Below are 231,849 nucleotides of genomic sequence, written 5' to 3'. Positions count from 1 at the left end.
AAGTATAAGCTCATAATTTGTCTCTGTCACAGCTATAACACCCTGACAGCCACCAGTAACACGCATCAATCCCAGGAGGCACCTGTGATGTCTGCACCACTGACAAAGATATGGTTTTCCAAGAGTTGCAGTGCTGAATGGAAATTCAGCAATATGACACAATCATGTGTTCAGTCTATCTCTACTCTGGATATACAAGGGATGTCAAACCGATGGAAATATGAAAAATGTAAATGAACTGCAGTTGAATTTTAAATTCAGTGTATTTATGCAAGTCGCACAGATTCCGTATTTTATAAAGATATACAATCCTAAAAAGACACCTCTTGTGTTCACGCTCTCGGATTTTCATTTGTCATTTTTTTCTTTTTTTTAGCTCATTGTTTGTTTTTGCACTAACCCCATAGTTTGTGTTTTGATTTGTTTTGTTTTCTGGTGGGGGAGTCAAAAGGAAGGGAGGAGAGGGGAGCAGAGGGAGGGCTCCATAAAATGTCTGTTGCTCCTTTAAGAAGAACAAGTGCGGCACCAAAGTGGGTCAGAATAAAAATATCTCCCACAATAATTTATCCTCCATTTCAGATCTGCTCCAAACTGCAGTTACACCCTGGGTAAGAGGAGCGCGTACGTGATGAAACGGCGTGTAACAGACAAGGCTGTTCCCCACGTCAGCCCTCACCCATCCTTCACCCATCCTTCACCCACGGTCCTGCAGTGAGGCTCAGCCCCACAACCCCTGCCTTTGTGTATGTGCCCCATTCAGCTGGCCACCCCTATACGGCCTTCATCCATGGCTGTGCTTTAGTCATTAAGGAACTGGTCATCCATGGAAAGTAATAATAAGAATAAGACTATGAATAATAATGATAATAATAATAATAATAATTATTATTATTATTATTATTATTATTATTATTGTTGTTGTTGTTGTTGTTGCATTAAGCACTAAAAACAATATTATTATTATTATTATTATTATTATTATTGTTATTATTATTATACTAACAGCAACAATAATAATAATTATTATTTTATTTTTGCTGTTAATTTCAATTACCAGACACAGAGCTGAAGATGTTAGGTTACATGTTTGGTTAAATTGTTGTTGCATTGTTATTTTATACTAGAGTGTTCTGATTGAAACTGTGACTTATGTAAAATTGCAGTAATTTCCAGTGAGGTCAAAATGAGATGGGTAATATGTTTTTTTTTTTCTGTATCTTTGGAGTTTGATACAAATTAAAAGATAAGTACAATACCGTAAAGTGTAGCAATCTGTCAAAAATGTCATATTTTTGTTTGTTGGCACTGTGTATGCTCCACACAGCATCATGATGTCTCTGTACTGTGTGCTTTAGCTCTGATTTTTGTTTGGAGGGATCGCAGATGCCATAGTGACATGGTGGAGTTCTAATTGCACTGCAGATGTGCCTGCTGTGTGCAGGAGGAATGCTGTGTGAATGACATCGTTTTCTATCGCACAAATTTACATAGTTCTAAAAATGATTCCACACTTCTGAAAATCTCATCCACAGACAAAGTACACGATTAAAAAGAAAATGAATGAACTGCTTCAGCAACATATGGGTGTGTTTCTGGCACATTCCCTGTAGGTTTAAACTGTAAATCTTAAAATTAATCAGAGCAGCCTGAGAAAGATCAAAGACTCTACCTCTGTCTTTATGAAGAGCAGAGCTTTGATGTCTCTCCTAGAATGTATGTGTGTGTGTGTGAGTAAGAGAGACAGAAAGAGAGAGTGCGAGAGAGAGAGAGATAGAGAGAGAGAGGAAGAGAGCGATAGCACCATATTTTAATAATTGGACTCTCCTTTTAATAATTGGAATTGATACGTTTTAATTTAGAATCAGTCATATTCAAATGATGGCTAGTGCGACTGAAAGCATCACATCCACGTTTATTTTGAATTTTTCTCATCTTTATTCAGTTCATCATCTTGCGTATACTGGTTTAATTCAGTGAATTATCAAAAAGAAAAGCAATACCAACAGCAACAGACGTCCATCACGGCGAGAGATGGCGAGCAAATGCGGGCGCAGTAGGTGGTGTGGACGGGCGTCCTGGCAGCGCGGGGCTCTGCAGTGTGCGCACGCGCAGCCCCTGTGCACAAAGCAATCTCCCCTCGCGGTCCCCCGGCGCACACGCCTGTCCCTGCGACCGCGGCGTTGGCTTCTCCGGCTGCAGCGGCGCCTTTTCGTTTAAAATTAGAGCACTGAAATCACCGCCTCACCGTGACAGCGCGGCGGCAAACTTTGCGGCGCGTGGCGTGAGCGGGGTCCTGCGAACGGCCGCGGCGGCGGCGCTGGCTTACCAAAGCCCCGCGTGCATAATGTGCTCCTGTCTCCCCTGCGGAGGGGGAGGAGCGTTAGATCCTATCGGAGGGGAGGAAAAGGCTGAGGTGAGCATCACTCCCCTGTGAATACCCAGATCAGTGGGAAAAGTCCGGCGTGGACACTGAGCACACAGACACACAGGCAGCTGCACTCGGCACCGCTGGGAGCACACCCCACAGCCTTCAGGCCTTCTCTTCATACGCACGCCACGGCAGTTTGTTTTACTTATTTTCAATTTGTGCCTGTCCTTAAGGTGTGTGTGTGTGTGTGCATGTGTGTGTGTATTGCAATTATTACATTGTGGCACAATTCTCAGAGAGATATTTTATTTATTTATTTATTTATTTATTTATTTATTTATTTATTTATTTATTTATTTATTACATGCCTTTGTTTTGTTTTACATTTTTAAAGGGAATTGCTGTATCGGCCTGTTTTGTCCATGATTTGGTACAGTTTAGGATTTGGTTTTCTCGGCCTTCCCCTTTAAGACAAATTCAGCGGGGCTAGAGATAACGGGGGAGATGCACAGACTGGGTGTTTTAGATTGGTGTCACCCTCAAAGAGCAGGGTGCTATGGGGCTCAAACAAGCGGGAAAAGGGGTCATAGGTCACAGTAGTGGAGAGGGGCCGTTATCACACAATTATTTCAGTAAGCTAGGAGAGATTACGGCGCACTGTACAGAGAGCAGCGGTCCTTTCAGATGTCTGTTCGAATGGATGAGAATCTGACGGCGCGGGGGCGAGGAGGCAGATGCTGCAGTGCAGGCTGGGATTGGCGCTGAGCAGGAATGGAATAAACCCACAGATGGTACACAAGACAAAGAGAACACCTCTTTTTGCTAAGCCATTCTGCTGGCTTAGAGAAAAAAATTATGTTCATGTTCTAATTTATCTGGAAAGATATACTGATCACGCTCCCTGTTTTTATGTGTGCCTTGGATCCAGTAAAAATGCTGCCATTTACAAAGCCAAAGCCGTAATAGTCACAAAGCAAACCAACACTTTTTTATAGCTTCTAATGTGTCTTCTGTTGCAAAACAGAATGACGATTCATTGTATGCAGTCCTGGTGTAAATGTTTGGTAAGTCCTTTTCATAAAATGACAAACCCATTGATAATTGTTAATTTATCTTGATAAAATAGATAGAAATAATTCTGCTGCACACAAGGCCACCAATCACACCTGAGCAAAGACAATGGCAGGAGACTGGCCTGTGGACTGACATTACCTGCAGAGTCATTTTGCATGTCGCCAGTATTGGCTGATAGGTGATACATATAATAATTTAGAGTGTCTATGGTTTTGAGATGCATAGAGTAATTTAAGGTCACTTGATGAGGTTTGATGAGGTTCCTGTATAAAGCTTGTGTTTCTTTAAGTTTGTTGAGGGAGAATGGGGTGTGAAATACTACTTTGTTGTTTGCCTAACCATGTTTTTTATACCACTCTTTTTACTCATTTTTCTTTCACTTGTTTCCCACTCTATCCAGGCCCTGCACAACAGATGGAGATTATTTCAGAGGAGTGATTTAGACTTTCTCAGACCTTTTTTCTTTAATCATAGCTTCTCTTGCTTTGACCCATCACCCGTTCTACTGTGAGACAGAAGCCCCCACACACCACAAGAAGTCATCTTTACCCTCCTGGTACACCCCCCACACCACAGCATGGCATCTTTACCCTCCTGCTACACCCCCCACACCACAGCATGCCACCTTTACCCTCCTGCTACACCCCCCACACCACAGCATGCCACCTTTACCCTCCTGCTACACCCCCCACACCACAGTATGCCACCTTTACCCTCCTGCTACACCCCCCACACCACAGCATGCCACTTTTACCCTCCTGCTACACCCCACACACCACAGCATGCCACCTTTACCCTCCTGCTACACACCACACACCACAGCAAGTCATCTTTACCCCCCTGCTACACCCCCCACACAACAGCAAGTCATCTTTACCTTCCTGCTACACCCCCCACACCACAGCATGGCATCTTTACCCTCCTGCTACACCCCCCACACCACAGCATGTCATCTTTACCCTCCTGCTACACCCCCCACACCACAGCATGCCATCTTTACCCTCCTGCTACATCCCCCACACCACAGCATGGCATCTTTACCCTCCTGCTACACCCCCCACACCACAGCATGCCATCTTTACCCTCCTGCTACACGCCACACACCACAGAATGTCGTCTTTACCCTCCTGCTACACCCCACACACCACAGCAAGTCATATTTACCTTCCTGCTACACCCCACACCACAGCATGTCATCTTTACCCTCCTGCTACACGCCACACACCACAGAATGCCGTCTTTACCCTCCTGCTACACCCCACACCACAGCATGCCATCTTTACCCTCCTGCTACACCCCACACACCACAGCAAGTCATCTTTACCCTCCTGCTACACCCCACACACCACAGCATGGCGTTTTTACCTTCTTGCTACAGACCACAGCATGGCATCTTTACCCTCCTGCTACACCCCCCACACCACAGCATGCCATCTTTACCCTCCTGCTACACCCCACACACACACACGCATGCACACACACACACACACACACACAAACACACATGCATGCACACACACACACGCACATACACACATCATGCAAACACTTGCACACATTTACACACACACACAGCCCACACCATCCCTGCCAGCGTAGCTTGCTGTGACTGTGTTCATACACAGGCTGTGCTGTGCAGGTCTGGTGTACACAGTTTGTTCTGCTGTGGCCACAAGGCACACAGACTGGCTGCCCCTGCATCTTCTCACAAAGCCATTTTCAAGCACTGCTTGTCTGCAGCACATGATGGTCACTTTCCATGCCATCTGCAATATAATGACTCAGTAAATCAGAAAATGATATGCTTTCATCATTCCTGCATGAGTCAGATAAATGCACTTTACATACAGTGTAAATGTTCCCATTTGGTTGTGGGGAAATGACATGAAGTAGTGCATAAGATGATGTACTGGCACATCCAAAACATACACAGGATGCAGGGTTAATGGTGGTCTTTATACTATTTTCCTCATTGAGGAAAAAGGCAGGATCTTACCTGTTTTAAAGTGTCTGATTAGCCAGTGTGATCAGGGTCTGTGGTATTTCCATTACACATATGAACAGTGCTCCGGTGCAGCCCCACATGTGGAGTCCTACTCAGTTCAGCTTCATTCATATCAGTGAATATGCAAAAGTCCCTGTTGTAAGGCTTCAGGCTTCAGACCCCTTGCGGTTTCTGGTCTGTCAGGATAGTAGATGCCATGCTCCCCCCCCCCCCCCCTCTCTCTCTCTCTCTGTCTCTGCAGAGATATGAACAATGAAGCAGAGACACCTTGTGACAACAGGGGAGGCTCAGTGACGACAGGGTGACCATCAAAAAGTCATGGCGACAGAGATTTAAGGTTATGGGGTCCACAGAGATGGTGACATGTGTTTTTACAACTTCAAAAATTTAAATATAATTTCAATGTAGGACTCACTATCATTTTCCCTTACTCCATGCTAAAGAAAAACTAGAAAACTTCTCTAGCTAAAGCCTAAAGAAGCGTGTGTATTCACTATGCACAAAAACTCATATACATGTAATTTATTTTTTCTTTATAATCCCTTTTTAATTGTATATTTTAACTGCATATTTTCCCTTACTGGGTGTATTTAGTCATGTTGGTATTATTATTATTATTATTATTATTATCATTATTATTATTAATGATGTTGCTATTTTTATGTTTAGCAGTACAGTCATAAGTTAGCCTATTATGACTTGTTAGCCCATGTATACTGTAGAGCATGATATTTGCATGCTCTCTGGCATTTATGGTGTGGCAATAATCCCTTGGTACTTTGGATGTTCTGCCAATAATGCACAATTGAACTGAAATGAATTCAATAGAATGGAGAGTCAAAGAGAGATATGTTCTAAATCTGACATTCCAGTTATTGCTCTCTAAATGCAGAGTATTAGTGCAGAATATTTATCATTATAGTTAGAAGTGTGTATTTATAATTATGAGCACAAATTTTCCATCAAGTGTAATTGTTGACTTGGCACATACACTTATCCATGGTCTGTGGTTTCACAGCAGCGCAGTGAGATGATTATGTGCCTCCCCCCAGTGGACAAAAATGTCCATTACAATTCCATGCACCAAGTGCCAAGTAGCTTGTCACCTTTGGATAATGCCTGGCCCGTGGTTTCCATGGCAACTGAGAGCTGCAGATTAGCTCTTTGAGAAGAAGCCGACATATTGCACAGCGTGCCATTACATTAACAGATAGCTATTTGTTCTGCAGCCCACACTGTGTGTCCCTTTAAACCACAGCTGTTTTTTCATCAATTTCCCTCACCAATGCGGGTAACCTCAGTGCGTCTATTTAACAGTGACATGTGTTATAAATCATTGAGAGGAATGAATGCATTTAATTGACTGAGGTCAGCTAAGAAACAATGCTGAACAGCCCTCCACACTTGGTTTGATGCATCGTTGTCATTCAACCTATTTCTGGGTTGAAATGAACTTCCTGCACAGCGTGTATTAACAGTAGCTTGTCTAATAAAAGATGCACAGCCATCATTTGTTTTCATTGTGTTTACCAGGTTCCAAGGCCTTGCAAGAGGGTTTCAGAAAAGATGGTTGCCGCACCAGTACAGTCATCAATACAGGGACAGCGACAGTGACAAGGACTGCTCTGCGGTGCAGCGTCACACAGTGGCACCTTTACGCTCACCCATGCACACAAACACACTGTATACTGCAGCTGCAGTGCAGTCCTCTCTGTGGCTCTGGACATAGAAATTTCAAAGGTCAGATCTGTCAGCCTGCTGTCTGTCTGTTGTGTGTCTTTAGCTCAGTGATTTGTCGGGGAAACATGCTGGTAGGCATAACTACCAGTACCCTAACAGCAGCCTTAAACTGCTGTAGGCAGGCTTTGGGAGGATTATGAAAATTTTAAATGTGGATAAATATTTACTAATGCACAGTGACAAATAACTCAGTAGGTTGGATGACTCTGGTATTTAAATATGTCGGTGTGTTGGCTGGCGTTGCCCTTGCAAATGTTCCAATGTGAAATTTAGTTGTTTAAAAAATAAATAAATAAATAAATAAATAAATAAACTCTGCCAAGAACTCTGCTTAAACTCTTCCCCTAGATTCTCAAGCATTCTTTCACATGCTTTCTATTGCCACTTCTGAAACTAACAAAAGTGCTTTCAAAAAGTTCTCTTTTCAAAAATCCCATTTGAAAAAATACTCCTCATAAGTCCTCTGTTCTGCAGATGCACGTGTTTTCCAGATGCCATCACAGCAGTTAGAGATTAATATGCAAAATAGTCTACTTTCTTATTTGACCAGCACCACAAACACCACTTGCAGTTCAAGACAAAGTAATATAAAAATCCTTTATAAATTATAAACCACTGAACTCCTTCGTCCTTTGCTAGTTTGCAGTACTTTGTGCCATTCACCTGTAGTTACTTCAAGGCAGGACAATGATGATAGTGTTTATGATCCATATCACCATCCTGCCGGGTACCAAAATGCAGGTCCCGTACTGTGATTTCTAAGCTAGTAAGTTTATTTAATCCCAGTGCCGCATTTTAAATGTTGAGGTGCACTTTGGATTCTTTGAGAGATTCCTTTTCCTTTATTGCATATGAATTAAATTTCTTCCTACCTTTCAGCTAGTGCAGTACCGCGAAACCCTGCTCCCTTTCATTCTGCAGTCTGACTGCAGAACAGTTTAAGCGCCTGATTTATAAACATGAAATGAGGGTGCTGGGATAAGCTGTCAAGAAATGTATTTGCAGAGTGAATGTGAAATACTTTGCAGACTCTGGCTTTCTTTCACACTGCTCACCACTTTTTCGCTGTCTTTATTTTCAGTTTAATGTAATACAAAGCCATGGACAAAAGAAAAATTTGCCATAATAATGTGAATGATGATTGTGCCAAGACCAATTGTACTAATAACAATGGTACCAAGAATTATTTGAAACATAATAGTAAGGATCAGAAAAAAAAGTTAAGATTTTAAAAATGAAATTAAAATGGAAAAATATCTTGACCTGTATATTGAAAAATCATAGGACTAGGTTCAATTAACGCTTAATCCTTTGACAAATGTTATTCAATACATTTAGATACTGTATTGATTCAAAACAAATTTTGAATCAACAGATCATTGGTTTGTCTGACATGGCACAAATAGGTGATAAAGTACTTGTATTTTTGATAAATAGACCCAAAGAAACAGTATATAAATATTTATACCTAAAACATGAAATCTATTTGGGGGGGTTTGGGGGGAACAGACATTAACCAAAAATTTGATATATGAAAAAAGTGAAAGAAAATAACAGAGTGAAATGCAAAATTCTGTCAGTTCATAACTCTGGGACTTTAATTTCATGGTGAGTTAGGAGAGAGGGCAGCAGAGCCTACTCTAGGCAAGATGACTGAGCAAAAGTAATACAACATGTTTTTGCTACTAGAAAGTATCTATCGAGTCTATCTTCTCCATGAGTTGGGAATTTTTAAATAATACACTTGTCTGCGTATACAATATACAAAGAGATTGAATTTCAAATTGAGATGAATAGCATTTGAACATTGAACTTTCTGAGTGTGTGTGTGTGTGGGGGGGGGGGGGGGGGGGGGGTGGGTGTTATAGGAAGTAGAACCTGCAAGGAAGGAGACAGGTAAACGAGGAGATACAGGACAGTTGTCATTGCATATTCAAAGCAGAGAGGCATTGAAAGTGTTTTCCTATGCTCTTACATGTGAGTGCATGTATGTCCTGACCTTGATTAAGATCTCATGCATGCTTGAATTAATCCAGGAAAAAATAGCATGGATCTTGCATCTCTTTGGATACCAGCATCTTTTTTTATCTCTTGTGAAATGAAAGGGGGAAACAAAGGAAGTAGAGGGCAGTTTGTCCTTTTCACATGAAGGCACCTTCCAGTGTAGAAACCAATTAAATTTGTTCTATCAAAACTTTTACTTATAAATTATGATTTTTACCCAGTTAGCTTAAAGCTAATTCATCTAAATCCAAGGCTCCTTGGCAGGTGGAATGGATTTCTGCATTAGTACTGGCTTCAGTGCAGGTGTCTAGAAAGTGTGCTCCTCTTCTTTGTGCTACTTAACTCAAATGTTCATAAATCTGAAGTTTTTTTCATGAGTTTAAGTTTTCTTTTTTCTTCATAGATTCTTCAAATTTTCTGAATTAATTTCCATAACTTTCATTCTTTGTGTTAAACAATGTATTTATACTGAATTTCAGCACAATACTATGCTTGCTGTGCTTGCCTTGCTGCTATGACAACCCCTGTGTGAACTGAAAAGAAACTATTATGCTGATCCAGTTCTTTTTCTTTTCTTTTTTGTCTCTTGGAACTTGAATATAAGATATTAAGATGGAAATATTAACAGCAGGTACTGAGTATAAAGTTAGAAGTGATTACCGCCCTCCATTTTATATCCTCACTGCCTATTAGCAGTCTATTCAAGACAGTAGAAATCTTTTAAATGTTAGTGTTTAATCTGGTCCAGCTCTGTTCTGATATATTTTTTAATAATAAGGTTGTGTGCTTACGCATTGTAGACTGATTAATGATAGAATTGACTTTTGAATCGGAGCTAAATAATACTGAAAATTATTTTGTAATTAATAACTGTGTGATTAGATTTATTTGTACAGTCAATTTCATGGCTTTTCTGATGAGACTGCCCATGGATTTGTCCGAAAGGTAATTTCATGCTAAATCTGATCGCTTTTTGCATAATGGTCTCTAGTTTTCTTGGAAGCTAGCTGGCTCATAGTTACCTTTAGTGCCAACCACAAAGGCACATCTGTATCATAAATTATTTTTGGACAGAAAATATCTATTTCCATTCTGCCTACCTAGGTTTCATTTAATGCTTTGTAAGTTTTTTAACCCAGACATAATAGACACAATATTGATGTGGTATTAAAGCCATCTGCATGCCCCATTAAATTTAAAGGCTTTTGAGCTGTTGAAAATGTTTTATTTCTTTAAAATACGAACATTGATATTTAATATATCTAAGATATTTCAAATACATGAAATACAGGCTTTTGTCCCATCTAAATTATCAGCATATACAACAGAATTCACATTTGCCATTTTAGATGCCACCCATTGTGTAATGGGGAGTGGGTGCCATTTGGGGTAGCAGATAAAATAGAATTACTGATGCATTGCAAAAATGTTAGTTTGATGATCTAGAAAATATATTGTCCAGGGACAGTGTATTTTTCAAGTAGAATAGAGGGACTTTACAGATCCTATTGAAGGTGGATGTCTAAGACTGTATGATAATCAGAAAATGTATTTTCAAGAAGGTCTATGATCAAACCAGAGTGGAATAACCTGTGAATTTCTTTTAGATGTCATCTGCCCTGAGTCCTGAGTGTTCTGCAGTGCTGAGACTCCTGAAGAGTCTGCCCCGCCCCAAACTTTATTGATAACATTAAACCAAAATTCATGCTGGCAGTAAAATGACAGTAACTGGCCCAAAAATTCTAGACCCTGTAACTACACGTGAAGTATAAACCACACATTGAAAACTCAATTTTTAACTGGCAGTAGAACTGGTAATACCGCAAATTGATTTCTCAGATCTACATACTTATGACTTGAATCAACTAAAACGATAAGTCCAGCATGTCGTGTGCATTCGTTGTTGCCACTGTCTCCTCCCAGTGTATGGCTGTAATGGCCCACAACATTGCGTCTAACAGTGCACATCACAAAAGCAAATCTGACACGTGCATGGTCAAGCATAATAGCCTATACATCTCCATATTCTCACGTATGAAAAAAAAAACATATGTTGAGCAGAGACTGTAAAAAATGATGTTGAGCCTGCAGTGCAGCGGCATTGTGTAGGCTAGGCTTATGCATAAGAACGTTTACACTACAGTTTCAAGGTTTTATAAAGCTCAATGTGTGCATAGATTTCCACGTAAGATCAGGTCTATTGAATTTAGGATCATATCCGTGCGTACAAACATTTTATAACTGAGGCCACGGATGTTGTTCGTGCGTTCAATTAATTATTTTTATGTTCTGAATTGTTACTGTGTCTTGTCCTTCAGGACCACCGTAGTTATGTCAAAGATAGTTCAGTAAACCTAAACAAGATAGTCGACTCCGTTGGTTTTGTGTACGCGAGAACTGCACAGTTATGCTACAGTACAAGAAGCAATTTAGTATTCTTGCATTTTAATGGGAATCAGTGGGATTCTCAACCGTGTCACAAATCTACTAATTTGTATAAATAAACATCACCCTGTCCGAGGTCATAAAATGACGATATCGGTACAGTTTACTCTCGCAGGCTTTAAATGGGGGTGTCCGTCTATGGTAGGCTAGCCGTGCGGCTAGGCTAACCGGCGGAGGTCTTCTAGTTTTCCCACTAGGAAGAAAATAAGGTTAGCTGACCTTACAATTCATATGTATGTGTTTGTGACAAGTACTGCTTTGTGTCAAGCTGTTTATTTATTAAATGAACGGACATGGAATGCAGGCACACATTATTATACGAAAATATTTATTTATTTATTTAATGTTTGTTTGATAGGGACAGATACATTTAAACATAGCTTATTGACAAACAATATCCAATGCAATGTATCACAGCATTTATAGCATATGCTAATTTCCGATGCGATAGCGAAAAAGCGTCCGTCTATGAGTAACTTGGCGATACTAAAGCTAACCGTGGTATTATGCCTTTCTCGTTTTTAGCTGCCTTTTATTTTAGATGCTATGGCTACGTTTTAGGTAGTCTAACATTCTAGCTTAGTTCTAACATTTCGTGTGCACCATTCCTCTCGAGTGTTAACTACAACTGCAAGTAACTAGCTATCTAACATTTGTTCGTTATGACGCTGAAAGTAATGGAAACTGGTCTTTCTGGCCCAAACCGGCGACCAGTTAGCAACCAAATATAGCCAACTGGAAACTTCCGATGGATTGTAGCCCGGTACTTAACCGCTGATGTCTAGTCCTGTACAGTCACTCGTGCTAACGACTGTGATGCTGGTGTTGCAAACAGGATTATAAAATAAACTGCACAACCAGTAAATTTTAAAAGCCAGTAATGAACCGATGTCCTTACGATTACTATATGTTATCCAACCAACTGACAAATATATGCGTAGGAAGCAAGCTTGTTATAATCACCTATTTCACAAACTATATATCTGGAGTTTTATGATAAAAATGATACTGCCAAATACCATCCATTCAATACAGGAATAAAGCCGCTGCTGCGTCAGTGGAGTCACTTGATCAGTTCTGACCAATGGTGAGCCACTGAGCTTCAACGGGTATATATTTTTTACAGTCTCTGATATAGACCTATTTTTTACAGTCTCTGATGTAGACGGGATTGGAGCACTGAACTGTATGTAGTTCATTGGATTGGAGACAGGGGGAGACATAGCTCCATAGACTTTCTATTATAAAAAAGTTATTCAAATAAGATTTAGGAATATTTTCCAAAAACGTCTGGACAAAAACAATTAATTGATACACACAATTAAATGTATGATCACAAAAAATCGACGGATTAGGTTTTTTTTCGTTGTCAAATCAGCGTGGGTTTTGTACATTGAATTCAATGGGCTGCAAGCTCTTTTGCCCTCAACATTTCTGTACATGTGCAGTAGAGGCCATTTCCTGCTATGTCCTAGGCTTCACTGACTGGCCCCTCCTACCCTCTCCAGTTCCTATGTAGACTCTATGGCACTGAGTGTGCTCAGATGGGTCATGCCTGTGGGGTGCACTGAGCGTGCTCAGGTGGGTCATACCTGTGGGGCGCACTGAGCATGCTCAGGTGGGTCATACCTGTGGGGCGCACTGAACATGCTCAGATGGGTCATGCCTGTGGAGCACACTGAGCATGCTCAGGTGGGTCATGCCTGTGGAGCGCACTGAACATGCTCAGATGGGTCATGCCTGTGGAGCGCACTGAGCATGCTCAGGTGGGTCATGCCTGTGGAGTGCACTGAGCATGCTCAGGTGGGTCATGCCTGTAGGTTGTGAATACCTTGGCAACAGTGCTTTATTTGCTGCTGCTGGCATGCTACATATTGCTGAATGCTTCCCTTGTGACAGCAGGTACACAGTGCCTGTGAAAAGGACCCAGCCTGCTTCGGTGCTTGTCCTCAGAGCAAAGAGAAAAACATGCACAGATGTGTAGAGATTTCCCATCATGCCGGGAATACTAACCAATAAAATGGCCTGTAGGGGATTACAATGGATTAATCGAATGTCCACCTTTGCCTTTCCCCTGCAATGTTTTCTGTGTGAGCTCATGAGATCAGGATGTGGCTGCAGTGCCCCCCTTTTTATTTTTTGTTTTATTTTAAAATGGGCACTTCCGTATGCACTCTTGCCACTTCTCTGGGGGGGAAGCACCAAGGGTTATAAATGAAGATGTGATCATGGTCCAGAGAGCACCATAGCAGGGAATTCTAGCCCCCTGCTGCACAGGAGGATTCATATTTAGGTTGAGTGTTGGTCACTCTACAGAATGTACCATATGGTCCCCCCATTTTGTTTTTGTTTTTAGGGTTCAAGAAAATGTCTTAAAAATCTAAGGCAAAACTAAAAATGAACCAGCTGACCTAAACCATATTAACCTTTATACAAGTACACATTACCCAGCAACAGATGATGCAAAAAGAAGTGTTTTTATATATAAACCTAACCACTAACTTTCATTTCTTCCCCAGTTCAAAGGAACTGCTTCAGCCAAAGAAAGAACATAACAGGCCATTCAGACCACGTAGATCATATGAATGTGTATTGCTGAGAATAGGCCATTCAATCAATTTAGGTCATAAAAGCATAATAACACTTAATGAGGAGGACAGCCATTCAGCACATCAAGAACATAGGAGTACATAATGCCTAGAGTATCTAGCACTCACACATTTACCTTCACACTAGAGATTACCTGGTCTTGCTATTTACCTACAAATTAGAGTGTCTAGCACTGCTCCAGGCCTGAACTTCCTTCCTTCCTCTTGGATCTCTTCCTTTACTACATGATCTGGCAAGCTATTCCAGACACTGACAACTCTCTGTTGCCAATATATAGAATAAATTATTATAAAATGTATCTTTTTTTATCTGTCACAAGGGGGAAATGCATCATTTAGTTTAGTGCAATAGATATTTAGTCCAAAAAACATTTACCTGATTTTTTTATTAAGATCATTTGTGCCAAACTTAATTTAAAACTCAATGCAGACACTTAGCTCGAACATACTTTGGTTTACGAATGTTGACTCAGGCGAAATTATAACCTAAATTATAATTTATTTAATAGCCATAAAGCAGTGTGATTGCTATAAACTGATATTTAGCCTGTGATGCATTGTTTATATTCCTTCTAAATGATCCTTTTTGGTAAGAAAAAAGCATTTCAAACTGAGGGTGTTAATTTAAATGATTACATTACATTTAATTAAATTGAAGCTATAAAAAAATGGTGCTAATTCATTTTTTTTTTGTACTTCATTCACTGTTTGGTCTTAAAAATGCTCAGAATGGCAGACGTGATAAGTGAACCTTTACAAGATTTTGATTGGAGCTCAGCCATGCGCTAACATGGCCTGTCAGTATGACTTGTTCCCGTCATGGTTGGGTACACAGGCAACACAGCATGTGTAATGTGATTATTTTGATACTGAGGGACCACTCTGGGAGAGCCTTCTTTGACTGAGATTCCTCATTCACCCTCATGTCTTTTGTTTATTCCACACCAGTCCAAGGCAGTTTATGGGTTTATCTGGCCAAGCCTGAAGTGAGAAAAATGAACCAGTCATCCTATTGGCTGGCTGTGCAGCCCTGGGAGGAGGGGCAAAAGGAAATACAGGTTTAATCTGTCTATGAAGAGTGGTGCATCTCTGACGTGGCAGTCATCTGGATGAAATAGCAATTTTTTTTTCCTCCTGTCTCTCTCCTCAGTAATGAAGCGACACAGCACTGCTGACATCTCCGACCTTGTCATGTGACGTGATAAATACCCAGGGATTTTTACAGTGGGCGTGCTTGTTTCTGCACCCTGCTCCTCCTCCCTGCCGGCCCCCCCCCCACCCCCCCCCCCCCCCCCCCTTCGCTCCCTCTTCCTTGCATCCGCCTCTCCAGGAAAACGTGCTTGTTGTTGTATGATCTCTCTGTGGTACTGATGCTGTTGCCGGCCAGGCTATCGTGACAATAGACAGTTCCGAGCGCTGTAAACGGCAGTGCGTGCTCTTCTCTCGTCTCCTTCTCTACTCCGTTTCCATCACTGTCCCTGTTTCGTCTCCCTGGAAACCCAGATCTTCCCGCTCCGCCGCTGAGGAAGCTGCAGCTGGAGGAGCAGTGAGCAGGTGGCTGGTAAGTGACGGGTCTCTGGGCTGGGGGTGGGGAGGTGAGGGGAATCGCAGAGGCTAATGTGCTAATGACTGTGTACCACACTGCGTCTGAGGGCTAGGCGCTTGTGCATGGAGGCAACATGCTGTTAAATACGCATCAGCATTGCTCTTCTTCTAATTCCTTGCTCATCAGTGACGATTTTGTGTGTGTGTGTGTGCGTGTGTGTCTGTGTGTATGTGCGTCTTAGTTTGTATTTTTGAGCTGGGTATAGCAATCATGTGCGTATTTTTCCTTTAATGTTCCTGCTGAGAGAGGGATAGATTGCTAGCTGATTAGTGACTGACTCTTTCCCTGCCCTATTGCTACTGGCTCAATATCACCCCTGTCTATGACTCAATATTCCAACTGCCTTTGATTCAATATCCTCACTGTCTGTCTCAATATCCCCTATCTATGACTCAACATCCTTACTGTATGACTTAATATTTTCACTGTCTGTGACTTAATATCCTCAGTGTCCATGAATTAATACCCCCGCTGTATGACTTAATATCCTCACTGACTATGACTCAATATCCTCACTGTCTATGCCTCATTTCCCATCCCCTCCTTAGCTCTGACTGTGACTCAGACTACTCACATGAGGTTGTGCTGATGCACTCGACTCTGAGGAGATATTGACAGCCAGATGAACCTCCCTGACTGCAGTAATCATTGACTGCAGCTTCTATTTTGGCAGTGTGTACGCAGGGGTACATTCGTAATCAGCTAGAACATATGATTGAAAATATATAAATCATACTGGCATTCCCTCAGATGGAGGGACAGACATAAATGTGTGAGTGGTTGTGTGTGTTTGTTGGTGCATATGTGTGTATATGTATGTATGTGTGCATATTTGTGTGTTTTTGTGCAAGCTTGTGCATGCATGGATATGTGTTTGTGCATGTGTTCGTCCGTGTATACGATTATGTATGTATGTGTGTGTGTGCTTGTATGTGTGTGTGTTCATGTGTACAGTGTGTGCTTTTGCTCGATACATAGGAGACACACAGTCCCATGCAGCTTAGGATTTGTGGTGCTGATTTTAATCACAGAGCAGGGTGTGGGGAGTCGCTGAATAGGTGTGTGTATACTGTGTATATGTAAATCCTGAAAAGTCTGTCCTGCTAGATATGCAGATGCTGTACCTCCACACACATCACCCGAAGCTAATGCCCTTTTCTGCTCATGTTCAACCTCCTGCTTTTTGACTGGTCTGAAAGGAGATGTTAAGCCACAGCCTCTGCTCTGATTGGACGGCATGATCACCAAGCCTTTTTTATATTTGTTGAGGATGAAGAGGAGGATTTGTCCTGAGGTGCAGTTGGACGCATGCTGGTGCATGCTGGGAAGGGAGGGGGAGATGATGTTGCAATGTGCCAGGGTTGTTGTGCAGATTTATAAATGTGAGGGGGAGAGAAATATGGATGTGAAGTGAGAGTGGTTCGGAGTGCCCTCTTTTTATTTCTGCCTCTTGCGCATTGGACATCTCATCGTGCGCATAGAGAGATCTCAGGAGGAGCGTAGCGGTGAGAGATCAGGCGAAGTCTGCTAAAGCCGTACGCCGCAGAAGCACAGCCAAATGCTGCGTTGCTGAGATGCCCACCGTGGGGCGGGGCGTGGCCAAAAACGCTCCGCATAAACATCCCTTATTAAAACACGCACACAAAACATCGCTTTTCCTCCTTATGCTCCGAGATCAAGAGAACAGGCAGAAGCAACACGACCGGATTTTTCACCATGTGAATACTTCAGCACCTGAAAAAAGGGAGCAATATTCCCACTGCTCTGGGCTTAATCACAGCCATTATTATCCTCACTGTTGATTGGAGGAATGAAAGGTGATCATTCCAGTGTACATGTCTGTCTGTCTCCATGGGGAGCTGCTTAAACATTTTCAGCTCTGCAGAATGATCCAATGAGTGACTAGGACAGGTCTGGACCAATGGTTGTCCCCTGGACAAGAAGGGAAGTGCCCTGATTAACAGGTTGCTATAACAACCATTGAGAACGTTGATGTTGGTCTCTGTGGAGATGTGGTCTGGCTTGCATGTGTGCATGATGCACCACACTACCATACTACTGAATGGTGATAACCTCCTTAGGTCAGTGGTATGAGAGGGGCAGTTGAATAGGCTCAAAATAATTGATTTTGCTGGAAGTACAGTTGATTCTCATTTGTACTGTTACAAAAACAGTGCTAGTCATCCTTTTCTGTTGCCCTTGTAAACCTATTGAATGTGCTTATGTAAGACACTCTGGATAAGAGCATCTTCTAAATGTAAAAAGAGGGAGAGAGAGAGAGTGCACACATGCACACACATACATGCACACACAGCATACACACGTACAAGCTTACACGCAGTCACGCAATGCACTCAAACACGCATGCACACGCAACATCACTTATTGCCGTTTTCATTAATAGGTTTGTTTTTTTAACTAATCCATAATCTAGCAGTTTAATCAGTTTAATCTATAATCTATATCTATTTTAACAGCGTCTGCCAAATAAATGTAATGTAATGCATAATTTATATTGTACATAGTACATAGAGAAAACGAGTGAGCGAGAGGCAGTGGGTGGGTTGCTTTCTAAAAGCCACTGGTATGACCCACCTTGGGTCAGGAATTCGAACCACTGTTAAATCGCAGTGTTGTGAATGAAAATGCGAAGTTCCAATCATCAGATCAAGTGGTGTTTACTTTCTAAGTTAAATGCACTTGTCACTTTGGCTAAAAGCATCTACCCAAATATTAAATTCTAAACTGGATTGGGAAAGGCCTGGGTACCAAAGGGTTAAATTCCTCATTGGCCCTCACCTGCTTGTCAAGAGGCCCTCCAGTACGAAACTGCAGAGTCTCCATGACAACCTATCAGTGACCAGCTCCCTGACAACCCAGAATAACAGAGAGAGAGAGAAAGCAGAAGAGAAAAAATGATAAGAAATGCAGAACAGGAAAGGAGCAGGTGTTTGTTCTTTTTTAATACAGTTAATTATTGCTTGTTGTTGGTAATTATTCATCTTTAGCAAAATGTGCAGCCCCAGTAGAGTATATTATGCCAATTTAATAAATTTGAAAATGATCTGAACCAGACGGAGTGTTGTTTGTTTCTGAAGGAGGTGTATGCTGTGTTGCCTTCTGAAGGAGGTGAGGATTATGTTTCTGCAAGATGTGTAAACTGTGCTGTTTTCTGAGGGAGGTGCAGACTGTGCTGTTTTCTGAAGCAGACGAGGATTGTGTTTCTGTAAGAGGTGTAGACTGTGTTGTTTGAGCAAAAAACGAGGGTGTTCTTGGACAGGACTCAGAACCCAGTTCCCAAATAAACAAAAACAATGTCAGTGTGTGGGCAGCTTGGCAGGGAAGGGCCAGACGGAGATGACTCTGGATCAGGAAGTGAAGCAGGTGGTGACTGAGGAGGCATGAGGAGTCGAGGTCTGGTCTGCAGGGTGAGAGATTAACTCCTTAAGTTCCGTCCTGTGTGCCCCCGCCAGCCAGCTCCATCTCCTCTCTCGTTTCTCACCATCTATATCTGTTTCTCTAATCTTTGTGTCCCCCAAAGCTGGTGTCTGATTGGCTTGTGTCTGCTTCTTAACCAAATGCCTGATTGTCTGGTTTGTGTCTGTTTCCCAACTGGATGTCTGATTGTCCAGGTTATGTCTGCATCTAAACTGAATGTCTGATTGAATGGTTTGTTTCTTCCCCTTAACTGGCTTTAACTGGCCGGAACTACACCCCAGCTGTGAAAAACCTGCCAAACTGTTGACTGTATCAATGTCAGCGATAGCTGATGTTTTTATAATTATATTCCAGTCTCTCTGGTTGCTTTGACAACATCTCTATGTGCCTGCGCCACACATTCAGCTTCCTTCTTTCAGTGCTGAGCTTTCATCCTCCTCTTCATTCCTTGCTCTCCCTGGTGGCTAGGGAACCTCCTGGGATATTTAGTAGCATTGAATGAAACAAAACACAGGCGAAAAAAGCAACAACAAAAAAATAACATGGCAGAGGATGCAATCCCGTTGTGTGCTTTTACACCTAAACAGTGCTTAATTTGTGCTGGGTCCTGCCAGAACACGATCTGGAACCTCTGAGTTTTGGAGTGCCTGTTCCTGGGCCTATTTATGTATTGTGTATTAATGCGTGGGCTTACCAGGGCACAAGCCCCAAGACCCAAGCTGTAAGGGGGTCCAAGGGAGGAAGAAAAATCACAATTATCAGAGTTGACGTAGAAGTATTCCTGGCCATGCCAATGCCTGCACTCTGTTCCACTGGTGAGAGCAGAGAGGGCTGACGCTACCCAATTTATCTGGGGTCCAACTTGCCAATGGCCAGTTTCAGTGCAAAGTTGCCAACATATAAAATAGCACTTGGACCAATGTCAGCCAACTCTGTTAGTTAAAGCTAGCTCTCTAGTTCCTGTCAGTGCTATAGTATTCAGATCAGGAGGTGATGCAATGCATCTGCTGATTGTATGATGCTGACCTTTTCTGTACACAAAACAAGAAAACAAATGGGTTTTTTTAGCCAGTGGGTTGTTGTGGGAGACAGCCATGGAGACAGTTCATCGACCCTGCTAGCCAGGAACTGCGAGTGGGATTAGCATGCTGAGTGGCTAATGTTGCAATCATGGGCTGAATAAAGAATATAAAGCTAAGCAAATGTTTGCATGCTTGATCAAAATAACCACACTTTGTGCTTGTCAAAAGTTGAAACTAGCTTCCTAGTTTTAGACAGGCATGGAGACAGTACATCAACCCTGCTAACCATACTCTAAGCCTGCACATACTGTACATGGCTAGTGGAATTAGCCCCACTAGCTAGTAACAAGAAATAGGTTCTTAGTCTAGGCTGATCAGGCATACTCTTTTTTGGGACCTAAAATGTCTAAATATTTCTAAATTTCTAGTGCACGTGTGTGCATGTGCATGCATGTTTGTATGTGTATGCATATATTTGTGTGTGTGTGTGTGTTGAGAGACAGAGAAAGAGGGAGTGAAAGAGCTCTTTTCCCAGCATCACTCCTGTTTAATAGAATCCGTAAATCAGCATGCTGACGTGCAGAGAAGTTGTAAGGTTGAAGGTCTCTGTTCTGCTGGCTTTTCAACTGTCCATAAACTCGCAACCCCAGCTCTGTGAAGCCCACACAACAGCATTCAGTAGCCCAAATAAAACACAAGATAACATGCCAATACTTATACTAATAACACACTAATGTCAAATAAAAAAATATGTGTATGGTCCACATCACACCAGTCCTTATGAGGAATTCATTTTTCTTCTTCTTTTTTTTCTTCTTCTTCTTCTGACAATGGCAAAAACTATACTACTACTACTACTTACAGTATAATAATAATAATAATAATAATAATAATAATAATAATAATAATGTGAGACATGAGTGATTAATTTTATGTTCCGTTTGAAGAAACAAGGTTCACCATAACTGGCTTCTCAAACAGCTGTCAGGCTTTCGCAGATACTGTAGTACTTGTAGGAAGGTATTACAGTAAACTTGTGCACCCAGCAGCAGAATTAAATCCAGAGGAGATTAATTTAAGCTTTCTGCTTAAAAAAAGGCCCGCTCTGTCTCATTGGTGGCTCAGAAATCATCCGAAGGCAAGCTCTAAACAGGGCTAGGAGAACACTGTGACCTGTGACATTTGACCTGTGACATCACTGCTGATTTGCTGAGAGTTGTTAAATCCTTTTTTTCTGTGGTCGCCTGTCTGGTAGGACATTGCTGGAAAACATGTAATATTGTCTCCAGGGGGATTAGGATTACGTGCTGCTTTCATCAATATCACAGATGTAGGATGTTCCACTGTGTTATCAGCATTACTGCCAAAATAATCCTGTTTTAACCATTCGTTTTCCTTTCCTATATCTGAACCACCTCTGACCCATTTAACCCATGATTTTTAACATGCTGTACATCACATTATGAACAGTTGCTATTAAAAATGGTCATCAATGAAATCCTCAAATATCTTATTCTATAGTCTGGGTGTTTTAAAAGAAAAAGAAAGAGTCTCTGGTTGTTTGGGACAACTAGATAGTTAATTAATCTGACAAACACACAAAATTTATTTTCCTACAAATTGTTTTCATCTCAGATCTGTGAACTGAGATCAGATATTGATTTTTTCCTCAGCCATGTGGACAGATTCCCTCTCAGCGCAGTTCTCTGCTGCGAGAGTCTGCTGTCAAAATGACAAAATAATATGATCCCTTAAGCATGCACATACTTTAGCATGGAGTCTGTGAATCAATGCAGTCTGTCTGTCTCCTTGCCTGTCTGTCCATCTGTCTGTCTGCCTGTTTCTGACAGGATTTTGGGGAATAAAACCAAGCTCGAGCTAATGCATGAACTGAGCACCATGCGTTGAGGGATATTTGTACGCATAAATCCCCACTTCCATAACCACCTTTAATATAGATTAATCCTAAGCCCTTATCATCTGTACTGGGGTACAGGCCAAGCAATTGAGCTGAGAAGGGAAGATTAATGCAACAGCAAGGACACACTCCAAAAAAATAAATACAAATGAAAAGGCTGCTCATGCGTGCTGATGGGGAGCGGTTGTTCCGGTAATCCACACCCGTGGTGATCGCTGCAGGATCAGGCAGGGCCAGCAGGGCCGGCATGGAGCACAGTCTGTAGTTTTCCACTCTCAAGGCACAGCGAAGGGGCGCGGTCCTTTCAGGCGAACATGGGGTGTGGGTAATGCAATTCGACAGGCGTCGCAGGTGAGAGATCGTATTTGTGGGTCCACGACCAAAGCGCACTGGTTTGCCCAGCATGCCTACTCTGTCTAGTGTTGGTGTGACTGCTCCCGAAATGAGGGTGTGAGGTTGCAGATAGGTTCCACAGCGGGGGACATGTCAGAATGTGAATAACATTAAATCACTGACAGAATGTGTGACCAATGATACTCCTCCACCAATTAGGCTCACAGTCAAAGTCATGCCCCGCGAGGCTATATCTGTATTATTGATTGGTCCCTAATCTTCAACAAAGAGCCCACTTATCAAACAGATCCTGAGGAGAAACTCTGGGTATGACAGGTTTCCCACCACTCAGGTTCTCACTTTAGGTCAATCTACTGATGCCATTGAATCAGACCACTGTGCATGAAAATAAATGCAGAATAGTGATAACCTTATTTTGTTTTGGTGGGGTCTGTCTAGGGCTAATTGATGTGAAAAGATGACTGGATCTTGTGAGCTTCAAAATATTGATGTAGCTTCTTTGAACCTGGTTTCTAAGATGTGTTTCTAACAGTGCTTCATCTTCACAAGTTGTGATGTAATCATGAGGAAGAAGACTATCCAGGATCAATGCTCATTTCAGGAGCTTATCCGTCCTAAGCGATCTCCTGCCCGGATTGTTGCCATGTCTCAGTTCTGGTACTTGGTAACAGGTACAGTATATGCAGAGATTTAACCTTGAACAACTGAAATGTTAAGTTAAAAAAAGAGGCCATGTTAGGGAGGCTATACAGAGATTCATCCCACCTCACATGGGGACCCTAGCAGGTCAAAACATGCTCAAAGGAGATTGCACCCGACGGGCGCCAGTGGTGACCCATTAGCAGCTGTGTAGCTAAGAGGAGGTGACTGGCAGGTAACACTTCTGGCTACATCCTTCAGATGTCTGGCTGTAATTTATAACCCAATCTCATAATCATTACCTGTAAGTGTTAGTAAGCCTGCCCTCGGAGCACAGACTTCCCGTTATCTGCGTGTATCCCTGATGACTGCTCTGTGACTCAGACCATTCCTGTCCATACACAGACCTGTTATGGCTTCTCCTTCCCCGAGCGTCTGGCAGGCACACACTGCCAGTCCGACAACAATGTGTGATGTGTTTACATCACAGAGATTTTTATCTGCGTTTGGAAGACAGAAGAGCCCAAACATCATGGGGTTTGGTTCTCCAGTAGACTGATCGACATCCCAGATGCAGGACTTATTGCTGTGACAGACTCTCGAAATTCAGGTTTTTGGGCTTTCGTAATTGGCTCGCTGAATTGCCATGTTTAATTCTGCTGTGCACAGAAAAGAAGCATTATATTTTGATTGGTTTGTTATTCCTGCAGGAATACCATACTGGTATCTAGTGTGATGAGTCTATTCCTCTGTCTCTCAGGCCACAGGATATTTGGGCGCCTAGCAACAGAGGGCACATCCACTCACTGACTGACAGGTATCATATCCTGAGATATTTACAGACGGACTTCATTTGCAATGAATGAGAGACAAAAGGATCTCACATCCTGCCAATGAAAGAAGGACTGACCTCATATACCGTCAAAGAAAATCAGTGTAACCTCATTCCCTTATAACAGGAGACAAACTGATCACATATTCAGCCAAAGAGAGACAATCTGACCTCATATCCTGTCTAAAAGAAACAGAATGACCTTATATCCTCCTACAGAAAAACTGACATGACATGTTCTAATTGTGTAAACTCACATGGAATCAAATCATATATGTTATTGATACTGTTGCCTTTATGATATAAAAATTACTTTTTTTATTTTTTATTAAAAATGATAAAATAACCAGTATTTTACAACACAGTATTTTACAACCAATAAAGTGAATGAAAAAAAAACTGAAGAAAAACAGTATAGCCTTTTATTAAGCAGATGGCTTCTTCATCACTGCTAAGGAGGGGCAGTTCACTTAGAGGTGATGAAGCATGTCACATACTGCATGAGGCGGCCTCTTCACCGAATGTAAAATAGTCTAAGCGAGGCTTCAGAAAGAGTTCTGGGTGGAGATACTCTTTATTGAAGCTGTCTGTTTGTCTGAGAGTGCACGTCAGTGTTATGGAACCCATAATTTGTACCTTTGTGGCGTTTCTGCAGCGAAGAGAGGTCCCTAAAATTTGGTGCTTGGGTGGATTACAGTTCTATTTGCAGGCTTGATGAGAGTTCCTCTGTGGAGTGGGTGCCAGTCTCTTGCTCATAATATCATACATAAAAACATACATAGCTATTTCATATTTGATTTGTTTGATTAGATTACATGATTTCCGTGATTTAAAACTTGAAAAACTGGTGCATTGTCTTTTATTGGTAGCCAGTTGTTGTATTCCAGTATTTTTTCTCTGTCTGAGCACATGATCTCCACTGTAAGAAGATGGTCAGCACCTGTTTTCCTTGCACTTAGCCTACATTCCATTTCCTCCAGTTCTTTATCCTTATTGGTTTGGAGTTTCTGGTGGAATGTGGAATATTATAGTTTGTGAGCCTTGCCCAGGGATAGAATATCCCCTGCCACAGAAATTGTTCTAGGACTCCCCCCACCCCCCACCCTCATAAATAATCATATTGCAATGTTCCAGCTTCCGCGGTTGAGAGACAGAACTTTCAATGTTAAGAATAAAAGGCTTAAATTAAAAGGACTAACTGCAGGCTATTTAGTAGAAAGAGACTTGTCTTTAGGCAACCAGCCAATTAACACAGCAGATTTTCTGTGTTACATTATTGGCATTCAGCAGAAACTCCTGTCCAGAGTGACTTACCCAGATTGTATGCAATGCATTTATACAGCTGGATATTTTACTGAAGCAATTCAGGTTGAGTACCTTGCTTAAGGGTACAAAGACATTGCCACACCATGAATTCAAACCTGCAACCTTGGAATTTTAAACTCATGTTCTTAACCATTATACCACACTGCTGCCTGTTATGCTTTATTGCCGCCATTTTGTTATGGCGGCAGAATTATGGGTAGAAGTAACTATAATTGACAGTGAGTGGGAAAACTTTACAGGCCATGCACAGTTTGAGTATATATGCCATCCTGAGGGGTTGGGCAATTTGTCAGAACATATTTCTGAGCTGCACAAAAGCCATCTGTGTGTCTTCAAAGGACATAGTCACTGTGCTGTAAGACAACCCAATAGCTATCACATATATTTGCACATGTTTAACGATATGACTATGTCAAAGTGATAGTTTACTTTATTGGACTGTAAATGCAGCACTCTGACCATTGGTAAATTCCCAATAATGTGAATAGCAATTGGCTTTGGGGTTGGGTGGGTCAATAGAGGAGGTCATCCAATTGCCTTTTAAATGTTTAGTAGGCAGTACACATATCCAAGCAACGTGCACTTTTCGAAAACAAACACTTTGCCTAACTCTGTGTTCGTTTTATGTCACTCCACGTCGCTGAGGAGCGCACAAACTTGTCGCACAACTTGTTTGCACAACTCAGGAAAACTGACACCAGAGATACTTCGCTGAATCTGTCTCTGTTGAACTCCAACTTCATGTAAATTTTGTGCCAGGAATTTGAGCATATTTCTTTGTCTTTAAAATTTCTGTGTGATCGATCATAAAGATGATTTCAGCAACTCTTCGTTCAAAAGTATTAATCTCAAAAGTATTCCAGTCGCGACGGCAATAACACCATGGTCATGTCTAGACAAGATACAGGATTCAGAAACTAGTGTCCTATCGAAGATTCACCAAAATATAAGAATTGAATCGAGGAAATTTTGACCTCATTTGTCAAACTAACATTGTTGTGGTTTTCTGTGTCTTTTATCTTGTTTTATCTTGCATGTTTTGCCAGTTTTCATGGGTTTGCATCTGATGGTTTCTTTCACTTGTGATAGTTTTTAGTGAAATAATTTGCTCCTTTTTTTGTAAACTCCTATGTGATGTTATGCATTTAGCCTGTTTTGGTATTCTTATTTAATGGATTTTAAGAGAATGATGTTTAATTGGAAGGACTATTGGCAATCAGTAAAATATACATTTGTCAAGCTAAGGATAAATCATTTGGACAGAAAGATGAGCCAAATAAAAGATGAGGAATTTATCTATGAAAGATGGGGAAACTAGTAACAAGGTAGCGAACTACCTATCTAGTATTACTGGTTTCCTAATATTTTATTTGGCTACCTTTCTGTCCAAACGATGTATCCTTAGTTTTGATAACAAATTATGTCAATCTTTCCTCCTGGAAGGAGGAATAATACATGATTTAATTATTCTATAGTGGCACTGGCTGCAACTGCCTTAAACCTTTCCCTCGCTAAGAGATCATTAACTATTCATGTAACATATAAATGAGAGTATATATTTATACTCTTTCTAAATATGTCTCTGTCTCTTTCTATAGATAGACAGACAGACAGACAGACAGACAGATCGATGGATGAGTAGATTTATTGGTAATGAGATTTGGCTTTTCAGTCTTTTCAGGCATTCTAGATGCTTCACAACAAAGATTTTGAAAATAATTTAAAAATACATCTTGGCTGGTGCAGATAGTATTTCCATCCAAGTCTTTTTGTGATCCATTGATGTTATTTGTAGCTCCCCTAGGGATGGAACTCTTGTGTCATTAAGTGTGTTATTCTGTGGGAAAATCCAGCATTCTCTGGGCTGAACAGCCTAATGAAAGACATTGTAGTGCCTATCCTAGCTCAATCTACAGTATGACTTTACAATCTCTCCTCTCAAAAACCATTCAGTCCAAAATTACATTACACGTTTTACAAACCCCCCTGCAGAACCCCTTCAGTCCAACTGCAGTAGACGCTTTCATAACCCCTGCAGAATTGTAGTACAAAATTACAGGATACTCTTTACAAACTACTTCCAGAACCCTAGTCCAAAATTACAATATGCAGTTTACAAACCCGCTGCAGAACCCCAGGCCAAATTTATAATGTGCACTTTACAAGCCCCCTGAAAAGGCCTAGTCCAAAATTACAGTACAGCATGCACTTTCCAAGCCCCCTGCAGAAGCCCAGCCCAAAATTACAGCATGCACTTAAAAAAAACCCCTGCAGAACGCTAGTCCAAAATTACAGCATGCTTGTTACAAGCCCTCTGTGGAACCCCAGCCCAAAATTACTGAATGCACTTTTACAAACCCCTTCGCACAACCCAAGCCCATAATTGCAGGATGGTCTTTACAAATCCCCTACATAACCCTAGTCTGAAATTTACAGCATGCTCTTTACAAACCAAATGTGGAACCCCAGCCCAAAATTACAGTACTCACTTTACAAACCCCCTTCAGAACCCAAGTCCAAAATTACAGCTTACTCTTTTCAAACCCCTGTGGAACCCCAGCCCACATTACCCACAATTACAGAGCACACTTTATAAAACACCTGCAGGCATAAAGGAATCTGTAGATTTGCTGTAATTTACTTACATGTTGAAGCACTGTATACTTAAAAGAACACATTGTTTAATTAGGCTGTTTATACTCACTATTTATATTTTCTGAGGTTGAATTTTCTTCTAGAAGATATATCATACTCTTAATACATTCTCATTGCTTTTCAGTAGTACCTATGAAAATATCAACACAGAAATCTCTGAATCGCATACTGTGGATTGACTAAAAGCGAGGTGACGTGACAGGAGTGTTTAGTATGCAGCTTTGGGTGCTGTTTGTCAGTGAGGGGAAGGCTGTTGCTGTGGGCTACCTCTGCTGAATGCTTACGAGGTAAGAAAACAGCTGTGGGAAAAACTGCCTTAGAGAGTCTCTTCGGAAAATGCTGAACTTTGTGGCTCAGGGGAGAAATCTCATGATGCCATGCTGGGATTATGGTCTATTTTGAGAATCTGGAGGGAGAGGACAGGGTGGTAGGTGATGGGTTTGCTGCATTGTTTCTTATTAGAAAACAGTCACATTATGGTTGTTCGCTAATGCTGATGCATTTGTTATATCTCCCATCGTATTCTCTCACTGTTCTCAGTCAGAGCTGCCGAATGGAATGAAAGACCAGGATGCTGGCATGAAAAAACACAGCAGGTGAAAATAAACATTTATACCCCATCCTGTTTATATTACAGTTGCTATTTTTACATTACATTACAGGCATTTTAGCAGACGCTCTTATCCAGAGCAACTTACACAACTTTTTACATAGCACTTTACATTGTATCCATTTATACAGCTGGATATATACTGAAGCAATGCAGGTTAAGTACCTTGCTCAAGGGTACAACGGCAGTGTCCTTACCTGGGAATCGAACCTGCGACCTTTCGGTTACGAGCGCAGTTCCTTACCCACTGCGCCACACTCCGTCCCACATATTTTTGCCCCTACTGTTGGTTCTGGACAGAGAAAGCTTGCTTTTCAAATATCATTTTTCTCAGAGCTGGACACCATATTGTTCATGTTGCCGATGGCCTGATCTGATTGTCCAGTGAGGGAACTTTACCAGCTGCTGGTCACACCCAGTCTGTGGCCCAGATTCAGTGAAACCACATAGGCACTTAAAGGGATCGTTCTCTTTCAGTGGTTCTTTGATATTATTTCAGTTTTATTGTATATTTCTGTTTGGTCCAGACAGTTTATGTGAGCATTGAACTTTATTTGAGATATTTTCAGAAGTTTCTGATGATATGCTGGCTTTACAGTGGTATGGGGGCGTTCAGGGATGTGGTCTAAAGCAAAAATAAAAATAATGAAGTTACTGCAAAGCAGTTTGTACTGAGATGTTATGTCTCCAGAGATTCTACATGTGTTTATTATTTGATTATTTTTCAAAAATAATGTTTAGTTTTGTTTTTGGTTGGAACATCTCCTATAGCACATTGTACAGTATGACTACATTTTAAAGACTGTCCAACAGACATTTAGTTTTACATGAATGGCAGTGGCTGAACTGATTGCAAAGGTTTATAAGGACAGGCAATGCACAAGTTAACATTATATCTGAATTGAAAAAAAGTTAAGGATACCTCAGAATATAAACCTGTCATAAGCTGTTATTTTTTCTTATTCCACCTGTAGCAATGCATAGTGATTAAATGGGCAGGAGCTTGTTACCGCTGGAAGTTAACCTGCCATGCCATGCCATGCATTCACCCGTGCTACACACCTCCCCAGTTCAGTTTCAGGTTACTTATAAGAGATGATGAATTGAGTGGCCTTCTTATTCTATTTGTTCTTCTTCTTCTTTTTCCTATTGCCTTATTGTAAAGGCTCTCTCCGACATGGTCAGTATTTATTATCGAGAGGGTGTAATAGTAATACGTTTGCTTTCAGGTGAAAAACACCTAGGTTTGGCAGCAGTTACGTACTGTTGGAACAATGTGTTTTTGCTAAATCCGTCATTGCTAGTCTGTCTGGGGCAGTGATTTGCGATCTGAAATGGTTTCCATGGGCCAGTTTCACTTCAAACAGATACACCCCTCAAGAGCTTCCCCTTGTGTCTAATCTGCACCTGCAGGCTTGTGAATAGGGAGCCTGATCGCGCCCCTCGTTCAGATTCAAGAAACGGACCAACGCAACTGGCTCACTGTGTGATACCCAATAAATCAGCAGGGTAAATGCCCAGACAAAGGCACACGTACCTGGAGGTGTTTTCCTGTGCTGTTGTTCTTGTGAGAGGTAGTCAGGCTGAAGTAACTCGGCAGGCCCTTGTCCTGTTCTCAACAGGTATCTTTGCATGTCCTTGTTTTTTAACCAGATAGCATAGACCGGTAGGATTTCTGTGTCACACGCCAACATTTTTTGTCACACCAAAGGTCAACAACACCTCTTCATGCCCATAACCACAGAAAACAGTTCTGAAAAACTGAGAAATTCATAGATTCTCTGTTCCTACTCATGTGATCCAGTGAATGCATTAGGCCCATGTTACTACAGCAAGCATTTAAAGACAAGACATCCCTGCCAAAAGGTTTGCTCTTCCTTCTCTTGCATTGTAGCAGTGCCTTGAATATTGTAACATGGAGTATTCTACGGAATACAGAGATGTAGAACATTCTGGAACCCATGTTCGTGAAGGAAAGGGTTTTGAGTTCAGGGACCTGTAATGTTTGAATATATGAAACAGGCTGCTGGATGGCTCATCCTGTTAAAGCATTGTTCTTGCACGTGGATGGGCCCTGTGGTTTGGTATCAAATCCATGCCATGACAGTGCCGCCTATGGCTAGCAGCCCTGTAGAGCTAGGTATGATTGGTGTTAATGTTGTCTTGGGAAGAGAGGATTTATGTCAGCTGTGATGACAGCATCTCATCGTACGCGAGAAACCGCTGCTGGTCTGTCTGTGCAAGCCCAACTTGTGAACTGCAGTGTGATAAGAAGTGGTGGATGACCTTGTTGACTTCAGAGAACAGTGTGTGCTTGTCTGCTCTCTCCAGAATAGATAGCAGAGGTTGCAGCCATGAGCTCTGACAAATAAAATCGGGCATTCGAAATCAGGGAGAAAAAAAAGAAGAAAAAATATGAGAACGTCAAAATATATAACTCACAGTGGGGTCATAAACAGGAGCATTCCATTGTGTTCTCATTGGTCTTCACTTTATGGAGAAATTTAATTACCAAAAGGATACAGCCTATACACCCCCCTGCCCTGCTCCTCTGCATTCTCAAGTGCTCCACGTTATCTGATTGGTGCAGGAAACTGTGTGACCCATTCTGAGAGATTCCATTGCCTGTCCATCATGCCAGTGGGCTCTGCTTATATATAATGGCATCACAGTACACATCAGCAAGGAAGTAGGGCAATAGACCTCCTCCAGCCTCAGAGAAGAATCTCTGAACTGGGGCTCAAACTACAGATCGTCATTTAGCAAAATGGCACCCAGGCAGATGTGGAACGACCTGTCTTCATGTGAAACATGGATGGCCAGTTCCATTCCTGCAGGCCAATGTGAATGCAGGTTTTTGTTATCACCAGTTACACTGGCCCAATTAGCCAAATAGCTATATATGCTAATGCTGATTTAATAATTTATGTTGGGACACAGCCTTCAGCTGTCATTCATGAACTTATCAAGAAATGGTCAAATATAAATTACTTAACAATCGGGCCGATTAAATAATTAAGAGCAGAACTTGCCATGAAATCCAGAAACAGATATGCCCCCCTTTGGACATCCCTGATTTAAAGCACAGTTTTTACGAGCAGTGATGTTCCTTATGGTCTGAGAGCTGGTCCTGACCATGTCTGATGGTCTGCAGCTAACAGTTAGCCATAGCTTAGCCCAGGGAGGAAGAATTTGATTGGCAGGTTATCTTCTGACTCATCACACAGGTGAAACCTCTTGGTCAACTGGGTGCCTACAGTCAGCAGGCACCAGCAAGTAATGAAAGTCCTATGGAGAAATGACTCCATAGCTCAGCATATGGATTGCATGAGTGAGCCAAAGTGGAGGCTGGCTAAATGTTTTTGATTACTGTGTGCTAGTCTGCGCTGTCCTTCATACAGTGCTGGACATTCCAAATTGAAAGGGATGAAAAAAGATGTAAGCACTGTGAATGTTGGAGAAAAGCAGTTACAAGTATGATGTCTTCCATGTTTGCATTGTCTCCAGGCTTCCTCCTGAACACGTCTTGACATGCTGGACATGTTTCAGGGCCACATCAGGTGAGAGCCGATGTAAGCAAGCACAAAGAGAGAGAGAGAGAGACTTACATAGACAGATTCGGTGTTCAGAAGTTAGGGAATTCTGGTCAGTTTCTGTCATAAAGATTACATATATGAACACAACACATAAAATATCATGCATGTTCTGCCCAGTTGTCATGCATGTTCTGTTGATTAGTCTGCCCAGCAGCAGTGGCTACACTATCGTGTCAGCTGCTAACCTGGCTGAGGAGGGGTAAATAAACAGGTTCTGCTTCGTACTTTGATTTTGACAATCAGGGTCTTGATTCCCTCTACTTATTTCATCTTCTTCAGAACCTCCTCTGGGCTAAGTGGCATATCTGGACTTTTGACTTTGATGCTCCTTTATTAGAACATCAAAGCCAATTCATTACACTAGATAAAAATAAAAATAAATTTAAAAAAGCATCAATACAAATTATGAGCAGAATTGCTTTTACTAACCTCACCTCCACCCATCAGACAGAGAGAGAGAGAGAGGCCTGCAATAACAGCTCCCCTTTACCACAGGAACGCTGTTAATGAAACACGGGGATTGTCGGCAATTTATCTCATAAACACATGCACCAAAGCCAGTCAGGTAACCCAGCCCAGGGGGCTGGCCATAGGGAACTGTCAAAAACGATTTAAAGATGGTCCCTTGGAAGATATCATTAGGGTTGTGCTCACTTCTCTAGTAAGGACAAAAGCACAGTGCTTCCTTGTGCCTGTGTGCTTGTGAATGTGCTGGAACGCCTCCCACTTCACACCTCCATGTCAGTCCTGTTCAGTTTCTGGATGGTGCCGGTACAATTATGAATACCTTCACACAGACAAGCCTAGACAGAAATACCTGTGGTCAAGCCTTAGTTTATTTATTAAACACTCTGTGGTTTACCAGTCAGAGTGCTGGGATTCTTATGGAACTAGAACATAAAGAAGGATGAACATAGGAATGTTTGAGGCTGAGGCTACTCATCTAGGCCCCAGAATATATCCAGCATTGTATCAGTCCTAGATCTGTTCTTCTAAGACAAGGACAGCTGTTCTGCACTCTGAGAACTTTGTGTAAAAAAATGAAAAAAAACTTAATATCAGTGAAGTTTACTTTAAACTAGTGTCCACCTGTGAACCCTTGTTTTGTTATCCCACTGAAATATTTTATGTGTTTCACCTGTGCATTTTATTTTGTTTTAAAAAAAACAATCAATTGGGGTTTATTCAGTTAGAGCCCCAAGCTGTGGTGCATGGATGAGCCTCACAGACTTGAATCTGCCAGTGCTGACTGTGGGCTGGTATGGGAGGGTTCAATTGGTTAGGGATCTGTGTTCATTGTTATCTAGCAATCCCCATTGATCAATCAGGCGCACATGGACTACATGCAAAAACCACACATGAAAGGTCTTATTCCGACTCTGGGTGAGCTTTTCTGTAGCTTGCAACACTATGTGTTTTGAAGGAGAACTGTGGATGTCTACACTCTGTATGAATGTGAAAATGTATGATTATGTAGACTTCATATAACATCCAACCCCTTTATGAGTAACTCAGGACAGTCTCTACCATCCATTTGTGTTGAGTTGAAGATCTATCTCTTCTTTGTTCATAATTAGGAGTTCATGGAAATTGGTATTATATCAGCTTGTACCTCTGCATTCATGGAAGATCACTGTCCTCAGATATCAGAGAGATTCTGAGTAAAGCCATGTTCCTTAAGATCCCTCTTCTTAAAATATATGGAAGAAATGCTGATATTATGTTACATGCCTGAGTAAGCTGGCTGGTCCAAAAAATACTCATAGTCCAAAATTTAATCCAAGCGTGTTGCTGGACAGTATTTCTTATATAATGTTGTACTTAAAATGTGAAAAAGAATGAGTTACTGGTTGTGTGCATGTGTGTGTGTGTGTGTGTGTGTGTGTGTGCGCACTCATGCATGCTTGCATGTGTGTGTGTGTGTGTGGATGGGGTGGAGGAGGGGTGGTCAGAGAGGGATAGAGAGGAGAAGAATAGAAATCTGGAAGAATACTTGTAAAGAGAAACCTTTTGTTCAATCATTCCTCTCTCGCTCTCTCTCTCCACCCCTTCTGTCCCACGCACACACACACACACACACACACACACATGCCCGCTCACTCACTGACTCACTCACTTGCTCGCTCACTCCAGTTGAACGATGGTGTTCTAGGCTGATTTTACGAGAGGCTGCAAAGCAAGAGGGATCAAACCAGACAGCTTGAGGGGAGAAGGAAAAAGAAGATGGAAAGTTAATGGAAGGAAGGTACAGTACAGTTTGTACATGTCTACCTCCCCCCCCCCCTCCTTTTTTTCTCTTTGCCGAGGAGACGGGGAAGAAAGATCCAAGTGTCCCGTTTCCTTGTATTATTCTTGTCGCTGCTGTGTATTGTTGACCCTGTCGGCTCTCTCATACTGTAGGGTGGATTATAGTAATGCAGATTCAGTGGGGGTGGAGACTCAACCGTGCCTTTTAGCAAACGCGAGCCTGTAAGCATCTCTCTGGTGTGTCTTTGTGAGGCTGCGACTTCAGATTTTGCCTCAAGGGAGTACATGACTTTTTTGAAAGGGGTGAGGATGGGTCTGTCTGATCTAAGTGTTGTATGTGATTTTAAAGGGAAAACAGATGTACTAGCACCCTGTAGCCCTTTGTAGAATCTCATTTAATATAATTTGTGTAAATATGAAATTCCACTGTTGTGAATGATATGTTGCCTCACAGTGTCCGTGTGGGCTTCCTCCGGGTACTCTGGTTTCCTCCCACAGTCCAAAAACATGCAGGAAGGCTAATTGGAGACTCTAAATTGCCCATAGGTATGAGTGTGTGAGTGAATGGTGTGTGTGCCCTGCGATAGATTGGCGGTCTGTCCAGGGTGTATTCCTGCCTCTCGCCCAATGCACGCTGGGACCCTGCTCAGGATAAGCGGGTACAGATAATGGACGGATGGACGGATGAATGATATGATCATAGCCAGTCAACTCAATACTGGTGTCTGTGATGGACTGGACTGATATTTCCCTGTGTACCATCAGCTCCATCACTGCCTCCTCTTACTATTGTGACTGTTCCTCCTGCACTCCCTTTCCTACTCTACATCCTCCTGTACCTCCTCTTCCTACGTTACCTGTGCCTCCTCTTTCTATTCTAGCTGTTCTTACTGTACCACTATACATCCTCCTGTACCTCTGCTTCCGACTTTACCTGTGCTTCCTCTTCCTGTTCTACCTGTTTATAATGCACCTCCCCTTCCTACCCTACATCCTCCTGCATCTCCTCTTCCTATTCTACATACTCCTCCTGTATCTCCTATTCCTCTTCTACTTGCTCCTTCTATTGTCCCTGTTCTATCTATACCTCTGCCTCCTCTTCCTATTGATCATGTTCCTCCTGCTCCTTCACCTCCTCCTGCTCCCCTCTCCTCCAGTGTGTCAGGTTGTATGGTTTGATAACCTGCAACACAGAAAAATTGTGAACTACCTTAGCTGTAGATCAGCTTTAGCTGAGCAGAGATAAAGGTGTTTATACAGAACTGATTGAGGTGTACATGAATCTTACTAGAGCCAAGATGGAGGAGCTTACACAAAACTGCCTTAGCTGTAGGTTAGCTTTACCTGAGCTGAGATGAAGGTGTTTCTGCAGAACTGCCTTAGCTGTAGGTTAGTTTTATCTGAACCACGATAAAGGTGTTTACACAGAACTGCCTTAGCTGTAGGTAAGCTTTAACTGGGTGAAGATTGAGGTGTTTATACAAAACTTCTTTAGCTGTTGGTCAGGCTTATCTGAGCCAAGATGTAGGTTTTTAAACATACTTCCTTAGCTGTAGGCCAGCTTTACTTGAGCCAAGATTGAGGAATTTATCCAGAACTGCTTTAGCTGTTAGTCAGGCTTATTTGAGCCAAAATGGAGGTGTTTACACAGAACTGCTTAGCTGTAGGTCAGCTTAACCTGAGCCAAGATGGAGGCGTTTTTAAGAAAGTGACCCAGGCTCAAATTGTGTTTGTGAATCCTAAATTCAATGACAGGTAGGCCTGGTGAGTCAAACAAAAATAAGTCTGAAGCACCATAACCAGGCAATCCCACCTTTGACCTCACCAGCTGTTCATCTGTCAACATCTAATCAGCATAATTTACTGCTTCCTTGTAGTTCTGGTCTCTCTGAAACTGGAATCCAAAAAAATCACATGGCATCAGGGTTTTATTTCCCCCATTATATGCTAGTGTGCAACAAACAAATACTGCAAGCAGAGGTGGTCATTTATTGTTAAGAGAGCAAAGTAGGTGGTTGTAGGCTTATGTTTCTCTCCCAGCGGCAGATTGGTTGTAGCACTCCAAGGTCAATTTGCATCAGCATTTTAATGGAAACATACCTATTGATGACTAGAAACTGGAGAAGACAGAGTACCCAAAAGACACCGGTTGTGTTACAGCCCCAGTGGGAGTGCTCTGAAATAGATTAATTTGTCCATTTAAAAAAAAATTATTCATGAATACTTCATGTCCAGCACATTTCTGGCTTAATACTGTATTGACTTAATATATGTGGCTCTCTTATGAAATCCTGCAGTGCATTTAAATTCCAAACCCACGCTATAAAAAGGGTCACAGGCGCCTGTTACCTCATCAGCTGTGTTGCCTCGCTTTGGCTGATTTCATGCTGCAGAGTGTTTCAGAGTTAATGATGACATCGCTGTGTTTTATGCACGCCTCAAAGTGCAAGCCAAACTGGTTTGCAAATTTGGCACTCGATGAAAGAATGGGCCTTTTTTCTTCTTGCATAGCCATGTGAAGGCTGTTGAAGTGAATAACGTAGCCACAAGGTGTCAATATTTGCCTCCACTGTTGAGGTTGAGCAACAGATCACAAACTGTTGAATGGTACAGGACATAAACTGACAGCAGGTGTTTGTGCATGCAGGTGTGTGTGTGTGTGTCTGTGTGTGTTTGTGTGTGTGTGTGCAGAGGCCCTGGTTATATAAATTCAGTGACCAGGTCCTTGTTGCTTAACAGACCGGCCCCCTCTGGACACAGAATATTAAACTGTGTCTGCCGTCTGTTTCTTTTTTATTTGTTTCAAATCTGTTAGCCCCCTGTCACTCTGCGGCAAGGGTGGTGTGAGTGTGTGTGTGTGTGTGTGGGCAGGAGGGACAGAAACAGACCCTGCTCGGATGGTGCAGGCCCAGTCTCTGAAGGATTGTCACGCAGACAAAAATTGAAATTATTTCAACACTTTGTCTAAGCTAGCCTGCGTGAATGTGAGATTATCTGTGGTCATCATCAGCAGTCATCTTTACCACACTTTAGGCCTCTAAACTGTACAGTGCATGACTAAAGAAGCAGAAGCTCTTGTTCGAACCGAGATCATCCATGGGTGTTGTTATAGTTAATGCAAAACTTGTATTGCCAAACTGCATTAGTGCTAGGGATGTTGTTTAGAAGAAGCTGTGCAGCAGTAACATGAGAAGCCAGCACAGATGTAAGTCTACCCTAATCCTGGTGATGAAGCCATTTACAAACTACAACAACAGACTCCCAGTCATAACCAGATGTGGCCTGAATCCACAACTATAAAGGCTCTTTTTTTGGGCACGTTTTTCTTTGGTGCCCTTTGAAGTGTGGATCCTGATGCCAGCTCAGTGTCTGGCAGGCGGGTATCATGGTAGCTGGCAGCCAGGTGTGGTGATGTCTGACAGGCTGGTGTGGTGGTGTCTGACAGGCAGGTATTATAGTGGCTGACAAGCAGGTGTATTGCTCACTGTTGAAACGTGGTGCATTGTAGGGTGTGGAAGGCCTGTGTGAGATGTCCCTGCTGTGATTTTGGTCTGCCACCACTATGTAAACTGTACTCTAAAGAATGCTGCTCCCCTCTGTTCCAATTAAACATTACAGATAGCAACAGTATGTTTACACATGGTTGTGTTCATGGAATTCCAATTAATAACAAAAACAGCCATAGCACCATTAGGACAGACTTTTTTTTTCATTATAATAAATACATATTTTTTGTAGTGCTGTCATATTACACTTAAGTGTGGCTTGATTGCCTTATAGTTAAGTGGTGTGCATTCTAATTGAATTCCTGTGAAATAATATGAATCCCACTAAGAAAGTAAAGCAATTGGGCCAGAAGTATTATCCACTGAGTGATTTTTGAGAGGAGGCTCTAAAAAGTAAAACAGACAGATTCCTGTGACAGAAATAACATTGACCTTTAGGCTAAAGAATCACTTATTGAAAAACTCCTAACCTCTGTTTCCACCCATTAACCAGCAGGCATTTGGCTGCTGATATCAACATTTGGCATGTCACGTCTCAATCTACGTTAATCATAATAAATTTAATATTCATTTCAAAGTACGACTCTCCAGTGACTGTTTCACTAAGAGAAGGACGTTTTTCCAGTCATAAGACCAGAGGAGAGAGCTTCTGCCACCTCACATTTCCCCTTATTTTGTACAATAAATAAGGAAAGAAGCACCATGTAAGTAGAGGAGGATTGAGTGACTCAGGAGTGTGTTTGTGAAACATAAAAATGCAGGGGACAGAGCTTTTATGTTAATAGAAATATTTAGAAAGTACATACAATGACTGCATGAGGCTTAGTTTATGCTGCGTCTTGTTTGGCTTGGCTTTCAGGTGATTGAAAAGGATGATGGTACGATAAAACCATGTTTGTTTTATGAGACTTAAAACAGGTGTTGCTGATGTTTATTTAGTTGGAAGAAGATTAATTATACACTTTCTGAAAGAGCATTTGAATGTCCCTTTTTAAGATCATGGTGCATGTTGATGTTTAATTAGTGATCTCTTATTGGCTGTGGCTGACCTCCTGTCAATCACCTTGCAGAAGCTGGCCAATCACTTTACATGGGGAAAAAGGTTACCAGCGTAAGCCTAATATGGGCGACATATGTGTCTTCTGTGAGGATTGCCTGGTCATCCATGTTTTATAAAGCCTGAAGAAATGAGCACAGCTGGAAGGGATTATTTTGGGAAAGAGGGTGCCTAACAGCTGATGTAAAGGAAATTGTTACATAGCCACAGAAATCATATTCTAAAGCAGACATATCACATAGGTATACATGTGCTAGTAATGGAATGGAATAAAGCAAATAAATAAATATGTTTAATCTTAGCACCAATGTATTGTAATGTGACCTCCAAATCTGCATATTGTTGAATTTCCCCAAATTCCTTTTGCACACTATAACTGTTCAGTTTTAAATCAACTCATGTACATTCTGTCCTTCTTGGACTCATTGAATGTGTGTTATAGTTCAATGAACAATATGCATTTTACTGTGCATACAAAAATATTCTCAGAAACAGTTAATATTTTCCTTTTTCAGACATATGGTTAAGTCACTAGGGGGTTTAGAAAATTATTTAATTATTTCTTATGAGTTATGAGACGTTTCAGCAGATAAAGCTGGACAATCATTCTCAATATGTAAAAAAAACCCGACAAAATAACAAAGAAAGAAACTTTAAAAATGGGGGCGAGTGCTGGATCAGTGGGGGGTGGGCAGGGCTGTAATTTGGGGGCAGAACCAGTGCTCGGGCGGGAATGGGATCCATGTGTGCTCCAAGCTCTGCTGCCGAAAAAAAGAAGAGGAGTTGCAGCACGGAGGCGAGATTGTTTTAAATTCCTCTCATGCCGGATCCCTGAAACCTGGCTGGACTTCAGCTGCAGGGGCAGAGAGAAGGAGAGAGTCAGAGAGAAAGGCAGAGAGAGAAGGAGAAATCCTGGAGAAGGGAAGCAGTAGGGTAAGTCTGTCAGCTCTATAAGTAATCTTTGTGTGAACACATAGATTTAAATATGCATGTGCATTAAGGATAGATCCAGAGTGTTGAAATAGATGGATGTGTGTTGAGAATAGATCTCAAGATTTAAAATGGATGCATCTGTGTGAAGAACAGATCTGGATATCTAAAGTGTATGTGTGTGCATTGAATGGATTTCATGCAGCAGAGGTCTGCTGGTATGAGTGACTCATATTGTCATAGCAAGATGAAAGAAGGTGAAAGAGGGAGTGGTCTGAGTGGAAGGCAGATGCCATCAGGATAGGTATTATCAGGCAGGTATTGAGCACAGGTCCATTTGGAGCCATGGGCTCTTGTTTCGTGGATGACCCAGTGACCTTGAACTACCTGTCGGGGAGTGTGTGTGTGTGTGTGTTTGTGTGTGTGTGTCCACGCATGAGAGAGAAAGATGTGTATGTACCTGTGCATGTATATGTGCCTGAGAGAGCACAAGAAAGTATGTGCGTGCTTGTAGTGTTATAATTATTATTCTTTTTGTATTTTTAAAAATATATATTGTGTAAGAGAGAAACAGAGAGAGAATGTGTGCGTGTTTGTGTGCACATGTGTATGTGTTTTGGGGTGTAAGGTACAGAGTGTGTGTGCACGTATGCACGTATGGGTGTCTTCCTTCTCAGTTGGAGACACATATTCCAAAGTGCAAAAAACACTCAGCAGATGAGAATGCATAGTGGCACATTTTCACTGTTGAAGTGAAGCATTAGCATCTGATGTCCCAGCCAGTTTAATAGTGTGCATTTTCATTGCAGTTGCTCTTATTTTTATGAGGATACTCTGACACAACAGGCTAATAATTTTGACACTAAAGTAAGTCCCCTGGTTCTCCCAAATATGTCACTCAAGACCAGGCACAAGACAATTTACAGAGAAGTGCAGGTAAAAGAAGTGGAGTCTGAAGAGGGTATTAAATTGAAATTAACTCTGAGATAGTCTAGCCAGACAGCCAAGGAGAACGATACTACCAATTTCAGGAGGCAAAGTTCCAATTCCTAGGTGTGCTGTTTTATTCACGATGTTGTCCATTAAACAAGTTAACTCATTAAAATGAAAATAAAAAAATTAATCAAAATGCAAAGCAACTGTAATAACTCATAATAACTCAAAACAAAAATAAGGCTTCGGTCGCTGATGGCATCAGCGATGTCATCTAGTACCAGGACCTGCTGGGCGGCCCACTCCCAGATTCCTAAAGCTGGTAACTTGGTGACAGAAAGAAACTTTCTGTTTCAAAGCAAAACATAGCCACTCTGAAACAAAAGACAAATAAATGTAACTCAACAAATGTGAGCAAACACAAAAAATGACAACTGTTTTCTATGTGAATTCTAAAAATGAATTCTAAAATGAATTAATCAAGTGACAAATGGTGTGTTTTATACACTACTATAATATAGCAAAGGTTAGGGGAGACCCCCACCTTAAAATGCATTTTGTTTAAATTCTAAACAAAATGTGCAAAGTGCAGGTTTTAGAGAGAACCACCTCTGGATGAATGCAGTGGCCTTTACAATGAAATAGAGAGAGAGAATTTTGTGATGGGGCTGGTTTACTCAATGCTTTCTGGATCTTACTGGCCTAGTTGTGAGACGCGAGCTGTCAAATTGAAATAATTACCTCAACCCAGACTCATTTTTGGTGTATGGAGAAATGCATGGCATGATGTTGCATGGACAGTTCCTGCAGGTTAGATTCCATTCATTTGAAATAAAATTAGGTTTGAGGGAAAAATGGCTTCCATCATAATTGCAGTAACACTGTGAACAGGAAGTACATTTTGAATCCTAATATTACCCCCGGTCTACCCCCAGGTCTCTCAGGATTCTGCTGGAAAGCCTCAGATGCTGGTGGCCCTGTGGGGGATACCCAATTGGGAATCAGAATGTGACAGCATCCCTAAAACACACAATAAGATTGTGATTAATTGCCTTAGCTGGGGACATTGGTCTTGGTCAACTAATGATTCTAATCTAATGTTGTATAGAGCAGTGGCGCAGTCAGAAACCTGCAGCAGATCCCGTCATCCTGGCCAACTGAAACCTTCTCTTCCATGGGCAACGTTAGAGTCATGCGCTGCCCTGCGTGGCTGCCAGCCAGTCGGCACTGGTGCGGTCCAGATTAGGTGACAGGCCCTGGGGCCTCTCCATGCACTAGATCTGTGTCTTAACAGGATGAGCCACACAGCAGCATGCACAGCTTCTGTGGAGGAAGGCATGTCAGCGTGTTTCCCCAGGAGCCGGGGCTGTGGCTGTGGCTCAGGTGCCCTCAGGAATGCAGAGATGTGCTCAGGAGATTCGCAGGTGTGATTATCTGTCTGATTGCTTAGCGGCAGGTCTACCCAGGAGCTACTGAAGAAAAACACTCGAAAAAAATAAAAACAAAAATTGTTGAGAAAGACTGGACTCAAAATGCATTGCAACTTTAATCGACACTGTGGCTTTTAGCAGATTGTGACTGGGAATGATTAAAGTAGAAACTGTGAATTAATGGGACTGATTGCAATGGAGATTGTTAATTTTTACTGTGTCAGATTATGGAGCATAATGCCAAGTTCTGACTATGAATAATCAGGAGATTCCTTACAGTGGAGAGTGTTAATTCTGAGTGTGACTGATTATGGCAGAAATTCTCATGTCATAATTGTTATTGGCCTTCACTCTATCCTCTGGTTCTGCGTTTGGAGCTGTGGTGAACTGTTTCAGGGTGAAAACACTCCCTGCCAGACCCAGCAAAGCCAGAGGAGAGATCAAATTCCGGGAGTCCGAACGGCTGAATGTTCCCCAGCCCGGACCACCAACCATGAAAAGGTCATTTGTTACCACGGCTTTGCCAATTTTTTTTCTTCTTTATCTTTCGTTCATTTTTGCTCACCCAACAAGGGGTTCTGAGACGAATTCATCCTTCACTGATTATGTACCTTACAGAAAACCAGTGAGAGGTCACAACAAAAAAAGCTTAAAATGTTATTTTCATACATATATATGTTACCATTAGAATTGTATTACATTGGGGAAAAAAAACTATATAGTAACTGAAGGGTGGGAGATGTTATAAAAATGGACCTTAATGGAAGTAATTTAGAATCGTATTGCATTGCTAGCTTTTTTTTCTTTTTTTGTAATTTTTTTAAGAACATGTTCCTCATGTGTAAAAAAAGTGGGCTGTTTCTAACTTCATTTCTTTTGTTTGAGTAAGAATCAAAGCGAGGACTCATGTAATAACACAGGGAGGTAGAACCACTGTATACAGTACATGACAGACTGTGGCGAGAACAGTCAGAACTCATTTGGCCACTCGCATGAGATGACCTCGTACAACAAGCGTGTCTTGCCTTTACAGGGTCACACAATTCATTTAGAAACTGAAAGAGGCCACTCCCTTTCCTGTAAAAGATATCCCCAAAAGGGGATTCATTCTTTTACAAAAACAGCACTTTGACAACATACCATCTTTTTGAAATATCTTCCAAAGAGCAGCTGATTGTATAAAATGGCTGCAGGCAATGTGCTCATAAGTTTAAAATAATACATTAGCTTTCTGGTCGGTATTAATATGTAACCTTATATTTCATTTACATCTTTCTTTTTTGGCTGGAATTTCATAACGAAAGAGTGAATGTCTCATAAATGTAGTGTAGAATCCTTGTTCTTTTGTGGTAGATATCTCAGTTTACACTTACAAAAGCCTTCACACTTTATTGTAATATAATTTTACTTTAAAAAATGAAATGGGAGAGAGTAGTTATTTCTGCTTCAGGCATAACAAAACTACTCAAAAAACAAGAGGAGAGACGCTGCATGACTTTACAGTGAGCCAAGTGAGATCTAAGCTTTCATGACAACAAACAGGTAGCCTGGGATATCAGTTGGTATCAAATCTTTAGTCCTGTTGCTCTCTCTCTCTCTACATCATAATGCTGAGGTGGATAAATAAATAAACTGCAAGTTACTGCCCCCTTTTGGTCATATCTACATGTCTGACCTTTTCTGTCCCCTAGAGGGCAGGGTAAGCAGAGTCCCAGCCTGTATTGCACATTGTGTCTTTCGATATTGTTCATATTCAACACACACAAACATGCGTATTCTGTAAAAATCATATAAACGTGATAAACTAACTGAGTTATAGCTACATGTCTCGCCTGTACTCTGTGATCTTGTTATCTGTGAACTCTGTGATCTTGAGTCTGCAGCCAGGCCGCTGGGCTGTGTTGAGGTTGTGCATGCAGCAGAAAGTGTGATTTTGCACTGGGGGCTCTATGCTGGGGTGGAAGTATGGCACAGGTGGGTGAGAACAGAGATCTCAAAGAGATTGTTCTGTCTGCCTAGCATCGCATTCCAAAACCAAGTGGTGACTCCTGGGAACCCTACTGTTGTTTGTATAGCCCCACCTTCTGTGTGTTGGGTAGAGATCAGTCTATAGGGTTTCTGGGTTCCCCATGTCCCCCGATACAGAGTCTACAGGGCACATGGGGCCCCAGGGATGTGACTGTCTGTGGGTCTGGGTGTGACAAGCTGTGCACACCAGCACCATAGGAAAAAAAGCCTGATAATATGAGAGGCCAAAAATATAATTTTTCTCCCAACATCTTCTCATAGATGTTGCAGTAATTCTCCCTAAACACAACTAAACCAATTCACCAACCACTGTCAGTGCAAACAGAGCAGGCTGTGAAATATTAACACGGGGGAATGCAAAATATTGGCTGCCGCTTTTGAGAAAATCCATCTAGGCGACGAGACCAAAACCCAGACACCGGACAGTCTAATTTTCTGGACATGTATATGAGTTAGGCACTTTTCATTTTTTTAGTGGGTCAGTGCAAATCCATGCATGATATGTACTTAAATCACACATAAAAATAAAAAAGCAGTATCTTCTGGTGTTGATGACTACCAATGTGATTGGCTCATCATTAAAATGTCATTATTTTTTTTTACTTTTATTTGTGCAGGGAAGCTCTACTGAGACTGAGATCTCTTTTTTAGACAGCCCTGCTACAGACATGCAAGAAGACACAAAAGTGCTACAAATGAACATTGTTATGACACAATATTTAAAGAAGATTTAAATATTGTGATTCCCCAGGCGTGTAAAAACAGAAAGAATTTTACCTAACTCTGAATATGGTGAAAGTACATAATTGATAATTAGACCAATATATATACCAATATATTTTTATGTGGCCTTGTTAAAAAGTCTGCAGAGATAGACTGGAAGCATGTGAATAAGGGCTTTGCAAAAGAAAACGTGTCAGTGTAAGACTCAGGGACTGAAGACAAGGTAACTCATAAAGGTTACAGTGCTAGGATGTACTATGAAAAAGAGTATGCAAAATAGTATGATGCATGCATATATAAAACATCACACACAAGACACAGTCAAAGGAAACTGTAAATCACCATCAGCACACTGTGCACAGGTTGCTCAGAGACAAGCCCATAGCGTGTTCTTCTTGCAGCTCTTGGTTGCACTTACTGTAATCTCAGTGCTGTTTTCATTTTCTCTTTGTTTTCTATCCATGTGCTGTAGTTTGTTGACTACATTGTGACCATAATGTACCATATCATTACTTATTAGCACAATAATTATGGTTACCAAACAATAATAACCTTCAAATTATACAACTGCAATATTTGGAATTATTTCTACCGTATATGGTGCAGAAATTATAAAATATATTTTCTGAAATAATATGCACTGAAAAGAATCAATACACTTGACAAAAGTTCACCCTGGAAATGCCATGGAAGAACACTCATTTCTCAAAGAAGAGTGGTTGTAGCTGAAAGTGATTTCAAAGAAAACAAATGGCATTCATCTTTATTTCTAAACATGGGACCTACTGTAGGTGGCCTCTTCCTCGTCAGATAAATCACTTTACGAGCTGCTTTGATAATCGTTTACATGCATGCGAGACAGCATCGACCTACATCAGTCCCTCAGTCATTAAAAATATTAACGCAACTCTGGCGGTGGTAACTAGAAGGTAGTTGGTCCAAACCAAGTGAGGGACAACAGAATTGATCAAGGCAACAAACATTGACCTGCAAGATCTGATAATGACATTGATTATTATTATTATTATTATTATTATTATTATTATTATTATTATTATTATAACAATAAAAATAATTGTCATCATCGTCATTGTCATTGTAATTATTACCATCACCAGTCATACTGTGTAGGACATTGAGGGTAAGAATATGTTATATTTGTGTATGCACATATGTATGTATGCATTGTGCCATGCCAATGAATGATGCAATGTGATGAAACCACTGCAGCTGTAGGAAAGACAGCCCCCATCTGCAGTAGAGCATAGTGCCTTCTCTCAGTACTGGACTAGGGTCAGCATTGTGAAGAATGTATCAATGGAAATATGTATGAAGGCCTGTAGTATCATGTCCAGTGCTGATCTAGGGTCAGTATAGTGATTAATATGTGCAAATACATATATTTTAAATATGTGAACAATGGAACAAGAGACCTGTGTTGACAAAAATCATTTTTTAGTAAAATGATTCAAAATACACAGTACATGTCTGTGTGTGTATGAAACTCAAACAGGAATAAGAGTAAAGACATTATGGCATGGGAATATTTGTTCTGTACAATCATGCAAAGCGGTTAATTCCATCTCTGAGGAACTCCGTTATCGTGGTTATCTCCGCGTGAGATACAGATCGTATCGTTGCGATTTGACTGCACCTGTCTCAGCAGCTCTCCGGAAAAGGGAAGAGTGCTCAAGTACAGAAAAATTATTCCATTTTTCCATCGTTATTTTCCCATGTGAGAGTCCTGGCCAGACTCTCTGATAATGGAACTGCAGCTGTCCTTCCTGAGTCTGGGGACTCGCCCGACACTCTGTGGGCTCCCTGGGTCTCCCAGCTCCCCTGGGCTCAGTGTTATTGGGGAGGTTAGAAGGGCAGAGAAAAACAGACCCTGGAAGGGAACGAGCTGAGCTGAGCTGTTTTGCAAGGCAGCGGATAACGAGAGAGAGAGAGAGAGAGAGAGAGAGAAAGAGAGAAAGAGAGGGGGGGGGAGCAAGCGAGTGTGGGGGGGCAGCTAGACACGTGGAGAGAGAAAGCAGCCCAGGATATAAAAGAGGAATGAATGACAGTGGAAAAATAAGGGGAGAGAGAGAGGGGGGGAGTTAGAGAGAGAGACAGAGAGAGAGAGAGGCTGACTACAGCATGACTTTTCAAGGAGAGAGCAGTACATCGATTACAATTCTGTACCCCACAGCAATGGCAAGAAAGGGGTGAACATCTCCCCTAGCACTGGAAGCCCTCTCTGTCTCCCTCTCTCTCCCTCTCTCTCTGTCTCTCTCTCTCTCTCTCTCTCTGTCACTGTCTGTCTCTCTCGCTATCTTTCTCTCTCCCTCTCTGTCACCTTCCCTGTGCCTGGCCTGTGAATATTAAACGATTGATGCAGGAGAGAGAAAATGCTGAAGTTCCGCGCCGACCGCAGAGTGAGGTAGGTGCAGACGGGACTGTTAAACTTTATGGCTGTTGAGTTGGCTTGCTGTACGGAATGATGAGAGAAGGGTGCTGTAGGTCAGTGATCACTGCAATGCAGTGCTGATAAGAGAGACCCGCTGCTCTTTATCAACAGTTCACTGGGGAATTGAATGTCTGAAACTATGTGTGTGTGTGCGCGCGTGCTTGGTAAATGTGTCTGTGTGCGTGTGTGTGTGTGCTTGCTTGATTTGTAAATGTGTGTATGTGTGTGTGTGCTTGCTACAATAAATGTGTGTGTATTTTCTTGCTGTGTGTGTGTGTGTGTGTGTGTGCTTGCTAAATGTGTGTGTATTTTTTTGCTAAGTGTGTGTGTGTGTGTGTGTGTGTGTCTGTGTGTGTATGTGTGTTTCCTTGTGTGGGTGGGTGTTTGTGTATATCCATATACGCATGTGTGGGTGTGCTGCGTCTGTGCTGTGTCTGAGTATGTCTGTGTGTACACGGAAGTTTGGCGACAGACATTCCTGGCCTATGTTATAAGATTTGTGTTGGTAAGCTAGAGCCATGTTACCATGCGTTCACCTTGAGCCAGTTGTTGATGGAATTACTGTAGTATTGGCTTCAGCCTATTTGCTGATGTTGGTATGAGTAAGCCCATTCTGTGAGGGTGACATCTGTTTTGACACACTGTGATGTACGGTTGTGTCTACAGCTGCACTGCTGCTGGCAGTGTCTTTATATAGATTTGTAGGCTCTGCTTGAACAATTGTGCTGGAACCAAAGTGCATCTGAGACATAAAGGAAAGGAACGCTTCTGCGCAGTGTCCAAGTGGCCAGTTTGGCTGTGGACTGCTGTAGTTCTGCTCTCTGTTTGTGTGTGCATATGTGTGTGTGTGTGTGTGTATGTGATGTCGTACCTGTGCGCTAGTGTGTGTGTCAGTAGACTCCACAAGCACAGAATTGTATTTATTGGACAATTCAGACAGTAACCAGAATAACAAGAGTTAGTATGTTGACAACAACTGGAATAAGGTGCTTGGCCTTCATTTAATGTGTCAAACCGTGAGAAATTTGCTATAAATATAAATATTTACAGTGAATAAATAACACAACCGTGAGCCAAACTACCTCTTTCCCCTGTTATTAAAGGTGCTGTCTTTAAATACTGACCTACAAACTACTTGGGTATAAGGAAAGGATGATGCTATTTGTGATGCCAAATCCCACACACACCCCTTATCTCTGTTTTGGCTCTTAATGGTTTGATTGAAGTTGTTATTTGCTTAGTATGTCAACTATCCTGGTTTCCCCAGTGTATATGTGCCACTACCTGAACAGTAACCCCATAGTCTGCTGGAGAGGACCGGAAGTGCCCCAGCTCTGGGTCAGAATTTAGTCTAATTTCAGTCTTTCCTCATTTAAGAACCTAAATCATGTTTCAGATGCCACACTGAGAGTCCGTGGCCTCGGGCTATTGAGTCATACTGCAAAGACCTGTTTACCGCATCATGGTCTTACGTGACTGAAAGTTGATGTTGTCTGACAGTGGGAGGAAAATATTTTTGCATGTGTCAGTGCTCACTCTTATGTTTCAACAGATGGGTGAAAAGGTTGATTGTGGGGGGAGGGGGGTGTGATCTCCTCTCTCCCCCGCAGGTAAACAGGACTCTGTACTGGCCTGTATGGATGCAAACTCCTCCCTCTGTGCCATTTCTCTTTTTCCCTCTCTCCCAAAGCCCGTGTGAAATGCAGATTAATGTACCCCAGCATGCTTTGCTTCACACAGTGAGGAAAGTGAGCTTCCTCAGTCACACCACAGATCTTGTAAAATCCATATGGGGTGATTAGAGCCAGTGTACAAACACTTGTCTCTGTCTGTCAGCAGTGGACAAGACTACAGGGCTTCAGATACTCTCCAAAGGGGCCAAAATGGCATTCACAAAAAGTGGACTCCATCTTTTGCTCTGAAAGAACTCCTGCACAGCGGACATCCTGCCAACATCACCAACTTCATTGTATCTGCTATAAAACCCAGAAGCAATGCGTTTGTCTATTGCCCTTTATCTTGGTCGAGCTTGACTTGAAAGTTAAATAGACTGAATGTGACACAATAAATTCTGTGAGACTGGCTGGAGATCCGGTTCAGTCTTTTGTTTTGGTTTACTAGTCATTTGTCTTTACTGAACACCTGGACACAACAAGGTGTACGAAAATTCATGCTTCCAGCTAATTTCTTCAATTTAAAATGAGCATATTCATTTATATATTGTTCTTACTTGGTTTTATTTGTTTGCTTTGTAGAAGACTATGTCCATGTCCTCACTCTCCGCCTTTCTTTTCAGTCAAAATGACCACAATGGAACAAATGGGCACCCAGTGATCCGGAATCACCTGGTGGAGATCAAAAGAACGCAGACACATTTGCCGTGAGTAACCATAACTTACTGGTGGCTGACAATCACTGGAGACAGATGTTGCATCTCTGCAATTAGATTATGAGACAAATGTCATATTAGGCATCATACCATATCATGGAGCCACATATCTAGGTGGAACTGAAAAATAGGAGAGATCAGCAAATTTGTTGCTGCAGAAGGCTCCTCAAATACTGTAATCTTGTCACAAAGAACAGGCATAATTCACACAATACCATAAAGAGGCTGGTTGGTGGACTCATACTGTAGGTATTGCATAAAATAAACAGTGAATTAATTCCACCCTACCTGCAGAGGCATGTAAAAGCACCCTTGCACAAAATGTATAATCGCGGAGTGAAGAACAGCTGCCAACTTTCAGTCATCGAGGTGACCTTCTTCAGAGTTTATTACCCAGAACGGATAGTGGGCTACGGCATTTTACAGTACTCTCTGAAGGCCCAAAGCAGACTTTGGATTGGCTGGGAACACTGGCATAATTTAAATATTGGGTGTTTCCTTGGCACTGCTTTACAGTACTGTACAGTACTAAAACCCCCCAACAGAGCTTCATAGACCATCACAGATATTATATCTGTCCACATACTTGGAGAACATCCATGGCTTGAACAGAAACTAACACAGAGCCAGGTCCTCCTGATACCACCTGGAAGTTCCTAGGCTCAGAAATGCAGAGTGTAGAAGGAATGCAGGAGCTGAATATCTGGTCAGTTAATAGAATATCTTTGGGGTCTTCCCCAGTTGTCTTGTGCTAGAGCTGATGGAATCCTGGGACAGCTTTATCTGAGGATACACAAGTGTTGAATTTGTTTGGCTGCACAAAACCTGCACACAGGGCTTTCATAAAACATTTTCAAATGCTTTTTCTCCCTAATTTTGAAATGTCCAATTGAGTTCATCAGCACTCACTGTTGCCATGCGCTGACTCTACTATCAATCTGGGAAGGCACAGGCAAGCAGACTCTCCTTCAAAACATTTCAGCTGTCACTTCCCATCAGACCGCAGCTTGCAAGATGGCTTGCACAGATATGAGTTGGAGGAAGACACTTCATGCGAACTCAATAGGAGGATTGGCAGGTGCTCGCTGGAAGAGCGAAGGTCGTGAGTGCTCAATGAAACTCTGTCAGTCTGGCTGACTGGAATCCTCCATCCATGGGCAAAGCTAGCTTGAATTGTGTTTTGCCCTGATATGGCCTGAACCCTACACAAGGCTACACAAGGCTCGTGCACTAAAGCAGTGCCTTAAAAGGATGAGTCATCAGCTGCCCAGTGTTTTCTTAAAGGACAATGCAAAAGCTAATAATAATCATCATAATGACCCTCACTTACTGGGGAGAAAATCTAAGGACACTGTGCTCAATGTCAGAATAGAATGCTGTGAGTTAACAAGTCATAGAACAGGATGACCTAAATTATGCTTTATATATACATACGTGCACATACTGTCTGAATGTATTTTTCATTTTCTTATTTCATATACAATCATAGTTTTTCTTGTGTGTAGTGAGATGCTATAATTTGCAGGGAATCTGTACTTTTCTCTTGTACTTTACGCTTTATGGTGTTATGAGTCACAGTTTGAGCTCTATGCTCAGTTTCACTGGGACACACACAGATCTGCGTCTGGCAGACTCTGTGCTGTCAACATCAGCGCCACTATTCTGCTATCAGGCTGAGTGATGTCATACAGAAACTGTCACCCCCTCTGACTGCCAGGGTAAACAACTGAAACTGGGACATGGTTAGCTATTCAGGAGTCCTCACACACACACACACATACACACATACACACATGCTCATGCACACAAACACACACTGTACATGCACACACAAACACACACTGTACATGCATGCATGCTCCTTACACACACTAACGCTATGAGAAGTTAAGAATGCCTGTGGGAGTCAGAGAGTCACTGTGCTGTCCAACACATGCAGTTTAAGTATGCCTTTCATTATAACAGGGCCACATATTTTCAGCCTTTTAAAGAGGTACAAGGAAAGAAATTTTTTAACAAAATCACTTGAGAATCACAATGAAAATATGACAGATAATTGATTATTTTTATGGGACACAAAAGTTATTTAAATGCAATATAATTTCCAATATAATGTTGAAATTAGAAATAAAAATATACAGTATATATAATGAAATGTCCCATTCATTGCAGTTATTGGTAAATTCATCCATCTTGTTGTTGAGCAGATCAGTATCTTTTAGAGATGGTCCATGCAACCTGAGAAAGAGAGTGATTTACTACTGAGAACCAGGAGGGTCATCCAGCCCAGATCTATTCTTTCAGACTCCTCCTTTCTGAGCCGCGCCCCTCACAAACCACTGTCCTCTGAAACCACAAACCACACAAATCAGAGTCCACATCCCTCAAAACCACTCTCAGCTGATACCACAAACTACACAAAAGTACTATCCTCTGAAACCACAAACCTCACTCTTATTTTACACAAATCACAGATCACACATCCCACTAACTGCAATTCTCATACAGACTGTTATTACAGAATGAAAGTAATATAAGCAATATCAGGCAGTGGTCTCCCTCCATTATCAGCAGGTACAGGTATTGTATTGCCTCATGAGTTCCTGCATCAAAAGAATAGCATTAAATCATTCCTGCAATATTATGTTATATTCAGTATTGGATTACACCACTATTACATTAGGTTAAATTAAATTATGCTGTACTGCTACAGTTGAGAATTCTGATGAAACAGCAGAAAGCAAACAGACATGCTGTGACTATAAACAGAGTCTGCTGTCCTTGGCACCTCTTTGGTTTCCCCATCAGATTCCAGGTTTGTTTCAAAATCACCTCTGTAAGGATACAGGACCGTGTCAGATAAGAATGCAGATGCATGCATCATCCCTGCAGAAGGATCTTTCTCTTTCTCCTGCTGTCTCTGTTTATATGTCTTGCTGTTGCTTTCTGTTTATAATTAATTTTTATTGAATATAAAATTATGTCATTGGCATTACAAACATTTGCATTTCATGTACAAACATTTTTAAAAATTGTTTGACACATTAATGCATAAATATATTATTGAACAGGAGCTGTTTAAATTAAGCTGGGTAATAAAAAACCTCCTGCTTTTCAGTTAACGGCTGTTGCCCTTTCAATGTTCCCCCACTAATTCTGTATCTTTAATGCCATCCAATGTGCTATCCTTCAGTCTGTGCATACACACAAACACACTCACACAGGCACCCACACGCACATATACACCCACACGCACACATTCTTTCTTTCTAACATTTTAACATCAACAGAACTTACAGCTAATTTTTTTTATTATTAAGAGCACATATTTTGTAGTTTATGAAAAAAATATGACATTTGAAATGCTTACACAAATGTTTTAAAAATTTGGAATACATATCCATCTGTTATCTATCCATCCTCAAGGAGCCTATCCCAGCCTCCATTGGGAAAAAGGCAGGAATACTCCCTAGACAGGTCAATCCATCACAAGGCACACACACAATACACCCTTGACTCACACAGTCATAACCATGGACAGATTAGCCCCTCCAATTAGCCTAACCTGCTTGTCTGTGAGAAGAACTCCGTGTGGACACAGGGAGAACATGCAAACTCCACACAGAAAGGCCCCAGATGGGCCCCATGCCGCCCTATATGGCTAGCAGTTCACAACTATAGATACAGGTCATTCTTATGATGTATACATTTTTTATGTCACATCCACAGTTTATTGGGAGTCTAACCCACAAGCATAAGTTATTTCCATCCATAGGTTATCAGGGGGCAGAGGAGGACGTACAGCTCCACAGTTTTTTTTAAACTAAATTTTATTTCTCTCATTTTGTTATAAACTGATGGTTTGACTCAAGCTCTTGTACAATGCAGTGCAGTCACTGTCTGTCCTTCGTGAGTTGCCATAGTTTTCTGTGTTAGCCTATATTGATCCACAAAAGTTTGAAAAGGTTAGCTACCTTCCGCTTCTGGAATTCTTTAGTAATGTTACAATTTTGATTTCTGTACACAAAGCTCCGTAGAGCATTTTCAATCACCAGTGATGGGATTACCTCTTGAAAATTAATTTCATAGTACCTAAAGCTGCTGATGTATAGTACCAAGTTTGTTAGTACTATAAACTTTGAAAAATGAGAGAGAAATTTTGTGGTCTGTACTAGATAGTTATAAAATGCAATAGGGTTTTTCCTGGACAGAATTTAGACGGGCCTAAATTATGAGCTGAGCTAAACCTGTCCCATTCCTTAACAAGTATGCTACCCTTATGTCCTCAGTATCATGTTCTTTGTCTTCATGTTGCCAGGGCCCATGTCTGACAAAATTTCTCTAGCAGAGCCTCTCTAACTCTCTGTATGCCTGCACAGGAGCTCCAGTCCGGACATGAGCACTAAAGCCACTGGGAAAAGATTTGTGAGCTTTGCCAGCGACGTCAACTCTAACAACCTCACCATGGTGTCTGACCTGCCTCCAGAGACTCAAGTCAGCAGCCAGGTTAGTACTAAGTTCTCCTTTATGACACTGTCACAATGCTATGCCCCCTAACTAAAATACTCTCACACTGCAATACCCCTCCTCCTAAATATATAACAAATGTACATTTTATAATTTGTGCAATTCTACAGATTCTGAGAAAATAGTTAAGCTGCTATACAATAATCTGTTAGGTTATAACAGATACAAGTTATTTGCCAATCGCTGAAGCCAGTATGTGCAGCTGAATTGCATTGATTTGGATTATCCACAATAAATATGTTATGATTCCCCTCCAGACCCCTCGTTCGACCAGAAAGGCTGCCACCTTCGGGAAACGGTCCAACTCCATGCGCAGAAACCCCACAGCTGAGGTCACCAAGCAAGGCTGGCTCTACAAACAGGTATGGACTCCCATACACCTGTATGGCCACACAACAGACCAGTGAGACCAATCAGAGCAGTCCTTATAGACAGGTAAAATCCCCACTAATCTGTATGACTACTGAACTGGAGAAAATGCCCAAAGTGGGGCTGCCACTTTAAATACCATTAAATACCATACCTAATTACAAAGATAATATTCCAACTGGTTTCTTTCTCTAGTTCTGTAATGTGATCTGTGTGTGTGTATCCCTGTTACCTGGATTTTTTTCTTTCTGCCTAAGGCCAGCAATGGAGTCAAGCAGTGGAACAAGCGCTGGTTTGTACTGACCGACCGCTGCCTCTTCTACTACAAAGGTGTGTCTCTTTCCCCTTGCCGAAAGCGATCATATTTCAGTTTAATATATTCAGATTATAGGCTTATGTACAGCATTAGCATTTCTACATTATTTAATGGTTGTTTAAGTCTTTTTTTTTTTCTTTGCACACCAGTTGCAAAATTGTGTGAAATATAAAAAGAACATTTTTACCCTTGCAAAGTACCAATATTTTGCATGGATTATTGCATTTTAATATCCATTTGAATACATGTACTTTCAGTCATTGCCAAAATGAAAATATTGTTCTGAACTTGCATAAGAGAAAGAGGGAACGTAAGTAAAACAGTATAACAGACAGTTTTACTATTGTTTTTACAAATGTAGCATGTGACATGGTTGTTTACAGACATGTGGATAGAAAAAGTCCTTTAGTATGTTATGGCATATAAATCCACATTGCTGAAACACAAGAAAGCAGAATTATTTTGATTGGTTTTAATCCCTTATTTATGACATGTAACTTTCCCAAAAGTATTTGGAGATTTGGGATTTCACAAAGCCCATCACTGTGTTATGCCACAGAAAAGAGAATCAGTGGTGTTTTGAAAGAGATTTATGGTTTAACTAAGAACTGAAAAGGATAGCGGCATATTTTATAGAGTTTTACTCATTGATGAGTTTTGATTATTTACTTTAAATAATCTTAGGCACAATTTTCCTTAAAATAGCCTCCTTTGGCTGTAATTAAACAAATTATTGGAAGTCCATCCAATCTTTTTTTCAAATTGGGTTGAGTGAAATCTTATCTAAATTTTCTTTTTTAGTGAAGTCCACTTCCATATGCAGTACTGCAGTTTTATACATACTGTGTTAAACAAAAGCAAGAATTTATAAATTTACAGCCAGTCTCTCTCAGCCCATGTAAAGGTCTCCTTCCATGTGTTTTCAGACCTCAGCCACCAGTGCCGTTGTCATGGTTTTGTTACTTTTTGATCAAACATTTGTCCATGCAGTAAACCAAACAGACAAGTTGAGACAGCCCTGGGAGATCTCTCTGAGCACTGAAAGACTGTGCTGCAGCAGAAGAGCACTGTTATTCATTCTTCTGAAAGAAACAATAAGCGAGTGTGTGTGCATGTGCGTGCGCATGTGCATGCGTCTGTCTCCACCTGAAGTTGGGAGCGCAGCCTCCTATTGGTGGATTAGGCAGGTGCTGTTGGCTGGAGGCCACTGCTTGGATTCCAGCCATGAGGAACTGTGAGGGCTGGTTACTGCTGTATCTTTCAGCTTAGCTGAACACGGCTCTCCCCTTCTCTCCAGCTCAGTAAGTCTGCTTTCACACACACGCACACACACACACACACACGCGCGTGCGCATGCGCACTCAGCCAACAGACAGCATGCTTTCAGAGGAGCCTAGGATTCGCAGAGCCAGACCCCAGCTGATCCACACCAACAAAGCTGTGTCACGCTGAACTGGAGTTACGCTGGATCACTCCGGATCACTGAAATCTTTCAGGGGCCATTCCATTATTCACACGCCGGGAGTACGTTTCTTTCAATTTTATTATTGATTTTCTTTAACTTTTTTGCAGTATTTTTCTCTTTTTTCATTTGTTGTTAGGTTTTGGAATACAGGTAATGGGAATCTGTTATTTGACACGCTGGCGGACTGCCTCAAGTTTGTCTTACGCTGTTACTCCACGTCACAGGACTGTTAGCGGGAATCTGAAGCTGCTCTTCCCTCTTCGCACTTTGTGTCCGCCTCGGATCTGGACACTGGGATCTCGCTTTTCTGTTATTTTGATTCATATTTCATTTTTGTTTCCCCCCCCCCCCCCATTCCAGACGATAAAGAGGAGGCGGTCCTTGGGAGCCTGCCTCTCCTTGGTTTTCGGATTGGACCAGTGCAGCCCTCAGACAGCATCAGCCGCAAGTACGCCTTTAAGGTTAGTGGCAGTGAAAAACACCCGGGCGTGCTGCGGGATGGGGGGGGGTTGGCTTCGGTGGCACTGGTGTGCACTGCTACAAGACTGTCTGCAGGGAATGGGATGATGATAATGCTATAGAAATGCAGCCACTGTGTTTCCAGTGTCCATGTTAACATATGGAGAGAAGGGAATTGGATAGGCAGTATAATAATTGTCAGATTAATATGATTTTTGACCAGTGATGAGTTATTAAAACAAATTCTAAAGGCAATGCACAGATGACAAGGATTATTTGTTTGCCATCTCTCATCCACCTGCTCCCCCTCCTATTGGTCCCCACGGCACGTCCAGCTTATTCAATCATGAAGCAGAATCGTAAATGTTTACAAGCTCTGGGTGATCCATAATTGTCTCTTGCTTTCATGGTACTGTCTAACACAGCCTCCTGTTCCTTTGCTTGATCTGATATGGCTTCAGATAGCCTTAGCATAGCAGTGCAGTGGGGTCATTATGATAATATGTTTCATTCATTATAAAGAATATTTATGTGATGTTGTGTGCTGTGGAAGTGGGAAATGAGGGTGGGGTGGGGCAGAGGAGGTGTGCTGAGCTGAAGGGGGCCAGCTGTATTTGGTGATGAGTTTGGCAGGTTGTTGCCCTTTTGGGTTGTCTTATTGCCCCCAGGGTAGAAGGGAGGGTTAGGGCATTCCTCTCAGGTCCTCACATGTTTGCATGGGCTCCAGCGTAGCGTCACCCACAGCACATCCAAACACCTGTCAGTTCAAACTGGCCAATGAGAAAAAGTCTATTGGAGAACAGAGAGACGTGCTATGCTCCTCCACAAAAAGAATCTCAATGTGACTTTTCATGCTCTGGAATAATGCAAATAATAATGTGAATAAATCAGAATAATGCAAGAAAATGCCATCCATTTTTGTGGAAGGTGATTGGGTTGGCCTGAATTATGAAAGCTTCTTAGCTTTGAAGGATCTACAGAAGTCAAAATGCTCTTCGCCTCATTGGGGGGCATTGAATTGGTTTTGTGTATGTGCCTCCTAATGTGATCATTTTAGTGATTGATTTTAGATATTTTCAGAATGTCTGCTGTCTTTTTTGCACTGTTTCTTTAAATAGCACTTGCTAAGTTACTCTGTGAGACACTATACAACTGCAACAGCATATGAATGACTCACAGACAATATCATGCTCACAAAGGCATGCATTATGCATGCTTTATGAAGTCCTTGTATATATTGTATTAATCTGGCTGGTGATTGGCTGGCTTTAGGTCTCCAGCTGCCCTATCCTTACAGCATCTGTACAGTATCTGGTGTGGCATTGTACTGTTCTGGCAGCCCTTTCACTGGTGCTGACTGATCTAGTCTCTGTTGTTTTTTTGTGTGCACCGTGGCAGATCTATCACCATACCTCAGAGCAAGCAGCCACAGCTAACGCTTCACATCTGGTTTGGTGACTTGTAACTGTACCTGAATATTTGGTTATTACGCTTGCTTAGTTTTTTTCCAGGTAATTAGACTACCTCCTACTCACCTCCACAGGTAACATGCCACACAATAGCTCAGTGTATAGCAGCAGGGGCAAGAGAATCAGCAGTATGTGTAAATCAGCAGTAAGTGATCCTTTTTCTGAGGTAGATGAGCTCATTCCAGCTAGGTGTCCTTAATGGACGATGTCATCCACTGATGTCATAATATGAGCTTATTTGTGCCCACCCTCCTTCCTGTGTCTGGGGTCCTTGCAGTTTTCTATCATAAATGAATCATGTCTCTAGCTAAGAAGCGTAGCACTGCGGTTATGTAAGACAGAAGTTTTATTCCCGCTTGTACTACACTATTTATGATAGTATTCTGAGTTCAACCCCCCCTCCCATGAGTCTTCATGGGAGGGGGGTTGCAATATCCAACAAGTCAGTTTGCTGTTCTGACCACACCAGTAATTTTAGCGTCTCTTAGCCTTCGGCCTGTGTTTTCCCCACCTACTGCATTATCTGGCTGATACCCGGACAGTTCTAACATTGACAGTTACCCTACTGCAGAGAGAACTGCACCTGGAGTACACGTGGAGGCGACTATCACTCATAACAAAAAAGGCTAGACACTCTTACATTTTCAAATATCAGCCGTTGTTTTGCTCCTGGGGGTGTATTTATCTACCCAGGCATGCGCTGTGCAGTGTCTCAGCACAGCTATCACAAGAAATCAGAATCAAGTCTTTGCCTGCTGTGTGTGTGGCACTTTCGGATCAGTGAGTCTGCCCTTCGGAAGCCCGAGTGCCCCAGGGGACGTATCATCTCAAGTCTATTTGTAACGTGTGCATGCGTGTGTGTGTGTGTGTGTGTGTGTGTGTGTGTGTGTGTGTGTGCGTGTGCATACGAGTGCCTGTGTGTGTGTGTGTGTGTGTGTGCGTGTGTGTGTGTGGGGGGGGTTGTTTTTTTCTTACTGCTTCCATCACACACACCTTAAGCTTTCTGTGCTGTGGACCTTCTCCTCTCTGAATTACCCTGGTATTTCCCTGAGAGGGAAGGGGGCATTGGTCGGCCACTGGACACATCTGGCCATCCTACATTGGAGCAAGCAGCAAACTGCTCTCTTCCCACCTCTTTCTCTTTGGACATTTTTTATATATATTATATTTTCATTTTAATGCATCTTGGAAAATGAAAATAGAAACTATTTACCTGGGAACAGTGCAAAAGGTATAATTTAACGACAATAATTTAAAAATAATATAATAGGCTTTATTCTAATATGCTCTGTGAGTTCTACAGGGATTTAAGTCTTCGGTGGACAAGCCGATGTTCCTCTGGGGTTTAAGTCAAATTCAAATTCAAATATACTTCATTAGCTTGACAATGTTGTAGGCTGTAGTTAGTTCACCAGGAGTGAGTAGACTGTCTCATGTGACCTTGTACATTGCAGTTGTACAGTAGGTTCCTTAGCTAGAGGCAGGGGCCATTATTATTATTTTTTTAATCATGATAAGAAGAAGAAGAACAAGAACAAGAAGAAAGCACCATTTCAATATGGGAGTTTACTCCCACTTACTGTCCCACTGGGCTGTGGCATACCACCACATACTGGGTAGCTGTTCTTTGTGTTCCTCTCCTCTAAAGGATTGCTACTTAAGAAGCCCTTTATCAAAGACTTGCATGGGGGAGGGGATTGTATTAGGACAAATGTCTAGGATATATGACAGCTCTGTTTGAGCAAGCAGAAAGATTTTTCAGTCCCAATGTTTAGGAATTTAGAAAGTACCTGACAGCAGTCCATTCAAATTTTAGAAAACTCCACAAGGGAGTTGGTCAGGCCTTTGTTGTCCTCCATAAATAACCATGGAATTCCTGTTTTGGGATGGTCCCAAAAACTAGAACCCCACACCACAGAGCTGTTTTCACAAGATAGTGAATGTACAAACAATAAAATAAAAAAACTGGCCCCAAGGATTATGGTACAATGTGTTGTTTGACCATGATCAGGCAAAACCAGTTTTTCACAAACTACAAGCAAACAGCACACAGCGTTTTTTTTAATCTCAGTATGTGTCTACTTTTTTCATTGTATTCTTCTACCAAAGACTTATAACAAACTCCTCTCATATTTCAAACGGAAATTTCTATTTCAGGAAAAAAATGAGTGTGCATATTTATTTTAGGAATAAATCATTTGAATTATTCCCAGGCCAAGCAGAGCTCCCAGCCAACATTTAAACAATGAAAAATATCATGTAAGTTATCCCGTGGGCTTGGCTTATTATTATGCCTGATGCAAGATGGCCGGCAGGTAGGTTTGTTGATCGCTTTCCCTGGAACTGCACACTGTGTTACTGTAGCAACAGCTCTGTGGCTCTGTTCCATTGCTTCTCTGAGGCATATGTCTAGAGTCTGCGTATGATGAATATGTCTACTTCATGTTATTATGCAAAGTGGCTTTCATTCTAAATGCTGCTGTGTGTGTGTGTTTTAAAAGAAAAAAGAATGCTGTATTTGGTTCTTGCAGCATCTGAAGGTATCATCTACATCAAAGCAAGCAGCCTTTATTTATGTTTCTGCTTCATCAAGTGGGGTTGATAATTACCCTGTAATGCATCGGGCTTTCATTTTTATTCACATAAATTATAGCTACTGCACTGGCTGAACCTAAGCTTTACAGAATTATTTGTTGTGATGTTTCCCCCTTGTGGGTGAAAGTGAAAGTAGACAAGAGTATTGCGACTCAGAAATGTTGATACTAGCAACAAATCTTTAAAGCTTTCTCTCTCAGCTAAGGAAACAGATTAATGCTATGGATCATGTAAGCTGTATCGCTCATCACTTTGGATAAGAGAACCGGCTAAGTGATTGTAATTTAATGCAGTAACCTGTCGACAGGTAGACACCACCAGCAAATGAAAAACTCAGAATCTCTAATGTTACTGTATTAGCAACTCTTTTTTGTTACAGGATATGAAGGTTTTAGTGAATTTAGTGCACTTTTTAGTGCATTACGTTCCAATGAATAGAATGGAAAAAAAAACATTTTTTAATCTTTAATAATTCAACTGCCATATGCGATGTGAAAGGCCTAGAGAAGAATTCAGTATCAGCACCTCCACTGTTACCCGGCAACCTCTGACCCTTTGACCTGTGTCATTCTGTCCTGTTCACTCTTGTCTCTGAGGACCCCTGAGTGAGGCTGTCCTTCACTTTGCCTGTTTGAGATCCCTGATGAGCTCCCGTATTGTAGGTAGTGCCTGTCTCTCTCTCTCCTCTGCATGCAGCATGTGTTTATAGCCATGGGCTGTGCTCATTGTCCATCCATACATCTGTCCCCAACATCTAGCCATGACCAACATGCCAGGGGTTTCCAAAACTTTAAATCAGCTTCAGCCCCATAGGATATCTGAGGTCCCCACCTCAGGGTAATTTTTTGACAGTATTATTTTTCAGTACCCACTGTAACACAATACATAGGCTATCGGTGTACACTAGTACATGGAATACCTAAACCATTATGTCATTGTATCATGTAGCTATTCAGTGTGATAGAAAAAAAAAGATTGCATCATCGTAATATTACAAAGGAAGCCAAGACCTGACATTTTATTTCTTATGAAATCTTAAATATGTCATTATGCAGACATAAACATGCAGAAAAAATCTAAAAATTGGAGACAATATTGTTTTTTATTTCACCCCCTGCTTCATGACTCCAGGACTGCTTCATGAGTTTGACTTTGTGTGTTAACAGTGTTGCTCCTCAATTTTTCTGCAAAGCACAATGGTGGTGGAATTTCACAGACTTTATAAGCTGAAACAAAAACATTCTTAGGGATTGCACATGCATAGAGTACCACACACACTCAGACATGCACTTGAATTGATCTTTGTGCATTATGCTAACCTGTTTTTACTTGCCTTTCAATTAAATTATTAAATTATATATATGGAATAGAAATAATAGAGGGTATTCCACAAATTGAAAGTGAGCATTCATGTTAAAATGCATGCAATTTGCAACAAATACAGTGACCCTTTGCTCTGCAGTACCACTGTTGCACTGTTACACATTCCTGGCTCATTCCTGACAGCATGTCATCTCCCACAGCGTGATAACTCTGTGAATATATGAGGAGCACTGCCATCTGTGCTGTCCTCTGGCTCACTCAGTCACCATTGGCTGATAGTCTGCTCCCATGGGGTGTCTGAAGTAACAGACACACACTGTAGGATTGACAGATGCTCTGATTAATGGTGAATAAGGCCTTCCCTATGCCACAGTTAATTTATGCCCCTTTCTCCTTATGTTATTGTGAAGGAGCGGAATGATTCTGTGCATGCCTGCTGCTGCTGTGAAAGATGTTTGGTCATTGTTTTCAGCTGCTTGTCCTCTCAGCTGTGTGTGGGCATCAGCATCTTTGTGCCTGTCTCTTTAAGTCATATTCTTCGATATTAAGTCGAATTCAAATTAATTCAATTACAACCAGCTTTACTGGAATGAAAAATGCGAGGTAACACTAAAATCAATTTTTTCTGTCTCTCTCTGCCACCCTCTCCCTCTCTATCCCTATCTTCTCTCTATTTTTCACCCTCTTGCTCTGCCCCCCCCCCCCCCCCCCTTTCTGTCCTACTCTCTCCCTCTCTCTCTGTCTCAGGTATTCAGTGAAGTGGACGAGGAGGACAGTAACAGTAGTTCAGCATTCTGCCTGCAGGTGGAGCACGCTGGGATCCGTACATACTACTTCAGTTCTGAGGGTCCAGAGGAGCAGGAGGCCTGGCTGAAGGTTATGAGTGACGCAGCCCGCATGACCATCACACCAGCTCAGAGGTACTCACACAGACGCCTGTATACACACACACACACACACCAGCACAGAAATACTAACACTGACACCTGTATTCACACACACACACACACACACACCTGCTCAGAGGTACTAACACTGACACCTGTATTCACACGCACACACCTGCTCAGAGGTACTAACACTGACAACTGTATACACACATACACCTACACAGAGATAGTAACACCAACACCTGAATACACACACACATACACACACACACCTACCTTCATAGAGGTACTCACATAGACCCCTGTACACACATGCACGCCTGCACAGAGGTGCTTACACGCACCTGTACACACACATCTGCATACAGGTACTCACACACGCACACAAACCAGCATAGAGGTCCTCACACACACACTCACCAGCATGAATGTATCCACACACACACCAGCATAGAGATACTCACACAAACCTGTACACACACCTGCGCACAGGTACTCACATATAGGTCTGTGTATAAGCACACTTATACAGAGGTACTCACACACACCCGTATAAACATACACACACACAGAATACGATGGATACAGATATTGAGCATGCAAATTGCTGCCTTTTGCAGGAACAATATGGAGAACATCCCACCAACAGGACTGAACAATGCCACAGCCACCAGGAGAGCAGAACCACATCAGCGGGGGGAGGGTGACGGGCGGGGAACGGAGCTCCGGGAGGGCAAGAGGGGCGTCGGCAAGGCGGAGCAGGAACCACCTGCGTCGGCCCCAGCCTCGGACATGGATGGGCGGAGTGGGGAGAGGGGCAGGGATAGAGGCGGAGCTCCCCAGCCCAACGGATGGGGTGGCTACGGCGTCTACCAGCCCCAAGAGTCACGGGACCAGTGGGAGGCCCGGATGCAGCGTGAAAATGCGTACCTGCACAGGGGGTTCGCTCCTGCACCCCACCCAGTCTCTGACAGGGTGGTGCAGAGGCAGAACTCCATGACACAGCTCCAGCAGTGGGTCAACCAGCGAAGGGGCGTGCCCGCACAAGAGGACCTGCATAGGTAAGGGGGAGGGACTCCGAATGCCTCAGGTTCTATTTCAGGCTTAGTGTGTTTCCATAGAGGACATTCTAAATGAACCAGTTTCTTACACTTCCATGCCTTTTACAAGAAAACCATGTGAGCTGGAACTAAAGAAAATTAACTGCTTTCCATTTTCTCTCTTTTACTTTCTCTTCATCCCATCCTGTCATTGTCACACTCATTCCCCTGTCTCTCTTCCTCTATTTTTCTCTCTCATCTTTCTCTCACCCCCCCTCTCCCTCTATCCATTTCTATTTTTTATTCCCTCTTTCTCTCCTTCTCCAGCCCCTCTCAGTACTATGCAGTAAATCGGGGAGTCCCCTCAGACTGCTATGGCGTTTATGGGGGTCCTCGCTACGTTGAAGATTATGCCCTATACACCCCGGGCGGCATGCGCCCCGACAGCATCTGCTCTGTTTCGGGGGGGTTTGACCGCCTCCCTCCCCACTGGACCGCGCCGGAAGACAAGCGGCGGTCTCTGCGGGATGGGCCCCTGTACCCCCGGGTGTCCCCGTGGGGCCCCCCGCCCCACCCCCAGCACCCCGGGGGGTACTATGGCCAGCTGGCACAGACACAGAGAGGCATGCAGCGGTTGAGCATGCAGCCTCGCTCGCGCTCCGTACCCCGATCCCCCTCCTCTTCCTCCCCCCAGACACCCTACTCCCCCATACGCTCCCCCAGCGCACGCTTCGAACGCGACCGCGACGACATGATCTACACTGACCCCTCTGTCTACGGCCTCAGGAGGTCTGTCAGCTCACCCAAGGTACCCACATAAATATCTTCGCAATACATAAGACTTAATCCTTATTTTATCCATGCTATGCTTGCTACACTGCTATATTCTCATACTATTACACTGTTACCTGTAATAGTATTCTCATACTATTACACTGTTACCCTATATTGTCATACTATTACCACTGTTACCCAAATAGTTATACGGTCACATTGTTATACTGCTACACTGTTACATTCTTATACTGTTACACTGTTACATTGTTATAGTTCTACAGTGTTACGATGGTTATGTATTACATTGTTCTTTTTTACTCCCAGCACTCTCAGATTCTGTTTTCTGTTTTAGTATGAATTTCATCGAGACAGCCATTCTATGAGCTCCGGACTGTACCATTATAACTACCCTGGCTCCCTCCATGACAACATGGTATGTGCTTCAACACATTTATTAAATACATTTAAATGCTGATTATTACATGAAAATATATTTGCCCTTCATCAATCAATCAATCAATCAATCAAGCAATCTTTGTTTGTATAGCACATTTCATACACAGTACTGCAGTGTAATGTGATTCTCAATAAAATGTGAATGTATTTGAAACTATATTTCAAACACACTTCAAGATATTTTTACTGTTGCATGTTTGGTTTTGTATTTTGCAAACTTCTGGTACACTTCTTCACACTGCCACCTTGTGACTATGTATAGAAATGACATATAGGTACAGCATGAAGCATGTATTTTAACTTGCACTCTCTCTCTCTCTCTCTCTTTCTCTATCCTCTCCCCCTTTTCTTTCTCTCTCCATCATTGGTATTGTTTGTTTCAGGATGACATGACACACCTGCAGCTACAGAGAAACCTGGACTACCTGGAGCAACAGGTATTACCATCTTCCCATCACCAGCAGTACATGGTCAGGACAGCTGTCGATTGACAGACGGCTGGAGGGACAAATAAATACAGAGTCTTTAATTTTTCTACCAGCAGGTGGCACCATTCCATGATGTCTACACAGACCTTCCCCCTGCGTTGGGTGAGATAGATATCGATGTAAGAACCAGATGTGCCCTAAATAAAATAAGAAAAAGTGAATTGTTTCTTAGCTCCCTGTCTTTAAAGCTAAACATGAAGTGACCCAACTGCACCTCAACAACAATCATAACTGTAAAGTAAAACCTTGATTCTTGTTCTTCTGGTGGTATTAGAGTACGATTCTGATGTGACCTGCATTCAGTGGGTGGCTGCAGGACCAGGTCATCTGCAGTGAGAAACTGAGGTGTATTTTATGGTGTGTAGAAAGAGGTCAGGGGCTGTAAAGAGTTTCTGCTGCACTGTTGGCTCATTACCTCATGATTTTAATAAGAATATAAAGAATAGAGGATATTCCACAAACTGAAAATGAGCATTCATTTTATAATGTGTGCAAGAAATACAGTGACCCTTTCAACTGCAGTTGAACCACATATTCCTGGCTCATTCCTGACAGCATGTCATCTCCCACAGCGTGATAACTCTGTGAATATACAGTATGAGGAGCACTGCCATCTGTGCTGTCCTCTGGCTCACTCAGTCACCATTGGCTGATAGTCTGCTCCCATGGGGTGTCTGAAGTAACAAACACACACTGTAGGACTGACAGATGCTCTGAATAATGGTGAATAAGGCCTTCCCTTTGCCACAGTTCATTTTTGCCCCTTTTGTCCTTGTGTTATTGTGAAGGAGCGGAATGATTCTGTGCATGCCCACTGCTGCTAAAGAGGTTTAGTAATTGTTTTCAGCTGCTTTTACTCATATTCAGCTTTAATTGAATTCAAATGAAAGAACTCTCTCTCTCCCTCTACAGAGCCTCTTGGGTCGCCTCTGTGAGCAGAACCGTCTCCTGAAGGAGCAGGAGGTTCTGGTCCAGCGGCTGCGAGTTGAAAAGGTAGCCCCTAAAAGCAACCTACACCCCCACTCGCCAATGGCCCTTCAACTGAGGGTCAGACCACCCCATGACAAACTGCCACATTTCCTATTACAAGCACCTCTGAGTCTCTGTGTGTCCTGCATCTAAGGACAACCTGGAAGCCAGTCTGGTGGCCACCCACCAGGAGCTGGAGGTGTACCGTGGGCAGCCGGCGCTGGCCGATAAGCTCCACCTGAAGAAGGAGACCCTGCAGAACCAACTCATCAATATCCGAGGGGAGCTCTCTCAGGCTTCCAGTGTAAGATATGGGGGATGGGGCTGGGGTGTGGAGAGAGGGGCCCAGAATGGGAGGGGCCCAGGATCGGGGGGGCATAGGGATGAGTGAGTGGGTGGATGGGGCATTTTGAAGGCCATTGAAATAGCCTTAATATGAACCCTTTCATCATTCTGAGTGCCATTCTCTGTCCTCTTTAGGTGTTTAGACAGCGATAGCTCAGAATTTTACAGTATAGGGAGGGGGGCATAAAAGATATCTGGATCTCAGAATTACCACAGTCTAACCATTCTCATACACTGTCCTCAGGCTTTGACTACCACAAGGATGGAGTTTGAAGTGCTGGAGGACGAGGTGAACACCATCCACGGTGACCTCTGGGAGCAGCTAAACGCTGGCGGGCAGGTGAGCAAGGCTGCTTTCCTCCTTTTGGACCCAGCAGTCACTCTACCTTCCTGTGACCGGCCTGGCTTGTGCTTTTGAACAAGACAGACTGACCTCTTTCATTCATCCAGATATGTATTGTTGGATTTAGGATGGTAATACTGATGTTTAAAATGCTATGTCCAATATCATATAGTGATCCTCATCAGTGAAACACAGTTTGACGTCTGTGAATGTATAACGAAGATATTGGCCTCACCATCATAATGCTGATGATTTACTTGGGTTTTAATCTAATGATGAATTACCTGATTTCTCTGGACCTCACATGCTGTTGAAAACTCTGACTCTGACCTTTCAACTCTTAACTAAATATTTGCCCTCTGTCCTCTGGGAAGAACGAGGTGGTCCACAGACACTTCCAGAAGGAGTTCTGGAAAATTCAGGATGTGCTGGAGGGCCTACACAAGAACAATCCATCCAGAGGCACTGACACAGCCACACACAGAGGTACTGACAATATGACACAGGGAAGTACTGATACAGTGACACACATAAGTACTGACACAGCCACATCCATCAGTACTGACACATTAAGTTAAAACACATTTGGTGCTTTTTTTGATGTTGCACTTACACTTGTTGATCTGGGAATGGAATGTTACTAGACATGTTCTCCTGTACACTAATGCATTCTGAATAAGAGTGTCCGCTGAATAAACATAATGTAATGTATTGTGCATGCCGTGCAGAGAACTGGTCACCTACTGTACCCTCCTTCTCCCCCCTCTTAATGTAATCCAATGTGTGGGGTATAGCAGAGGATCGGTCACATCCCCTCCTCCTCTCGCCCCACAGTGGCCAGCTTGGCTTCAGGTTCCTTCAGCACAAACAGTCCTGCCAGCCCCCTCAGCTCTACCAGCCTCACCAGTCCTCTCAGCCCCTTCTCGCCAGTCTCTGGGTCACATGACTCGCCCCCCAAGCAGGTGGGCATGGAGGTGAGCGTTGTGCCCGCTTTCTGGGAAACCTGCCCCAATACCATACCCCTCTGCAGCTGTCCCCTGTCCCCCAACCTCTCCAAACTCTGAATTTGCCCCACCACTGCATCAGAGAAAAATGTCTGTACATCATCCAAGCTGTGACCTTTCACCCCCATACTTGCAACTCTGAGGGTCTTTATTGGTGTCATGGTGGTGATAACTATTAGGGTTGTTTGCTGCATATGTACCTATTTTGAGGGCTAAGCTTGCAGCATCAGATGTTTGAGTGATGTATGGTTTCTGATGGGAGAGATTTCTGCACCTGCCCCCCCCCCCCTAACTTTCTGTGCCTCTCTGCTTGGCTCAACTACCCCACTCTCTCTTCTGTCTCTTTTCTTACTTCCCTTTTCTTACTCTTTCCTTCCCTCTCTCACTTTCTACCTCAGGATATCAGTCCCCCACGGCCCCCACTTCCCAAATCCTACCTCCCACTGGAGTCCCCTCCCCCCTTCCCTCTATCCACCTCTCACATGAGCTTGGACAGGAGCTCCTGGCTCTGTCGCATGGAGGAAGACTATGAGGAAGAGGAAGAGGCCCGGCGCAGACAGGTACCATCTCAGAGGAAGGGGATTTCAGGCAGCACCTCTCCCTCCACCCCCAGGAGACTTCATTGCCATCCCTCCATACACAAGCCACAAAATGACTGTCCCAAACTGTCCCACCCAACCTTCACTCCTCCTTCTCTAAGGATTTCCCTTGAAACTCATCCCAAAACTCACTGATGTCATCATTACCTCATTTTTGATACAGTCAATCACTTTAAAGGGTGATCAATATTTCAGACTTCAGACCTGCAAATGTTCCAGGGAAAATGCAAACAAGGGACATTCCAGGGAATCCAAGGGAAACGTAAAAATGCAATGGGATGGTAGGCCATTGTATTTTGGAGAACCCCTCAAAAAAAAAAATTAAACCTCAAACCCCACCCCCCCACCCCGCCTACACCCACCTCCATTCTAAAGCTGACTTTTCACTCCTATGGCTTCCTCTCCCTGCTTTTCCTCCTTCTTCTCTCTGTTCACCTGCCAATCACAAAACAGCTTCAGGAAATGGAATGCAAGGGGCAATAGATTTGTGACATCATGGCTGGATCATATCTGCCTGGAATGAGAGATGTGTCTTTTACTCCTTGAGTGTGCCTTGTTCTTAGTGTGGAGGAGTTAGTGCCACATCAGTTTTTTGCTGCCATACAATGGGACTACAGGAATGGTTTTTGCTGGGTGGAACTGAAAGACAGTTTCATTTGTCTTCTGGTGTTCTGACAGACCATACCTTGTTTGTGGTGTATCTGTCCCACCCATTAATGGAAATGGGGACAGGAATGACTGCCCAGAATTGTCCAGTCCTTTGCTTGCAACAACATGAACAACAATAATCCTGCCTTGCCAAACTCCCTGCAATAGTGATATAACGGCTTCAGCTGCATAGCTAACATCTGTGGTGGGGGGAACTAAGCGACTGTTAGCCCTTTCACCCGACCAGGCATTTTCCCAACTTTCATAATCTCTCAAAAATGTTTAAGTCTTGGAAAGTTTTGAAAATATTTTTGTGACTTTGCTGGGTTACGTGAACTTTTTATGCATGATCTAGACCTATTCAAAATAGCTGAAAAGATGGTAGATATGAGGTGCGGAGAAGGAAACTTTTTGATGTTTTGATGTTGGTATTCGCTGTACTGGACCCTTACACAACTTTGCTGCAACATGACAAGAAGTGACAATAATGTTTTCAGTTAACTACTTACTGTAGGTGGCTACTTATAGCTGTCAGGCTAAACTACTCTGCATTGCTAGAATATCATAGAATGAAGAGGTTTTTTTAGAACAAGATATTTGAGTCCTGTGTGATTCTGGTTCTGTGTGATTCTAGTCATCAAGCAAGCAGGGGAAGAGCTTTTACCTGTGCTGTGCCTCATTTTTAAACTTCAATTTCAAGGTGTTTCACACTCTCTTATATTAGTTTTTGAGAATTGATTTTTATTTAATTTGTACATTAAATCCCAGTGATAGCACTGCTCGGTTATTGAATTATGTTAGATGCTACATAAAGATTTGCTGTATTTTTTATATTTTGTTGTATTTCTGTATGTTGTGTTGTAGTGTGTTGTGTTGGATCGTGTTGTACAGGACTGGGGCCTTCAGTGGATCTGAGATGAAAGTAAACAACCTTCATCCTCCTCTTCCTCTTCCCCTTACAGTATAAATACACTGTCCACTCTGATACCTCTTCGGGGGGTAGGACCAACAGCAGTGACCAGCAGAAGCCAGAGGATGACAGGCATGCCAGCACTAATAAAGGTACAAACTGGTCAGAAACTTTCTGGCAGTGCTGGACTCTTATTGATCAAACTAGGACAGGGGTTTGCAACCCTGGTCTTGGAGAGTCAGATGCCAGGCTGGTGTTTGTTCTAACTTTGAAATCAGCTGCCAATGAAGTGGAATTAACTGCTTTAATTGGTCAATTAAGTGCTTGAATTGCTGAGGAACAATGAAAACAAGCACCCTGTGGCTCTTCAGGTCCAGGATTGCAGACCCCTAAACTAGGATGTGCAAATGGACTTATGGTGCATGGCTGTGCTGCAGATACATTAAAAAATGACACCAGTCATAATAACATAAGACACAGGCATCTGAATGGGTCCTAGGAATCCAGCTGCGTACCTTATTTAGCTCTTACTAGCTTACATTATTGGGCTTTAACAACTATACTCATTATTAATTGGTCCCCTGAAATCCTCTGTAAATGCAATTCTCTGACCTGCCCTGCTTCCCTGCTATCTCACCCTTTCCCTCGAGCAGTTGGCATTGTTCCACCCAGAACAAAGTCTCCCACAGGAGAGGAGACAAAGTCCATCCCTCCCTCACAGCAAGGGGACAGCGCATTGGCCAACGGACACATTTCCAGGGTAAGCACAGTCAGAACTTAATTGAAGACCTCTGTTGTTCATTAGATTTGAAAGTGGCCTGTTGACTACTGAAGTTTTGTATGGCACACTCTCGGAGCTGTGCAGGCTGAGTGTGGTTCAGAGTGGGTAATCAAAGCAGTGCTGCATCCTAGGGCCGCCCAAAGAGTGCTGTGTTCTCCGCGGAGGTTAAGTCCAAGATGAGCGTGGAGGAGCAGAATGCGAGGATCCGCCGGAATCAGAGCAACTCTGTGCGGGACAAGAGGCGGAGCCTCAACACATCTGGCAGCCAGCAAGGCGACGCCTTCAGGCCCAGCTACAGGGTGGTATGTTAAAAAAACAACTGAATTCACCAGCCACCATCAAAGCACAAGATTTTGATTGGCCCTCCCTTTTTGCACAAGATTTTGATTGGCCCTTAGCCACCTGCTGATTGGTGTGTCCATTCTCAGGTGCGGCGGAGGCTGACGTCCCATGAGGTGGATATCAAAGACCTGGAGGAGGCGGTGCGGGGGCAGGGGATGGAGTCCCCTCGAGAGGAGATCGCCCGGCTGCGGAGGCTGCAGATCAAACCTGAGCACTCCAAATCCAAAGTCAAGAATGAGGTGGGGCCCTCAAGTGGGGTTGGATGGTATAGTCCTGGCCAGTGGTGGATGGGCTGTGTACCCCCCCCCCCCCCTTTTCCTCCCCTTCCTTCCCTTCCTGCATGCCATCCAGGGAGTTCTTCCTTGTCATTGCCATCTTTGGCCATTTTGTTCTGTATTAATAATAAACTTGAATTGATTTCATGTGGCTTCTTCTCAGCCATCAACTTGTTTCCTTATGATTTGTTTAAGATGCCTATGTGCTCGTAATCATTCAGTTTGCTCACGGATGAGCTTTATTGTATGTTATGTAATGTTATGTAACTATGTGGTTAAATAAAGTTTAAATAAAATTTAAAATTTAAAATTTAAGAGTTTAAATGGTTTTGCATATAAAAAGAGGCGTCATTTTATCATAAGTATCATTTTGTTTGTCTGCAAAGAAAATTTACTTTTAAGTATTTCACAGTAGCTACTGTATCTCCTTGGCTCTCTGGCCTCCACAGCTGCCAAGCACAGACAAGGTTCTGATCCAGGAGAGGTATGTGGAGGAGGAGCCAGATACACCACTTAGCCCAGAGGAGGTTCTGGAGAAGCAGAAAAAAGTGGAGAGAATCAAGACCCTGATCGCCAAATCAAAGTACGAAGCAGAACCTGTTCATTTCTTCCTCCTCAGACAGTTTAACTGCAGACATGATAGTATAGCCACTGCTGCTGGGCAGATTAATCAACGAGCTGGAGAACATGCAAGTGTTGCATTTTAAAATGTAATCTTTATGACTAAAACTGACCTGAATTTCCTCCACATCTGAACCTCTGTCGTTATGATGGTCTCCCTCTCTCTCTCTTGCTGTCTACCTCTCCCTCTTTCTCTGTCTCTCTTCTCTCTCTCTCCCTCTCTCTCTCTCTGCCCCTCCCTAGTCTGCAGAACATGGTTCCCTTGCTAGACGGACCTGCGGAGCGGCAGGGAGACCCAGATCAGCAGCTACAGGAGCAGGAGAAAAGGATCGAGATCTCCTGCGCACTGGCAGCTGAGGCCTCCCGGCGCAGCCGCCTGCTGTCAGGTGAGGCCTGTCACTCATACCCTGCCCCGCCCCACTGCTATCAGTCACACACTGCCCCGCCCCACTGCTGTCAGTCACACACTGCCCCGCCCCACTGCTGTCACTCACACACTGCCCCGCCCCACTGCTGTCACTCACACACTGCCCCGCTCCACTGCTGTCACTCATACACTGCCCCACCCCACTGCTGTCACTCACACACTGCCCCGCCCCACTGCTGTCACTCATACACTGCCCCACCCCACTGCTGTCACTCACACACTGCCCCGCCCCACTGCTGTCACTCACACACTGCCCCGCCCCACTGCTGTCACTCACACACTGCCCCGCCCCACTGCTGTCACTCATACACTGCCCCGCCCCACTGCTGTCACTCATACACTGCCCCCCCACTGCTGTCACTCACACACTGCCCTGCCTCCCTGCTGTCACTCATACCCTGCCCCGCCCCACTGCTGTCACTCACACACTGCCCCGCCCCACTGCTGTCACTCACACACTGCCCCGCTCCACTGCTATCACTCACACACTGCCCTGCCTCCCTGCTGTGACTCATACCCTGCCCCACCCCACTGCTGTCACTCATACCCTGGCCCTCCCCAATGCTGTCACTCATACACTGCCCCGCCCCACTGCTGTCACTCACACGCTACCCCACTGCTGTCACTCACACACTGCCCTGCCTCCCTGCTGTCACTCATACCCTGCCCCACCCCACTGCTGTCACTCATACCCTGGCCCTCCCCAATGCTGTCACTCATACACTGCCCCGCCCCACTGCTGTCACTCACACACTCCTCCGCCCCACTGCTGTCACTCATACCCTGCTCTGCCCTACTAACACTGCCTTTTCTGATGATAGGACATTGCATAGCATTGCAACTGGCTTTGTCAGAGTGACAGTAAAATTAAGAATAGCCAGTGGACATTTAAAAAACAAAAAAATCATGTGATGTCAGTCAGGGTATTATTTTGCACACTGGATTGCAGTGCGCTCACAGGTGCTGGCAGTGAAATGTTTGGGTGTGCCTAGAGCAGCTCTCACTTGTCCCATTTATGTCGCGCTGCTTCAACATTTGTCACCATGGAAAACAGTACAGTCCCTTTTCAATGGTACCACTTCATTCATCACTGCTGTATCATAATATTCTTAAGGCCATGGATTCCCTTTAAATTGACTGTAAAGGTAAATCCGTGAATGGCTTCAGACTACATTGTATGGGGTTACTATGGTATGTATTAGGCATCAGCAACAGTAAGAGAAATAAATTGCACTGCAATATAAACCTATATCAGTCTAAACATTTCTATCAGTTCCTATTTGTGGATTGAATGGGTGGAGTTCAATTGAAGTATTCTCTCTCGCTAAAATAGTTTCTTTGAGTCTGAGCAAAGCGCTCCTTTGCCACAGAGAATCATTTTCCATGTTTGTAACAAACTTTGTTTGTTTCTCTTTTTTAGTATACCTACGCTTACAACAATATATCAGAATTAACGTATTATTACTTGCATAAATAAAGACTAGCAGTGGTTGGGAGAATGTAAGAACGATAGGCCTACATATTCTAGTTCCTCTACATTAATACACATTAAACAATGGATAATTATTTAGTAAAATTGAACAATCAACTTATTAATCATACTACAACCAAATATCTCTCTAGGCTAACAAAGAAAGAAAAGCTGAGACATTAACATCAATTGTCTTATTTTAAAAATCAAACTAATGGCCTTATCACAAAGCTTCTTTTAATGAATTTAGCAACAATTAAACTACATAACCTTCTTATCAAGTGTCTTTTGTTTCTTAACATGTTTGTTTAGCCATGTGTGTTTGTTTACTTGTGGGTGGGACCGTTTGGGAGGAGTTCAGTGGGGAGGTGGGCTGGCGGGGTGCTCCTGACCACGCCCATACAATCCTGAGGTTTTTTTCAATGCAGATTTTATGCCTGATTTGAAACGTGCGTCATTATAGTTATCGACATTACTTTGAATAGACCTTTGGTGGATGTGCTGTAGATACATCTCTCTGTGATAATTTATGGTTATTTCAGTTATTTTTAGCCACTTTACAATCACTTTAAAATGACAAAATGCGTCTACAAATCTACAAAACCTGTTTTAACTCAAATTGAAACCAAATTTAATTTTGTCCTCCTCCCATTGGCAGCTATCGTAAATATCATTTTTTCTGTGTCGCCTGCCAGATTTTGCTTTTGGAATAGTGAGCTGTTGGCTGGGCCAGGCCCTGCTTCATTTATAATTGCCAAATATTTAACAAACATGTTTTTCCCTCTGTTTCCTCCTATTGTTTATGTCTGTGTTTTATTGTGAGCCACTAAAATGATCAAAAAAAATCAAAACAAGTTGATCGCATAAAAGAAGGGGAATGCCATTGCTGGTGGGGTTTTTTTACGGAACCCAATACTCCCCCATCAGTCAGAACCCTTGTATTCTCTGATGTGCTCTTCCCTGATCTTATTTTCAGTTTCTCATCAACCCTCATCATCATCCTATTTCATTCTAGCTCAGTCCGCCCCCAGCACCCCCACCGCCGTGACCAACCTGACCCCTTCCCCTTCCGCAGAACTTTCTGACTCCTCCCACTTCATCAAGGTCTGACTCCACGCAGGTGAGTCCATCAAATAGGCCCTGCCATTCTTTCACATCTGTCTTTGACACCGGCCCCACCCTGTCATGCTGTTCTTTATTTATTTCCCTCATCCCTCTCCTTCTCTCTAAAGCAGTTTTTCCCAACTCCTGGGGCACCCCTGTGTATGCTGGTATTTGCTCCACCACAATTTCAATCCAAGAATTTTAACAAGTCGTTAATGTTTCTGAATTAGGTGCTTTTAATGTTTAGAGGGATTGTTTATTTATTATTATTATGCCCAAATAGGTTTGCAATGCCATGAAGAATAAAATTCCCATGTTCATGTTGTGCTTATTGAACTATATCGCAAACAATTACATAAAAAGAGATAACAAATAAAAGACTGAGGTTAATCAATAGGCTCCTAATAAGGTTGTTGAACATGTGTTCAGTTTCTTTTGTAATTTGTCCTTAAGCATATCAACACAATGCAGCTTTGGCTCATTATCATTTGCTTTGTCTTTGAATTCTTCATTATCTCTATCATTACAAGTGTCCACACACTCACCAATGCCTCTTTTTGTGTTTGCTATATAGCACAATAAGCACAATATGACCGTAGGAATTTTATTCTTCATGGCATGCATAGCTATTTCTGACATAATATTGTTTAAGAGAGTAAGTGATCCATGTACACATGACAAGCGCCTAATTAAACTTGTTAAAATTCTTGAATTGCAATTGTGGTTGGAACCAAAACCAGCATACCCAGGGGTACCCCAGGACCAGGTTTGGGAACCACTATTCTAAAGGACAACCACAAACACTCTCGACCACCTTTGCCACATTCTCTCCTTCAAAATAATCATCTGTGAATAATTAAAAAATGATTTCACATTTTTATGAGTGAAATAGAGTGACAAGTCATCATATTTCCATTGGTAAAAACAGCCTGCTTTTATACAGTATCAATTCTGATCCAGTTATTAAGTCTTGTGTAATCCATCCTGTTACAGAATGTATACTACTGAACACAGACTCACACAGAGACCCAGCATCATGATTTATGCTGACCAGAGTTCTCTGAGTTAGCCAGTCAGCCTGACAGGGTTTTGTCAGTCCGCATTAGTTGCAGATAATTTAAGAAGGCAAGTCTTGTTGCCTGTGGTGGACTTCAGCACACACCAAACTCCCCATGAGGGGGGCATCTACCCAGAGAATAAGACATCCTCGATTCTTATCTGGATTTATTTTGATATTTAGGATGTGGTGTGGTGGATTTTGTGAAGTCTTAAAATCCATCTAGTATATGCCATTTTAAATGGGCACTGTGTGCAGTACTCTCAGCTAAAAAGAAACAGTCAAATATTGTTTGTGGTTTCTTTTTTCCATACTTTACATTCAACAATAACTTTACAAGACAAGACAGACAGTACCTCAATGCTTTTAAAAAAAAGAAAAACTTGGGGGAGGGCATGCAGTGCTGATAACTAGCCAGTGTTATTGACTGCTGGTTTGTTCAGTAATCAGTATCTTTGCACTTGATTGATTATAAAGAGGCTGGTAATATCACACTTATGTATTCCTGAGACTAACAGTGATATTCTCCACTTTTGTAAGTCACTGTGGATAAAAATGTATGCTAAATGATTGCAATGTAATGTATATTTCTTAAAGATATTTTACCAATGTTTTGGACACTGGTTTCCAGTGCAGGAGGACAATGTGCATGTGACTCTTAGGACACCAGTGTATTCAGGCTCCTCTAACTGAGTTCCATCTCTCTCTCCAGCCCAGGCTCTTGCTGCGGTCAAGTTTAATGGAGCAACTTTCTGAGCAATCGTTGAAGAAAAGAAGAAAAAAGATATAAGATTTTTTTCCTTTTCCCCCATAAAGTATATTTTTCCATTCAGTTATTTTTGCAACCGTGAAAGAGGATATATTTAGCAAGAAATTTAAAAACCAAATAAAAAAAGCAAAGATTCTTATCAGTATGCAGCTTTGTCCTGCCTAAATCCGAAACAGATTTCTGCCACTGTGGATGAGGGAGGAATGGAAGTGCCAGCCTCCGCACAGCAAGGGGAGCCGCTCCAGTGAGCACAGTTTTACACCCCTCCTACTGTTGAGTCACTGCTTGGAGAAGCAAAGAATCTCTGCTTCAGGAATAAAGATAGTATTTTACAAAGCCTAAAACCAGAGGTGGACAGGCTCACCACAGCCTGCTTTTCTTCAGCAGGAGCAGTGCTGACCAAGTGAGGAGTATTGGCTGGAGTCTCAAAGACATTTCTGAACTTCTTGAGGTTATGGAGGGAAATTTTCCATTTTTGTGACTTTTTGGGTTACCTGGTAGAACTGATCAGAACTCAGAACTATAGCCCAACTTTGTGTAAGTGATGAGCATTCTTCCCTCTGTGTCCTTGGGTTCATGTCTGGAACTGTGAAAGTGCTTTAATGGAAAATATTTAACTGGACTGGTTCTCCTCTGACCCTGGGCCCTTGCATTTTCAGCCATGGAAGCAAGAGGCTGGTATAGATTTTAAAACATCTGCATGACCTCTCACTTCCTGCACTTGTGGCCCCTCCCCTCATGACCAAAAAAAAGGAGTGTTCTTCTTGTGAACAGTTGATAGTTTCACATTATATGGTGTTTGTTAACCCTTCCAGTCTCATTATATTATCCTGGTTTGGGCTTTTAAAAACCTAAACCAGCATAATAACTGCCAAGGCCTTGAATTTATTGGGACATTTCCCCTCTTTGTCCTTTCCACTGTAAGGAATATAACTGTGTCATCATAACAGATCTTCATCTCTGTATCTACCCAGCACATTGCTGTTTCTGCTGTTTCTGGTTTACTTACAGCAACAAAAAAAATTGTTTTCTCACAATTTGGAATGACTTCATTAAAGGTTTTACCCAAGTGATTAACGTGCAATCCTACTTGTGTTACTAAGTGTGAATAAAGTGCATGTAAACTAATGATCTGCGCTATGCTATGATCTTAAAGGGAGTTAAAACCAATTAAATAAAAAGTACACCCCACAGTGTTATACCTGTGAGCTATGACTAGCAGTGAGGTCCATAATGTCTGGGACAAAGATTTTTCATTCAGCTCTGTACTCCACAGTTTTAGATTTGTAATTACACAATATATGTGGTTAAAGTGCAGATTCTCAGCTCTTATTAAAGAGTATATTTATATATTTTGGTCTGACTATGAAAAAATTACAGCACTTTTCCTCAATAGAAAACTTTTTATTATGGTTTAAGGGGAATACATGATATAATTTTATTTTATTTTATGTTTTTTTTTGCCAACCTTGATAAAGTTGAGCAAAAAATAACTATATGTCAATAATTTTGAAGGGAACTACATTACATTTCTCTCTGGGTATATTCCATGTTCCTTTATTTTTTTGTTTTAATAAAATTATTTATCACTTTAAACATAGACATATGTGCCATTGTTACCCAGAGCCTTACTTTGAAAGGCTAAGGAAACAATTTGCATGGCATTGTAATATATTTTCAACTATGAACAAACTATTGTACAGGACTACCACGACACAGCTCTTAAACAACCTGTTTAATGTGTCAGTACTACAGCTGTGCTGCACTTCCAGGTTTGTGAGGTTTGAGAGCTTTCTGAATGGGAATGCAAAATTTTGACTCAAGGAGAGTGCCTGTGTGGTTATGTGATCTCTTACCCTTTTCAGTATTTCATTTCTAGGATTTTAATAAAGGAAACTACTTGTGAGACATCGGTCTGTAGTTTAAAGCTTTTCAAAATGATTTTGAAAAGCTTTAAAAGCTTTATCAACAGATTCATGACAATAAATTAATTAATTAATAAATGATTGGAGATGTTACTTACTGCATGCTGAACCAATGACTTTAATGACTATAAAGATAATGCTGAGGAATATGGAATTATATTGACTTTTGGGAAATGTAAGCCTTGAACACTATGTTGCAATTGCAATACATTATTAATTTGTTGGCGGAATTATTATTATTATTATTATTATTATTATTATTATTATTATTATTATTATCATTATTATTACCTAAATGAATTTTTATCAAATCTGGTCACAATGTTTCTAATAATTGTGCTGCACAACATATATTTTAAAGAGGTTTACAGAATTGGTTTACATTGATTTCATGAATTAAATGGATGAAGTATTTTTCCAAACTGAATATACAGTACATACATCCTTCAATGGATTTCCTGTTTTGGATAAATAAATAAATAAATGGATAAATAAATAAATCCCCCACAGGGTTCTTCCAAGGGTTCTAGAGTCACTCAAGGCATGCTTAAGACTTTGTCAATAATGAGCGGAGAGCAGAGATGTTGGTATTATACTTTTGCAAGAGGCCTGTATACCATATACTGTAGCAAGGCTGTCCAATCCCGTCCCTGGAGATCTACCATCCTGTAGGTTTTAATTTTAAGTATAATTTGGCACACCTGATCCTACTCATTAGCAGCTCAATGTGGTATCTAGCGGTTGAATGTGGTGTGCTTTGTTAGGGTTGTGCAGACCTGCTCTCTTGGCTATTGATTCTATAGAGAAACCAAATGCTCAACTTTGCCTTCTTAGCATTTTCAACATTCCAGCTTGTTACAACTTGTGGAATTCATGATAAAGAGTGGACATATCAGTCATACAGTAAGTATCATTAAAACCCTTGTTGCCACCTGGAATGGAACAAAAGAAATTCAGAAGTCGACAATCTGATTTGCCTGAAGATTCTGAGGCCTGTAACAGTTTGTGTAGAAGTACCCAGCGAACACCTGTATGTCTATGTCTCCTATAGAGTGTTTCTTTTTTAAAATAGGTTGCATCTGGTATTCAATGCTGTCAATGTTAATCTATTGCACAGAAATTTATTTTACACTTCAATAAAATGTGTTTGAAGAAAACTATGCCTAGTTTACAATGTGTAATGTGTATTACTATTATTATTATTATTATAATTAGTAGTAGTAGTAGTAGTAGCAGTAGTAGTAGTAGTATGTGTGTAATATATTGTTGTTGTTGTTGTTGAAAATGAATTACACTTGTGCCTCTGGTATGAGGTTCCATGCTACCTAGTGATCAGGAAAGGATTGTCTGCTCTAAACACATCCTGTAAACCCCAACACATTCAATACTGTTGCTCCCAACTTATAAACCTTGGTCTTGACTCAATTTCCATTTGCATTAACTTTAGGTCACAAGAAAATTCATATTGCAGTTTTCTTAACAGTTTGGTTAGTTCAGTAATCTCCAATACAAACCTTTTGAATTATGGTTCTGAAAAAAATGTGCATTTAGTTAAAGCTAAGGTCAAATGTTGATCAAATCCAGGTCTTTCATCTGTTGATGAAAATATATATTTGGGAAAAAATCAAGTATTGCAGGACATAAAAATCCTTCTAAGACAATAACAGTATAATAATAAGCAGGCGTATAAGAAGAAATACATAAAAACTGAACAGTATTGCTTGCATATGATCACACTCCTAAGAATTAGAATGCTCAGAATGAAGGTTCATTGTAAAGTATACTGTAAAATATAAATGTGGTGGCATTGTTAAGTTAACTTGCAATGGCTCAACTTAATGATTGATCACTACCTGGGGCACCATAAGGAGGGATAGGACAATTCCAAGAGCCCTAATTGACAAATGTCCTCAAAAAATATTAGCACATGTGCTTTCCTGGGGTGGTGGGGCCCAATGTCAGATCTTTTCATGGGGCCCAAAATCCCTCACAGAGACAAAGGCCAAAGCACACTAAATGTAATTGTTACCAGAGCTGTAAAGTATATATATGTAATTATAAATGTCTAAATAATTAGACATATCACAATATTTTAAAAAGGTATAAGTGCCTTGTTTGGACACAGAAAATGACACTCATCCACATTAAAATGATACTCATCCACACTAATAATATCATTTTATTTTATTATGGACATGATCCAACAAAAGAAATTAGTTGCAATTAACATATATCCACTGAATCACATACCTTTAAAAGACAAACCCTACCTGCAGCTGGGCAAGTTAAGTTTAACATAATGCTTCAGGCATCATTAGAGATTGAAAAGAGACATTTCTTTACAACTGCTGGGGCAAACACTTCAGTCCAATTATTGGACTGCATATTATGCATATTATGCTGACAGAACTGTGCATATTATGCTAACAGAACTGAAATTAGGTTATGATAAAATCTACACATCCTTAAATAACCTGTACATGTATATGTGCTCCAAAAATGTTTCTAAGCAATTGCAACAGATATAAATACCAGTATATGTTAAATGTGCATGGTTAGTTAAATGGATTTACACCAATTACATCCAAGGTTTAAAATGAGCATATGTCATGTGTTTCTTGGTACTAGTGTGGCAAAGATATTTGGTAAATTGACTCTGAACATTGCACGTTTAAATCTCAGGGCGGACACTGCTGTTGTACTCTTGAGCAAGGTACTTAATCTGAAATTCTTGTGTCAACTTCATTTTTAAGGAAGTTCCGTTATGTTTAGGTCTGTGCAGTTGGACTCTATAACACCCATTTGATATACTGGGATAAGTAAAAAACAGTAACAGTTTATAGCAGAGGGACACACCAGGCCTTGTCCCACCAGGGGTAGGGCGCGATTAAGTCAGCCAGAGTTCCCCTGGTTACTACTATATTTGTTCCTTTCAGTGACATCCTAGAGACCCACTGGTAACCAGCTGTAACAGTGGCATGCATATCCTCCCATTGGCATTACCTCTAGGTAACATGGCTAAACACAGTCATGGACTTGCAGCCAAGTACATTTTTATTTTACCTTTATTTTACCAGGCATGTCAGTTAAGATCAGAATTTACAATGAGGGCCTGGCAAGGATACTGAAGAAGTGCTTCTGCTTTAGCTAACAGAACAGAACTTCTGGTGCATATTTGTGGTAATTTACGGGCAAATCCAAATTAAGGAAAAGTAGAATAAAAAGAAGAAAATGTTTTTTTAAGGGGTTGGATGCTATTTTTGTGTATCCATTCTCTCATACTGGTAATGGATTAAAAAAAATTGTAGTGAAGTCTTCTTCACAGACATTGTTCCACACTAATCCTTCAGGGTCAACAGTAGTAAGTTGTGTGTGTGTGTGTGTGTGTGTGTGTGTGTTTCCAGGTGTTTATTATTTCTGTTAAACAACAAGACATATTGTATATGACATGTTCTGGGAGAAATTATTATGATCTATTATAAATTTTTAAACTCCTGAATTTTACAGTTGTCTACTGCACGACGATTTCAGTCCTTCAAAAAAAAATAGAGAATAGATTAGAGAAATAGATTAGAGAAATAGATTAGAGAAATGTATTTTGGTATTTTGTAAGGCTACAAATAATAGCTTTGAGTGAAATGCCCACCCACCCCCAAACCCCCCACAGTAAAGAAAGTCACTCACATGGCTGTCATTGAGTGACAGTCTTGCGGCTCTAGGCTGTGCTGCATGAAGCCAACCTGCAACACAAGAACCATGTTGAATGTACAGTATTAAATTACAATAAATAAAGTGGTTACACAAAAAAAATTTAAACGCTTATTTCAGATGCTCAGTGCTCAGTATGTGACAAAATGTTTTTCATAATCTCTTTTTGATATAGGAACTGTTTAACTGCAATTGATTGGATGTAAAAAAAAAATGAAACGACTCTTTACCATTTTAAATCGAAGCCCTTTAAGTGGATTTGCCCTTGCTATGTTCACTGGCAGTTTTTATAAACTATAAATTATTGAGTGCTGTAATTTAAGTAGAATACCTAACATGTATAGGTTACTAATGTAGGCTAATAGACTGCACATATCAAAGAGTCACTTGCAAACATCATGGGCTCATTCCAGTCGCTTATTTTATCCGTCCTGGCCCCCTGGTCCTCACCTGACCTGGAAATTGTTTGAGGTCCGCCATCCTTAAGGACATTCCAAAGACTAAATGGTCCTTGGAGCAGCAAGGAGCTGGGAGGCTCCTGGTGGATGCTTCACTGAGGATACATGAGTGCATCCTTTGCAGAAGTATTTTTTCGGAATGTGTGACATATAAAAGATCGACCTGTGGATCAACCTCTCCACATCTGCAACGTTTGTAATTGATATGGTTTCAAACTATTGCTTGAAAGGACGTTCCATTTGCCTAATACACATTTCCTCAACTCCTCTAGCATCACATCCATTCCTCACATCCTTTCCTTGTGTCCTCCAGTGGGTGGAGCTAAAGAACGAGGAAAGGATGTGAAGAAAGGATGTAAGGAGTGAAAATAAGCGATTGGAATGAACCGAATGGCTCCTTAGCTTAAGAAGCTCCATAATTTACTGCAACAGTTGACTTACTGAAGGTTCTGTGCTGTGTGCCTGGGCCAGAACAGGCTTTTTACATTGCTGCCAGGAAATGGGAGCCAAATGAACAAATCTTTACACAAAGGCAGCCAGAGTCCTATGGGTATCCAAAAGATCTCAGACACTTATTGAGCGGGGTGTAGTTGGATCCTGCACCGCTGGTTCATCTCCATAAATGGGTGTCATTTATTGATTTACTGTAGAATACATCTTATGGCATAAATTACAGGAGAACTATCATGATTACTAAAATATCTTACAATTTATAAAACTGACTTCAGAACCATCCAAGTATATCATTATGTATCCACAGTTACCATATTCTCATATTGAAATAAACATGTTCATTCTTTGTGTCGCTTGTGAATTTTATACACAATAAATATATTTTAAAAATCATATAGTATCAATCTCATAAAATTTCTGTAAATGGCTTTACAAATCTGTAGGAAAAATGAGTGAGAGGAAGTGAGAAAATGAAATAATAATAATAATAATAATAATAATAATAATAATAATAATAATAAAAACCACAAGCTCCAATGTGGTTCAGTGAAACAGTGTGTCTGTACCTTCTGTCGTCTGAGACAGTAGATGGCAGATATGAACAGTAGTCCTCCACACACTGGTGCCATTATATAGGCAAGTGTGTTTGAGTCATGTGACCCTTCAGGATCCCCGCTCCGGAAGTGTATCCCTGCATCTTGTCCCAGTGGAACTGCTGGAGAGAGAGGGTTTTGTGAGGTGAGGATCTCAGCAGTGCTTAGACAGTGTATTTTGATTCCTAAATGCAACACTGTGCCCATCGTTAGCTAGAAAGCTGAGCAAACCACTGATCAGCAGTATTATATTGTTAGATTGAAGTTACAATGTTAGATCAGCATTGTTAGATGCCACCAAACTCATTAGTTTTGGCAGTATATAACAAGATAAGGAGGCTTCCCCAAATGATCATCATTACCAGTGGGTGGGAATCAAAGTTGCTTCTTCCTCTTTGACAGCTCATATAAAAACAAAGAAAATCAGCATACTGATGGAATCCATCGGATGCAGCTGACTGAGCCAGAGTCCACGGGAGTGAATTTATCATGCAGGGCTCAGAGTCTGCAATTCAGAGAAGCCATCGGTAAGACACAAAGGAGAGAACAATCTAGGGTGGCCATACTCTACCTGAGCCCACTACATCATTGTTAGCGGTCTTGCGGAAAAGTGCCTCGAGTTCCGGGTCAGGCGAGGAGGTTGGGCGAACTGCAGGTGTGGGCAGACCACGCAACTGCCCAGTGTCATCACTCAACCAAGTCTTTGGAGTGTCTTTCTCTCTGGCTATCATCATGGAAATGGCGGGCGGTAGCTGAGAGGTGGAAGTAGTTGCTCTCTGGGGATAGGCTGGGTTGGTCGACAGATCCGCTCGTGACCTGTCCTGTCTGGGTTTTACTGATCGCTTGGCCAGCAGGACCGGTGCATTAGCCCGCGGCCTCCTGGGGGTCCCCTCCACCTGAAACTCCTGCAGCGGGACAGGTGTGGACGGATTGCCTACAAACACCTGTGAGGGGATGGTGGCGATCCTTGGCCCAAAGGATGCGTGGCTTACAGGCAAATCTGTCACCACATTGTTTGTTCTACTAGTACTTCGGGCAGGATCCCTAGAAATGCCCGATGCTGTACTCATGGACTGCTCCCCCAAATCAGTAGTGCTGACAGATAATTCCATAACACTAGTGCCTTCCTGTGACCTGTAGTGTATGGCTTCAGAAAAGACAGAGCTAGTGTCAGATTCAGTGCCAAATGGTCGGGTCTCCTTCATAGGGGGAAATGCCATCATTTTAAAAGAGGATGTGGAGCTAAGCCCAGTTGAATGCTTAGCACCAACAGCTGTGAGCAACGGCAACTCGGCAGATGGAATAAAGACCCCACCCTTCTGCCTGTTTCCTGAGTCTGTACCATGGGCCATTTTGAAGCTGGTACTCCCCATTTCCCAGTGGACAGCCATGGGTTCAAGGGTCCCCTGCAACAGTGGGTCCCATCCAGGAGCCTCAGAGGAAAAGGATGGGATTTCAGGGGTTTGTGAGGGAAGGCTGGAGTCTGTCATAGACACCAGATGAGAGTCCCCATAATCCACAGTGGGATTAAAGCATCGGCACTCAGCAGCACCTACAGAGAACCCAGGAAAGAGATGAAATGCCCTGAGAGTAGTTATGACATTATTAATATGAACCAGCAATGAGTTAGTAGATTGTGATGGGTCAGTGTGGGAAAATGAATGGAGAGGTATAATGTGCTGAATTAATGAAACACTGAAGTGAAGAGAGATTCCACTGCAGCACTACCGAACAGAAGTGCATCAATGGGAAAAAACCCCTCACTTACCCAACATGTAAAATAAATTTAGTCGATTTAATTAGTGAATTATTATCGAAGATATCAATAAATTAATTAAATTCATAGATCAAACTTTATGAAATGCACAACTCACAATAAGATTAAATTTAAGAAATGTATCAAATTACAACAAATATTCATGTCTAATCTAAAGATGAGGTTCAACTACCTTTAAAAAAATGTTACAAACATGGGCCCTTTTCTTCCCAAAATAATCCCATAAAACCAAGATCAGAGTCCAAAAATCAAAAGAGCAATATGTTGCAGAAATCCATGAAAATGTAAAAATGCCAGGTGAGTTGTAAGACAAAAATGTCAGATCCTGCATGCACCAAACACCACACAGCATTAGGCCCAGATGTAAAGTTTAGATTTTGCAGATGCAATCCAAATCTGCAAAGCACGGGGGATTTTTTTTTTTTAATTAGGGTCTCCCAAGTGGCACAAAGTCAAAATTAGAGTGCACAACATTGTGTATGACAGCACCAACAAGAAAACTGTTCTAAATATACTTATTGTCTTGGCTGTTGGCCTGACACCTAGATATGCTGACCCATTCAAAATCTACCCTCTTCCTGCTCCTCTGCAGTCTCCTGTTTACTTCTACATTTCTCTGAACAAGTTCTTGTTTTCTACATGTTTAGCAGCAAACAAGAGTGGATTTATACGTTTTGTGTTATTAAGTTGGATATTTACTGAAGCGACTGAAGTCAGCACAATGATAGTGCCTCACCCTAGGAATCAAACCTGCAACCTCGGGCTTATGATTCAGTTTACACTTCTTTTCCTCCTCCCCTCTTTTTTATCTGTCTGTTTGCCATTTCGTCTCAACCAGTACTGTATTTACTCGAATCTGGCAACACCACAATAGAATTAGACCACATAACTGCACTAACTGCCTGTTTGCATTCCACCATTTGTCCTCTTTAATGAGAGATTCTACTGCTTGGCAAATCTGGTCTCTTCTACAATGTTACCATAGTACTTGTTATCCTTCAAGGGCTTCATGCTTGGTGTTCTTTCTGAGCATTGAATTAACCATTTGGCATGTCTCCATTTTTTAGCTGAGATTTCTGAACTGTGATGTATGTTTTCTGTCTTGTGTGCCAAGACAGTGTGAGCACCATGGTGTGCTGGGGAAAACAAACTGGACCAGTCTCATGGTATGTAAATATACTAGAAAAAAATATAGCAGTGAAAGTCAGCAGAGTAAGACCATAACGTTTGTTGTTTTTTTCTTTTGGTCGCACCTGTGGTCTGGGAGAGGGGTGTGGTGAATTGGAGTTCATCCTTAGCATACTCTTCCTCACAGCTCCAGTCCACTGGTATGTTTCTAGTGGACATTAGCTCCAGGTAGAGTGAGAAGACCTCCAGAACTTTGTTCAGTGCTTCTCTGGGTGAACCTCTGTGGGTTTTGGAAAACTTTGCTGGATCATCCTGGAAAAGAATATTGACACATCACTACAGAATATCCAGAGTCAATTTCATACTGTAGCTTGCAGCAGTACTGAGATGAATATTTTATGAACAATGCTGAAAGGGAATTTGAACCTTCATTCTTTCAATAATAATTACAGATATAACTGCTGGTCTGTTACATTGCTGTGAAAAATTATTTGCACATGATTTCCTCTATTATTACACATTTGTCACAATGAATGATTACAGGTCTTTAGACAAAATGTAATATTACACAAAGAGAACCTGAGTAAACACAAAACACATTTTTAAAATTATTGTTTCATTTGTTTAATGAAAAAAGTTTCAAACACCCATATCACCCATGGGAAAAAGTAATTGCCCACGTAAATAACTGGTTGTGCCACATTAACCAGCTATAACTGCAACCAAATGCTACCAAATCCTATGATTCTATGAGTCTTTCACATCACTGTGGAGGAATTTTAGCCCATTGTTCTTGCCAGAACTGCTTTAATTCAGACAAATTGGTTGGTTTCCTAGCATTAACTGTGTGTTTTAAGGTCCTGCTACAGCATCTCCATTGGGTCAGGACTTTGACTAGGCCGCCATGTTTGACTGTTGCTATGATGTTCTTACTGTGAAATGTGGTATTTGCTTTATACCAGACAAAATTACCCTATGTCATCAAAAAAGATCCACCTGTAACTCATCTGTCTATTCCCAAAAGGGTTGGGAATCATCCAGGTGCTTTTTTAACCATGTTTCTTTTGGTTAGCAGTGGTTTCTGCCTTGCTCCTCTTCCATGAATCCCACTTTTGCTCAAGGTTACAACAGCAATGCAATGACTGGGAATTTAACCTACAAGCCCACTAAAAAAAGTCCAGTTTCCCTAAACATTATATTACACTGCTGCTTTGCTCTGGAACCAAACAAGTGGGCACTCACCTCAAGCTCCACATTGATTGGTGGGATGCACTTTTGTGAGTACATGTTGTGCATCAGCGCTTTCATGGCCTCTACATAGCGTCCATTGTCTGAGCTCCTGGCAAACCTGAAGTGAGTGTCGATAAGTTCTAGAATTTGGGGAAATGCAGCTTTGATGTAACACGTGTCACTCTGTGAAGTGAAGAAACATAGCTCATGATGTCTTCTCCCACATACTTTTTGTACATTGCATTATAATACATTACAGTCATGTAGTAGATGCTCTTATACAAAGAAGATCACAAAAGTGGGGTGTTGCTCTCAGTGTTACTCTGAGTACAAAACTGCAATATCACAAATAAGGTGCAGCAGGACTATTTATTATAAATATGTTAGCTGAACAAATCAACAAGTAGAATTGTATACAAAAGTAAACATGTTTACACAGCTAACCTGTCTTCACACAGCTGTACCTATAACATTATCATATAACAATAGCCTATCTTCCTGAGACCCAGTAATTCATTTTTGTCCACTGTAGGGATCACAAGTCTCTGGTCTTAATTTCAAGAATCATACATTTCATTATGCTGAAACTTGCTGGGACATTCAATAAAAATAAATTTATATTTTTGAAAAGGATGTTCACCTGAAAATGTTTTTGTCATCCAAGACATTTGTATTATGTCAAACAATTAAAATACTTAACCTTTTTCTTCTGGGTGTCAGGAGGATAATTATATATACCTACAAAAAACTATCAACTAAACAATTAAATGTTTCAAAAAAAATAATCTTGAGCAAAGCAGTAGTAAATTCAGACAACATTTGCCCTTAATTCTGACTTACAAATAAATGAGTGTAACACATTCTCTTCATACAGTAAATTTGGTTTCTGTGATAGCTGAACACACAAAACTACTTCTGAAAAAAAAAACAGATTTAGCAATTAAGTGAGAAAAAAACACATACCAGATTCCCCTGCTCAGTAAATGTATATGTTATTGAACATCCATTTTTCAACTGGTTCTCAGCCTGTGAAAAAAGTAGGCAATGCATTTCAACATGATGTGAACAGCATTCTAAATCTTTCTACCAAAGTGCAGACCATAGAATGTACAGCATGTCAAAGCCCATCAACCATTAAAAATAGCATGTCCTAGCTCTTTAATATGCCTTTCTCACCATATTTTCAGTTTCAGAAAATTCAGGAAAAAAAATCAAAGAAAAGAGCTCTCTCACCTCCCCAATCTAGAAACCAAAACTGTATCAGTTAGTGTCTTGCAAAGCCAGTGTATTTTCACAGCTGAAGAAGTAATGCTTTGTACACTGTGAATGCACAAAGCACAACTGAGTAGAAGCTTACCGTAAATCAGCGCTCTGAAAAAAAAAAAAAACCACCCCTGACACGAGCAGTTTGGCCCTCCTCTTGTTGTTTAGATAAACGCTTTGACTGCTTATGTAGGCCAGATTCAGGGCACAATAATCACATATCCCACGGGGACATGATACATCTGCATTCTGTGAATCATTGCACTGGGATCCTACTGCATGTGATGGTGTTATGCACAACGGTCTTTGTATGTAACAGGCGTGTTTTGGAAAGAGATGACTCGAAACATGTAATACATTAACATTATCAGTAGCATTTGGTGTCCTGGAGGACCGTGGGAAATTCCCGAGTGGCATCACAGCAAACTCACCTGCTCATTTTGTTTCTAATTTAGTGGAACAACTTTAACCACCTTACTGCCTCTTTGATGCTCTGACTAGCTAACCAAGCCACAGCTACCTCTCCACAGAAGAGCTCATTTTACCCTTCATTCCAAAACTGAATATGTAATAATGCATGCTACTGTATAACAATCCCAAAGTAATTACATAAAAAAGCAGTGCCAAAGGGTGGGAATAGATGGATTCATAATTAATTCCAAGACCCAGTCTGAAGTGATGGGACATTTGTGTTTATATTTGGGTCAAAATGTTTACATTTTCCTGATGATACAACTGTATTCTGTAGCTGGAGCAGACCTGCAGTGTACTGCATTACCTCCAGCCTACATCAATACCTTTCCCCTCAGGTGTCTTACCAGACGCCTGACTGTGTCCAGGTGATCCTTCCTCACTGAGTACCTGCAGGGACCAGGGACGTCAGCCACGGTCAGATGGAGACAGAGGAGAACTAAACACAGGCCCTTAACCTGCAAATAAAACACAACATAAACACAGCACATCATTCAAACCAGGTACTATTAGGGAGAAATGATCCCTCAAGGATGACTGCTACTACTTCCAAGTAGTAGTACTATTACAACTACTTACTACTATTGTTACTGCTAACTACCTACTTCTTACTACGACTGCTACACTACTACTGTTACTACTACTACTCCCACTAATAATAATAATAATAATAATAATAATAATAATACAGTATCATAATCTTGGGGCAATACATGTATACCATCAATAAAACAATAATTTATTCTTTTATTCATTTATCCTGTCAATAAATTATTCATTCACGTGGTTGAAATAGTTTTTTAATTCATTTTTCTGCACCTAAAATACACAGGGCCAGCCAGGTGTAGTGTACTTAACTGGAGCTTAAATCTCATGTTTAAACCCTGAGACCACAGAGTAGAGCGGCAGATCCTTATTTATCTGATTTGGATAGCTGTTGCAGTTCCATGGTTTTGTGGTTTAAGCCTCAGGTTTAAACTCCTGCTAAGTACATTGCAATGAACCCTATTCATTTTGCTCATCCAGAGTACCAAACTAGGGCAGTGGTTTTCAGATCAGTCCTGGGAGATCTCAGAGTATGCTGGTATTGGTCACACCCAATCTCTTGCTCAATTATGAGTGTTGAACACATGTGTTTAAGTTCTTTCATAATTTTTTCTTTGAACTTATGAACACCATACACGATTGGCTCATCATTTCCTTTGACTCTGGATTCTTTATTACCAACCATATTGTTCGTTTTATTGGTCATGTTTCCACACTTTCACTATATAGGCAATTACTGATTCACCCCAGTCTATAATTTGCATATCACATGGGCAAAAAGAACATTAACCCAAAACAGTTACACTTTCCCAGTTTCCCAGTATGAGATGACATTCCAGGCAATTCCATGTATTCACAGAGGGGAGGGTAAAACAAACTCAATCATCCCGTGAGCTAGCTAAAACTGTTAGATTTTCTTTTAATAATATTCTTCCATGATTGTGCACAAATGTTATTCTTCAACCAATTAAACAATGTGAAATCATTTCACCCTATGCCTGAAATCTTGCATTCCAGGTAGGAAATATTGGTAATTGAACATATGAGTACTGCATCCATTGAGATTATTCCAAAAATTATACTGTAGGTAAATAAGTCACAAATAAATATATACAAATAGGAATAGGTAACAATGTATACATTTTCAATATCCATGTCATCATGTTGCCACTTGACAGTTTAGCACAGTTTGACCTTAGCCAAAAGGTTTACAGCTACAGATTACAATTACAGTCTGGACTTACAAACAACATTCATGTCCAGTTAGGACGTGAAAGTAGTCCTTCATTGATGTGGTTAATTTTGCCTTGTGGTGTGGATAGAGTGAGACTGACTGCCTAATCTGCTTATATGATTTTTGATCATTCAGATAACAATTTGTAATCTGTGTTACTAATTGATGTCCAAATCCAGGAGTTTGCTGAACTCCCAAGTCTTGTGTCCTCTGTACATCAATTTATTTTGCTACTAAATAAGGAAGAGCAGTGTTTGAACTTGCCAGTACTCTTGGATGTACATCATGCAGTCAGAGGTTTTTGTCATGTTTATAGTTCTTGTACTTCACCATCTCTTTGTCTCAATACTCTCAAACACATCCAAGGAACTTGATGTATTTGAAGATGTATTTGTAACTTGTGTCTGATATATCCTAATTTTTCATTTAACTTTGCTTCTCTGACACCTCTCTTACAACTTTTCCTAGTCCAGCATACTTTAAAATAATCTATGCAAAACCCTGAAATTTTTTTCTGTAAATCTGAGCCACTCTGTTTTAGTTTTACCATATTACTTTTGTCTTCCTAAAATATGCAAAAATAGAAATATTCTTAATATTTCTTGGATAATCCAAGATAGTAAAATTTCACTTCTCTGGATTTTAAAAATATTCTTTTGCCCACTAGCAGATGATTGGCTTTTATGGACCAATTACACTTCACATAAACAACATAAAGCCATCATAAAACATACATAACACCTTTACATTGGCATTATTTGAAAAAGCATTGTAAACCATTCATAAGCAGGTAGTTTTATGCTTGATGCAGAGGTACTGTAGGTAATCCAGAATCCAGACACACAAATGCAAATTCATTACCTTCAAACTCTTAACATAAATATCTATTTTAAAAATGCTGTTAAACAAAGGTTTTATTTTAAAAAATATTTTCCTACCTTGACTTTGCACAGAATGTTGATTGATTTGTGTGTTGTCATCTGGCTCACCTATTTAAATAGAGAAGAGCAGTGTCTTCTTTTAGATTCATTGGAGCAGGCATATAATCTTTTTTTATTTGTATTGTTGTCGTTGTTGTTGTTGTTTGTTTATTTAATTAGCTCTGCATCAAGCGACTTGCTGTCTATCTGAGCAAATCTGCCAATTCCAACCCTCCCCCCCAAAAAAAGAAAGATCTTGAAGCCAACTCCCTACCACCTCAAGAGTTTCCCCAACAGTCGGGGATCATATTGGCAATCTACACCGCTTTCTTTAGGAGTGAGAGAGCAAGACAGTAACATAGAGAGACTGACTGCCTTCTCTGGTGCTTCTGCTTATAAGACCTCCTCTCTCTCATGTGGTTTATAGGAAATATTGGCTCATGGCTTTGGCCAGAATTCAGCAGCTGCCTGTGCACTTGGCCACGATTGGTCAAGCTGAGAGAATGACCTCTGTCGGCCGGACGTGGTAGTGCCATAATCCACTGTCTTTTCCTGTGAATTTGGGTGAGGTTCAGTTTCAGTTGGAGCTGGTGGTGTGGTTTAGCAGATTCCTTATTCTGTTCTGAATTAACAAAGAGGTGTCTCATCCACATATTAATGCATCCACAGGTGGGGAAGTCACGTCTTATTTTTTATTAAAGGACAAACATGGATTGGATTGGCTTATCTTTTTATTAAAGGATAAACAAAATTTACAAAATATCAGAATGCTTTTCTTACAAGAGAACATAATACCTGTTGCAAAATAATTTGCATTTTTCCCCTTATTCACCCTGAGATGGTTCCAGCATATCTAAGGATATTTCCTTATCTTTCTACGATTTTGTATGCTCCACACAGTGAGTGTCATGCCTCCTTTGCTTTTCCCAAAAGCTATGGAAATGCATAGCCTGCACACTCTGTTCTGATAACAGAGGCTGTTTTACATTAGCACTCTGTTTTATTGATCTGTAGTTCATTTGCACTTCAAAACAATTAATTTTGGCAAGATCCTGAAAATGAATGCGAGTGAACTGGGAGCAAATTGGGAGCCTGGCAACTAGGAGGAATGACGATGCTGTTAACAGTCAGCATGAACAGCTAATTGCTAGTATTCATGCTTTGCAATTACAACAGTGTAGGTTCCACAAAATTACTTATGCTATACTTTGGTATAGCATAAGTAATTTTGTTAAATATACCTTTAACCTTTTGGTGGAGTTGAAATTTCAGTGTTCTGTAGCCTATATAGGCAAATGGCTGATGGGGCGGCAGTGAAATGAAAGTGCCACTTGATAGAATTTTGAAACAGGCCCCCATGGGCCACAGAATGTCCGTGTGCACAAATGCTATTCTTTTTCTGAAAACATATGCCATACTGCACCTCATATCATTTCTTTTTTTTTTTTTTAAAGCTTCCACAATTTCTGAAAGCATGGAAATCCACTTCAATGTCTTGTGTCTAATATCCAGCCCGTGCAGTTTTTCTGAGAACTTGCTAGTGGAATTTGTTTTGGAATGTGCCGGGGCCTGGCACTGCTCTTTTGCAATGCGTCCCGCTGTGTTTATGAATTTATTTGTTCATACTGCCCTGTGTTCTCAGTTCCACGGAATGCTCCATCATATAAACCCTGTGGCTGAGAAACATTTTTTACATTTATTGGAGGAACATGCAATCGTAGCTGATCATTCTAAAGCTGAACTGTTATCCAAATGTGTCTGATGAACTTGCATCAGAAAATATATGGCTTTATGAAGTGCACAAATATACATGGGGTTAATAGTAGAATGGGAAGCCTCAGGATCAACATGCTTGCTACTCTCTCTCTCTCTCTTAGCAAAAGTGAATGGGGTTACAGAAGTTCTAACACTTCTGAAGAGTATTTTCTGACTAAGATATATGAAAGAAAAGGTAAATCATTTATGAAATATATGCCATTTAGACCACAACAACTGTATGACAAGAGCAGTCAAGGTTGGAAAGAGGAGCAGAGAAGCTACTAGTCCTTCAACACCTTGCATGTTTTTTTATTTATTTATTGGTTCATGTGAGTCAGTGATTGGCAGGACATAGTAGCCCCACCTTTTGTTGGATGTTGGAGTTTTCCCTCTTCTTTCCATTGCACATGTTGTGCCACAGAAGTAAATCCATGGCTATAAAGCCACTGCTAATGTTTGTGACCGTTGCTCTTGTTTGAAGTTGTGAAACATCTCACAAGATAATTACAAATGTTTCTGTGGAATCACAACTTATTACCAACCTATGATTCCACCCTCACAGGGATATTCATGACACTGTAGGAGCAGAGCAATGCAAGAGAGATGAGGACTGGTGAAGACTGAGTCACTGAACAGCTGTCAAGCATTACACGCATATATCTGGCATGACTGTGACTAAACTTGGCTTCTGATACTGGACTATTACTAAAAGAAATTGCCCGCTGTGTTACACTCTAAAATGACTTGGAGAAACTTTGGACATTTAAAATATGCTATTTTTAATAAAAACGTGTATAATTACAGTATCATCTTTATCTGTGTAATAAAAAATAAAGTGGCCTTTGACCAAAATTACCAATCAAGAACCAAAACTAAATTATGCTGTAGACCCAAGTTTTGGAAATCCAAGATCCAATGAAAATGAATGTGACTACACACTGTACCGCTGTTTTCCTTCTTAAATATTGAAAATCATCACTGTGCAGTGATATTTCTGACTTTACTGACATTTAACACTCTTATCTAGAGAAACAATGCAAACACAAGTGCAAATGATTGAATTGCACTAATTCTCTTGAGGGGCAAAATATAGAATCAAGAAAGACAAGTGCAAAAGTGCAGACTAGATCGACAACTTTAACATTAAAAGTAAGCCAGTTCTGTCTATGGTTATTTTAACACTGGAATTAGACCATAGTTTAGACCCTAATCCTTCTGTAAATACAATTTATGTGGACACATAACAAAAGGTTACAGTATTGCAGGCTATATACTTATGTAATATAATCAATTAGATGCTATCTAGATAGGCACATACATGTGATGACTTGTGCACATAAACATGTCAACCTGTACTGGACCTGCTCATGGGGGCTACTGAACATACATCACTAATGGGGTGGGGCGTGTCCGTTTTCTTGGCACGGAGCTAATTAAGCCTGCCCTACACCGATTCAATGTATAATAAAGGATGTTTAGGTTTACGTAAATGTGAGTGCGTGAGTGTATCCAGGCGCACACGTAAACGCCGACACTGACATCACGAGACTATCAGCTTTAATTCAAGGACTGTTACCTGAAAGATACTGCCATCATCATTACATTTCTAACTTATCTCTGCATTTTCACTGTCTTCACCGTCACCTCAAGGTGATAGAAAACAAGAGTTTCTGCCAAAAACAGACAAGATACTCATCTATCTTTAATAGGCTGGCCTCTGACCTTGGTTTCGTGACCTCGTCCACAGTGAACATGCCTAATCTCATTCCAAGTGCTCATTAATCGTACTTTCCAGAAAAAAAAACCCAGACATCAAGTCTTCTTTTGCAACTGGCAGGAAAGCCCATCCTTTCCCACTTACTGTTCCTCCCTGAAAGATTAAACTTTGCCTTAAAACGATTGAATTAACCAAAAAGAAAAAAATGGAAGAAAAAGAAAATTGCACATTACATTTTTCAATGCATGCATAAAATTAGACCAAATAAAATGAAACATTTAGTTTGATGTGAAAGGAAAGATTCTACACATTGTCACCTTGGAAAAATGGGGTCAGTTGCTAACAACTGGCATTTGTGGGTAACAAATGCATTAGCCTGCATTAGCCAATACAAATTTTCTTGTAAATCAGCAAGTACCAGAAATCTGTGTTTTGTTAAGTACCCCTTGTAATATAATGTATCATTTGGTCAATATATAAATAGTTACATGTGAAGTCATGTAAAATATGTCAATGTAATGGCACAAAGGTTACATGTGAACTATACATAAAAAATAATTGAAAGCTGTATGATGTGCCACATGACTTTAAATGATGTCCAACAAAATAAAAATGTACATATGTACAGCAAGAGCAATGTACACTTTATACAAAGTTAATAAAAGAGAGGATGGTGGACACACAGGGGACAGATTCTAGGTGACTTAGAAAGTCCTTATTCACGATGGAATAGAGGTTCTCATAGCCCTAGCATGCAGTGGAGTCTCTTAAGAAAGAAATGAGCTCCATATGTTTGATGTCTCTGGCTCAAACAAAAGGGGCTTTTTGATGATTCAAAGTTGCCATGTGTAACCATTAGATTTAACAAGCGAGACAATGACAGTCAAAACCATCTGTATGATATTGCGTTTATATGACGATAGAGATTTATATGATTTTGGGGACAGGGCAGAGAGGTAAGTGCAATATTCTTATTCAATTATAGAGCCCACAGAATTCAGCACAAAAAGGTCTTGTGTACTGATGAGAACATGGTTCACTTGTTTCAGAGTGATGGCAAGACCAAAGTGTGGAGGCCAAAAAGAACTGCCCAAGGTCCAAAGCACCCCCCCCCCCTGTGAAACTTGAGGGTGGGGGTGGTATGGTTTTGGCATGTATGGCAGGTACAGGTAGTGGTAGCAGTCTTGGTAGCAGCAGCTAAATTAATTGGATGGTGCTTCATCTTACAGCCAATAATTCCATACTGCCAAAGCAACAAAGGAGCTTTTCAAAGCCCAAAACTGGAAAATTCTGACCTGAATCCAACTAAATGTTTATTTCATATTCTGAAGAGAAAAACATGTGTGAATAGTTTGATTACAAATCTAAAATTGTCGAGTAAAGAGGCAAATCAAAATCAAAATATGTCTGTTCCAATGATACACATATATAATAGTATGTATGACAATTACATTGTAATCCTTAAATTTCTAAGATGTCTTTCTGTTGCTGTTATTGACTGGTTGGGCAAATAAAAAACTGACTGATATTTTTGTGTTAAAACACGCACTCACATTTATCATCAGTATGTGGTAACTGGATCCAAATACTATTCAAATACTATATCAGACAATTTCAACTCAAATGACAAAAATGTATTTTAAACTAAAATAAAGCAATAGCACATTTCAGAGAACAATAAAAGGATGTGCAACTCTGAAAGATGAGAGGTCACATGTCCTAGGACAAGATATCCTCAAAATTACTAAATTACCACTGTGTCTGTCTCCTACTCAGCTGCACAACATATGTCAAAATCTTGTGATTCATTTGGTTCCAATTTTTATATATTTTTTTTAAAACAGCGTTTAATATAATTGGATACTCAAAAAGCTGAAAAGGCTAAACAAGCACAAATACAAGCTTAAGCACAGAGGCATTTCCGCTGATAGTTTTCTATGCCGGAGTGTAGAGAAATATGGCCTGATGCTCCTGGACATTTCACCTTTCGCGTTTGGATTTTCCCAGCTCTGTCTGCACTCTGTTTCCGGTCTTTGTGTTTGGAAACCCAAGTGTGATGCACTTAAAGATAGACTGGGCTATTGTGTAATCCATGTGAAATTTATTACCAAGGGTCACTGGAATGACTTCAAATATTCATTGGTTTGCATGCACTTGACATCCTTTAGCCATTCAGAGCGGTGTCACATTTTGCCCGCTGGTGCCTGACTTGATGTGCAACTTTGATAAATAAAGAGAGGATTAGTAATCATTTTCTACCTAGCCAGGATATCTCACAGACAGGCCAAACTTTCAAAGAATTTTGAAGTCCATATGCACAATGGAGTGGAACTGGTTGGTTTGTGCAGGCTCATTGAGGGAAGAAACCTCTTCATTATGTCTCATGCAACAGGGGAGGGAATAAATCTCTTTTTCAGTTTTATAATCTATAACCAGGAAATACTGTGTGCAGTTTTCATCCCATCGATTCCAAAAAAGAGGAAACAGTGGTAAGTGAGATCAAGGATAGCCAAATAGCAGAAAGCAGTAAAAGCCTGTAACTGATTCTTGAAAATCAAATGTATTTATTCTTATGTATGGTAATGCTCTGACACTCAAAAAGAGATGTCTGCTTTACACATCACTTTATTGGTGATGACTTTATGAAATGTGTGTGCAGGCACGTGTGTGTATTTGTGTGTTTAAACATGAGGAAGCTCATAAACATGGATCTGCATGTGTGTAGTCACACTCCATAGTGCACTGAGCAAAATCCTCAGTTATATTAGATAATATTAAACACATTGTTGCATTCTCAGTAAAAACTAAATAAATAAAAATAATGAATCAGCATCTCAGAAAAATAAAAATTACGTCAGTCACATATTTGTATTCTTTTGCCAAAGACACTAAAACTGTTTATACTACTTACAACATAACAGATCATTTTGACTCGAGATACTGTAATATTCTGACCTATGCTCTGGGGCTATGCTACCACATAGGGAAATGAAACAGACAATAAAGGTTTATATCACCCTGCTCCTGCTCCTTCAAGCTGTTCTGAGTGTTACGATTTGCTTCAGAGGCCAGCAATGACGCCTGTAAGGAGGCAGGGCCTATATGGGTATGAGTTCTACCTGGTTAGCCCTCTATCCTTTGGCTGATTGCAATAATCTGCAGACATATATATATATATATATATATATATATATATATTATAGTAGCAGAATAAATTTATATATTACCCTGTTATAATTCATTTTTATGTAAATTATCAATCGCTAATTTTTCTTTTTCAATCTATGACAAACCATTTTTTTTACTTTGAGACAGTGTGTGGTACAGCTTCAGTTGTGAAGTACTTTTATAATGTTTTCTTGATTTTATTGTTGAACCCAAGTAAACTTCTGTTTATTTTCCATCTCTCCATACCAAAAAGGGCAATTAAATCATTATACATAATGCAGTTTTATACAGGGTATGCTTAAATCCTGAAAAGCTCTGTGTGTATAAAAAATGTGTACAAATATAAAAAAAAAACCTTGATCTCAAATTAATGTGAAGCATAGGCAGTGTAAAACCATCACTGGTGAGCAGAAATATGTCAATCATCTCAATTAATTTTTTAATTTAACTCTCGCTTTCAGGGGGAGGCAGGTGATCCAACACCATTGGATATACACAAGATACATTCTAGAATGAGACTGAAATTGCTTTCAATGTGTTGCACTACATGTCTCTTCAAAATAATAACAAAGAATTGGAAAATATATACATATTTAATATGTGACTTTAAATAACTTATTACGTTTTGATTCTGGGGTCCATGTAGGTCTGGTTCTGGGGTGTGTCATATTGCTTTGGGTTCTCATGGGAAAATATTTGGATGAAATGGCAGAGAAGCAGTAAGAAAACTGAAGCAGGTGGGGGAGATGACAAGGTCGAGGGTCAAACGGCCCTGGCAAACCCTATACGGTTGTTGCCGCGATCAAACTCTGTATAGTAGCGGGCAATAAAATTGGCGCCAAGAATCCAGAGAGGACCAGTAGGTGGCGGCACATCCAGGCCCTTGAAAGCCACGGTGCAGATGTCCTCTCCAAACTGCGACTGCTGGGGACGACCACAGAGACAAGCAGAGAATCATATGCCAGTCGTGTGCAAGATTGATCAAGGAAGTGTTTACAGCATGAGCATCCTAGCTGCCAAATCCCATACCTCTCTCCATATACCAGTGCCTGACTCTGAGAAAGGTTATCTCATGGAAGGTCCTTGGTAGGCCTTTAACATACAGCTGGAATACATTTGCATTGCATTGTCTAAAATCTTATCCATCAGACCTGATTATTTGTCTTTGAAATAAATATTTCTAATCTGTAACAGACTTACTCTCTCTGGTTTTTGAAGCCAAGATATGTGGCTCATTGTTGGGGTCCCACTCTAAGATTCCTCTTGAGGGTGAATAATTTTTTCTCACTGTTAGAGTTTTTTAATCACTTTCTGGTTATTTGAACTCCTGGCTCAGACCTTTTTGTAGTGTATTTGTCACAGTAACTGTATGAAGCACAATTGAAATTAAAATGAAACATAAATGAATTGAAATAAACTGTATGAGACATACATTTTTAGCCTTTGAGGTATTACACAAAAGCACTTCATGATGCTGCACTGTCAGACTAAAGCATTAGACTTTGGGCTGCTGTATTGTAAGACAAAAGCAAGATTTCACCTGATCGCAGTTCACCGTGTACTGTGGAGGTGGATATCACATAGTGCTTTACTCCTAAATCTGCTGCACGCCTTATACAATACGGCTTACATGTTACATATTATCAGTTTAACCGTTTAAATAAGCACAAATTATAGCATGAGCTATGCATGCATTCTAAACTCTAACCATGCAATACAGCGGTTATATAATCATAAGAAATATGTAAATATAATCACTTGGTATCTGATTTTGGCTACCGTAAAAATGTATGTATTTTATATAACAGTTTCATAGTCAGTTGAGTAACGTCCTCTGAGCAAATCTCTCCGTATTTGCCCTTGCTTACCAGAGTGCATTTTCCTGTCTTTCCCATTTGCATTTGCTGCAATATTCTCCCACAGTCAGCCAATGAAAGTTGTCAAGTGGTTCAGGATATTTGGAATGCAGGCTTAGGAGTACCAAAGTAAGTAGAACTCCAGGAACCCTCTCAGTACTTTGTATCAACTTTTAGCCTGCATCTGTATGTTACATGCTAATCTTTGGTAAATTGAATATTTTTGAAATACAGCCTACAGCTGGATACATTTGTTCAGGTGAATAAGCCAAACAAACAACATGGTGTGGCTTCCTTCTGTAACGGCTTCTCCATGCAGCCCTCATACACGGTGTGAGGAGAGCGCCTTTTAATATTTATCAACACCCTTTTTTTTGTCAAAGTTGTGCACTTGAAGTGTAAAACACTGGAATAATGCTAACAATTCCTGCTGGCCCAGCATCTGAAACCACTGTTGGGCAACAAAGAATTCTTAGACAATGGTTACATAATAAGGTTTCTGGCATCTGCATCACAGCCATTCCAATTCATTTTTTCTTCCTCTTGCTTAACTGCACTTGTGGCAAGGTTTTCGTTTGATTGCAATTTTTACATCACAGTGAAATTGTGCAATGATTTTTCATGATGTGAATTACTTTGCTATTATTGGGATGGCAGGTATGCTACGGACCAATTTCAGTTTGGTGAGGCATGCCTCATGCCTATGCAGCACCGAGAGTTTGGCACTTTTCAAGGTTTTCTACGGAAACAACCACAATGACAATGACAAATGACAAACTCTCAGCCCTTGAGAACATTAACTTCTGAGGCTAAGTTGTGAAAGTGTGAAGTATAGTTTTTTTTTTTGTTTTTATTTTTGAGATTTTAGTTTGACCTGAAATTATCTTACATTGGATGGACTGTGGATGGATTGTCATTAAAGCACAGGGATGGCCCTGTGATTTTTTATTTTATTTTTTCCTGTGAAGACATTTTAGAAAAGTCTGCCTTTCAATGATTTGTTTTAAATAAAAGCAAATATGATTTGTTTTAAAAGACAATGCAAATACGGCCTTATGTTGGACAATTTGTGAAGCCAGTTGAACTTCACGCTAATACTTACCTCTCCTTCAGCCAGCTCTGTGGCCCCTATGGCCCTCATTAAGATCGACACAGAGGAGGCAGGGCCTGTGATGTAGGATGAGCCAGTGTCAATCACAGCCGTGCAACTGTCTACACAGAAGAGTGTCTCTGTCCCCACTGAGACCCTGGGAAAGGAATAAGTGTGTGTGAGAGGGAGAGTGAGAGAGATGAGTTTATGTTTGTGTGTATGCGTGTGTGTGTGTGTGTGTGTGTGTGTTACAACATGGCAGGGTTAAACATAAAGGAGTATATTAACTGGGAATACTCAAGAGATGAGTGTCATGCCCACAGGATATAGTCCACATTGTCATCTTGTGGGACCCATTATGATGTGTTGCATGGATGCAAAGCCATCTTATATCAAAAAATAACAGCAGACACTCTTCTGCCCTGCTAATAAAATACTAAATAAGAGGTTCTGTATCTCTCTTATATCTTTTATTGTGGCTCTGGATGAGACTATCTGGTAAATTCATGCAATATCTTGTCATACTGAAGTTAAAAGCACTTTTTTTGCCTTTCTCTGAATAAGAACATGTGCCAAATGACATGAATGCAAAATTTAAAAACCAGCAAAGCTCACCCTTTCATGGTGACATCCCATTTGCCACTGGCACTGGTGCCCACATAGTTGAAGGATCCTGTGTAGTAGTTGGAATCAGACCCTCCCAGAACGATTTCTCCTCCTGGAATATGTTTTGGGTCCCTGTCGGGGAGAGTTAAGCTTAGGGTTGACAGTGCCTATTTGTTTGTGTGTGTGTGCGTGCGTGCGTGCGTGCGTGCGTGCCTGTTTGTGTGCAATAGTGAACCGCCATTACCTTGGTAACTAATGCAGCTTTGCAGATACTGCACATTTGTTATGCTGCAGTTTATAGTTTGAACATTCAAACTTAATGACTGTAAAGCATACATCTGATTTTTAAATGAATGGAAGGCGACATATTTAATTGTCACAGGGGGTCACAGTTATGGTCAGACACATGGTAGCTTTCATTCTCTCTAATTTTTTTTTAAATATATATTTTTTAGCTTTTAAAGCTTTTACCAAAAAAGAGCAGATTGAATTATGCTTTTTCACTGTATGTTTATCATCTTATCTGTATGTTATAAGCAGTCACGATCATATGAATCTTGTAGAGTACATTGTATATTATTGTTATTTAATATTAATAATTTGCCTTGATACAAACATTGAATAATATCTTCCTTTAAGGTTTGAGCTTGCTTTAATTTTATTAGTATATATTTTTAAATTATTATTTGGTTTTTTGGCAAATGTACTGCTAAAATGAGACTGTTAAAACTCACAAAGTATATACAGACCAAATTATCGTAATTTAGGTTGAATAACTCATGACAAAGTAGACTTGCATGTGCTATGAGTCAGATGAAGTTAGATTTATCTGTTGGTGAGGACTAGATGAGGATTAGTTATGTCCTAATCGAACATAGAACTCATAGAAGTGAAAGAAGGGGGGCTTTATTTTTCACATCGCTGTATTTGTTCATGACTGTTTGGATGGCAAGTGGGCATGTGCACCATTCCGCCTTGCATCGCTCATTACCCAGGCCTGTCATTTAACTCAGCCGTGTAGTGAGGCAGTACACACACTGACCTGCTATAATACACCGAGAAGACCTTCTCCTTCAGGATGTGTTGGGACATAATGCGGTCAAACACAGGGGTGATCCCGTCGATAGCCGCGTCAGGGTACCCCATGCCCAGCACCCCATCAAATTTAGCGAAAATGAAGGGTATTGCTGGTAAGGCTGTCGCTTCCGCAAACACCTGCACCACAGGAATCCCACCCACCTAGAAGGAAGAGGCCATGATTACTGGCTGGTGTCCAAACAATAGTTCAATTTGCCAATCAAGACTGCTACATCATATTACCAAAACCAGTGATCGTTTGACCGTTACAACAATGACCATCCAAAGGGTAAAGAAAGAATTTTTATCAACAGTGTCAGTTTTTTTCAATGACGACCTAATCATTAAAAATCTATCAAATGAATGGTAGGTGGTTTGATTTCATTAGGCAAGATCGGATTTTAAAACTATTAAAACATGAGTTTCCCAAAACTGAGTTAACAACTGTCTCTAAAATCTGTAGAGACCAGCCAAGGCTCTAGGGAGTGGAAGATTTATATTCTCTTGAAAAATGTTTATTTCATAACTCATATCACAAAATAAAACAAAACAAAAAGTTTTATGGGAAGAAATGTCATTCACAGTTGCCCAACTGTCAAAAAACAATCCACCGCATAAGTAATACTGACATGCACGTACGTACACGCACGCACACATACACACACACACACATACACACACACGCACGCACATGCACACACATGCACATACACACAAACACATGCACGCACATGCACACACATGCACATACAAAAAAAGCATATATGCGCAATCATTTCGGGTAACTTCCTCAATTGCCTTATTGATAAGGGCGTATTGACAAGCCATAGCTTTATTTTCATTGTGTTTAACAGTCATTGTCTTAATATGCCTGAGATAAGCTGCACTCACCACAACTATATCTTCACTCAGGAATCCTCTGACATTTCCGGCTGCGTACTGGATGGAGAATCCTGTGCCATTCGGAACATGTGTTTGGGATTTCGAGGAATCATATCTATTGTGGGTAACTGAGCAAAAGACATTTATGAGCAACAAGGAAATATCAAACTTATAAAGATTCTGCAATAGTCTCTCATTGTTTTAAATACATTGAAAATAAAAAAAATAGACCACTGTAGTTTTAGCAGTGATATTGGTGAGTGCCAAGCTTGCCACCGTATGGTTTGGAAGAATAAAAAGAAATGTAGTGTAGAGGTTGACAAGATGAAGATTCTAACTTAGTGAGGAGCTTCATTGAAAAACAAATGTGGCATCTCTGTGAGCTGTGCACACTCTGATCTTAGACTGATCTCTGATCTTCCAGAATATGCGCTCCATGAAATTGGCCCTTATTCCATGAAAGATTATCTATTTAATCCATGAAATATGCACCACGTACATTCTATTCCTGCCAATGCAGGAAACTCAACAGATAAATTCAAAATCATCATTAACTTTGTATTTGAGCATGGACAAGATTAAATTCATGACCAAGTAGCGACGGTAAGGTAAACATTACTGGCAGTTTTCCAAATATGTGTGGCTATAACCAAATTTATTTCTTGAGATATCGGGGGAAAATAGTTAAATATGTTTTAGAAAGTGGGAAACTGCTTGACATGTTTAAATCATATGGCAAGTGTTGTGATCCACAAATAGAATCAACACCTCAGCCAAAGCATGAAAATGTATTGTTGAGCATGGGTTCCAAACTTTTCTTTTTATCTGAAGGCATCATAAAATGACTATTCTGTAAAACATGTAATTTATGAAAAATGTAAGTATAAAAAATTGATTAATATTACAAGAAGAAAAAGTACTAGGACAATATGTTCCTAAGGCCTAAATGTGGAAATTAGGCCTTATGAACAGAGAGAGAGAGAGAAGGATTGAAAGTGAGTTTTGTAAAATTCATTGAGATGATTGAGAGAGAGTATATATATCCTCAAACTTACAGCAGGCTGTGTAAAGTGGGGAGCAGTCATAGGAGGGAACCCAAAGATTGGCAGATCCCGTATCAAACACCACGTTGAACACTTGTGGCGGGGACCCAATGCTGATTTCACCAAAATATTGCGTCTGCGGACAGAGAGACAGCGGTGAGAAGCTGCAGCAAGTTAAACATGAATTTAACTGAAAGAGTTATTCAGCCAAACCTTGTCTTGAACTAATAACAAAAGAATCATAAGACATTTTAACAAGTTGCTTTTATACTGAATGTGTAGTTTGGTGAGTGCTACTCTCTTTCAGGTATACATTTTGAAAAAAATATAAATATAAAAAGATGCAAATGCTGTGAACAAATGAGGGAAAAAAGCAAAAACTGTAAATAGACTAATTAGATTCTGCAAAATCATCCTGTGCTTTAACAAATGCAACATCCCACATCTGGAGAAGGCTGGTGTTACATTATCAGTCTTCCTTTATTTGTTTCATCTTGCATCTGGTAAGAGTTCCTACCCCTTGGCCAGATGGCAGAAGTGGACATCAATTGGTTGATCTCCACATGCAGGTTTCAATTAATTTCTCCTGTATTTCAGTTCAAATTGTCAGGCCTACATCCAGCTAGAGGAGGACAGGTTTGGTTGAAATATGTTGCCTGAGCCTGCCTCTCACAGTTTAGGAGTAATTGGAGGGAATATGCATATAAAGTTTAAACTGAAGTGTAAAGTGAACCAACAGCAGCTGTATCAGTACATGGTATGTGCTCTTTACAAGAAAAAGTTTTGCTTATTGGACAACAACTGAATTGTTTTGAAGTCTGTGGCATTTACTTTAAACTGTAATTATGGTTCACTTTTTGTTATTCAGAGAATGATATGGTTATATGGAAAATGAACATCATTATATTACAAAACTGACTAGCACTGCTGTTCTCACTACATACTACTGCAAAAGTCAAACATTTCAACAGAGGTATCACAGTGGAAGAGCTGACTCTCACATCCAGGTAGTTGGTCAGTTGTGTGGGGGCTATCCCATTGATGGGGGCGGGGCTTTCGCCAGTTTTCGGTGATATCTGTGCAAGGACCTGGCCAGGAGACACACCCATTTCATAAAGATTCTCTCTGATGGAGGGCATCTTCTTTAATGTGATCCTGTGGGGAGACCAGAGATATGCTGTCTCCTGTCTGCAGTATATCATTTCTTTTTAGAGATAATTTATAATACAGTTATAATATCTTCAGGCATTTGGGTGGGTCACACATAGAAAAGAAAGATTCCTGCACACACGTTAGCAGTATTTTACTTTGTCTGTAAAAGGCATATAAAACCAAAGATCAACCATGAAATCCGCTATTTTGTTTGAATGTTCAGCTATCACCATCATTATAGTTATAAATCAGATAGATATCCCATCTCCACATCAACACCATCAAGTCAATGTCATGTCAGTTAGATTAACATACAAATTATTACTTTACTGAAAGATAAATATCAACATAAAAATAAAGATAAATATCAAAATATCGACAGTTTCTTCAGCGCACTGGTCATGGTGATACAAAATATTTTCTTTGTCTTTCCGAAGTCCTTGTTTTCCCCTCACTGATAAAGGAATGGAATGGAAACAGCAGCTCACATGCAAACGCGCACATGCATGCACATACAGGCATACATTAAGACGGAGGGATACCTTCTTAATGCCTGGATGGTGGTCATAGCCATGGTCAGCACAATTAGTCCCCTGCAGTGCATGGTCAGGCCCCTGACGGTGATGTAACAGATACAGAACTGTCTCTGCGCTGCCACTGTTGTGAATCTTGTTGTTCCTGAACCTCTGAAAGACTGGGCTCTCCCTTCTTCTTCTTATATCATCTCTCCTTAGCTCCACTCCAACCCAAAGGACTGCTTTCGACAACTGAGCTTCTATGGAACCAGGCACCAAAAAAAAACCCTTCCTCCCCACCAGCCCCTTCTGCTGATAAAACACTCCCAGGGTGAAGTGACCTCTGACCCCAGAGAAGAACGCAGGGACGCAGGTCCCATGGGGCAGTATTCCCGCCGGGCCAGCGATCACGTCATTGGCTAATACACGCCACCCAGTGTGGACGTCAGGAAAGTCCGGAAACATGTTGGGGTTGGGGGTCGCAGCAAACCTTTGGGGAAAAGGTGGGAGTCTCCTATGTCCTAGAATTCTCATGAGGTCAAAAGCCAAATTTGGTCGTTCTAAAGTATAGTAAATACATGAGTAGTTGCGCAGTGGTTGCCATAGCATCCACCTATGCCTGCCCAGTCAAGGGGTTACTACTGTTATTTTGTCTGTGACTGACGCAGGCAAAACAAAAATTGATCAAATTCTTTTTTCTACTTCCACATTATTTTAAATGTCAGGAGAAAGGGAAGAAAGCTTATTCCTATCAAGTAAGACCTGATGCGTTATTGAGGTATTGATTAGTACCAGAGTTCTACTCATTCTTATCTACTTGTGGAATCCATATCTCACTTCATTCATGTTTCTGGCGGCTAATCAGGTTTGCACTAAATATCTGTACTGTTAATATCTTCTCTGTTCTGCTGTTTGTCACTTGGAGTCTTTTGCCATAATACACTGAATGTGAATCACTTCGGGCAACTAGTGTTCACTATATAAATAATTATATAAATGTAAAAAATGATGTTGATTGTAAATCTCACGCCTTGACCTCCTCGTGAAGGATATTTACTGTAAGAACCTGCTGAGACTGCTCATTTAAACCAAATTACCAAAAATGTCTCCCTATTGCAAAGTGGTGGTGGTGCTGTGCTGTTTGTGAAGAATTCAAGAGAGTTGCCAATCTGTTAAAAGAGTTTCTTATCTCCCCAGACTGAGAGCATTTACATTCTCCAGATAGTTCCGTCTCCTGGGCCTCAAATCACTTCTAGAAGAACAGCACCTCCCTCCAAAGTTTTCAAATCAATAAGACGAAAGCAGCAATAGGAAGGGAAATAAAACCTTCTGTTTCCATCCCTCTGTCATCACACAGTCAATCCATATGCTTTTTGTTTTTCTTTACATTAGGTTCTTGTCTATCTTGTCTTTGCCATATCCAGGTTAACTCTCTTTTTTCCACTTTGAAGCCACATTGTGCTGGAAGGACTTTAGAACTCTGTTATCATGGGGTAGACACAGGGAAGAGCAGAGCTACAACAATTAACCTGATTCTCTGCTTTCTGGGACAAATGCAAGCCTTTTTGTTTAGAAAGACATTGGGCAGTAGAAATACTGTTCTGTTTTCTTGAAAATTGGATTGTGTCAGGATTTGAATATCAGAAAATAACCCGTTCAAATAAAATGTCCTATTCTATTTACTTTTTCTTTATTGCCAATTCTTTCTTCTCAGGCATGTGGCTCTGGGCCGGTATATTTTATCAAGCCGAACTCCCACTTCTTGTGTCTGGTAGACCTGCAATATTGTGGAAAAATTTAACTAAAAGAAAAACAAGACACTGTAAAGTGTACAGACTGGTAAGCCATAGGGCTCCCTTTTCCTCCTCTTCATTCCACTACACCCCTCCTCCTCCTCATTCTCTCTTGATTGCTCACACCCTCCTTCACTGTATCTCTCCCTTCTCTCTCTCTCTCTCTCACTCCCACTCTCACTCTCCCACTCTCAGAAGTGCTTCCCACAGTAAGTACAGCATTCTGGTTGAGGGCATATTTGTGAACTGGCCCAGCCTTCCTGCCAAAAGAGAGATACAGAGGTGGATGTTAGGGAGACCCAAAGAAGACCAAAGCTGGGGTCACAGGTCAGCTCTTTGGGTTTTCCCTAAGGAAACAAACACGTCCTTCAGGGGAGCAGGGCACCTTGTTTCCTCAGAAAAGAGGTAAATTACGTGCTAGGATTTTACAGCACACCAAGGTCAGGAAATGCTGTTTTTTTAGGAATGGAGAGTGTATAAGTATTTCCTGGAATGTAACCCTGTTCAAATGTGATGCCATGTGTGGATGCGGATGGGGGGTGGAGGGTAGAATAGATACTTTTTTCTATTTAAAATCAAGGAAACTAAAGAGCTGCTGCTGTAAATTACTACAAGTGTCCCCTCAGACTAGGGGACATTCAAAACACTAACTTACAGAAACAATGTAAAAGCAACGTCATACCAACTGAATTAGGAATTCAGACAGTTGTTTGTTCCTGTATAGTGTCGGCATTGTCTTTTTTAACCCTGACAAAAATTCTGCTGTGATATAATACTTTATATACATATTTCACATATTTTGTCTGTTCAAACTGCAATTCAATTCTCTTGCTTGAGGGTATGATAGGAAACCCACCTGGGAAATTAACATTAAAAGTGCATGACATACACCTTTGTGATCCCAGTTTCTCCCTTCTGCTTCCGTACCTCTGGTGGTAGGCTCCGCCCCTGCCTGCCACCGCGGCTCTGCCTCTCCATCCCAGATTGGGTGATACAGCTGATTGTTTGGAGTGCTCTGCAGGCCTTCTCTCTGGCAGGCAGGGAGGGCTGGTGAGGGTTCTGCTGTGACCTTCGGTGCAGGCTGGCCCCTTTCCCACACAACCGGGCAGAGACCTGCGTCACTCCACCCTGCACCCCCACCAGGAGTCACTCAGCTCTCAGGCCTGGGAAAGCCCTGTCCGTCTGTCTGTTTGTCTATCTGTCTCGGTCTCTCTCTCCCTCTCTACATGGAGACCAGGACCTAAGAGGCATTTGTGCTCCCATCCTTAATTCCAGATAGCATGCTATTAGTACTCTCTTGCCAGAGAACCCCAAACCAAAAGTGACACCCAACCCAAACTCATCTTATCAGAGATCACCAAACACCAGCAAAGGTGACGCTCAACCCAAACTCATCTTATCAGAGATCACCAAACACCAGCAAAGGTGACGCTCAACCCAAACTCATCTTATCAGAGATCACCAAACCCCACCAAAGATGATGCTCAACCCAAACTAATCTTATTTGAGAACAGACAGCAGTGAGCTCAGACCCTAATGAGTGGTCTGTTTCTGATCCTGTCATTTTCTCTAAAGCTGCATAACATGGAGCTTTTAGTGAGCCTCAAAAGTTTTGGAGAAGCATTAAGAAATGAAAACAGGTGTTATCCTTCTCTCCTCTTATTGAAATATTTTTGTTATTCCCTGGTGCATAATTTTAAAAATGGACCCTTACTAAGCAATATGCCTGGATGTGAACAAAGTTATCAAATAAATATGAAAGAGAAAGACGAACACAGTTAATTGGATAAGCTCATCAGTGGAATATATGATAATTCATGTTTTTTCCTGTTAGGTAACACCTTTGGTGTGACACAGAGGAAATGGGCAGAAGCTCATAGAAGCTTGTTGCAGTGTGTCATGGACCTCCAAAGTTGACAAATTAAAAATCATCTAAATTATTGTTTTTTTTTTTGTTTGTTTGTTTTTTGAAGAATAATTTATAGAAAAATATTGAAGCAGCAATTAGCAAACGATCTGAGCAGAAATTAAACAAGATCACTAGTTGATTCAACTTAATATCAATGATTAGTCTAATAGCTCAAAGAATACGAACATGAATATTTAAGCTGGTTAAACATAATTAAGCTTTTAAATATGGAGGACACCCACCGGTTTTAGAATGATAGGCTTATAGCATTTACTTAATAATACCCCAAGAAAAAATTACTCAAAACCCTCAATAGAAATAGTTGTCAGATTCCATTAATTAGTCCCAAGTGGCCCTCAGAATAATGAAAGTTTTTAATAATATTTTGTTTTCCACATTTCCACATTTAAAAAACACAAGATTTTAGACTTTTAAACAAAAATTAGTCATATCTATTTAAACCCTTAATGTAATATTTGTGATCATTGTGTTTGTTTAATATTTATACTGTAATGTATACACATTTTTTTCATGATATAATAATGGCATCACAATTTATATCCATTGCAATACAGCCTATAGGGTGTGTTGGATAAAAGTGATAAATGCTAATCATTTTATTGGGGTAGTGGCCCTTAGCCACAGACTGGTTATTTCAAGAAGATCAAACACAATCATAGAATTGCTGCGCCTCCTTCATCCACTGTAACTGACTACTGCTGCCACCATGTGCACAGAAATACATCTACATTTTCTGCGTTATTATTTAAAAATCTCAGGTTTTAACTTACTACTCTACAGACTGATACCAAGTTCCATAAAGTTTAAACAAAAAAAGGGGAGTGGGGAATTGTAATGTCAGAGAGAATAATTTTAGTATAATTTTTAATAATTTCTAGTACAACAAATAAGGGGAATGTTTTACTGGAATTGTGAATTTTATAATACAAACACCAAATCACACTGGTACCTCACACAGGCAAAACAATAGGACCATCATATATTTTCCCCAGGATTTTTGAGGAGGACATTTTAAAAAATGGCTCTGCTACAATTCCAGATTTACCAGTTTATTGGCCCACCACCCTAAAAAATGTTGATCCAATTGGGCATGATGGCTGAAAATAGCATGATGCTGCCAAATATGTTATGTGTGCAATATATATGCATGTCTTTCAAATTTGAGACAAATACATATACAATATTTTTAAAATGTCATACAAATAGCTGGTTTCTCTAGATATTTTCATAATTGAATTTTCTTGTTATTGACCACTAGCAATTTGCTTTCATATTTGCCATTTTTAATTAAGATAGAATGACACTTATTTGTATATACTACATACATAAAAATAACAACAAACTGTTTATGAATGGAAGGAAATAAGCTTAATAAAAGTCAGTTTGCATTTTTGTCCCCCTTACAGGCACCCTCATGTTAAACCTCTCTAGGAAACAAACCTTGTTAACAATATGACTTTGTTCTGACGCAACATTCAATCATTCAATGTAAATAAACCTCACAAAAATTGTTTGAGCATCATGAATCATTGAAGTACCTTAAAATATTGCCATTGTCCTTTCACCCTTAAAAGTCTCATTAATGGGACATGCAGAGTGTCCATCACTGCAATCTGTGCTTATTAGTGAAAATGAAAACAATTTAAATGTATCAGAAATTATTCATTTAAAAATGTAAAGAACCTTTTACAAATGTGCTTTAAAGTTTAGGCTTTTGGTGTTCGTTGTATTGGCACTAAAACACTTTACAATCCTTGAAATCAATATAGTATTTTTTGTAATTATCTAATTACCTAATTTTGAGTATTGTGAATTCTATCTTGGAGACTTACCAAGTGTACAGAAACACGAAGAAGCAAAAGTCACATTTGACAGCAGTTCAATGAAGTGATTTGCAGTGCGAGGGTGGACTACTTCAGGCAAGGCTGAGAGCGTTGTGTAGCGATCAGGACTCACACCCTCACCGGCTTCCCACTCGTGAACACTGCCAATTTTTTGTTTTCATAGGTCTCTGTGGTGGTAGGCGAGTGCTTATACCTCTACACTACCCAGACGGCCAGTGTTAGCACTTAATTAATTCTTACAGAGTAGATTATGCTCAAATAGTGTGTTGATTATATGCCACACCTCATTTATGAAATAGAATAACATGGACTGTGAATTAAGTGGTGAAATGTCATGCTTGGTGAAAATCAAGAAGGAAAAACACAGACCTAGTTATTATGACCTTGTCTGTACTGCACAAATCTCAACAAAAGGAAAGCAATACTACACACCACTTAATTAGAACTGTCTTTTATTATCCATACAATGGTGTAAATATCAAATTTCCACCATACAGTACTGAAACGGCATATATTTCATTGCACCCAAAGCAATTCTAAAAGCTCTAGCAATAATAAACTGTAAGTTCAAGACAGAAACTTCTTGCATACATCCACTCTATTTTTCCATTTTTCCCTTGTATACAAAAATGTCTAGGAAAAAAAATGCATTTCTGGTAAAATGTGTGTAAATGATAAACATGGCTTGAGTTAATTTTAGTTGAAGATGCAAATTGAACCCATGACTTCCACTCCCTTCAGAGATCACTGCGCCCTGAGAAGGCAGATTATGTCAAGAGAGAAGTGCTCTTTTGCTCTTCAGTTACGAGTGACCACATTACAGGAAGGAGATTGTGTTAATTTCCCCTCTATTCACATCACATACGTTTATTGGTCATCAACAATTTTTTTTAAAGAAGGCCTTTACAAGATGCAGCGATTCCCCAAAAGTATAACAAATCCACAAGAAAAAAAACAAGACTGACACGCATTGCGAAAGAGGCACAGGCAGATAAACCAGTGAGCGAAAGAGTGAAGCCCCCTTCCCCTCACCAACAGGATGTGTGGTGTAGGACAGCATTTCCCAAACTGTGTAATTTTATGACATTATATACATAATGTCATAAAATTATTTTCTCATCTAATTTGATGAACGGGTATATTTTCATTGTCAATGAGAAGGAGAACGGTGGGAAAATGACAGCAATGGTCAATTCTGACCACCATCGAATGATTAGACCTATTTTTAGCGCATGCGTAAAATTAATATCGAAACTGCTTCAGGCGGCAAAATTAAATGTGCCGTGGTGCAGTTCCATTTGCAAAGCAGAGCGGAAGAAAAACGAAAAAACTAAATGGACAAGTTTTTAATAGGGCCAAAAAGAAGAACAGAAGGAAACAACGCAACACCATAAACAAGTGGAAAGGAGGAGGCGACGAAACCAAAAATAAGAAAATATGACGATTCATACCTGGCTTTTGGGTTCAGTACATTGACATGACGTCAGATTCGGACCTACAGCTGCAGTTCCCTGCCATGACATTAACCGAGTTTTGGGCAAGCGAGACTATCCTCTTCTAAACCAGAAAGCTATGCACATATTGCTTCCATTTGCCACTACATACCTGTGCGAGATTGGGTTCTATGCCGTTGCTTCAATAAAATCAAAGTACAGGGCGCAGTTGAATATTGAACTCAGAGTGGCCATCTCAAAACTGCAGTCTCATATTGAGAAGCTATGCCAGAGGAAGCAGGCCCACCCAAGTCACTAAAAAACACGGGAAAGGTAAGCCCTGTCTCATGCGTTGTATGTTCCACGTATAGTGATTTAAATTAATTATTAGGCCTTTATTCATAATAATAATAATAATACTAACGGGGGGGGGGGGGGGGGGGGCGTGACTCAACGCCCCCTTCGCTTGGGGGGCTTACGATAAAATAGTTTGGGAAACGCTGGTGTAGGGGAATGTAGAGCTGCAATGGGTTAGTCACAAGGACTGGGAGCAAAAGAGAAGTGAGGGGTAAACTAGTCAAAGAACGAGTGAACACTTTTATTATAACTCATCAGTTTGATTTTGACTTTAAAAATCTGTAGTTATTACATTAAAACATAAATGTTTCTTTTTTGTACATGGGTAAAAAATATATTTCATCTACGTTTAAGTTAAATTTAAAAATTTAAGAAGTGGAAGAGTAATGTATGACACGTCGACAAGAAAAACAAACAGCGCTGACTTAATAATCACTACATATCCTAAGCCTTTAGTACAGTGAGGACACACTATTGACCTGAGTGTAATTAGCTGGAAAACTGATGGAGGCAGAAAAATTGTGAGAGGGATGAAGTGAAAATCCTCTGGAAATCAAACAAGAACAAGGCACATTTTCTTGGTAGGCATCATATATCACCTTCCATTTCATCTTCAGTGTTTGACCCTTGCTTCGCGCTCTCTGCTCTTCAGGTTTCGTGCTGGTCTGTTGTCTCTTCTTCCCTTCTTTACAATCCTCTTCATATTTGCAACTGCTACTGCTAATTTCCTGACCTTTTCGGTATCTGTGCTTTGTTATATTTTGTTTGCTGTTCAGAAGTAGTTTAAAGACTGCACTTATGCATAATCTGTAAAAGAGGAATGGATCAAAGTTCAGAGGAATCTTAGCAGTTCACAAAAAACCCACAGTCCCTCTCAAATGCGCACCATGACTTGTTTCCTGCTCTACATCCTCCTGCACTCATGCACGCACACATACACAGATATATTTATATATACACCTACCAATATATATACATATGTGTATATACACTGTATATGTACCTATATATATATATATATATATATATATGTAGCCCAAGTCAAGTGTCTGGTAAAAAAAATGTATCCACCAGACACTGTGGCTGGTTCAGCAAAACATTATTTTCAGACCCTGTATACAAACAAACAAATAAGCACATACGCATGCGCGCACACGCACACACACACACACAAACATCAGCTTCATATTCAGTGGAATTTATCTGAATTTACAACCGCTGGTTTATACAGCTCTTTAACCACTACACCACACTGCTGCCCTGTGTGAATCAATTAGTTTTAACCTGAATGTCTAGTCCTTGAGTGCAACAGCTGTGATCTGACTGCTGTGCATATCCTTGGAGCCTTGCATATGGACCAAATGAATTTAGATCCAGAGAAAGCAGGAGGATACGCAAAGCACACAGTGTATAGGAAACATCATATGACATCCTGCAGGGGTAATTATGCTTGTATGCTTTTTCTGATTTTATGCTATCTGGTCATGTCTGCAATCTTCATGTCGAGCAGTTTACAAATAGGGGAGTAAAGAGATAGTTGGCTACATATATTTACACAATTAAAGCTTTTGTAAGTATAATTAACAGACTTACATTTACAAAATATAAATGATACGTATAAACCAGGCCTAGGACAGATGTTATTGTAAATTTTCTTTATGAAAAGTAACTATTTAAAAAATAAATACATCAAGGCAGTATCAAAAAAGATCATTCCAGACTAATTTAATTTTACAAATATCTTTAACTTAACTCTAAATTCTTTTCAATAATATTTGCTGCAGCATCAAAGTTTAAATATTATAAATTTGCTCTGAGCATATTTATTACAGTTGACATTTGCAGATAACATATCATTTTTAATAGCACAAGTCTGCTTTAGATTGTCCTAAAAATGTTCAATAAGGACAATTTTTTTGATCATTCAGCACATATTAAGTCATACAGAGTCACATTGTTAGAGCATCTTTTTCTGCACACTTCAGGAAAGGCACTAGTGAGGACTGCCACCCAGTGCGCTTATACATGTCTATTCTACATAGTGTTCGCAAATGCTCACATTTGACCTTACTTACCAGTAGGGGCAGGAGTATGCTGTCGGTTGCCCTTTATGGTCATGAAAGTGAGGTAAGCATCATAACCAAACAAGATTCCTGCCAGTAAACCCAACACCTGAGAGGGAGACAGGGAGATAAGGGCTTGAGCCACTGAGGAAAACTAAGCACAGTATACACCATTATGCTTATCTGAGGTACATGACCACATTTTGTGTGGGTGTGTGTGTGTGTGAAAGCCAAAGTAAAAAGCCATAAAGGAATGAGTAATTTAATAGTTCAATTGCACTGATACTCTGGTCACGGCTATTGTGTATGAAGGCACGCAATGATTACATATTTTGACAAACACACAATGCCTGCATGTAAAATTAAACCAAATTACTAAATTTGGTAAATGCATATGTAATCTGGAGATTCTGCACAAAATCAAAGAGGATGTCTCTCAAATACTCAGATGTCAAAAGTTTCATTTGTCAGCTGAACAATAACATAAATACAAGCCAGACGTTCATATAGCTATACATCAATTAATTTGTGTGGTGTAATGTTAACAAAGGCCATATGTTTATTAGTATACAATATATTATATATTTACAGTACTGTGGCCTTCAATTTATGAAATTCAATTCTTACAGGTGCCCTCTTACAGATCATAAATCACCCAAACTAATATCACCCTCTAAGCTTGAGGTAACTGAGTTGCCCTCATTAATGTACATATGACAAAAAGTCAATACTTGTGTGTCATGTACACTCCTGGGCAAAAAAAAATTGGCCAAGCCATAAATGGAAAAATATTAAGCTTTTAATGGTCTTAACAACAAATCATTAGCAAGAATTAGACAAATGCACTCCTGAGACCTCCTGTGCCACCATTTGCCTGTTTACTAATGCTGCAGTAAACTGTTTGGGAAAAAGCTAGAAAGAGGGAAATTCACTTATACAGTAGACAAATTAACATAATATCAAATAAAAGAGTCATGTCTTGTATTTGGTTGCATATCATTTGCATGACATGACTTCCTGATGTCTGTGACCTATCAACATCATCAGAGTCTGGATATCTTATTTTCAGGTTGTCCTAGAAGTGATACAAGAACTCTTTGCATTTGAATGGATCTCTATGGGAATTGGGGGGTGGGACTAGATTCAGCTGTAAATTATGTTGATACAGTATGGAACACGTTTGTTGGCTAAATGGCTTTAAGTCATCAAGGGTCCAAGGTATCAAATGAGCCTCAAACCACCATGCTGCTGCCAGATATGCAGTAGATACTACAAGCATTGTTTCTCCTGAATATTTTTTCCATTGAGTTCAGCAGGAAAATTAATCAAGAGAAACAATGCTTGTCGTATGTTTACTTAATTCTTTTGCCAGCTTAATTCTTTTGCCATTTTGGGCTTGGCTCATTTTTTGCCCAGGAGTGTATATTAAATGTACACAAATGTCAGCAACATTTATTTAAATAATGAAGGACTTTAAATAATGAATAACATTCACATAGTTGCCTAGATTAATGAGATAAGGAAATGGCAACCAAGGCAATCAAGAGAAACCACCTTTAACAAAAATGGTAAACAACGATAATCTGATTTTTCAGAACAAAATCAGACACATTATTTTAGTCAGAAATACATCATTTTTGTCAAGCAACACATCATATAAATTAGCCTTCAGCCTTAATGAACATCAGATGGGTCAGATGAGAAAACATGAGCGGTTGTAAAGGGAGATTATAGGCCATGGAGGATCTGAGATTTGAGATAGGACGGTGGCACAGAAAAGGCTCTGAATCCTGCATAGGCCACATCACTAGGCAGTGTGCTGAAGCAGATTAGGAGAAGAAGCATGGGAATAGTGCTTAGATCAGCAAAGTGAAATCAAACAGTAATTCCATTTTTCATATAATATTGACAGTCCTCAATAATTTGCTTTGAAAAGACCAATAAAATAGGCTTACCCCTCCGGCAATCCGAGCACCATCGCCAGATCCGCCAATTACACAGATCAGAGAAGTGATGAGGTAAAGGACAGAACCAATTGCAGCTCTGATAAAGTCCTATTGATATGAGGGGAAACTTGTCAATTGTACACAATTTTATTACAGGAAAGCCTGAACCTAATATCTGAATTGCATATATGGTCCATCTTTCCAGGATCTATGACAAAAAAAAGATCAAAAATGTTTGAAGGTCAAAGTGTTATTTTTTTTAATAGTTTTGGAATAAAGTACAAGGTTTTATGGCATAATCTTCATTCCTGTCATTGCATTTCTATATGAATATCCTCTAATGTGTGTGTATGCATCTTAAACAGTCCATAAACAACATATGTCTGTCACTTACAGTCCATGGCCAACTGATAACCAGCAACTGCTTATCAAGCTCCATCACAAAGACGACCATGATGATAATGGCAAATACCATCTCACAGATGGCCACCGCAGAATAGCCACCGTAAAAGGAGGCTGCATAGCAGATAATGATAATGAAACTGAGAACCTGAAAGAGAAAGAGAGAGAGAGATTAAACCAAACCATTAAAGCAAACCAAAGCCACTAACTTGGAACACACAGATGCATACAAACCAAAACAAACTTGAGGACTAAAACATAACTATACATTGAAAAAAGGGGTGCAAAGTCCATGGAGCACATACAAATAACTGATGTCCATTACCAGTTATATTTGCATTTTATCTGATTACTCAGCCCATTATTCCTTTTTTATTAGCATTTGTTATGCAAATACAGCTAATATTCAATTTCATTTAAATTACTTCAGAGAGATGCACATTAAAATTAAATTCAGAATGCCAATGGTGAATAGACCATACACCGATAATAGTACTCGGCTGGTACCTGGGGAAACCAAATGTTATTAAACCATTTAATAAATTAAATATTATATTTAAATAATTTAATACTGAAGACACATGACTAACACTATCTTACACTTATAAACACAATGAGAAATCCAACATTTTTCTTGTACAAATAAGGACCATTTAAAGCCAAACTTTAAAAACTAAAATCAACTTTTGGTGGTAAATTTACATTTTATTGATGAATTAATAAAATATAACGATGCTGAAGTTCCCCTGGAATGTAGACTTGTTCGCAAGACGTTGAATGGCAACTACATTTTTGTGGGGGTTTACAAGGGCTTTTGTGATCAAAAATGTTGACTCATTATGTTTAAGCAAATCCCTTATTATGCAACACATTTGTACACAATGTCTGTTTGAGCCAAATTAAAGTATAAATGCTCTTTAATAAAATTCAAATGGCTAAAATGTGGATAACACCACAATTAAATAAAAAAAGATTTTCTATATTCCCTAAGAGCGAGCCATGTGCCTTTTTATGCACCTTCTGAATTTATGTTTTATGGTAGCACCTCATCTGGACTCTGCCTGGACTCTCTCTCACACCAGAATAACCAAGCTGAGTGAACTACTGCCACACTCAGCACTGCTCCTTCATACCACACAAACTACCTCACACAGAATCGCCCACCATCCTGCATCAATGTCGGATACTCTAAATATAAGCAGCAGCTTTGCCAGCTACCCTTTAAGCCACCCACTTCAGAACCGTCATTCACAGTAGTGCATGCCATAATGCTGTCTAGGGTTCCTTTAAATCCCTGACCTGATGCATGTGGCAGAACATTTCAATGGATATTTAGGACAAATTTCAAACCTGTGCGGGTGGTCATCCAGGAACATTATTGGACTCACTTTTTACATTATCCAACAGTTCTCAAGAGACCATAAAATAAGTCATGCGATGTCAGCAATGCAAAAACTACGTTTATACACAAACTCCGTGGAAATATAATCTCACAAACGATGCATTTAAAATTTTAATGAATTCATTTTTGTTTTCATTTTTCTTTGCATATTCCAATCTCATATGCTTTTAAATGGAACACAATAATACTTGACCCAACAAATCAAATAATTCATACCTGTCATTCAATGCAAGGCACATGGTCTGTTAGGATTGTGATTGGAATGCTATGGGTTAAAATTCAATGCACCACCTGATACAATATAATGATTAAGATACCGAAATCTGATAACATATCTGGATTTTCAACACACCCTGTGCTGTTACTGCTGTGAACTACACAAACTCATCCTGTGAAAAAGAAAATGCAAATTTAAAGGTAGTGCATTTTGTGCAAATCAACGTAGTGGAAGATTTACAGTTACAAATACCTGCCACAAATCTCCAGTTTCTCTCGCTTTCATTAGATGCCAAGATAGAACAAAAGACTGCTGAGAAGGGCATGTTTTTTCCAAACTGCAAATCCCACAGGCTCCGAGGAGAAGCTGCACATTTCGCCCTACTCATAAGTGATTTTACTTTGTTTTCAAAAGATAAAGCTTTCTTTTCACAGTCAAATCTATGAGGAAAAACAGAAAGCATAACATAAAGAAAACTCATTTTAAATGACTTGTTTATGGCTCGTAATTTTCAAATCATACATTATTCAACATAGAATTTCTTCTTTTAAATTATTACAGAAACTTTTTTCAGCAGTACAATTGATAAAATATGTTCAGTGGTGACACTGAGCACAATTCTACATACGAGGCATATAAATTATCTGCAGTACAATTTTCATTTACAATGAATCTAGAATCTAGAACACTATCTAACAAACGACCCAGCTTGGATACATTTTTGTAGATGTGGTTCTCTGGTCTGGAGAAAGTTAAGAAAATCTCTCTTCACAGACGTGATATATGGGACAGGGGCAGGCAGAGAGTGGGCACACATTTTTGGCACACTGACAGCATTTCTGTGTCAGGAGGGCAACCCAGTCCTGCGCATACCATTACCCTGCACGCCCAATCAGTGCATCAGCTGCCAACACAAGCACACATCTCACACAAATAAACAAGGGGGTGCGATGTCTATGAGGAAATCTCATACACTACGCTTCTGGCCTCCTCCAGTGGCAAAGCAAATTTACATTCGCTCATAATCCATATTCATAAAGCAGATATCTTTACATGGAACAAGTGAAGGAGTGTTCTGTGAGGATAGAAAAGGACTGAAAGTAGAGCATGCAATGCAATCCTACATGAATTAATTCATCAGCAACGCCAATCCTTAGACTAAATAGAGACGTAGCTTGTCCGAGAAGGCATTGAAGCAAATTACACCAACTCAGCTGGCAGCAGCCTGACTAATTTCACGATCATACCCAAAACTCCAACAAAGAGACCTATGTGACTAAACAATGATCAACAGAATCTCACAGCTGCATGAGGATTCTGGAACGCTAGCTACTGAATAACAAGCCTTGGGCCTGGCAGCAACTGCTGTTTCAGGCAGGGGAGGGTTACCAGTTGTTAAAGACTCTGGACACTGAAGCTTGCAGAGCTGAACCAGAGGTGTGAACCGAGGCCCGGGGCCACCCAGAATGATGTGCAAAGTGTAATGCAGACAGCCATGTCTCCAGGGCCACGTTCCAACTCTTGATTTGCCATACTGTGAGACTGTGTGCAGGCCACATAGTGTGGGGCAGGGGGATAGTCACCTAGCACTTACTGATGAATATAGTCCCCATGTAAATACCTCAGTATTCCATATATATGGTTTCACAACACTGACAAATATTAATATTGTGCATACATCAATGAGAGGTAATATAAAACGTTATTTACAGACATCTGAAAACCAATACTGGAATAGTAGGGAGATGAATTAAAAGGAAGAAACAAATTAATCACACAAACGGGACAGCCCAGTTCAACAGAATTGGATAATTCTGAAATCTTATTCTGAAATTTCACAATTAGTTGAATGGCTGTAATATGGCAGCACAGCACATGATTGTCAAAGAGCATGACCTCAGAAGCCCCATCTTCTAGCAATTAGTCCCTGTGTTTGCTTTTAATCAATGTCAATGGGGTGCTAAAAGCAAACATTTAAAAAGCATGCGTCAGTACCAAAAACTGTCAATGTAGAACAAATTAAGATTAAGATGATGTTGGCCGCTGTGTGTTATTTGCTAGAGCTAAACTGTAAAACTTTGCAAACAATATTTAGCAATTTCTCCCTATAGTTCTTTTAGTCGTACTTGGTCTCCTTTGTTTTAAAAGAAGAGAGTCATATGTACAATTAGTTACATTATATAACTTATGTGTTTTCTATTACATTTTTAACAACCACGTCTAGTGCACTGGCTTGTTTTGTATACCAAGCCATGTATAGTTGCAGTATCTATACTGTAATACTTATAACATAGATTATTGTGGGACGGGTATCAAGAAAATGTTGTTGGCAATGCAAAGAGCAATTACAATTCAGTCTTTGATGACCTCAAAGCCAGTTTAACCATGGCTTTGAAAGGGACTGAACCTCAAGAAGCCAGTTTCCATGTGAACACCCTCCCCCTCCACCGCAAAGTGTTCAAATACCCCGTGCCAGACATCAACAGCCTCTCTTCTCAGTGCCATCTCAGTTCTGAAATCACAGGCTTATGTTACTCACAGAGTCAAAGTTAAAGAAAGGAAATGTAACTAGCAATATCTGTTTGAAGGCAATTAGCTACATTATACTACAGTACAGCGCAGTATACAATTAATTCACTATCACACTATGACCAAATGTTGTGTAGAAATCGACCCACAAAACCTGTTAACGGTGCACTGTATACCGCTGTGACAATGCAGAATTACCAATGACAGTCATTTTAATTCAAAATTCCGATTTCTGATAAATGCATAGCATTAGCTTCTGTATTACATACCGTGGGTTATATCACCTGTTGTTGTAGTCTAACTAGTTTGGTCTTTATTTGGCTAGAGAATACCATAGTTTCAATAATAAGATTTAAATCAACATTACCATTTTTCAGGTTATGGAACTTTCAAAATAGTTTTCCCCATTTCAAAGGGATTTAGCACCAACATATGGTTGTGTTTGATCAAGGTTATGATTCCTTTTTGATCAAGTTCCAAAACTGACATTTCACATCTGGGCCTTCTTGACATCAGAGCCAAGAGCTTGATCCACAACCGTGAATATAACAACATACCATACTATAGTGTCCGTAAAGCATATGCAGTTAATCACAAAGTAACTGATATATTGTGCATCTGAAACATTGCTACCTATTAAAACAGCCGTACCTAAAATGGCCCATTCCTTTGGTCTCTCACATACTTGTATACAAAAGCAGTGATGGCTGGGAGTATGGGAATTGGCAGACCTAGTAGCACAGAATGTCAGAAAGTCATCATCTAAAATTGGTGTATGGCACTTTAGGAATTTACAGACCTCTAAATATACTGTGAAACCAAGCAGCGCGTCTGTCTGTCTATGCGTGGTCTGAGGTGGGGGGTGCAATGTATCTCAAGTATTAATAAGTGCAATTTCTGTTACAAACTGCATCTGTACCTGGATGTCACCCCAGAAGTGGGCAAAGAATAAACTTGAAATTGTGGAAACTTCAGAAATACATGTACATTAGGCTAGAAAACTGCCATTTTCTGCCCTGTGTATGCTTTACCCACTTCCAGGTTTCTATCTGAAAGCAGCACAAGTATGGAATAATTTCCTTGGTTGAACAGATACGGATACTACACACCCCTACTGTATACTCAATATGTATATGTTATTTGTCCAAGATTGATGGTGGAGACTTCAGGTTACATTTCATGAAATTGTAGTTGATAAATGTTTTAATTAAAGGAACTATGTTGGTTACACCACTGAAATGCTCCTGAAATCATTTTGTCCCCTGTAGGGGACATGCGTCTCCAGTCTTAATGTCAAGAGGAATATATTCTACTGAGCTGAAACAGAGACTACAATGGACATTCAACACAACTTAAGTATTTTCAGTTTTAAGACACTTGTATCACATCAAAAAATTTTGATACTTATATTCATATAGATATACAATGGAAAAATGGATGAGAACATGGTAGCTCCTTTGTTAAAAAAAAAAGCGCTATACAGATAAATAAAAAAATTAAAAAATGATAGTGTGTAATATCATGATTTAAATAGCTTCATTTCAGCTTTGCACCTAGTGTTCAGCAGGACACTATAATCTCACCCAGGTGAGCAACGGAAACAACACAATTCAGTTAATGGAATACAGTGCGAGAACCAATCAAACCCTGAGGGGTTTCATTCTATTTATATTATGCTTTAGTTAGAACTATTTGCTGAAAAAGTTCACGGTTGACAGATTCTAGAGACCTACAGATAAATGCTAAATCATTAACTATACTACATGTATACGACATGTCGAATTATCCTAGAAACCTGAGTACAACTGTATTTACAACAGTAAATACAGAATTACCCCAGAAGCTGGACTTTCTGCCTCCAGGGATGTTGAAAACCATGAGTAACGCTCTGCAACATCAGCCGCAAATGTGAAGAGTCATGGACAGGAAGTAAAACACTCTGTTCTTAAATTTCTTTCAAAAGCCACATTTCAGAGAAAAATGTAATTCTCTTTTTAACATCTTAGTTAATTATTTCTAATTCCTCCCCGCCCCCCCCCCCCCCCCACCCCCACCCCAACCCTTTCCAGCTCCTTGCACCATTGAACCCTATGAATTAGCCTTTGAAACGTATATGAATAATGCAAAAAATTACACTGTTTCATCTTTCAGTATATAAACCTCAGCCCTCCTTCCTGGTTTACGGAAGACCAGAAGACATACAATGCATACATATTTTTATCTGCAGTGGCAGGTCATGTAACAGTTACAATAATGTCATCAATGCCAAATGTATTACTTGGATGTAATAAGCTACTTGTATTTGCTTTCCTATTGCGTAGCAACAATCGCTATACAGCGTTTTATTTATTTATTTATTTATTTATTTATTTATTTATTTATAAGAATCAATGTAATCAGTAAAACTTCTACAGCAATACTGTCACTGAAAGAAAAGAACAATAAAAAATTTAGAATTAAAAATTACTTGAAATATCATTTAAAGACATTAAACATAGCAGTTTCAAAATGTTACTGAAACATTTTTTATAACAACGTTATACATTTTAAAATATAGTAGGCCTATAGCATATAATATGGCTTCCTTTATTAAACGTTTGATCTCTATATCTGAGATGGACATAATATTACGTCGTTCATTCATTCGATGTGATGATGACGCTTGTTATAAAAAAAGTTTTACGAAGAAATTATTATTTCCGTTGCGTTAGCCTACTATTATGGAGCCGTCTACAAGGACAGTGTGGGTGTGCGTAACGTGCCAGGCGAGGCGGTGACTGTTTATAACGGTGACTATTTAAAACAGTCAAGCAATTCAGCTACTAAGTTAAACATGACAACTTGGAAAATAATGTCGAGAATGTCCAATGAACTTCAGGTCTGAACACTGTAATTATTGACTTCTCCCTCTCTTAGGAGCAGAAGTGATTATACTCAATAAAAGTACAGCACGAATGAACAAATAACTTACTATTTCAGCAGTCAGAATGGTCCCCTTGCGGGTCCTCACATAACTCTTCAGCTTCTCAATGCAGCTAACGGCCGTAGTTTCCGCGGCGTCTGCCATGCCTTCTGTAAGGTTTCAGTGTCCGACCGTCAACCGTTTTGAATAAACTGCACGGCTACAATACCATGAATCTGGGTTGCTACAGTTTTCCAGGTTTACCGCGGCTTGGTGTTCTATTGCGTTTGTTGCCTGAACGCTGAAGAACTTTCCGAATTAAACGAAACAAATTCAAACTGAACTTGTTGCAACTTTCTTGCAACTTTGTTGCAACTACCCAGGTGGTAATTTCAGCGGTATATCCTGTGCAAATTACAGAAAAATCCTCCTCTCTCTCTTTATCTCGTAGTTCGAATCAACGACGTAGCCTACACGTCTTGACGCTAGCAAGTAAGAGAGGGGCGTTGGCTATTTTTTTCCTCTTGAGAGAGGGGGAGGGACGAATCGGGTGAGTGCGAGTGAGTAGGCAAAAGGAAAATTGCGGTAAAAGGCGTACGAAGTAAAAAAGAATAGCCCAAATAGGGAAGAGAAACAACATGACTTATCCAATGTGGCAGGTGCTTTGCTTCTTCGCATTAGCTACAGCCTTGAAGGGTTGAACAGTTTTAAAAAACAGTGCAGTTTTAAAACACGAATAAGATTTAACATTGCATAGGCCTACATTTGAAAACTTTGTCGTCACGTAGGATAGGCTACTGTGGTGAAAACATAGACGACAACAAAAATATTTCTTAGACGCCCTCATATTTGGCCTACAAACCTCGTAATAAAGTAACCTGAAGAATAGGCGCATAGCCTATAGGACATTTCTATAATTGTCCATATCCATATTATTTGAAACTTCGTATTGGTATTAGTATATTGTAATACGGGGTTAATTTTAAACATTAGACGTATATGGCTATTAGAGTCTACTTGGCTACAGAACATATAGAATATTTTACTAATTAAGTGATGGATGTTTAGGAATCTTAAATCTATAGTCTTAGAGAAATATGCTAATATGCCGTTTCTATATTGCTGTATTGTGTCTTTGGGTGACCAGCTTGCAGTGGACATTAACACTAATAGACTGACAGAATGGCAAGGTCGATATTCAGTACCACACAAACTACTGCATAGTGTGCATATAAAGTATTTAATGTATTCCCACAGTACTGAATACCGTTTTTGTATGTGAATATGTTGGGAATATGTGCATACATTCTACTTGCCACTTATACCCCAAGACCGCCCTTAGCATTTGCCCAGAAAGATTTATAAAATAGCCCATCATCAATGATAGCTTAATAAATTGCATGTGACATTGTATTAAAATTTATCTGCAGACTGAAATATTACCCCTCAAAAAAGTCGAAGAGTGAACTATGCCATTAAAGATGCAATATAGTGTCCAGTGGTTGAGTAAATTACTTTTCCTTCCCTGGGACAGTAATTATCAAAAATATTGTTAGCAATCTGTTCAAAATTTAATTTGAACTTTGATCAATAGACAGACCAACAATTGAATTTTTATTGCACATGGTCATGAAGTTTTTTTTTTATTATGTAAGGCTATTATTTATCACCAGTCATCAGTTACTGAATGTGTTGAAAACAAAATATTCTTATTTGTTAATAAAGAATTTAACTTGGAGAAGGTTCAAAGGGCTCTGATGACAGGAGCTGGTCGTTCCTTTCGTATTTTTTAATAGGCATTTGCCCAAGTCCCTCACATTTTTCATATCTCAGTGTGTTACACTTTCAAATAAAATTGGAGATGCGTTGGACTATGACATAACAAGAAAAGACATGTCTCATTATTAAATTTTTTTTTAAAAGGAGTTTTGTTTTTATAGAATCTGGTTCATAGTGAACCACAAAATACAACAGTGTACATATGAAAATACAACAAAATCTGTCACTTGAACAAGTAGCAGAAAAGTATCAGGTAAATGCAGCTGCATTTTACAAAATGTATATTTTAGAAATGTTATTAGGTATAAACAGTGTGCTTTTTAAATAGGATTACTGTCATTTTTTAATTTGTGCTTATGACAATATTATGAGTTGACTTGCCATAAATAATCTCTGTTGTGGCAACAGGTTTGAGTCAGTCTGCATCACTGTACATATAGTTGACTTTTTGTGTCAGCAAACTGATGTTTCACAGTTGGGTCTACATCTAGATTTATGCATTAAACAGACATTCTTGTTTAAGATGACTTTTAGAATTGTGCACATAATACGGCTTAGTAAATGCCAGCAAGCACTCTTGTCCAATCAAAACTAAGTGATGGCATATCACATTGCCAAGAATTCACTCAGTAGAAACAGTGGGCCTACATTGTAGGCTTTCTGTACTGAAGATGAAAAATGCAAGTCAAAAGAAAAATGTGTAACTTGTACTGGCAGTATATTAACAAAGCACATGACAGAGTATGACTGAGAGGCATGAGTTATGAACAGCATTATTTTAACAAGCTAATTCAGTACCTCATTGTTATACCACATGTGAAATCCCAACAGCAAAAATTGATATTAAGCATGGGTGTAAATAAAACAAGAGTGGAAAAAATTATATGAGTATTAATTAATACAACTGCTGTACATTACACATACATTATACACCAGAAACTCTGAGATATGAACTCTTTGGAAGTGGGGGTTGTTCAGAACTGTGAAATGTTCTTAACTTTGAAAGTGCTGTCAAAATGCACCAACTTTAATTTGAATCATTTGTTGGGATGAATAATTGTATTACTCCTAGCTCACCAATAATCAAACCAATATAAGTAGGAATCTCATTAGAATATAAATTTTTCCTACATCAGCTTTCAGAAATTCAGGATAATAAGATGAAGTATGATAACCCATTTAAAACTGGCCACTTCTAGCAAAAACCTCCTATCTTGCATTCTCAAGAACAAAAACATTGTGAACTGTATGGTAATGCAATAACGATAGTAGCTGATTTAGATAATCACCAACCTATTGCCTGCAATGGGGAAAACGTGTGTGAAAAGGGCAGTAATTCCTACACAGTTCACCTGATATGGATGTAAATACCCCCAAATGAAAGGTGTCAGTCTGCACTTTAGCGTCTTATTGTTTCATTTCAAATCCAATGTGCTGGAGTACTGAGTCAAAACAACAAAAATCGTGTCACTGTCTAAAAACTTATGGATTGCACAGTAGGCCTGTCTCCATAAAATATGAATATTCTACAATAGGCAACAATGTTTTTTGCCAATAAACACACATATGAAGGAGCTAGATCAGAATATTTTACTGGCAGACTGAGCAGACTGTTATAGGGTAATCACTTTTCAGAGATTCACCAGCATTTCTTTAAAATTTTGTAGGTAAGTAGAACATCTCCATGGTGAACAGTAGGAAAGTGTATGAAGAGGGCTTTTTATAAAATGTAATGCTTTGAATGATGCTGCTTCTCTTGATCAGAGCAAGTTGACAAGTTTTGCATTTTTAGATGCAACAATACATATTTATTTTCTTGCTAGTGTTAGCCGTGTGCATTAGTGAGTTGTCATTTTTCATTTGAAGTGTACTGTATGTCACACACTTAATGGTACACATATTTGATATGTATCAAACATCAATTAATACATATGCATACAATACACTACAAAAGGAATATATTTATTCAGCTAAAATAGTTAATCAAGTGACTTATTTTTGATCCTATGATTATATTTTAGCCATTTTAGGTAAAAGTATGAGCAATAAGCTTAGCTTCCTGAGTCTTGGGAGCATTCTGTTCAGAAGCAGATTCTGTGTATAGTACACTCATATAGACGAATGGGCCAGCAGCCAACACAAACTGATCAGACAGGTTTTAACTTAACTGTGGGCACTGTCTTGGAAGACAGGTATGAGGTGCAGGTAACCTAGATTTTGTCAGTAGACTTAACCTTAGCTAAATAAATCTGACATGTTGCCAGAAAATGTCTGAGACAGAGCTTTCCACTTTGCCTTTTGCTTCTACGTTGCACCAGCTACACTTTCAGCAAGTTAGTGGCCGAGGGGTAGGGTATGTGGCCACAGGGTAGATCCGATAAGAAAAAACATGTGCAGTTTGTGCTACTTATTGCACAACAGCTGCTAATGCTATTCATGCCATATTAGGCCTAAGGAATGACTTGCTAAGACACTGATGCAATTCAAGTGACAGCACAACCACACCCAAGTAGATAGTCAATGCAGTTAGTGACGGTACGAATCCAAGACTTGGAAACAGGAGAAAACAATGTCAAGGAGAAAGAGACTTAAAGTTTTCTGAGCAGGAGCTTGTGATCTTCACAACATAAGTCAATGCTAACAAGCCAAGACTAAATAATTGAAATTTAAGTTTAATGGAAAGGTATCTGATGTGAACTACACAATGGTCAAAGAGGGAATGATCTTACAAGTAGAACCAAAGAAAAATGTTCAGCATTCCGCCCTCCCCCTACACATACACGCACACACATACACACACTAATAAGAGTCTATTTATACTTTTTATATTTATAATTTTAATATTTATTACTATGTGTATCTTTTATTATTATTATTCTTTTGTTGTTTTTGTTTTTGTATGCGTACTTGACTGAAAGATCCGCACAAGAATTCCAATGCCCTTGTACATCTGTACCTGAGCAAATGGCAAATAAAAGTCTTATGTCTTCAGTTCAACGTAAGAAGGGGTAGAAGGTCTTCCGACTGAGCAGGTATGATAATGCAATATGTTCTCAGTGGTCAATTTGTTCTAAGAGGTCAAGTGTTCCAGATCAAATTGTCCAACCAAATATTCAGCCAGAGCAAGTAAGAGTCGAAGGGCAAGATACTGACACCATGCACTTCAACTCCAAATCAAATTCCAATGTGTTATTGATATTTTTATTTGGTTTTGTTGGTAAGTACTAGGTTGAATGAGCTCATAATTTTATAATCTAAGCACCAATCTGATTTTGCACCTTAAGAGAATTCCACTGCTGCTGGCATTCAGGCAAGGTTGGTAAGCTCTCCAATGTTCTGAATCCTACCGCTATCCATATTCTAATGCTTTATTGGCTACAGCCCACAATTTCTGTAGCAGCAATTTCCCTTTGCTTTTTTCCCAATATAAAATAATAATAATAATAATAATAATAAATGAATGGCCATATTTATTTTGTCCACTAAATGGCTCAAAAGGTCAAAAATATGTAGAGACAGAGGGCTGGTGCATCTGATCAGACACAGGGTGCTCATATCCTTGGATCTGCTGTACAATGCTACGAGAATGCAGGTGTTGAAACCATTTAAGTTGTAAAGAATGAAAAACATGCTCATCAAATCAGGTGATCAGAGATAAGAGAGGCTATCTCGGATACTCCTACGGTTTAATTTGTGCAGGACATTGTGAGATAGCTGAAAATCAAATGGAAATATTAAGCAATAGTATCATGAGAAAAGCCATATGGACATACTATCAGAGGCTAAATTCAGAAAATACAAATGTGTGTGTTTCTCCACAGGACAAATACAAGGGCACATGACCCATTCATTGCGGTAAACAATAATTTATTGGATAAAACTGCTGGACTGCATGTATTTAAAATATGGCAATATAGTCTTTTTAAAATGCAAAACACTGAGACAGTGACATTAATTGTGTGTGCATGCAGAAAACGTGCTTGTGTACGTGTAAGACTGTGTGATACGCATTACAGAACTGTCAGTCCACTGTATACTGTAGATACACTAAAATACACAGGGTTGGGTGCCTAAACCTCAGGCAGTAGCTATGGCACAGGTTAAGTACTTATGGCACAGGGGCAGTATCTATTAAAGGGGCAGTATCTATGTGCTATCAACTGTCCCTAAAAGAGGTTCATCTTCCTACCATCAATACTAGAGGAATAGGGTTGGAAGGTGTGGAGATAGCTTAGGGAGTCGGGACTGGGTGCAGGTATATTTGCTATAGGAGGGGTTTTGAAGGCAGGTCAATGAGACAGAGGTCACAAGCTGAGTCAAGAAGCAGGGATACAGCCTGGGATGTGGCGGAAGCTAGACAGTTTATTGGGTGGGTACTGTAACGGCAAGTATAGGACTGGTGTGTATAGGGGCTTTAGCTGGGGTATTGGTGCTGTGTGTAGGGTTTTAGCTAGGATATGGGTACTGTGTGTAGGGTTTTAGCTCGGGTATTGGTGCTGTGTGTAGGGTTTTAGTTGGGGTATTCTTGCTGTGTGTAGGGTATTAGCTAGGGTATTGAAGGTAAGCAGAGGGCCTATAGCAGGGAGGAGCTATAGCTGGGGAATTGGTGGTATGTGGAGGGTGTCCAGGGCACAGTGGTACAGTTCACGCAGTGCTCTCAGTAGCTTCAGGCGGCAAAACATTTGATTGAAGAGGTGAGGCATCGGCTCCTAGAGAGAGAACAAGAGAAATACGTAAAGGGTGGGTTAAGAGCACTGAACTGCTCTTATATAGTTCTGTGGCTAAGAGGTGTGACTGGGGGGAAAAAAGGATAAAAGTATTGGTGAGGAGGAAGCAGTAACAGAGAAGAGGTAGGATCAACAGAACACTGTACCACATGTAAGTGAGTACCACTCAGAAACCATGGGTCACACTGCCACTCAAAACCAGGGTGATCAATTTACTCACAATCAATTATACACCTACAGGTGAAGCGGTGCTGCTCAGAGCTTAATTACATCTTAAGCTACATGTATCAAAATCTGAGTTACTCAATTCAGAAGGGCATGTGATGTCATCACCCTATCTTTTAACACCATGTTACAAGTCAGGTCCGCACAGACATGAGTCAAAGGATGTTCAAAGGATGAGGTTTAGCTCAACAGGCGAGCAACGAGTGCTTGACTGGTCAATTAGGGGGTTGCTGGTTCAAGCATTTTGGGGTCACAGAAATTATATTATAATGCACTTTCAGTGCAGACAGTATCAACTAAAACTGTAAGGCAAGGAAGGTTGGTGGCCATGCTTCAGATATAACTTAGGGGATGAAACCAATAAATGAAATGAAAAGGAGGGAAAGACGGTATGCTCACCCCAAGGACATGAACTCTGTTGTAGTAGGAGCTGAAATCCTTACTGAGAGACACCAAGAACCTGCAGACCTACAAATACACACATACTGCATATAAGTTATTGTGTTTACATGCACGATATACATGTAAAAAAAATTATATATACATGGCCAACATTACAACGCAGTTATTTTGCAGATGTTTTTATCCAGAGTGGCTTACTAAAGCACAAAACATTGTGTGCTCACATGTTTTACAAAGAAAACGAATAAAAACAAGCACATCCGTAATCTCAACAGGTGACAGATAGAAAATGCATATTTCCCCAGACACAGTACATATTGCCAAATCACACAAGGCCTGGTAATTGCACCTGAACTTGAAGCTACATTTTGTCATCCACAGACACACAGGTGAAGACGCTACAACACCTGTTCTGTTTTCAGTGTCGCTCTTGCCCCATCTCCCCCTTGCTCCAGAGCTTGTCCCGATTGTTCCAGTAATTCAGAAAATGGAATGAGGTAATTAAACAGCAGAAGCCACTCTCCCTATGTTAAGAGCAGAAAAAGACAATTAATACTCTACATCGTTAATGTAGCACCATGGGAGTCCGAGCTTCCCAGAGTGACATTTGCATGTTTTTAATGTGAATTCAACAAATCAATGAAGTGAGCCTGTGAGTGGTCCTGCCGCATGAACAATCACTTATTTTTTATAAATACATGGTTTTAATTTCATGTCTTCTCTTCACACTTATTTTACAGAATCAGAGGTCTATGAAATGTGTTGCCTCTCTGGTGTTTAGCTAAATTGTACCACCTGCTCATATCTACCATTATCTTAGCATCGGGCCAATACCAATAGGTTGTTTCATCTTAATTTGGCTGATATGGCCCCAGTAATACTGTGCATCAATAGCAGATATCTATGGTTGAATACAGTAGAACTGACACAACTTGGTAGAATTACTGTACCTCTTCTTTCAAAGCAGAGAAATCCAGCTGAGACCCGTCAGGGATTTCTGGGTAAAGTCCTGTGAGACAGAGTCTACATAAGTCTATTTTACTTGTGTATGTAAACCAACATATCATTATATAAAGCTGGCACACACATCATATATAAGCGTGTGTACGTGTAACTGGGAGACTGTATACTCTGTAGGTAATATCTTATTACCCCTCTGCCCCCTCTCTCACCTTGCTCCACCGCTCGCTCGTAGCTGTTGAAAAGTGTGTGTAGCCGGGCACAGTTGTACATGACGAAGACTCCGCCTCTTGGACCCTTGGTGGACACACCCCCTTCCCTCTGCACATCCAGGGTCACCTGTAATACTAGCTGTCAGTCCCCTCAAAACTGTTACTACAAAAACACATATATGCATCAATGGAGATGGCAGATGGCTGGTAAAAGGCAGCCACTGTAACTCACTGGACTGGTGTGAGCTGTGGACAGCAGCTCAAACCTCACAGTGGCAGAGGTCATAACCCTGATGATGTCATCCCAAGTCTGTCCTGGAAGTTATATAACACTATCAGAAACACTACGCCCCTCCACGCACTCAACAGAAAAGCCATTTCACAGAGAACTATGAACACCAACTATGAACTATGAGACCAATCCCACCTTCGACTTGCTCTCCATACTTCATCTCGGATGCCTCTTTCATCTGCATTCTTCTTAACCTGCAGGGAGAGAGTGACACAATGGGACCCACTAGAACAGAAACTGAGATTGTGACATACTGGCTCGTTTTGTTTTCAGACGGCAAGCCCACCCCTCAGTTTAGTGTATGTGCAAATTCATTCGAAAAGTAGGACAGCTACTTCAGCATATTCTGACTTTCATTGGCTTGTGTTTACAGCACTTAGTAAGCACCACCTCTGGTTTCTTCCTGAAAGTTCATTGATGTTTCCTGTGCATGTAGCTATTAAGCTGCTTTCATGAGAAAGAACACAGAAATGGACACCTGTGACGACCTGTTTTATTCCACCCTCACTTTCCACTTTCAGTGTTTACACTATCCACTTGAAAGCTGAAGGATTTTTTGCTGCATTTGCCAGAGACATTGACAAGAATTTAGCAATGGGGAACTACTCCATTATTTTCAGTTTTCCAGAGACCTTTGTGGGCAATGCAGTATGAATAGAGGTTTTGCACATCCTGTTTTTCAAAATGCACACATTTACGAAATGCACACAATGGTGCAATAGGAAGCACAACAGCTTCAGTTTTCTATAACCTCTTGCGTTTGTGATAAAATCAAAATCCATCTAGCTGAATCATGTTAACTGATATAATCCAAGTCATCTTATTTTCTTGTACAATGCCATACCTATAGGCTACTCACATACACATAATGTGGTTATGTTCCTCTGCATAAAAGGCATTAAGTCATAGTCTGAATTATGACTTAATGCCTTTTTTGCACAGGGACCTAAGTAACCACACAATGTTTACTGAGTAGTTTATATGTACAACATTGTACAAGAAAATAAGTTGTGAGGTGTATGACATGTCAGCTTGATAAATGTTACGAGGCACAAGAGTAGAGCTACATTAGTGTAGCTCAACCCTCCAAATGATGTTCTCAGCAACAATGGTCTTAACTAGACACTGGCTACCAGCGTACCAGTTCAGACTTTACCATCCCCAGTTGTGATTTGTCATATTCAATAGTTGGCCAGTGGATAAACTTGGTTTCCTGCAAATTGAGTGGGCTTATCCTCAAATGCAGTACTTTCCTGGCCAGGATTTATAGCTGCGAGGCTACAGAAATGCCTGGCTAGCAAGGCTATCAAGATAGAAGGACAAAATACTGAATAATACCTGAATTAAATGTGAACCATTAGGATACTCACTGGAGATACTGGATAGCACTCAGCTGAGTCCCAGGTGTCTTTACTGGTCCACAAACCAGGTGTTTCTGAGTGAGAAAGAAAGTGTTATAGAGTTTAGGCAGCGGCCAGGACACACTGTGAGAGTCCATGTTCTGAGTAGTGCTGGAGTAGCGCTGGAGCAGCTCACCTGTGTGAATGTGGCACCCCCTGCTCTCCAAAGCACGGCCATCTGCTGCTGACGGAACTCATCCTGACAGCAAGTGACATGGAAAACAGCTGCCACAGGGACCTAGAGCACACAAAGACAGAGCTATGCATGCTATATAATTCATGCAAAAATACACAAACATAAAATAAACATTTGTAACATTCTTGGGATACATAGTGTGCGAGCTACCTAACACTGGTGACAGGCTAGCCAACATTAAAGTGGTTGTGGTCATTTTTTTGTAAACATCTGCAATGCAGCTTGCAAAAACCTGTTGTAAATCTAGACGGAACATACAGTGTATCTTAGCTGTCTACTGTAGCTTTACAATATCTGAAAAAGACTGTGAGCTCTATGCTTTCACAGTAGCAGTATTCTTGTCATGAAAAAGTGTAGCAAGAAAGCCACATTTGATAGCTTGACATAGTAATCAAGGAGTGTTGTATTAAAAGGAATGTACAGTACATGCAATGGAAAACAAGCTACACCCACTTCTGCAGCAGCAGCTACGTCAGGGTTCATCCATGGCTTATGTATTTATGCCGAATGAAAACAAGGAACTGGAGTGGAATAAGATGGAATGAATCAACATTTTCTGGAAATAATAGTACTTTTAATAAGTAGAAGCCTGCCCAGTCAGTAAATTTAAATAGCAGTCAGAGCTGGTCAATATCAGTAGAAAATTATTCTGATTAGGGCCTAACTGCATGATATTTAATGAAAGAAACATTGGCTCCCTGGAACCCAAACAGGTTGGGTTACATGGATGGATAGGTGAGGGGGCGAACTAAGTTTGGGAGTCAGTGGGGAATGGCTGAATAATGATCCTTATTCTGTATGGAGACATATTCCGATTATGCCATTTACATGTATCATGAAAGGAATAACCCAATCTTATTCCTGTATACATGGTTAGCTGAATATTCCATTTTCGTCCTTCAGTCAGTGGTAAAGTGTTAGGGTTAGCGGTAGCATCTTAGTACATATCCCATGCATATAAAGCATTTAAAATTTGCTGGGTGTGAACCACTGGTATTGTTTTGTTTCTTTGCCTTAAAATTAGAGCTTTCAATATTAATGCATTAACTCATGAAATTAATTTTCAAAAGATGACTGCATTAAACTTTTTAACAGAATTACAACAGCATTTTCTTATTTTGGCTTAATCACGAGTTAACGTGAAAGCTGATAGCCCTACTTAAAATACATTGTTTTCAAGGCCTTCCACCTGTCTAATTTGTTCTGCGGTTTGACTGAACTCATTGTCTTTCATTTTCATATTTTTAGAGTTAGCTAGCTAGCTAACTAACTTCAACACCTTGTGAATCTGTACACGTGCAGACCATGCTTTAAGAGTTGTGAATGGAATAAGGTGTTTGCACGTTTTTAATTGCGGATTATTAGAGGCATATGCAACCTAGCTCATTTACATTTTGCATATTCGGAATAAGGGCTTAACTGGGTTTGACTTTCAGAATAAGGTGTTTACATGGGCTATATCATAACCAGAACATTTGAGTTTTCCAAATAAGGAATAATAATGTGCATGTAAACATGGTCAATGAAGGATGAGGGAGGAGCAGAGAGTTATTGGGGCTAGTGACAGAGTAGATAAGGTTATTAGTGTCTACTGACTCACCTGGAAGCCCAATACAGCCCTCTGCAGTTCAGCCAGCTGAAGCACACTGTCTCTCTGCACTGAAGAGATGGAGAAGTTACAAACATTTTATACATGCAGATCAAAAACATGCAGTATACATTTAACAAGCACTGATCCCAAACATGATATACACACTCTCTAAGCATCGGAGAACAGAGACAATTACTTAGTTCTCAGGTAGAATGTGCTCACTCCTTACCGGTGTAGGTGCCCAAGTTGGGGTCATATCCTTGCAGCCTGTTTTCCTCAACTACTCTTTTCAGGTTTATCTTCACAGCCAAATTTTCCTCCCTACTCCTCTCATTAACCATCCCCTTTCCTTCATTCCTGCTCTTCTCCTTCTCCATCTCCTCTTCACTCTCTCTGTATGGGGAATTTAGCAAGACCTCCCACAGCTCCTCTTCTCTCTGGTCATTATCAGAGCTGACAGGTACTGTTGACCAATCCATCCCAAGTAATTTTAGGAAGACAATGATTTCACTCCCCTCTTGTAGGACAGGACAGTAGGAGACGGAGTACCTGAAAGAGAAAACAATGTTACACACATACACACGCATGCATGCAGGCACACCTAAAGCTCTTCATCCTTCCACTCACCCTTGCCTCTGCAGCAGTGCACCCAGGTGATCAGCCAGCAGTAGTGTCCGTAGTTGCCCCAGGGTCAGGGTGTCAGGGCTGAGCAGATTGTGTCTAGGGTGCAAGGTTGGGCAATTCAGCACCACACCTACCTGCTTATTACAGGAGGGTTGTACATACTTAGAGGTTCCACATAACACATCCTGAAAACTGGCGACACGGTCAATTCGTAACCTAAGCCCTTCCTCTATCACCTCACCCCCTGCAATGGGCAACACCCCACCACTGTGGGTGGACAGAACTCTGTCCATCACATAAGGAGGAACCTGTAACACACAAACACATGCAGTGTGAACTCCCACAACAGGCACATATTTTCTCATTAGTCTGCATTAGTGATATGAATACTTGAATATAAATACAAAAACAACTCAGTTTGACGCACGAGATCATTGCCTTTAAAATGACTTGGTTTACAGTGCCCCAGATAGCTAAAAGCAGTGAGGTGTTAATCGATCTAGCCGCAGGGGGGAAATGTCGTCCTATAGCCTAATTCATGGTAATGTTGACAGTGAACAAAATTAACTATACAAGGAGCATTCATAATTAACAGTAAAAGATGTTGCTAAGACAAAATAATGTTGCATGTTAATATGTCATAGTTCAACCTATCAATGATTGCGTCGCGAGCTGACATTCCATGTGAGTCGATCAATGGCATGCGTTAAGACCACAGCAGCGCGTTGAACTGAAATGTTAATATAAAAATATATACGTTAATACCAACCTTTCCGTCCCTGAATAGTGTGGTCAGTACTGTTGTGGGTGACAAGAAGTCCCGATTTCGCAGATTTTTTGCGCTACTTTCCTTAAACCATAGCTTTCCTGGCTCATTCGAGCCCGTCTGCCCACTGAAAAGGCACCCAGGTTCGGCAACACTGTCCAGCTCTCCCCGTAGAGCGGAGCTCAGCGCTTGGACTGTCGAGCTGATCCGAAACGGCGACTCTTCTTTGTTTTCCATCACAAGCTTAAACCGTAAACATCATTCCTGATGTACACACGAGTTATGAATCTATTTTTTTCAGGAAGATAGCTAGACGTTCAACATCTAAAATATCACGTACGATTCTACCCAGCCATCAAGCCATTTCCACCAACTGCCCGTTAAATATTTAGCATTCTCTACGCGGAACCTAATATTGTCCTTCCTTTGTTTCCGTAATACTGATTTTTTTGTATCCCAGGAGGAAGTAGCCATATCTTCCATTCGGGTTTCTTACGCTCTATATTCAGAACACAGTTTAGTGGTTCAGCTGTATGGTGCACCGATAATGATCTGTGCACAAAGCGTATACGACAAATTCATTGGAATACGCTGTGTCTGTGGTACTCCCATTCTCTGATTACCTTTCACACAAACTTACTCAAAATCTTGCGAGGCAAGGGTGTGCATGGACACAGTTTGTGTTCCGTGTAGTTTGTTCAAGGGCAACAAGCAAAGGTTGAAGTCTCCATTGCACACAGTGAAAATTAAGTGAAGCCCCTACCGTAAAGTGGTAGCAATTAATCTGCTGCCGAACAAGTGTATTTAAAGGCAGATATTCCACTGGAAAAAGCGGATAATCACAAATGATATATATTTTTTAAACGAACAGTTCTTTTAATTATGTTGTCTTGAGTTGTGTTTGCTATGAGTGTTTTTGAAGAGGTCTGTGTGTGTATTGGCTGGTGGGGGTATAGATGTGTTTATGTTTGGGAATTGATTGATTGATTTTCTCTTTCACTGTCCTTGATATCAGCTTGCATTTTTATTTAGAGAATGACATAAAACGAGGCATCCAGAAGTCGGCAAACAATTCCGTTTTTCTGTCTGATTATGTATTTAAAAAGTCAAATAAAAACAGTTGTACAAAAAAAAAATCTATCTGTGTGTATGTGCATGTGCATGTGCATGTGTCTGTAGTACCTGGCCCTTCTGTTGAGGCTAACCAGTGGTTTGCATCTTGCTATGAACCCTCTTAAGTTCCCTTTATGGTAGTCTTTGAGACATATATGCCTACGTCCTGGAGAGTGTTCTTGATCAGTTCAACAGTTGAAAGGGGTTTTTTCTTTATATTTGAAAGTATTTTGGGCATCCACTGCAGATTACCAGATCATTTGCTATTGCTGAGGTCACCAGTGCATTCCTGCTTCTAAACCATGTATCAAACAGTTGATTTTGACATGCCCACTGCTTTGGCTATGTCTCTGATTTATTCTGATTTTTCAGTCTCATGATGGCCTACTTTAATGGCATGGACATTTCAATTTCATGGTGCGAAGACATGCAGCTGTCCAAGAAACAGCTGAGCAACCAATTGTCTAATTACTTTTGCGCCCATAAAAATGGGGTGGCTATTTATAAAAAGGGCTGTAATTCCTACATGGATCACCCAATATGTACATATGCATTGAATTAATGCCCTTAAACTAAAGCTAACAGTCTGCACTTCAACCTCATAGTCATTGTTCCATTTCAAATCTAGTGATCCAATGTGCTTGAGTACAGAGCCAAAACAACAACAACAACAACAAAAAATGTTTCATTCAAAGAGTGAACTGTTAATAGCTTCTACTTAACGCACACATTGCTTTTTCTTTTAGTTCTTCTTGGGTTTCATTTTAAATAGACTTAGACTTTATTTAAATATGAGACATTATCGAGTCACTTGCATACTGTTGTCATTGTGTTCTCTCCGGTAAGAGGAAACATTATTAAGGAACATAGTTTTACATTAATGAAAAAAGTTGTTTTAATTGAGCCATTGAAAAATTCAATAATTAAACAGGAGGCATTGAAAGTGCAGCCATAAATTACTGCCCTTAATTAACCTATGTACAGCAAGGTGGAAGGGTTTATAAACGATAGCATTATCAAAATGAAAATACAGATGAAATACATTCACTTTCGGTTTGAGTCTGTAACCACAAAGCAGTACAATGTCTTAACATTAACATTAGAGATAAGAGGTAACCTGTCTAGGTTTATTTTCAACAGCCAATCTACCTTGATGGTCCCTATGTTATATATATATATAACATATATATATATATATATATATATATATATCAGTACAAAAAGGATTTATTTCCTCTTCAAGAGATTGGCCTTGACAGGAGGACGGTGAAGTTTGTGATTGACTGTCACTCTGGGCTGACACGATTTTCCCGATGGCTTTTTTGTGTCTGGCGAACCGGGAGAAAACGTGTCATTCTAGAGCATTGCCATGCCTCTTCGATAAGCCACTAGACCCTCTCATAAACACACACACACAAACACACACACACAGTTACATGTAAGAAGAATGATCCCTCTTGAATCTTTCTCTAACCTCAAGACTTTGTTTTACTTTTGAGGTGAGATGATGGATATTTGTCATGGTTCTGAGTAGAGGAACAGATAGTCGGGTAGGAGATAACATGCCGGTCTGTACGCATGCAGGGACAGTGTGGATGGGGGCATGATGCCCCAGTACCAGAGATTTAAAGCAGATATCTACTGCAATCAGTGGCCAGTGGAAAGAAATATGTAGAAATTAGCAGAGAGGGCAGCACTGGGGTATGTGAGGAGGCATTTTGTTAAGTAGTGGAGTTACAGGATTGTGGTATAGGGTACAGGCTTTTGTACATGGCATCCATCACTGATCCTGGATCTGTATTCCACTGTAGAGGCCACCAGGAAACTCAAGTTGAACCTGATTTCAGGTCGAGACTTGTGCGTTCTCCACCCACTGTCTTTTGTTTCTACCGCTTTCAGTTTGGCACTCTTAACCATACACACACTCACAGATTAAAGCACACGCAGCACCCTCACATCAAACAGACACTAACTCACAAACAAGTTCATAGTTGTAAACACAATAATTTACACAGAAACTAGACACTTACATATAACCCTAATTCCTTTCAGTCTTTTCTCATATCCTCCTTCTGCAGTAGATATGGCAGTAAGGAGGGGAAACGGAATCCACATCCAGCTGCCGCTGTCAGTTACAGCTGCATTATGGGTTCCGTTACCACCCCTTCTGCTAGCATGACTACAGCCATTCCTGTCCCCACTCTGACATCAAAGGGACAAAGCAAAATACTTATTTTAATTATTTCAGAAATATCTTTTTATTTCTTGCCTTTTCTCTCTAACAGTTTACAAGAAGGAACTTTATCTTTTTAACCGAAACAGTTAAAACAGTTTGTAAATTTACTTTAATTTAGAAATGAATATGCAACAACTGTTAGTCTATGATGCATTTGAAAAGTATGCATGTGTTTACGTATTATACTTATCTTGTTATCGACATTTGACAATCCTGAAAAACCTGTTCTTTGAATTCAATGAAGAGAAGACATGGTTGAGTCAGGCAATGAGGCAGAACAGATGAGAATAAGACTGAAGAAAGAAGAGCAGGGTAATCATATTTTTCTTGAGTTATGAAAGGTTATTAAATGTACCTAAATTTAAAATAAATATTTAAAATAAACATGGTTTAGAAATCCCACTCTGCCAAATCAGTAGCAATAACACTCAGTACCATTTCAGTTAATTTCTTATGAATTACAAGAATCTTAGAAGTGCTTTTTATCAGATTGAGGCAGAGAATGATAACAGCTGAATGAGGGTTCCAATTAATTAGAGGCAGAAAAATGAGAATACACTGAGAATAAAAAATATCAGCAAGAAAGAGAATAAGATTATGCGAGAGAAAGGGAGAAAACAGGAAGGCAGTAGTAGAGGGAAAAATAAACAAATGAAGACAGGATAGCCACACATGGTGAGAGAATAGGGCCTGTGTGAAAGTTACTTCAACTTTGAAATAGGTTTACTGTACCTTCCAAAGCCACTGTCCTAATCTTTACCTCCTTTCCACTCCTCCTCTGCGTTCGTCTGTTTGTATGAGAGAGCCAGGCTCTATTTATGAGCCCTGACTTCCTCTTTACCATCAAGAGTCATTTTCACTTTCTCTTCTTCACAGTAACCGAGTCCAGGTTTCCTCCTCCTCCGTCCACTCCCAGTCCATCTTTGCTTGTCTTCATTTTCATGATCTTATTTCTTGACATGACACCTACTAAATACTAGCCTACTAAATATTCTTTGTACGATTGTATATCTAGCTGTACGCTACCCTGATATTGTACATGTGTTATTTGTTCCTATTATGTTATTTAAAACCAAAACATTTAAAGGCCAAAAAATGTATCATGATTTCAGCATAAACATAAAATGTGTGTGTGTATATATATATATATATATGTGTGTGTGTGTGTGTGTGTGTGTGTGCAGGTAAACGTACACAGGTGTGGGTTGGGGGGAGGCGGAGGGTGTCTGGAAAGTCCAGTGATTCCAGATATTAAGTCTATTCCCTTGAGACTCTCAATTTACCAGTACTCTTGTGTCCGTTGTCTCAGGTGCTCATTAGTAGACTCCCTAGTTGCCTTTTAAGTTGTGTTCGCTGACCAGTCACTGGGCAGATTTCATTGGGTGACAGATAATTTGCACGTATACTCAGCAAATGCCTTGTGCTTTTTCCTTCTGACAGTTACAGTAGTTCTGCTCTCCATCTGTTCCCTCATTAACATTTCACTGAAAAAAACCTGAACCCTAACACTATTATTTTGAACACAAGAGGATTCTGACTAAGCTCTTAATACCAGCCAAGCACAAGGGAGTTATGCGAGTAAAGAATCATATCTAAAATAACCGTAACTTAAAGTGAATAAATCATAGCAACAGCAAAACTTGCCATAGTGATGTGAAACATAGCTTCCTCTTCTTCACTTCTTCTTTCAGTGAAATACCAGAAAAATCCTAGCAAGTGATCGCTATTTAAACTTTATAGGGGCATCCATTTTTATTGGCAAATAAGTAAATCAGCATATAAGCAAGTCAGCTCACATTGTTTGTCCATACTCAGATGAGTTTTCACATAATTAATGTTACATGCAGAATGCATCAAAATTAGAAGCATTGCGAAATAAGTTTTTGCAGCTAGTATTGTGCGTTCCCAATTCATCCATTGAAAGCCGTTATACAGGTAAAATGATATATTCGTAAAAAGCAGAGGACTATTAATCAAGTCCTGTCTGATCTGCCAGTCATCAACACTGCCAGTATTAGTACTGATGCCATGATCAGCTGATCACAAAGCAGAACCACTACATGGCAGACAGGAACTTGTCATTTTCAACTTTTCATTTTCATTTTGTCCAGCTGAACCACCTTGCTGCAGCAGAGTACTGAAATGTCCAGCAACCTTCTTTACACATCTATACACGTATGCAAACACATACATCCGTTTTTAACCACACCAATTTGAATACCTACCCTCCATTAGCTGTACAACCATCCCATCATCTCATGCCAATTTGCAATCTTGCACATTGCAACTGGGCTAATATTCCTATACATTAATTGCATTTAAAGTGATCAAAGCATGATAAAAGTTCCTTTGCATAACTCTTACATCTGAATCTACCTGATACTGCATTTATACACTAATGATACACATATAAGCTCTCTGTATCTGTTATGGACTCATTTATACTGGCCTACCACCTTAATCAACACAGTGAAACTCAGACAGGCACAACTGGACTTCCTCTTTTTGATCTATGGGATTTTAACAAAAATGGGCACTCTTGAGGAACTGAGCAACACAGTGGCAGAACTACAGCAGTCTCTCACACCACAGTGGTGTGATTATACACAGTACTGCAGTCTACATGCTGAGTGGCAGAGAAGATGCATGGGAGCAGGCCGGTGTGTAAGAGGTTCTGTTATTTTCACTGGTGGCTGATGAAGGCAAGGACATGGGAGTTCATGGAAAAAAATATTTCTGCACATTTATTTTAACACTTCGGGAAAAAACTTTGCTTAAAGTATGGTAGGCGTATGACAAACATGCATTTGCGCGCACACACAGACACACACACACACACACACACGTACATACATACACACAAGCATACACATACACACACACACGCATACATACATACATACACACAAGCATACACATACACACACAGTCCCCAAACACAGAGAGAGCAGAGACAGGCCATTCATGATTACCAGCCCTCCCTCCCTGTTAGAACAGTAACAGACACAGGCAATGAAAAATGTTATGGGTTGGAGTAGTTTGTCTTAGTATTTTTGATCCTTCGTGGTTTGGCAGAGCACAAGTATTTTCGAAAGGGGGGGGGGGGGGTTCCAGTGTATATAGAGGACGGGATTGTGTTTGGCGTCTGGAGAAAGAGAGTCCATCTTCACCATTCTCAAAATAGGCGCTTCTCATAACTGTAAGGCAAACACACACAAACGGTCTAATTAAAAATGATGGAAAACACAGAATTGCATATTCCCAGATCGGACCACAATTAGCTTTGTGGATAAACCAACTGGCCTTCAGGACTGTCCTTTTAAACCAGTGTATCTCAATCCCTTGGACAATATGGGCCACATTTCCCAACCAGAATGTGTTGCGTGTGTGGGCCACAATGAATAATGAGAAATCAGGACATAAACCCACAGAAATGCCTGCAGAGTGAAAATAATAATCATTGCATGTATGGTGCTCTAAATTTCAATCACTGACATGTTAATTGCTTTCATATATACAGTACAGCCAAAAGTATTAGGCCACCTGTGGTTAAAAACCTGTGGTTAATTTATGCACAATTATTTAATAACAAACCAAAATACATTTTTTATTTCTGCCTACAGAAACACAAAATGATTTTTTCTTAGAAATAATCTTAGATATGACTTTCCTCAAAATAGCCTCCTTTGGCTATAATTACAATTAAACTAATTACAGAAAGTCTATCCAATCATTTTTTTAATGGGGGGGGGGGGGGGGGGGTAGGGGGGAGAAGTAGGGGTAGTTAAATTTACTGAATCTACCTTTTTTAGTTTTTTTTTTTTTTTTTACGACAAGTAGCCAAATACCATTGACCTCTGGAAGTAAAATAGGCACTATTTGGATAAGAACTGGATAAGCTGGATAAGAACTCTTAACTCTTAACATATCATGAATAGGACTGCCAATTCAATTGGTTCAGTTCCTATCAGGGATGATGGTGGTGATGATGATACAGTTTTCAAGGTAACTGAAAATGGGGCGGGGGGGTAAAATAATTTGTTTTAATTAGCTCTCTCCTCAACAGAAACCGTTACTGCTCTTCAACTGAGGAAAATGGTAGAAATGTAGCCAAAAAGGCAACTGATAATTGAATAACTCAGGTGAGAGAGGTAGATGTGTACCTACCTGTGCAGACTGTGCACCCCTCCCTCCATCTGGGCTGAAGCTGTCCTCTTCTCAAACTTCAGATCTCCAGAGTACATCATGGCCCTGGGTAAGGAGAGTTCACTGTATTACCCTGGGTGTCTTTTTCAATACCCTGTGCAATCACTTTTTTGTTTTTTTACATCTGCAGTGTTCACTCAGCCATAAGAAAAACATGTACACTTACTTTTTCCAAATGTATAAATGAGAAAATGATACAATGTGAACATGAACACCTTTAAAATTACACAATTCAAAAATTAACAAGAGCGCTGAAAGATTAAGGGGTGTGGTCCTCCTGCAATGATCTTTCACAAATTCAGCTTTGACAAACAGCCCACTACAAAAACTCACAAGCATTTAGTTAGCTGGCTAGCAGAACATGGAGAACCAGACCCAGTTTTTTTTTCTTTTTGCATCCTCTTTGTTTAATTGATACAAATTTGTAGCGTTGGCGTTTTTGCCAAAACAAACCAGGGAAACGTCCTTAATTGCCTAATCACATTCAATTTAAGGCATGTGACCTTAACCAATAAGGAAGATTTCCCCAATTGCCGCATACTTGTAAATTGAATGTTCCTGTAAATTGTCTGTAGCTTAAAAGCACCAATGGATATGCCGTAACAATAATGCCATTTCAATTTTTTTTTACTAAAGAACAGTGCCTTGATTTTTTTCTGTTATCACTTAGTTGAGGAAGCTATTGATATAGCAAGTCAGTTTGTAATCACACCTACTAAATTCTCAATGTCAAAAACCAAATTAGACCACTTGCTAGTCAATTAATTTAATTAGCCCCATCTGATAGCAAGGTCATGTCACACCATCTTTCTGAACCTTGGCGACATTTCACTTCTCTGCCTGTAATGGCACAGTATAATGTTATCCCACTCACTTAGCCAGTTATTCCATCTGAGCAGCAACGTGTTCCTCACAGCTGTAATTTTACTATTAAATTACTCTCACTTCTGACATGTCAACCAGCTATAATGCCAGCAATAATACCAATGGTTCACTCAGTCCTTGTAAAGTGATAAGCAGGTACATTAACATATTCATATAATGAACTGGCTTTGCCACACTGCTGACTGGCGGAAAATATTTGTATTTCCCTTGCCTCGAGCTCCAACAGTTCAGCACAAAGTATTTCTCTTGAATGCCAATGAATCATTATGCATTCTACATTAGTTACAGCACAGATATTTTGCACATGATACGTATTATCCAGACAGATTTACATTATTCTTTACATACAATCCATTTATACAGCTGGATATTACATGGCAAGTAGCATAAAATTGTGAAAAAACATATTACTGGTGAAAGTGAATCAAGCTATAGAATGTTTAGATTACTACCACAATAAATATATAGATGTGCATTTTACAAAGTACGGTGAACTCTTCCATTAAGTGCAAAACTTCTGTATGTAGGAGAAGTATGCATGCTAATGCATACTTAATGAACCTGTGCTGCCGTGTGTTCTAGAAGACGGGGTGTTTATGCCATTGTATGCGCACGTGCCTCTGTAGCGCCACCACATGCACACAGTCTGCTCCGCAGCCATGTTATGGGTGTGCTCCGGCGCCCTTCTGTGCAATAAACAGCCGTTGCAAATGTAAATACCTGAGCTGGGTGAGGCTCTTGGCTCCAATGTCTTGACAGGAGTGCTGAATTCCCACCAGCAGGTAGGGGACAAACTTGTGAATGGATCCTTTATCCTGCACCGCACCAGACACGCCCTGCGCCACGCGAATTTTATCGCACTCACTAGGGCCGGATGGGGAGAGGCACAGCCAAGAGCCGGGAGGGGAGAGGGGGTTGGGGGAAGAAGGACAATTTACATGGAGCGGATGCATAAATTCTCATTTTTTACCCCTGAAGTTGAAACACTCTCTGTGGTCATAAATTCTTTTAAACGTGTAATGATCAAAATAAGAGATGGATTAAATGTTCCACTGGTGTGTATTTTCCCAATAAACATACTCTAGCTAAAGTAGCAGAAAATATTATGAGTGCAAAGGCCTGTAATGCACTCCGCACGTCCACAATGTTATACCACCAGTAAAAACAAAAACACATCCAAACACCACCAACAGATAATGCACACCGTGTCTGTATGCACTTACTGATGATAATGTGTGTGAGTGTGCATGTAACATGTACATGTAATATGTATGTGTGCTCCGTACACATATATGCATGTATGTGCAGGTATGTGTACTTATTTGCGAGTGTGTATGTGTGGGTGCATGTGCAGGTAAGTGTGTGCGCAGGTGTTTTTGCATTTGTGAGTGCATGTGTAAGGCTGTAGTAGTACCTGAAGTAGCGGGTCTGAGAGCCCAGGTTCTTGTCCATAGCATCCACTGAGCCCATTCCACGATACTTCTTCAGCCTGATCCCATCAGAGAAGAAATACTCCCCTGGTGCTTCACTGGTGGCAGCCAGGAGGGAGCCCATCATCACTGACAGGGAGGAGAAGAAAAGTTCACATATCTAGGATACACTTCAAATACATTTATTCTTAGCAAGAGAGGTGCATTCAATAAATGGCTGTCTGACAAGAGGCTGAATGACTACTCGACTCCCTTTGGCCCAAAATATCTCCTAGTGCATGTGTGTGTGCTTGTGTGTGTGTGTGTGTGCACGTGTGTGTACGTGCATGTACGTGTGTGTATGCATGTGTGTGTGCGTCTGTACCTGTCGAGGCTCCGAGAGCCAGTGCCTTGGCAACGTGTCCAACAGTTTGGATGCCTCCATCAGCAATGACTGGGATTCCAAATCGTCTTGCATACTCGGACACTTTGTACACTGCAGTGGCCTGAGGACGTCCACATGCCAGCACTGAGAGACAGGGACGGGGAGAAGGAAAGAGCAAGAAACCCTAAGCCCACACAGACATAACCATAAACCATACAAAACAAGCAGCATACACCCTGCAGTATCTCTCCATGCACTGAACTTGGACCTAAAACAAGGTAAAATCTCATTTATATGCAGCACAATATTCATTGAGCGTAATAAATTAAACTTAAGTGGAGATTATGCAATCATATTACCAAACAAAGTACATTTCCAGTTGATTGACTGATTGATTTTTGCCATTACATGATTAATTTAATCTGTTCAAGTTTTCTTTTATATTCCTGTTAATTACAATTATTATATTCAAATCAATATTGTGCATTCTTGTATGAGAAAAACACAGGCCTTATCTTTCAGCTAGTTCTCAGTAGGGTCTCTACGTCGTTTATAAATAGTAAATTCCACAGGCAAGTAAATGAGAAAAGGAAAGAAACCCAAAATGAAACCCCTGTTCAAAGAGGGGCATATTTTTCTTTTACATAGCAGAAACTGTAAAAGAAAAACATGTAAATGAAAAATGCAAGATAAGAGATATAATCTATAAGGTCATGGTGCCCTCTGGAGCAAAAGAAAGGTGCTTGTTATAGATAAAAATATATATATTTGGTATTTTTTTCACTGCACATCAAAGGAAGTAGAGCTGTTCAGCAACATTTTCCCATGGGATTTCAATCACAGACGCCAGCCTCTTTGTCTTGGTAGTATGTTTGTTTAGCCACAATTTTACACTGAAATCTCAAGCATTTACTTCAATTATACACCTGTTATGTACAAATACATAGACCTAAAAGGAGAGCGTCCATGAAAAAAATTTGTCATATAAGCTTTCCAAATCCTGTAGCTATATTAAGGAATGAAAACTACCAGGCTACTCAGAATTATTATGCTTCTTCTGTGATTAATTCAGCCTTTGATAACCGTTAGCTAGCTATCTAAAAATACTATAAAAATAATACAAAATTATATTATTATAAAAATAATATAAAACTCCAGGCTAAAAACACATCATTAGTAAATGTGTAGCAGCCAAGTGAAATGCATTAGTTAATATTTGTAATGTATTCAAATTTATCTCTCTTTCCAATTTTTAAGTTGCTATCCTGCCAGGATTTGTCTGAGTCAGCTCCAGTGTGTCATTTTCCTACATTACCATGAACTACTTTCATCACCCCGCTTTGTGAGAACATTAGCTAAAAGCAAATTTGGAGATCATAGCCACGCTCCCAATTCTCCACAAAGCCACGTTGTTGCATTCTGGACTACTGAGGCTGCCAACACGGCAGAAATCAGTATGTCATCTGGATAAATGATTGATTTCTCTCAGTAGGAGCATTGCAGAAAGGTGATTAGCAGGATTCAAGGCAAAATCCCTGACTTTTTGTCACTAATGGGCTGAAATTAATACCTGACACTTGTAGTTGGTGCTACAGCGAGTTGAAGATACACTCTCCTATTAAACTCCATTGTGCCTCCACTGTGGCTATATCATCCTGTGACATCACATTGTCGATAAAACTTGAGTTTAGAGAAGAAAACGGAAATATCACACAAAATAGGAAAACAGAACTTCCATTGCATTTTTCAACACCAATATGCAAATTCTAACAATGTCAAAGTGTTTTAGGCTGGAGTTTTCCTTCAAACAGAAATGTATAGAGTACAAATATGTGTAGGAATATACAACATCCATATACAATAAGAACAATAATGTCATATAATTTGTAGTTACAGATACACCTGAGGGCACCAATCCTTTTGAGCTTTGGAAGAGACCTAAAGGAGGCTAAATCTACGTACGGCATAAGTGAAGGAGTGAGGTGTTATTCAGGGCAAAGAGCTGTCACATGTTGTCATGGACGAGGTTAGTAGGAAAGAGGACAAGCATCCAAAACCTCAAAACCCCAGGCCAGCATCTACTTCTACAAAAATGCAGATCTGTTAACCAACCAATCAATGCAGCAGGCTGTGGGGGGGATGGACAAATACAGAAGTGAAGCCAATGGGAGCACTGCGCAGGGGACAGGTGGGAGGGACTTACTGCTGTATCCCGTAACAGTAGAAGGGGTTTTGGGGCTGTGGAGCTTAATATCAGGAGGAACAGAAGGGGGCACTAGAGAGGCAGAGACAGACAACGAGAGATGAAGGAAAGGAGAGAATGAGAGAGACACGGAAAGTAAGCAGGGGAAATTAAAAAAGGGAGCAAATAAATGAAGAAGAAAGAGCGCAACACAGAACGAGAGAACAAGAGAAAGAGAAATACCGTTTTAAAAAGTTTTATCCTCCACATAATGTGAGTGGCCAGATCATACTTTTCCCACTGAGGTGACTGGTAGAACCAGTATGCTGTTTTTGAGGGTGCTCAGTAAGAAATCTCCTGATAGGTGGATCATAAGAATGGAGACTACCTAGTAAAGAGAACTCCCCAGACTCGCTGCCGTTCCGTTGGGTGTGTCGTGGGCGGGAATGCCTGCAATTGGTCAGACTCACCTTCTTGTGTGATGCAGATAGAGCCACTGCCCATTCCAACACGGAGAGCATCCACGCCAGCATCTATGAGGTTTTTTGCCTGAGCCGCTGTGACCACTGAGAAAAACAGAAAGAATGTTGGAGCGGTAGCTACAGTATATGTGGGCCGGCTGGAGCAGTTAAGGACACAGAAGTCCAGCTGAGGGAAGGGTAGCAGGGCAGAATGCGGACTCTTACCATTGCCCCCGATGACCTGTAGCTGGGGGTATTTCTCCTTGATATACTTGATCATGTTGATCTGGAAGATTGAGTTCCCCTGAGAAGAATCCTGTGGAGAGACAGGTTGTTTTCGTGATGCCGCACTCGCACGTACACACAAATGCAGCCGCACACGCACGCGTACACATGAGCGCATGCGTGCACACCTACCAGCACCACCACATCCACACCGCTCTGCACCAGCAGGTCCAGGCGGTAGCGGTCGTCGGTGTGCGTCCCAATGGCGGCGCCACAGAGCAGCTGCTTGCGCGGGTCCTTGGAGGCAAGGGGGAAGTCGCGGTTCTTCTTCAAGTCCGTGCGTGCAATGATGGACACCAAGCAGCCCTCCTCATTCACAATGGGTAGCTTACCTGAGACGGGGCAACAAGTACACCATCAGATTAAAACCCATTGTGTGGGGGTTGCATCTCTTGTTACAGACCATTTCTCTCAATTTACTTTAAAAAAACAAACTAGTCAGAAAAAAATATTAAACGGTAATGTGTGTCATAATGGCTGCTAGCACAATGCAAAAGAGAGTGTGCTAGCAGCTCTCCCAGTTTTTCCAAGGCACAGCACATAGATTCTGATAAATGCTCAGTTCAGCATCTTTTAGACTTGGCATCTATAATTGTCAGTGTGTACGTGAACATATTTTACTTCTTAGTTCTTTGCTTTAAATTTACGGAGTCAGTACTCCGTTTCTCAGACTGAAAAAAAGTCATCAATGTGTGGTGAGATGATAAAAAATGTTTCTGAAGTTTTCATTCTTCTAACTACTAAATATAGATCTTTGTAAAATACAAATTATCAAGGAAACAACATTAATCAAAATGCAATGTAAAAAATAATAATAAAATAAAAACAGACAAAAAAATACTTAAATCAACAGATGGCAACATCAGCTTTATGTGTGTGTGTGTGTGTGTGTGTGTGTAATATTAAATAGAGCTCACAGCTCAGGCCATGAACACATCTCAACCTCCAGTATCAGAAGGGTCATTCTGGAATCTATCCAAAGGTCCACCTAAAACAGACCCTTCATAAATTTTACTCTCAGAGTGGACCTCAACCTCATGCTTTACTTGATGTACCCTCCTAGCCCAACACCCCCCTCCGCAGCCCCCAGCACACAGCACCCACCCCCCACCCTTCTCACCCTTCTTGCTACGCTGCAGGATCTCATTGGCCTCCTTCAGAGTGACTCCTGCTGGAGCCACAACCAGGTCCTCCAGTTTAGTCATTACCTGGAAGAGAGAGAAACCAACTCAGCATTCAAAATCGCTCCATTGGAATAGGAAAACACAGATATATCTGCCATTGCTACAAATGGACAACATAGTATCAGGAACAGAGAAGACACATTTGCACGAGCATCTATACTGCTGCAAGCAACAAATTCTGAGTTCAACAACCACTGAATTCATACTGGTGGCACTTTCAGACACAGAACAATTTTGCAATTTTAATGGGCAAAAAACGGCAGCAACTAACAAGTAGTGGCACATCAATGCCAGAGAAACACAGAATGTGTTCTTATCCATTGCACTTTGGCAACACTAAAAATATTGTGAACTTAAAACTAAACAAGGACCATTTAATCTTATTTGATTTTAAATTTCAGTACATTCTATTGTCACGTTTTCAGGCATTAGGGAGAAGCTCACAGGCACAGCATATCCTACCTCACTGAGTGGCAAGTCATGCTCCTCCTCCTTAAGGAAGTCGATGTCCCGGGAGGAGATTATGCCGACCAGGCGGCCGCCCATGCGGCCGTTGTCCGTGATGGGGATCCCGCAGAAGCCGTGCCTGGCTTTGGCCTGGAAGACGTCCCGCACCTGCTCCTTGGGGCTCATCACCACCGGGTCTGTGATGAAGCCCTGCTCATACCGCTGATGTGAGGAGAGGGTGGGGGGGGGGGGGGGGGGGGGGGGGGGGCAGGAGGTATTCTATTAAGCTCTGATATGCGCTAAAGGGGAAGATACTACCACTTAGAGGACTCAACGAGGGCAAGCAGTGGAGAACTGGCAGTGGCGCTCATAACAACACGCGACACACAGGCAGTACAACATAAACAAGGCAAATATGGCAGCTACAGGCTGGAGGAAAAACCATGGGAATAAGAGGTCAGTACACTATGTCAGAAAGTGAAAAATAATTTGGCATGAAAATAAGGTGGGAAGGAAGGGGACAGAGGAATTTGGAGGGGAACATGGAGAGTAGGAGAAGGGAAAACATTCAGAGAGGCACACAGATTACCTTGACTTTGCGAACTTCATTAGCCTGAAACTCTGGGGTACAATTGTGATGGATGAACCCAATACCTCCTGTAAGCTGAAATACAAAAAAAACATGCATATATAGAGGCTCATATCAGCGTGTGCGAGTGTACTGCCAGATCTGCATCACACCCCTTGACTCTTCTGTCAAACCCCTGATTCCAAACTGTCCTCACCGCCATTGCAATGGCCATCCCTGACTCAGTAACTGTATCCATGGGTGATGACACCAGAGGGGTCTTCATGGTGATTTGTTTGGTGAGCGCAGATGTCAAGTCCTGTGGAAATACCAGATAAATTCTCACCATAAATTTTAAAACAATGAAAAATTCAATCCATTATCATTCATAAGAACATACCAATTCAGAGAAAAATTACAAATTTGTATGTGTTGCACTGACAACAGCACACAGGACAGGTGTTGTTGGTTCATGTGTCTAGTAGCAGGGCAAAAGAGTCAGGACCCACTGCATTGACACTATGGAAAAAGAGCCTGGTGGTTCTATGACAGGCTGCTAAATGACTTGTGAAGAAGAGTGAGTGGCATTAAAGCTGTGTCCATACTCACCACCTGGTCTGCAGTGAAATCAATGTATCCAGGGAGGATAAGGAAGTCACTGCAACAGAGGGGAACAAGTGTGCACACATTCACAAAACACTTAACACTAAATAACAGTCAGTAAATTCACATTAGCACATGTAAAATTCTTTAAATTATTGGACAGTGCACCTGATCACACTGATGAAGTTACAAAAGACACATAACAGCAACATTCAGTTAAACTTTTCAGAACTTTGCATAATTGTAGCTAGCGTTCTGTGAGCTTTGCATGTTCATAACTGGCCTGCGGAGTTTGTTCCCTGCATACTCTAATTATGTAGTCACTGCCAATGTTAGCGCAGGCATGTACCGGCTTTTCCCTGTACATGGCACGCAGACATGTACCTATGAGAGCGCGCGCATTATCAGTGTGCAGAGCAGTACCAGTGTGCAGTGCACTGAGAACACATTCCAGAAGTCTCGAGTTTGCAGAATACGTTACTGCCAGACATTGCATTTTATTATTTTATAGCACCAAGTCTCGGGTGATGTCCTACCTAAAACGATATTCAGCACATCCGAGAGAGGATACAATTTAGCCAACTAACGTTACAAAAATACAAACAAGCATTTGATATTGCCCGTCTCTGCCCCGACTATGCCTAATGTGGAGCGCTTAACGAGGAGTTATAGGTTGGGTTTCAAATACTTGCACTGTGCTGATCAAGTTACAAATGCCTCCGCATGATAGCGAACTCTCTGGAAACAACGGTTACAGTACAAGTGTCAACGCGACAAGGCCACGAGTACCATGGCTGAAACGAATTGATATCGACAAACTAACAGTTAACAAACTAACTTACTTGTATGTGAGGCCATCTCCGCAATTGAACAGCTGTTGTCCGGTCAGTCCATCTTCGGGCACATAGCCTGTCTGCCCACTGATAAGGTAGTCCGCCATGGCAAGCGTCTCCGTAGTAATTCGCAATAACTGCTCTTTATTTCCTCGAGTTGGTCAACAACACTGCCAAATACCGAGAACTTTCTCCGTTAGCTGCACTCCGACAGCAACCACCAGACGACTGTTCGACTAATACCCGTCACTGTGTATAGCGCGCCTGTTTCACACGGTTTGCCCTCACCCTTTCTGTCTGTACGCTAAGTTAAAACGATTTCCAGACAGCAGGACAAGATGTCCTAATTTTAAGAAGCGATATATCTTGTGGTCTTATCTGGGTTACCAATTACTGCGTGCTCTGTCCTTGTCGCTATCAGCACTGTCAACACGTGTTTCGCAGAACACCCTTTTCCGCTGGGATAACGCTCTGAACCCCAGTACTGCGTCATTTCCATATCCTACGGAGGATGCAGTGTGGAGCTCGTGGAGCTCTATGGTCGAGAGTGCCAATTCAGTGATTTTTTTTTTGTCCGCGAGTCCACGAATCAGAAATTATCTATTTTGTTCAGTCTAAATACTTTTCAGTATTTTATTTGTAACGCTCTGGTGGCCAAGAAAATATTCTGATAAAAATAATCTAAAAGTAATGCTTTTTGTGAAAATGATTTTAAATGACTCCAACGCCATTCTGCACTCTTTGCGGAATACCCAGGTTCTTTTTGAATAGTCATGTAAATGTTCATAGTTAAGACTGCTTGTCTCAACGCCTGCCCGGAAAATTCCCCAACCGATTACAATCGCATCTTCAATAAACATTTCCATCTTCTCACTTCGTCCACCATCTTTGGCAGTGCACTAGCGTTATTTGGCCGCGAGGGGACAGGCGGACATCTGTTAGCACAATGTGACCTAGAGAAGCGCTGTGGAAAGCATTATCTATGTCTTCGAGACACTGTGGTACATATTAAGGACCGCATTGGAGATCCTGCATGGGCCGAGCGTCGGCTGTTGCTCTATAGCACGAGGTCTGTAAATATTGCTCATTCTGCAGGCTTATCATATCATCAAAACTGATACTAAAGAAGATATGTTAAATTCCTTTATAGGCTATTTTTTTGGGTGTATCACTGTATTTCATCCGTTTAATGAGAATACTTGACCAAAATAATAGGGTGCAAAATTAGTGAAATGTTAATACAATGAAAAATAAAAATGACCTTGTCCAAAGATATTTTATTTAAAACCTTAACAGTCAACTAGAGCATTGATTCTGATGGTGTTCATTCCAAATAAACTAATATCTTGGTTTGTGCACTCGTGCACACCCCACTGGCCAGTGCCAGAAACATATTTTCACACTATTCTTTGTATTGCTTGCAGAGTGTGCATTATTTAAATAGAAGTAGGTACATGGTAGGTAGGTGTATGCTCAAAGCTCAAACAAAAATGATTAATTAAGGAAACAACTAATATTTACCTGAAATTTATAAAGATTGTAGGTAGCCTGGACAGAAGATACAGGGAAGAAACTAACAAAATGCCTAAGTGTGCAGAAACAGGCAGAAAACAAGAAATCAAGAGCTATATCTGCCTCAGGAAGACTAAGTGGGGTGTGCTGATGATTGGGCATTTAAGATGTCTAAAGTTACAGAATAGAAAATAGTGTGTGCACCTTGAAACCAATAAAGTGCAAAAGCAATAAAACGGTGTACCATAATCTGAGAAAACAAACACATGTAGAATTAACCTCTTAAAATGTGACTAAAGATGTTTTACAATGTTATCCAGCCAGTATTTCTCAATGTCTCCGTGTCAACACATTTCATTTACACATCCCATCTCAAACTAAAGTCCAAGTTTCAAAATATTATTTGTTGAAAACCCATTGCGTGTTAATAGGATAACAGTTTGGGGTGGGGCAAAAGAAGACTTCCCTTCACATCTTTACAGATCTCTTGAAAATATAATAGCCACGTTCTGAGCCCTTCTGACCCACATTTCAACTATAACAAAGAATTTCAGTGCACCAAGCATGTCTCAACAGGGGACCCCCGAGACAGCCAGCACAGTAACACTAGCTTAGCAACAGCATTTAATGAAAACATTACAACAACAGCATTTCAACATCCTAATCTCAACAAAATGTAGGGTGGCATTGACCAAAACAACATTAGCATACTATCAGGCCTTAAAGTGGGACAAAGGACCCTACCCTGCTGTGAGAATTCATCAGGATATTACAAACAAAAATAACTCCTTATGAGGGGCACACTTCAAACAGGCAACTACAAAATAAGAGCTTGACAAACAGAGTAAGGAGACAAATGTCTACATTTGCAACTTGGGTTACACACCTGTACAATTCCATAAGGAGAGTGGGATGACACCACAGGTCTCAAAGTACTCTACGAGCCTGCCAATGACGGGCAGCTGAAAGGTCTAGGCTGCTTGTTGTTCCGAACTAGACATACAGAGCATACGGTTTAGATTATATTTTGAAGACTTTGTGCTGTTACAAGCGCTCAGATTGTGTGCTTATGTTCCAAAATGCTTTGGTAACTTCGGAAAGCTTCTGAAATGCAAACTGATGCCAGTCTGAGCTTGAAAGAGCTAGACACAAAGAGACACAGAACACACACAGGACACAGCGCTCGTTTAAAAACATTCTCTCAGTAACTCTATTTCTGTATTAATGTACAACCGTTGAAAATTACAGTTTTTTTTTTCTTTTTCCATTTTTTAAATGAGCCTACTCTATTAACAGCCATTTCTCAAAAAAAACTGAACAATGTGCAGAAAAAATAAAAGGACAGAAAAGTGGTGGAGAGAATAGATGAGGAAGATTAGAATGTGCCTAGTTGTCCTGCCCTCGGTATGTATCAATCTCTGTGTATGAGTGTGTCCAACCCTTCCATTGTGTGTGCGTGCGTGTGTGCGTGCATGTATGAGTGTGCACGAGTGCAAGTATGTATCTGCATGTGTCTGTACATGCATGAGTGGGCCTGTGGTAGTTTTCCTGTCAGAGGATCATTATAATTTTTTTTGGCGTGGGGGTGGGGTGGGGTGGGGTGGGGTGGGGTGGTGGACTAATGCGCTCGTGCCATTCGGAGACCCAGGGCTCCACACTCCAGCAGAGCAAGAGGAAAGCAAGGAAGAGGGGGAAGAGAGGGATGCAGCAAAGAAGAGAGATGAATGAAAGCATGAAGAAGCTTCTGGGGCTGATCGGAACCACAGAATCAAACACTCAGGTGTCATGGAAATCCTTGAGCAGCGTGCGTCTCCTCTGCTCAGCGATGTGCATCTGATTCTCCAGATCCTGAGAGAGAGAGACAGACAGATAAAGAGAGCGCTGCTGTCAGTGCAAAGGTATGGAACAACACCTGTTATTTTTTCACTTCACAAAACTGATGACCGCCTGGGCATCAAAACCAGCAATTTAAAGAGCTGGTTGACAGGCAAAGCCATGTCCATACCAGCCTGATGCTACAAGCCATACATTTGCTTGGAGTGGAAGATGTAATGTGGCTGGCAGCACAGGAAGTAGCTCTCTAACACTGACTGAGGTACAGACCCTATTTATCTACAGTTTCTTGTCAATATCAGACAAGTACCACAGGGATTGATAAACAAATTAGTTCTGAAGGAGGGGAGTGCCCCCTACATTATTTGCATAGTGTACAGCAGCCAGCACAAATTATGATGAAAATAATGCAAAGTCATGTGACACCCTGGGAGCTTTAGCATATACCACATTTCCAAAAGTATGTGGACACCTGAACATCACACCCATATGTACTTTTTGTACATGTCATTCCAGAACCATGGGCATTAATATAGAGCTGGACCCCCCTTTGCTGCTGTAACAACCTCCACCCTTCTGGGGAGGCTTTCCAGTAGATTTTGTAACATGGCTGTGGGGATTCGCTTCCATTCAGCCACAAGAGCATTAGTGAGGTTGGGCACTTCTGTTGGGCATTAGGCCTGGCTCACAGTCGGCATTCCACTTCATCCCAAAAGTCTTTGATGGGGTAGAGGTCAGGGCTCTGTGCAGGTCAGTCAAGTTCTTCCTCACCAAACTCAGCAAACAATTTCTTTATGAATTTTGCTTTGTGCACGGGGCATTGTCATGCTGAAACAAACTGTTGCCACAAGGTTGTAAGCGCACAACTCTCTAGAATGTCACTGTATGCTGTTAAGATTTCCCTTCAATGGAACTAAGGGACCTAGCCCATACCATGAAAAACAGCCCCAAACCATTATTCCTCCTCCACTAAATTTTACAGTTGCCACTATTCGGGCCTGCACAGTTGGCACTATGGATTCCGCCAGATTCAAACCCAGATTCATCCATCAGACTGCCAAATAATGAAGCGTGATTCATCACTCCGGAGTATGCGTTTCCACTGCTCCAGAGTCCAATGGCGACATGCTTTACACCACTCCAGGCGATGCATGGTATTGCACATGATTGATCTTAGGCTTGTGTACGGCTGCTCACCCATGGAAACCCATTTAATGAAGCTCTCGACGAACAGTTCTTCTGCTGATGCTGTTTCTAGAGGTAGTCTGGAGCACTGTAGCGAGTGTTGCAACCGAGGACAGATGATTTTTACGCTATACATGCTTCAGCACTTGGCGGTCACATACAGTGAGCTTGTGTGGCCGGCCGCTTCGTAGCTGAGCTGTTGTTGCTCCAATACGTTTCCTCTTCACAATAACAGCACTTACAGTTGACTGGGGCAGCTCTAGCAGGGCAGAAATTTGACAAACTGACTTGCTGGAAAGGAGGTATCCTATGACAGTGTCACGTTGAAAGTCTTCAGTACGACCCATTCTGCTGCCAATGTTTGACTATTGCATGGCTTTATGCTTGATTTTATTCATCCGTGAGCAATGGGTGTGGCCGAAATAGCCAAAACCACCAATTGGAAGGGGAGTCCACATACTTTGGGAAATGTAGTGTATGTTCTCACTAACGCAGGAACCCTGCACATGTGCGTTACTCTCCCTCACCCCTCTGTCGTTGGCGTTCAGCTCTCCTTCTCCAACGCCCCTCTCGTAGCTGTCTGCCCTTTCCACCTTCCAGGACAGGTTCTCTATTTCCGCCTCCAACTGCGCCTGCTGGTACTCAAACTGGGAAGAGAGGGTGAGGGAGAGAGAGAGAGACAGAGAGAGTGTAAGAGACATAGAGAGAGAGAGAGAGAGAGAGAGAGACAGAGAGAGTGTGTGAGAGAGAGACAGAAAGACAGAGTGTGAGAGAGACAGAGAGAGACAGAGAAAGACAGAGAGTGAGATAGACAAAGAAAGAGTGAGAGAGAGAGAGAGAGGGTGGGGAAGAAAATTGGACAGGAGAACATAAGCTGCTTCTGAGTGGTGATGAACATGTCACACCGCACGCTACTGTTCTACATTTGTCTTGTTCCCATAACCCACAAAGTTGCCTGCTCACAACCCTAAGACATTCACAAAACAAACACATCTTACCAGTTTCTTGCGGGGCCCAGACTCCATATAGTAGGCGTAGGGATAGGTGTACTGCAGCGTGTAACGACACTGTGGACAGAAAAGGGAGGAGTTCTCTCTACAGTCTGAACACTTCGATTCATGTGCTTCTCTGAGCATTTTTACCACGTGTATAAATTACATTCGTTCAGCAAAGGCCATTATGCAGGAGCCAACCTTACAAAGCCAGTAGGTCAGTGCGTACAATCAAGGACACCAGCAACTTGAGAAAAGACTAGTAACACTTACCATCAATGCCAGCGCAACAAAACGTGACAGCATCAACTACCTATCAACCAGAGTAAACTATCCTGTTAACATATGGCATCAGTATGAAAATGAAATAAGTGTTAGTAGTAAAAAGTTCTACGCTCCTGTTTATGAGATTTGGATAAGTCCTTTAAAAAATTAGAATTAGGATCATCGAGCATGGATGTACCCATTTGGTGTGTGTGTGCGTGTATGTGTGTGTGTGTGTGTGTGTGTGCGAACGGTGGAAACACATGCCCTTGATGCCCAATACCTTGGCCAGCAGCTTGGCAGCATTCTGCATGTACTGCCAGTCAATCCAGGTGCCCAGGTTGTTCATCACTCTCTCCTGGATCTTTTCCTGAATCCGCTGGTAAGTCTGGGCCTCCAGCTGCAGGCTCTTATTGTGGTTCTCCCACTGCAGACAGAGAGACAGGCAGTCACCACCTGGCACTGAGACGGACACAGATACTGCATACCCTGGCAGACACTCAGCGCACTATACTCCAGACTGGGCCGTTCCACACAATTTCACCGCCCACTCACACCTCTCAAGTGGCAGAGGCATTTTAGGGAGTCATTTGCACGTTAGCACTTCAGTCCTCATCCTTTTAAAGAGGAAGCTATTCTGTGCATGTGTGTGTCTCTTAAGCACTCCTCCTCCTCGCTCCTCCTCACCCTCTCGAAGTAGAAGAGGTATTTCTTGAGTGCCTCCCTGGCCTGGGCCTGTTGACTCTGGTTAACAATGTCAGGGTTCTCCTTGTAGCGGCTGCACTCATAGTACTCGCTGCCATGGGTCTTCCAATCTCCTAGGCACATCCAGCAGAAATCTGCAGGTAATCACACACACACGCACAAAGAGAGATGTTGTGAAACTGGAGATAAGAAACTCGATGCCCATGCTTACTTTCAATGGAACTGAGCCAAACCATGCTAACATGATCTAGTCTAGCTGATTAAAATGCTTTTTAAAACATAAATGAATGAAAATGCAAACTGGGTTTTTGAGAACAGTAAAGGTAGCCGCTCACCATGCTTGCACTTGGAGCATTGCTGAAAACAGACAGAAAAGACAGGTCAGGGGAGGTCGAACTTCACATCTGCACTGAACCCCTCCGACTCTACCGCTCGTGCAACAGGGCCTCAGCGCCGTGCTTCTCGCTCCTTATTCAGGAACGCTAGTGCTAATCTCGTGGTCATCCATCATTAGCATTCCCGTCATGCAGAGTAGCTGGCAGCGATTAAGAGCGCGGATGTGTCGCCCCCCCGGGGAGATGCTGTGACTACAGCCTCCCAGATCACGGCCCATCTGTGACCGACTGCGCCTGTGACATTTCTGCAGGTCTAAAATGGCAGGCAGCAAACCACCCCTGCAGCACCAGGCAAGGTTCTCTAGCTGTGCAGCACATACTGGCTCCTCCTTTCCTGGTTTTCACATGGTGTGACATACTGTGCTTTAAATCATCTCTCACCTGTATTGTAAAGATTTGTTCATTTTATGACGCTAGCATTTGCTCAAAATCCAAAATATATAAACTTTTGGTACTCTGTGCTGTATATAGCCTTGATGAAGACAGCACACTGAATTTAACATGTTCACTGATGTTATCCATTAATTTGGTGCTGGTAGAAAACTAAGGGGGAAGCAAGCACATTAGAACCAATGACGAGAGTTGAGGATGATCTCAATAAGGTCCAAAAATAAGACAACTGGCAAGACAATCTTCTGATACAGAATTACATTTACAGTTCTATGAAATTAAGGCAAGAATATTTTACGGGAGGTACCATCAGAGTGAAACCTGCATTGGGTTCTGTAACTGATCAGGATCTCTCCAGCAATGCTTATACTAAAACCATATAATTCTGAGTTTTGCTCAGCACATAAAAGTAATAGCAGCTGTAGTAAAAGCACAAGAGATGGGTAACAAGAATCCATACAATAAAGAGAAGAATTCTGAGGATAATTGAGTTACAGGACTGAAGAACATCTTCAGCCTGAGGGTTACAAATTTTGCTGGAATTTGAAGTGGAAGCAGACTAAGATTCTTCAAGACTAGCCCACAGAAAGAGATTGAATGAAGACTGAATCTCATTCAGGAAAAAAGAATGCAACAAATACGAATGATTCTGTCACAGAAAGGGATGCTGCTGGTCTGAAGATGACTCACCATGTGGTTGCAGCCTCCATTCTTCTCAATGCAGATATTGCACTTAGGACACTGAAAATAGAGAGCAGGAGAATCACTACCACTGTCTGCACATTTGTGCATGTGTGTGCGCGTGTGGGTGTAAAGGGTGTGTGCGCATGTGTGTAAAATGTGTGTGCGCGCGTGAGTGTGTGTAAAATGTGTGTGTGGGTGTGTGTGTGTAAAATGTGTGTGCACATGTACGCGTGAGCATGCTTTTGTGCGTGCGTGCGTTAATTTTTGTGCGTTAATGTGTACATCCACCCATCTCTCACATCTTTAGTGTGCGCGCTGATGTAGTTGGCCGTCTCAGAATCATCAGCACATTTGGTCAGCCACTTCCGTATGGTTCCGCAGTCTGTAGGAGCATGGTACATCTGCCGACACTTGAAACTAAGAGACGGATAAAGAGAGAAGGCACCCATAGTAAGCACCCTGTTACAGTAAATTCATTTTTATGAAGACAAGCAGAAGCATATAGGGCAGTGTGCAGAACTTCAACATGTAGCCTAGTCAATTTGCATTTGTGCACGCACATATGTGTTGTATGTGTTGTGCTATGTGTGTGTCATGTCGTTATGCGTTTGTATGTATTACATATATATGCACTTTGTGCATGTACGGGTTTGTGTGTTAAGTATGTGTATGTGCACGTGTGTCATGCAAGTATGTTACATACAGTATGTGTTACATGTGTTATGTACACGTACTAAAAGCATGCATTTGTTTGTGTATATTCGTTTTTTTGGGTAGTGTGCGTGTGTCTGCGCATGCATACGCGTGTGTGTACACATCTTAACTCCCTCACCAGAAGACCTCGCTGCAGCGGCTACACTGCACTCTGCGTGCTCGGGGCTCCTGCACCTGAATGACGATAGGACAGTCTGCCCCAGGACACAGCTGCAGCTGGAAGTGACTCTGAGATGGAGAAAGGACCACACACGGCACATTCACTTCCATTCTGCGGAAAGAATACTAAATACAGGCGTCACCAGTGACATCACTCCCTGCTGCAGAGCAGTGATGACATCACTCTGTGCAAGAACCCAACCCAAATAAAACGAGAACAGAGAACAGCGGTGCACATCCATCCGAATCAATGTTTCCCATGCAATGCAGGGAATAAACCAGACCATAAAAAATGTATTGGGTATTAAATATGGATTTAGATCAGGGTCAACATATATCCAGGCACTTTTATCTTAAATCCCAATCACAAAGATTCACAGCTGGTATTCATAAAATGAGAAAGTATACTCATAAACGAGGTATCAAAGATGTGTTTTCTGGAAAAGAGAGGTGACCGGAAGGGTTCCAAAGAATTTAAGTATGCATAAAGATTCAGCGCATCTTAGCTGGGTTCTGGCCTGCAATCTCTCCGTAGAGTGGTCCTGAAGAAACCCAGACTCTGCTTCCACTTCAAATTCCAGGCATTAATAACTCTTTGTGTGAAGTACTTCAATTTCGCTACTCGTAACTCCTTTCAGAATTATTCTCCAAGATATGGAACTTATATAAAAACACGCCCTGATATTTCTACTCTCATTTTCTCATCATGGACACAATTCTCAAAATTGCTGCTGCATCCATAGACCGGTTGCATCGCACAAGTTTGCGGGTGCGAAGTTCAAATTCTTATGGCTAAGATCATTACATTCCTAACACGCTAAGAAAAATGCTCGCTGACTGTTAGGGTGAGGAAAGATGGGAGAGATTATAGGGCTGTGATGTTTACAAAAACTATGAGTCAAGAAGCTACGAAAGTTTAAAAGTGCATATTTATGTACAATGACTTCTGACACCGACTTAACTTCATAAATAAACTTCACCTCAAATAAATCACCCCAGAAATAAACATCAGAGAAGGCAGGCACAGACCTCCACATAGTCTCTGAAGAGGTAGCGTCTGTATTTCTCCTTCAGCTCCTCGCTAGGAAGCAACGGGAGCACAAAGTCCTCTGGCATCTGGAGGGAACAGTCCTGAGCCATACACGAGATGCCTGCACAAAACACGCATATAACCACGTCACACAGATCACACCGCGCATATGGATTCACTAGATTCATACAATGTCCTCCTGTCCAGGAAGGACTGAAACCTTCCTGAAGGTGAAGGGTGGCTCTACTCCTCTAGCTACTTGATGTTCATATAATATTAGGTATTTCCATTAGTTTGTCCAACCCCTGTATATAAGTCTTAGCAGTGGTAGAACTGCTTTTAAGCTCACTTCAGTGTCACACTGGTTTAGGCTATAACAATGATCAGTGACATTCATAACCAATTTAATTATTCCATACAAATAAAAATAATTTCACATGGTAAGGCACATGGTAATTCGTAAGCTCAAGCGTGACATTCTAAAAAGCAAGTATGCGTAATCATTACCATTTTCCTGACACAGTATAAATGCAAGACCGAAGTAACTACAATCGTACAAAATTGTATTTACAAAAATAAAAAGGTAATATTGTTCAAATAAAAGCAATTGCTAAATATACAAGTTTAACACTTGCAACTGTAAATTCATTTTTATAGTTGGACATCATCTCTCGAGATATTACACATAAATTAGCTTTGTCAGTCTAAATTCTGCACAATAGTTTTACCTTTCATCTGTTTTCTAAAAGAGGTCAAGAATTTGACCAATATAACAAGAGATATGCATTTGCACACTCCAAATGACATGCAAGTTGTGTAACCCTCTATCTTCAGTCAGACAGCTTGACCCCCAGCAAAGCCCACAGAACTCACCCACTCCTACCCCATCCTTAACGAGCACTGTGCAGTGCTGTTCCCAGCACGACTTGCAGAAGGAGTGCTGACAGGGTAGGGAGAGCAAGGCGTCCTTTCTCACCAGCTGCAGACACACCCCACACTGCAGGGACTGAGGGGACGCCTGGGAGAAGAAACGCGGTTCAGACACACCCAGCTCGCACACACATGGACGCACTCAGTCCTGACGCACCGACGCCCAGCTGTGTTACTCACTGTCACGGATCTGCAGGAGCTGGGCTGGACCTGGGCCTCACAAAGAAGCTGAGAGGAATTGGACTTGTACCTGAAACACAAACTAGAGCAGTCAGCTTCCGTCTATGTAGCTGCTGTGCACGCATGTGTGTGTGGATGCACGTTTGTGGGTGTATGCGTGTCTGATTACCTGTCCAGTATAACAGACACCTGCCAGTGAAAATGGACCAGGATCAATTTTGCAACGGCAGGCAGAACCTAGAAAGAGGGGAGAAAGCAGGAAACGTGAAACACAATACAGCCACCTTCCCACAATCCTAGCAGGGATCGCAGTGAGAATTGCAGCATTGAGCAGAACACAGCAAACGGCCACACACAGGAGGTGAACAATACAAGCTCTGTACAGTTAAGCACAATTTGTGATTTTAGATAAATGGAGTCCATTCTTCACTTTTCTCAAAGTTATGTTCCACCATTCACTGTGCCACTCTGCCCCCGTCAGTTCCACACCCCCTGCCATCTTTCACACCCATCCCTACCTTTAGAGCAGTGGCCACACTGTTCACCTCTTCTGTCAGAACTCTCTGGCTCTCCCTGTAGGAGAGACAGGTGAACTGGTACTCCTCTGGATCAAAAGAATCAGCCCCCTGCTGTTCCACGTCACTGGCCACGCCCTCATAGTAGTCCGCAATATCACCCTGGTCCTCCTCCTCTCCCCCTTCGTCCTCTTCCTCCTCGGAGTTGGGGCCGAAGTCATCCTCGTTGCTGTCAGAGGCCTGGCTGTTCATGTCCACGGACATTCCCTGGACCCCACTTTCACTGAGACCCTCCACCGATCTGCAATCAGCACTCCGTAAACTACAACTCCCAATAGCCTCTGCTCAGCAGCAGCGGAAAAAGCAGAAGAAGTCACACTGCCAGTCACTCATGAGGTACTCTTGAGGTGGATAGACTGAGAGGATATAAATGCCTGCTGGGGAAAGAAAGAAGGGAGGAAGGTACAGAAAAAACACAATGGGGGTTGGGGGAGGGGGGTGTGATGAGGAAGGGGGAACAGAAATGGGAGGAGAATAAGACAAAATTAAAAATAACAACAACTGTCACAATCATAAAATCTAAATATATCAATGACATTTTACACATGTAGGGGTGCCAGTCATTTGTGAGCAAAGTTATCATATTCGAGCTAAGGGCCCAACACCAGGTGTCCAATACATGGGACTGAGGTAGTACAAATGAAATTACATTCATGCAACATTCAGGATAGGATACAATGCTAAAAAGCAAATAAACCTGAAACACAAAAGTAAAACCAGGAAAAGTGTACTACTAAATGCATTGTTACAAAAGATATACACCAGTCAAACAAGTAGATAAAACCAAAGGACTCTGAAACACTGAAGATCTTATTAAAAACAACGTTCAAACACGAGTGACATGATAATTAGTCATTCGACTGGTAAATGCGAAAACGGTGGGTGGATAGATAAACTTAGTACACACTCAGCATGCCTACAATCACACATAAGTCATTTACGTAACGTTTTTAATGCTTAACAGATGTATCATCAGAGTCATACAAGGCATGACAGCAGCCGCATGAGTGACAATGGGAAGATTAGCTATCAAATCCAACTAGGTAATAATAGATTCCCAAAATAATGCAATCCCGTACCTCAGAACCGGGGTTCAGTTTGGCCACTAGTTTAACGAAGTAACGTTACGATAAAAAGGTTGTGACTTCGACGGATGTAACCTGGAAGCCAGAACACTACAGAGAGAAAATGTGCCCAGCTAGTATAACACAGGCCTGGGCCAGTGGGTGCCATCGACCCACGACTCCCTGCCTCGCATTCCGTTCGCAGCTAAAAATAACCGCTTGGGCATGGTAACATAAGGTATTACCGTTGTTGGGCGATAACGGGCCAACTCCACAGAAGTACCGTTAGCTAGCTAACGTTAACGCGAATTGTTACCCAACTAGTTAGCTAGCAACAGCCCAGAACACAGAGACGGCTTATGCCTACTACGAAGAGTCGGTCTGTTTGTGTTAGCTAGTTCGCTAACGCAGTCAATGCATCACCGTATCAATACAACTCCACCGCTAGCAATGAATAGGAGACACCGATCTTCCTAGCGTGAAGCTACAAGAAATCAAAAAGCCAGCTGCGATATTTCGTATTTATTTCACTCCTAATGAAAGACAACATCGCAAATATAGCAGGCTTTTGTTCAACCATCCATCGTCTCGCCGCTACGATCCGTAACCTCTGCCCCCGACATAGCAAACGCCTCTCACTCCGGCCCAGGGATGCACATGTAAACAAGGCCCTACGAGGCTGACAACGACCTCAGCACGCCTCGTCCGAGGCGTCTCCCTTCCCAGCCCGACAGTCCGTCTTCACTTACCTCTGGGGCTGTGCTCAGCCGCCTTGCAGTGCGCGACCGGGAAACTCAGAATCAGTTCGGTTCGGCTTACCGAATCGAAGCCAGAAGGAAGACAGGAACTACGGGGGGATTCGTATGAGACGTCATTTCCGTCTCCGATTGAGGCGGATTTTTCAGTTTCGTCCTCTGTACTTGCTGCACTAAAGGGCTGACCCTGGATCAGTTTATCCAATCTTAATGGCAACCAGTGAAGTAACAGGATTAAACGGATTCAGGGTAAACTGTTGCGAATAGAACCTGTGCGCACACATTTTCAGAAAACTTTTTTTATATTTTTGGTTGGCTAGAACTTACTTTACAGTGTTGAATGAGTATTGTTCGATAATTTAAACCACCATGCCATGTCCCATGTCATGTTTCAAACCGTCAAGCAGCTTTCACCATCACAAATGATACCCTTTTAATCCCACAAGGTCGTATTTCAGCGAAGCACTGTTCAGGCTATGTAGGCACAGCCCAAACAACCTACACATTTGCAGGATACACTGTATGTTTCTGGAAAAAATCAACAAGTATGGGTAAACTAGCATTGGTAAATACTGAGACTCGTTATATGCCAAAGAATTTGGAGTAGGCTATAGTGTCATCCTGGCCTAATTATCGAGGCTTTCTCGATCTATCGAATCAAAACCCCGTTTAATTAAGTAATAATAAATATTATTATTAGTATACTTAAAATTTGTATTCCTTTATTATTAATAATAATAGGCTACATTTTTTTCTCAAGAATTCTGATCAATTTTCACATTTTTTAAACATACAATTATAGCTCATTCAATGTATCAGGCTATTCAGCCTTTTTTACTCACCTGCCACCAAGCAGGTGCTTTTTAGTGTTCCTATAGTATTCAGAGATATCAGAATAATGTATTTTCTTATTACTGACCTTGGACTTGGTCATAACTTTAAAATATTGCAATTGGAGCAATATCCCTGGGCAGGAACTTACTAATTGTTTAGTTTGGTTTAAATTACTGTTTTGCATTGTTGGGCATGTTCCAGTTAAATTCAGTTTTGTTATATTGTTGTAGCCTATGTATGTTTTGACACAGATCTTTTGGTATTTTATTTTCTGGCAGCCATGTCTCCATTGAAAAATGTATTTTTATCTCAAGGGACTTCCTGGGTCAGTGCAAGATAAGAAAAATTAAGGACTTCTTTGTGAACATCTAGCTCATCCAGATACAGTCAATTCATTTCTCAAAAGCTGCCTAAAATGATTGTGTGTATCTACTTTCACTTGAAGGTTGTATGGCTGGAATATTTGTGTTGCCCGATTGTGGCTCTACTGATGCCCTTTGTTCAGATAAAAAAAGTTGTGACCTCCTCTATAATCTCCTCTTTCTCTCTTTTGTAATTTTCTCCTTTCCTCCTTTGACAGCCTGAAAGAGAAACAATTTTTTTGGGGCAGCAATGAGTTGCCCAACTGCATCTACAAATCATAATTTAATGTCCCAAATAATGTCTGCTGTTCGGGGCAGCAGTGTGGAGTGATAAAGAACTACCCTGAACTATCTCATATCTCATACTGCTGAACCCTGAATACCAGCTCCTCCCCTCAGACAGACACTTCAAGATCCCCCAATGCAAACTGAATAGGTATAAGCACTCCTTTGTTCCCCTGTCTATTAAAGCTCTGAATAGTAACCTAGGAGGTAAGGTTAGGAGCTAGGAGGTCCGCTGCATTGTGCAATTTGTGTATTATGTATATAACGTATGTATGTGCTGGATGTACTGTAGGTACCTGTCTTAAATGTACGTATAATGAGCAATGTGCAATTGTGCTGTCCTATTGTGTGTTATTATGTATACTGTCTTCGTACAGCAAGCATCAGATGTGTCTGGAACAAATTTTCTTCGGGACAATAAAGTATATATCTGATCTTATCTTATGTTATCGTACAGTATATGCTAATGATAATGAGATATGCAAGGATTTTACTTACATTTTTTTTTTTTTTAAAAGTGGTATTATTCTGCTGTGTGAAAAACCTAGGTTTCTGTACCATTTTGGTATGTAGTTGTTGCAGTATAATATATGGTACATGTATAAGCAGACATGGTAATGTAGTTTATTTGGGAAAAGTGACAGGATTAAATGTGTGGTTTTAAATGATAATCTGTTGAATGCAATGCAAAGTGTGGACATGTGGCTGACAATGTGGCTGTGATTATTTTCTAAATGTTTAATTGGTTTATGTTAACATTTTACACCTTTTAAAGTCAGATGCGAAATACATTTCTGTGTGCTGCAGACAAAGTACAGTACATCTACCTCCATGTATACCAATATATTACAGTAAAATCTTGACTGTGATAAGCTAGGTAACAGGGCGCTTAGAACAGAAACATAAAATGAGAAAATAGGAACATTAGTTTGATCAACCACAGTGTTGTGAAAGACACTTTCATGTACACCCAAGCATCTGCCAAAGTCATATTCCTTAAAGGTAGAGTATATCTGAAATCACACTGACTGGCTCTGGCCAAAGGTGTATATTCTAACACAATAACATCTTGATTCAGGAGAAGAATTCAACCACACAGAAAAAGAAAACTTGGAAAAAATGTGTGTTTGCGTTTACTACAGTTACATTATTGTTGCCCTGCAGCCAATACACCAAACTCCAAGCCTACAACAAATGCAGTCCATTCTTGGGATTCCAATGCCATTTTTTAATAAAAATCCTTAACAAATATATTTTAAATGGATACAAAAACAATCTCCTTATTTTTCTGAAGAAGAGTGACGGGTAGGTAAATTGTAGGGGTGGGAAGGTGAGTGAAGGGGAGCAGTGCGAAGGGCAGGTGAGTGAAAACACAGGTATACTGGTGCTTCAAAAGAGTACTTTTAACAGAACTCCTGATGTCACTGTACATTAAATTGTGAAACTGGCATACAGTGAGTCTATAGGCGCACGTTCTTGTGTGTTTTTCATATTTTCTCAAAGGGGAAGAGATGTTTCTGCTGGCCCTTTTTCTCCCGTTTGGTTGTTGGTTTGGTTTCCCGCTCTTGGTCGTCCTGTCGGTTCTGGGGCCATGAGTTTGCCAGGGTCACGGCAGTGGTGTCCACCCCCTCGTTGTCCTCCTCACCGGAGGACAGTCCTCGCTCTTCGTCCTTGGACAGTGACTGCTCTGGCCTCTGCCTCCCATAGCGACGCTGCAGTCGTTCCCGGATCAGAAGCCCTTTTACCAGCAGAGTCCAGTGGTCCAGAGCCCTCTTCTCCCGCTTCTGCAACACACACATAACTGTGTCACACTTTCACACCCAGGGCTGCATCTGGGGGGGGAGGCATTTCTCCCCCCCCCCCCCCCGAAACTTTGCAAATAACTAGCCCTGCATGAAAAAATATGTTCATGCACATGCCCTTACATATGAGTCGCTTGTTTAACGTCGGAGTATACATGTGAATTTTAATAATGCCGTCTGCTTTATATTCATTCAATAAGCAAACTTATCTCGATCGTGGTCAATACGCTTTTGTTGTACAATGGTCTTTGGTCATGACAAATTTAATCTATATTCCCATTCTACAGAAAACATATGGTTTAATCGATTCAATGAAATAATTAATGGTCATTTCTTTGATAGGCCCTACTAATGTTATTTTCTGAAATACAAAGATTGCTGGGAAATATGTCTGTGTATGCTGTTGCCAAAAGTCAAGTGTTTATTTGTCACAACAGTTAGCTAGTTCTGGCGGTCAAATTGTGAGGTCAACTAGCTAGCTGAGGATGAGAGAAAAGATGAGACCTAGCTACAACTAAGAATATTAGTTCACATTAAAAGGTTAGTTTTAGACCCAGGTCCGCTGAGCTACTCACCACAAATGATATGATAAATTGGGGGGGCTCGAGCTCTCCCAACTCGTGCACCCACAGTTCACTCTGTTTGCCGTTAGCTTTGTTAGCCAAATAACATTGATAATGAACAACGGCTGTGTAAATATTATGATCAATAAATAACACACTAGTCAAATGTCAGACCAACATCTGCGTTTATAGAACGCAGTGTACTTTTTTTCCCACCGTTTTGGCTCTTCTTATCTGTTTATGAAATGCAGAATCCGACATTAACACAACCTCTGAGTCTGATATTACCCTCTTTACCACAAGCACATAGTTGGACATGTGCATAAAATTAAACAAAAAAGATTGAGTCAATGATCTTGAGTTAACGTAGGCCTGTAAACTGTATGGCACACATTGTGTCTTGAAAAGAAGTTGCCCCCCCCCCCCCCAAAATCTCTGCCTGCCCTTCCAATCACAGCAGTCTAGATCCCCTACATACTGTACACTCCTAGCAGGCTTTTGTTCAACACTACACTACACAACAGAAATTACACACATTCATGTTAAGTTAGAGCACTAGGTAAACATACCGTATACACCCCTAGATCACTGTGTCATCCTCACACCCATGCACGTACATCCATAGCACAACTCACACTCATACGTGTGCATCCAGAACACAGTCACGCACAGATGTATACCCAGAGCACTGCATCAAATCCATACACACCCATACATGTACATCTGTACATACTTGGATAGCACTGCGTAAGTGTCTCGCTCTCTTTTACATCCATGCAAGCGTGCACACACATACACATGGCAGCACACACACCTCTCTCTCTTTCTTCTGGAGGATGTCTTGTTCATTCTCCCAAGCAGCTTGCAGCACCTCCTGATACTCTTCACATACAACATAGCCATCAGTGCTGGAAAACAAACAAATCAACAGTAAGTACACACACACAAACACATACACAATAAGACCACTGCAGAGATGCTTAGAGGTTTTCCTTATTGGGGCTTCAAGCTTGTCCCCACAATTTCTATCTGCAGCAATATGTGTCTGTTACAATAACACCAAGACACCTGCAGTTCATGGTCACTGCAGCTAAGAGTGGAAAAGGTGCCATTCACAGTCCAAGAGCACAAGGCTGGAGGTAGAAAGATTTGGAGCAATGTCCCTGGGGAAAGCAGGTGGGACCATATTTTCTGTGGGGATAGAGTGACCATGAAGCCATTTTGGTTCAGATAATGTCCTTACTGAGGAGTGAGAATGGCACAGTGATGGGAGGGATGGGGGGAAATGGCTGCCTAGGCAACTCCATTTCACAAAAGCTTGTCAGGTGACGGGATAAAAAAAGGAAGAGCCACACTTTTGTAGAGCTGTCAGCTGCCTTGACTCCAGAGACATCCTGCTATCAGTAAACCTTGGCTTGAAAGCAGACAAAAATAGGAGGCACAGACAGGAGAGAGAAGAACAGATTAAGACCTGATTAAGAAGGCAAATTGGCCTAGCTTCCACATATAGCTTCCCCTATTTTAGTTGTACAAGGAAATGGAAGGTGTTATTGTAGAGATACAATTAGTTTGTGCATGTTTGTCTTATTTCCACTAATTTCAGTAGCAAGACCCTATAAATTTCTGAACTGTGTGTGCGTGTGTGTCTGTGTGTGTGTGTGTGCTTTGTATAGGCAAGCTTACACAGGGTGGGAGAAGCCACAGTGGAAGTCAAATCCTGTGACAGCAGACGCACAGTCGATGTCCAGCTTGCGGGCGACTCTGTGCAGGTTGGGCAGGCGCAAATGAGCGCAGCCCACAGGCAACATGCATGGCCGAAACAGGTAAACATTCCCATAATCATTACGAGGCACCTGGAACACAATCAAATGTCAAACAAGGTGTACTTACACAAACACACCTCATATTTAATATAAGCAACCTGCTGTAGTCCAGCAACACACTTATGCACACACAAGCAGCACAAAAAATAAACAGCACATCTATCTCACACACACACATTCAGAACAATGATATAAAACTGTCAGATAATGAGGGTTAGGGGGGTAAGATACCTTGCCATCCACTGCTACTGGGGGCTGGTACGGTTCGGTTTGCCAGTGACCAAACAGCGGAAGGTCATCTTTGTCCTTCTGTTCTGTTCCCTGCCTTGCTTTCCTCGCCCGATTGGAGAACCCCTTCACCATCTGAGAGAAAGGGGCGAGAGACACACTGATAGTATTCCCCACCCAAAATGGACCCATCACAAGCACACCCCTGCCTGCCAACAGCATTGACCTACATTTAGCCATCTGCCTCAGGAGTCCCCTGGTGAGCACGTTGTAAATCCCCTCAGTGGGCGAATAAGCTATACCTGAACTCATCCGTGTCACATCTTCCCTAAAGGCTGACTGTTTACAGACAGTCTGCTGGCCCCACCTATCGGTTACCATAGAATGTTTTAAATTAAAAAAAACACCGCCTATTTATGTGTCTGTAATCTTACATTTTGTAATGTCAGTTGAATCAACCATAATTCCTTTTGAGTATGGCCAATTGAAGATAAATTGAAGGTAAAATAATAACATCACAAGCAATGTGACGTAGCAGCTGTTCTGTCTGCCTATGGCCCTTCTGACTAACTGAAAGCCCTTTGCCACTGTACAGCTGGCACCACTGCACCAGGCTATGGCCCTTTGCCACTATACAGCTGGCACCAATGCACCAGGCTATGGCCCTTTGCCACTATACAGCTGGCGCCAGGCTAGCTTGTTTAGTGCAGGTTCTGGATGGCATTCCCGTTCTATATTACTGAAGAGAAGAAGACAGGAACACCTGTGTATATCATCATCACTCATCTCTTAAGAAAACTACAGAACTGAACAGCCAGCTAAGCCAAATCCACCTACTTGATGTGGGTACATATAAGCATACAGTGACATCATCAGATACAGTGACAGACAGACAGATGACGGCACCTTGTATGGCTCCTCCCCCAGACGCACAGTCCTTGCCTCCTTCAGCCAAGTGTCTCTGGAGTGCAGGGTGTGAATACAGTCCCTTCAGAAAGAGATATGGTCACACACATCTGTAGTCCCTTTAGATGGAAACCAGATGCAGGCACACGCACTCGCACTCACACACACACACGCTCAGGCTCAGGCTCACACTCGCACACACACTCGCACTCAGGCTATTACCTGGAGTAGACTGCCTCGCCCCTGCAGTACCCCAGGATGGCTGCTGTAGGGGGATATATAGCCTCGTACTTCAGTAGGTGTCTCTTCAGGGCATACAGGGGGTGGTTCTTAAAGTCAGAGATCGCTGTGGGCAGCGGTTTATCCAGAAGCTTTGCCTGAAGCTGTAACAGTGAGTACACATGTATAAATGCATGTGTGGGGACTGTATTTCCTTCTCTACATATGTGTTAATGACTGAGTCAGTGAATGTGAGAGCAGTGATATTTTGTGTGTGCATGTGTTGGTGCTCGAGTGCTCAGGGGAGTGCATGAATGAATCCAAAGAATATGCGTATAAGTATGTATGCACAAAGGACCCGGTGTGAAAGATTGTATGTCTCACCTCTTGGTCCTCCTGGCGCTCTCTCTGAGAAGCAGGGCAGCGAAACGGACAAAGAGTCTCCTCCCACCACTCTGGCTCCACCCGGCGCTTCCTGGATGATGTCATCCAAGTGGGGTCATACCTGGAGCTCAGGTCTTTCAGGTACCCATCCCCATCCACAGCCAGCACATAGCTCATCGGCTGGGTGGCTTGCCTGGTGCACTGCTGGTACTGCCCCACACCTGTCTGCTGGACATCCAGACACACCCAACGCCCTACCCGCTCCAGATATACCTCCAGCCACTCATCAGTCCCCTTGCCTTTCTTAGTTTGGCTCCTCCCCACCTCTTCACCTTCTTCCTCCTCGTCCCCCTCACTGCTTGTTTCCTTCTTGCTCCGTTGTCTCTGAGGAGCCACGCCCTTGCCCCTCCCCTTTCTGCCCTGCCTTCTGCAGTCCGTCTCTGCTGAGTCTTCACTCTCCGCTTCGCTAGAGACCCGGAATTCGTCCTCTTCACTGGACCCCTCCCCCTCACTGCTGTCCTCTTTGTAGGACACTTTAGAGGCCACGCTCCGCCGCTGGGAGTTTTTGGGTCGTCCCCCCGCCCCAGGCTTCTCTTTTTCAGCCGTGTTTCTGCGCTGCCTCTTCCCCCCCGGCCCAGCCCCACCTGCACTGGACCCCCCCGGCCTCTTCACCCCAGGAGAGTGCTTGGGCTGCGAGGGGCTCTTCTCCGGGGGGCTGCAGGAGGTCTTGGCCTTGTTCTAAATCAAAATGGAGAGTCATTCACAGGCAGACACATATACTATCCTACTACTTCATTTCTACTGTATTTGAGTGAATAAGGGAAAAGTACTCTTCAATGAAAAGTATGGAAAAAATAATTAATTCAAGCAGGCAAACCCCTTCAGTGTGAAGAGCCTGTTTGAACTCTTGATGTGCACGGTAACTGGAGGGGGGGGGGGGGGGGGGGCACACCTTGGCAGAAACAGGCTTCAGAGGAATAGGATGAAGTGACAGCACCAGGCGACAGAACAGCTGCAGCGATCGCAGAATAACCAGGAACACCTACAGGAAGACCAGGCCACATCACACCACATTACTGTGTGAAACCGACCCACACACATCTAAATAAATAAAACATGTTATACAATTTACATATTACTAAATTTAATACAAAAATGTACGTGTCCACAAATAAAATGGTAAAAAATCCACATTATTTAAAATGTAACTAAATTAAGTCTCCTATACCGTAAAAATCACCAATGCCCATAATGTCGAGCAATTAATTCCCCAAGAAGCTTGAAATTTTTTAGAGCATAAAATTGAACTCAAATTATTGCATCCAGAAAGGAAACGTTAAGTTAGTACAATTAACACAGCATTTGATTTGATTTTAAAAGGCAGTTTTTATATACACACCCTCTCTTACCAACAGTAGAAAGATCAATAAAATACAATAATATCAAATCAAGAATATATTCCCCTTTAAGGAAAGAAAGAAAATTATAGTCACCTATTACTTTTTTCTCTACTAGTTAGTTCTATATCTTAGTGCACTTAGCTGAGAGGGCAGTTTATGTACACAGTTGCTATACTATACAGGCATGTCCTGCGGTAGCTTTTGTGAATCCTATGCACAACTGTATGGACACATTAGGGGTGCAAAAGGTCAGTATAATGTATAATATTTTGGAAATCATAAATGTGCATGAATGGTTTACAAAATCAGCAAGACTGAGTTTATAATTCTTGAGTACATTACAGTGACCAATTACACATACAGTTCCATTGAAAACATGAAAAATGAAAAGAAAAATAAGGGAGAGAAAATGGTTTAGAAGCGCTTACATGGGTCATTTCCTCATGATTTCGAGCAGAGAGGCTTTCAAAGCTCCTCTCCAATATGGCATGTGGACTGTCCTGCTGGTCCTGAGGCAGGTCAGGGGTAAGTGTAAATGTTGCCTGAAACCTGGTGGCAAATAGTGACAAAAATTATGGTAAGCAAACAGTAGACATGATCAATAACATACAGCAGCCATGACAGTGAAATTATTCATTTGGAATAGCCAAACATTTGGCTTAACCATACATGCCATGTCAAATGAAATGAGTGTATAGTCATCTGTTTCTTACCACTTAAGTAGCCCACAAAGAAAAGAGGCATCAGCCTGGTCTGGGGTCACCGCGGTGAAGTGAACCGGCACCACGGACAGGCCGATTGCCAGCAGGTCTGGTTCGCTGCACAGCTGGTTCCGGAAGATTCCATTGGCCACCAGACACAAGAGGTGGACCTGAGAAACAAATACACTGTGAAACACCGCTAACCATCCGATGACAAGAAAGATCACAGTGCAAGCAGTGTATGTGCCGCACCGTCTTCTCCACAAGTTACTCATTTGAATATAAGGCTGAATTAACCACCTATGACAAGTCACCTGTTCATTGAGGGTGCTAGGGTCTGGTGCTCTGCCAGTTTTGCTGTCTGTAGGGGGTGTCATCTTTCAGACACTTTCTCATTAGCCTTTCTCATTAGCATGTTGTTTACTCAAATTTGCCTGTAGATGGCACTGTATAATACATCATAGTATCATTTTACATTGATCATGATACAAAATATAGATCAAAATTGGTTTAAAAATTAGTTTTGTTTTATCACAGTTATCCGGGTGAAAAATTGATGCATAAAGATAAAGCAGAGTAAAGCTGAAATGGTCAAGACGGCAGGGTTACCTTGTGTGTGTCCACAATTACTTCTTTGTTAAAACGGTTCATCATACGCCGCAGGTAGGTTTCAAACTCTGCTTCCCTCTTCTCCCTGAAAATCACAAATGTCTTTCATGATTGCCATGGTGAAAACAGCTTCTCTCACAATGTCACTGACAAGTTCACAAAATCTCTCCCTATAACTTATTCAAACAATTACATATTACATACAAGACAACTGGATAGTAATTACATACAAAAATTATAATAAAATGTCTAGGTGAAAGGTGACAGTGTTTGCCAGTGGAAAGCAATGGTGGTTTATAGTTATAGTCCACCATAGGTCTTTGTTATTGGATGGGAACTTGAATAATTATGTTCACTCTTGTTGTTAAACAACTGTTGACGGGCATTTCATAAAACCTATAGTAAGGCGGCTCTAATGGGCACAATTTGTCAAACTTAATCCTGATCATTCAGAAAAGCAACAGCACAATGTTTTCATTTAACAACTTATGACAGTGTCAAAATGTGCATATCGTTAAGCACAGACAGTATACAGGAAACACAGCAGACATTTGTGGCCATAGAGACTTGCACTGATTGCATTTGATATACAACCAATTTATAGAACTGGATCATTTAAATTAATATTCTACTAAGGCAATTCAGGTTATGTGCCCCGCTCAAGGATACAATAGCAGCATTACAGATGGGAGTCAAATCTACAACCTTTGAGCTAAAAGCCAAGTTACCAAACAGTTATATTAACCTGCCAACCACCAGTCCCAGGCCTGGAGATAATCCAAACCAGGATATTATTCTATTCAAACACCTTTATATTTGGACAGGAAACAGCCTCATCAACTGCATCGTATGCAATTCAATAGCAAAGTGAAATAAAACAGAGGACTGAGGCTCATCTGTGCCTTAATGCCCCCCAGCCCCACCATTGCTTACCTCCTCTGTCTCTTGCGAGCGTTATCAAGGGTTTCAATCTCAATCTCCACGGGCTGAGAGGGCAAAACTGGCAACAACTCTTGTGCGCATGATGGTTCTATCAGTTCTGAGAAGAGAGATCAGTGTCACAAAGATATAATGGCATAGACACAAGCATATTATAAAGATATAATGGCATAGACACACTCAAACATAGACACAAGCACCATATTCTTTTACAAGCACACATATACAAAAAGTTTAAGACGAAGTGTGTAAAGTCATACCTTCTACATCTTCCCACTCTTCATCCTCACTCTCTTCTTCCTCTTCCTTTTCCACCTTCATCAATTTTTCTGCTCTCTCCATGAAATGATTGGGAATGCCATTGTCATGGCTTGCTGTGACTGGTTCCTCATGATCCTGGAAGTATCTGCTGGTGTGCTGCCCTGTTTTACCAACTGGTTTTGAGTTACGAGGTTTAGGTTTGACCTTTCTTAGAACAGCTTCCTCTGAAACATCTTCTGCCTTGTCTCCATTCTCTGGAGAAAGACGAAAAAAAGATGTTCCAGTAAACATCACCCCTGTCCTGCTGTGATTCAATTCAATTGATAATACTAACAAAAGTATCATAAACACCATGTTTCAACTCCCCCCTCCCCCCTCCCCCCTCCCCCCCAATATAAGGCTGTTTTTATTTTGAAGGCTAAGTGAGTTTTTAGACTTTCCTGCCACCTGTTGTGATCTAGGCTACATCTTTTGCATGACCTCCTGTTGTGGTAAGACCAAAAACTCATGATGCTTCTTCAAGAGCAGGTTCTCTTATACCACTCATCTAAAAGCCAGTAGTATAGACCTACAAAGATTTGACAAATTCCCCCTGTAACATGCACTATGGCCAAAGTACAATATATCTTTTTTAAAGCACCAGCAGCATTCAGATAAAAGCACAATTTTTGCAAATACTTTTTGCCACATCTCTAAAGTTTGTCATGTCTGTGCAAGGTGAATAAGGGCTGAATAAAGAACAATGTAGTAACTAGTTTTCACCCGACTAATCAAGTATGATTTAATTAACGTGACAAACGTAAGTAAAAAAACAGATTAATAGATGCATCTGAAAAGTTTGTTGTTACACATTTGGTTCCAGTACAGCAGCCAAGCATAGCACCTGCAACCACAGAAACAAATTGGCAGCGAAAGTCGCAGCGTTTCGGGGACATTCTTCGCTGATGTATAGGCCTAGTGCATCATAAACACATGCTGATCAGAGACCAAAGATACAGTACCTGATTTTACTTTGCGTTTTATATTGCCCCTTGCGGTTTGTTTCAGCTTCTTTGTATTCGTTGCAGCCGCACCATCTGCAGACCTTTTCTTCTTGACCATGTTGACTGGAAACTACCCGACAAGAATTCAAAGTAGAAAAAAAACAGTAAAAGTGCTATATAGAGCGTATAGTTTCCAAACGACACCCCCCACATGGGCACGAGTTACAATTGTTGGCACACTGGCTATGGTTATTTAACTTCGCTGATTCTTTCATAACACGACAGGTCGCTTCCAGTCAGAGACCATTCCGAAATTGCGTCATTTCCATTTCCTGTGACTGATACGTAAGGCGCCGTCCGTGCAGAAACAAAAAAATTGTGTACGGAAGAAACAGAAAACGAATGAGCACACCAATGGCCATCTTTAAATAACTGTTCGCTCGCATCACGTCGGTCAATGAGATTTGTCATTTCATGTCACTATATTTAAATATTTTACAGGACGTAAAAAATAATAATCAGTGATATTTATCTAGCGTTCTGAAAATTAGTCATGATCACAAAGTATAATTGAATGACAATTGCAATGCTTCTTTTTGAGAGATTTCACCCGTATTCTCTCTCTTTGTCCTTATATTTACCTGCGAAGAATTCAAGTATGGTGGATTGCATTTGCTCCAGTGAGTGGTACAAGTGTGCATATGAATGGTATTAGACATATGCCATATAAATATACGAGTGTCAATCTCTCAGTTATTTTGGAGGATAGTCTGGGAAGTTCACTGTGCGTTATTATCAGATCTAGCACTTACAGCGTAGCCTACTTCTATGGCAGCTGCTTAAGCATTGAATCAACCAAGGCTTTGTTCTGTAACCCCTCCAATTTATGACCATCATCATCACCATTCCAACTAATAAAACAAGCTAATGTACGTAATTATGAAACTTTAATCTTTAATAAAACATATAGGCTCGGTACAACGACATGACCGTTGCATCCGTCATAATTTAAATCATACATTTTTCAGAATGTAAGCAGAAAATGTAAGAAAATATCTGTTTATACTGTATTTAAATTAACCCCTGGCATTTACCCGGCACACCAGGATAACATATTTTTATTTTTTATTTTTTTGTTGTTGATAAAATTACTGTTTAAGAAGTGCCACAGATCAACTGAACATATACAATAATGGTCTAGCTAATTTAATTTTGCGCTTAAACCAAGTAATGCTGCATCTTTACGAGCCATCTAAACGGAAACTCAATAATTCAATCATTTGAAGCATTATTGCAAGTTTTTTTTTTAGTATTAGGAAAGTACAGATGTGCATAAGAGGAGGTGTACTGCATCTTAGCGTCGTCCAGTGGCATGGTCTGTTGGCAGCCCAGAAAGGTTGTCAACCCATTCTCATGAACATCTGCAGGAAAAACAAGGATGCTGGTAGGGTGGAATCATAGGTCTTTAAGCCTGGCCTGAACACAGATGTCCCTCACCAGAAGATCATCATGTCTGCCCAGTTGGTAGCTCCACAGTAGGGAATTTTTATTTTGTTGAAAATGATGGCACTGTACCATTTTATTAAAGTTCCCAATTTCATTGCAATATCAACTGCATTGAGAGCATTGTGCCAAGGGTTTGGAATTGAATATGGAGCGCACATGTACTGAAATTGAAAAATGACTCTGCAACATGAATGAACGTAATAAAAATGAACAGCCTTCAGGGGAGTGATCCTTTATTCTGTACTGACTGATCTTAAACATGCACATATGTAGCTTAATTACATTTTCCTTCTGTCTTATTAACTTGTACATTTAAAAAATTAACATTACACTTTTATTATTAAAAAATTACAATACAATGTTTGATTAAATTCAATATGCATTTAATTCACTAAGCCTTACACCAGTAAATTATCAAATGCAGTGAAGTGGCAATGTCTTAGCAACACTATTTGTCAGTGAAAAAGGAAAATAAACATCCAAGAAACAAGATAAGTATTCAATGACTTTGATTAGCAATCCATTTTATTGTCGGTGACTTTATCATTACAATTTTTTCATATCAAAGGTAAAGGACTCTGGGTATAATAAACATATATGGGATGAGCTTAATTGGCCATCCCAGCAGCAAACCTCTGGGGTGAGGAAACCAGTTAAAAAGTCTATAGTCATAGGTCTGTGCACATTGATCAAGGGTCATAACTGATCTGACAAGTACTTGTTATATTTGAGTGTTCTTGTACTGGTGCCATACTTTAACAGCACACAAGGCTCAGACACTTTCAAACTTTACACATATACTGCAGAACAAAAAGTATAACTATTTGGTATTCTTACCATATGCTACATGCATACTAGACCAAAATGTTGGCTTTCTCGGGTTGTTAGCCATTACTCAACCCTAGGAATTACATTTACCATTAAATAAACTAAATTAATGCATTTTGTTTAGCAGATGCACTTACATTGGATATAATCTTTTGATGGTTCATTTTTTTATAACTGATTTACACAACACAGCTAAAAAATATGTTTAAGGTGTAACCACAGTATGTCAGGAAAGATGCATCTCACAAGTCTTCAGTTCCATGTCATAACTGTTGCTCTTGTGCACCTGCCCACATATGATAGATAATCCAGGTACTGAACACCAGATCCAGGGATGTAGCAGCTGGCTCCACGACCTTCTTACTGCCACCAGGTGAGCCCCTACCTTTTTCAGCAGGCTTTTAGAAGAAAATTCCCCAGACATCTTCACTAGTTTCCAGTGAGCCTCATAGGGGTATATAACTTACCTTTATTAGATAATCTCCCTGAATCTGCTTTTTTATTATTTCTGACTAAAGCCTCATTTTCAGATGGCAAACTCTTATTTTATGTCTACAAGGATATTTTTAAAAGCCTGGCTTGCAAACCTGTTTTGACTACTAGTGTACTGCTGGAAGTTCTGACTCCTGTAATTAGTTCACTCATAACATTAAAATGGCTTGAAGTTATAAACCAATATCTGATCAATTATAATACAGCATTAGACACAAATGCATAAAAAGAAATCGGCTGCTGATGGGTCATTCTGACTTAATCTGAAAATCTCATTATTCGTACAAAAAAGGTTCAGGGTCATTATCAGTTTAAAGGTAGATTTTACCATCCCCTAGGTGAAACTCACTGAGTACAATGCACTTCAATATTTGACCTTCAACAATCTATGAAAGATCGCAATAACAGTTTTATTAATGGTCAATGTCTTAATTGTAGCCCCACACAAATAACTGCTAATGATAGAGTTTGATGAACTTTCATCTTCTGAGATGGATGTATGGTTGGCTGTGTTGTAGAGGTACTGCTTCAGAAAATTGTCTGCAAACAGATCCAGGTCACAGCTTCAGACAGACTTCCTGTAGCACTGTAGGGTTGTTTGAGATAGGGTAGTGTAATGGCGGGTCCTGTCTGGTGTAGGGGCCTGCAGGGGTTACAGCTGACACCAGGTCCACCCCATAGTCTCTGAGGATGACGGGGACACATCGCACTGCATGGCTTCCATCCCTATATGAACCCTCAGGATAATCAGATAGGAATATAAAGCCATACAGTGCAATGAGCGTGGAGAGGATTTTATATTTTCAATCAAAATGTAATCACCCAACATGTAGACATGTTTTTATTTCTTCACATGAATAACTTCATCCTGTGTGAAAGCTTGAGGTTGCAGACTGAGATCAACTGGTGCAAGCGTTCAGTACTTGAGGATGCAGCAATAGGTGTGTTTTCTGTATGATGTTTAATTAGGCAATATTAACCTGTAATTAACAACATGTTAATTTGGTACCAACAAATCACTGTAATTAATTCATTTTGTAAGATGCTCTGCACCTCATTAGTGGCTTCTACCCCAAAAACACACACCCTTAGACATACCAAAGATCTTTGGCACAGAGCAGAGGTAAGCACGACAGAATTAAGAACTAGTGATGCTGCAGTGTAGAGCAGTGGTCGGACAACAGAGTGGCCTGCTGGTTCACAACCGTAGTGTGACACCGTACTCAGCTTAGCTCTGTGGAGCTCTGAAGCCCCATAGTGGAGATGGGAGGAAATGCAGTTTTACTGAGGATTCATCAAACAGTGGCAAGTACCACAAATTAATGTGTCTTGGCAGCTTGGTTGCTTTTTGCCACACCACTGTCACCCTCATTACCATCAATCAATGTTTTTCCATATCTTAAATTACTTAAGAAATGGGCTTGACTTTATTTCCATACATACTGTTGACCTGTATGGACAGTAACTTCAATTCTCAATGAAAATACAGTTAGAATTGGTAGATATCCGAAATGAATCCCCCCGTATAAGAATAACAAAACCTTTTGGTTCCCTGACACTAAGAGTAAACTATCTGAAAGAAACCAGATACATAAGGGGCCTTACTAGAAACCGTCATATGCATGCACCCAAGGGTGGGAGGAGCAATATGAGTTCTGATGACCAGCTTGAGGCCAGGTCACAGTGGACTCTTCCTGCTTTGGATTCTGAATTACACAGCGCCGGTCAACCTTACATCGCAGGATGCACTTAGTTAAAACTGCGAAACACCAAAACAAAACCAGACTAACGCAACTTCGATTCAATTCAGCCTACAGGCGAGAGTTGCAAAATGGCTTAATGCATTGAGTATAAAGGATGGTAAAGTAGTTATCAACAGGCTAAAGATAGCCCTTAGTAGTATCAAATAGTATCATTATTTTCGGGATCCGCCCCCTCCCTACCCCCGATCATAAACTTACAGCTGGCTGGAACAAACAGGGTTTCCAGTTAACTTGCCACAACAGTCCTGTGGAATAGCCTATGATTGCTCTTTTAAAAATTAAAACTAGAAGAAAACTGTACATTTTAAATGAAACAAAAATATTTAAATAACTGCTTACACACTGCATTTGTCCGCAGGTTTCCCATAATTTCACAATGTTGAGTCGGCAAGAGTCAAGATTAACAAAGACTGCAAAATAAATTGGGTGAACCCCCTCCTCATGACGAAAAAATGTTTTTAAATAACATTTAATTCCATTACGAATGTAGACAAATCGAGTATAAACATGCCAAGTGTCGACTGTGGTTCCAGTGCCATAGTATATGGCATACGCCTTCTTCATACATCGATGTATTTTTTTCCAAGACCCTGAAATGTGCATGGGCTACAACATCGCAGCAGCTGGATAGTATACTTAAAATACACTGAAGAGGAACCTGATATATTAAAACAGATCACCGACCGTCATATCGAACCCGTCCTTAGACGGTATCGTAGCTTTCAGCCTCTCTGCACCCGCGGAAGGGAGAGGGGCCGCCGTCTGGTCCCCGCAGAGCCTCGGGACAGATTAAACGGAGCGGAGGAGCGGAGTTTACAGCCAGCAGGTGGAAATCAGCGTGCTCTTGGTACGGACTCGGCAAGGTTGACCCGCTGAGCAACAGCGCAATAGAAGTCCGTATGGTGCGTCCCAGCTGTGTCTTTTTCCATTCACTCACACAGACTGGGAGAAAGAGGGAGGGTGAGAACAAAAGCCTACAGTGCTGGCGAGCCAATAGAAGGCGAGCACGGGGAATCAAAAGGACATCGTACCTGAGCACGAGACCACCTCCGTTACTGGGGCTTTGTGCGGCCCAGAGACGCGTGCTAATAAAGGGGGATTGCAGCTGAATAGGACTTTTTTCCCTTTTCAAATACCGCCAGAAAGCACTTTCATTCTGTGTGTGCGAGGATAGAGAGAGAGCGCGCTATAGAACATGCGCGCATGTGTGTGTGCCTGCTTATATTGGTTCTCTTTACATGAAGCAGCACCAAGATCCATATAGGTTCTACATGAACTAGTTTCTCTAACAAAGTAAAGTGAGGTAACACTGTTCAGACACAAGAAGCTCCTCGTGTCAAAGAAATATGAAGAATTTTCTCCCTTTGACATGGCTGAAGTAGGGTTGCATTTTTCACTGCTCTCCACTCGCAATGTGAACACTACTGTCTGCTCAGTCCACAGGAGGTTAGCAGGCTACCCAGCATTATTTATAATGACTATAAAGTGAGCTATAACTTTGTAATAGAATTCAGAGAAACCATATAAGTGATTTAAGTGTCCTTTTATTACTTTGTGAAAAACGAGTAGCCAGAGACATCTTGTCTGATTTTCCTATGCATCACTATCATGGCTGAAACACTTTTGGGGAGATATTTTCAGTCACCTCTGTTTTCCAGTTGAGCCAACAATTCAGTATTCCACAAGTGATAGTATTCAACATTGTGATTCTCCCACCTGTGCTGTGCTTAGACAAGGGCTGTTGGGGGTCAGAGGTCAGACATAGGACACAACAAAATTGAAAGAACAAAAAGAAAACAGAAAAACCATGCTAGTCATCTCATCTGATGAGAGAGGCCTCTATCAGAAATCCTCTCTCAGCTCTCTGACCAGTGTCCTGAAAGGAGCCACAATGGGCAGCTGATTCATGGGGATTTGGGTACACAAAAGCAGGCCATTCTCCCTGACCAGAGGGCCTATGCCCCCCTCCCCCTCCCATTCTCCCTCTCTTACCCAGCAGTAGCTTCCAGAACCCCTGAATCAGCAACAGTACTGCTAACAGAGCTACATCCTTCCACATACACACCATGCACTGCCACCAGTACACATACCAACACACATGGCACTGCTCACCAATACATATAGCCAACCGACAAACATAGCAATGCACATTAATTTACATAGCACTATACAAACGCCCCAGTACATACCTTTGCAGTTCCATACATACCGTGCCAGCATTAAGCATTACTCAGACACTGACAGGAGGGACTGGGGCATGGTAGCATGTTAGGAGCACTTGCTGGAATGTGGGAATGAGCTTCCATAGCACATTTTAGGACAAATAATTTTTACAGTCAGAAATTAACTATTATTTTTTTCCTTTGCAAAGTATTTTTTTTCCACAGATCGAACAGAGGATGTGACCTATCTCCTCTTTCTCATCTTCTTTTCCATAACAATTTTCTTCTAAATGCATTCAAATATTGCCAAATGAGCTATTCAAATCATTATTATTTCCAGTAATACAAATAGTGGTAAGAAAAAACTACACTGAAATCACACTTTATAATTAGATAATGACTAACAACACAGAGTTAAATTATCCCCTGTTACTCCCTCTCTTTTGTGTTCTAGATTACTATACTGCAGCAATGGCACAATGGTGTAGAACAGGGGTATCAAACTCGAGTGCTGGAGGGCCACAGTTTATACAGGTATTTGTGGTTTCCTTTCAATCAGCGCCCATTCAAGGCTTTGAGAACAAGGTGTGTGGACACCAATCAATGACTAATTGGAGGAAATGCACCGGAAACCAGCAGACACTGCGAACCTCCAGGACTGGAGTTGACACTCTTGTTATAGACAGTTGAAATGGAGGGTAGAGTGTCCATCTCTTGCAGTAATCTGGGAGATAACTGTTTGCCTGACTTGCGAACAGTTATTGCACTGAATTAGAAAGTGCACCTCTGTCTCAACCTCTTCTAATCTCCTAATCATCTAATCAGTTTTTTGGCACTGTTTTGCCACTGTTTTGCAGTTTCTTTATATACCAGGCCCTCCATTTTCCCTTGAACCCTCTCCCCTCCTCCCAATCATTTAATGAAATTGGACAGTTTTAGAAGAACGAGGCTGAGTCTGCAACTGAAAACGTCAGTGTGAAGATAAGGGGATTTTTATATAGAGACCCCCCCCCCCAACTCCCTGTTGTAGTCAGGTCACCATGGCTACAACAGGGAGTTGGAATGCAGTAAACATCTTTATTTTCCCAGTACTCTTCACCATCATAATCATTATCCCCTTTCAGTCTTTCTCTTTCTCTCTCTTTTTTTCTTACAATTGAATTCTTCAAAAATGCAATATTGGCTTGGCCACTTAGAAGTTCAGTTCAGCGTTGCAAATGTGAATGCTATATTTGCATTTGTCACTCTTAAATATGCTCCCGCAACACACACCATCGGTCTTGAGGGAAGAAAGGTCGCTACACACTATATGATGGGAAGTAGCTTGGGCAGAGACTGGGAGAGAGGTGAGGGAGAAAGCATACTTTTCAACAGAATCCCTGGAACACAGCAGTCAGAGCTTTGACCACAAAGTCAATAAAAAAGTGAAGCACTAGATGCAGCTCATTTGAGCTCTAGACATGGACATTGGCAATGGTAGAATTCTGGGGGCTGTTTTGTTTTAAGAGATTAGTATAAATATGCATTTTGTATAGCTTTTCTAGTTAATCAAATGTATAACATTTTTTTTTACTGAACCTATGCACATGACAGGAACTAAACTTTTGAACCAAAAAATGTATCAGCAGTTCTATAAGGTGGTTGGAAAACACAAATGAAACAGTCTCCACTGTCCAAAGTCCTTGCCTGTCAGGCACTCCAGTTTTTTTAAGCATTGTATCTTCCATGAAAGGTTTCTCATTCATATTTTTGTGGAAGTGGAAACTATGTGTATCATACATTGCAGACAACTATCAGTGTGCATTGATAGATAGATTAAACATGAGATGTCTGCTTTTGACGCTACCTCTTTTAATTCCAATTTTTTAATTCTCAAAAAAACCAATGGCTGAAATTTTTACAACCCAGATGCCGAATCCAAATGACTAATGAATGAATAAGTAATCCAGCCAATAAGTTTAATCAGTGTCAATCATCACCCACTACCAGAATTTAACCATCATTATCCATAATTGGATAATAAAGGCATTTGATTTCCAAGGCAAATAAGAACTACAGTATTATCACTGTCTGAAAATTGGTTATAAAATTGTAAATTTGGACTTTGTTGCTTCCCAGACCTTCCTCTGCATCCTTCACAATTCCTGTTGTCCCCACCATTGGTTCACACAGAGGACTTGAAATGATACATGTTATATTACTCCTTTAAGACAAAAATCAATTCCATATTTTGCAAGCCATACCCCAGAGGCAGCCAGCAACATGATGACAGGTTCAGGAAGTTTAGACTGCCTGACAGAGAAGCACAATAGTTGCCGAGTTTTCTATCAGTAAAATAAATTCATGGCTTGATATGCATATTTCTGGGACTGGAAGCATAAGAACTGTGATGCTTTCTAGGACATGCTAACACAGTCTCCATTTTGTCCAAATTGAAAAACAAGGTCTGACATTTTACAGTTCATACCCATCAGCCCCTGAGGGATGCTTTTAATATGCAACATGGTAATCTTCCATCTGGCCTTCCGCTGTATACACAGAACAGTACAGTACATTTACACAGAAGTGAAAATAGTATGCTATGCCCTTGATTTTTTAAATGTGGCATATATCAACAGAAAAGCATGGTTTGTAAACTCAAGCCTTGTTTGATACCAGTTTGACACCATTTTTTTTTCTTTAGGGGTCAAAACCATTTTTAAAGATAATTAATAAAACCAATAACTTGTTTACTTTTGGTTTAACAACAAGGTTTCTAGTTTATATAAAACATTCATTTACAATAGTTCATTTACAAAAAAATAAGCATTTAAAAAAGCTTAGAAGAAGGATTATAAAAAGCTAGCCTCCAAGTCAGATGTGAAAAGTATGCCCCTTCTAACTTTAATAGGAGCATTGTCCATAATCTACCACCGCTTTCTCTAAGGTATTTCAATTGACCTTTTGGATTGAAATGACCCTGAATTGACCTCCTTTATTAGAGAATTTATTGTAACTAGTCTGAAAGGTTTTGAGATGATTGCAGTTAATAATTCAGTATGATATTCAATGAGCTGAACAGGAAGTTATTTCACATGATTAAGGACAATAAACACTTATGTTTTCCTAAGGCTATAATCAAAAAGTATTACAACACCAAGGTTGAAGAATCAACATTAATATGTGTGAGGACTGAGTCACTGATCAAAAGCACTTCCCCCATTGAAGTGCTGCTGTCACCCTTGTTGAGAGGAAAGGGTCTGTCAGGGATAGGAAAAGAGGGCAGGGGTGTAACGAATTAGTTTTTTTTTTGTTCCTGACTGTGATTTCTCCGAACTGTGACTATTGAATGTGACTGCAGCAGGACAGCTGCTGAACCAAAGCCAAAGGAGGAGTTTACTGACTAGAGCGCAGAGAATTTTATTCTGCTTAATATTTGCAGTCCTGAGGCACAGCCTAAATTTTCTTTTTAGCTGATTATAATAAGAATTTGAACTGACCTGGAATTAATACTAATATTGGCAGGACATGAAGCCAACCTGTTGTACTTCGAGCAGACAATTTGATAATAGCACTTGACGGACCTTTGTTTTAGTTCTGTAGGAGTCCTCAAAATAGGATTCAGCAGTCCAAGGCATTTTTGGGATATTCTGTGGCTTCAGATATGTAGATTTGATGTGTAAGTTTGATTCTGGTCAGATACATTTCTTTTTAAAGGTTTAATCATGGTTGTTTATAATGTATCAAACAGTTTGTATTGACATAATTCAAATCCTGAGAGCAAAACAAAAAGATGCCAGATTTACCAGTCTCTTGGGAAACATAACTCTAAGAGAATTAATGAAAAATAGATTTGGTCATCTGGCTTATGCAGCTTGGGGCTGTACTTCAGGGAAGGAGTGGTCACCATGGGGAAGGAGTAGTTGTCAGGGTAACCTGCAGAACACGGGTCAGCAGCTTCAGGAATGTATTTACACACAGAGAGAGCTTTATAGGAAGTGGACCCTGGTGCCATGATTGCACGATGTGGGTGTTGGCACAGGTTTTCTACACCCCTCGTGCCTACATTTACAGGTGATGAGAATAAGAGGATATGAAAGAGACATGTAAAAATAAACCAGTCTGACACTATAACTGCTTTCTGTTTTAGCCTTTTTTCTCATGGCAATTGAAACAAGCAGGAAGTCTGCATCACTTCTGACTGACAGCTACCACCTCTTTCCCTCCTCTGAGAAAGGACATGCTTCCTCGAGCATGAAATCTAAAGTTCAGACAAGAAATCCAGTTAGTCTAGTCCAGTAATTTTCCACTGTGAAAATGTACCACATATTCACTCTACCTGTTACTGCCCCTCTGAATCTTACTGTAACCCATGTGCTAACCCCTGCACTAACCCTTATACTACCCCCATCCTTGCTAAAGAAACTATTGACCTCCACCCTCCTCGACTGATCCTACACTAACCACAGCAAAATAACTTCCATAGTCCTGTACTGACTTCAACATTAGCCCTACATTTACCAACAAACTTTAAACCTTAAAATAGGCCTTGAGCAGTGTCTGCTACCTTTACACTGACCGCCCAGCCCCCACCCCCACCCCCCTTCATTTTCCCCACGTATCTCCAAGTAGCAAAACAACCCAGCCCTAATTCCACTCCCTCCCCCATCACCCCATTATCTGTGGTCTCCATGGAAACCAGGTCAGGGAGTGAAATGAACTAAATGATCACAAGAAGCTTGAGAACAACTACATGTTAATGAAGGGCAACATGTGGTTTGAATACTGTGATCTGGGCCCATGGGGGCATGCTCCTATTGGGATGCTGTTGCAGTCTTTAGTAAATTGCTATGCCAAAATGTTAAATCTCTCCTGTGCTGTATAAATTGGGTACCTAATTGGGAAGATATTACACTAAGCCTCACAAATTGTCCTAGATAGTTCTGTTTAACAAGTGAATATACATGGATGTCTTAATAAACAAAAATCATTTTAAGCTGAAAGACGATAATATACGGTTGGAACCGTAAGTATGTCTAGCTACATCAATAGCGCAAATAGTTTTTAATAGTCACAAAATCATATAGTAGTTGAAAAAAATCTAACAATACAGCTCGGAGAAAAGAAAGCTTTTATTTTACCTGAAAAATAGTTACAAAGCTGTTGTTCACAACCATACCAGTTTATTGGTTGAAAAAATAGAATCAATTTGGGCAGGCGTCAGCCTTTGATTTCCCTCCAACCATAATGGCATGCTGAGAGGCATGCCATTATGTATCTCTGCACTGATTTGACTGGATATGTAAGGCAGCTGACCGTGTTGCTGGTGTAAAATAACAGAATAATTTGCTGGTCGAAATTTATCATGCATGTTTTGAACTCGGGGCCAGAGATGTATTCATCTGAGTTGAGTGATGAAGCTGCATGCTTTGTATTGCTGTACACTGACTCATAATATGCAGATATTCTTTACTCTGCATGCATGCCTATTGTTTTTGTTGTTTTTATTGCTCTTTATCAACAATTAACAATTGACCTTCCTAATAAAATATCTTTGCTGTTTTCTTTTACTTCTGTGCTTATCTAGGCAAGCAAAGTTATAGAAACATGTTGGAATATGCGGCAGATTTCAGAAACGTATAAAAAACAGAAAATATCCCTGCAGCCCTTATATCGACACTCACCCCCACTACCAGAACACCCCGCCCCCCCATTGACCCCAGCTCTACCCCCTGCACGCCTGTATTACTACTAAAACCCTCATTCAAGCAGTAACCTCTGAGCACCTGTAGTTCACCTTACGCCAGCACCTCAATGTTTCAGAGCCCCCATGCCCAGAGACATCGGCATCTCCCTTTTGTGCACATTCACTGTGTCCAGTCTTTACCCTCTCTAAACCCCCCCCCCCCCCCCCCACCTCTTTGAAGAAGACAGGGTTTTACAGCCTGTCTGAGGGAGGAGCAGTGAAATGGAAAATTTTAATCGCATTAAAAAAAAACCTGTGTTCTTTCATTTGTAAATTCCAAGGCCGGATTTTTCCTCTGCTGCCACAGTCTTTGCTCCAGCAGACAGACACCCCCAAGAAGAGGATTCAGGATCTACCCCTGGCCTTCCCCAGGGCCCCTTACACACCCCATTCCCCCACCACAACCACCACCAGCACCCAAGACCCCCCCAACCCTAGCCAGTTCTTCTAATTCCATTTATCCTCTTTTTAAAAAGACAGAGATCAAAGCAGGTTTTTCTGGCTCCGCCCCTCATCTTTATGCTCTGCCCCCAGCTGCCAGACCGCATTGTCCCAAGTGAATGTGTCACTCTCAGAGCCCCCCACCACCCTTTGTAGGGCCTTTCCGGTTTCGTGCCATGTTCAACAGCCCTATTGTCATCCTGTTCCAACTTCCCTGCTTGCCACCAGGGACAAGCCACCTGAAGAGTGCTGGGGATTAGTGGGTCTAGTTCAAAGCCAAGGGAATATTGGGAGGGGGAGGAGTACAGGGTGGACATTGTTCCTGGGCCTCAGGGAGTCAGCCTGCAGCTGGGGCCCAAATCATTGCCCCTTCTAGGAGAAGGGTTCAGCCTGCCAACTCCACTCAGCTCTACAGCCCAAAGGCTTTCTGCCAATCACTCACAGGAAGCACCAGCCAGCCATTCATAAGGAGGTGGAGTTACCCAGTTGGGCCTGTCCAGGAGAGTGCTGGTGACTGGCTGCCCTGTCCGGAGCTGGTCCTCCTCCCCTGGTTTATTCATACTCTCTATTTCCCCAGATCATTTTGGAGGTCAAAAAACGGAAGCACTTCACCCTGCCCACTTTTTCAGGCTGACCCCCTTCTCTCCAAAAATGCATACATATTTCATTTTATACCTGGAATTCACAATACATGGCAACATTAAAGTAAGGAAAGTAATGAGGCATAGGGAATTTTAAAATCTGTTCTATCTGTTATAACAAAATATGATTATTAATAAATGATTACTTTTTAATTATCACTTAAAACTAGTATTACTTTTATTAGTATTACTTTCAGGTGATAATTATGATTTCAAATCTTTTCTTTTGGTAAAGGCTGATGTGTTCTATTAATGTTCAATATTAATGGCTGTTCAGAAGTGATGTTTTGGATTTGGTAGCATAATTTTGCTATGCAGATGCTCCTGGAGTGGTAGCGTCACTTTTATCTCATCCTTTTCACTGTAGCAGGGGGCGCTATCGGGCACTCGTGGTGCACACGTAATGTCAAAATCTTCTACATATAATTCCAGTATGTGCTGTCTAGTCTCTAGAGCATACTGGATCGCTCTTTAAAAATAAACTATTTTGATCTTGTCATATCCCCATCATTATTCACACAATTCCACCCTACCTGGCCTCCTTGGTAACTGTCACCCTTGAAACTGCAGGGGAGAAATTCAAGCCCATTGGCCTCTCGAAGAGCTCAGATACTGAAAGGGTGTTCAACCTATTATTGCCACAAGAGGGTGCAGTAACAGCTTGCTACGCCTTAAAATCAATTTGCTGTTACGTTCCCTGTGATTAACATTGGTATTAAATTGAGCTAAAGAGAAAAATCTCCATTATAAATCATAACATTGAATCTGTGTTATGTTACAAAAGTTTGGGCTGCAGCCATCCAACAGAGTAGTCACAAAAGTTAATACAATTACACTCAATTTGTATCTTATTCTTGTCTGCTCTTGTCCTCCCCTCTTAACCACATCCTGCCCAGACCAGCTTGAAGTGCCCGTTGAGCTGTCGCTAAGGTTAATAGGGTCACGAGCAAGTCCCTGCTCTCTGCTTTCACCCCGGATTCCACTGCCAGATAATCTCATTTCCGGAACACGCACATTGCCCTTACACACATCTAAACTACTTTACAAACACAAACACGCGCACACACACACACACACACACACACACACACAAACACATAACCACACACACAGCACACATACGAGAATGCATACATACTTAAACACTGTGGAATTTATATACACAGGTTCTAGTTTATATTTGTCTTTGTCCTCTTTGTGGTTACATATGCAAATACAATCGTGGATTGTGTTTTTACAATTCTGTATTGTGTAATTACATTATGGAATGTTTTTTATTTTTTATTTTGTCTTATTATGTTTATTCTGTAAGACCTGTGAATTTCTGTTGACCTTTCTAATCTGGTGAACTGATTTTGATTTCATGAACATTGAACCAGAGAGTGCATGAGAGAGGCAAGGAGATTGCTGCTATAGCCAGGGGTCTGCTATAATGGTGAGAGGGGAGGGCCAAACACACATAAAGGGAGATGGTACTAGGAGAGAACACAGGTATGCCCTGTCTGGACAGAGAAAAGAGAGGAAGAGAGAGGTGGATTATGCAGTACAGCAGTGGTGGATTATGGGATTATTGGCATTCCAGTCATGTGAGCAGTGTTCTCACTGCTGACCCCAATTACTCACAGATTACCTCAGTGGAGGTGAAGAAGCTTTACTCTGTTTGTCACTTTGTCACTCCTACACGCCTCTTCCTCTCTTCCTCTCCTCTCATAGATGCTTTCTCTCTCCTGATGGTAAGACAGAGTGTTTTAAGTTCCACCTTCTCCTGTACAAAGTTCTGCCTGGACCACTGCAAGCAAAATCTCTGAGCTGACGTACAGATGCAAAGGTAAGTCTGATCTTGTGAGCTGTGATTCTTCCTCATAGCCCCAGGCCTAACACGAACAGCACTGCGGCACTTCCTCCTTTTCAATACTGGATTTTCCACTGCTTTAAGATTAGACAGTACAGGCCGGGTTTGTCACGAGATGCTCATGAAAGGGTCAAAGAGGAAATTAAGTCATCATTTTTATGTGCTTCCATTTGAGTCCTTTAAACAAGAGAGATCATAAGGTAGAGAATAGGTCTAACAGCTGATGCCAAGAGCGTAACCTTTTCTTGGTAATTTAATATTAATATCAAAAACTGAAAACAAAACATGCAAGACATGACATGTTAAATCAACAGGATTTTTCTCTCGCAGAAAAAAGACACAATTTCAAAAGATCTGAAGAGTGAAATGAAACAGCTTAAGACATATCAGTTTGTTTGTTTTTTTCCAGAGAAATCTGACTATTATTTAATACAAAAAATGCACAGACTCTGATGCTCGTGTCACATTTTATTAAGCATGTTTGTATACATGTGTTCTTCTTAGTGCAAATCAAACACTATTATTTCTGTATCATTACACATCATTATGTGTCATTGCTAATGTAGTATTTGTTCACACGTGGTAATGGTTTTAATATGTATTACTCACTGAAAGGATACACAAATTAGGAGTTGCTGAAATGTCTTGTCCAAGAGTTGATGTACCCACCCTGGTTGTGATAAGGGTACGTTCACAAGGACTAGGCAGGAGAAGGGTCTTAAGTGGGCAGCACTAATAAATCTTACAAAGCTTTTTAGTGCTGATAGATTCTGCTCAAATTACTAATTGTTTGACCATAGTGTTTGAATGCAGGATTAAGACTGGATGAACTGCTGAATGTTGAGAGCAGACTTAGAAAATGACACAACAAGATGTTATCAGCTTATCGAGTGCTTACTGATTATCAAACATCAATAGACCTTGAGATAAAACAGTAAAGGTCAAAACCATATGAAAACATTAGTGATAATCAGGGACCACACAATGTATAATAAACCGACAACCTAACCCTGGGTTCATTACAATAATGGTATACATCACAATGATAATTTACTTAATACCGAACTCTAGATGGGTTCTCATATGAGATGCAGTGATGTACTGTAATGAGAGGTGTGCTTGTTAAAATTGTGTGTTTCAGAAAGAGGGTGTGGTGTGGGGTGGAGTGAGCCCCTGAGGCCCCCCATGGCTGTGAGGGAGGCAGGGTGGGGTGGAGCCCTGCTGCTCTCGCTGCTCTGTGGGGTCATCCTAATGTCCCCGGGGTCAGCAGGCCCCCTGCAGCCAACACGCAGCCCTATCCCGCCGGGACAGCCCTTCCTTGTGCTGTGGGGTATTCCTGACACGGCCTGCCTCAGACGCCCGGACCCCGCCGCTTTCGGGATGGAGAGGGAGGGCCGCGTGTCCGTCTTCTACGAGGACAACCTGGGCCTCTATCCCTTCTACAACTCCCAGAATCAGCCGGTGTCTGGCGGCCTGCCCCAGCACACCAGCCTGGACGTGCACCTGCAGAGGACACAGGCCGACGTGCTGGCCGCGCTGCCCTCCGCTGAAGCCCAGGGCCTAGGCCTGATCTGCTGGGAGGAGTGGGCGTCGCAGTGGGGGCGTAACCGCGGCAAACAGGAGATCTACCAGCAGGAGTCGCGCGCCCTGCTGCGCGGTTTCTTCCCTGACTGGAGCCCTGATGAGGTGGACAAGTGGGCGCAGGTAAACGTCACGCAGACTCCTCACTTTTACACCCGTCTCGCGTCGCTCTTCTGTGTGCAGAGCTGGCCTCCCCAGTGACGATGCCAGCCTCCGTGATGGTGGTCCTGTTCCTGTTTCAGGTCGACTTTGAGGCAGCAGCACAATCCATTCTGATGGAGACTCTGCAAGAGGCGAGGAGGCTCCGCCCCCAGGTCCTGTGGGGCGTGGCCCCATACCCGAGCTGTTACAACTCCGGCCCCGGCCAGCGGTTAGAAAACTACACGGGCCGCTGTCCTGCTACGGAGATGGCCCTGAATGACCAGCTGCAGTGGCTCTGGAAGCGTTCCTCTGCCCTCTTCCCCACCCTCCTGCTGGACAAACTCCTGGGGCGCTCTCGAGCGGCACGACTGTACGCCTCCAATCAGATCCGTGAGGCCCTGCGGGTGGCAGCCCTGGCTGGTACCGCTTACGACCTTCCTGTTTTTCCATTGGTCAGAAGCGTCTACACATCCACCAATACGTTTCTGTCTGAGGTGAGTGTCCAAAGAGGGCAGGGAGCTTCATGCTGACAGCAGTAAGAGATTTCAAGGCAGTACTGTGGGCATTTATGAGTGAGTAGTAGATGTTGATGGTATCTTTCTTCATAAACTGTAGACATTGACTATGTATGTGCGTATTGGTTTGCCCTCAGGCCGACTTGGTCAACACCATGGGGGAGAGCGCAGCAATGGGGGCGGCTGGAGTCATCATCTGGGACAAATTCTTCTCAGCTAAGACCCAGGTACCTCTTCATCCATCTGTCTGCCTCTTTCCATCAAATATCAAATCTTTGAATCTCTATCAGGCCATTCATGCATCACTCCATCAAAACTATGCATTTTCATAGTTGAAGAGCATTAAAAATTCCACACATTGTTAACGGCTTCACCTTCACAATATCACAATAACGGTCATTCTCATTCATGTCCACCTTGCATGTGCTCCCATTTTATAATTTATTTCCAAGGGACAACAAATACAGTATTTATGCACCATGCAATACAAAGCAGATGCATTGTGTTATTTTTATTCAAAACTAGTTTCCAGCCCAGTCCCTAGAGGAGAAAAATTTAAATTAAAACTGATCAACTGACCATATTTATATGGTAACATTGGTACAGATAACTTTACAGATGACTGGTGTGGTTTCAGTAAAAGCCTTCCTTGTGTGCTCTCAGAAAGCATGCTGGGAGTTGGCGGAATTTGTGCGCGAGGTCCTGGGCCCATACGCAGTAAACGTGACGTCGGCGGCACGGCTCTGTGGCGAGGCTCTGTGCCAGGGGCGCGGGCGCTGCCTGCGGAAGAACCCGGAGGACCGCTCCTATCTGCACCTGCCCCCCGCCAGCTTCCTGCTGCTGTCCGACGGGCCGGACGGCCTGCAGGCGGTGGGGGACCTGGCCTCTGAGGACCTGGAGGCGTGGCGCCGTGACTTCCAGTGCCAGTGGTACGAGGCCCTGGAGGGCACTGCCGCCGATGAGGAGTCCCCGCTGGCTCTGGCCAATGGGCAGGGCAGGAAGCCTCCAACGCTGACTGAACAGACCACTGTGGCGGGGCCCACTGTGGTGGGGCCTACAGAGGTGGGACCTACAGCGGTGGGGCCTACAGAGGTGAGGCCTACAGAGGTGAGGCCTACTGAGGTGGGGCCCACAACAGAACCAACATCAAGACCCACGGCAGCACCGTCAATTTCTCCCCCGAACCAGGGCACCCCGCTCCTAACTCCTCCCCTTTTCACTCTGCTGCTGTCTGCCCTCCCCTTCCTCGCCTATACCTGATGGATCTCAGCAGTGGAGAGGACGTATCCAACAGCACAGAAAGCAGGCATCTCTCCTGCCAAATCAAACAGTTTTCAAAGGGTTGTAGGCGCTTCGGTGGGCCTTGGCACTTGTACACAGAACTGCACATATGCAAAGATGAACAACTGACAGGAACACGAACAGGGTGGCCTGATGACTGACAGACAAAATGCACACATTTTAGGAGACTGAAATTCTGTTTATTTACTTGGAAAACATTGTCAACTGTGTTTGGAGTGCTTTCAGTTCTACTCACATACTACTCCACCCTTTCACTACTTTTCCCTCTGCTCTGATATTTTATGTGCATAATGTATAGTGCGCACTCACAATGACAGTATTGATTGCATCTGTTACTCAGGTCTAAGCAGTTTTGAGTTTTTCTCATTTTTATTTACAGCCAAGGTTTTTTCTGATCACTGTGGGACATGTACGTGGGGAATACTAAACCTTAGCAAGCGCTCCAGATGTGCATCTCCAGAGCGATGCCTGATAAACGACAGATTTCAGGGGAACACGCAGGTTTTATCTGCTGTTCGCTGTGGGTTTGAAATAAGTGATAAACGTCTGAATTTTCAGCTTTGTCTGTTATGACTGATAACATGCAAGAACGGTAAATGTCACCTACAGCTCTTGATGTCTAGTTTGATTTAAAATAGCTTTGCAGCGCTCTAACGGGGCTCGGAGATGACCCCCCCAGCAGGCTCACGCAGTTCTGCACGTATCCCAGGTGCAGGCAACATCTCGTTCTCCAACATCCACGCTGATCCAGCACGTCTCTGAGCACGTCTTACACACAAGGCATGTGAAGATGTTCAGAGAGGTCATAAGAAAGAATGCAATACACACATCAAAATTTCAGCACTGATGCCAGACACCAGGTGAATCACAGGCAGTAAAATAATATTCAGTTTGATGCTCCCAAAATTGTGCCAATTTCACTTCGAAACATTAAACCATGTAGGATATTTTTGTTTTATATTACGCAGTCACCCAGTGAGTGAATGTCTTTCCCCACTTGATGCCAATATTCCTACGGTTAGCCACTTCCTGTTTATTTCCAGCAGTCTAGTCATTGTGGTTTGTAACTGCTGAAGGTATGTTTTCTAAGGGTTTTCATGGTCAGAGTCATCAGTTTATAACCAGCAAAGGAAGCAAATCACAACTTAACCATGACCCTACAAGGAATGCAATAGTATAAGGAGTGTGACCAGTCATCATGGGACAAAAGCGGGTCATGTGGATTTCTGCAGATGAAACGCTGAGTATCAAAATTTCAAGGACAGGAAGCCCTCAGCTGCAAATGCCAAATTTTAAAAGCCTTTCAGCATACTTTTCCAGTAACAAGATGTCAATCACTTGTGACTGCATCTGCCTGGAATTTGCTTCACTGTACATTATGTTTTCAAAAACATAAAACTGATTGGAATGCTGTACTGACTGGACCTGTCTCTATTCATGATACAAAACTGAAGGTGAAGTGTTGATAGTGGAGTAATAAAAAGAAAGACTCACGTTGTTCAAACACAAAACATGAAAATTTCTGACATGACCCAGGAACATAAAAGCATATTTGAACTTGAAGCCAAGTTTAATACTTGGGGCACGAGCAATGTACAATGATTTAAGAAATATAAACTGTTGGAAGTTCACACAAAATCAAACTCTGTATTTTCAATAAACTAACATTATATTAAGCAACATTCTCAAACTCATTAAGTGTAATAACTGACATTAGACCAGAAAATACACATGTACACATGTACGTGTTTCCCATATACTGTAGGAGTTCAGATCTCGGAGTCTTTCTGAAGAAACAATGCAGCTCTGTGCAGCAGCGCAGTCACCTGACTGTCCAGGGAAATCACAAGCAGGATGTCTTTCCAGTTTTTGTAAATTTATTGTGTTATTTTAAAATATACAATAAGGACAAACTAAATAAAATGTTAAGGAAAGAAAGAGACGATATTTACAGAAATAGCATTGATTGTACAGGGACAGTGAGTGCAGTCAAGAACCTGAGGCCATACAGGCAGCCCCTCCCCCTTCGCCCCTGCTGATCCTGTACCTCCGCGATCAGCTGATTTCTTATCTCCTACGCAGAGCCCCAGCTGAGAGGACCCTTACCTCCTAATCCCTAGCACGGACGCTAGTGCGGTCCATTCGAGCAGATGGCACACTAAACACACACACAGTACAGAGGAAAACACCCTAAGCGTGCCACAGTGGTAACACATGCAGACAACATGGGGGAGAAACCCCGGAATCCATCACCATGGCAACACACAGGTTAAAGAGGGACACAACCTTGCATCCGTCACCACAGCAACACACCTGAGATCATATTGGCACATGAGTGTCAGTGTCTGCTACCCAGCATGATAACGCATTCCAGGGGGGAGGGGCAGACATCTGAGTGGCGCATTCGGGGGGACACACCTCCAGGCGGGACATGCAGCTGTGCTGCTCCCCTCCTCTAACAGCCTGCCAAAGGGAGCGAAGCGCTGCACATCACTGAGACCTGCTCTCTACCTGTGCGCCCAGGACCTCCCCAACACGGAGACTTCCTGTGGCACACACATTCGCACAAACACGCGCCTGCGTGCACGTGCACGCACAGACTGACAGACAGAGACAGACAGACAGAGGCCCCCCTCCTCGCGGGTTACAATGGCGCAATCTGAGCTGGAGGGGGGTGGTGGACGGCAGGAGTGTAGAGGCAGGAAATGGTTGCTCTCGGGCGTGGGGGGAAGTCAGGAGAGCGCGGTCGCAGGGAAAGGGGCTACTTGCAAAGCGTCTCTAGGGCATCCAGTGTGCGCTTGATGTCACGGATCTGCTGGGCCAGGGCATGGATGGGCTGCATAGAGCGATCCAGCTCCTCACAGCGAGCCATCAGTGTGTACATTCCCTGCAGAAACACAAAGATACGCACACACATGCAGAAAGGTGAGAGGAGCTACACGCTAACCTGCATCCATCACACTCCCGTCTCTCTCCACACAAATCTCACCTTTATGCTCATGTCCACAGCCTCCCCCAGACTGTCCACCGAGTCCCTGTAGGTCTGAATGTATCCGACACTCAGGGCTGTCATCTGCACAGGAGATACAAAGACAGAGTGAGACACAAGGAAAGACAGATCAGACAGACCAAATGTAAAGTCAGGAATGAGACAGACACAGAATCGCTATGAGTCAGAGTGAGCGAAACATATCAAACAGACAGGGTCGAAAAAGATGAACACAGCCAAAAAATAAGTTTTGACAGATGGAAAGGTAGTCACACCAGGAGAGTCACGGCAGCAGTTTCAGACTGACAAGAAAAAGCAAGTCACACATAGACCATAATCCACTGATTACGGGGTCTACGGGGAGTGTGTCCGTGCAGAAGGATGTGCGCGTGCGCCTCTGTGTGTGCCTGTGTCACCGTGTGTGCCTGTGTCTGAGACGCAGTTCAACCTGCAAAATGTTAGAATACAGTGTGTGGGGTTTGCTTTCGGCCCTCACATTCTGGATGGTTCCATTAAGGCTGCGCATCATCAGCTCCACGCTCTGGGCCACGTCCTGCGTGTGTCGCTGCAGGTCCAGCAGGACGCTGGGGTCTATCGGGGGGATGTCCACAGGCCGCCGGAGGGAGCCCCGACTCCGCACCGAGTAGTCAGCTGAGGGGCGGGGAGTACAGAAGAGCACTTACAACTACAATAAGTGAAATTAATATTCTCCAGATGTTTTCACTAAAACACCTTTCACACGTATCACCATTCCAATGGTGATCAAAACTGCTGAGAACAACAGATTGCAATGAACTCCAACAGCAAGGTGGGGCTTTGTTTCTGCAGCACGAAGCAGACAAGAGACATGCCATCAGTCCAGCCCTCGGGTTCAGTGCGATGAACCAACATGCTCAAAGGCAGTGCCAGTGAAATGAATCTGAAAGATTCACCCGAAGCCCAGTCCCGCCCCCCTGGCCCCAGCCCCACAGCACTACTCCCACTCACAGTCAGAGTCCAGGCTCGGTCTAGAGCTCATTCTGATCTTGTGCTCCAGGTTCTTGGTAATGAAGTGAGTGAGCTCTCCATCGCGGCTGACTGTTCCCTCCAGTTCCAGGGCGCTGGAGATGGTGGCCCTGCGGCCCTCGGCTTGCCCTCCCCGCCCCCGCATTCCCCCGCACACCTGGCTGATCTCATCCAGACTCTTACTGTCCTGCATGCCGCGCACGATGCGCTCCCGCTCTGGCGCGTTTCGCACGTGCACCTGCGCCATCACATGGGGGGGGCAGGGGGGCTCCTGGCAGCGGGGGGGGCTGCGACAGGCCTCCTGCTCCTCGCTGGGAAGGGGGTCCTTCGGATGCACCTGGCTCTCGGTGGGGGGCTCAGAGACTGTAGGGGAATCTGCAGAAAGCTATAAATAAAAGACATTGTGTTACTCTCACACATAACTACAAATGGCATCCCAAACTGATGCTGCCACTGGCCACTGACTACATTAGCAGCTACACAGAAGGCTGTGTATCCAGAGCACTGCTTTTACCTCAGGAGAATCTTCAGTGTCATCCTGCCCCTCATTCTGCTCTTCTACTTCCCGTTGTTGTTGCTGTTGAACTTCTTCGTCTTCTTCTTCCTCCACCACCTCCTCCTCTTCTTCCTCTACTCTCCGTGCACCATCTGGCAAAGAGCTGCCAAGGACCCCATCTGCAGTGGTTTGGGGCACGTCTGTGCAAATTAATTCTGAGTGGTGCTCTTCTATGTGGGGTTCCTTTATGTGGGGCTCCTCTGAATATGCATCTGATTGGGGAGTGTCCAAACAGGGCATGTCAGAGGTGCAGGTGTGGGAAGTGTCTGTGTCTCTCTCTTCCTCCGGCTGCCCCTCACAGTTCACCTCCTCCACAGGGGACCCCACAGCGAGTTTGGGCGCCCTGCAAGGGACTATCTCTCCATGTTTCAGAGGCTGCAGAGTGGGTAAGTCATTGACCAGAGACACCTCTTCACCACAGAGTTTTGGAGACTCCAGTGTGGCCACTCCATTGGCTGCTCCCTGCACATGTGCACCAATCCCAGGGGAATGGCTCATCCCTTAGCCTGCTGTAGAAAACATCTAACGTTAATAATGTCCTGCACCGACCGATGCTAAGCACACAGAGACACCTGTCATTATCACTCTTTGTTACTGTAGTACAGAATATGCAATCATCTTCACAAATGTAATCGCGTTATCCATGCAACTCGCTAACACAATGATGAGCAAAAACTAATTAACTAGCCAACTTGCTACCTCGTGTGAACAACTGTCAAGTATTGTTGATACATCAAATCAACGTAATAACTGAAAGCATCTTCACGTAGAAAAAATGTATTCAAAAATGCGAATATATAGCTAATGAAAACTGAAAATGTACAAACAAGAAGTTAGCTTGCTAGCTAGTTTAGCCAGCCAACAGTTTCCTACTTCTATTCAAGAATATGAACAAGATCACCATCGGTAGTGGTCTAGTGTCTACACATAGCTAGCTAGAACTTTAGGCCCACAGTGGCTGAGACATATTGTTGCACTTCCCTATTTATTCGGACGCGCAAGCGAAACTAGCTAGCTCAGGGGCTACAAGTGCAATCGCAACAGCTAACAGTTAGTTAGCAAGCTAATCTGGCCTCCGAATTTAAAGTTTCTTATACATTTACTTGACAAACTAGATAGCCGACATTTACTGAACGGACGTGAAAAGGTGAAATTACACTACGTACGTGCAGAAAGGGCAAATATATGTCGATGACTTCCAAATTCATGTAGCTTGGTAGCTACCTGGATACATAAACACTCACCACTAGAGCGATTTCCTGGGGATGAAGTTTTCCAACAGACAGAGTCCTACCTCTTTAACCTCCGACTTAGAAACCATGGATGTGATTACAACATAGTTCCGCTTCACAAAAACATTGGGTCATTAATTCTTCTTAAACAACAAGATTTTTTTTAATATATAGAATTGACGAAGCGAGATATAGAGGAATGAATTATTCGGGTTTTTTTTTTTAACTTCAGATAAAAAATGAAATAAATCAAAAGCAAAATATACCAATGTGTATATAGTAACCTGTATATTATGATGAGGAAGCATATTTAATGGCATGTTGAGTCCATATGTTGTAATGTAGCACATTAGCTCATAAAGCACATTTCTGATCTGATAGATCTACAGCTTTGAATCCTGATCATGTCTTTGTTCAATTTTGTATTCTTTATTTCCCATAGAAAATTATTAATCAGGCATAGGATGTGCTTGTTGCCAAGGCAATCAGAATTTGCCTTTACTGAGGTAATCATATGAGGTAATCATAGTCCCTAACAGAGTTAAGATTAAGTTGGTAAACCAAGTAATTACTGTTGAGTAATTGAGATTAAATTAATTCAAAATGATTTATTTTCTTTTTCAAAAGCACTGTATAAAACAAACAAGTTAAACAACATTTCAAAGTACAATGTGACATACAAAATTAAATACATAAGAAGACATACTTGATGCATCCAATTCTACAAGTAATTTAAAAACATACTGTATGTGAATATGAACTGAGGATGACTTTGAAATGATTTATCCTGGCCATCTGGGGTCAGTTGGGGAAGCTTTGTATGTGGAGGGCCACAGCATGTATCTCATTGAACACGTGTAACTTTACTCAGGGCTGGCTCCTAGTACATGTGTGGGAAAATCCCACTGTGTGTAGCTTTATTGCTCTTTCAAGACACAGCAGAATCTCCAAGACAGATTTTATAAAACAATAAAAATGCAATATTATTATTTTAATATCACGACAAAGGACATCTTTTGAATTGAATTTCAAAATTAACTTTGCGTATTTCATTTTCTCCTTCATTTCCACTTTTTTCACACAGAAATACCAGCTATTAGAAGTGCAGAGCTAGAAAAATACAATGGGATGACAAAAGAATACCTTGAATACCCACTGAGTGCTGAGCATGCACAGATTTGTTGTATATTGAGATGCATGGAAATGCACTTTGTCTCTGTACCCTTTGAAATAATATTCTTAATGGAACATACATCTACTGAAATAAAAACTTGAATTGATTGTCTCCAAAGAAAGTATAAGTATATTTCTGTGAGCTGGTGAATAAATATATACACAATTTGTTATCACACAAACACAGACATACATGCAGAAACACACATCATCGTACACATTAAATCAGCTGTACAAAGACCATACATATCCCATACATAGCTAGCTAGCAAACCCAATACCTTATCCGCATGAACCCAAAAATTTACCGTTGCCGAAACCTTACACACTTTACACTTGTCAAGCCAAATAACTAGTGTACTAAATTAAGAATGCATAACTGTATTTCTCATTATGATAATGATTCCCATTCAGCATGAACACAGGACTTTCTGTTCAGTAAAATGCCTGTCAAGATTTGATTGGGTGAAGTCAACAGAGGTCACCAAATAACAATTATTTGAAAAGGGACAACATAGGAACTCCTGTTCTTGAGCCAAATTGATATATTTAAATAAAATAAATGTGCTAAATTTAATTTTAATAGTTTGACATTAAAGGATTACTCATATTAATCAAAAGTTTCAAAGTGTAAACATTGTTTTTAATTGCATTTGCTCATAGAGGATTGTTCAAAGAGTTTTCCTGCTAACATCACTTGATACAAATTTGTTTACTTTCATGCAACAATCTTAAAATAGGGCCTCCAGTCACACATTTGTGGACAGACAGTTAGCCATTACAAATAAATTTCACTGTATGACCAAAAGTATCTGGACACACCTTGGTCTGGGGCTGTTTTTCATGGTTTGGGCTAGGCCCCTTAGTTCTAGTGAAGGCAGATCTTAATGCTACAGCATAGAATCACATTCTAGAAAATTTTGTGCTTCCCCAACAGTCTGGGGAAGGCCCTTTCCTGTTTCAGCATGACAAAGCCCCCAGGGACACATGTAGAAATGGTTTTGTTGAAAACAGTGTGGAAGAACACGACTGGTCAATACAGCTAGGCCTAATCGCTGAGTCAGTGCCCGACCTTACAAATGCTCTTCTGGCTGGATAGAAGCAAATTCCTGCAGCAATGATCCAACATCTGGTATAAAGCCTTCCCAGAAGAGTGGGGGTTGTTATAGCAGCAAAGGTTGGGCCAACTCCATATTGATGCCCATAATTTTGGATAAGAGGTTGGATGCCAGGTGTCCAGATACTTTCAGCCAGGTAGTGTAGCTAGTTTATGCTCACCTTCACTTACTGTCCAGCCCCAGACCTTTTATACACAAAAGAACCAGAAGTGTTTGTAATTTTACCTAAATTAAAAATGAACCCTCCCCTTAAAAACAACTAAACAACACAAAATATGTATCTATATTGTTATTGTTTGATGGGGATTGGCTTGTGGAGTGTTACCTGTTAATCTATGTAAATTCACAAATGCTCTGATAGTCCTATGGGTCCCTGTTCTGTGGGTGGACCCAGCGCTCTGTAGTGAATATTCTACCTGTATTTTTTTAAATCATTGTGTATCAAAACAAAGTGAAGCATCAGTACAATTCACATAATTGTACGGTATAATGTCCACTTTTTTATTGATGGGATTTTTTTTGTTTCAGTATAGTCGATGTTTGAGAAACCATTACCGTTAAAACTATATACAATGACCTTGAAATAAGGGGGGAAAATGCTAACAAAATGGCCGTCACATGAGGAACTGGTGTTCTTGTATTTGTTTTTTAACACATAAGAAATTAGCTTCATATATTCTAATTTTAAGATAAATCCTTTAAAGAATTCCATTCTATCAGGGAAATATCCTGGAATTTACTGGACCAATCTACAGAGTCCTTCAGATATACCCCTCGGGATTCAGACACTTATCCAGATACTGAGATAAAACCCCAGTTCTTCACTGCAGACACACTAGACCCCCACACACATGCATGCAGATGCACAGTACTTTGGGTACAAATATCTTCAGACCCAATCCATCTTTATGCTCTACAGAGACAGAACACATATACTGTCCTCAGAATATATTCTGTCCTCCACTATTTGTGTGAATGTGTGTGTATATGTGTGTGTGTGTGTGTGTGTTGTGGATCTGTTTTTATGAGTTTGTGTGTATGTGTCCGTGCCTGTTTTTCTAGATGCTTCGTGGGGACCTCTGGGCTAGGGGCTGTGGTTTGCTTCTGCTTTTCCTCCCTCCTCCTCCTCTTTCCACTTTTGCTGCTCCTCCTTCTTCTCCTCCTCCTCCTCTGATGCCTCCTCCTGGTCTTCTGTGCCCCTGGCTATTGTTTTCAGCTCCATCCATTCTCTTGCGATTCTTGTTTCTATAGCGGCGACGGCCCTGCTGCTCACAGTGCTGCTGATCGGCCATTGACCATGAGCTCCCTGAGCTGGAGCTCAGCACTCTCAGCTGCACCGTCACGGCCGTCCAGCTGAACCCGTGCTCCTCCAACTGACAGTGGTACGTCCCCGAGTGCCCTGGCTCCGCCCGCCGAATCAGAACGCCCCTGTCAATCACCACCAGCTGTTCTTCTGACTTCACCTGCAGCACACAGCCAGCATAAGTTTGCTTGTGTTAGTTTATGTGTATATCTGTATATATGTGAGTGCATATACGTTTGTAGGTATGCCAGATGGCAATGCATGTTTGACTGTGGGGGTATGGGTGTTGTATGCTGGATGTCAGTGAGCACTTGAATGCATGCATGTGTACCTGGTGCAGCTTGTGACTACCCCCCCTCTCTTCTCTGAACCAAGTAATGGCTGCATGTTGCGACTTGGGTAGGCACTCTAGATATGTGCTGTTTCCCTCGGCAACCACCATCACCTTCTCCTCTGCCTCCACCTGCAAACCAGCTGTAACACATGCACACATGCATACACAGTCAGACAGACTTACTATACTTAGGCAATCTGACACTGGGACTGAGGCATAGTAACAGAACAGTATATTAGGTTGCTGTGTAAGAATGAGTGAATAAGCACAAACATGTAGGAAAACTATTTTTTTTCTGTTTGTGTGCGGTGAAGTTTCTTGGTGGGGGCGTGTGAGCAGTGACAAAGTGTGCGTGAACAGTAAGAGAGGGTGTGTGAGCTGGGATCTGTCATCATCCTGTACCCCAGTCTTTTGTTTCATGAAGCCTGTGCCACCTCTCTAGACCTCACTATAATGGTTGATATTGAATGACAGGTGATGTGACTCACCTCCTTGTTTGACACATTGGGTCAGTGGGTCTCCAGCATCACCAACTTGACGAGCATTCCTCCTACGAAGACACATACCCAGAGGTGAAAAGAAAGTGAGTGCGTGTGTGCATGCATGTGAGTGTGTATGTGTGTGTGTGTGTGTCCCATCTCACCTGCGTGCAATGGGAATGAAGGGGCTACAGGCATGGCCATCCCAAGTGCAGTACGGGTCCCGGGCAAGACAGCACTCAGCACAGGCCTGGCCATACAGCTCACACTGGAACAGAGCCAGCTGGGCCACACCCTCCTTAGAGCCCACAAACAGCCACTGTTAAATAAAAATATGCACACATACACAGAGCTTAACACACTCCCACTGCTATCCACACACATTCTCACTCAGCTTGTGCGTTATGAGTGATATGAGAATCACGTCTGTTCAGAATGTCTTAGAACGCCTTCCGTGCTTAATGTATGTGAAGCACCGTTCCCTTTGTTGTTGCCATGGTGATGGCAGATGATTCGGGGGGTGCGTTTTCTTGAGCACCTCTTACCCTTTTCTTTGATAGAGTCATCGCAGTGATAGCAGACCTGCCCTGAGAGAGAGAAGACATATACACAGAGAGAAAGAAAGAGGGAGAGGGAGAGAGAGAAAGAGACAGAGAAAGAAAGAGAGAGAGAGAGAGAGAGAGAGAGAGAGAGAGAGAGAGAGATAGCTGGGTTTAATGTTTATATGGCCAGCAAGGAAGGTATATCCGCATGAATGCTGGGCCTCAGTAAGTCTATGAATAAGATATGCATGTCAAACTGGCACATAAGGTAAGCTTTTAAACATTTAAATGTGTGGTATAGTAAAACCTGTTGCACCATTTTGGGCTAGCCAGGAGCACAAAAAATAAATTTCAGGAAGTTAATTTCATAAACTGCGTGGTCTTTCTCATTGGTACTAATGGTTGTTTCAATTGAGGCTAAATATAAAAGGCAAAATGAGGAAGTTAGGCCCCTAGCTATAGGGAACACAAGATGTAAACCAACTCATTTAAGATCTTCTTTTCATTTGTTTCAGTAGCTTTATCATTACCCCACTTTCTAACACCTCCTAAAATAAGAAGTTGGACTACTTATGCCTAACCTTGAACTTTATCATGTAGCTGCTTAAGGATTCTCCTGGCAACAATATCTACAATAACATAAAAAACATTACACTGAAAAGTCACAAAAACAATCAACAGACTGCATAAATGCGGTCCTATACTGCTGCATATCTCTCCCTCTCCATTCTTATATGGTTGACTGTGCCACACTGCGCACATGGACGAAACACCTGTGTAAAATGAACCGAGATAATCAGCGAGACCCTGTTGTACCTCAAACACCTGGAGCTGCTCCAGAGTGACCTCACTGCCATCACCAGACTTCTTGGGGAGGTGGATAGACTTCAGCACCAGCCCTGAGTCTGCAGGAAGGGAAGAGATCACCAAAAAACGATTATACCATATCTACACACACACACACACACACACACACACGCATGCATACACATGCACACACACACACACACACACTAAAACACTAAACTGCACATACATGTAAGAACACATACAAATCCAAGAGAGCATGTATACGCATGTAGGCCTGTAGATGTGCACACACAATCATGCATGGTCGAGTAGGTGAGCACATGCCAGTACACCTGTACCAATGTCTGAAGCACCTGAAAGGCAGGTGTGTGCACTGACCTGTGCCGATGAACATGACGTCGTACTGGCCATCCACAGCCTCGACCCGGTCTACTAGCAGCCGAGAGAACTTGTATTGTACCCCCACCCGGACCAGCAGAGGGCGCTCTTCCACAGGGTAAACTGCCTCCATCATAAGCGGATGGGTTCGGCTGAAGAAGATGACATCATCAGGATACTCACGAGTGGAGCGGTAGTTGCCATATGTGCGACTTGGACACTGCAGGGCGATAGTGAACAAGCAGATTCACCTCAATGACGTGTGATATCAGCAGCTTTTTGAAGATAGCATTGCACTCCTCACACCACCTTATGTATCTGTTACACATCCACGCTTGTGTAAACTTATACCATCCGCATAAATCAATCATGTGTTCTATATGATAGGAACCTTTACAGAATAAATGTGAAAACTGAGTCACGTTATAAATCTTGATCAAATGAAACCAGTAACTTGGGATTACCAAAGGTCTTACACTAAAAAAAAAAACAGTACGAATTGATACGGGAGACGCAATAACAGAACTGACTGTGGATGTGGGTGGGTGGGTGGGAGGGTGGGAGGGGGGTTGGGAGAGCTATTGGATTAGCGGGGGGCACTCACTGTGCCAGGACGGGGGAAGGGCACCCTGCCCGTAAACTCCGCCCACTTGTACTCTGGACCCTCCTTGTGAGCAAAGTGGCCTTTGAAGACCCTGGCCACATCCTGCATCCGATACACGCAAACCGCAGAACCGTTCAGCACATCACTGTGGAAGACAGCATGGATCTCCGTTAATATAATTACCTTGATGATGCATGACTCAATCTACTCATCAGGTAAATTCATTGACAGTTTTGAATTATGTTAGTTGTTCTATATTCTTTCATGTATGAGTAGCTTTACCTTTTCATGCCATTGTAAATTACAACATGCTATTTCATTTTCTAAATGTTGTTTTTCACCAACATATAACACCATTTAATGAAGGCACTGTGCATTGCTTTAATGAGTGTATGCTTTTCATGAAAGAGGTCATTGAATTCCTATCTACATTTTTGACCTGAAGAATAATAAGCACAATTTAAAAATATATTATATGCTGCAAATCATGCTTTGATCCCTAAAAAGGTGTGCTCTTATTTTCTGCAAAAGAGATAGCCTTAAATTGTATCTGTTGTTTACAAGTTGCTACCGTCTAGCTTGCTTCCATCTCCTAGAGGTTGTCTGGATTTGTTTGAATTCCTTTGTTTTTGATGGACAGTTGTATGCTCTGGTCAGGGTGGGTTGTGCGTGCCATCAGTTCACCTTGATGTTGTGAAGAGGCCATAGATGAGTGGATTGGTCTTATCCTTCCCATGCAGGATGAAGATGTCCTCTAGAGAGAAAACACAGGGAGCAGCTTTACCCCATGTATGAGGAGAATGTGAGTGTGTGTGTGTGTGTATGTGTATGTGTGTGTGTGCGTGCGTGTGTGTGCGAGCGTGTATGTGTGCGTGCGTGTGTGTGTGTGTGCACGAGTGTGTGTGTGTGTGTGTGTGGGGGCATTTACACCGCCCATACATGAGTCTTGATGCTCTCAGTGTGTGTGGCATTCAGCACAGCAGTGTGGACACACCGTTCCTGGCTGTGCAGTACAGAAAGTCCATGCTGTCAGCTTGCATCTGAGATATTTTTGTCTTATTAACGGATCTTTCCCAGACAGCATGCATGAGTGGAGCAGCTTAATGAAAGCCAGCAGTAATATCGTGTCCCAGCTTGAGAGGACCCGTGAGCTATGAACCTCCATGACAAATCCCTTTACAGTGTCTGTTTTTGGGACAGGCTCCTCACTCCCCCATGGTCACACACCGAAAATAAGCGCTGCCTAGCATTCCGCACCCCCCTCCTGCTCGCACACCTCGACCCAACACACTGGCCCACCAGCCCCGCCCTCTGCCCGACCCGTGTCCTCAGTATCTCCCTGTCTCGCCACAAATGCCAGGGGGGACGTGCACCCAGAGGAGTTGACGTGCAGAACACAATGGAGCGGAACGGCCTGCTCGCATGCCTCCGGTTCCCCCTGCCTCAGGTGGCCACGATGAAATCGCTCTCCGTGCACACAGAATCTAATCTACATCTCCTCCGTGGCAACAAGACTGAGCAGAACTGTATGATTCCAGGTACAGGACCCATTTCTTAATCTATCTCTCCCCTACACTCATCCCATCCTCACCATTTCTGATTCACAGCTCCATTATTCTCTCTCCCTATCCCATTACTTAAGTCTCATCCTTCTTTTATTTTTCTTGCACCTGTACTCCATTTATTTCCCCCTCTATACCACTATGGTCTTCTTAGGGTGCTGCTGTTTCCATAATCTCTAAACAAAAGGATCTGTACCCAGTGGAGGGAGATATCTTTGTCTCACCTGCTCCCCCCAACCCCTATCGTTCTAGATCTTATCCCCTCCTCCCGCATCAGGACCTGGGTGATCCTGAGGCTGGGATGAGGGTCCTGTCTGAAACTACAATCAACCCTCCTTCCCAATAACATTCACATTCCTGAAGATATTTCAAACCACATTCATCTTCCCAGTTGAACAGTCCAAGCACAGCAATCTCTGACCAAGAGACCTGTCTATCCATTTCCTGTCCCAAGCTGGCTGTCTGAACCTGTTCTGCGAAACCATGGAAGGATTCATGAGTCTCCTAAATACTAGTTTAATAATATTATGGCCTCAGATTTGTGTTTTTTCTACATCCCATCAAAGAAAAGGGCTGTACGTTAGCAAAAGTTCCATGGCCAAAGGAAGATGCTTGTCAAAATATTCAGGAGCATGCCTGCCTGTCTCCCCTTCCCATGCTGGATCCGCACTGGGTCAGGGGATGCAGTGTTTCTGGTCCACTGACTGAGGGGTAAACACACCTCCAGCAGCATTTTTGTGCTGATGGGATCTTTTTAAGGAACTTGTTCCTGGCAGGTTGTGAAATGATGTTTATATACTCTTCCCTGTGCTGCCCTGTGTTCAAACTCATTCGTACCAACCTGGGGGGGAGTGTTTACACTGTCTACTGCTGTTTACACAGACAGACACGATAAGAGTCCCATCCCATCTCATTCAGACATCAACCAGCTCACAATCCCATCTTTCTCTGATACACCATGGCCTATAACAAGTGATGACAGAGTGCACCTCAAAAATAAACAATAAACATAGACACAGTAGGCCAAACACACACGAATATACAATCTTCTCAGATGTTCAAGTTTATTCTTCTAAGGGGCTTTGTTACTGTGCTGTTTTCCCATTGGTCTGTGCCAATATCATTTGAGTACGTTCTCATTTCTGAGGTTAGGTGTGTTTTCAGTTTTAAATTGTCAATGGTCAACTTGAAAAGTAAACATAGAAATTGGCATAAGGGAGTCAGGTGTGTTATGGCCTGGATGTGGGCCCACTGTCAGTAGGGATGTGCAGTTGGGGGTAGGAGAAAATCTACCAAAATATAGTAATTAAATGTTGAATGATTGTTCATTATCCTTAATTTCAAATTGCATGTAAACTATTTTTGGCCATGAAAACACCACAAACACATGGTGAAATATTTTGCGTAGAAAGCACTGGGTAAGTTCTGGGAGTTCTGTGCCTTTCAGTCAACTTTTCCCATGGGATTTTCTTCCACTGTTATGTGTGCATTAATATGTTCTGTGAACTGAAATAAGTGAGGTCAGATGACACAGAAGGCAATGATGGCTTGTGTCTACCCTTGACCACACATCCCCGATGTTCAGGAATATTTGTGGGTGGAGTCTGTCTGGAGCATGCTCAGTACTCACGCAGCTGGTCAAAGTGAGTGTGAACGCCATCAGCCCCAGGAATGGAGCACACCATGCGGGCCTTCAGGAAGGTACTCCACTTATTCACTAGACTCCGCTGTCCTCCAATATCATTCTACAGCACAGAAATCAGGTATTCTACCGTTATACAAAGGCGTACAGACACTTGTGTAAACACACTAACACACACAATACTACACAGAAGACACTAGACTTACTGTATGAAAAGTCGCTGCATTTACACACTCATCACAGTTACACTCATTCATTACATTCTACATGGTACACATAACTACAAAAGCACCAATTCACTTCAATTCAATGCACATATAACAATTTCAGAAATGCAGACACACAAAAGTTATCCAATACAACTGATCAGATATCTACTGACATTAATGTTTTACCTACTACATTTATACAAACTACAGTTGAACACTCACTTATTGCAGTGACTTTACTAAATGATTGATGGGAGTTGTGTACCTTGCAGACACGGGCAACTCTGGAGTATATCACTTTCCCAGCAGCCCCTTCTGCTTCCTGAGCATGCTCAGTGAAGAATATGTACACCTTATCATCCTCCGGGTTGTCACTCTCTGCCACTGAGGCCACCTTTATAAACTGGGCATCTAGGATAGAATGGTAGAACGGGGTGAGAAAAAGGAAGTTGGTTGCAAAATATATTATTTTGGGCACAGATAAATTCAGGGGGCCAGTAACAAAAAGTGTAATTCCTCACCCTGAAGCCAGGTGGAGTCGTATTGCTCAGAGCGGATGACATGACGGGTACCCAGGCTGCGGAAAAAAGCTGAATCTCGACTCATGAAATCAGAAGAAATGCCAGAATATAGTTCTCCATCTGCAACATAAAGAGCAAAGATGGCTGTACATCTGCATACACACACATACACACATAAATAGATGCTCAAAAACAGTAGTTACAGTATATTAACCCACATATTATATGACACACAACAGTGTAAACAGAGACAATGGGCCTCATTCACGAAACATGCATACAATCACATTTGATCAGAAACTGTGTGTAAGAATGTTCCACAAACATTTTGGCATTCACCATTTTTTTCTTATCTGTATTTGTTCATGGCTGTTTCCTTATGCTAATCACATGAACACGAATGCGCATAAAATCCACATTCAGCATCTCATACACCTGGGATATGCACAAAAGTAAAGGTCTGCACATGCATCATGAATGTGTATGAGGACCAATATATGTAGTACACACAGAACCGGACGTGTTCATGCAAACACTTACACACAGGACACACATTTCTGTCTTACCAATAACGGCTGTAGCTGTCCTCTGGTGGGGATCATATGGGCACTTTCCCTTCCCACAATCTGTCTGCTCTGGCAACAAGACCTGCCTTTCACCCTGCCGGATCAGACAAGACAGATCAGACAAGACAAGCAGGCGTTCACACGTTCAAATACATGTGTGTCTTGTCTGATCTGATCTGTGTGTGTGTGCACGCATACACTCTCTCCACATTTTCTCTATACTTCTTAGTTTATTCAGGCATAGCTTTTACCAAATGTTTTACAAAAATTCTGTTCTGCGTAAAATAGAGATGATAATATTCATTATAACTAAAAAAAGTAACAAGAAATATTTTCCAAGTACTCAGCAGATTCCTTCCTCTACACTGTTGTTATGCTACTACGTAGTCCTCCTTGCTTTCTCTGGCACTCTTAATTCAGGACAATTTAATTAAATTTAAGTGTGATTTAACAGCATGACATGAATGCGTGTTACTAAAAAAAGGAAACTGAAAAGAAGGTAAACAATTCAGTTTCCTTTTCAAACTGTTCACTTGTTCATCAAAACAATACATCTTTCTGTCTCTTTTTCCCCCCCACCCCAGCTTCAATGCGTCAAACATATTTTTCGTACTGGGCTCAAGGGACTCACATTAATTGGGTATTAACCACTCTTCAGGAAAAATGCAGAAAATGTGAAATACTATCTGAGTTTGTGTTTGCTATTCAAGACTCCTTGTCTCTTCTGTCCCTGTTTGAGGGATTTATCACCCACAGACAAAAAGTCTTTAACACAGACTAGTCTGAGCAATTGTGTGGAGTGTGCTCAGTCTGCTCAATTTGTGATGATTCACTTAAAATAGACAGTGCCATGGTCTTTCAGACTAAACAGTGCACATTGCCTTTCAGCAGCTATATTGGTTTATTTATGTTTATCAACACCTACCTGCTAGGCTGAACATTAACTAAGCCCCCTCAGTTTTTATATATATATATACATTTTTTTCTACCATGACTTGTCCCTTAAGTGCAACGTGAGACAGTTAAGCCACAACAAGATATGTATCTGGAAAGTTCTGAAATACTTCACTCGACTCAACTGTTTCATCTATCATAGCACAAAACATGAAGCTTTCTTACCTTACCCTGAATTTGCTGAGATACGCATTAAATTAGACCCGTGTGTGACCCAGTACATGTATGAAGACAGAGAGTCCACGAGATATCACAAGACTGAGTCAGTACCTGTGGGATATCTCTGAACCGAGGGTAGATTACATCGTGAAAGGGAGAATGATCATACCTCGAGGAAGACTGTGGTAGGGATGAACGCACAACGAGGGTTGAAGGCCCCTGTGCCACAGATATACAGGTGGGTGTGGTTATAGAGCTCCAGCACCCGCAGGAAGTTCGCACACTCATACTGGAACAAGACAAGCAGTGAACAGCCACCCACTGTAAGAAGACTGGAAGTTCACTCATTCATGACACAGATTCCCAGAAGGCCAGAATCAGAAAGTAGACTGTTCCTACACCAATGTGATAGGGAAACAACACATCTTAGCCATTATATTTGGTGGTCATTGAGTGCCAACTGTTCATTTCTTGAAATATTCAAATTGAATCTCAACTCATTAAGGTCAAGGTCTTGATCCACCCAATTAGACTGAAGTCCTATGTAAGACAAAATGTTTTTAAAATATTTTATGCATGGACTGATTTGCCATTCACAGCAAAATTTGCAATAATTGTATCTGTGAGAGGATGCACCAAATTTACTACCATGGGCCCTGCTCCCACAAAACCACAAAGCAAATCCCTATAAAAATGAAAACAGTTGCAATAAAACTAACTGGATGGATCAAGGCACTCTGTTAAAATGAGCCTAACATGTATTATTACAAATAAAATAATAACATTTTATGAAAATTGCCTAGTAAGTTCAAATAAACAGGGCACGCCATCTGTCAGTCAGGGTTGGGGTAAATTTCATTTAATTTCAGTCAGTTCAGAAAATTAATTTACATTCAACTCATGAACTAAGAATTCTATGCAAGTGTGTGGAAAGGTTTAGTACAGATTTACTCACTTCAGGATCTTTACCAGCCATCAGACACTCTTGGATCCTGTCTGGGCTGGCCGGCCAGTAGAGCTGGAACGTGATCACATACAGGAAAACTTATACACACTCCACAGTGTAGATGTGCATGTATCACAGTTAAGCATAAAACACCCTTATCCAGAACAAGTACATTTGAGACAAGGTTCTACAGTGCTCCCCATTTAGTCAGGATCACATCACTGAGTCTGAATCTTTTTGTGTTTTATGGTATGGTAGAATGAGGTCAGAAATTGAGCTTTTTGACCATATATACCAGTTGAGTACTCGATTTTGACACATATTTCAAAAATAACCCCATACCTGTGGTGAAATATGGCGGCAGGTCTTTGATATTATGGGCTTGTTCTGCATCTACGGGTAATGGGGGCTCTGTTAAAGTTAACGGAATAACAAACTCCAGGAAGTACCAAGACATTTCAGCACAAAACCTGGTTTCCTCTCCCAGGATGCTCAAACTTGGCCATAAATAGACCTTAGAATGTTCCCAACCACGCCTCAAAAATAACCAAAACATTTTTAACAGACCATAAAATACTGATGTCCATCTCAGTCTCCTGTCTTGAGCCAAATCATACACTTGTGGTTTGAATTGAACAGGGCAGTCCACAAGCACAGACCAAAATATTTGAAGATTCTTGAAAGATCCTGTTTGGAGAAAAGGTGAAAGATTCCCCCAATATGTTCACTAGTCTTATATAATACAACATAAGATGACTCAGTAGTGTTATCCTTATGAAGGAAGGGTCCACATACTTTATTAATAATTTCAGAACAGTCTTATTTTGGCTAATACCTCTAATTTATGTTAAATTTTCATATTTTCCACTTGTTTGAAAACTCAAATATAGCTCAGTGCTTGTATTATTTATTTGATTGTTTTTTTTTCTTCTTCTTTACCAAAGGTGTGAAAAATGTGAAAGCAGTGTATGAATCATATGTAGGCAAAGGATGCTGCTGAGTGACTGTTCTGGCGTATGTGGATAGCCCATTCCACCACTGAGAGGAGCAGCCATTAATCTCTCAGTCAGCCATACCAAAAAGAAAATAAATAAATATAGCAGAAACCCAAAGGAACATACCAGTCGTATCAAATTTCCGAAAGATTAAACAAAAATGAGAAACAAACAAACTGAAAGGCAAATTGGAGGGAATGGCCACTCCACTGACAGAGATAACTATACTTTCAAAAATGCTGGAAACAAAATCAATACAATATTATTTCAATATATCTCGCAAAACATTTTTGCAGTATAATCAGTTACCTTATTTTTCTTGCTTATTGAAGCAGCATGCTTAAGCCATTGTTGATCTTACAGCAGCAAGAATGCTGCGCCAAGGCATTAGAAAAAACATTTATATCTGTGAAAATATCTGAACTGGAGTTGATTTAAGAATTTCAAAGAAAGGGAAGGAAAGAGATAGAGAGGGCTGCTGAGTTCTGAACCAGAGCCTGTGAGCTTCCCCTACAGTGTGCCCGCTCTAAGACCACAGACAATGAGTAAGGGGTTAAAAAAAGATGGTAAACATATGGTATTCTCAATTTGTTGTTGTGTCTCTAATGTTCACAATTATCAGTTCTATATTAAATTGCCCACTTGCTGCCAATGACAATGGCAAAAAATAGCAGGCTATATCCTCACACAATGATTAGACTATAGCCTATGTAATTTAAAAAAAAACTATTGTAATGAGATTTTTACATTAGTACTGGGTTACCTACTATGACTGTAAAAGTCACGAATATTTTAATTATATATTGAAACCAAAATGTTTCCAACATGATCAAGTTTCTGAAGGTTTCCAAGATATTTTGATCCTTCGGCATCTTTTGCAGGCAGGAAATTAATTTGGGCATATAACTTATATGCACTATATGCAGGGTTGCAGGCTTGGCCAAAGTGGGCATTTGGGGTCATAACTTGCCCATAATCCTTGGTTATTTGATTATTTAATTTTTGGACAGCCTCGAATATTCCATTGTTGTTAATGAAAATGCAAATCCAAATAGCAAGGTCTAGAGCAAGGTCTAGTCCAGAATATAGACAAGAGACAAGAGAGAAGGACAGAGGGAAAAGAGAAATGGAGAAGTTGGAGAGGGAAGTGAGGGAGGAAAGAGGGAAAGGGCAACAGGGGCATCAAAAGAGGGATCAAGGAAAGACAGAATTAAAGACAGCAGGGGAAGGGAGAGGGAGAGCAAGTGGAAAGAGGGAGGAGAGAGGGAAGGAGGGAGGGAGGTAGGGAGCAGACACAGTTGTGCTGTGTGATGTGGGCAGCTGATGAGAGACTCAATGGATGGGAATGCTGTGCAGCGGTTTGAGTGGGGAGGTAATTAAAGGGGAGCTTCAGTAATAAGGCTGCTTAGGAGGGAAGAGTCATCCGAAAGAGACTATTTTGCACATGCTATTTCTATCCCTGTACATTTGCATGTGTTTGTTTGTGTATGTGTGCATGTGCATGTGCGTGTCATCCTGAATCTGATTATTAACTTATCCATAGCTAGTTAATCAAATCCTGCACAATGACTTATCTGCAGAAGTGTTTTACATTATTTGCAGATTAACAGCAGGGAATAAGAAAGGAGCATGGGGAGAGTGAGCAGAAAGAGAGGCTGCAGGGAGTGCAGAGAGACATAAAGGAAAAGAGTGAGAGGGCAAGAGGGCAGGAGAGGGTGAGAGGGGAAGACTCATTATTGTATAGGGGGTTCAGCTCGCTCATTACACTCATTTCCACCCATTTGAGCCCAATTACCCCAGCCACTGAGGGGAGGGTTTATCTAGAATCTGCCTCAACTCTTCCTCTCTTTTTTCCTCCCTTGATTTACCTCTTTCCTTTTCTGCTTCCCATTCTCTCCCTCCTTTGTTTTCACGCTCTCCCTCCGTCCTTTATTTAGCTTTAAATACCTCTCCATTATATCCATTTGTCTTGTCTCCTTCTCAAATCTCTACATAGGCACAGAGCTTGTCGACATATCAGGGATGTTTGTAATATTAAGAGTGGTGCAGGGTTGACTTTTCATTACACTGAACCAGAATGCAGGGATGTTCCTACAAGCTCCTGGCAGCCTCACCTGGCGTGGGGAATGCGTGATGTCATCCAGGCTGGTAACCAGCAGCTGGTCCTTCATGGCACCATAGAGACGCCGAGTGTCTTCATCTGGTAGCAGAGCGTACAAATCCCCGGCAGGGATGGGCAGGGCCAGCAGACGCCCATTCTGCACAAGTTCTGGGACAAGACAGATGATTGGTCTATTTACACTCATATTTTTTATGCTTTATCCCCCCTACTTCCTTCCCAATTTCGAATGCCCAATTGTATTCCTGCTGCAATCTTTGCAGCTAATGCAGGAGTATAGACAAGCACACACCCTCCTCCTAAGCATGTGATATCACCAGCTGCTTTTCACACAACTTGCATAGGAAACATACGAGTTGGAGGAAGATATTTTATGTGCGGCTTTAGCAAGCAGACCATGGGCACCAGATCAACTAGCGAGGATTGCTACAGAGCAATGAGATGTGGATCCCTGCTGAGTGGACCCTCCCTAATCCGGAGCAACATTTCCGCCAATTATGGGTCACCCTGCAGGGCTACCCTACACAGTGGGGCCCACCAATGCACTTGAACAGTGCCTGAGCAGAACGAGCAACCCAGCACTAAGCTGTAAACTGTAAATAATTTGTCACATTTTACATACACCTTCACAGTGTCTTCCAGAGTGAGTCTGCCCTGGTGTCTTATACAGAGCAAATACAGAGCCCACAGGCAGCCCACCATTGGTACTATTGCAGTCAAAACAATGATCAACAGTAAAAGAATGCAAAATAGCTGGTGAATGATCCTGCCACTAAGGAACCACTGTAATACAAATTTGCAGCAACAGCAGTCCAACAGGTGCTTGCTGGCTGGACCTGCTCCATTCTTGGCCTGAGTCCTGTCTTCTGCATCAGTAATTGGGTCACAGGACAAGAGTATTCCAGCATTCAGCTCAACATTCAGGCACACATGACCACACCTTCTTTCTTTCTCTCCAGACAGACATACTAAGGCATAACTATGTCCTCTTTATCCTCACAGAAACCACATAACCAGCCCTGTTCATTTTCTCTGTGTCATAGGAAGCATAAGACCGCAACCTCTCTTTTGAGACATTTGCTATGTTAACGCTATGACTGTTCCCTCTCTCTTATACACACAGGAAACTAGGATGGGGCCAATATATGCATTATTCCAACTAGAGTAAGGCCAGAGTTGTCACATAATCACACTGTGACTGAAGAATATTTTAAATATTGAGACATCCAGTCATCCAGTGGTCAGACACTTGGATGCTAGACCGAAAATAGGTTAAATCAGTCAATAAATCTATGATTTACATATGAAAACTGCTAAACTGTTGCTTTTTATATTGAATGTATTTTTGGATTTGGATGTGTGAAGTTCTCCATTCATAAATCATGGGACTAAAATATAGAATTTGTGCACAAAATATTTTTTTGGAATCACATCTTTTGAGCACTAATTTATCATTTCTCATCTTGTTTTATCTAACTTTTTATAAAGTGTAATTAATGTTAGATTGCAGAGCATCTAAAATACCAGCCCATTTGTGAGGTTTAAGGAGCAGTCCAAAATAACTCAACACTCTCTGCTACGTTAAATATTCCTCTGAACATCATGCTGGCAGAACAGACAAAGGGGTAGATTTGGAAAAGAACAGACAAGCGCGCACTATGAAGGGGACTCTATGCTGTGAGCTGCCACATCTTTCCACTAGCATTTCCACAGCTGAGCTGCAGTCATTACCTTGGGAGGAGTGCCCTCCATGTGCAGCTGAAGCAGACAGTATGCTGCTGCCCAATCAGCTACAGAAGTTTCTCTTTGCATGATGAGATGAAGGAAGTCCTACCAAATACTGACTGCAGCAGAAGCCACTGCACTGGACACTGAATAGTTTTGTGGGACAAGGTGCTGGGTAGCCCATCATAACTATTTTTCAAAAACAACTTAATGTTATTAGTATTACTTCACTGTTACTGGTATCATCATTATTACATCAAACACAGGGAAACAATTCTCCTACAGTACATCCAGAAAGCAAACTCTCAACTCTTTCTCCTTCACGTTAAAATACAGATGACCAAGCACTTCAAAAAGGATCCAGTATATTCTGATATTTGTTCTCTTTCAAACTTGCTTTCATTTAATCCCAATGGGTTTGCATTCAATGTTCGTACCATTCTAAACCTTTCTTGAGAGTTTTTACCTGCTTCTCTCCACAGATACCTCATAGTGAATCAGAGCTTCTATTGGACTGATCTGACCATCAATGGATTTGCTTGCAGAACAGTTACCTTAGCAGCAAAACATTGTTCAGCCCTACAAGTATATGCCTGAAACACAAAAGGCAGCCAATAAGTGTTCTCTATGACATGTTCCTATCTCCTGTGTTCTTCTTGTAGTAAAATAGATGAGGTAATAGAAAAACATATAGAGGTTTTCCTAAAGATTCCACACTAGTGAAATGTGACACTGCTCACTGATCACTGTTCTGTGTTTCTGTAATCACACTAACTAACCCCAAACTATATAAAGTATCATCGCAAATCTCATATTTTGAATTCTACTTTCATATTCTTAAAATGTATTTTCTCAAATATTGCACTTCAGTTGAAGGGAATATTTAAATCCCTATGGGACCTGCTTAAAATGTAAAACACACACACGTGCACGAGCACACACAAACACACACACACGCCAGGGTGTAACCTTGCCAGGGTGTAACCTCATATACTGTAGCAAAGTAATAGAAGTTGGATGATCTCATCCTTCTCTTGGCGTTCAGAGCATTTTAGGGTGAGTCTGGGGCGTGTACCCCAGTGACCTGCTCTGCCACAGCTGTCTGGCACCAGCCAGGCCCGGGTAAGAAAGACATGTATTTTTAGCTAAAAAACCAAGACCCCAGTGAACATTAGATTACCACAGTCATGAGGTACTACTGATGTGCACATATGTGATTAGTCCAAATGTGTGGCTCGTGATACAGCTAGCAACATTCCTGAATCAGTAAATCAGGAGAGGAGAACACTTTCTCAGAAAGTCAAACAAATAAACACTGTTTCTCACACCTACCCTCATACACGTGTGTGTGTGTGTGCGTGTGCGTGTGCGTGTGCATGTGTGTGTGTGCACGTGTTTGCTGTATCCCCAGACTGAGTGGTTTATTATGTACAATGTGCTTGTTGCTTCCCTGGGGAAGATTCCATTTTGAGTGCCACTAGTAGAACCAAACACACTTCCTGTGGAAATGAGGATATCACTTCAAACATCAGAAGCGCTCAATTACTCAGGAAGGTCTGGCAGATAGATCCACATACATAGACACACTCCAGAAGCAAACACACCCATACATAAAACAAACACACATTTGTACACACAAAAATATTGAGTAAATGTGCATGCATATGTACATGCTTTGGCCTGAGTTACTTCAGTGGTTAGCCAGACACACAAACTAGACTTGTTTGACATTTGACCTGTGTGACTATGACCATAATTCTTCATCAAATGTGCCACATGTTCAAAACTAAGCACCTCATCTGAAAGCAATAGTGCCCCCTCCAGATCATGGCTGGCCAGGTCTACTATCCAGCCAGTAGCCATTTTTCTGTATAAACAGCTTTACAGAACCTAAGGGTTTCATAAGAAAATAATAATAATACATGTTTTTTCCATTGATGTAGTTAACAAACACTCAACCCAACCCTTTCAACTGGAACATTTTTGCTGTGAATCCTAAAGTAGTTTGTTTAATTTCAGGAACATTTTGTTAACAAATTAACTCTACATAGCTATACATAACTCTTCAGTTTACATACGAAATAGTCTTTCAGCACTTCTTATACGCTGTCTTATGGATACATTCTGATATACACACTCATACTGCACATATACACACCAACTCTCTCACAAAAATCCTAGTGCTGATGGTCTTCTTTGCTGGATTGACTTAAAATAGCTTTTAATTTGGTCAGAGCAGTCACAGAAAAGTTATGGAATGTGATAACTCAATACAACACCACTGGTGTAAGTTTGCTTACATTGTTTTATTGTTTTGTATCATTGTATTATTGTTTTAATAGCAATGAATGGAAGCAAATTTCTGTATCTTTCTGTAGTTTTCCAACTGACTTCATGTTATCCCAATAAAAGGTCAGAATCCAGTAATTTTCTCTAAATGAAATTTGTAAAATAGGTTCATAAGTACATGTACAGATTTGTTAGGAAAAAATATGAATATAATTTATTGTTTGCTAAATTTAATCTTTATTATAATATCCATCTTTTATGGTCACAAACAACATGCGAGAAGGCCTGTGAGATGCAACAGGTATGTAGTGGGTAACAGTGCACTCTGGGAATTGGAGGTAAACAAGAAACAAGTGAAAGGACATATCTGTAGTCAAAGCATTTGAGAGGAGTGTCACATGCAGATGACAGTGTGAAACTGAAATTTTTCTGCCATGAGGCCAGTCCATTGCTTTTCAGAAATAACTCATCCTGTACCACTAATACTGTAATATAAATGACAATATAATATATTTTATATTTTCTGTTAATTTACCCTTTAAACAAATCTCATTATTTAAGATTTTGTACATTGTACATACCCTGTTTTATTTTATACACATATGCAGCATCACAATGAAACTATTAACCATATTTTTTTTAATTGAACACATTTATAACACACAAATTAAAAACGTATAGTTGAAGCATTTCATCTTTACTGTATAATGTAGAAATTAATTTTTAAATTAAAAATAAGAAATATTACCAGTACTTCATTAAAATGGCAAAAATGTATACATAGATTTACACACACACACACACACACACACACACCTCCTTTAACTTTTCTCAGGAGGAGTGCTCAGGGCAGTGTATCTTGCAGTCTTAAGCTGCTGCTACTTGGTTAAGCTCTGGCAAAGGAAATCTAGATCACACAAGCTCAGTACATCAGCATTACAAAGCTGTCTTATTCAACAAGGTATGTAAGGTGGAGAGACATGGACAGAAGGGAGGGAATGATTAAACCGAGAGGTAGCTGGAAGAAAAGGCTGGGGACAGAGAAGAGCAATGACTGTATATATAAAGTGAGCTCCTACCTTTGTGGGTGAATTGCAGGCGTGGTTGTGAAGGTCTCCAGGCTCCTATCAGAATGCTCCCCAAATGGACCAAGAGGAGCAGAGGTCCCAGTGTCAACATGGCTGAACACATGCACCCAAAAAACCTGAATCATGCGATATCCTTCACCCCAGAGCACAGTATTCTCACTCACACAGAGTCAGCGTGCTTCCAGTGCTCCTCCACAGCGGATGACACACACTGCTGCTGTTCCTGTATTTTGATTTCTCTCCTCCCTTGTCTTCTTTCCTATTCTGAGCTGTGTGCTCCTTACTCTCCCTCTTTTGATCTCTCTTCCACGTATTTTCTTTTCTGGGCACTCTTCTCCTTCCTCTGATCCCTTTCTCTCCTTCTCTTTGGCAGCGAGGTAGCTACTCTGACAATCCACTCGAGAGAAAGAGGCAGAAATCCCAAATCACTGGGCCCGCCCCATGCATGCTCTCTTTCTGTCTCTCCCTCCCCTCCTTCAAGGAGCTAATGCCAGCTACAGAAGCACAAGAAATGAGAAAACTCCCTCTCTTTTATAAAAAAAAAAAAACAGAATACACCAGCAGACACAGCTTCTCTTGGCTTTTTATGGTATCCTCATCTCTCTCTCACCCCCCCCCCCCCCCCCCCCCCCCCCCCCATCCCCCTCACTCCAACACACACAAGCAAACAAACACATTCACACACAATTTGCTTCACTCCTTCACATCCCCATCTCTCCAGATTGTGTGTGGCAGATTTTACAGTGAATTGCTTTGAATAATTGTAGATTGCCACCTTAATTCTTACTACTCTAAGATTCAGCATCTGCCTGGAAGTTAAATCACTATGAATTAAATAATGGCTGCCGTCATTGCTCATTAATTGACTGAAAAAAAATGAAGCAGAACTGCAGAACACAATGCAGGCAAACAGGTGAGTAGAAGCTGCCCTCTGGTGGTTGATAATAGTAGAAGTGTCTGCATAGCAAGATTGAGGACAGTCAATCTGGTTAGGTTTGGGGAGGAAGAGAGGGGAGGGTGAGTGGGTGTGGACTGAGAACGGCAACACCCTTGTTGCTATAACCCTACAATCTTATTCCTTCTGTGAGGTATGCAAATGAATGAAAAATCACATGTACACTGGTTAAAATACCACAGCAGGACTATTTTTATTGTAGCCTAACAAATTAAATTAGGGTAAATCCCACCAGGAGAAACTGAAAACACACTAAATAACACAATTAATTTGAATTACAATGACAGTGATTAGTTTGCAATGGAACTCTGTATAACTTTGCTCCCCAAGGAGCCTTTGAATTGTGCAGAAATGCCCAGCAGCAGGCCATGGTGGGTTCACCCTCAAGTTCGATCATTTCAATCAGATGTATGCATTGGGGACATCCAAGGGGGCAGGTGTCGTTTGACATCCCATCAGCATTCTGGAGGCCTTCTTTGCGATGTTCAATCTGGAACTGGGACTTCTGAACTTGATCAATCTAGATAGCCACCTGCCCTTTCCATGCCCAGAAGAGAGTAGCTAAGGCAAGGACACACAGGGCCCATTACAATCGCTTATTGTATCGCTTATCTTCCCTCATGTCCTTTCCTCGCTCCTTAGTTCCACCCAATGGAGGACGCAAGGAAAGGACACAAGGATGAAGGAATCAAGATAACGTGTTAGGCAAATGGAACAATTCCAGGTATGGCAGATGGGGAGAGGTGGATCCACAGGTTGATCATTTATACATCATGCATTCCAATTTCAAAAAAAAAACTTCCACAAAGGATGCACTCATGTATCCCCACAGAAGCATCCTCCGGGACCCTCTTCGCCCCTCATGAAAGGAGCATTTCAGACCAGGCGAGTACCGAGGAGATGAGGACAGATAAAATAAGCAATTGGAATGCGCCCACAGACTGAACGGGAACGGGAGACCACAAAGGGAGAAACTGAAATGAAGAACTGGCTGCACCACAGCCATGACATCCTGCAGTATTGCAGTAACTGCATTCCGGTAAACTGAAGGTCTGACTGAAAAATATGATCAACTCAACATTCGCCATCAGGAACATCCCCAAGTCAACATTACTGCCATGTGTCCAAGATGAATGACCTCTTCAGGTTGGGTGCCACCTCATTGATACCCAGCACAGAACTTTTCTCGGGCACTCAAATGTTAGCTGTTTTTCTGTTCCCCACTAGAGGCTTTTCTCCTCGGGTGGTCAAGGGGGACTGCCACTGCAGCAAAACTAGCAACAAATTTCCTGTAGTAGGATGCCAGAGCCAAAAGCCCTCAATTAGCATAAATTGCATGGCACTGGCACCTGGCACTCCTTCAAAGTTTTGGCTTTACGCTCCTGAGTGGCCACCCCTTGTTCAATCACACGGTAAGCAACTTCTTGCTGCATCAATTCTCTGGGTGACACCTTCAGTCCAGCCTGGATATGCACAGCAGATTTCTAGCGAGGATATCTTTCCATGAGCTGTTCAAAAATAGCAGGGCATTACAAAGCCTAAATGGTATGATTGTAAACTTTCAGGCCCTGAACTGGTCATGAATGCCAACTCTGGTTTTTTTCTCTGCGTCCAAGGCTGCCTGTCAGTATCTACTATATAGTTCAAGAGACGAGAACCAGTGCAAGCCTTCGATATCATCCAAGGATTTGTCAATCAAAGGGGATATGAAGCTTTTACTGGAAAATTTGATCTGAACACAGAACACCATCTGCTAATTTTCTTGGGGTACCATGGCAATAGGGCAGCTTTAGGACTCTGAAGGTTTGATGTCTCAGCACTTCTCATCCAAGTAGTATTCGGCCACAGGT

General features: G+C 41.4%; 11 protein-coding genes and 1 long non-coding RNA gene across 35 annotated transcripts; 3 read left to right on the top strand and 9 right to left on the bottom strand.

Annotated features, from left to right (window-relative positions):
• Positions 1-15,558: 15,558 nt before the first annotated feature.
• Positions 15,559-78,846, top strand: LOC118207587 (pleckstrin homology domain-containing family A member 6-like). 13 transcript variants are annotated; one of them, XM_035381336.1, is made up of 26 exons: positions 15,559-15,806; positions 49,841-49,924; positions 54,313-54,439; positions 54,718-54,822; positions 55,087-55,159; positions 56,971-57,071; positions 63,204-63,376; positions 63,967-64,407; positions 64,714-65,194; positions 65,516-65,596; positions 66,003-66,056; positions 66,161-66,226; positions 67,020-67,100; positions 67,231-67,380; positions 67,666-67,761; positions 68,139-68,250; positions 68,599-68,738; positions 69,167-69,328; positions 70,978-71,077; positions 71,579-71,685; positions 71,838-72,008; positions 72,135-72,287; positions 72,773-72,906; positions 73,188-73,330; positions 75,819-75,962; positions 77,716-78,846. In XM_035381336.1, the coding sequence occupies exons 3-25, from the start codon at positions 54,329-54,331 to the stop codon at positions 75,950-75,952; spliced, it is 3,369 nt and encodes a 1,122-aa protein (XP_035237227.1). In that variant the 5' UTR covers positions 15,559-15,806; positions 49,841-49,924; positions 54,313-54,328; the 3' UTR covers positions 75,953-75,962; positions 77,716-78,846. The 13 variants fall into 13 exon arrangements, with proteins under 13 accessions (XP_035237227.1, XP_035237220.1, XP_035237226.1 ...); XM_035381329.1 differs by lacking the exon at positions 15,559-15,806 and adding an exon at positions 34,333-34,486; XM_035381335.1 differs by lacking the exon at positions 15,559-15,806 and adding an exon at positions 39,830-39,984.
• Positions 78,847-81,858: 3,012 nt separating this feature from the next.
• LOC118208353 lies at positions 81,859-93,881 on the bottom strand. 4 transcript variants are annotated; one of them, XM_035382943.1, is made up of 10 exons: positions 93,497-93,881; positions 91,126-91,236; positions 90,008-90,070; positions 89,057-89,227; positions 87,940-88,126; positions 85,481-86,461; positions 84,883-85,031; positions 84,305-84,352; positions 83,382-83,437; positions 81,859-83,230 (listed from the first exon to the last, which is right to left on the bottom strand). In XM_035382943.1, the coding sequence occupies exons 1-10, from the start codon at positions 93,536-93,538 to the stop codon at positions 83,209-83,211; spliced, it is 1,830 nt and encodes a 609-aa protein (XP_035238834.1). In that variant the 5' UTR covers positions 93,539-93,881; the 3' UTR covers positions 81,859-83,208. The 4 variants fall into 4 exon arrangements, with proteins under 4 accessions (XP_035238834.1, XP_035238835.1, XP_035238836.1 ...); XM_035382944.1 differs by having other exon boundaries at positions 84,883-85,028; XM_035382945.1 differs by lacking the exon at positions 84,305-84,352.
• Positions 93,882-99,113: 5,232 nt separating this feature from the next.
• LOC118207473 lies at positions 99,114-101,312 on the top strand. Its single transcript, XR_004761388.1, has 2 exons — positions 99,114-99,442; positions 100,583-101,312. It is a non-coding gene; the product is annotated as an uncharacterized LOC118207473 (long non-coding RNA).
• Positions 101,313-101,655: 343 nt separating this feature from the next.
• On the bottom strand, positions 101,656-110,077 carry LOC118207472 (renin-like). The gene is made up of 7 exons (XM_035381094.1): positions 108,370-110,077; positions 107,677-107,830; positions 106,688-106,811; positions 105,642-105,760; positions 104,716-104,912; positions 103,683-103,805; positions 101,656-103,224 (listed from the first exon to the last, which is right to left on the bottom strand). Exons 1-7 carry the CDS (start codon positions 108,429-108,431, stop codon positions 102,981-102,983), a joined length of 1,023 nt encoding a protein of 340 aa, XP_035236985.1. The 5' UTR covers positions 108,432-110,077; the 3' UTR covers positions 101,656-102,980.
• Positions 110,078-114,344: 4,267 nt separating this feature from the next.
• Positions 114,345-127,669, bottom strand: plp2 (proteolipid protein 2). The gene is made up of 5 exons (XM_035382366.1): positions 127,230-127,669; positions 120,103-120,258; positions 119,718-119,816; positions 117,775-117,871; positions 114,345-116,506 (listed from the first exon to the last, which is right to left on the bottom strand). The coding sequence occupies exons 1-5, from the start codon at positions 127,323-127,325 to the stop codon at positions 116,496-116,498; spliced, it is 459 nt and encodes a 152-aa protein (XP_035238257.1). The 5' UTR covers positions 127,326-127,669; the 3' UTR covers positions 114,345-116,495.
• Positions 127,670-132,785: 5,116 nt separating this feature from the next.
• dalrd3 (DALR anticodon binding domain containing 3) lies at positions 132,786-141,440 on the bottom strand. Its single transcript, XM_035383493.1, has 13 exons — positions 140,338-141,440; positions 139,572-139,876; positions 139,174-139,493; positions 138,954-139,012; positions 137,294-137,395; positions 137,128-137,192; positions 135,893-135,951; positions 135,698-135,780; positions 135,466-135,592; positions 135,244-135,302; positions 134,701-134,817; positions 134,291-134,359; positions 132,786-133,648 (listed from the first exon to the last, which is right to left on the bottom strand). The coding sequence occupies exons 1-13, from the start codon at positions 140,569-140,571 to the stop codon at positions 133,529-133,531; spliced, it is 1,719 nt and encodes a 572-aa protein (XP_035239384.1). The 5' UTR covers positions 140,572-141,440; the 3' UTR covers positions 132,786-133,528.
• A 3,980-nt stretch (positions 141,441-145,420) lies between these two features.
• On the bottom strand, positions 145,421-157,618 carry impdh2 (IMP (inosine 5'-monophosphate) dehydrogenase 2). 2 transcript variants are annotated; one of them, XM_035383585.1, is made up of 15 exons: positions 157,141-157,618; positions 156,305-156,353; positions 155,913-156,014; positions 155,717-155,791; positions 155,143-155,349; positions 154,617-154,704; positions 153,629-153,828; positions 153,437-153,527; positions 153,221-153,316; positions 152,772-152,843; positions 150,569-150,712; positions 150,189-150,333; positions 149,495-149,638; positions 147,851-147,934; positions 145,421-146,880 (listed from the first exon to the last, which is right to left on the bottom strand). In XM_035383585.1, exons 1-15 carry the CDS (start codon positions 157,236-157,238, stop codon positions 146,859-146,861), a joined length of 1,617 nt encoding a protein of 538 aa, XP_035239476.1. In that variant the 5' UTR covers positions 157,239-157,618; the 3' UTR covers positions 145,421-146,858. The 2 variants fall into 2 exon arrangements, with proteins under 2 accessions (XP_035239476.1, XP_035239477.1); XM_035383586.1 differs by lacking the exon at positions 152,772-152,843 and having other exon boundaries at positions 146,709-146,880; positions 157,141-157,616.
• Positions 157,619-158,388: 770 nt separating this feature from the next.
• On the bottom strand, positions 158,389-170,647 carry arih2 (ariadne homolog 2 (Drosophila)). Of its 4 annotated transcripts, none has more exons than XM_035383589.1 (15): positions 170,493-170,647; positions 168,623-169,053; positions 168,274-168,341; positions 168,105-168,174; positions 167,868-168,012; positions 166,994-167,115; positions 165,924-166,033; positions 165,391-165,508; positions 165,098-165,148; positions 163,958-163,979; positions 163,605-163,756; positions 163,201-163,344; positions 162,660-162,728; positions 162,189-162,308; positions 158,389-160,491 (listed from the first exon to the last, which is right to left on the bottom strand). In XM_035383589.1, exons 2-15 carry the CDS (start codon positions 168,881-168,883, stop codon positions 160,420-160,422), a joined length of 1,524 nt encoding a protein of 507 aa, XP_035239480.1. In that variant the 5' UTR covers positions 168,884-169,053; positions 170,493-170,647; the 3' UTR covers positions 158,389-160,419. The 4 variants fall into 4 exon arrangements, with proteins under 4 accessions (XP_035239480.1, XP_035239478.1, XP_035239481.1 ...); XM_035383587.1 differs by having other exon boundaries at positions 168,623-169,056; positions 170,493-170,642; XM_035383590.1 differs by lacking the exon at positions 170,493-170,647 and adding an exon at positions 169,759-170,359 and having other exon boundaries at positions 168,623-169,056.
• A 2,050-nt stretch (positions 170,648-172,697) lies between these two features.
• On the bottom strand, positions 172,698-183,134 carry xpc (xeroderma pigmentosum, complementation group C). Of its 2 annotated transcripts, none has more exons than XM_035383583.1 (14): positions 182,816-183,134; positions 181,814-182,068; positions 181,548-181,653; positions 180,615-180,699; positions 180,018-180,175; positions 179,733-179,853; positions 178,857-178,946; positions 177,905-178,642; positions 177,524-177,684; positions 177,302-177,383; positions 176,399-176,530; positions 176,028-176,197; positions 175,159-175,252; positions 172,698-173,763 (listed from the first exon to the last, which is right to left on the bottom strand). In XM_035383583.1, the coding sequence occupies exons 1-14, from the start codon at positions 182,913-182,915 to the stop codon at positions 173,467-173,469; spliced, it is 2,589 nt and encodes an 862-aa protein (XP_035239474.1). In that variant the 5' UTR covers positions 182,916-183,134; the 3' UTR covers positions 172,698-173,466. The 2 variants fall into 2 exon arrangements, with proteins under 2 accessions (XP_035239474.1, XP_035239475.1); XM_035383584.1 differs by lacking the exon at positions 172,698-173,763 and adding an exon at positions 175,700-175,758.
• A 16,282-nt stretch (positions 183,135-199,416) lies between these two features.
• Positions 199,417-201,704, top strand: si:dkey-72l14.3 (Glyco_hydro_56 domain-containing protein). Its single transcript, XM_035382208.1, has 4 exons — positions 199,417-199,911; positions 200,031-200,423; positions 200,582-200,671; positions 201,108-201,704. Exons 1-4 carry the CDS (start codon positions 199,459-199,461, stop codon positions 201,702-201,704), a joined length of 1,533 nt encoding a protein of 510 aa, XP_035238099.1. The 5' UTR covers positions 199,417-199,458.
• Positions 201,705-203,293: 1,589 nt separating this feature from the next.
• Positions 203,294-207,607, bottom strand: borcs6 (BLOC-1 related complex subunit 6). 4 transcript variants are annotated; one of them, XM_035383525.1, is made up of 6 exons: positions 207,541-207,607; positions 206,255-206,805; positions 205,723-206,125; positions 205,232-205,386; positions 204,736-204,819; positions 203,294-204,633 (listed from the first exon to the last, which is right to left on the bottom strand). In XM_035383525.1, exons 2-6 carry the CDS (start codon positions 206,792-206,794, stop codon positions 204,508-204,510), a joined length of 1,308 nt encoding a protein of 435 aa, XP_035239416.1. In that variant the 5' UTR covers positions 206,795-206,805; positions 207,541-207,607; the 3' UTR covers positions 203,294-204,507. The 4 variants fall into 4 exon arrangements, with proteins under 4 accessions (XP_035239416.1, XP_035239414.1, XP_035239417.1 ...); XM_035383523.1 differs by having other exon boundaries at positions 207,463-207,591; XM_035383526.1 differs by having other exon boundaries at positions 205,924-206,125; positions 207,463-207,591.
• A 2,631-nt stretch (positions 207,608-210,238) lies between these two features.
• sema3h (sema domain, immunoglobulin domain (Ig), short basic domain, secreted, (semaphorin) 3H) lies at positions 210,239-229,618 on the bottom strand. The gene is made up of 17 exons (XM_035380845.1): positions 229,036-229,618; positions 223,938-224,092; positions 220,838-220,900; positions 220,052-220,171; positions 218,770-218,863; positions 218,204-218,323; positions 217,948-218,093; positions 217,462-217,576; positions 214,954-215,023; positions 214,270-214,414; positions 213,666-213,885; positions 213,294-213,382; positions 212,481-212,522; positions 212,100-212,254; positions 211,945-212,006; positions 211,454-211,596; positions 210,239-211,282 (listed from the first exon to the last, which is right to left on the bottom strand). Exons 1-17 carry the CDS (start codon positions 229,145-229,147, stop codon positions 210,878-210,880), a joined length of 2,256 nt encoding a protein of 751 aa, XP_035236736.1. The 5' UTR covers positions 229,148-229,618; the 3' UTR covers positions 210,239-210,877.
• Positions 229,619-231,849: the final 2,231 nt, after the last annotated feature.

Source organism: Anguilla anguilla, chromosome 11 (assembly GCF_013347855.1).
Source record: "Anguilla anguilla isolate fAngAng1 chromosome 11, fAngAng1.pri, whole genome shotgun sequence".
NCBI classification, from domain to species: Eukaryota; Metazoa; Chordata; class Actinopteri; order Anguilliformes; family Anguillidae; genus Anguilla; species Anguilla anguilla.
This window is presented reverse-complemented; position numbering and strand designations above follow the sequence as displayed.

Coding starts and splice junctions, on each gene's coding strand:
- LOC118207587 (XM_035381327.1), top strand. CDS start 47,486: ATGCTGAAGTTCCGCGCCGACCGCAGAGTGAG. Junction 57,072..63,203: donor GCCGCAAGTACGCCTTTAAG/GTTAGTGGCAGT, acceptor TCTCTGTCTCAG/GTATTCAGTGAAGTGGACGA. Junction 71,686..71,837: donor CCAACGGACACATTTCCAGG/GTAAGCACAGTC, acceptor GCTGCATCCTAG/GGCCGCCCAAAGAGTGCTGT.
- LOC118208353 (XM_035382943.1), bottom strand. CDS start 93,538: ATGACAACACACAAATCAATCAACATTCTGTGCAAAGTCAAG. Junction 86,462..87,939: donor ACCCCTCTCCCAGACCACAG/GTGCGACCAAAA, acceptor GGTTCTCTGTAG/GTGCTGCTGAGTGCCGATGC. Junction 84,353..84,882: donor ACTGTCTCAGACGACAGAAG/GTACAGACACAC, acceptor ATTTCCTGGCAG/CAATGTAAAAAGCCTGTTCT.
- LOC118207472 (XM_035381094.1), bottom strand. CDS start 108,431: ATGCACTGCAGGGGACTAATTGTGCTGACCATGGCTATGACCACCATC. Junction 106,812..107,676: donor AACTGACCAACTACCTGGAT/GTGAGAGTCAGC, acceptor CTCTGTCCGCAG/ACGCAATATTTTGGTGAAAT. Junction 104,913..105,641: donor TGAGTGAAGATATAGTTGTG/GTGAGTGCAGCT, acceptor TCTTCCTTCTAG/GTGGGTGGGATTCCTGTGGT.
- plp2 (XM_035382366.1), bottom strand. CDS start 127,325: ATGGCAGACGCCGCGGAAACTACGGCCGTTAGCTGCATTGAGAAGCTG. Junction 120,259..127,229: donor CCATTCTGACTGCTGAAATA/GTAAGTTATTTG, acceptor TTTCTCTTTCAG/GTTCTCAGTTTCATTATCAT. Junction 117,872..119,717: donor GTGCTCGGATTGCCGGAGGG/GTAAGCCTATTT, acceptor TCTCCCTCTCAG/GTGTTGGGTTTACTGGCAGG.
- dalrd3 (XM_035383493.1), bottom strand. CDS start 140,571: ATGGAAAACAAAGAAGAGTCGCCGTTTCGGATCAGCTCGACAGTCCAA. Junction 139,013..139,173: donor CAACTTGGGCACCTACACCG/GTAAGGAGTGAG, acceptor CCATCTCTTCAG/TGCAGAGAGACAGTGTGCTT. Junction 134,818..135,243: donor TCTCTGCTTTGAAAGAAGAG/GTACAGTAATTC, acceptor CTCTTAACATAG/GGAGAGTGGCTTCTGCTGTT.
- impdh2 (XM_035383585.1), bottom strand. CDS start 157,238: ATGGCGGACTACCTTATCAGTGGGCAGACAGGCTATGTGCCCGAAGAT. Junction 150,334..150,568: donor GGCTCTCGGAGCCTCGACAG/GTACAGACGCAC, acceptor CCTCCCTGTCAG/TGATGATGGGCTCCCTCCTG. Junction 147,935..149,494: donor AAGAGCCTCACCCAGCTCAG/GTATTTACATTT, acceptor CTCCTTACCCAG/GGCCATGATGTACTCTGGAG.
- arih2 (XM_035383589.1), bottom strand. CDS start 168,883: ATGTCCGTGGACATGAACAGCCAGGCCTCTGACAGCAACGAGGATGAC. Junction 168,013..168,104: donor GCTCCTGCAGATCCGTGACA/GTGAGTAACACA, acceptor TTCTTCTCCCAG/GCGTCCCCTCAGTCCCTGCA. Junction 166,034..166,993: donor TCTTCAGAGACTATGTGGAG/GTCTGTGCCTGC, acceptor TCTCCATCTCAG/AGTCACTTCCAGCTGCAGCT.
- xpc (XM_035383583.1), bottom strand. CDS start 182,915: ATGGTCAAGAAGAAAAGGTCTGCAGATGGTGCGGCTGCAACGAATACA. Junction 181,654..181,813: donor AGAGTGGGAAGATGTAGAAG/GTATGACTTTAC, acceptor CTCTCTTCTCAG/AACTGATAGAACCATCATGC. Junction 173,764..175,158: donor TCCAGAAGAAAGAGAGAGAG/GTGTGTGTGCTG, acceptor TGTGTGTTGCAG/AAGCGGGAGAAGAGGGCTCT.
- si:dkey-72l14.3 (XM_035382208.1), top strand. CDS start 199,459: ATGTCCCCGGGGTCAGCAGGCCCCCTGCAGCCAACACGCAGCCCTATC. Junction 199,912..200,030: donor AGGTGGACAAGTGGGCGCAG/GTAAACGTCACG, acceptor TTCCTGTTTCAG/GTCGACTTTGAGGCAGCAGC. Junction 200,424..200,581: donor CCAATACGTTTCTGTCTGAG/GTGAGTGTCCAA, acceptor GTTTGCCCTCAG/GCCGACTTGGTCAACACCAT.
- borcs6 (XM_035383525.1), bottom strand. CDS start 206,794: ATGAGCCATTCCCCTGGGATTGGTGCACATGTGCAGGGAGCAGCCAAT. Junction 206,126..206,254: donor ACACTGAAGATTCTCCTGAG/GTAAAAGCAGTG, acceptor TTTTATTTATAG/CTTTCTGCAGATTCCCCTAC. Junction 205,387..205,722: donor ACCGAGCCTGGACTCTGACT/GTGAGTGGGAGT, acceptor CCCGCCCCTCAG/CTGACTACTCGGTGCGGAGT.
- sema3h (XM_035380845.1), bottom strand. CDS start 229,147: ATGTGTTCAGCCATGTTGACACTGGGACCTCTGCTCCTCTTGGTCCAT. Junction 217,577..217,947: donor GAGTTGCCCGTGTCTGCAAG/GTACACAACTCC, acceptor TCTGTGCTGTAG/AATGATATTGGAGGACAGCG. Junction 211,283..211,453: donor GTAGTCACAAGCTGCACCAG/GTACACATGCAT, acceptor TGTGTGCTGCAG/GTGAAGTCAGAAGAACAGCT.